The 243793-nt window shown below is 43.3% G+C and overlaps 2 protein-coding genes and 1 long non-coding RNA gene across 9 annotated transcripts; 2 read left to right on the forward strand and 1 right to left on the reverse strand.

The window, feature by feature from the left end:
• The first annotated feature begins 11935 nt into the window (after positions 1-11935).
• On the forward strand, positions 11936-29186 carry LOC117351562. The gene is made up of 10 exons (XR_004537458.1): positions 11936-12032; positions 12737-12763; positions 17400-17417; positions 18255-18266; positions 20667-20699; positions 21511-21531; positions 23771-23791; positions 25111-25128; positions 26111-26138; positions 29020-29186. It is a non-coding gene; the product is annotated as an uncharacterized LOC117351562 (long non-coding RNA).
• An 8054-nt stretch (positions 29187-37240) lies between these two features.
• Positions 37241-91535, forward strand: FBXO38 (F-box protein 38). 5 transcript variants are annotated; one of them, XM_033927139.1, is made up of 22 exons: positions 37241-37492; positions 40699-40857; positions 43333-43466; positions 44798-44961; positions 45664-45829; positions 52877-53014; positions 54598-54735; positions 58179-58272; positions 58359-58489; positions 60765-60935; positions 62764-62906; positions 64239-64452; positions 64566-64682; positions 65379-65552; positions 66683-67345; positions 72917-73017; positions 74424-74526; positions 83783-83949; positions 84709-84854; positions 85389-85492; positions 89136-89249; positions 90914-91535. In XM_033927139.1, the coding sequence occupies exons 2-22, from the start codon at positions 40730-40732 to the stop codon at positions 91090-91092; spliced, it is 3489 nt and encodes a 1162-aa protein (XP_033783030.1). In that variant the 5' UTR covers positions 37241-37492; positions 40699-40729; the 3' UTR covers positions 91093-91535. The 5 variants fall into 5 exon arrangements, with proteins under 5 accessions (XP_033783030.1, XP_033783031.1, XP_033783029.1 ...); XM_033927140.1 differs by lacking the exon at positions 37241-37492 and adding an exon at positions 37812-38665; XM_033927138.1 differs by lacking the exon at positions 37241-37492 and adding an exon at positions 40180-40228 and having other exon boundaries at positions 44807-44961.
• Positions 91536-99894: 8359 nt separating this feature from the next.
• On the reverse strand, positions 99895-237293 carry HTR4 (5-hydroxytryptamine receptor 4). Of its 3 annotated transcripts, XM_033926897.1 has the most exons (7): positions 236918-237293; positions 197724-197805; positions 176012-176137; positions 171607-171807; positions 160366-160519; positions 155116-155684; positions 99895-102818 (listed from the first exon to the last, which is right to left on the reverse strand). In XM_033926897.1, exons 2-7 carry the CDS (start codon positions 197747-197749, stop codon positions 102731-102733), a joined length of 1164 nt encoding a protein of 387 aa, XP_033782788.1. In that variant the 5' UTR covers positions 197750-197805; positions 236918-237293; the 3' UTR covers positions 99895-102730. The 3 variants fall into 3 exon arrangements, with proteins under 3 accessions (XP_033782788.1, XP_033782787.1, XP_033782789.1); XM_033926896.1 differs by lacking the exon at positions 197724-197805; XM_033926898.1 differs by lacking the exons at positions 99895-102818; positions 197724-197805 and adding an exon at positions 125833-126515.
• Between the last annotated feature and the right edge of the window lie 6500 nt (positions 237294-243793).

Below are 243793 nucleotides of genomic sequence, written 5' to 3' on the forward strand. Positions count from 1 at the left end.
GGCACATAATCACCAAAATGTCTTTATAAAATCCAGGAGGTTTAGTCATTTTCACTGCATGAAATATATTTTAAATCTAAAGGAATAAAAGTAAATATTAAGTGAATTAGCACCGGCCTATGGCTATCAATTCCCCTCAGGCATTAGGCAATTTTGCTGTGGGACCATCAGTCACCTGTATAACTTCAGACTCCAATCATGTCTCTGGCCAGAGCTGTCCTTACTGTCAATGTTCACTATTTATCCCTTCACAAGATATGAACCTTTAGTCTCCTACGTCTTTAAAGTTTGGATTAGTGGAGATTTATAGAGGCAGGAAAAGAACAGGGCTGATAATGGAAGGAGATATAGAAAGATTTTACAGGATGAGGTGCTTATCTTGCTTAGGAGACCAACCATCTTCCCATGATTCTCGTAAGCACTAGTATTCTATAAAACAGACGCAACTATAGGTAACTTCGGAAAATTGCGAGCCATGGAATCGAGGGTGATATACTCATGTGGATTAAAAACATAGGAACATAGGAAACAGAGAGTGGGGTAAATGGACAATACTCGGACTGGAAGAGCATCACCAGTGGATTGCCACAGTGCTCGGTGCTTGGACCCGTGCTCGTCAACATCTTTATAAACGATCTGGACATTAGTACGACGAGTGAGGTGATTAAATTTGTGGATGATACGAAGTTATTCAGAGTAGTGAAGACACAGGGGGATTGCGAAGAACTGCAACATGACATAATCAAACTCGAGAAATGGGCGTCGACATGGCAAATGAGGTTCAACATGGATAAGTGTAAAGTGATGCATGTCGGTAACAAAAATCTCATGCATGAATACAGGATGTCCGGGGCGGTACTTGGAGAGACCTCCCAGGAAAGAGACTTGGGAGTTCTGATCGACAAGTTGATGAAGCCGTGGTGGCGAAAAGGGCGAACAGAATGCTAGGAATGATAAAGAAGGGGATTACGAACATCTCAGAGAAGGTTATCATGCCACTGTACCGGGCCATGGTGTGCCTCACCTGGAGTACTGTGTCCAGCACTGGTCGCTGTACATGAGAAAGGATATGATACTACTCGAAAGGGTCCAGAGAAGAGCGACTAAGATGGTTAAAGGGCTGGAGGAGTTGCCGTACAGCGAAAGATTAGAGAAACTGGGCCTCTTATCCCTCAAACAGAGGAGATTGAGAGGGGAAATGATGGAAACATTCAAGGGTACTGAAGGGAATAGACAGCTTGTTCACCCTCTCCAAGGTAGGGAGAACGAGAGGGCACTCTCTAAAATTGAAAGGGGATAATAATAATAATAATAATAATAATAATAATAACTTTATTTTTCTATACCGCCATAGTCAGGCGACTTCTAGGCGGTTTACATTGCAAGAAGGCTGGACATTCAGCGAATAACAAGAGGTCTCAATACAATACAATAGGTCAACATATAATACAGTACAATGAGTCTATGTACAATACAGTACAATGTAATGCAACATGTCTAGATACAATACAATATAATAGATCTAAATACAATACAATACTTAAGTCTTGATAAGTCTTAATACAATACCATGCAATGGGTCTAAATATAATACATATAATAGATTCCATGCGATCGTAAGGAAGTTCTTCTTCACCCAGAGAGTGGTAGAAAGCTGGAATGCTCTTCCAGAGGTTGTTATAGGGGAAAACACCCTCCAGGGATTCAAGACAAAGTTAAATAAGTTCCTGCTGAACCAGAACGTACGCAGGTAAGGCTAGTCTCAGTTAGGGTGCTGGTCTTTGACCAGGAGGCCGCCACGTGAGCGGACTGCTGGGCACGATGGACCACTGGTCTGACCCAGCAGCAGCAATTCTTATGTTATTATGTTATCTCAATTTAAGCACCATCTATAGGATTGCCTTCAATGTGGGTTATAACACTCTTTATTCCCTATATGTCCCATCTGTCTGTCCAAACTAGATTATAAGCTCTTCAGAGCAGGGACTGTCTATTACATGTCAAAGCTCGAAGAATGGTCTAAAATTTAATGCTAAGAAATGCAAGGCTGCAGAATTTGGGCTGCAAAAACCCAAGGGAACGGTACAGATTAGGGAGTGAAGAACTTATGTGCACGATAGAAGAGCGGGACTTGGGTGTGATTGTATATGATGATCTTAAGGTGGCCAAACAGGTTGAAAAGGTGACGGCGAAAGCTAGAAGGATGCTAGGTTGCATAGGGAGAGGTATGGCCAGTAGGAAAAAGGAGGTATTGATGCCCCTGTATAAGACTTTGGTGAGATCTCATTTAGAATATTGAGTACAATTCTGAAGGCCACACCATCAAAAAGATATAAAAAGGATGGAGTCTACTAAAATGGTATGAGGTCTTCATCATAAGGTGTATGGTGACAGACTTAAAAATCTAATTCTTTATACTTTGGAAGAAAGGCGGGAGAGGCGAGATAGAGACGTTTAAATACCTACGTAATATAAATGCGCCTGAGTCAAGTCTCTATAATTTGACTCTGCAATGAGAGGGCATAGGATGAAGTGGTAGGCTCAGGAGTAATCTAAGGAAATACTTTTTTACAGAAAGGGTGGTAGATGCATGGAACATTCTCCCAGAAGAGGTGGTGGAGACCGAGACTGTGTCTGAATTCAAAAGGGCCTGGGATAGGCACGTGGGATCTCTCAGAGAGAGAAAGAGATAATGGTTACTGCGGATGGGCAGACTGGATGGGCCATTTGGCCTTTATCTGCCGTCATGTTTCTATGTTTCTAAATGTACAGCAGTGCGTACACCTTCCAGCGATATAGTAAATCTTAGTAGGAGTTTACATGTGCAAATGCAGATACTGTATCTACTTGTGCAAATCGCAAATGCACCTTTAGCAATAAAGTCCTAGATATCAGCATACTTTTGGCCATTTGCACTAATATTTCTATACAGAAAAGGAAGCACCTACTTTTCTTTGCAGAATAGGGTTAAATTAGACTTCATAAATTGCATTTATTAAATGACCTGCTATGGAATTAGCCTCTGCTATTCAGGAGTCTGGAGAGGGATTCACTGTACTGCCTCTACGAGGTTTCTGTAGCATATTCAGTGTACTCCTGTCCATGCGGTGCCCGGGATGCAAGAACTCTCCCTTTCATTTTTAGATCAGGGATCCTGAGAGAACTTCCAAAAGGCCCAAAGCTGGGATTCTTAATCCTGAAACCCTCAGTCACTTATGTTCATGAATCTTATGTAAAAGTCAGGACACAGAAAGTCTTCCATGATCAATAATAAATATGCGTCAATCAAGGCATCTCTGTGATCTTTTTGCACTGTAGTTCCTAAGTAGATTAGGAGATTGGCATGTGTACAAAGTTCAGGGCTTGGACAGAGTCCCATGTCCACACAGATGATGGCAGAAGGTGAGCTGTCACCTGAGATCCTGGGCGGAGTGAGGGGGATAGTCACAGTATATAGCGGAGCTCTGTGCAGAGAGTTCTCTACCTACATTTCCCTGTGTATTGGAGCTCAAGACTCAAATACAACCAACCTAGCCATGAAGATCGCAGGAGCCTTTCTGCTGGTGGCTCTGAGCTGCTGCTGCCAGGGTAAGTAACTGAAATTATTACAGGACTTTGAGCAGAAACCTCCATATTGACTGAGGTTTCACCTTGCTTGTTATAAGATGCCAAGAATTGCTGAGAGTGTAGACGCTTGATGAGCTGGGACATATGTTTCTTTATTCCAGAAGAAAAAGACCTGACACTGTCAGTGTTTCGGCTCTTAGCCTGCCTCAGGGGTCGAACCCGTGTTTTTACTTTGGATTTTGTCTTCTCTTTCCTCTTGAGCTTTTTCTTCTTGATAATTTTCTTACTCCTCAGAAGCTGCCATTTAGCTTGCCGCTCTCTTCTTGCTCAGCTGCACTCAGGCGCCACGGTGAGCTAACACGGCAGCTTCTGAGGAGTAAGAAAATTATCAACAAGGAAGGAATGGAATCTAGTTCTGTGGTATCTGAAGAACTTCAGAAAAATAATTCAACACAATTTCACAATCTATAATTCTCAAGTTGACCTTTCTAATATTATTTCTCTTTTAGATCTAATCCCAGAAACATCTTTAATCAGTATTGTTTGAACTCCTTGACATGATGACACTGAAATCTCCAAAGTTTCTTGTTTACTTTCCAAACTGCAAATCTTCTGTAATTCACTATTATAAGAAAAAAATATAGCCTTCACTGAAGAGATGATGGAATTCACCATAGGGAACGTTATCTTAGCAAGATCAGAAATAGCAATCCAAATTGATTTCAAAGACATATTTTGAGATTTACTAGCCAGAGTTTGGTGCAACAAATTCTAGAGGATCAAAAGCATTGATTGCCAAGAAAACCCCTTCCACAAAAAATCTATACACTACTGTTTCTCCAGTTGTAATGTTTAGATTTGCTGGGTCATAGGTCAGGAATCAACCTGGGAGAATGGAGCTAGACTAAAGAGAAGCTTAAAGCCATGGCACCAGGTCATGAAGGAAGTAGTGTTAGTGAGCCCTTCTGGTACACAACCCCTCCCTGCCACATCTCCAGAAACGTGACATGTTAGTGGTCTGGTAAGGGTTACGGTACTGGGAATTATTATATGTGGCATTTTCTCTGTTCTTAGTGGGTTTGCAGTCTACCAATGTTTGCAGTCTAGGGCAATGGAAAGTCACAAGATATGTGTTATATAACACTTATTATTTCTATTAGAAATTATTTGAACAATTTTCATAAAGCATTAAGGTCTTATCTAATATTTTATAACGAGAAACTGGGACTTCAAGGAAAGAAGTTGAAGTACTACTTCAATTATATTTTCATATTTTTTGTTGTAGATACCTTTGGTATGAGCCCCGTAGCACTGATTGGAGGTGGAGGTGAAGGTGGAACTAAAGTCGGCGTCAGCGCCAGTGCTGCTGTCAATGGTGACATAAATATTCAAAAAACGATGGTCTGCATCGTTAAAGCTTTGGTATGTTTTCTAGAAATTATAGATATAGCCAACATTTGCTGGGTTATTGATCTGTAGCATTTCTTTCTTGATTCCCAGCCTAAACATTCAACTTGGATAGTTCAACATTTTTACTGTTTGATATAAAAATCTAATGACACCCAAAATCAAATCATTTTGCTCAACTAGACAGAACAGCAGTTTGATGATGTATGAGGGGGGGGGGGCAGCTTGTGTAGGTAAATGTACAGTAAAATGCATACAATGAAGTGACATTAGCTTTGGGTCAGATCTTGACAATCGGCATCAGGACAGGAGCAAATGGTAAAAATGATGTTCTCAGGGTGGGAAGAGACAGTTTGGAGGGTACAAAATTTATTTTCATTTTACTTGTCAGGTTCTATTTTGCAGAAAATGCGTAAAAATATTGAATTTGTGCTGAAGTCAGCACTGCAAGTGGGTGTCAGCAAGGACAGTGAGGCAAGGAAGGGGTGCCTCTTGCTCAGCCTGCAAGGTAGTGCTGGAGAGAGCTGCATTTGGAGGTGATAAAGAGGAGCCTGAACTTCCATTAAAGCAGAGTCCCTTTGGCATAAAGGTTTAAGAGTCACACCTCCTTTGTTAACCCTTTCTGCTCAGGGCTTTCACAAAAGGAATAATAGGAAGGCTTATCAGGCTGTTTAAACCTAGTAGAAAACTCCTCCCTTCTAACCCCTTCTCCTGCTTTCAAGGGATTTTTCCTGCCTGTAGAAATTGAGGCACATTAACCTCTGGCAGAGTCAAATGTAGGATTTGTACTTGTGAGAGGAGAATGGGATATAACAGACCTAGTTCTTGATAGCCAGTAAATCTACTATTTCTGTGGAGAAAGTACTTTTGAAAATTCTCTCACTTTAACCTTCTTCTTCTAGACCAACGATTCGATAAATGTTTTGCAAGCATTAGTGACCTATGTGAAAGCAATAACTTGTGTTAAGGTAAGCCTTTCATTTAGGACTTGCTCTCAGACCCTAATATAAGGCACAGGATTCAGGGCTCCAGGGAAGGGGGATGAAAGAGATGAATACCAGGAAGAGGGTGAAAAATCAAAGTTGGGGGAGGGGAGAAGACCCAAAAGGAGGGGGGGATACTGGATGTGTATCCCACCCACCTATCTCCTGTGCTCAACAACCTTCATCCTGATTGTTGCAGGTTTCTGGGTGTCACTCTGTCTTCCCAGGTAGAATCTGACGTTTCAGCCAATATGCTGTGGATTTCTTCAGGGTATTCTCTGAAGTCTGCAGTTTGACCTGATTGGGAACAGGGCATTGCACCAACCTTCACCCTGCCTCCCTAACAATGCTCGGGCAATTTATTTAGCATTTTAAGAAGACAGATCAGCTGACCTCAGTCACAAAAGTCGGTGCTGAAGGATTCGTCTTGTGAGTGTATTAGTGTGTAAAGCCTATTCTTGAGAACCTGGTTTTCTATTACCTCTCTTTCAGAAGGTGGATCCCATTGAAGCTCAGAAAATACTCATCTCAGCCACAAAGGATCTAGTGGTAAAACTCCTGTCTTATCTGTACTTGTTGTGAGTTCTGCTGGAGGCTGTGAGGAAACATTTTCTTGCTCTGAAGAGCAAATATTAAGGATGTGTACTCATAGTAAGCCACATTACTCATGTTGTTTCACTTTAATATTTTGCCCGGAATGACAAGAGAGAAGACACAACTATTTCCCAATACACTGTGCCCAGACATCACCCAAGTACATCTCCATACTGCAATGCGCACTATTTAAGATATGCATACGGTTACAGAATAGTGCATGGGAAGCACAAAACCATTTACTTGTGTAGTTGCATCGACATGCACGTAAAGGGCCCCTATGCTATCACCGTGCATATAACTCGCATTGTATAGAATGGTCAAGTCCTTGAGTATAAGAAAGAACAAACAGCAAAGTAGACTCCGGTGTCCAATCACCTTTGTTGTATCTCAAGACTCGACACTATCGTGTTTTGGCTCAGGAGTCTGAATGTTTTTTCAAAGTATTATACCTTCACCAATCCTCTGCCAAAAATGGAATGCCTATATGCAGTCTTCTGAAATATAGCTCCGCAATCTCACCTTTCTCGAAACCGAGTAAAGATAGAAAAAAATAAGTCCTTGAGTACCCCTCAACCAGTCTAGTTGTCAGCACATCTACAGTGAACGCTCATAAGAAAGATTTACATACATCCCACCTGAATTTGCCTTGTACGTCCCCCATCTCTCTCCAAGATCACCCCAAAGAGTGACAGATTGCATGAAGGCCTGAGAAAAAGCCAACAGATCCTGTAATTGAAAGGAAATAAAGATAAATATGAGCTGGTGGGTGAAAAGGTATTAAACTGGGGTACAATAAAAACCCAGAGAGAAATTATAAAAGTTTGGAGGGTCAGTTTTCATTTTTGAAACTTTGGTGTACTGTATGTAAACCACTTTGGATATGAAACCACGAGTCCCATTGCCTTTCCCTACTAGAGGGTCAGGAGAAAGGGAAGATGCAATCTTTCTTCAAAGTGTTGATGTTCTACAGCCACCTATAAACTCAGGTACCTAGAGTGGGGTACGTGATTTTGGAGAGAGATCTCCACATGGGTTTTACAGCTGATCAATGTACCCCAGCTTGTGAAGATGAATTGCCTAATCTGTATTTGCTGATCTTCACTCTCAGTATTTATGCATTTTTTTAGAAACATGTTGGATGTGGCGGTGATGCAGTTTTGAATCTACTTAATGTGAATGCAACGGTAAGCTGTCTTTGACCTATGTCTGTCCACTGGAAGTGATGATTATTATTTTAGGAATCTCATTCTTTGCTGGTTATGTCTGCTTTATGAGTCCTGTTCGCCATGAGAAAACTGCAGGAGAAGGGGCCAGGGACATCAGCCACACCTAAGAAAACTACTTTGGGCACAAGAGCCAACTTTTCAGAATGATTGGGGTTGCTAAACCCAATAGAAAGTACCGATCCCTTGACATAGTCGATGAGTTTTCTCAATTTTGGGGATGCTTGAGCACTTAGAGACCTTGAGAATCCCTCGCAGTGGCAAACAGGATCCTGAGTAATCAAGCATACATTTCTGAACCCCCTACCTATGGTTAGGAAAATTAATTTTGAAAATATGAACAGATGTGTACAGGCAAATTACAAAGCCATTTGGCTCCCATTTGGGCCTAGAATGTGCCCTTCTACTGTCGAAATACAGAGAGATCTCGAAGGGAGGAACTGATTCTCAGAACAGTGAGATGTAGCTAAAGAGTTACCAGTATTTCTCTCTTTCCCATTTTCCAAAATTGTCAAAAGCAGCATAAAATAATATAGCCAAAAGTCAATGTCAACTAAAAGCCCAATAGTAACAAAGGAGTGTGTGGTGCAGTGGTTAAAGCTACAACCTCAACACCCTGAGGTTGTGGGTTCAAATCCATGCTGCTCCTTGTGACCCTGGGCAAGTCACCTGCTCCCCCATTGCCCCAGGTTCATTAGATAGATTGTGAGCCTGCTGGGACAGACAGGGGAAAATTCATGTGAACCGTATAGAAAACTGAACAAATAAATAAAACCTCCCTCCATTAGCCAGAGTCAAACACATACACACACACTTTTACAAAAGCACAGTGTGCTTTTTGGCATCAGCTGCAGTGGTAACAGTTCCAACCTCATAGAATTCCTATGAGCGTCGGAGCTGTTGCTGCCGTATCTGGCCCTAAAAACCAAGCCAAGAAAGAGCCAGAAATAAGCCGTGGATTTTCCCCAGTTCTCCTAACAAAGATTTGTGGAATTTTAGAAATTGCTCTTCAACATTTTGAAACCCTGCTAAGCTAAGATCTTTTACTACATTCTGTGGTAACAAATTCCAATTCCTAGTCATTGTTGTTATAGAAAGAGTAAACAAGTGACTCACATCTTCCCATTTCACATCATTCAAGATTTTATAGACCTTTCTCTCCCCTCTTCTCCAAGATGAAAAGTCATAACCTTTTTAGCCTTTCCCCATAGGAAAATTGTCCCAACCCCTTTATCATTTTGGTCACCCTTTTTTTATTTACCTTTTCTAATTCAGCTATATATTTTTTATGATTTGGTGACCAGAATTGTATGCAATATTTGAGGTGCAGCGACACTCTGGAGCAATACAAAGGCATTGCAGTAGTCTCAATTTTGTTCACCATTCCTTCCCTAATACTTCCTAAAATGTCCAAACTGCCATTTTCGAAACACATTTTTAGACGGTTTTCCGTGCTGTTTGACTGCAATGCATCGAAATCTCCAGGGATCACATTGGGGCGTGTTTTGTGCAGGATTAAGGCAGTCTTATGATTTAACCACTGTATAATCTCCATAAATTACAAATTAGTAATAACAGAACTGCAAATTGTTTAGCTCTAATAAGACCATTGATCTTCATCTTCATTAAGGATAATGCTTTGGAGTCATAAGAAGAGCCTTACTGGGTCAGACCAATGGTCCATCTTCATGATGGCCAATCCAGATCACTAGTACCTGACAAAAAACCAAATTGTATCTTTTAAGCCTTTCCAATCCTGGCCTATTATTGCTATATCCAAGGGCTAAGTGTAGCCCTGCCACACCATTTTAACCCTTTGCACCTGATAAGGCATGGAAACCCCGTGACACTCCCCTGGTACCTGTTCTCATCTGCCCCCCAGGGTTTGTGTGACTCATCCCCCAATCAATGACGCATTAGCCCATGAGTCCAACAGAGCATCCCTGAGGAATTTTTCAATTATGATCCCTCACAAAGCAGAGGTAAAGAGCCTTAGCCTATAGGAGGAGGAGGAGATAGTGAATGGGCCGACTGGATGTCTGCTGTCATATTTCTATAACCATAAAGCTTACACTATGCAAGTGTTAAGAACTTAGTCTCGAGGGTGAAATATTCATGTGGATTAAAAACTGGCTGGAGCATAGGAAACAGAGAGTGGGGGTAAATGGACAATACTCGGACTGGAAGAGTGTCACCAGTGGGGTGCCGCAGGGCTCGGTGCTTGGACCCATGCTCTTCAACATCTTTATAAAAGATCTGGACATTGGTACGACGAGTGAGGTGATTAAATTTGTGGACGATACGAAGTTATTCAGAGTAGTGAAGACGCAGGGGGATTGCGAAAATCTGCAACGTGACATAATCAGGCTCGAGGAATGGGCATCAACATGGCAGTTGAGGTTCAACGTGGATAAGTGTAAAGTGAGACTTTTAGAGACGCCATCGATAAGGATTGGTTCCTTAGCAGGTGAACGGGAATTGACCCTGTTGAATAAGGGCTTGAATAAATCTCTGGCGGAGTGATCTCTGGAGCTACTTTCTCATCAAGGAGTGTGAAAAAGATTCTTTTACTTTGCTGTTATCATGATTTCTTTCCAGTTAATACTCTTTCATGCTCTGAGACTTCTCGTGGTAGTGGATGAGAAATTAGTGGTTTAGGTCAATGATTCTACACATTTTTTCTTTTAGGGAGAAATTCTCAAGAAAGTGGCTGACCAATGTGGCCAACTTGTGGGGGTATTAACAAACCTATTGGTAAGAAGAACAGCTTTTTCTAAATATCAGTTAACTTCCTTCTGAAATGTTTTTGCTTTAGAGCTAAAGAATGCTTACAAATGATGGTTTTCCAGAACTAACATCAAAGTTAAATAAATGGAAACATTTGTTGAAACATATCACATTCTACAATTTTTCAGAGAAAGCAACATTCCAGTCCTGCTCACCGGCAAAGCCTCATTCTACATCTCAACTTCTTCAAGCCAAGTGCCCCTAAGTCTAACAAATATCAACAGATCATGTCTCCTCTCTCCCTTATTTGCTCGAGCCGCACTCGCTTCCTTCAGGGACGTCTAGCAGGGTTGCTCCTTCTGCCTTCTGTGGCACTTGTTGCAGGGACGCGCAGGCAGCGGTTCACACACTGCATGTGGCTGACCCACAAGCCTTCCCTCTGACATCAGCTCTGACTTTGGGTCAGCTACGTTCAGCAAGAAAGAGCCGCTGATGCGTCCTTCCAACAAGTGACGCTGAAGGCAGGAAGGAGGTAACTGGGAACCCTCACTGCACTGAAGGCTTTCCTCTGACATCGGAGGGAAGCTTTCTAGGTTGGTTTCAGTGGAGGGGGGCGGGCAGGAAGGAGGGATCCCTGGTGGCGTCTTTAGCGGAGGGGTAGAGGGCAGGAAGGACAGATCCCTGCCGGCGGCTTCGGTGGATAGTGGTGGGCGGTGGTTGTGGCCAATGCCATGTATCCCAAATCAATGGCTCGCATACATACTGGATGTTGAGAAACACTGATCTAGAGTACCCAAATATCTACAGTATCAAACCACTAATGCCCCTCAACAAACAGAATTCCACATTTCCATCATCACATCCAAATACCTTAACCTCACAAATGAGTAGATGAGTGGCCTAATGCAGTGTTTCTCAATGCGCGGTACGCGTACCCAAGGGGGTACATGGGCCGCCTGTTGGGGGTACGTGGGCTGGCTGTAGCTGGGGATCTCTCACCATATTGTGTGTATATGAAAAAGGGATGGAAGAAATTGCATTATAATTAGTGCTATTATTATGGGGGCGGGGTCAGGGGTGGAGCTTGGGCTGGGGTACTCGGTTGGTATTTGTTAGGCTTAGGGGGTGCTTGGCTTGAAGAAGTTGTGAAACACTGACCTAGGTTATGAGTTGAATTCCCATTGGAGCTCCTTGTGACTCTGGGCAAGTCACTTACTTCGTTACCCCAGGCAGAAAATAAGTACCTGTCTAAAATATGTACTCGCAGGAAAAGCAGTATATCAAGCCCCATCCACCCTACATATGCTGACACTTTAATAATGGCTCAGAACAATCCTACATCTCCAGCTGCCATTCTGGCCAATCAGAGTGCTGCAATCATATATTCCTGACTACTGCATGCACTGCTGCTCATTTCTTTCTCTTGGGGATCGGTTTCTTGTGTTAGGTTCTCTGTGCTCAATAATTTGCTCTCTTTCAGAAACAAGGAACGCCATTGACTGACCCACTGCTTTGTTCTCTTCCACTGGTAAGAACAATGTATTGTTTTGACATGTTTGTATATGACAATGTTCATTTTGGATCATTTGGGGGGGAGGGGGGGTTTCAGGAGTTTCCCTTCGTAGCTAACAAGAAAAAGGAAATATATCTTGCTTGCAAAACTCTCTGTCAAGTTAGCAATTAAAATGCTCAAAGTTCTGTTTCCAAAAGTGGGAAGTATTGTGAGGTAAAGACTCTGAAATTCAGTCACTGAAAGTGTGAGGTATAAATGCTGCATTTGAACAACGGGTTTAAGTCTAAGAGGAAATCTGTCCCTTTCATGTTATATGTGGAATTTTTTTAGCACTGGTCCTTAGATATAGATAACTAATGCATTTAGCTGAAGCCAAACCAGCCTGCTCTTGTCATTCTCTTTCATACGACTCAGCAGTGCCCCCTTGAGCTCTATAGGGATCATTTGATAAAGGAATCTTGCGTAAGAGTCCTCTGGTAAATCCCACAAATTCCCACATGACACTCCTTGTGAGTGAGGATTAGGGTTTAGGGAAGGATGATTCCTAGACCAAATCTCATACCCCCAACTCCTGGCCTTAATTCTGTGCCTTTCTGTTCTTGGTTATGGCGGGAGTTGAGGGCCTGAATTATCTAGAATTTTTCATAGGTACTAAATGGGATACTTTCATTTTGAGGTATACAATTCAATAATTCTTTTTATTTATTTATTTCCATTAGGGTTGTATTGTTGGCACGCTGAACGTGGTAAGAATACGTTAATGTCTGATTCACAAACTGTCATGCAGTTTAAAACATGAAGATAAGATTCATTTTAAATGGGTTAATGTGTGAATGCGTCTGTATGTCTATTGATTCGTTCAGCACCTTCTGCCTTTGCAGAAACATAGGACCGGGTGTGCCAAACACGATGCAAATGGCTCTCCCTGGACACAATACAGGAGCTTGCTCACTACTGGGGCACTCAGCGTCCCCCTGGCACCCCCCCCCTAACCTACTATGGTGCACAGGTGAAATGCTGAGTGGGTAAGAAAGTCAGGTCAATTTATCTTTATCTGGATGTCCCGTTAGAAAGTACCACTGAAATTCCAGTCAAATCCAGGTTTATTGCAGCTGCAGCTAGGCTGGGTAGGTTAGTGCTGAAAATCGGCATTCGATGGCTAAATTCTCTCCCTCCCAGTGGTGTCCAGTATTACTGTCAGAGTAGGGGTGGGAACAGGAAGGGTATTGGAAACCCATAGGGCCAGATTTTGTGAACGTTGTGGAAAACTAGGTACCGCATACACTGCAATTCTTCTATGGGTGCCCCGGGATGAGCGCGGAATCCCACACCAGCTGAAACCTGGTGCAAATGCTGTTGTGTAAGTTGGACGTGGATCCCCGGAATCCTTGAATAGGGGTCTCCCCCACGAGAGTAACTTCACAGTTATGAAGCGTTGCGCAGGGGATGAGGTCCTTGCTGCTGAGAGATTAGCACTGACATTCCCTATTCACTTGGAATGGTAGAAAAAGGTAAACTTTGCAGACCACCGCTGTGCTCAATGGGAGACGCCATCTTGGACTGCGTAAGCTGGTTAATATTAGGCTATTCCAGTGCCTTAGTTGTTCATTGCTGAACCGACACAGAATTATAACAGAGACTGGACCTGGAGCCCTTTTCATCCGGTTTAATTTGTAATGCTAGAGTTTTTATTCGCATGGACTTAGCTAGATAGAGAGAGACATTTTGCATGAGTAGAATTTAGCTGCTCAAAGCTCAGTGTTGTAGGAGGTAGATACTGAATGTTAAATTCCAGTTTTTGAGTACGTTACAGACTTCCAGGGAATCCTGAAAGGGAGGATTAGGGGAGGGGGGTTCATAGATGTATGCCTTTGCCCATTCTGAATGGTAGGTGATCTTACTTTTCCACTGGTCATCTGGTTATGCTCTTACCCATGTGTGCTGAACAAGCCATGACATTCCAGATTTCAATTTTAGTTCCCAGAATGTAATCTGTGAGCGTTAAACACATAAATCCATACATTTGTGATCCATTGTGAAGCTCCTGAGTCCCAGTGGCTCAATGGCAAGTGTGCACTGCCATGTGCAAGACCTGAGCTTAATTCCTAAATCAAGAGCTAACTCAGCTGAGGATGCCAAGGAGGCAGGAAGTCCCACATATCACACACCGGTGACACTACAGGGCAACCTCAGAATCCATGTCCTGTAGGCAGTCAGCCAGCGCAAGCGCTCCTGAGGAAATACTTTTTTACGGAAAGGGTGTCAGATGCTTGGAACAGTCTCCAGGAAGAGGTGGTGGAGAAAGAGACTGTGCCTGATTTCAAGAGGGCCTGGGATCTCTCAGAGAAAGAAAGAGATAATACTCTATGACCTCACAATGCAGGTGTAAAGAGCCTTAGCCAATAGGAAGAGGAGATGCAAATGTTAAGAACCTCAGCCAATAGGGAGAGGAGGAGATAGTAGATGCTGCGGATGGGCAGACTGGATGGGCCATTTGGCCTTTATCTGCTATCATGTTTCTATAACCATAAAGTTCTATGACATCACAATGCAGGTGTAAAGAGCCTTAGCCTATAGGAAGAGGAAATGCAAATGTTAAGAGCCTTAGCCAATAGGGAGAGGAGATGCAAATGTTAAGAACCTCAGCCAATAGGGAGAGGAGGAGATAGCGGATGCTGCGGATGAACCATTTGGCCTTTATCTGCCATCATGTTTCTATGACCTCTCAATGCAGGTGTAAAGAGCCTTAGCCTATAGGAAGAGGAAATGCAAATGTTAAGAGCCTCAGCCAATAGGGAGAGGAGGAGATAGTAGATGCTGCGGATGGGCAGACTGGATGGGCCATTTGGCCTTTATCTGCCGTCATGTTTCTATGTTTCTATCCTGGCGTCTTGCGGCACACTTGGAATCTTGGGCGGTACCCTAGAGTGCCGTGGCACATAGATAGCGACACCCTTGTCTAGATGCAAATGCAGGATCAGGGCAACATCACCATGTGTGAGAAACCAGAAAGTTTCTGATATAGTTAATTCTACCTATATATATTAAATGGTGTTACATCTCCCAGCATGAATACCTTGTTAGTCTGATTTGGATATTCACAGATGAAACCCAGAATCCACTGAGATGAGAATAAGAAAACCGGGAGTGGGAGTGAGGAGCTGCCGGTCTTGGTCTGATATGGGATATTATTATGGATGTGTATATCACAGCATCTGGTTTTTATTATTATTTTGCGATGTTGTAATTGGTAGGTTACTGTCCAAGGATTTCTCAGACTATTTCTGAAGAGCTAATGATGTTTATAGCCTTCTAATGAGTTCAGGGGTGTCAAAGTCCCTCCTCGAGGGCCGCAATCCAGTCGGGTTTTCAGGATTTCCCCAATGAATATGCATGAAATCTATTAGCATACAATGAAAGCAGTGCATGCAAATAGATCTCATGCATATTCATTGGGGAAATCCTGAAAACCCAACTGGATTGCGGCCCTCGAGGAGGGACTTTGACACCCCTGAATTAGTTCAAGGAACTATAAATCAGAGATTAGGCCGGGGGTTGCTGGGAGTTAAACACTGAACAGGACTTTCCTCAACTGCTATCTGTGCCCTAATCTGATTTTATGCTCTGAAATGCAATCTAAAATGCTAATCTAGGCTAAAACACTTTTAGTATAAAAACCCTAGTAGAGACTCTATACACTATTGTCTAAACTGACTTTGCTGTAAAAGCAGAGTCCTGAACTAAAACAGAGAAGGACAATGACATAACCTACTGAAGCCAAAGTTTTACCTTTTCCCAAGTTTGAATGCTAACAGGTAACATATTCTCCTTATCGGATCCACTCTCAGCACCTCTTACCAGAGACTGGACTGAAGTCCTTTTGCATCTAACACTGATGATGTGGTTCCTATAAAGTGACTGTGACCTTCTTCTCTAAAATCACTTCTCTCCTTTTTTCCTGTAGACTAAACTTCTTACTGATGTGAATAATCTTCTTGTAAATCCTAACTTTTATTCCATTTTGTTTTTATCAGTTGTATAATAAGGCCTTGTACAAATCTTCTCATTAGTTACTTGCCAAATTAATGCATATTTATCGAATACTAATTATTATGCGATAGCCATTGAGGGATGGATTCTACAAATGGCTCCTGGTGCTTAGATTTTAGGTGCCACGCGGCATGCTTGTTAATCAACCGCTAGGTGCCATTTATAGAACCAGAAAGGTGAGCTTAGGCATCAGTAGGCATCCTAGAGGTAGGTGCCAGTATATTAGACTAGGTTTTGCCAAGGATCAGGTTTAACTCAGACTCCTAGCAATGCCTAAATCAACCGCGTCTATTCTCCAGCCCTAACCATGCTTACTTCTCAGGTAGGCGTTCTTAGGCATCAGAAAGCGCCTCCACTTAGGTGTCGCTAGGCAGAATGAGGAATTTTATACCTAATGTTTAATTTTATTTAATTAATTCTTTAATTACGGCATATAGCAGCACCTAACTAGTGCGCCATTTATAGAATTTGTCCCTGAATGCTTCCATGCCCATATTTTGCCAATATAACGTCTACAGATTGAAAAATTCTTAACAATTAACCCACAGCTTAACGAATATAAACAGGGAAAATAGCAAAAAACCCTTGAACTTATTTCGTCAGTAGACTGGTTCCATGCTCTAAGCATGCGTTAAGGGCTTAACACCCAAGATATAAATCTGCCAATGCCAGAATAAAATACAAATAAAAAGCAAGGCTGGTGGGTCACTGCAAGGAAGAGAACCCAAGGAGTTTTAATATAAGAAAAACCTGGCAGCACTAAGCGTATAAAAAGTGCCCAAATTTAAGTGTCATTTACCCCTCATTTACAAAGCTGTGCTAGCGGTTTTAGCATCGGCCGCCAGAGCTCATAGAATTCCTATGCGTTTCCAAGCACTTACCGCCACAGCTGGCGCTAAAAATGGTAACGCAGCTTTATAAAGAGGGGTTTATAAATGAGTGCCAATTGCGTGTTTTTATTAGCATCCACATTCAGCTGCCATTTGTAGAATCTAATCCTAAATAGCCCATCTAGTCTGCCCACTAGATTGAAACAGGATGAGAATAAGAAAACCAGCAGAGTGTGAGAGGACCTGCTGCCGGTCGTGGTCCTCAGATCTGGTTCGGATATGGGATATTATTATTATTGATGTATTTATCATAGCATCCGGTTACTAGGTGAGGCAGCTCACAATAGGACTCCTTCTTCTATTGGAAAGGTTATAAAATGAAATTTTAACAGAGATTGGACTGAAGTCCCTTTGAATCTAACACTGATGGGGTTCCTATAAGGTGACTTTGTTCCTCTGTGACCATCTTCTCTAAAATCCATCCTCTCCTTCTTTCTTGCAGAGTGGTATTCTTGGTAAAGTAAGTCTAAGCTTTTATGCCTGACATTTCATGCCTGTATTTGAAAGAACAGTTCAATCAAATTTATCAAACCCCAGATTCTTTACATAGGGCTACTTTTACTAAGCTGCGATAGTGGTCTTAGCACACGCTTAGTGCACGCTGTATTGCCATGCGTGCTAGACGTTAATGCCAGCATTGAGCTGGTGTTAGTTCTAGCTGCGTAGCGCATGTTTAGCGTACGGGGCAATTCAGCACGCACTAAAAACGCTATCGTTGCTTAGTAAAAGGAGCCCATAATGATTTGAGTGTTGGGTGCAAATTTGGGTGTGTCCAATTTTGCACAAATCAATAGCTGATAATTGAGCAGTGCTAGATTGCAATAATAAGAATTAATGCATCCTATTTTCAGAGAATTTTTTAAGAGGTGTGCATAAATCCTAGAGCATTGTATTACGTTTCCCAGCATGAATACCTTGTAAGGATGATTTGGATTTTCATAGCTAATAGTACTAGAAATTTATTTTGCTAATATCTGATATGTTGTGGTAGAGCGTTGAAACAGGATGAGAATAAGAAAACCAGGAGTGGAAGAGAGGACCTGCTGCCGGTCTTGAACCTCAGATCTGTCTCTCACATGGGATACTACCTGATGTGTAATTCATAGCATCTGGTTACTATGTGACACAGCTCACACTGAGACTCCTTCCTTGATTGGAAAGATTATCAAGTAAAATAAAACCAAGAGATTAGACTTTGAAGTCTCTTTGCATCTAACACTGATGGGGTTCCTATAAAGTGACTTTGCTGCTCTGTGACCTTCTTCTCTAAAATCATTTCTCTCCTTTTTTCCTGTAGGCAAATCTTCTTGTAAGTCCTAACTTTTATTCCATTTTGTTTTTATCAGTTGTATAATAAGGCCTTGTACAAATCTTCTCATTAGTTATTTGACAAATTAATGCATATTTATCGAATACTAATTATTATGAGACTCCTAGCAATGGCTAAATCAACCGCGTCTATTCTCCAGCCCTAACCATGCTTACTTCTCAGGTAAGCGTTCTTAGGCATCAGAAAGCGCCTCCACTTAGGTGTCGCTAGGCAGAATGAGGAATTTTATACCTAACGTTTAATTTTATTTAATTAATTCTTTAATTACGGCATATAGCAGCACCTAACTAGTGCGCCATTTATAGAATTTGTCCCTGAATGCTTCCATGCCCATATTTTGCCAATATAACGTCTACAGATTGAAAAATTCTTAACAATTAACCCACAGCTTAACGAATATAAACAGGGAAAATAGCAAAAAACCCTTGAACTTATTTCGTCAGTAGACTGGTTCCATGCTCTAAGCATGCATTAAGGGCTTAACACCCAAGATATAAATCTGCCAATGCCAGAATAAAATACAAATAAAAAGCAAGGCTGGTGGGTCACTGCAAGGAAGAGAACCCAAGGAGTTTTAATATAAGAAAGACCTGGCAGCACTAAGCGTATAAAAAGTGCCCAAATTTAAGTGTTATTTACCCCTCATTTACAAAGCTGTGCTAGCGGTTTTAGCATCGGCCGCCAAAGCTCATAGAATTCCTATGCGTTTCCAAGCTCTTACCGCCACAGCTGGCGCTAAAAATGGTAACGCAGCTTTATAAAGAGGGGTTTATAAATGAGTGCCAATTGCGTGTTTTTATTGGCATCCACATTCAGCTGCCATTTGTAAAATCTATTCCTAAATAGCCCATCTAGTCTGCCCACTAGGGAGTGGTTGGGTTTGCCACTCTCATTTTATGTTGGTTCCTCCCACCCCGTTGACCCCTCCTTGCCTTTTCAGACCCAGGTCACACAAGATTTTCAATGAATAAACCTCAAAGGCAATGATATTAGTGAAACAGACTATGTGAGGACACAGGGGAAGGGGTTGTATATTCCGTTCTCTATCAGCATTTCTTTTGCAACCAACCAAAGTGGAGAGATAATTGTTGAGTAAACGGGATGAGTTATTAATGAATTTAGATTTAATCTGTATTCATGTTCCCTGTTATAGCAATTCCACCTGTGTATATTGTGTTGCGTTACTTCTTCCAGCTTGAATACCTTGTTAGGTTGATTTGGATTTTCAGAGATAATAGTACTAGAAATTTATTTTGCTAATATCTGATATGTTGTAGTAGAGCATTGAAACAGGATGAGAATAAGAAAACCAGCAGAGTGTGAGAGGACCTGCTGCCGGTCGTGGTCCTCAGATCTGGTTCGGATATGGGATGTTATTATTATTGATGTATTTATCATAGCATCCGGTTACTAGGTGAGGCAGCTCACAATAGGACTCCTTTTTCCAAAATAGCTGTGCAAGATCTGGATGGGCAAGACAAAGAGACTTATCATTCCCCTCTTTTTATTTTTACACCTCAGCTTTTCTAAAAAATTTGTAATGAAAGGTTATGTAAAAATATGTCAATAACAGGTTACAAGAGCAAATTCTTACAGCATATGGAGCTGACAGATAGTATGCCTCAAGCGCTTGAGTATACCTGGATGTCTGTCCTACCTTATAGCCAAAAGAGCTATCTTTTATTTGCTTCTGATAGCCCTGGACCACATTGGTGCATATCATATTATTAATTTTTATTAGTCACTTACAATCGTCATTACATTTATCAGTTTATCAATTGGTTAACATTATCTGTGTCCTGTTTACTAAAATATCTATCTATTCCCATCAAATGTCATTTTAATATCAACGCAGCAATTTTAAGCAAAGGGTCTAGTAAGGCTCCGCCCATTACAGGATATTTCTTACAAATAATGTATTTTTATATTCTTGCTCAGGACATGTCCTCAGCCTTCTTAGGTTCACTTCTCTGTTCTTATGGCACTACACCAGAAATGACACCAGTTGCCATATAAAAGAATAAGTTTCATTTCACTTGCTAATTTTAGCATAAGTTTTGCGTGGCTTGCTGATTTCAGCAAGTGTAGATTGTGCAAAGGCTTGACAGCTTTAGCCAGAGCATTCTCAGCCATCTTAGGCCTTTAGTATTGTTTATTGGCCTATTATTCTGGTGTGTGTGTGTGTGGGGGGGATTTTCAGGGGTTTTATCTTCACCTCTGGTTTCATAGAGGGCTTAAGATCTTCACCTGTATATGTAAGGACTCTCGCTCTCTCCCCTCCCCCTCCCTTATCAAATGTAACACTGATGGGGTTCCTATAAGGTGACTTTGTTCCTCTGTGACCATCTTCTCTAAAATCCATCCTATCCTTTCTTGCAGGGTGGTCTTCTTGGTGGTATAGGTGGTGGTAATGTAAGTCTAAGCTTTTATGCCTGATATTTGATGCCTGTATTTGAAAGAACAGTTCAATCAAATGTATCAACCCCCAGATTCTATACATAGGACTCCTTTACTAAGCTGCGATAGTGGGTTTAGCATGTGCTTAGTGCGCACTGAATTGCCGTGCGTGCTAGACACTAATGCCAGCATTGAGCTGGCATTAGTTCTAGCCGCAGGTTTAGCGTGCAGGGCAATTCAGCACGCACTAAAAACGCTATTGTTGCTTAGTAAAAGGAGCCCATAATGATTTGAGTGTTGGGTGCAAATTTGGGTGTGTCCAATTTTGCACAAATCAATAGCTGATAATTGAGCAGTGCTAGTTTGCAATAATAAGAATTAATGCATCCTATTTTCAGAGAATTTTTTAAGAGGTGTGCATAAATCCTAGAGCATTGTATTACGTTTCCCAGTAAGGCTGATTTGGATTTTCAGATAATTGTACTAGAAATTTCTTTTGCTAATATCTGATATGTTGTGGTAGAGCGTTGAAACAGGATGAGAATAAGAAAACCAGGAGTGGAAGAGAGGACCTGCTGCCGGTCTTGAACCTCAGATCTGTCTCTCACATGGGATACTACCTGATGTGTAATTCATAGCATCTGGTTACTATGTGATGCAGCTCACACTGAGACTCCTTCCTTGATTGGAAAGGTTATCAAGTAAAATAAAAGCAAGAGATTAGACTGAAGTCTCTTTGCATCTAACACTGATGGGGTTCCTAAAGGTGACTTTGTTCCTCTGTGACCTTCTTCTCTAAAATCACTTCTCTCCTTTTTTCCTATAGGCTGGTATTACTGGTCTTCTTGTAAGTCCTAACTTTTATTCCATTTTGTTTTTATCAGTTGTATAATAAGGCCTTGTACAAATCTTCTCATTAGTTACCTGCTAAATTAATGCATATTTATCAAATACTAATTATTATGCGCTAGCCACTGAGGGATGGATTCTACAAACGGCTCCTGGTGCTTAGATTTTAGGTGCCACGCGGCATGCTTCTTAATCAACCGCTAGGTGCCATTTATAGAATCACAAAGGTGAGCTTAGGCATCAGTAGGCATCCTAGAGGTAGGTGCCAGTATATTAGACTAGGCTTTGCCAAGGCTCAGGTTTAACTCAGACTCCTAGCAATGCCTAAATCAACCGCATCTATTCTCCAGCCCTAACCATCTCCAGCTCTTACTTCTCAGGTAGGCGTTCTTAGGCATCAGAAAGCGCCTCCACTTAGGTGTCGCTAGGCAGAATGAGGAATTTTGTACCTAACATTTAATTTTATTTTTTTAAATTAATTCTTTAATTACGGCATATAGCAGCGCCTAACTAGTGCGCCATTTATAGAATTTGCCCCTGAATGCTTCCATGCCCATATTTTGCCAATATCACATCTACAGATTGAAAAATTCTTAACAATTAACCCACAGCTTAGCGAATATAAACAGGAAAATAGCAAAAAAAAAAAAAACACTTGAACGTATTTCATCAGTAGACTGGTTCCATGTTCTAAGTATGCGTTAAGGGCTTAACACCGAAGATATAAATCTACCAATGCCAGAAAATATTAAAAATAAAAAGCAAGGCTGGTGGGTCTCTGCAAGGAAGACAACCCAAGAAGTTTTATTGTAAGAAAAACCTGGCAGCACTTTGATGCCCGTATTTGAAAGAATAGTTCAATTAAATCCATCAACCCCCAGATATATATAGTGGTTTGAGTTTGGGGTCCAATTTGCACACACAACTCAATTGAATAACGAACAAATCAGTGCTGATAATTGGACAGTAGCAAGGAATTGTCGCTGCTAGTTGGCCATAATTACAATTAATGTATCATCTTTTGGAGAGTATTGTATTAAGAGTTGTGCGTAAATTCTACTACATGGATCCGAAAAGGGGGTGTGGTCATGGTAGACGCATGGACTGACTTCAGGGATTCCAATAATCTGTGCGCACTGTAAACAGAATATACCTGATTTGCACCTACATTTGGTGTGCGTATTTATGAGAATTCAGTTGGTATAAATCACCATGCCTACAACTTTGACATTGATCCCAGCACTTAGCGTATTTTATAAAAAGTGCCCAAATTTAAGTGTCATTTACCCCTCCTTTACAAAGCTGTGCTAGTGGTTTTAGCATCGGCCACCAAAGCTCATAGAATTCCTATGCGTTTCCAAGCTCTTACCACCACAACTGGCGCTAAGAATGTTAGCGCAGCTTTGTAGAGGAGGGGTTTATAAAATAGTGCCAAGTGCCTGTTTTTATTGGCATCCACATTCATCTGCCATTTGTAGAATCTAATCCTAAATAGCCCATCTAATCTGCCCACTAGGGAGTGGTTGGGTTTGCCACTCTCACTTTATGTTGGTTACTCCCACCCTGTTGCCCCCTCCTTGCCTTTTCCGACCCAGGTCACACAAGATTTTCAATGAATAAACCTCAAAGATATTTCAATGATATTAGTGAAACAGACTATGTGAGGACACAGGGGAAGGGGTTGTATATTCCGTTCTCTATCAGCATTTCTTCTGCAACCAACCAAAGTGGAGAGATAATTGTTGAGTAAACGGGATGAGTTATTAATGAATTTAGATTTAATCTGTATTCATGTTCCCTGTTATAGTAATTCCACCTGTGTATATTGTGTTGCGTTACTTCTTCCAGCTTGAATACCTTGTTAGGCTGATTTGGATTTTCAGAAATAATAGTACTAGAAATTTATTTTGCTAATATCTGATATGTTGTAGTAGAGCATTGAAACAGGATGAGAATAAGAAAACCAGGAGTGGAAGAGAGGACCTGCTGCCGGTCTTGAACCTCAGATCTGTCTCTCACATGGGATACTACCTGATGTGTAATTCATAGCATCTGGTTACTATGTGACACAGCTCACACTGAGACTCCTTCCTTGATTGGAAAGATTATCAAGTAAAATAAAAGCAAGAGATTAGACTGAAGTCTCTTTGCATCTAACACTGATGGGGTTCCTAAAGGTGACTTTGTTCCTCTGTGACCTTCTTCTCTAAAATCATTTCTCTCCTTTTTTCCTATAGGCTGTTCCTACTAGTCTTCTTGTAAGTCCTAACTTTTATTCCATTTTGTTTTTATCAGTTGTATAATAAGGCCTTGTACTAATCTTCTCATTAGTTATTTGACAAATTAATGCATATTTATCGAATACTAATTATTATGAGCTAGCCACTGAGAGATGGATTCTACAAACGGCTCCTAGTGGTGCTTAGATTTTAGGTGCCACGCGGCATGCTTGTTAATCAACCACTAGGTGCCATTTATAGAATCACAAAGGTGAGCTTAGGCATCAGTAGGCATCCTAGAGGTAGGTGCCAGTATATTAGACTAGGTTTTGCCAAGGCTCAGGTTTAACTCAGACTCCTAGCAATGGCTAAATCAACCGCGTCTATTCTCCAGCCCTAACCATGCTTACTTCTCAGGTAGGCGTTCTTAGGCATCAGAAAGCACCTCCACTTAGGTGTCGCTAGGCAGAATGAGGAATTTTGTACCTAACATTTAATTTTATTTTTTTAAATTAATTCTTTAATTACAGCATACTGCAGCACCTAACTAGTGCGCCATTTATAGAATTTGTCCCTGAATGCTTCCATGCCCATATTTTGCCAATATCACGTCTACAGATTGAAAAATTCTTAACAATTAACCCACAGCTTAACGAGTATAAACAAGAAAATAGCAAAAAAAAACCTTGAACGTATTTCATCAGTAGACTGGTTCCATGCTCTAAGCATGCGTTAAGGGCTTAACACCGAAGATATAAATCTACCAATGCCAGAAAATATTAAAAATAAAAAGCAAGGCTGGTGGGTCTCTGCAAGGAAGACAACCCAAGAAGTTTTATTGTAAGAAAAACCTGGCAGCACTTTGATGCCCGTATTTGAAAGAACAGTTCAATCAAATCCATCAACCCCCAGTTTCTATATATAGTGGTTTGAGTTTGGGGTCCAATTTGCACACATAACTCAATTGAATAACGAGCAAATCAGTGCTGATAATTGGACAGTAGCAAGGAATTGTCGCTGCTAGTTGGCCATAATTAGAATGAATGCATCATCTTTTGGGGAGTATTCTATTAAGAGGTGTGTGTAAATTCCTGTATTTGAAAGAACTGTTCAATCAAATTAATCAACCCCAAGATTCTTTACATAGGGCTCCTTTTACTAAGCTGTGATAGTGGTCGTAGCGTGCACTTAGCGTGTGCTGAATTGCCATGCATGCTAGACGCTAATGCCAGCATAAAATTTTAACAGAGATTGGCCTGAAGTCCCTTTGAATCTAACACTGATGGGGTTCCTATAAGGTGACTTTGTTGCTCTGTGACCATCTTCTCTAAAATCCATCCTCTCCTTCTTTCTTGCAGAGTGGTATTCTTGGTAATGTAAGTCTAAGCTTTTATGCCTGACATTTGATGCCTGTATTTGAAAGAACAGTTCAATCAAATTTATCAAACCCCAGATTCTATACATAGGGCTCCTTTTACTAAGCTGCGATAGTGGTCTTAGCACACGCTTAGTGCACGCTGTATTGCCATGCGTGCTAGACGTTAATGCCAGCATTGAGCTGGCATTAGTTCTAGCTGCGTAGCGCATGTTTAGCATACGGGGCAATTCAGCACGCACTAAAAACGCTATCGCAGCAAAGTAAAAGGAGCCCATAGTGGTTTGAGTGTTTGCTGCAAATTTGGGTGTGTCCAATTTTGCACAAATCAATAGCTGATAATTGAGCAGTGCTAGTTTGCAATAATAAGAATTAATGCATCCTATTTTCAGATAATTTTTTTAAGAGGTGTGCGTAAATCCTAGAGCATTCTATTACGTTTCCCAGTAAGGCTGATTTGGATTTTCAGATAATTGTACTAGAGATGTCTTTTGCTAACATTTGATATGTTGTGGTAGAGCGTTGAAACAGGATGAGAATAAGAAAACCAGCAGTGGGAGAGAACCTACTACCGGTCTTGAACCTCAGATCTGGCTCTCACATGGGATACTACCTGATGTGTAATTCATAGCATCTGGTTACTATGTGATGCAGCTCACACTGAGACTCCTTCCTTGATCGGAAAGGTTATCAAGTAAAATAAAAGCAAGAGATTAGACTGAAGTCTCTTTGCATCTAACACTGATGGGGTTCCTAAAGGTGACTTTGTTCCTCTGTGACCTTCTCTAAAATCACTGCCCTCATTCTTTCCTGTAGGGTGGGCATCTGGGTGCTGTGGCTGATAATAAATCCAAACGTTTATGCCTGATACTTGTTCTTATCAAGGGTATAATAAGGTGTTAACTTTGTAATGTATATCTTTGTGTTGTGTCAGAATAAAAGAAGATCCTCTTTGTAACCACAGTTTCTCTTCGCTACTCTAGGCTATCCTCCCTGGCCGTTAAAATGCTGGTAAAACTTTCTTCATGTTTTTACTTATATTAAGTTTGTAATACAGCAAGAACAGCTGCTGAAATAACCTTCACGTGATATTAACCCCTTGCTTTCTCCCACAACCTTTGTAGAATCTATGAATGTCCAAATCGACCCACAATCCTCTGTTACTGCCAACCTTCCCCCCTCCAATACTTGCTGTTGCCTCATGTGAAGGATGGAGGTGGTGTGGGTTGGTACCACTCTTACCCTGATTTTGGAAGAGAGGAATGGTTGCAGTGAAGGTTATGGGATGGACCTCAAATTTAGATTCTGCCTAAGAAAGCAAAATTCATATTTTATATTTTAATTTCTTTGATAATCGCCTAAATCAAGAATATCTAAGTGGTTTACAATTAAAATGATATAAAAGGGAAAAATATAGAATAGAAACATGACAATATTAACAGCTTAACAAAATAAAATGAATAATTCTGGAACTTGGAGGCGAGGAGGATGGCAGTTTGAGTGCAGAGCTCCTCTCCCTGGACAATCTGCCTGCTTTTAAATATCAGCAGCAGTGGGAGATCAATTGCTTTTACATCTAAGCAGCAACGGGACCAACCCACCAAAAACCCACAGTCCCGATCCTGCAAAAATATGAGCTCCACCCTCCCTGCAGTTCACTAGGAAAATCAACTGCTTTTACACCTAAGCAGCAGCAGGACCAGCCACCACTACCAAGAGCCCTTTGCCCCGATCCAGCCAGGCATGTGAGCTCCTCCCTCTGCAGTCCATTGGAGAGATCAATCTACCTGCTTTTAAATATCAGCAACAGTGGGAAATCAACTGCTTTTACACCTCAGCAGCAGCGGAACTATCTGCAACTACCAAGAGCCCACAGACCCGATCCAGCCAAGAGTGTGAGCTCCACCTCCCCCTGCAGTCCACTAGGAAGATCAACTGTTTTTTACACCTTAGCAGCAACAGGACCAGCCACCACTACCGAGAGCCCTTTGCCCTGATCCAGCCAAACAAGTAAGCTCTTCCCCCAGCATTCCGTTGGAAAAATCAATATGCTTGCTTTTAAATATTATCAGAAGTAGGAGATCAACTGCTTTTACACCTAAGCAGCACCAAGACCAGCCGCCACTATCGAGAGCTTTTGTCCCAATCCAGCCAGACATGTGTGCTCTTCACCATACAATTTTGTTGGAGAGATCAATCTGCCTGCTTTTAAATATCAGCAGCATTGGGAAAACAACTGCTTTTACACCTAAGCAGCAACGGGTCCATCCGCTACCACCAAGAACCCACAGACCCGAACCTGCCAGGAATGTGAGATCCGCCCCCCCTACAATCCGATAAGAAGATCAACTGTTTTTACACCTAAGCAGCAATAGGACCAGCCGCCACTACCGGGAACCCTTTGCCACGATGCTTCTATTCCTTTCTCTCCTCTCTTCTACCTTCCAAAGTATTTAGATCAATGCTGTCTTGTTAAAATGTTTATTTTATTTTTATTTTTCCTCTAACTTTACTTTTCACTTCTCTATTACCCTCCAGGTACTTTAGTTAGATTGTGAGCCTTCGGGACAGTAAGGGAATTTTTCAAATACCTTTCTTATTTCTAATCTTAATGTATATTTTCTGTAAACCGCTTAGAACCTAACGGATGTAGCGGTATATAAGAAATAAATTACATTACATTACATTACATAATTAAGCCAAGCATCAATCCCAAGTCACTATAATAGTTCAGTTTTTCTTATAAATCTTATTTTCTTAATCCAGACCTCAGAAACACCACTGGCTGCTCAAAGTGGAATCATAGCAGCTAGCTTAGCGTGTTGCTTCTTCACTGGTCTTATTTTAAATTTTATGCTGCTATTCTCCGCATTATTTCAAGTGCATCACATTGAAAGTGTTTAGAGTGCTTTAAAGTGCAAGTTGCCTTTCGTTTTTCAACTTACAGCCTTATTCTTTCTTATTAGTACTTATATTTTAATGATCGAGAAAACTGAGATATGTTAACAAGACACAATAGGAGGGGAGGAAACACCTAGACAGTGCAATTCCTACTACAGTCAGGACATAAGTGATGATGTGAAAGAGTAACCAGTGGTCAGTAGTAATTAAAAGCATGCTTCAAAGAGTAGCAAATGTATACCCTAAGACCAGCACTAGGTGGCAGCACTGTGAATGTACATGTACAGCCTAAAGCAGCCCATGGTCTGGGAACTTAAGCGACAATACTCAACCAGTGGCCTTCACTTTTTCTTTAAACATTGTTTGCTCCCAGCTACTTTAAACCCAGTATTCAGTTCTGGCCCCATCCAGGAACCATCACTAAATATCCAGCTGTGGAGCAGCTGTTCGGGGTTCTTAGTAACTAGGTCTCATAGCTTAAAACGGGACATCTTGATTTAAAGGTAACACAATGCATGTTAATGGCAGTCCAAGTTAATAACGTAACCAGAGCCATAGGAGCCAACTGTTCAGAGTTATTGGGGGTGCTAAACCCAATGGAAATTGTCATTCTCCAATCACAGAGCTGGCTCCTATGACCAGGGCTGAGATGGTGATGACATAATGCCTCATTCCACCAATCAGAGCCAACCTCATCAGCGCTATCACAATGGCTTGGTTCTCTTAGACGTGGCTCACTTTCATAACATATAGTCGTGATTTCTATTTGTGCAGATATTTAATTATCAATGTGGGCTACTGTTAACCCCAGTTCCTACTGACTAGATCTTATTTCCTAAAACGGGACCTGCACTAGTTAGTGGTAAGATTGTACGTCTTAATGGTATGCCAGATTGATAAGCAAGCCCCTTAACACTGCTGAGAATAGCCTCTTTCGAGAAGGATTGTTCATATTTCTCTTCTGGGGATCACTTTTTATTCTCTCTTTCAGGAAATTCCCAGGCCAGTCTTAAGATCAACTAGAGGATTCCATACAATGGAAGATGCTGAAGGATGATTTCTCTCTGCTCCTGCCTGTTTAATGCTAAGGATATTTCATTTCTTCTACCATGGAGGTCGCATGACTTTCTTGGTCTTTTATCTGTTGCTTAATAAACTGAACGCATTGCAATTCCTGGCTCCTTTCCTTCATTTCTTGGTCACGGAGTGAATATATGTTATAAGTGGATAGTGGTTTACAAACATTTTTCTCTTTGGTTATGGATGAATAAAGAGAAGAATAAATTCACTTTGTGTGAGGGAGAGCAATGTTTTAGGAAGAACTTCTTCAGAGACTAGTGTAATTTCTATATTGGGATTTATTAACTGACTTAATTCTCCTAAGGCTGTGTACAAGTTCAATTCAATGTAGAAGAGACTTACAATTTTATTAACAGCATAAAAGCAGTAAAAACATCAAATATAAACAGAAATACAATGAATGAAGTTAACTCAAAATCAGTGGATTGAAATTTAATAACACGACTACCATGAAACAGTTTCAAAAATATACTTTTTAACACTGTGAAATTCAGGATACAGGAGACATCATTTAAATAGCCCTAGAAGGTGTGAATGACACATGTAAGCAAGCATTTAGGCCACTTAACCTCAATTTGATTATGGGGTTCCCCTAAATGTATTTTCCCTGAAAAGCCTGAGACACTGAAATAACACAAAGACTGTCTTTTGCACTAAGGACTCCTTTTATCAAGGTGCACTAGCCGGGTTAGTGCGTCGGACATTTCATCACGCGCTAACCCCACGGCAAGCCAAAAAACTAATGCCTCGTCGATGGAGACGTTAGCGACTAGCACGGCAGGCGGTTTAACGTGTGGTATTCCGCACGTTAAACCCCTAAGCGCCTTGATAAAAGGAGCCCTAAGGGTCACGTTTCGTTTGATTATCTCCCATTTGGTGAAAGGTCTTGTGTGCGCTCGGTGGGCAAGAACAGAGTAGAGACAGCTGAGTAGAGACTCAGAAATAGAGAATATTCAAAAGTCCTGATCCAGATAAGTTTTTTGCAATTGCAAAAGATTCTGGACAGCTATTATAATGTGTTTGAGTAACTGATGTTGACAACTACTAAAGTTTACATTATTAATAACTAGTTTGGGACAGGAGGTTTTTGAGCCAGTGAGGTTTTTTACCCTTTCAAGTATGTCTGCTTAATACAAATATCAACAGCATACGGGGTTCTGAGTAGAGAATGACACGGTGACAAAATTTATCACCGTTCCCGTCCCTGCGGATAACCGCGGTAAACCATCTTCATGTCATTGTTTAAGGAGAGAGGGATGAATCAGAGTATAATTGGGCACAACCATTGACCCGCAAGCTTTGCTTTGAAGAATGCTGGTGTAGAAGGACTGAGGTTGAAATAGACACTAAAAAATGACATGGGATTATTTCCCGCGATTATCCGCGGGGACGGGAACGGTGATGAATTTTGTCACCGTGTCATTCTCTAGTTCTGAGGCTCCTCGAGTAAACTAATCTTTAAGAAGACTTTCCACTTTTCAGAGACATAAACAGAATTCAAAGTGTTTTTATAGAGGTATTGGTAGTAAATAGTGGGGGTCCCCAGTGGTCTGTGCTGGGACCGCAGCTTTTTAACATATTTATCAATGATCTAGAGATGGAAATAACTGTTGAGATAATTAAATTTGCTGATGTCATAAAGTTGTTCAAAGTTGTTAAATTGCAAGAGGCTTGAATACAATGAAACCCTCAGCTCAATGTGCAGTGGTGGCTCAGAAAGCAAATAGAATGTTAGGAATTGCTCGATGGTATGGCCGCACCTCGAATACTGTGTGCAGTTCGGGTTCCCGTATTTCAAAAAAGATAATAGCAGAATTAGAAAAGGTACAGAGGAGGGCGACAAAAATGATAAAAGAGATGGGATGACTTCCCTATGAGGAGAGGCTAAAGTGGCTAGGGCTCTTCAGATTGGAGAACAGATGGCTCAATAACAAGATGCAGACAGTAGTCCAGCAGCAACAGGGTTGCTATCCAGTCTTTTGCTTTTGCATTGAGTGTCACATTTATGATTTTCTCCCGGTTGGCGAGAAGTTATATGTGTGCACTTTCTGCAAAGAGTTCATAGCTCTCAGAGAACGCGTACATTCCCTTGAGGCTAGAATAGCAGACTTGGAGGAGCTGAGGGAGATAGAGAAGTACAAGGATGTTGTACTAGCCCCTGTGCTGCCTTGGAGGACAGAGGTCTCCTAAAAGGAGAGCATCACCCTGGTGAAGTTGAAAATAATCCTGTAGCAAGGACTTGCCCACCAGGGGATGCAATATCCTCTCACACCCAGGATGTGCTTCCAGGGGCTTCTGCCCAGCAGGTAAAAGTTAGGACAGTTGTTGTAGTTGGTGATTCGATCATTAGGCATGTAGATAGCTGGGTGGCTGGTGGGCATGAGGATCGCTTGATCACTTGCCTGCTTGGTGCAAAGGTGGAGGACCTGGGGAGGATCTAGCTGTCTTGTAGGAACCAATGACAAGGGAAAATGTGGGAAGCAGGTTCTGGAAGTCAAATTTAGGCTCTTAGGTAGAAAGCTGAAAGCCAGATCTTCCAGGGTAGCATTTTCAGAAATGTTCCCAGTTCCACGTTCTAGACCCATGAGGTAGATAGAGCTCCGAAGTCTCAATGCGTGGTTGATAGGATGGTGCAGGTTTGAGGGATTTAGATTTGTTAGAAACTTAAGAACATAAGAACTGCCATCTCTGGATCGGACCTTCAGTCCATCAAGTCCGGCGATCCGCACATGCACACGTGGGCAACCTTCTGGGAAAGGGGGAGCTTGTTCTGAAAGGATGGACTCCACCTTAACCTGGATGGAACCAGGCTGCTGGAGCTAACGTTTAAAAAGGAGGTAGAGCAGCTTTTAAACTGTCTGGAAACACTTTTATTCTGGGTTGGAAAAGCATAGGAAACCCTATAAATGATTTTATTTTTATACCATTGAGTGGTAAAAGGTGTTGCTGCCTCTGAAGACACTGACTAAGATTACAGCAGAGGAAGTTAGGATTTTGCTCCCTTTATTTTCTTTAAGCTCCTTTTCCATTAATACTATTACTTATCTAAGTCCTTACTCTTCCGATTCTCTTTTCTAATTAACTAATGCAGCACAGGATACTGTACGTACCTTTTCCTTTCATTCATTCCATTAATCTTTTATTTTCTTGACTATATTGTAGTTCCTCCTTCTTTCCTCTTGTGGTCCTTTATAGTTAGTTCTGTTTTATGTAGTTCGTTGTATATGTTGGGGGGTTTTGTCTCAATTTTATGTATTTCCCCGTTTTCTTTTATTATATTTTCACATAGAATTTATGATAGACGTGTAATCAGATTTTAAGAAACTATTCTTCATTGAATCCAACCACCTGAGAGCAGCATGGTCCGTTATCAGGGTAAAAGCCTGACCAATGAGGTAATGATTCAGGCTGGTCACAACCTACTTCATTGCCAGACACTCTAACTTGACCGTGGCTTTGCTACATTCATTAGCATATCATTTCCAGCTAAGGTATAGCACCAGATGTTCAATACCCTCCCATTCTTCGGAAAGTATGGCCCCCAAACCAGACCCTGAGGTATCCGTCTGCAACAAAAGCGGCTTCTGAAAATCAATACCAGCTAGAACTAGTTCCTCACACATGCTGATTTTAAGGTCTTACCAAGCCTGCCTTCCCTCAGGGTCCCACTGCAACCTATCTGGGTGGTCTTTGCGCAGCATGTTGGTAAGGAAGGTGGCTCTAGTGACAAAATTAGACACCTCCACTTAGGTGTCCCCAGTCAACATGTCCACTTCTGCTCCAGCTTTTATTTACTTATTTTAATGAACTTCAGTGGAGTGGTCAAGTACCGCAGCATTTAAGCTAACTGATGTGATTTAGGTTAGGCTCAGATTTTAGTTTGCAATGGCTAGGCTACCCAATTACTACACCTAGTGGCACCTAGTGCAGTTTATAGATTTTGTCCTTGAAAACTTCCATGTCCACATTTCGCCAATACCATGTCTATAGATTGAAAAATTCTTAAAAATTAACTCAGTTTAGTGCGTGCAGACAGGAAAAATACCCCCAAACCCTTCAATGCTTTTCTCCTGTAGCTTGTTCCTATGTGCTATCCATTAACGAACTTGTTGCACTTCTTCGAAGGAATTAACAGATGGACAAAGGGGATCTCATAGACACTGTATACTTAGACTTCCAAAAAGCCTTTGACAAGATACCCCATGAACGCCTACTTCAGAAACTAAAGAACCATGGAAGGAGACGTACACAGATGGATCAGGAATTGGTTGGCAGGCTTGAAGCAGAGGGTAGGAGTGAAGGGCCACTACTCGGACTGGAGGAAGGTCATGAGTGGTGTTCAGCAGAGGTCGGTGCTTGGACCACTGCTATTCAATATATTTATAAATGATCTAGAAAGGGGGAAGAAGAGCGAAGTAATAAAATTTGCAGATGACACCAAGCTATTTAATGGGGCTAGGACTAAAGAGGACTGTGAAGATTTACAAAGGGACCTGAACAAACTAGGGGAGTGGGCAACGAGATGGCAGATGAAGTTCAATGTAGAGAAATGTAAAGTCTTATATGTAGGAAACAGAAACCCGAGGTACAGCTACATGATGGGAGGGCTGTTATTGAGTGAGAGTTCCCAAGAAAGGGACTTGTGGATAATAGTGGACATAACAATGAAGCCGTCGGCACAATGAGTAGCGGCTGCTAAGAAAGCGAATAGAATGTTAGGAATAATCAAGAAAGGTATTACAAGCAGAATGAAAGAAGTTATCCTGCTATTGTATCGGGTGATTGTGCGCCCGAATCTGGAGTACTGCATCCAATATTGGTCGCCGTACCTTAAGAAGGATATGGCACATCATACATATAATCATCAATATAAAAGCTACTTGTCTATAAAGGACTGCAAGAAAAAGCTATGGGTAAAAAATGCACATTAATACAGATGACTGCAATGCTGACAAAGGTAAGAATCCATATTATAGGGAACAAACATAAAACCATCTATTAAAAAAATGCAAGGCCATACAAGTCATGAAAAAATGAGGGTATATACTTAAATAAAAAGCAGCACATAAACCAATTGCAAAACCAAATATTTACAGAGATAGACCAGTCATAGAAAAATGAATCACCAACAGGTGAAAGCTGGAAAGGAATGAATCAAAACTTCTAAAATAAGAAACAAAATAAGAACATTAGATAACACCACTAAAAATGTGTCTCTGTGAAAACAAACAGCACAAGTCCCTGCTCAAGTTTCAAGTTTATTTAAAATTTCTTATATTGTCTAATCAGGCTTTTAAGCGGTGTACAATAATCGTAAAACATAGATTTGACTAAAATACAAACTTAAAATTATAAGGCATCTTTTAGGGTAGCTAATACATACAAAGACAGCTAGAGGAACTTTTAAAGTGAGTCAAAGAAATCAAATTACCATATAAAAAGGTTTGAGAGACACTGCTCTGGACAGTATGGTAGTCGTGTTTTCTTGGTTCAGACTGGCAGGAGTTAATAGAAAAACATCATGCAAACATCAGATAAAATCACAGAACAATAAGAAGAAATCCAGAGACCCCAGAGGCTGAGAGACAGAGCCAAAAGAAAAGGGAAGCATGAGCAAAAGTCCAAGGGTTGTCTACAACGGCGTCAGATATATTTTTAAGATCTTAATAATGGCTGCCAAGTGGATCCAGTCCTGGGTTTAACCAGTGCATGCTGGGACTTGTAGTCATGCTTTTCTTAGGGACTGTAATGGTGAATGAAAACCACAAATCTCTGCCTGTGACAGGGTAAACCTAGGACTGATCTGCATCAAGTTAGCCTGCAAATCTGGATCCAGTTGGCCACCTTAACTTATACCTTATCTGGTATATACAAATTCTAAGTAACGGTGCTGCGTCTCTTCCGTCCTTCACTGTAGCCCTAGCCTCCCTCCCTCTCGCCCCCCTCCCTACCTCTAGCCCCCCTCCATTTCTGTCTAGCCCCCTCTTCCCTCCGTCCTCTAGTCCCCCTCCCTCCTCCTCCCTCTCTAGCCCCTCCCTCCATTCCTCTTTAGCCCCCTCCCTCTCTGTAGCCCCCCAGCCCCCTCTTCCCTCCGTCCTCTAGTCCCCCTCCCTCCTCTCTAGCCCCTCCCTCCATTCCTCTCTTTAGCCCCCCTCCCTCTCTGTAGCCCCCCAGCCCCCTCTTCCCTCCGTCCTCTAGTCCCCCTCCCTCCCTAGCCCCTCCCTCCATTCCTCTCTTTAGCCCCCTCTTCCCTCCGTCCTCTAGTCCCCCTCCCTCCTCCTCCCTCTCTAGCCCCTCCCTCCATTCCTCTCTTTAGCCTCCTCCCTCTCTGTAGCCCCCCAGCCCTCTTCCCTCCGTCCTCTAGTCCCCCTCCCTCCCTAGCCCCTCCCTCCATTCCTCTCTTTAGCCCCCTCTTCCCTCCGTCCTCTAGTCCCCCTCCCTCCTCCTCCCTCTCTAGCTCCTCCCTCCATTCCTCTCTTTAGCCCCCTCCCTCTCTGTAGCCCCCCAGCCCCCTCTTCCCTCCGTCCTCTAGCCCCCTCCCTCCCTAGCCCCTCCCTCCATTCCTCTCTTTAGCCCCCTCTTCCCTCCGTCCTCTAGTCCCTCTCCCTCCTCCTCCCTCTCTAGCCCCTCCCTCCATTCCTCTCTTTAGCCTCCTCCCTCTCTGTAGCCCCCCAGCCCTCTTCCCTCCGTCCTCTAGTCCCCCTCCCTCCCTAGCCCCTCCCTCCATTCCTCTCTTTAGCCCCCTCTTCCCTCCGTCCTCTAGTCCCCCTCCCTCCTCCTCCCTCTCTAGCCCCTCCCTCCATTCCTCTCTTTAGCCCCCTCCCTCTCTGTAGCCCCCCAGCCCCCTCTTCCCTCCGTCCTCCTCCCTCCCTAGCCCCTCCCTCCATTCCTCTCTTTAGCCCCCTCTTCCCTCCGTCCTCTAGTCCCCCTCCCTCCTCCTCCCTCTCTAGCCCCTCCCTCCATTCCTCTCTTTAGCCCCCTCCCTCTCTGTAGCCCCCCAGCCCCCTCTTCCCTCCGTCCTCTAGCCCCCTCCCTCCCTAGCTCCTCCCTCCATTCCTCTCTTTAGCCCCCTCTTCCCTCTGTCCTCTAGTCCCCCTCCCTCCTCCTCCCTCTCTAGCCCCTCCCTCCATTCCTCTCTTTAGCCTCCTCCCTCTCTGTAGCCCCCCAGCCCTCTTCCCTCCGTCCTCTAGTCCCCCTCCCTCCCTAGCCCCTCCCTCCATTCCTCTCTTTAGCCCCCTCTTCCCTCCGTCCTCTAGTCCCCCTCCCTCCTCCTTCCTCTCTAGCCCCTCCCTCCATTCCTCTCTTTAGCCCCCTCCCTCTCTGTAGCCCCCCAGCCCCCTCTTCCCTCCATCCTCTAGCCCCCTCCCTCCCTAGCCCCTCCCTCCATTCCTCTCTTTAGCCCCCTCTTCCCTCCGTCCTCTAGTCCCCCTCCCTCCTCCTCCCTCTCTAGCCCCTCCCTCCATTCCTCTCTTTAGCCTCCTCCCTCTCTGTAGCCCCCCAGCCCTCTTCCCTCCGTCCTCTAGTCCCCCTCCCTCCCTAGCCCCTCCCTCCATTCCTCTCTTTAGCCTCCTCCCTCTCTGTAGCCCCCCAGCCCTCTTCCCTCCGTCCTCTAGTCCCCCTCCCTCCCTAGCCCCTCCCTCCATTCCTCTCTTTAGCCCCCTCTTCCCTCCGTCCTCTAGTCCCCCTCCCTCCTCCTCCCTCTCTAGCCCCTCCCTCCATTCCTCTCTTTAGCCCCCTCCCTCTCTGTAGCCCCCCAGCCCCCTCTTCCCTCCGTCCTCATCCCTCCCTAGCCACTCCCTCCATTCCTCTCTTTAGCCCCCTCTTCCCTCCGTCCTCTAGTCCCCCTCCCTCCCCACTTCAAGAGCCTCTTTTCTCAATCCACATCTCAGGGGTCCAGCAGCAGCTTTTCCCCTCCTCAAGGAGCCTCCGAGGCTGCTCTAGAACCCTCCCTAGGCCGGAGTCTCGCGTTAGTTCACGTTTCCCGCTTTAACGAGCGCTAGAGCAACAGCTCCTCCCGGCCGCACTCCCCAGAACCCGGCGGCCGGGTAGGCAGGCGCGTGCCTCCACCGCGCATGCGCCGCCAGCTCGGGGCGCCCTGGGCGCGAGAGCATGGCGGGAAGGGGAGGCGCCTGCTCGCCGACGCCACTTCCGGTTTCCGGCGCGGCAGGGCCGGAGCTTGCGGTCCGAAGGGACGGGCGGCCGAAGCAGGGAAGCGGCGGCGTTGCCGGGGGGGCGGGCGGAGAGCGCGCGCGCGTAGCCCCCCCCTCCCTCCCTCCCTCCGTCGGAAGAGGCCTCGAGCGCCTGTCCCGCCTCCCGAGAGCCATGCCATTGGTCCGGAGCGAGAGGCGTTCGGGCGTCACTGACGCAGCCTTCGGGCTCTAAAGGTCAGTGGCCGGAGAATGGGGCCAACGTCCCGTCCCCCCCCCCCCCGTCTTCCTTCCTGGCTGTGTCCTGGGCTCCGGCTTGAGAAGCCCCTGCTCTAGGGTGGAGATGCTGAACACTGACCCCCCCCCGCCCATTTGCCAATTGGTTCTCCCCCCTCTTCCTACTTCCTGACCATCCCTCGTCCAAAGCTGAGTCAAGGCCTTGCACGTGATCGGGGGAGGGGGAGGGGGAGGGGGAGGGGGGGGCGACAGAGCGTTCAAAAGCCAAAGAAATGAAGTCAATCCCCAGAGAGACATCACTCGCCTTCCAAGAGATGCCAACATGAATTGCTAGTTATGTAAAAGTGCAGGAAACGGAACTGAATTTACCCCCCCCTTTGAGAGAAGTTCAGAATACGGCTGTTCGTCTTATTTGGGGGTTAAAACAATGCCATGGGAATCCAGAGTCTTATTGAAGTTCTCCTGGATCTGCTACCAGGCTAGCTTAGCCCGAGTTACATTAATAAGAAAGAGCTCTTTCCAAGAGTAACTTCTTTGCATAGCCCTCCATAAAATCCTGTCATTACAAAAGGTTCCAAGACAGAACCTTTACTTTTCAGGCTTGACAAAATTGCGTCAAATTTCCTCCTGTCTTGATTTTAGAAAACAGATAAAAACTCAATTATTCAATAGACTGGCAACCTAATATATCTTATTACTTACTTATAATTTTTATCTCATTTTAAATTGTTTCTGTCTTCCCACTGTAAGTTTTTAACTTTGCCAAAATTTTAGATGATTTCAGTTTGAAATATCTATTTGTACTGTATATATAATGATTGATTGCTGTGAACCGCCTAGAACTCCCGGGTATGGTAGTAATAAAAATAAACTATTGTTATTTATTAAACTATTATTATTAAATATCGAGTATTCTTCTAAGATATTAGGCTTATTATTGGATTCCTCACTTTCCCTTCATTGTCAGGTTAACAATCTTTCTAAGAAATGCTTCTTTAGTCTTTGTATGTTAAGGAAAGTTTGCCATCTGTTTTATCAGCAACATTTTGCTTTTCTGATACAAGCCTTTATATTAGCTCAATTAGATTATTGTAGCTCTTTATGCTTCTTTAAGTAAGAGAAATTTAGAAAACTTACAATTAATCCAGAACACGGCAGCCAAATTGATTTATGGTAAGAAGAAATATGACCACGTGTCTCCTGTCTTAAAAGCTCTTCACTGACTTCCAGTTCGTTTCAGAATTCAATTTAAATGTGCCAACATAACTTTTAATCTTACATGGAATTTTTTGGCCTTTAGTCTCAATTTCTTTGATTTCATTACGATCTATAAAGTCTAGAACTTCCCAGATGTATAAATCACCTTTTCCATCTCTTAAAACAGTGTATCTCAAACTGTGCCAAGACACACTGGTGTGCCTCCTGAGATTTCAGGTGAGGAGAGACGCTGGCACCAGCTGACTGCCTACAGAACGTACCTCTTGTGGCGAGAGGCACATCCTGTAGGCAATCAGTGGGCGCCAGCACCTATCCTTTTCTCTGGCCCTCTTCTCTTCTGGCACCCCCCACCACCGGCGTCTCATGGCCCGTCTGGAGGGCCTTCACACACACGCAGACATCAACATGATGATGTCACACGTGTGTGATGTCATCACTGCGATATCCATGCACTTCTAGATGCCTTGAGCCACAGCCACTACCTTTAGTGTGCTACAGCTAGAGAACGTTTGCAGGACACTGTCTTAAAAGAATAAAATCCCTGGGTTATATTTCTCGATTCTTTGTATATATTTTCACATCTATTTGGAATGAACTTCCTGTTGGGATTAGAATTCTTTCATCTCTTCCAACTTTCAGAAAATCTTTAAAAGCATGCTTTTTCAGTTATTTTTATTGAGAGATTTGAATTTTCTTATGTCTTTGTTATTTTTGTAAACTATGTGTGACTTTTCCATTTCATTAAGTATCTTATATAAACTGAGTCGAGGTTTTATTTATTTTTAAAAAAATTTCTTTATTCATTTTAAAAACAAACACAAAGGGCCTGTTTTACAAAGCCATGCAGCAACATCCCCGAAGCCCTTTAAATCTCTAAAGCTCTATGGGCTAGCGCAGCTTTGTAAAACAGGCCCAAAGTGCATTACGTTATACAAACATGTGGTACAATGAAACAGCACTTATATCTAACAAGTAATCATATAAGTACATTTCACCCCCCTTCCCTCCATCCCACTTTCCCCAGATATGTGTGAAACTCCTTTAAAAATTAAAGGCTTACACTAGTGATCAGTGTTTACAAAATTCCCCAGTGGGCCCCAAATCTCCTTAAATTTTTTATATTGTCCCAATTGTTCCAAATTCATTCGCTTATATTGATAAACTAGGCACAGGGTTTCCCACCCCAAAATATAATTCAGTTTATCCTAGTTTTTCCAATTTTTCATAATCAACTGTATAGCAATCCCCATCATAAGAAGAAATAATCTGTTCTTGCTTGCGTTACTGGACATTTGTGTTGTAATATAGTTCCAAACAAAATAATGTCATGACAATGGGATAGAAGTATCTAATATCCTATTGATTATACCCTATATAGACTTTCAAAAGTTGAGTATCAAGGGACAATAATATAACAGGTGATCCAGTGTCCCTACGTCAAGATGACAATGCCAGCATCTATTAGACTTTGAACTGTCTAACTTTTGCAAACGAACAGGGGTCCAAAAAGATGACCAGGTATATAAATTTAAGGATTAGATTAAGAATCGGAGTATGAATGGGAACAACCACTGACCCTCAAGCCTTACATTGAAGAACGCTGGTGTTGAAGGTCTGAGTTGAGATAGACACTAAAGAATGACATGGGAGGGTTTCCAGCCACTGACCCTCAAGCCTTGCATTGAAGATAGATACTAAAGAATGACTCGAGATTGTTTCTCGCGGTTATCCGTGGGGATGGGAACAGTGATGAATTTTGTCACCGGGTCATTCTTTACGCCTAATCTCAAAAGTATGAAAGAACGTTGCCACAGTGTATTATGCAGAAGTCTTTAGAGGGACTAATTTCTAGGGCTGTAGATGATAACTACAGTAGTTGGCGCGTATGCTTGCTGAGCTGTTAGGGTACATTGGGTTTAGGGATATAAGCTCGTGATTTCTAGCAGGGACTAATGCAGACATGGCTTTGCTTTCTATGCTCTTTCCAGTTACAGTGACCTAAATCTGAAAGGACTTGATATGGGTCCTCGACGGAAATTCGTCAAACCATACACTATGAGCAGCCACAGCTCAGAGACCACAAGAATGGATGATCCTAAAGATTATATGAACCAGCTGTCCCATGAAGTGCTCTGCCACATATTCAGGTGAGGAGCTTGTGTCACTTATTTTTCTTTCATAGTTGCCTGAGGCACAACACTCTCCTCAAAAAATTGGACAAATGATTTTCTTATCTTCCTCTTAATCTTTTTTTTATTTTGTTTTAGTGAAAGTAAGTTGTGGAGATGATATGCTTCCTCTTTAGGTTTTGTACAGTGTACTCCAGAAAGCCTTACCTATTTTACAATTTAATCAAGGGCTATTGAACTGTAATCCTGGAGGACTACAAAACAGTCAGATTTCTGGGTATCCGTTGACTCCATTCTATGCAAATATATATCACACATATGGCTGAGTGTTGAAACGATTCATTTGCCTTTGAAGAGGAAAATGTGGAGAATTGCACAAGATGATGGGATTTGAAAATGTATCCATCAAACAATAGTGAGACTGGAGGACCATGGTTGAACAATAAGGCAAACATTTGCACAAAGATTTGTAACAGGATCTGAACAATGAATGAGTGAACTTTGGAATGATTGAAAGGAATGGGAGGGTTTCATTTATAACAGTGGGGTGAATGATATTGTGTATACAGTATTGTGAATGGTATGATGTTATAACTTATAAAAATAATAACTATTTGAAATTTAAATTAATAGAGTTATTGTAATAGCGAGTTTGAGTACCTATATTATGCATATTTTTATTAGGGATATTCTGAAGACATGAGTGCAGTGAAGAAGTTGCCTATTAATTTGAAGGTTAGGAGGTTGAGAACAAGATGTCAGGGTTCCAATTCTGCAAATGCTTAGTGACGCAACTTGCATAACTTCTGTTCCTTAGATACATTAGATTCAACATGCCTATTGTGCCTTATTTAAATTTACCTTGAGCTGGTGTCAGACAGCAAAGTGGCCTGCAGTTTTGATGAATCCCATCAAATATGAATTACAAATATTTGGGAGTAAGATTTTTTTTTAAACAGTCTGGTTTGTACATAACATAGTCATTTGATATTTACCAGTGCTTTGTAAATATGTTTGTGATCCTTTTCTGGTGTGCCTGATTCAGTGATACTTTTTGACAAGACGTGCTTTTTCCTTATGATACTTTAAATACTTTATGTTGCAGCTTTAGTAGCCTAGTTATGGCTTTTCAACCCTGTCCTGGACTACCTCCCTAGATAGTTGCATTTGTAGGATATGTTTCATTATTGTGCTTGAGAGAGATTTAAATGCAATGGGGTTCATAATCGAAAGAGAAAAACGTCCAAAAACCGACCTAAGTTGGCACATGGACGAACATTTCTCAAAAATGTCCAAGTGCCGATAATCAAACCGGGTTTTGGACGTATTTCTAAACGACTTAGGCCCTCATAGTGCCGCTCAACGTCCTAAGCTAAACGGGGCATTTCAGGAGGCGTGTCGAGGGCGGGACATGGGCCAGCTTAGACTTAGTTGTACAGCATGTATAACTGAAAGTTAAACAACAGAGCCTAGAGGAAACTTGGACGTTTTGACTTAGACCATCTAAAACATGGTCTAAGTCACTAAAACCCACCTAAACTCACCACATATGCACTGAAAACACATAAAACAGACCCCCCACACACTACCCCAGTGATCACCAACCCCCTCCCACCCCCATAAAAATTTTAATCATAATTTTAAATTTCAGCCTCCAGACCATCATCACCTGGCTGCCTAGCATAGGAAAGCCTAGTCGTCCAGCCCAGAGGCAGCTTAAGTCATCTTGGGGGTGGGTTTGGGACCCATAGAGAGATGGACCCATGCCCATAAGCCCCTGTAATCACTGTATTGATATTGAAACATGTGCACTCCCCTATACACCCCCAAAACCCTTTTGGACTGGTATATAAGAGGCTGCTGCATCCATAAGGGCTATAGGGATGGTAGATAAGTGGGTCTAGGGGATTCTGGAGGTGGTTTGGGGGGCTCACCATCATCTATAAGCGAGCTGTAGTGAGGGGAAGCCATGGCACCCTGTTTGTGAAGTTCACAGCAGTGCCCTATAAGGTACCCCACTATTTAGGTGCCCTGTCTGGGTGTTCTGTCACTCACTTTACAGGCCCCTCCCACGTCCAACAGGGCTTGTTCTAGATGTTTTTGACTTGGACGGACATTTGGATGAAAATGGACTAAAAAGATAGATGTTTTAGATCACATCTACAGGACGTATAATTTGGACGACTTGCGAAATGGACGTAAACGGACTTAGATGTTCCATTCGATTATGCCCCTCCACGTCTCTAAAGTCTGTTTCATCCAACTAGTAGGGGGTTGCTCAAGGATAGGGTTGTAAACTTCTGGTCCAGCATTTTGCATATCTGAATGAAGCATCATTAAAACTGGGAACCAGACTGCAAAATGATTAGCAGCACCATCTTGATTCAGATCCTCATTTTAATATTTTCTTTCTTTGTATGTGAAAATTACATGGAGAATGAGAGAGGAAACAGAAAGAAAGTGGTCTATGCTGAATCTCTTTATTTTGCACAGGTACCTCCCCCTGCAGGACATCATGTGCATGGAATGTCTGTCCCGGAAGCTGAAAGAAGCTGTGACGCTCTATCTGAGGGTGGTGAAGGTGGTGGACCTGTGTGCAGGCCGCTGGTGGGAATACATGCCTACAGGTGAGAGCCCACTATATTTAGGCTTCAGGTACAGGACAAGAAATCAGGGCTGCTTTCAGTGAATGTGAGGGGCATTTCACTTGGAAGGACAGAGTACAGCCATGATAGGCTGCAAAGGTTTGACTTTGCTACCTCAAGCTCACGCAAATAAAGTTATATAAGTTGTGTGGCAGGGTGTGCATAAGATACTGTATATCCTTTTTCCAAAGGTTTCAATGTGCAATGTGCATACATTCCCTATGGGAGGTTCATGCACATATTTCCTCTTGGCTGTTTAGTACACACAATTTTCCCAGCTTATTTTGCATACATATTGTATAAAGTTTTCATCTAAATGCTAACCCTGCTTCTGGGAATGTTGCCACTCAGGTATGAGCTTGTGCTCATACAGGTTTAGAGAGGCTTATGTTTATGTGCTTATGTTGTGGGCAGCTTTTAGAAGAAGCTTGCTCTTCATGTTTTTCCTGTAGAAATGACTTTAAAGTTACCTCCATATTATAATAAATTGTATTTTCATCTGTTATAATATTTTAGCTAATTTCAACACTGTGGTTTGCATTAGATAAGATGTTATTGGTTTTAATGGTAGACAGAGATAACCAGGTCTAACAGTAATTTGAAAATAAGGTGGTGGTGGTAATAGTGAGGCGGCTGCAGGAAAATGGACGAATGGAGCACTGCCTGAACTGATGTAGCCTAGACCTAGTATTAAGGACATAGAGCAGCAGGTTCATTCGTTTTTCAGACAATGAATTTTCCAATTCTGCTACGTGCCACAAGTTAACATCGCCTTCCTTTCCCCTTATAAATTCTATCATGTCTTTCCAGTAGTATGCTCTGCAGACTCTCTTTATCTGTCCGGTACCTGAGAGGCTCTGAGTTGAAAGTCACCTCTAAGGCTAGTCATTACATTCAGCAGGGGTTACCTGAACTGCAGAGGAGGGTTCAAGCTTATTATCAGTCTTGATATACTGTTAAGGAGAAAATTCTATCATAGTAGTTTACAATAAAATTCAGAAAACAGAAAAGAACTACAATATGAATAGGAAAGAGACAAATGAGCATTATAACATTAGGACGAAGGTTAAAAAAGACTCCTTTATGGTAAGTGTGGTAAGTGTCAAAGGCCTGGGCAAATAAGTTGGCCTTTAACTGAGCCTTAAAAGTAGATAAAGATAATTCGAGCCAGAGGACATCTTCAAGCCTAGGTCCTTCCATGGTGTACTCGGACTATAGAGAAGTCCATACTCTGGGCCCTTCTGCCACTATTGTCATTAGGTCATGTGTTGTTTGGAAATGTGTTGCTTTTCACATGTATCTCACCTCCTTAGGCTTCACAGATTCCAGCTTCCTGATGTTGCTGAAAAAGATGCCTGACATTGAACAACTGTATGGCCTTCATCCCAGATACCTTGAGAGGCGGCGTGTACGAGGGCATGAAGCTTTCAGTATTCCTGGGGTGCTGGAAGCCTTACAGGCATGTCCTAACCTACTGGTGAGTAGTGGTCTGAGAATTCCTAGCCCATATTTCCAGGCAACTATGAGGCCACCTAGTCCAGCACTGAAAAGGCATGCTTAGAAGTAGAGAATGACACGGGGACAAATTTTTTCCCCGTCCCTGTGGGAACTCATTTTCCTGTCCCTGCCCCATTCCTGCAAGCTCAGTCCTCATCTGCACAAGCCTCAAACACTTTAAAATCATAAGTGTCCGTGGCTTGTGCAGTTCAGGCAGAGCTTACAGGAATGGGACTGACAAAACTCAAGGGGACGGGACGGGGAAATTGAGTTTCTGCGGGCATGGGGACAAATTTGTTCCCGTGTCATTCTCTACTTAGAAGGAAAGCACCAGTAAATATAATAGACTTGGAAGGGGTGAAAGAGGAAGTAGAGGGGAGTGAAATTGGGAGGGGTAATAACTGCAGTGCTGATTATAAAGTTTAGAGTTATTGTAAAGGTAAAAAATTCAATGTTGAAGAGGTTTAGAACTGTGAACTTGTGGTGGTTATAAATAAAAGGTGTAAAGATAAGTATAATAGACTGATGCAATGGTATAGTTCAGGCAGCTGTGTTGTGGCATAGTGCAGGACATTCTTCACTGGTCACATGAGGCAACTGGTTCTTCCGGTGTTTTACTAATATTTCGGGAGTAGTTTGCACAAAGTTCCAGCCAGCTGATTTTATCTTTGCTTTCCTCTAGGGAGTGGAGACTTCTCATTTGGAGCTTGTGGAAGCCATTTGGATCTACATGCCCCAGGTTCACATCCTAGGCAAATTTAGAAATCGGAATGGGGCCTTCCCAATCCCACCAGAAAACAAACTGAAAATTCCTATAGGAGCTAAAATACAGACTTTGCACTTAGTAGGTATGTCTTCAACGGTGAAATCTGTGTTATTGAATGCCTGTGAAAATGTTGTTTTTCAGATTCTGGAGCTTTGATTACACTAGGCTTTACTGCAAGAACACCTCAATGGAGTTTAAATACTATCTTAAAATCGAGAGCAAGTTCAGAGGCCACCAGTCGCTGAAGAGCATTTTGTTCTAGACACAAGAGCAGGGTAAAGACTTGCCTTCGCAGAGTTAGGGTTCACTAGGTTCCTGAAATGCTCGCCAGTAAAATCCAGGGTCTGGTAGGTGAGAGGTGACTGAGGTACAACAGAGATTGCAAGGCATCTTGGAAGTTTGTGTTGCTGATTCCCTGTGGGAGGGAACGGAGCCTTCTCCTTTTATGGACTGGAACCTCCTTTTTTCACTCATTAACACCATTGGTTTGAGTCCCTGATGGGTGGTGTGGGTCATGAGTTTGCTGCGCACCAGACCTTCCGAACTAAAGTATCCTTAGGAAGTTTGAAAGAGGGGGGGATTCTTAATGCCATTTGGGGTTTGTAAGTGAAACTTGATGCTTCTGTAGCTAAATGTTTTTTTATATATGTTTCCTGATCCAGTCTGTGAGTGGTTTGGCTCAGAAGCATGAGGTGCTTAGTAAAGAACATATGAATTGTAACATTAGAAAATAAAAGAGCAAAGGGGTATTTCTTGCCTTGTTTTAGAATGAAGCTATGTATGCTTCATTGGAAGTTGGAGCAGTTGAAGAGCCAGGCTAAAACTTCCCTAAAAATTTGTTTGAATATCTAAGAACTGAGGTTCTTGAAGATTCCTGCCTCAGCAGTTCCACCAGTGAATGAAGTGTATTTTCTTCCTGCAGGGAGACAATAGTCTTTAGAGACTGTAATTTGGATGAGACAGCTTTGTAAGAAATTGCTAAGCATGAGCGCTATGAGGGAAACTTTGTTAGTGAGCTTCGTATTTCAGCTTATGCACCTTTCCTTTAAAAACTGAAATGTTTCTAGATCAAAAAATATGGCTCACTACACCCAAAAGGGATGAGACAAGAGATTCTGGATTTGGTACTACTTTTTTTTTTTTCTTCAATATCCTTAATTTTAAATGATTAAGGTGCTCATTGCCAATAGATGTAGACTTACAAAGTTGCATAGTAATATATGCATTGAAAATAAGCCTCTAAATATTTGGGTGTTAGATACCTTTTCTTTGTCCCAGAACAGCTAAGTTCCTTTGTAAGTGTTAAGCTGGTGTTTGGTTCTCTTCCCCAGAGAAGTCATCAATGATTACATGAATGATTTAGGATGACACTAATCCTACTTATGGCCTTGCTTTTTTTAAAATCTCTTATTGTATAATTCTACATTTATTTTAGTTCCTCCCCACATATTATTGTGTAATGGAATGGAGGGCGTGTGTGTACATGTATGTATATATATATGTGTGTGTGTGTGTATATAAATATACATATAAAGGCAGTCACTGGGTTAAGAACAGGTTAAGTTGAATTTATATGTTACTCATATCCTAATGTTCTTCCCACCTTTTCCACCTCCTTGATGCCTCTCTTGCATCCCTTTCCATCCATCTATCCCACTGTTCCCTCTCCACCACCACATTCAACATTACTCCCTCTCATACGTCTCTTCCCCATGCATCACTACCTCACTCCTTTCCCAGCACCATATCCAATAATTCTCTCTCCCTCCCTATGCCCCAACAATTATCCTCTTTCTTCATCTCCCTGTGAGCATCATCTCTCTCTCTCTCACTCAGACACCCAATTATCCCTTTCTATTCCCTCCCTCACTTCAGCATCTCTTTCCTTCACTCTCTCTATTCTTCCATCCTATGGCTCATGCTCCCCTCCCTCCCTTCATTCGGTATTCCAAGTCGGATGTTTGTTAAACAGGGACTTCCTGTATATATATATATATTAGTTAGGTTTATGTCAGTTCTGATTATTTAATTCCTGTCGTCGCTGAACTGATCATCTTAGCAAGTAAATACTTGATGAGTTTCTTTTTTTTTTGGTAAACAAATAAAATTAAGAAAAAAATAAAACTCAAACCAACTTGGCTGTTCTAAGCAGTCATAGCCTTATCAGTTATAACATATAACTTTGTCTGCATTTGTACTGCTTCACTCTAAACAAAGACTCGAGGTGGTAAACAATACAACTTTATAAAATTATCATTTGTATGTTAATCTGGGCCTCCTCTGTTTGTGTGGACTAAATCATAACCTCTTTGGAGAAGGGGCTGTTCTCCAGTACTGCATATGTCTGATGGCTCTATAAAATAATTTAGAGAGATGGGAGAGTTTCCTGTCTCTCTCTTCCTTCTTCTGTTGGCCTTTGAGGCTGAGTGCATAGGAAATCTGAACATGAGCATAATATTGTTGATGATATATTAGATAAGTGCCTCTCTGCTGATGTTCACCTTCCCAATTTTTATTTGAGGTGCCTCAGCTGTACACCTTGCCAGGGGGCAAAGACTACAGCTTGGAGAGCCAGTGAGGTCTGCTGCTTTAAGCATTAAAGTTTAATAAAATTTAAAAAAATACTGAGGCAGAACCATTGATTTTCTCTAGTGCTGGTCTGAAGGGAAGTTTCAGTCATTAATTTTTCTCCCTTCTAACTATACAGCAAAGCATCATGCGATCTGAATAACTGTCCCTCATATCTCCTAGCAAACGCTACCCCTAAATTCAGAGCAAACCTCATGCAATGGATACAATTCACTCTCACGGAAGGTCAATTCCCACCAGAACGAGGAGAGATCATAGGAGCCTCATAGGAGGCTGTTGAACAAACTTGAAGGGCTGAAGTTAGGACCCAAAGTGGTGAACTGGGTCAGAAACTGGCTGTCGGACAGACACCAGAGGGTGGTGGTTAATGGAAGTCGCTCGAAGGAAGGAAAGGTGACTAGTGGAGTCCCTCAGGGTTCGGTGCTGGGGCCAATCCTGTTCAATATGTATGTAAGTGACATTGCTGAAGGGTTAGAAGGAAAAGTGTGCCTTTTTGCAGATGATACCAAGATTTGTAACAGAGTAGACACCGAAGAGGGAGTGGAAAATATGAAAAAGGATCTGCAAAAGTTAGAGGAATGGTCTAATGCCTGGCAACTAAAATTCAATGCAAAGAAATGCAGAGTAATGCATTTGGGGATTAATAATAGGAAGGAACCGTATATGCTGGGAGGAGAGAAGCTGATATGCACGGACGGGGAGAGGGACCTTGGGGTGATAGTGTCCGAAGATCTAAAGGCGAAAAAACAGTGTGACAAAGCAGTGGCTGCTGCCAGAAGGATTCTGGGCTGTATAAAGAGAGGCGTAGTCAGTAGAAGGAAGAAGGTGTTGATGCCCCTGTACAGGTCATTGGTGAGGCCCCATTTGGAGTATTGTGTTCAGTTTTGGAGACCGTGTCTGGCGAAAGACGTAAGAAGACTTGAGGCGGTCCAGAGGAGGGTGACGAAAATGATAGGAGGCTTGCACCAGAAGACATATGAGGAGAGACTGGAAGCCCTGAATATGTATACCCTAGAGGAAAGGAGAGACAGGGGAGATATGATTCAGACGTTCAAATACTTAAAGGGTATTAACGTAGAACAAAATCTTCTCCAGAGAAAGGAAAATGGTAAAACCAGAGGACATAATTTGAGGTTGAGGGGTGGTAGATTCAGGGGCAATGTTAGGAAATTCTACTTTACGGAGAGGGTGGTGGATGCCTGGAATGCGCTCCCGAGAGAGGTGGTGGAGAGTAAAACTGTGACTGAGTTCAAAGAAGCGTGGGATGAACACAGAAGATTTAGAATCAGAAAATAACATTAAAGATTGAACTAGGCCAGTTACTGGGCAGACTTGTACGGTCTGTGTCTGTGTATGGCCGTTTGGAGGAGGATGGGCAGGGGAGGGCTTCAATGGCTGGGAGGGTGTAGATGGGCTGGAGTAAGTCTTAACAGAGATTTCGGCAGTTGGAACCCAAGCACAGTACCGGGTAAAGCTTTGGATTCTCGCCCAGAAATAGCTAAGAAGAAAAAAAAAAAAAAAAAAAATTTTTAAATTGAATCAGGTTGGGCAGACTGGATGGACCATTCGGGTCTTTATCTGCCGTCATCTACTATGTTACTATGTTACTATGTATAATCACCCCTCTATTGAAAGATCCCAAAGGCCCAATAGACAACCCCTCCAACTATAGACCCATCGCCTCAATCCCACTATACATTAAACTGATAGAAGGTCTAGTCACACAATACCTCACCAACTACCTTGAAGACCATAACTTACTTCACCCCTCTCAGTCAGGATTCAGAACCAACCATAGTACAGAGACACTACTAGCAACTCTATTAGATACAGCCAGACAGCATCTTAGCAAAGGAAGAAGGATGTTGATAATCCAACTCGATCTCTTTGCTGCATTTGACCTGGTAGATCACACCATAATACTTCAAATACTAGACGCTATAAGGATCTCAGGCGGAGTATACAACTGGTTCCAAGGATTCCTCAAAACAAGATCATACAGAGTAAAATCAAATGATCTAAATTCAGACCCCCTGGTCTAACCCCTGTGGAGTACCACAGGGCTCACCATTGTCACCCATGCTCTTCAACCTCTTCATATCCTCCCTCGGTACCACTCTAGATACTCTAAACGTTACATCATTCAGCTACGCAGATGACATAACCATACTCCTCCCCTTCGACACCCAAGACCCCACATCAACAGGCAAACTGAAAACAACACTGGAAGTAGTAGAAAAATGGATGTTAGACCACAAACTAAAGCTAAACTCGGACAAAACAAAATTTCTACTTCTTGAAAAAGACAAAACCCCATCCATAACAGAATTAGAATTAAATGTTACCAAATACCTCATACAATCTTCTTTAAAAATCCTTGGAGTATCGATAGATGCTGCACAATGCAGGACCAAATCAACATAACTACCAAAAAAGCATTTTTCACCATGCGCAACCTACAAAAAATAAGAAAATTCTTCGACAAAGAGCAATACAGGATCATAGTCCAATCCCTTGTCTTGGGACTATTGGACTACTGCAATATCCTCTACCTACCATGCCCCACAAACCTGATAAAACAACTACAGACCATTCAAAACACTGCCCTCAGACTGATCTACTCACTCGGAAAATTTGATCATATCACCAATGCCTACCTAGACTCCCACTGGCTACCAATAAGAGCCCGAGTTCAATTTAAATTCTACTGTCTACTATTCAAAGCAATAAACGGAACTGCACCTATCTACCTACACAACCGCCTAATCCAAAACCTCACATCCAGACTACGGAGAACCCAGACCCCATTCTCCTACCCACCACTCAAGGGAACTCAGCGCAAGAAGATGTATGATGCCCTCCTAGTGACGCAGGCAGCGAAACTTGACCCCCCTATCTCCAACCTGCTGACAGCAACAAGAGACTTTAAATCATTTCGAAAAGATCTCAAAACTCTGCTATTCAAAAAATCTTTAGAGTCCTCTTAACTCTCTTTATCTTTAGAGCTCTCCCTCCCTTCCCCGCAACCTCTCCGATGTCTCCCTCCCCTCTTGCTATCTTTCCCAATTACTCCTCAAAGCCTCTAGTATGCATCCAACCCATTTTGTAATCTCCTGGAAATGTCCAGCCATCTTCTTATGTAATCCGCTTTGAACTGCAAGGTACAGGCGGAATAGAAGTCACTAATGTAATGTTATTTGAGCCTGCCTCGTGGTTCACAATGAGCACTTCTCAGCCTAAGAAATGCTCAGTGTTCTCCCACCAAAATTTCAACACGCCAGTGTGTGCTCTTTTTGCTCTCAGCTGTGCACAGGAGTTTCTTCGTTTGGGTCAGCATCAGGTGCCAGCAGGAGGGATTCCCCTGCAGCAGCAAAGGGAAAGTCGGTCATCGGTGGCGGGGATGCCCAGGTTTCCCCCAACCACTTCCTAGCCATCGCGGCTGCTGCCAGCAAGGAAGCCTGAGGTTCTCTGACCACTGTGTTTACTGGGATTTCCTTGCCATCATGTCGGGGTTTTCTATGGATTCACATTTTGTGTCTGGTTCTTTTCAGGCTTCTTCAGCGATTTTGACCATGGGGAGCCTTTTTCGGCAAGTCTTTCCTCTTTGGCAGGAAACTCCGCCATTTTAATTGAGTCTTCAGCTGAGTTCCAGCCCAGATTAAAAAGGCAGGAACAGGTGCAGCATGCTAGAATAAGCATGGACATAACCAAACGTTCTGTATTATTGAACAATACCTACTGATCTCTGCCTTGAAGTGTCCTAAAAAAAAAAAAATCCTACTTGAGAATAGCACTTTCATCCTTTTTTCTTTCTGCTGAAACTGGTGTATTTGCAGCCATGCCAGATTAGGTGGGTTGATACCCAAACATGAGTGCTAAACCCTCTCTCCTTTGGCTATCCTGTCTCCATACTGCTCTCATGTTGATAATTTTAGATCCTATGGGCCGATAATCAGCACTATTTAGACAGACTTGAATGGTTTCCGGACATCTAAAAAGCATATAGACAGCTTTGTTTGTCTGCTGTAGGTTTTGATGTAATGTTTCCCCTGTATTTTTAACTTTGTAAAACCACCTTAAATACTGATAAGGCGGTATATCAGATTTTAATAAACTTGAAATTATTTTGTGCTGAATATCTCGATCTCTAGATTGGCTAATGACTGACTGTCACCGCCAGAATTCAGCAGCTCACCAGCTGTTCAATAGCCAAACACAACCACCTAAAAAGGTGGTATACCTTTGGCTGTTGAGACTTAGTCAGTTAGCAATTGAATATTTCCCAGCTGTGTTTCGGCCGGCCAAAAATAGACTGGAAATTCAATATCGGTGGCTGGATATGGGGCTGGCATTGAATTTCTGGTATCATTCTGGACTATGTGGTCTGAATACAGGCTAGTATATATTTTATATTACATATATGTTTCATGTGGATGTTGAATTATCTGTACCCACTTATGCTTATATTATTGTAAATTGCTTAGATATCATCTTGATGTGCAGTCATCTGAGATGTAATCATTTAAAAAATAAATTTTAGGTGTGAATGTTCCAGAAATTCCTTGCATCCCAATGCTAAGGCATCTCTATTTGAAATGGGTGAGATTGACCAAGCCCCAGCCTTTTAAGGATTTCCTCTGCATCAGTTTGCGAACATTTGTTATGAGGAATTGTGCAGGTAAGAAGGTAACAGAACCTCTTATTCTGCTTTTATAAAATATATGGAAAGAGTTAACTGAAAACTTCTGGCTGACTTAACATGTGTGAATCAGGAAAATGAGAGCATGCAGTAATTTCATGCTTTGATTCCATTAGGAATCCTATATCTAGTGTGAGAAGCCTTTTCTTATGGAACACCCTCCCCCCACACACACACTCACTTGTCTGAAGACTTCCTTTACCAAATTAAATAGGAAAATCTTTAGTACGGCCTTGAGGGGGACGCCCTTGGGTAAGTTCTAGCAGTCCGTTGCATTCCGAACTTCTGCACACACAGCAATGTACAATAACACAGAAGAGAGAGTCCCTGCTCAAAAGAGCTTACATTCTAATTGTGACAAACTGGACATCTTCTGTATCTTGTGAATAATGTAATTCCTTTTTTTTTTTTCTATACACTTATATTGTTGACATGTGAAATGAGGAAAACATACACATCTGGGGAGGGGGCAACGCATTCCACAACATTGACCCCTATACCACCAACATAATTTTGCAGTGGGCAGAAAGTTTCACCACACTGAAAAGATGACACATCCAAACACATCCTGTCCATCGTGAAGGTCGATAAAAGACATTAGCAGGCTCTCCCTAGAGCAGTGGTCTCCAACTCAATCCCTTTGCAGGGCCACATTTTGGATTTGTAGGTATTGGAGAACCTCAGAAAAAATAGTTAATGTCTTATTAAAGAAATGACAATTTGGCTAAGTCTTAATAATAATATTGTAATTTATAGTTAAAGAGACATATGATCAAGAAACTTTTATTTTACTTTTGTGATTATGATAAACATACCGAGGGCCTCAAAATAGTACCTGGTGGGCCGCAAGTTTGAGACCACTGCCCTAGAGGAACATTCAGATGTAACTGCTAGAGATCAAAAAGGGCAGCATGGAGCAGAAGCAAATTAGAATTGCCACTATCCCTGATGGAGTGATTAGTTGCAATATTTGGGTCATAAATGGGGTATACAGTTGCCACACTCTGGATTTTATTAAAGGGAGAAGATTTGGAGCCACCCCCTCCCACAGAGGGTGAGACCTTTTCATATGGGCCTTCTGGCCTTATATTTCTTTTTAATGGTGGTAAAGTTTTTAACATTTTTACTCCAGGTTTGTTTTTTTTTTTGTCTGACATAAAGTTTATTTTCATGTTACTGCATTGGGTGTTACTTTTGTAAATCAAGAGTAAAGAAAAAAATCTGTAGATTATTTTGCCTTGGGGGTCTGTGCTGAAAGCTGAATGCATGAGTGGAACTGTCATGATCTGCCCTTCCTGCAGGTAGCGCTCTTGTGACTTGCCTTGGCTGCAGGGCAAAATATTGGATTTGCCAACAAAGTTCTGAGCTGAAACTCGCTTTTGAATGTCATGGTGATATGTAAATCGTTGCAGATACCATGGTGTGAAGGGTAATGCCAGGTGTACATTGATTACGTTTTAGAACTATTTTCTACATGTTTTAGTATTCTAGTTCTTGCAGTCACTTTATTATCATGAAATTACTGGTGTTAGCCCTCAGTAGACACTTCTCTTCTTCTGCAGGACCCACCAACTCTTTAAAATACGTACCCTTGGTAACAGGCTTGGCCTCAGCCCGGAACCTGGAGCATTTAGAGCTGGTCCGTGTGCCTTTCCTTGGAGGGCTGATCCAGCATGTGGTGGAGGACAGCTGGCGATCGGGTATAAAGTGTTTCTTAGCACACTTTGAAAAAGGGATTGACAGACATGTTTGTAATGCACTACTGAATATTCTTCAATAACTTTTCAATCTCTCTTGTTACGGATCAGAACATCAGCCTAGTATTATCCACATCCATTTTACATGTCAGAGCTTTAGGGGGCATTTTCAATATTACTTCTAAGTTCAATTTAGGATGTTTTGTAAAAAAAAAAACAAACAAACAACAATATACACAGATCGAGTGGTTAGTGGTGAACATGGCAATTTTCAAACAAGAACATAAGAATAGCCTTACTGGGTCAGACCAATGGTCCTTCCAGTCCAGTAGCTGTCTTCACAGAGGCCAATCCAAATCACGAATACCTGGCAAAAACCCAAAGATTTAGCAATATTCCATACAGAACCCCAAGGAATAGAAGATTCCTGAATCCCAAAGAGTAGCAAGATTCCATGCTACCAATCCAGAGCACCCCATGTCTGTTTCAACAGTAATTTATGGACTTTTCCTCCTGGAACTTGTCCAAACCTTTTTTAAAACCATCTACTCTGTCCACTCTTACCTATCCTCTGGCAATGCATATATGTGTGTACACACACGTGCATGCTAAAGTTCCGCCTAAGCGTTATTTTGTAATAGCACACATTTCACAGGTGGGTGTGAACATTGACGGAGCCTGGATACAGTGTGGGCAGGGCTCACATTTAAAGAATAGTATAAGTCAGTGTCTCTCAAACTGTGTGCCCTGAAGTGATTCCAGGTGTACCATGAGAGATTCCATCATTTTACTTTATTTTTTAAAATTCCCTTCATAAGTATACACTAGAATACATATGTACGTCGCGTACACAAGAGTCTATCAATGTTATGAGCATCTGTGTGCCCAGACAAGCATCATTCTTTGACGTGATTTCTTACTTGCTATATCTACAATTCTGAGCAAGTTGCCAGTAAACACTCATAATTTAAACAAATAAACAAACATTAGACAATAAACATCACAACTTGAGCAACAAAGCAGTCAAGGTTTTGTTACTGTTTGGATCTTTGTGAAGTTGGATTTTCAGCTCTGACAGAAATTAAATTAAAAAAAAAGAACGACTGCAGATGGTGGATGATGAAATACGTGTTTGCTTGTTGACTATCGAGCCTTGTTTTGAGCTAATGTGCACTCAAAAACAAGCACATCCATTGCATTGATTAGCAATTCTATTCTATCTACTGGAGACTGAGAACACACTGAATTCTATCAGCAGTATAAGTGGGTTGTGCAGTCCTTCTTAGAATCAGTCTGTTCTCAGTGTCCAGCAGGTGGAGGTGGTAAGCCTGTGCAGTTCTGTTTTCTAGGTCTTGCCTTAGGGACTGTTGGAGAGGGTAGGCAGGGGCCTTTTCTGTCCTTCTATTGCCCGGATTGCGCTAGGGTCCCATGGGGGCCTGTTAAACCTCGGGGATGTCGCACCCGGGTGGCTGACTCCCTCCCCCGATTCCTCACCTCCCCAATTTTAATTTAGAGGTTCCTGAGCTGTACACCTTGCCTGTGGACACTGACTATAGCTTGGAGAGCCAGTGGGGTCTACTCCTTTAAAACTTAAAGTTAAAAAACAAACAAACCTGAGAGCCAAGCCATTGAATTTTATTAGTGCCAGTCTGAAGGGAAGCCTTTCATTCGTTAATTTTTCTCCCTTCTACCTAACTGGCATCTGAATTGAGCCTACCTTGTGGTTCACAATGAGCACACCCTGGCCTAAGTGCTCAGTGTGCTCCCACCGAGGTCTCAGTTTCGAAAATAAGCTCTCGTAATATTAAGTTTCTATTCTTCAGATTGAAAAGCAATCAATAATGTTGCTTTCTTTCTTATGACATCCTGTGAAGATTCAATAAATTTAGAGGCATCTAAACCATCTGGGGAGGAGATAACATCTATTTCCCCCTCCTCCTTCATTTACTTAACTGTGCAAGGTAAATAATCAGGGTTAGGAATCTGTAAGATGTCTCTTATATACATCCTATATAATAAAAGGTTAGTGGCTCATGCGCTTTTAAAGCGTGATTACTGCCGCCGTGGTGTGTGATCCGTGGCTGTGTTCTATTTTAGAACACGGCCAATGATCACTCTGGCCACTCCCCTCCTCCCGCTCTCACCAACCCGAAGCAAGCTCAATAGACCTCCCGCCCTCACCTCACCAACCCGAAGCAAGCTGGACCATACCTCCCGCCCTCGCTCGCCGCCGCTGCCGCTGATCCTCTTTGGGGCAGCCTGCGATCGTGGCCGGCTTTGGCGGGCCTCGCGGGCCGCTTTCCGACCTCGGTGGCACATTCCCTCTGACGCACGGGATCGCGTCGGGGGGAGCGTGCTTCCGGGTTGGGGAGCAGCCTGCGAAGTTCGCTGGGGCCGGCCACCACGATCGCGGCCTGCTTTGAAGAGAAGCAAGCCAGAAGATGCCGGGATGGAGGGAGGGTAAGCATGGGGATTAATTCAGGGGGCCAGAGGGAGAGAGAAAGGGGCCATGGAGAGATAGGGATAGGGAAAGGGGGCTGCTTTGGGGGGGAGGTGTGCTGGAGACAGACAGTTTTACTCTGGGGGGAAGACAGAAGGGGCCATGGAGAGACAGGGAGAAGGAAAGGGGGCTGCTTTGGGGGAGGGGTGTGCTGGGGGGAGACAGAAGGGGCCATGGAGAGATAGGGAGAGGGAAAAGGGGCTGCTTTGGGGGGGGGAGGTGTGCTGGGGACAGACAGAAGGGGCCAACAGCTTTGCTCTGGGGGGAAGACAGAAGAGGGCCATGGAGAGACAGGGAGAGGGAAAGGGGGCTGCTTTGGGGGGAGGTGTGTGCTGGGGGCAGACAGCTTTGCTCGGGGGGGGGGGGGGGGGGGGGAGACAGAAGGACACAGACAGCGGCCAAGGAGAGAGACATAAAGAAACACAGACAGACAGACACTCTATTCTAGCACCCGTTAATGTAACGGGCTTAAAGACTAGTCCTAATAAGTGAGCACTGCTCCAACTAATTAATAAGGTGTCTTGTTCAGATAACTTATTGGAGGTATTGGTTCCAAATCGTACATTCATAAAATTATCACATCACATACAATTAACAAATCTAACAAAACATTTCAGCGACCAGCGCCTACAAATATATTAAAGCTCCAGTCCCCATATTTCATCTTACAAAACAAATACTCAAATCACTCAAAGGTAAACAAGAGCCCTCAGTTCTTTCTGGGTCATGCTTATCTCTGAAAATCCAACTGCATTTTTACAAGACCATTTTCACTCTGCCATGAAAGACCTGGGTTCTCTGTTCGGTTGCTCTTCTTAAATGTTCAGATTTTTCACATGTTCTTAACAAACGCTATGAAATATTATTCAAGAACATCTAATCTGTTTTCTTTTTCTTTTTTTATTATTTTATTGTTTCCAATTGTGACTTTCCCCTGTGCTGGAAGGTGGCTTCCGGAATCTGCACACCATTGTTCTTGGGGCTTGTAAAAACGCTTTGGAAGTGGATTTGGGCTACCTCATCATTACTGCGGCACGAAGGTACTGCTTTTCCCACCTGAGCCGCCTTTCAGTGTTCCAGTTGGCATGCTATATTGTGTGAGTAATGCAGATTTACCTGCCAACAGGTTACATGAAGTCCGAATCCAGCCTTCCCTGACCAAGGACGGGGTCTTTTCTGCTCTTAAGATGGCAGAGTTGGAGTTCCCGCAGTTTGAAACCCTTCACTTGGGATATGTGGATGAGTTTTTGCTACAGTGTAAGGAACCTTCTCTTAGTTTTAGGAGGAGACGTATGATAATTGCAAGGTTCAAAAATCTGTGATTTAGGATCTGGGCTAATCATGGTTATACCATTGCCAGCCACTTTCAATTGATTCTTTGAAAAGGCAATAGAGCACTCCAATATTTGACATATTTTGCAATAGAATAATTAAGCAGTTAAGGTACTGGGATGGGGTAAGAGACCCACTATAATTTTCTTTCTCTGTGTGTAATTCTTCCGAACAAAATAATGCACAGTGAGCTCTGTCCCTGGAATTGCATGGTCCATGGATAAAGGTATCTGCATTCTTGAAAAACACAGGTACTTTTAATGAAAGCCCCAATTTCCACAAGTAAAATGCTGTTTTATTTATTGCCCTCCGTATCCCACCGAGGACAATTTCTAAAACCACTGCTTCAGGTGAATTGGCCTGTTAGAAAATCATTCTCCCCCACCCCTGAGAGCAGCTAAAACAATACTTCTGGGCCTCATTCCCACACTTCTGGCTACATTTAAAATGGAGTGTCCAACTTTCTTTTAGGTTTACGAGAAAGCCTCAGCCCCATCGCTGTAAAGAATTTTGGCAGCAGAAAGACTTACATGGCTCTTATCACCAGCTTTCACACCTCTAATTCTAATCTTCAATTATTTAATAGTTATCTTTATTCTCAACTCATATAATTAATATATAAAAACTTAAGCCACTTATCTTTAGGCTAACATGACTCAGGAGAGACGACCCGACATGTTTTGCACGCCTGTGCTTTATCAAGGGTCTCCCTAAAAACAAAAATGAAAAGCATTTCAACTGTCTTATAAAACATTAGCCTTCCTTAATCTATAGATCCCCCATTTTTTTAACCACCTAATGTTTGAATAAGTCCTTACCGAGGGGTCTCGTAAACCTAAAAGAAAGTTGGACACTGCATTTTGAATTTGGGATCCAAATATTTAAATGGATTCCTGATAGTTTCGAATTAATAGTGGAATATTTGAAAGCTGACCATACAAAAGTATATTTAAAATGGGGCATTTGTGGTAGTTGTCAGGTTTGTTAGTGGCCCCCCACAATATATGGTGGTAGGGGTTAAGTGAGAGGCGCCCTGACAAACGCCAGGTCCCAGGTTCAGTTCCCTCACAGATGACTCACCAGGAAGTAGAATCAAAGAGGCACAGCCAGAGATGATTGCATAAAGAATATATTATAGAATAGGCTTACAGAAAAGCAATATTTATAAGCATTACAATTAAGCATTACAATTAATGAGAGAGTCTGAAGTTCTAGAAAGAGCCAGAGAGAGAGAGAAAGAAAGAAAGGACAAGAGAGCCAAGAGATAGATAGATAGATTGATAGAGCAGAGAGGAGGCTTTTATACCTTGGAATCTTATTCTGAATATAGAAATTATTGTATGTCCCAGTATCTTTCTGTTTAGAATTTGTAAACTGTTTGAAACAATGGTTAATTTAATTGATAAAGGAGGGTGTGATACTTGCAGGCATGGAGATGGGATTAGTCTCTGGCTTCTTTGTCCCATTCAAGCAGCCTATCTTCTTGATCTGTGCACCTGGACCCATTGTCTTAAGCACTCTCTTAATCAGACATTAACACCTTTTAGCTAGTCATGATTCAATCAGGGCTACTTAAAACAGTTTCCCTGCCCTCAGGGTCTATCTGCATTCACATGCCAGAGTCAGATTGATATAATTTCCCATAGGCCTTCGCTGACATTAGTAATGCCAACTAAGAATGTTAGCAATAGCTATGCTGACAGTAGTGAATTCAGTCAAGTAAAGAAATTACACAACATGGTATATTCAAACTGTATCTTCCTCTTCATCATTTGCCTTCAGAAAAAGGAGGTGCAGAGTCCATGGGACTTTCGTGCTTATGTACCCACAGAAATATGTTCTCAAAAGAACCATGTGTAGTTTTCATTTGAAATGGCTTATTAGCTATGTTAGTACAAAAATGACCCTAGGTATTGATATCACAGTAGCCATTCAGTGTTTTGAGAAATAAAAGCTTGAATGAGCCTCAGATGTGCTTCTTTTCTTAGTGCTTGCTTGATTTTACTCTGACCTATAAAATGCGTTACCTGTATAGAGAAATCTATGTATTTTGTCTTCTGCGTAAACATTTCATTCTCCTTGGTTGTTAGTGTTCCCTGTGTTTTGTGCACAGAACTGATCCTGCTTCAGGCTTCCCTTACTCCAGCTGTAGATAGGATATGAAGTGGCCTGTCTTAGACTTGCTGCCTACCTATTACAGGTAAAATGACCAATGCAGACCTGATGAAGTATGGTTTGGCAGATGTGGCTGAAAACCCTGGCATCATCACTGACATTGGCATGAAGGCAGTGAATGAGGTTTTCTCGTGCATCAAATATCTCGTCATCTACAACTGTCCTCACCTACACAACCCAAGTGGCTGGGTCACAGGTACTGGAAACTTCTGTCAGGAGGTATGAAGTGTTAAAAGCTGACTGAGGCCCAGATTCTCAAAATTTTAACACGGTCGCTAAACTGGTTTCCAGACGGTTTAGTCTGCATGCATTTTAGCGGCGGATTATCAAAATGGCTTATCTTGGTCTTTAGTGAGCTTTCTAGCAGTCTCCAACACTACCATGCAAATGGGCTCTTTAATATTGAAATGAGCACTTCAGTGGATTCTTAAAAATCGCTGAGCCATTTGGCAACAAAAATCAGCGACTGGTGCCAGTGTGCTAGTACAGTAACAGCACTATTAAAAGTGCATCTTGTTTCTTGTGTTTTTTTTCTGTGGCTAATGAAAAAAATAAAAAATTGCACGAAGAATCCTAAATTGTCATCTATTTTTGGTGGGAGTAGTAAAAGAATGCTTCTTGAGCACGTGTATTATAGCCTCCTTTGGCAGCAGGAGAGATGGCCAATGTCTCCCACCCAGCTGACAACCCCCCCCCCCCCCTCAGCAGCGGGAGAGATGCCCAATGTCTCCCACCACTATGCCCCCCTCACCCTGGTGCCTCAGAAAGCCCCCGCCCTCTCTCCTTTACCTTATTTTCATATGGCTGGCTGGAGGCTACTCCCTCCAGCCAGCAGGCCCACCTCTTCAAAATAGCAGGCCCCTCCCCGGTGTATCCTGGAATGCACTGGGAAGGGGCCTGAGGTTCTGATTGCCCCAGGTTGTTTAAGACCCCTCCTGTGGTTGGGGCCTAAAGCTCTGATTGGCCCAGACACATAAGGCCCCACCCAGAGAAGGGGCCGTAACCTGGGCCAATCAGAGCATCAGGCCCCTCCCCAGTGTATTTCAAGATGCACCGGGGAGGAGAAAGCCCACTATTTTGAAGAGGCGGGCCTTCTGGCCGGAGGGAATAGGCATCCAGCCAGCCATCTGAAAATAAGGTAAGGCAGAGAGGGTGGGGTTTTGGGGGGGAGAGAATTGCATGATGGCAGGAAAGTGTGGGCAACTCTCCTGCTGGCGAGGGGGCTTGGGAGGGGGTTGCGGGAGACATTGGGCAGCTCTCCCACTGCCGGGGGGTGGAAATGTCAGTTGGGCGAGAGAGATTTGGCATCTCTCCTGCTGCCAGGGTATCAGTTGGCGGCAGGAGACACTGGGCATATCTTCCACTGCTGGGGGAGGGTGGGGTGTCGGTTGGGTGGGACAGATTGGGCATCTCTCCAGCTGTTGTGGGGTTATTTTTTCTGTTTATTCTGCACCTATGCCCATCACTACAACCAGTGAAGGGCACATACAATTTAGCGATCTTCACTACTCTCTGCCAATCTCATTTGTATAAGCGTTTTTGGAGAATAACTTTTTTTAAAATCGCTACTATAATGGCTGTGACAGCAGCCCGTCGGATTTGTACGTGTTTGTTTGTTTTTTTTAAATCTAGGTCTGAGTATTAGTGTTTGTACCTTTACTAAATATACAGGTAAAATGTCTGTGTGCATTAATGAGTTTCTTTGTCTCAGACTAGTTGTGATCTGTCCTGCCTTATGTTACTGGTACATTCAGTGGCAAAGTGCAGTGTTAGTCCACTGATGTGAAAATTTATCAAAAATAATTTGCAAAAGTGATATAAACACTTATTAGACTAACTGAAGTTTTAATGTGCAAAAGTTTGGGATAGTTGCGTTCTTGGTCAGGCAGCATGTCAACATATTTTGTAAAGAAGAGACCTTTATAGTCCAAAAGCCTTATGTCCGAGAGCATTTCTTTAAAAGTGTTAGCATTACTGACTCATCTGTAACTGCTCCATTTAAACCCTGGTCTCAATCTCTGCAGATCATTCACGATGGAGCCGTCTGGTCGACCTCACCTTAGTGCGCTGCCATGCAATCAAGCTGGATTCCTTCAGCCAATTTATTGAACTGCTACCCAGTCTGGAGTTTATTTCCCTTGACCAGATGTTCCGAGAGCCACCAAAGGTGAGAGATTCCCCTGGGCATTTGAAGATTGGTTTATGGAAACTGGTGAAGAAAGGCAGCAAATTGATATTCAGTTGAAAAATTGATTGTCCAGACTCTGAAAGGAAAAGACTCTCAATAATGTAGCTGAAATGCAACAGTATAAAACAAGTTTGAACAAATATGAAGTTCCCATGGCTTTGACCTCAAAAAATTTCTGATATCTGAAATGCAGTTGCTTGGTGAAGACTGAGCCTGGGGTCAGAAGTTAGGGATTGGGAAATGGGATGTATAGGAAAAAATTGTACATTGTAGAAAGGTAATCCCTGAGTAGATGAAAAGGTTCCTTAATTTCAGGAAGTAGATGGAAGCTTGGCTCTTCTCTGGAGCCTTTAATGGAAGAAGCAGGACTTCCTTAGCCACTCCTACCCTAGCATGTGCATTTTCTGATTTCATGTGCAATCTTTCCTTAAGATAGGCACACTTATTTTCTCTCTTATCTGTCTATGGTCCACCTCCACTATTCTGTCTGCTAAGAAGTTTTAACCTTGTAAATAGCTTTGAGAGAGACTGTAGCAGTGCCTTGCAGATTTTACAAGCTGCGGCACATTAAACTGGCTCGAGGGTACCCAGAAGTGGGTGGACGTCACCGTTATTCATCGTGTCGACGTCCGTGCATGCGCAGAGGCCCTCCAGACAGGTGCTGGGTGCTGAAAAAGAAGCTGCGTGGAGAGGAAGAGAAATGCCAGGGAGGAGGAAAAGCACTGGTGGCAGCTAACTGCCTATAGGATGTACCTCTAGCCGTGAGAGGCAGTCATCCAGTGCTAGCCCCGGCGTCTCGTGTGGCACACTAGTATTCCATAGCACACAGTTTGCGATACACTGATCTATAGTGTGCTGCTACCATTCCTTAAGAACCCTCCCTCACAGTGTCAGGGCCACCTTAAAATCCCTAGTCCCACCCAACAAGGAAGTGACATGAAGACAGGGCACAGGTGGAGTAGGGAGCAAAGACCTACTGCATATGCCTCCATTTGATTTCTCATTCACCTGAGAACCAAACAGGATCCCCTTCCTAATGGCCTTAATGAATGCTAATTTTGTTCACCGTAGCCTGCTGCATGGTGCCTTTTTCTGGTCTCCAAGTCTGCCCTCATTCACGGTATCACAATGGCATTCTGCCATAATGTATTTTCTTATTTCATTCTTTTTAATGCTCTAATTGTCTGTGTGGCTTATTCTTGGAGGTGAATTTTAAGGTATCATCTTATTTCATTTAAATTTTGTTTCTGTAAGGATATGATGAAGATTGTAAGACAGAAGTAGAGTAACACACTGCCTGTTTCTACGCAGGGTTGTGCCCGGGTGGGTCTGAGCGCTGGCACTGGCATCGGTGTCTCATCTGCATTGGTCAGTAACCAGAACTCCAACAATGACAATGAGAACAACCACCAGAACAATAACAACCATGCCCCGAACCTCCACCAGAACAACCATCAGCACCAGAATCAGGAAAATGAGCTGCAGCAGGATGGGCCAGCTGAGGATCAACAGATCGCAGCCGATGGTGAGTGCCGCTCTTCCCGCCCCATGAAAACAGAAGATCCCTTCCAGTGCATCTGTCACCAGGAAGGAAGTGTCCCCCCCCCACGTCAGCTCTATTGTCGCCCTGTGTTTCAGCATTGAATGAGATGGAGGAGGCAGCACAGGATGACACCGAGGAAGCAGAAAGCAGAAACGAGCCTCCCAGGTACAGCCAAGCTGTTATTCCTATGGATCTGGATGAGGAGCAAGCAGGTATCTTTGATCGACTTATACAAGATTTTTATCTAGGAAGTGTCATCAAATTTGTGCTGGAATTAGCCAACATCATTCTGGGAACTTTAAAAAAAAAAAAATTTAAACAAATTTACAAGTTACACCACTTGCTAGTGAAATGCAGTGCCAAAGAGTAATATAAAGCAATCATTTTTAAAGGAAACCTAGGCACTTCCTCAGACCACTAAAATGAAAACGGGGACAATCATTAACTAATGAAAATACAGGAAAATAGCAAAGACAGACATCTCGGGCATTACTTCATATAGTGTCTGTTGCCTTTTTGAGATCTAAAAAAGATCTCGGATGTTCAGGCCAAGATATTTGATTACACATTTACATGGATATGCTAATAAGTAATTAGCTCCTAATTTCCTTGTTTCCTCTCTCATTGCTTTCTTCTCTCCTGGGTAGATTTAGAATTCTGGGAACTTTTAATGCAGGATCTGGGTTTAATGATTTCCAATGAGAAGTTGATCTGATGTGAAGAACTGATCCATAGATAAAAGTGCCCCTTTCATTTAAACCTCCTAAGTACCGGCCAGGCTGAGTGTGCATAATCGTAATGATCTCCAGTGAGCCAAGTACAGAAGTCTCTTAAGTGTGCACATATCAGTAAGTGCACACAGGTATGCATTTCTTGTTTGAGCTAGCAGACATTCTCTATCCTCTCAGGACCCAGTGGCCTTCAGCCGGCAGTGAAAGCTGCACCAATCACTGTCCATGACTCTGACAGTGAGGATGAAGAAGACAGTGTGATCCCTGTACAGCCTCTCCCTGCTAATAGTGCAACACATGGGTATTCGGAAGAAAAGCCCAAAGGGATCTCTGTATCCCAAGAAAATCCAGGTGAATAATAAAAGTTGCTTCAACTTCATTTAAACAGTGTGTACCTAATTATCCTGTGCACTCTTCTAGCATCCCTGGTGGGGAACAAACTTTTGGATTTTCATATTTTGTGCATATTAATAGGTATAAATATGTGTAGGTATTCTGTTCAGATAAATCTTAAAAGGAAAGCTTGTATGTACTTTTGAAAATCACAGAGTAGATGTGGTAGCTTAGGAAGGTTAACTGTGAGCAGCGTCCCCTCCTCCCATGCAGCCCTTGATGTACCTCAAACCACCACCAGTGCAGGGTCGGGAGTCGAACCCAGCTTTCCCGCATAGTTGTCCACAGCATTCACTGAGCTCTCAGGATGTCCTGTTTACTTTGTTTCTTTTGCTACAGTTTCATAGGATCTCTGTGAGGTCAGGATTCCATCTCGTTCTCAGTAGAGAATGACACAGGGACAATTTTTTCCCGTCCCTGCGAGAACTCAATTTCCTGTCCCTGCCCCATTCATGCAAGCTCTGTCCTCGTCTACACAAGCCTCAAATACTTGAATATCCTAAGTGTTCAAGGCTTGTGTGGTTAAGGTAGAGCTTACAGGGACAGTGACAAAACTCAGGTGGACAGGATGGGGAAATTGAGTTCCTGCGGGGATGGGGACAAATTTGTCCCCATGTCATTCTCTAGTTCTCATTCCTGAAACCAAACTGACGAGATCCTAGCTGAAAGAGACAGGATGGAGCAGTTTCAGCCCAAACACAGAAGGAATTGCTCTTAAGTAAATCCTCAGAAACGTAAAGACAATCTTCAGGCGTTTTGTTGCTCTCTAAAGGGCTGATGCTGTCCCATGACCTTGACTGTAAATATGTCCCTCTTAGAAACTCTTGTAGTACACACGGCCATTCGTCCTACAGGCCACTGTATTTTTCTTTCTTTGTTGCACTTTATGTGAATTACTTGAAATCCTGCTAAAAAGCAATGCATAAATTAATTCTTTCTTAGAAGAAACATTTAGGGGATTCTGCTGAATCATCACTGCATTCAAGAGCTAGTGACCTTCACCCTTTTGCACATTCTAGAACCCTTGGTGGAGCTCAGGGGGGCTTTATTTGTAATTTACTGGTTTTCACTTCTCTTATTTGTTGCAGTTTCGCCAGCTCTAAGTGGAAAAGGCAAAACCCCACTGCGGAAGAAGTTCAATGCCAGTCAGGCAAAACGAACAATCCCTGCGGAGGAAAGCAGCTGTGAGAAAGGATGTCAGGTCACCAGCGAACAAATCAAAGCAGACATGAAAGCAGCTAGCGACCCGCCTGAAAAGAGCAAAAATCTAGAAACATGCGGGTCTGCTTCTGATGTCCCCAACTCATATAATGTCACTTCTCGGAGCTCAGACCCTGCCAGGACTTCTAATAGTAGTTCAGTCTGTGCCAGCCCTACTTCTGATCAGAAACACTGTCATTGCCCCCCATGTCGGACAGATGGCACAGACTGCTGTGATGAGCTGGAACAGAGCTCAGCGTGTACAAAGTGCTTTTGTGACCAGAATCAAGAGCCACAGAGGAGGACTAGTGGGTGCCATGAAGTGGAAGGTCATGACCTCAGTGAAGCCTGTGCTGCTAATGGTAATGCATTGGATGTTCCAGTCAGGACTCGACCAAACTGTGGGTCTCAAGGTGAGAGCCCTGGTGAGGGTATATGTAGGGGACAGTCGCCTCAGACCTATGCACAGGAATGCCATAACAATTATACACACCGACCTCTGACGCGAGCCAGGAGTCGATTGTCTCAGGTTCCACTGGTGTCTGAATCAGGTATATTCTTACCTATTGCATGCCTTGCTCTCTCTCTGTCTCTCTCTCTCTCTCCTCACTTCTGAATTATCCGTGTGTGCTCTGTAGTGTGCTCTATGTGGAGTGGCTGTGTTTTAAAAAATGATATGACAAAGTGATGCACATTGGGAAGAATAACCTGAATCACAGTTACTGGATACTAGGGTCCACCCAAGAAAAGGATCTGGGTGTCATCGTAGACAATATGATGAAACCTTCTGCCCAATGTGCAGCAGCGGCCAAAAAAGCAAACAGGATGCTAGGAATTATTAAAAAAGTGATGGTTAACAAGACCAAGAATGTCATAATGCCCCTGTATCGCTCCATGGTGCAACCTCACCTGGAATATTGCATTCAATTCTGGTCTCCTTATCTCAAGAAGGATATAGTGGCGCTAGAAAAGGTTCAAAGAAGAGCTACCAAGATGATAAAGGGGATGGAACTCCTCTCGTATGAGGAAAGACTAAAAAGATTAGGGCTCTTCAGCTTGGAAAAGAGATGGCTGAGGGGAGATATGAGTGAAGTGTACAAAATCCTGAGTGGAGTAGAACGGGTACAACTGGATTGATTTTTCATGTCAAAAATTACAAAGACTTAAGGGACAGTCAATGAAGTTACAGGGAAATACTTTTAAAATCAATAGGAGGAAGTATTTTTTCACTTGGAGAATAGTTAAGCTTCGGAACGCATTGCCGGAGGTTGTGGTAAGAACAGATAGTGCAGTTGGTTTTAAGAAGGATTCGGACAATTTCCTGGAGGAAAAGTCCATAGTTTGTTATTGAGAAAGACATGGGGGAAGCCACTGCTTGCCCTGGATCGGTAGCATGGAATAGTGCTACTCCTTGGGTTTTGGCCAGGTACTAGTGACCTGGATTGGCTACTGTGAGAATGGCCTATTGGGCTTGATGGACCATTAGCCTGACCCAGTAAGGCTATTTTTAAGTTTCTAATAATTGTCCCACTGAAATACCAGTGATAAGCTTCAGCAGTAAAGGTTAACATAAAAATCTAATATAAAGTGAAACCTTTTTATGGGTCCAGATTTCTTTTTTTTTTTTATTTAAGTTTTTTATTGATTTTTTTCATTTAACAACAAGTGTCATAAATTTTCATACAATTATCTTAATAATACACTTGATATTTCTATAATGTATTTTATACATAACATTTCTTATCTTATATTTCTTATGATTTTATATATCATATAACTGTAATTATTTTTCTTATAAAATTATATTTAATTATATATATATATATATATATATATATAAAATTATATAAAATTAGATTTCTGATGAACACACCCTCCCTTGGACCTTGGATCCCCAACAAACATTGTCAGAAAAAAGATGTGAGTCATAAATACACCAGTGGGAAGGAGGTGGGGAGTGGGAGGAATGATGTGTCTGAGTGATAAGGTACACGGGACAGTAGAATTATATAAAATTCCACATCTCTAGTAACCTCCTTTTATGTCAGTTTTGAAATGTAGGATCATTGAAAATGTCTTTTAAAAATTTATACACAGCCTAAACCTAGGGGGTTTACAAGAGAACATGCATAAGAATAGCCTTACTGGGTCAGACCAATGGTCTAATTGCTGTCTTGCTTGTCTCTGTCAAATAGCCCATTAGGCCATTTAGCTTGATTTGTAATGTGCTTTTTGCTTTCCCTAAAGAATTAAACAGAAAAGAATCCATGCTCAGTGCTAGAGTTCTGTTAAATAATGTCACGGAGAAGGACCCAGCTGTGCAAAAGAGCTTTTTAACATTTTCATAAGTGATATTACCAAAGGGCTATTATTGCAGATAGTAACAAACTCTGCTACAGGGTAGTCACCCTAGAAGAAGTGGAAAATGTGAAGGCAGGATCTAGCAAAGCTAGAGGAACGGTCTAGAAGTTGACAGGCAAAATACAAGGTGGGTGAAAGAATGGCATTTTAAAGGACTTTATAAAGGTGGCAGCAGGAAAGAGGAGGTGAGACTTCTTTTACAGTATTGTATACAGTTTTGGAGCCCATCCCTTCAAATGAATATAAAAAGGATGGCTTCAGTCAGAAGATGGCTACTAAAATGGCCAGTGTCTTTGTTACAGTTAGAGAATGACACAGGGACAAATTTTTCCCCGTCCCTGCAGGAACTCAATTTTTCTGCCCCTGCCCTATTCCTGTAAGCTCTGCCTTAACCGCACAAGCCTCGTACACATGATTTTAAAGTGTTTGAGGCTTGTGCAGATGAGGACAGAGCTTGCAGGAATGGGGCAGGGGTAGGGAAATTGAGTTCCCACGAGGATGGGGAAAATTTATCCCCGTGTCATTCTTTAGTTACAGTCTTAAAGATCTCAATATGTTTAGAAAAGTGGAAGAGGGAAGGATAGACCCTGAGGGTTATCAGATGCACAGGAGACGGCCTTTTTCAAGTGAAGAAACCTCTAGAATTGAGGGTCATCAGATGAGGGCCAGGGGAGAAATCTGGAAATATTTCTTTGGGATATATGGAACAACTTCCCAGCAGAGGTGGTGGAGGGGCAGTTCCATAAACCAGGTGCGTTATGCCCAGAAACACCAAGATTCTCTCAAGCTCTGGTCTACAGATACCCTCTTACTTACATGGCATCTCACGTTATGGTAGTATCCTCCTAAGCGGCTTACAATTGTAAAACATTTTGGGGCTACGGAAAGGGATATGTGATTACAAACAACAACATGAAAGAGGGGAGAAAACGTAGGCATACATGGGCAGAGCATGAGTGGGACATGGCGGGGGGGGGGGGGGGGGGCTTGTCACTGCCTCTGTGGCTGGTATAAGTTCAGGCACCTAAATGTTCTGCTATTCTGCCATGGTGCCTTGGCTCCATCATAGAAGTGTGTCCCTACCATGCAACTTTGAGGTATCCAGTTATACAATTACCTTCTTGGTGTAGGTCGATGGACCGTTTGTTCTTTTTCCCCGTCACATTTCTCGGAAGCATACCCGAGTTAAGAGCAGGGGCTTCTTGTAAAGAAAACGGGAGAACTGTGAGATTCAGGGAAGGTTGGAGCCCTAAGACGAGGCAGAGGGTGTGCTTGACAAAATGCAATGCTGAGCTGCTCAGACCTATTAGACACTTTCCTTCATCTTCTTCTAACAGAGGGAGCTAGAACTGCTTTTCAGAGCAAGTAGAGCACATTGCATGATGAGTATAGAGAGGTGGGTTAGGCGAACAGAAAAGAAGGGGATCACGAACAGATCGGAGAAGGTTATCATGCCGCTGTACCGGGCCATGGTGTGCCCTCACCTGGAATACTGCATCCAGCACTGGTCGCCGTACATGAAGAAGGACACGGTACTACTCGAAAGGGTCCAGAGAAGAGCGACTAAGATGGTTAAGGGGTTGGAAGAATTGCCGTGCAATGAGAGATTGGAGAAGCTGGGCCTCTTCTCCCTCGAATAGAGGAGACTGAGAGGGGACATGATCGAAACATTCAAGATAATGAAGGAAATAGACTTAGTAAATAAAGACAGGTTGTTCACCCTTTCCAAGGTAGGGAGAACGAGAGCGCACGCTCTAAAGTTTAAAGGGGATAGATTCCGTAGGAACGTAGGAAGTTCTTCTTCATCCAGAGTGGTAGAAAACTGGAACACTCTTCTGGAGTCTGTTATACGGGGAAAACACCCTCCAGGGATTCAAGACAATGTTGGACAAGTTCCTGCTAAACTGGAATGTACGCAGGTGAGGCTGGAATCATTTAGAGCACTGGTCTTTGACCTGGGGCCGCTGCGTGAGCAGACTACTGGGCATAATGGATCATTGGTCTGACCCAGCAGCGGCAATTCTTATGTTCAAGGCTGTGGTTTCCTGAGACCCTGAGAAGTCGGGCGCACGGTTGGCACTTTGAATCCTGTAGGCTCAGCTCACGGGAAAAGTGGGGCTTGCCTTATTCCTTTCAAAGTCATTGTATATGTTGTAGCATGACCGTGATGATGGGGAACTTTTCTGCCTCGGGGTTGTTACTGTTCACGTCCCTCTGTGTTGCTGGATCCAGAAGTTGGAATTGGCATTTGGTTGTAGTGTCATGACTATCCCTCTGCATTTTTTTAATAGCTCAAAAATATTTAGATAAAAAAACCTGATTCCTAGAATGCTTTGCAGAACTTTAGATAATACAGCAAGTGGCGAGAATGCTTGCAATGTTATCCGAGGCATAGACATACAGACTGAGCCCAGTTCCCAGTTCTCCTTATACAGAGCTGAACTGAATGCAAAGAAGCCCTTGGAAATAGAATGGAAAAGAAACTGTGAAGGAGTGGACTGCTGGAATACTATCAACCAATGTTATGCAAAAGGCCATTCTTTTGCTGAAATAGACATGAAAGTTTTTTTCTTTTCTAATTCTTTAACATTTTCTGCAGTTTCCTAGCCTGGAGGGCTCGGCAAGTGAACCCTTGCCAACCAGAGGGGAACTTCCTTGTTAGCAGTCTTTCCTCCCAGCGCCTCAGTCCACCCCCCTCTACAGTGTTGCCAGACAAGCAGATAATCTGAACCCAGATTCTTTGACTTCAGCATGTAGTGCTATAGCCAGTGTGTAGCCTTTTAAAACTCAGATGGTGAAATGGGGTCCTGGAGAAGCTCATCTTAGGTTCTGAGAGTTTGTCTCCCACAATACATAGCAGCAAACTGGAAGAGGTATAATGAATTTGGGGTGCAAAGGATGGAATGGGATGCTCGTTAAGTTGTTGGACTAATTTTGTAAGAGAAAACTGTCTGCAGTGTTGAGCTGGGTAAGATTTGTGCTGGTCAGAGGAGTGACTGCTTCTGTGGATGTGGTACAGTATTCCTTGCAGACGGAGGCTGTATCCAAAGAAGTCGCTAGTGGACAGCAGAGGCTCTCCTGTGATCAGATAGGGCAGTGGTCCCCAACCCTGTCCTGGAGGACCACCAGGCCAGTCGAGTTTTCAGGATAGCCCTAATGAATATGCATGAGAGAGATCTGTATATAATGGAGGTGCCAGGCATGCAAATCTGCTCCATGCATATTCATTAGGGCTATCCTGAAAACCACTGAGATAGCGTATAACTTGAGACTAGTTAAGTGTGCTACTGGGCATTTTCATCAGAGCTCCCAGTTGGTAATGATGTAATAATAATAAGTTTATTTTTCTATACCGCCAACACCCAAAAACTTCTAGGCGGTTCACAGAATAAGAGGACTGGAAATTCCAGTGATGATACAAAGTACACAGAAAAGCAGTGCAATATTTCAGTAGTGAAAAATACAATAAGAAACTATGACATAGTCATCAGTCAAGTAATTAATTTTTGAACAAATAGGTCTTAACCAATTTTCTAAAGGTGCAGTAAGATGCAGATTGTTGAATCAGGTCATCTAACCATACTTGAACTTTACCTGCTTGATAAGCCAAAGATTGATCAAAATATGTGACCTAGTTTGTGCCAAACTACAGAGTGAAACTTTCACACGAGCATAAGATATATTAGGGAAAGTGCTTGAGCCCTAAGGCGTGGAGCTGAATGGAGTAGGTGAGTTAACTGGTTTCCTTTCTGTTTTCTCAGAGGCAACCATATCAAAACCTCGACAGGCTGTCAAACGGAAACGGACTGCTGAGAAATCCACTAGCACAAGCGACCCTGTGATTGAGGATGATCATGTGCAGGTGGGCCTGGAGCTACTTCAGAGAAGCAGGCTTTTCTATTTTATGGAAATCTTGCTTTAATGCAGAACTAACTCTATGTAAGCATTCCTGGGTGCAGAGTTGGGATGGACTTGGTTTTTATAAAACATTTGAGTCCATGCACAAACTCTGGGGTTGGTTCTGGGTGCCATTTTATAAAGGCACATAGGAGTCTGTGTTGCCTTCATGGATCCCTGACCCCTGTTTGTCTTTTAGACTGTGTTTATCAAGCAGGGATTGTCTTTTACGTGTTTAATGTACAGTGCTGTAGAAATGATGAGCAATAGTAGTAGTATATGACGCTTCCTGTTATTTACTCAAATCATATGTGTCTGTCTTATGTATACCAGAACCCTGCCAGCCTTTTAGGTCTTACAGCCTTCGTTGGAAGCCTGTTCAGGCATTCACTACCCTCTCAATGAAGAAGTATTTCCTCACATTTCCTCCCATCTTTCAGTTTTATATGATAAAAATAGTAATACACACAGTCTGAAATATCAGACGCTTAATGAATATTACTACTGCTAGATGTTACGCAGCGCTGTACAGAGTATCAAAGAAGTCAGTCCCTGCTCAAAGAGCTGACAAACAGGATCTCATGGATACAGTTAAGGGGAACGGTTAATCTGCTGGCAGGTGGGGAGTAAGGTTATGGACTGAAGGTGGGTTTTCAGCCTGCTTTTAAACAAGGGAAGGGGCTGGGCGGACAAACTCTGGCAATTTGTTCCAGGCATAGGGGGCAGCTGGATGAAATGAACAGTCTAAATAGTCACAGGTAGTGAATAAGGAACGGCATGTACCAACTAGTTTAGTGGTATGGCACGCCTCCCAGCACTCCTGCCATGCTTATAATGGACTAATAATAAGTGTTGTGTAGTTTGAATCACAAATCAGGCTTGAGCTTCTCCATAGCTCTGCTTTAGGAGTGCCATCACAAATCCACATACCACCTTACCATAACCCTCAGTACCTAGCATCTGCATACCACTGGTCATGGGGTGACTAAAACTCAGGCTTCCCACAGAGGTTGTAGGTTCATGAGACTAAGCTCATTTTCAAAAGGGGGTTTCTCGTTGGAAATGCAGCCAACACCTAGATTGCAGGTGTACTGTATTCAGGTACTTTTGCTCTTTCGTGGGACCAGGCACAAAAGAAATTGCTGGAAAAGCACCGAGAAAGAGTTGGGATACTCTTTTTCTCTTCCTAACTCCACTCACATACTTTATCCTATATTGCTTTGATTATTGCCTCCAAAACTCTTGCACAGAGAAGGAAAAGTGGTGTCTGGCCACCAATGTCCAGGAGCCAGAACTTGTCCTTGCTCACCATTCTGTCCTCTGGCCCTTTACCTTTCTAAACTTCATTTTCATGTGGTTCTCATTCTCCAGGTGTTGACCCTCAAATCGAAAAACTTGGTGGGGATCACATTAACCAACTGTGGAATCACTGACCTTGTGCTGAAGGACTGCCCCAAAATGATGTTTATTCATGGTAAGTGTGGCTACTGTCAGTTGAAGAGGCACAGCTGGGCTGCTTTTCCTAAAGCTACATTTACCTCTATGGTAAACTTAACTCCGTCTACAGAGAACGTTAATATTAACAGCCTCTCTCAACTTCCTTGATACCGCTCATTCTCTTTTCTTGGAGACCATATGTGTCTGATACTTGTACCACTGAAATTCTAGAAGGTGGTTGTGCACCCTGTATTCTGAGTTTTGTCATTCTTGTACAATCCCACTTTATTCCGTGACCAATGGGTTGTTTACCTCCTCCCACCATGGATCTGTAGGAAGCCTCAAACATTTGACGCTTTTATCCCCTCTCTCTCACACCTTACCACTAAGCATGCTCTTGGGTATCCTGGTCTTAATTCCTACAGGCAAGGCTGTAGGAATTTCTGCTCGTGTTTCATTTCATGGTTTTAAGTATTTTTCATTTGTTTTCTCCCTCGTGCTGTGGAGGTTCCCTGCGGGACATCCTTGACTGTGGGAGATCGCAGACCGTTGAGAAAAAGTCTGCTTTGGGGGAGGGGGGGTTTCCCTGCTATGCAGTAAGTCCCCTGGACAGCCTGCACATCAGATCGGAGCTCAGGGACCATTCCCTCCGGAGCTTGCTCATCCCAAGTTCATCCGCTAGTGGGAGAGCAGTGGCTGAGCGGTTCCGTGGAGGCACGACTGGGATCGGAGCCAGACTGCGTTCCTCCATCAATCTGCGTGGCGTGTCCGAGAGTGACAGAGGTCTTTGGCCATTGTTACACGCTGTGGAAGTCCGGGCTGACAGGTTTCAGTAGGCTTTGTTGCCTTGCTTAACTATTTCTGGCAATCTCCGCTCCTGACGAAGGTGGCGAAACGGAGCTCTGTCGAGTGGTGATATTAATAATAATAATTTTATTTTTATATACCACCAAAGCCATAGTAGTTCGAGGCGGTTTACAACAAGAAGAGCTGGACAGTCAGCAAAAAAAAATAACAATGAAGACTTTGGTTACATAAAGTCACAATGTAGGGAAATCAAGTACATGTGATAACAGTACAGGGGAAGGTTTAAGGGTTCTTGGTTACAAATCGGTTAAACAGGTTGGTTTTAACTAGTTTTCTGCCATTTTGTGTGGCAGTAGATTTTTCCAACAAGATTCAGCTGAGTATTTCTCAGTGAATTACAATTGTGGATGAATTTTCTTATGAATTAAGTGGTGCTATGAACTTCTAAGAGGGAGCATGAACTTTACACAGGATATTCACTTTTCTCAATTTGACTCACAAATTGTGGCTGTGCTTATTTATTCACTTTTTTATGAACTTTGTATGAGCTTTTTCAACTTCTATTTGAGGATTTCAGTATTTATCTTTTTACTATTTCACGACCTTTTTTTAAATATTGTTATATATTTTGTGTTGACATCAAGCAAGATTATCAAATTCTAACAAGTAATGGAGCACGATAATTCTAGCATGAATTTTTTGTGAAAACTTTTGTGAGTACTTTTGCACTTTACACTTAATCATTTTAGATTTTGTGATGGTTCTTGGGAGTTTATTTATTTTGTATTTTTTACCTTTTCTCCCCCGGTGTGAATATTTGACTAAGATTTAAATGGGATTTTGATTGGATTAATAATATCACAAAGGACTAAATGAGGTATGGGGCAGTTCTCATTTAGACTTATGTCTGGTGCTGGTCACCTATGAGTTACTGCCTGAGCCCATAATCCCTCGTTTGTACACCAAGGGCTCATACTGAGGTCCATTATTTAAAGAACTTTTGTAATTATTTTGCATTTTTTCCTAGTTCAAGTATTCTCCCTGAGGGATTAAGCGTGTAAGACAATTATAGATTGGATTTTAGATTGGACATTATTGGCTACAACATTGTCCAAAGAGTTATATATTTTTTGGCCAAGAAGGATGCCACTTTTGATTCCTCTGTGTTGGTAGCAGGCTCATCAGTCCCACTCTGTCTATTACATCCCACTGGTCCTGGAATAAAATGGGATTGTACAAGAACGAAAGATTAGGTTCTTACTTTTGCTAATCTTCTTTCTTGTAAATCCTCACTTTATTCCAGGAACACTCCCTGCGTCTTTCTGATTTACTGATTGTCTGCCTTACAAGTACTGGTAATCTGGATTTCTGTGTCTTACCAGCCTTTATAATAGTGCCCTCTGAATGGGTTTGACACTTAATTTGGGGGGGAGGTTCCCTAGTTCAGATGCCCCCTTCTGACAATGTAGGCTACTCTTAGCACCATTTCATAACCTTTTATTTCGTTTTGCATTGTTATTGCATTTGTTTATATGAGCAGAATTGATTTGCTTGTCAGGGAGTTCCCCGTTCCCCTCTCTCTCTTTTATTTGTTATCCTCTACAGATGTACCTGGTTGCTTAAAGACTGACTGGGATACCCAGGAGCATGCTCAGTGGTAAGGTTTGAGAGGGAGGGGATAAAAGCTTCAAATGTTTGAGGCTTCCTCCAGATCCCTGGCGAGAGGAGGTAAACAACCCACTGGTCCTTGAAAAAAGTGAGGATTTACAAGAAAGAATATTAGCAAATGTAAGAACCTAATCTTTCGTTCTTATTATTTTAAAGGAGTATATCATGTTAATTTACAAGAAAATATCTTAGATTAATCAGGATAAGATAGCACACAGACTATAACACCCAAACCACTGCATTCCTCATATATATTCTATGGATTCTCTCCCTGTGCATGCTTCACACATCTGCTATTCCAGAACAATCAAACTAGATGCATTTCATGGTAGCTGACTTAGTCTTCTGTACCTTGTTTGTTAATTATTATGTATGTTACCGTGTAACCCATTCTGAGCTCTCTGGGGAGGATGGAATATAAATCGAAATAAATAAATAATCACATTATACAGTGATAGGATTCGTTTGTAAATACAGACCTAAGTCCACCATTCTTTAGCGTCCTTCCAGACCGGCACAAAAACGGATGGGTTTATGCTCCTCTGCCAGCAGGTGGAGACTGAGACATTAGCTTTTGGCTACAGTACAAGTGTGCCGTGCAGTCCCTATTACAATCAATCTTTTCTCAGTCTCCAGCAGGTGGAGTAGTAAGATTGTACAGTCTGTGCTGAGGTTTGTTTTGGGCCTGTTGGATCTGATTTAGGGAATCCTTCTTGTCCGTTTTGCTGTCTGGACAGAGCTTAGGGGACCCTCTTGGGGGTACCACACTCGGAAGGGTCAAGTCCCTGCCCCTATTTCCCCTCCTCAAGTTTTCTGAATTTAGAGGAGCCTCAACTGTACACCTGGCCACCTGTTCGACATAGACGACAGTTCTGGGTGCCTGTGGGGTCTGCTCTCTTGAGACAGCTAGTTAGCTGTAAGAATTAAAAAAAATAAAAATAAATAAAAGACACAAGCAATAAAAGGAGCATAGAGTGGTCCTGAGGCTGCCGTTTTTGTACGGCGTTGTTGTATATGGGTTTTCGACGCATTCAGTATGACATGCATGTACATGAGCACATCATCTGGCACAAAGTTGAGTTTCATAATCAAGGAGGTCACCAGAAACCCTTTTTCCTTGCAGAACTGACCGAGACCAATCTGGAAAGAGGGAATGGAAAATGTATTTATATTGGTGTGATATATAGAAGTGGACAGGGATTTAATAGTAGACATTCAGAATCTATCTAAAAAAGGGGAAGTTTTACTATTAGGTGATTTTAACATGCCGGATGTTGATTGAGGTATCCCTATTGCGGTGTCCCCTAGAAGTAGGGAGATCCTGGATTCTCTTCAAGGAGAATTGTTCCAGCAGTTGGTAATGGAACCCCCACGGGATGGGGTCATACTAGACTTAGTGCTTACAAACGGGGACAGTGTTTCTGATGTTACAGTGGGTGATCATCTGGTATCCAGTGATCACAGCATGGTGTGGTTTAATTTTAAGACAGGTGTAGAGAGGGTTCATTGAAAAATAAAGGTTCTAGTCTTTTAAGAAACTATCTTCGTTCGGATGGGCGATTACGTCAAGGAATTGTTTTCTGGATGGGAACATCTGGAAGAAGTTAAGAAAGCCATGGGCAAAACTGAAAGGAGCTATTATAAGGGCAACAAACCATTTTGTAAGAGGAAAAGAAGGCTGCTTTGGTTCTCAAAAGTAGTAGCTGAGAAGGTAAGGAATAAGAGGTTAGCTTTCATAAACTACAAAAGATGGCAGAAAGAGGAAGACAGGCTAAAATAACTGGAAAAATTAAGAGAGGCTGACATGGTAAAACATGGGGACAAGACATTTTTTACAAGTTGTAGGAAGAAGTACAAAAGTGACATAGACTCAAAGGTGAAGGGGAGCAATATGTCTAGAAGCTGATGTAAAGATAAGGCTGAATTGCTTAATCAATATTTCTGTTCTGTGTTCACAGCTGACACGCTGGGAGCGGGACTGCAGAAGACGAATAGGGCTGGAGGTGTGGTAGACCCTGATTGATCGGGTTTATGAGGAGCTAGCTAAACTAGAGGTGGGCAAAACGGGGTCAGATGGTGTACATCTGAGGGTACGGAAGGAAATTCTGGCAGCTCCGCTGGCTGACCTTATCAATTCTTCTCTAGAGTCGGGAATGGTACCGGAAGACTGGCGAAAGATGAATGTGGTCCCTCTCCACCAAAGTGGGATAACTACAAGACAGTAAGTAAATTAATGGAAACACTTTTAAAACAGAGAATAGTGACATTTCTGGAATTCTACGGATTACAAGACCCAAGACAACATTTATTCACCAGAAGCAGGTCTTGTCAGACAAATCTGATCAATTTCTTTGACTGGATAGAGCTAGTGTGCTAGATGTTGTGTATTTAGATTTTAGCAAAGCCTTTGACAGTGTTCCATACAGGCGTCTAATAAATTGAGTGCCCATGGTATGGACCTCAAAGTGACAAAGTGGATCAGGAAATAGTTGAGTGGAAAGCAACAGAGGGTAGTGGTCAATGGAGATCTCTCTGAGGAAAGGGAGGTTACCAGTGATGTGCCTCAAGGTTCAGTTCTTGAGCCTGTTCTTTTTATCATTTTTGTAAACAATATTGCTGAAGGACTGTCGATTAAGATTTGCCTCTTTGCAGATGATACCAAAATCTGCAATAGAGTAGACACACCGGATGGAGTGGATTACATGAGGAAGGATCTAGCGAAACTTGAAGAATGGTCTGAAATTTGGCATCTAAAATTTAATACTAAGAAGTGCGAGGTTATGTACAGTACAGTTTAGGGAGTGAAGAACCTTTGTGCACGAAAGAGGAGTGGGACTCGGGTGTGATAATATGTGATGATCCTAAGGTGGCCAAACAGGTTGAAAAGGTAACACAGAAAGCTAGAAGAATGCTGGAGTATATAGGGAGAGGTGTAGCCAGTAGTAAAAAGGAGGTATTGATGCTCCTGTATAAGATTTGAGCACGATTACTGCATCTCGGCTCAACATGGGCTACCTTTTGATGCCAGTAACTCACAAAAATACACATTTTCATAAAAATAATATTTATTTAATTTATATCAAAATTAAACTTGAGGTTAAAATTAGAAATGCCAATTAATTATATGCATTACATGCATTTCCTGAAAACATAACCCCATAATTATTCTTTATGTGAGGGAGATCAACACATGAGACAAATTGTCTATACATGAACATAAGAATTGCCGCTGCTGGGTCAGACCAGTGGTCCATCGTGCCCAGCATGCGGCAGCCTCTGGTCAAAGACCAGCACCTTAACTTAGAAAGATCTCCACAGAATCAGGGCTGTGTAGTTGCTTATATAATTGTAACACGCCATCACTCCTAGCTCCAATCCTTAATCTGCTCATCCCCTTAGAAGGTGGGATTATTTCAAACAAAGAAAATTCCTTAGGATGTGAACAGACTTAAAGAGAGTTTTACAAAGTATAAAAGTTAGGTGCATTTCTGTTACAACAATTTCTAAAATATTCTAAATATGTATTTAGAACCACTATCTTAGTGTAATAAACTACCAGTTTACCAAAGGAATGCAAAACTCGTTTTTAGAAAGAAAAGATGCATCTTATCCTTAACCAGTACCTTTTTTATAGGCTAGCAAAAGATTCCAGGAAAATAGACAATAAATTTTACCCTTAGAAAAAGATCTGAAAATTTCTTTCCTGAATCAGCATGTCTTAAAGAATGAATCAAAAAGCTCTTTTGGACCCCTGAATGTTTTCTCTGGAAAACTGACAGTTTGTCACAGACACAAAACCAAACTAATTTGCAAAACAATTTTTTTATAAGAAGGTTAAGGACCTGCTGGTGCAAAACAAGTTTTATTGGTTTCATTGAACTATTCCTGTTTGCGACTTTTGTTAAGTGAACTTGATTGACTTTTAGGGAGTTTGCTTACTTTGTCAAGCCAAGATGAGAGAGAGACAGAGAAAAGTTGAATGCTACTAGGAGTTAACGCCTAAATGACTATATTCGGCTTAAGTGCTCTTGGAGTCCTTTGAAATGAGCTCACTGAAATTTTATAATAGATGAAATAATAGCAAGACTCTACAGTATGGCATCCACCTACCTTCTGAAACAAACTACACCTCTCATGCAGAACACTACTATTCACCTTTCCGAATCCCAAAAGATTCCTTCACAAGACACTTTCCTTGCAAGCAGGAAGATAAAACAATACCCTAAGGGCTCCTTTTACAAAGGCGTGCTAGGGCCTTAACCGCGGAATAGTGCGCACTAGCTGCTACCGCCTCCTTTTGAACAGGCGTTAGATTTTTGGCTAGCGCGCGCTAATCCGGTGCATGCGGTAAAACCCGTAGTGCACCTTCGTAAAAGGAGCCCTAAGTGACTTACTCCTTAACTCACCATCATATCCAGGGCAGGATTAATTTGTCGAGGGCCCCTAAGCACAGAAGTATACTGGGCCCCTGCCCCGCCCCACCCCACCATGCGCCCAGGCGGAAACAGGAAGCTGCGTCAGAGGGAAGCTTTGGGTAAGCAGCACCGCTTGCACAATTACAGTTCCCGTTGCCTTTCTTACCCACATTGCTTTCTTGTCTTACTTTCCATCAATTGGGGGGGGGGGCACGTTGCCGATCGGGGCGGGGCCCATCACCATTTGGAAAAAACAATGTTGATGCCCTCCTTCATCGGGCCCTAGGCACGTGCCTACTTGGCCTATTGGTTAATCCTGCCCTGGTCATACCAATCATTCAGAAGATCACTGAAAACCCATTTATTTGACAAATTCATTTAAACTTCCTCAGACGATTTCCTCTACGTCTACTTGCATGTTCCTGCCTTCTGATCTATATAATTGTTACACGCCTGGTTGTTTCCTCCTACTTCATTCTCTTGATGTAACTTCGCTGCACTCCTGCAGCCTCTCTTGTTGTAAACCGTCTTGAACTGAAAGATATGATGGGATATAAATAAAGCTATTATTTTTATATGAAATAACAAGAGTTTATTCCTCAATGTGGTCCATATAAAACCAAACTGATTTCTTCTTTAGTAGCTCTGCTTCAAGAGTAAGGGGTCACGGCAGGCCACAATGAGCACATTCTAATTTGCTACAAGATTGTTTCCAGATAAGTTTGTTTTTTTCACTGTATATATGCACTTTATATTGATTTTTGCATTGATTTTGAGAGTTATGCACTTAACTGATGAATTAACAACATTGTGATGGAGTTTTTCTGCCCGAGGATGTGTCTTTCTTCTTTTTTCAAAACTTCTTGTTGACACAAGGTTGTCTGTAGGGTGTTAAAGCTTTAGGATACCCCTATGTGATACTGTGGTCTTTTCTCCATTTTAATTTTTTTTTAGCTCAAATTTTATTAGAATTTTGAAATAACGATAAATGATGAACAAGTACAAATAACGAACAAAATAAATTACAATAATGATTCACAAAGCAATATATTGTTTACAAAAATCAATATGCTTATAGGGCCAACCTATGTTAACACAAGAAAACTAACAGCATGGATATACATTACCATTTAGAAAAATAATATTCATTTTAGATGTGATATGTCACTATATTTTATGATAGGACTCTAAATTCTTTTAAAAATGTGCAAGCATCCCTTTTCTTCAGCAAACACTCTTTCATATTTGGCAGTTAGGCTTACTAAGTTCCACCATTCCATGTAGTCAACATTTGAAAAGTCCTTCCAATGAGTGAAAATTATTTTAATAGCTAAGTTGAGTAGAATTCATAATAGTTTGCACTGTTCGTCTCAAAACCCACCTATTCCCGAAAGACCTAGACAGCTGACCCACTTCCCTCTTTCCCCTCTCTTGCCCTTTCTCCCAATTGTTCCCCACATCCCTTAAGTTAATTCAACTTGTACGTCAACTCAACTTGTACCCCAATAATCTTTTGTAAACCACATAGAACTTAACGGTATTGCGGTATATAAACTGTTATTATTATTTTTATTATTAATAGTTGCTTTTATGGAAAGACTACCCAGCTTTATGATATTTATGGTCAGTGGCTCATGCATGTTAATCGAAGAGCAAATGGAAACCCAAACTTTTTGCCAATAGAGTTGTAATAAATCACATTGATAAAGTAAGTGAACCAGCGTCCCTGTCTTCTTATTTCAAGACCAACACTTATCTGATCCATTAGTTCTTATTTTGCTCAGTTTGTGAGGAGCCCAAACTGCTTTATGTGCAGGAAAAGACATAGATCGAATAATAGTTGAAGATTTCAGGGTTTTATGTGTGGATATCCAAACTTGCTCCCATCCTTTATCAGAAATTTCCATCCACGTAGATTCAGTGCCAGCAGATCTACAGGACTTGTTGCGTAATACTTTGTACCAGGTTGATGCAGCTCCTTTCTTAAAAGAAATTTTATTACTATAATCGATCAAGCTTGGTATCTTACTAGTGAGCCCTGAGGTTTTGGCAAAGGACCTTAAACAATGTTGGAGTTGTATCCATTTAAAGAATTGATTGTATGGTATATGATATTTATTTTTTCTCCATTTTTAAAAATTGCATTCTCCGTTTGGCTGGTGCTTATGCAGGGCTTTGGTTATTTTTGTTCTACACAGCTTTGAATGAACTTTGGTTACAGAAAGCAGTGTATATAAAAATGAATACATAGCAGAGTTTGAGCTAAGTAATGCACCCCCAGCTTCTAGGCCTCGTTTGGACAGAGAAGTAAGTCAGAAACCTGAATGTATCTGGGTGGCACTTGGGGATCTGAAATCAGCCTGCTTCTGCCCATGAAGCTCTTCTATGTGCTTTGCTTTTCAGCTACTAGATGCCGTGTACTGAAACATTTAAAGGTAGAGAATGCACCAATAGTTAATCGCTTTGACTATGCCCAATGCAAGAAGCTGAACATGGAGCAGATTCTGCATCAGATCCTGACAATGCCGCCGGAGAGGAACCGGATCATTTACCTTCGCCCCATGCAGCAGGTACAAAACTTTTGTGGATTACTTCAGGACTTGTGAAAGTTGCATGCGAGAGAGAGCAGGGGGAAGTCCATTGCTAGCTTCTTTCTATCATTGCCTTATAAATGGCAGTTTTCTGAAGAATGTAGAGATAACATAGGCATTGCCTGTGTAGAGTCAGGATTCAGAAATTGCCATCCTAGTCTGTGTTGGAGAAAGGTGGGGGCTAGCAGGGAGTTTATACTGTAGTAAAGTAACCACAATGATGCTGGCCCCCAAATTTTCTTTTCTTTCTTTTTTTTTTTAATTTCTTTATTCATTTAATAATTCACAACAAGTGTACAGCCAAATATTAAACAATATATAAGACAATAACAGTTGAAAATCCACCATATTATACAACAGAAAAAGAAATATCTCCCACCCCCCCATCCACATCCATATACATCAAAAGAAAACCACAGGAATATATTGTCTTATCATTCATATGTAATATTAATAAAAATCCAACCCTCCCCATTCCATATGCAAAAATTAAAATTGGGAAAAGTGTAAATCATTCAATCTGAAAGCGTGAAAGAGGGAAGATGTACAAAGTTTAAAAAAAAAAAAGATCTTCCCGCCCCCAACTTGCATCTGAAAACACCATATAACCAAAAAAGGGTGGCTTAAAGTAACTGGGATTATCTTTCAGCCTTTGTATTGACCCCTCAGCCAGGTGACAGAAGCAATTGTCTAGAATTTCATGGCTGCACAAACTGGGGAGCTTTTTTCATTTTGTAGGTGGACACTTTGAGCTTAGAGAAGAAGATATTCAGTGGACCATATCCCTACCACATCTGTATCATCCATGAATTTAGCAATCCTCCAAATGTACGGAATAAGGTGCGCATTCGCAGCTGGATGGACACGATAGCAAATGTCAACCAGTGAGTACTGTTAGTCTGAGCATAATTTCCATCGCCTGTGCAGGGATGAGCTACTCACCTCACGCAGGCACCATGGAACTTGACATTTTTTTCTGTTGTCATCATTTTCCCCACTTGGATATTTATTCATTCAATTTTCTCCCAGGGGAGCTCAAAACGGTTTACATGGATTTTTCCCTGTCTTTCCTGGTGGGCTCACAATCTTTCTTACGTATCTGGGGCAATAGGGGACCAAGTGACTTGCCCAGGGTGGGTTTGAACCCTCAACCTCAGAATGTTGAGGCTCTAGCTCTAATAAACCCTGCTCTACACTCTCAGACATAATATAGTAGAAGATAGCAGGGTAAACATTGTCTGAGAGAGATGGTAAAACATTGTTTTATTTATTTATTTATTTTGTTTAGCTCGTAACTCAAAACAGGTTTGCACACACATGTTGTGCTGCAGATGACCAGGGCTTTGTGGGTTGTTGTTTTTTTGACTTGTGTTCTCCTACCATTGCTGGAAGCCTGTATTTTTTCCTCTCGTCTCTAGAGAACTCATTAAATATGAATTCTTTCTCGAAGCGACACGAAGTGAAGAGGATGTAAAGAAATACTGCAAGTACCCCTGGGGGAGAAATATTTATACTTTAGAAGGTTAGTAGGAAAATGATTCTCTGTTTTGTGAAACAAATTGCTTGTGTACAGTTTAGGGGGTGAAGAACTCATGTGCACGACAGAAGAGCGGGACTTGGGTGTGAATGTATGCGATGATCTTAAGGTGGCCAAACAGGTTGAAAAGATGACGGCGAAAGTTAGAAGGATGCTAGGTTGCATAGGGAGAGGTATGGCCAGTAGGAAAAAGGAGGGATTGATGCCCCTGTATAAGACTCTGGTGAGACCTCATTTTGAATGTTGTTTACAATTCTGAAGGCCGCACCTTCAAAAAGGTATAAAAAGGATGGAGTCAGTCCCAAAGGAAGGCAACTAAAATGAGGGAGATATGATAGAGACGTTTAAATACCTACATGATGTAAATGTGCATGAGTCGAGTCTCTTTCATTTGAAAGAAAGCTCTGGAATAAGAGGGCATAGGATGAAGTTAAGAGGTGAAAGGCTCCAGAGTAATCTAAGGAAATACTTTTTTTTACAGAAAAGGTGGTAGATGCGTGGAACAGTCTCCCGGAAGAGGTGGTGGAGACAGAGACTGTGTCTGAATTCAAGAAAGCCTGGGATAGGCATGTGGGATGTCTCGGAGAGAGAAAGAGATAATGGTTACTGCGGATGGGCAGACTAGATGGGCCATTTGGCCTTTATCTCTCATCATGTTTTTATGTTTCTATGTGTTTTGTTCGGTGGAGATGAAATGCTGAGGTTCGATCATCACTGCTTCTACTTTGCAGTTAACTAGATCCTAAACAAATGGAGGCCTTTCTTTCAGCAGTTACCTTTTCTGTTTCTGTCATATTTCCTTTGACATAGGATAATCAGACCTGCACATAATATTCAGGATATGGTGGATGTTTATAGAGGTGTGACAATAGTTTCATGGAGTGTTGCTGGGAAGACTGGCTGGGCCTGATTTTGTAATAGATAGGCAAGGCGGTTAGGGTTCTTAGCTTGGGGGAGGAGATAATAGAGAGGATAACAGAAGTTATTTACACAGGACTTAGTAAATGATGGAGTCAGGGGTTAAGAACAAGGTAGAGGGGAAGGCATAGCTTTAGGTTTCAGTGAGAGATCTTTGGATGCATGTCTATTCATAATAATCTAATCTAATCTTCCATTTGTGTGTCGCTCATACCTATTCAGGCTCTAGGCAACTTACAGAGAAGGTTGACTGGGCGGGGGGGCTTAGAGGGGGGGAGCTTGTATGAGGGGAAGGAAAAGAAGGGAGCGGGAAAGGCTCAGTTGACTGGTTGGGGTTATCTGATGCATCAGAGTAGGATGAGGTTTAAGTACATTTTAAAGAGGGACGTGATTGGTTTCAGCGGTCGAATAAGGTTTTCATCTTCTGGAATGATGTGCGATTAGTGTCTTTTCTAATCATTTCTGGTAGGTCATTCCAAGCTTTTACGCCCATGAAGATAAACATGGAGTGGAACATGTGCCTGTAGTGGAGATTTTTTGTAGAAGGCAGACTTATTTGCAGTCTGTCTATGATTCTCCTAGAAGTGGACCAGGCCATTGAGAATAGTTGGGTGAGGGGGTTGGCTGTATTTCCGTTGATTATGTGATATAAGATGCAGGATATTTTGAAGAGGATCTGCGATGAGATGGGTAGCCAGTGAGGTTGTTTGAAGAAGGCTGAGATCGAGACATATTTCTTTCGGTTGAAGATTAGTCTAACCGCTGTGTTCTGTATGAGCTGCAGTTTGTAAACTAAAGTGGTATTTATACCCATGTAGGTTGAGTTACAGTAGTCCAGCTGAGGCAATATCATCAACTGGACGAAGTGTAAAATGATGTTGATGGAAGTTTTAATTGACGCATGGAGAAGATGGTCTTTTTTCCTGAGGCTAGAGACTTGGGGTTCCATCGTGAGTGTGTCATCTAAGATGCAACCACTGCGAGGGTGGTACTGGATTGAAGATTAATGCTCGTCGGGGCGTTTTGCTAAGCTGTGTGGAAGCAGATGGCTTTGGTTTTGGTGGCATTTAATTTGTTTGTTTGTAGTTGCCCAGGTGTGAATTCTTGCTATGTTGTTTGAGATTTTCTCTTCAACGTTAGGTTGGTTGGTTGGTTGTTATGAGTATGAGAAGAAGAATGTTGTCTGCATAGGATAGTAAGGTTTCGTCTTCTAGCTTAATGTTTCCAAGTGAACTCATGAACAAGTTAAATAATAGATGAGGACCAGAAGTGTGGAATGACAAGTTTGACTCTAGCCACCTTGTTGGGCAGACTAGATGCAGCTGCTGGTCTTTATCTGCCGTCTTTTACTACAGGCTGCTGACATTTGGAAAGGCAGCTGCAAGAATGGGTGGACCAAATGACTCCGGAACAATTGTTTATGTAATCTGACCTAAACAATTCTTATATTTTGGTTAAGTGATAATGTACGACCGATTCACCCTTTGCGACTGCCAAGGAAACCCTTGAGCTGACCGGCTCCAAAGTTAACGAGGGTTCCCCTTCTGGCCGCTTTAAGCTCTTGGCGGGAGCACACTGAGCAGGCTGAGTGGAACTGGCAGCTGAATGGGAGAAAAAAATATGAATGAAAACAGTCCCTGCAAACCAGCAGAAAAAAACACTGCCTCTGGTCCCTTTAAATGAATAGGAGCAGGCCTCACGGGCACTCGGAATTGTAGTCTTTCTCCCTTGGCAAGGCGTACAGTTGAGGCACCTCTAGAGAAAAATATCGAGGAGTGGGGTAATGGGGGAGGGACTCGGCCACCCGAATGTGACACCCCTGAGGTGTAATGGGACTCCCACGGGACCCCCAGCTCAGCCCGACAATAAAAAGGGCAGAGAAAGAGCACTGCCTTTCCTTTCCAACAGACCCTACCAAGGCCAGAAGGAAGACTGCACAGGCTTACCACCCTCCACCTGCTGGAGACTGAGAACAGACTGCTCCTAAGAGGGACTGCACAGCCCACTTGTACTGCTGATAGAATTTGGTGGCAGAGGAGTGTAAACCATCCGTCTGTGCTGGTCTGGAGGGACGATCAAGAATCCTTATATTTTGCTTTGTGATAGTGTCTAGGAACAAGTTAGAAAACCAAGAAATGTGTATTGTTGAATCAAAATAGACTACATATCCTTTGTAGACTTAAGATCTGAGGCATTACTGAAAAGCTTTACATAAAATTCCTTATGGTAGAAGGTGTCTTTGATTTGACTAGTCTAAATAAAGGCATTCTTCATTTGTACCAAACAGTGAGTGTATTCTGCAAAGTAAAACAGACACACGGGCTGCCAGGAATTCATTCTGACCTGTAGCCCAGCCCCAAACTAATACTGAAAAGCTGTTTGTACACACTTTGTAATGTGAAACATTTGATTCCTGCTGCATGCTTGTCCAGTATCAGGTTTCCATACCTTATCAACAGGAAAAACCTGCTCGTGTAGCCAGTTCACAGTGCCAGAGTCCTATCCCAGAGAGAGAGAGAGTCCTCCAATAAGATGTCACTCCTAGTCCAAGACAGATGTATCTTGTCCTTTGGCTAGCTCTCCTCTTTCCTCATATGTGCCACAGAGCTTTGTAAAAGCAGCACCTTCAGTACTCAACCATAAGCCCAGTCTTTTAGGTTGTCATATGACTGCTTTGAAATGCTGACCCCACTCTTCCTCCCTCTGTCAGGTATTGTGGATGGGGCTCCATATTCCATGATCACTGACTTCCCGTGGCTCAGATCTCTTCGCACAGCAGAACCCAACAGCTATGCGAGATACGACTTTGAGGACGATGAAAAAAGTGGGTATTTAAGATTTCCCCTGGACCATTTTCTGTTTGTCAATTAGTATGTGTTTTGAAGATTTGGGGTTTTTTTTTAATTGTGTCGTTTCAAGCACAGCATGAAAAGAAAAATCAGGGCTGGCATGCTGTACTGTAAACAGTAAAGTGCCTGATTAATCTGATAAGCAAATTAAGTGGCCATGTCTCATTAAGCACCCCACAGGAGACTCCAAATCTCAGCTTTAAATGTCATCACACACTCGTTCTAATTGCCATGTACTTTTCCAGCAACTCTTCTATCCTCCTGTTTGGAAAGTATTCCTTTGTACCCAGACCCCAACTTTGCATTTATTCAGGACTTCAGCTGTTGTGGGCCGTGGTCTCTGTCTCCTGCGTAAAGAAACCCACAGTGGGCAGAGTTGATAACATTAGCAGGGAAATTACTCTGATGTTTAATGATGTCGGTGTAGATTTTCATAAGTGTTCTGGCTTGAATGGAATCGTTTATTTTAACCTCCTTATAGGATAAATCTGTGTAAGTCATGTGGGTGGGAAAACATATCTAAATGCCATTTAAAGGTATGCAAATATTTTTTTAAAGGCTTGGTAAGTGCTTAGCCTTTTATAAGAATTCATGTACTTCTGAATCCAAAAGCACTATATTATAAACATTAATACACATGCACTCATGTTGCAATTTATTTTGCATGTAAGAGGCATTTTATAAATTTACACAGTGACTGGCAGATGGGACCCTTTTGCCAAAAAGGCCTCTTTGGACCATGGGCTCGAGGAGGGCAGATTGCATACTTCTAAAAGTACCCAAACCACCTCCCTAGGACCAATTGATGAATTAATTGGGCTACACAGAAAAATGAAGACAGATAAAGGCCATATGGCCTATCCATCTAGTCCAGTGGTCTCAAACTTGCAGCCCGCCAGGTACTATTTTGAGGCCCTCGGTATGTTTATCATAATCACAAAAGTAAAGTAAAACTGTTTCTTGATCATATATCTCTTTAGCTATAAATTGCAATATTATTATTAAGACAGCCAAAAGGAAAGATTTATAAACTATAAAGAGTTTTACCTCATATAAAATTGCCAAGTGGCCCTGCAAAGGGTTTGAGTTGGAGACCACTGATCTAGTCTGTCTGTCCATGCCATAAACTCAGAACAAATGTGAATGTTAGTGATATTTTCAGAGATATATATGTATTAGTTGTGTACCCCGAGTGGATCATCTTTCTTTGTATCTATGTCATCTGAACCGTTTTGCACAAATATACGCTCTCTGAGTGAAAAGGATGCCTTATGCTTAAGATATACTCTGTGGTCTGATATGTCTGTTCAGTGTTGCTAGTCAGTAGTTCTGCAGTTCATATCTTTTAAAGTGAATTTGGCCCTGTCAAAAAAACACCAATGTGGAAAAAATCTTCATACAAGTGTTTGTTTATTTTATTTATCCCGCCCTTATCCAGGGCGCGTTCCACACTTACATACAAAAATACGTTCAAATTACATTGCAATTGCATAGTAATTTAATCCTTTTAAAATAAAAGCTCAATTTATTTATAATTTAATCAATTAAACAAGTAGCCATATTACTATTTAGATACAAATTTATATCAAAGCAATGCTCTCTGTCCTTCATCCCTCTCTTTGTGTGCTTGATTTCTCAGCTACAATCTACGCCCCGCGGAGGAAAGGGCAACTTTCTGCTGACATATGCATGGAGACCATTGGGGAAGAGATTTCTGAACTGCGGCAAATTAAAAAAGGTGTATTTCAGAGGGTGGCTGCCATATTTATCCATTACTGCGATGTGAATGGAGAGCCTGTAGAGGATGACTACATCTGAGAGGATCTTGGCTGCCCTCTACGGGTTGGGGAGGGATCAGCAAGACGAGAAATGGGTTGGATGATTGAACTGCTACACATTGTTCACTCTGGGTTTATAAATCATATAAAAAGGAAAACTCAAAGTGATAGCATTGATGTAAAATAAACCTGCTTTCTAAAGATCTTTTTGTATGTTTATACAGTTAATTAAGAGGCAGCTAAGAAAGGGGGGTGGAGTTGCCAGTTGCTTGTCTTAATGTGTAAGACTCTATTATTTTGTACAAAGCTAAGTCTCGGATATGGGTTTTATCTGTGGTGTACAGCTGGAGTGTCACAGCATCTCTGCAGAGTAGAGCGCTGGAACACACACACGGTCTTGTGTCTTAGGATCACAAGAAAAGAACCTTTAACATATAAATATCAAAACAAAAAACCTATAAATAAATAAATGATGGAAAATTATGGGTACGCAATTTCTTGTTTTATTTGGGGGGGGGGGAATTTAGTTTTAGCTTGACATTTCAAGTATATGCAAGAAAACTGATTTTTTTTTTTTTTTTTTTTTAGGTAATTGTTTACAATCTTTTATCCCCTCATATATCCTACATTTCTCAGTATGCACATTAATTGTAGCTTTGCCCAAAACCTACACTAAAGTCACTTGTACTCTTTGTCATCTGTGCACAGGCTGATTTTTACCAGCAACATGTTCAAGTTCATATATGGGTGAAAATGCCTTTGTAAAATTATCCTCCACACAAATAACAGTATCAGATATTTGCTGTATACCAGTGTGGATAAAAAGGGCTCTGCCATCAATGGAAAAGCCTTTACAGCATTTCTATCCTGTTCTTAGGTCTTATATAGACTAATTTAGTAAAATATGTCTTATAGTACTCCTGGTGGTAGAAGTGCTGAAATTCATATTTTCAGTTGATGTATTCAGGGTTGTCTGTAAATGGCCTCAACAGAGGACAACAGTCCTGACAACAGCTCCTCTGATAGGGATGCAGTAGTTTTGCATTGCTACCTCTAGGGGGGTCACATTTCCATATTAGTCACTTCTGCCCCTGTGGCATCCGTCTCACAAAACAGCGCCTCCAGTGGCAATCTCATGGTTGTACTGCTAGAAGTGCCAGCAAGGACAGAAGCAACTGGCTATCGCTTCTGCCCAAGGGACCCCGAGACCACCAGGTATGGACCAGTAGGCCACCAGGGTTTGGGTAGAAGACTCTGAAGACTGGCATTCTTATCAAAGAGATGGGGGGGACCTCCTCCTTATTTTCCCCTATTATTTCATATAGAAACATATGCCGTTTGGCTTTATCTGCCTTCATTTTTTCTATCTAGTCTGCCTAACCATGCTATCTATTATTCCCTCTTCTCCCTTAGAGATTCAACATAATTGTTCTTACTTAGGGATGTTTTAGAAAGACTGGAATGAGCTTGAACAACTTCAGTAGTTGGAACCTAATGACAGTGCCAGGCAGACCTCTACAGCAGAAACGTTGAAGAAAAAAAGTAGACTGGAAAGACCACCCTGGGTCTTTATCTGCCATCATTTACTATGGTGCAGAAAGCTGTAATGCTGTGGGTAAACACCAGGTGGCATTGTGGTCTAATTTTGTGCACTAGCTCTTCTTTCTTTAATTATTATTTTTAATAATCTGTTAATGCTCAATATGAAGTTAGCAAAAAGCCTCAGCTTTTATGTACAAGTGTTTTAGATTTATTTGCTTATGCTTTATTTATCAGTTTTGAAGAAATTCACTCAAGGCAGCGTAAAGCAAAAACAAGCCAAATGTAGGGAAAAGACAGTTACAGCAGTAAAACTGTTCACATCTCTTCTTTACAATGCCAACACATTGACATATCTTAATAAGCAGCATATGGTGGGATATACTCATACATTGCAGCATTCGGCCTTTAGTTGTGTGGCTTAGCTTTACTGCTGCTAGCCCCCTCACTGCCGCGCAGCACTTTGAGCGAGAATCCTACGTTTTCAAGCGCCGTTCCTAGCTCTTGTTTTTTCACACGAGCTCGGAGCATTTGTTTTGGATATTTTTGTGACTCAGCGCCATCTGCTGGACTGATACCTTCACCTCTGAGGAAGGCTTTTCATCTGAAGCTGAAACACGGACCAGGTTGGGTCCAGCAGCAAAGGAAACGGACTTTGTATTCATACATGTGATATGTTCTAATGTATAAATATAATTAATAAACCTTGTTATTTTTAAGGCTGATGTGTGCAGCCCCTTCCCCACTTGTTTTTTTGATTTAGTTGTGAGGTTAGAAACATGGACTCTCAGTTGCAAGACTGCACCATTGAAGAACAACGTGCAGTAATGTTTTTTTGGGAGAGGGAATGAAACATGGAAACTCACCATCATATATTGACTCAGTATGGACATAGCACCATGAATCAGTGATAGGCTTAAGAGTGGGTAAAAAAGTTTAAAGGGGGAAGAACAGGTGTAACCGATTAAGGTTGTTCTGGTCACCCAACAACATGTGCACATAAGAGCACATTGACTGGGTGGATGACTTGATCAGAGAAGACTGACAGATGGCGGTGTCTCAGTTGCCTGCAAATTTGGATATCAGCTATGGATCTGCATTTGCCATAACTCATGATGACACGGGTTCCCACACAAGTTAGGACAGCTGAAAGCCAACTTAAATGAATATGCTTAGCTATGCGGACCCCAGCGTGGGATATTAGCCAGAATCTGTATATAAAACATTAGAACAGCCTTATTGGGTCAAATCAATGGTCCATCAAGCCCCTTAGCCCATCCACACGGCCAATTCAGGTCCCCAAACCCAAGGAGTCTTGTGTTTTGATGTACAGCGCTGCGTATGTTTAGTGACACTAGAGAAATGATTAGTAGTAGTAGAGGTTGACGCCACCTCATTGATTGGGTAGACCTGATGCCAAAATGGCAGATACTTCATTTACAGATTGGTGAGGTTCAATCCAGCACTGCTTTTCAGTCTTACACAAACCTCTGTAAAAAGAGACAAAACTAATCATTTTGAGAACCCCTCATGTATCATTGTGGCAGAAATTGAGAAACCTTCAGTGAGGATAATTATTGTATGTAGCTCACAGCATGGTGAGTTTTGGCACTTGTTTGTTGATTGGGTTTCTTGATGATCTGAATCAGATTTATAAATCATTTTAAATGTTCCCACAAGAAGGACCCAGCTAGCCCTTCAGAAATAATGTCCTTTTTTTTCCACAGTGCTTGAATCGGAGTGGAGTAGAACAAGTACAAGAGGATCGATTTTTCATTCCATCAAAAATTACAAAGACTAGGGGACACTCAATGATGTTTCAGGGAAATGCTTTTAAAACCAATAGGAGGAAATATTTTTTCACTCAGAGAATAGTTAAGCTCTGGAACACATTGCCAGAGGTTGTGGTAAGAGTGGACAGCGTAGCTGGTTTTAAGAAAGGTTTGGACAATTTCCTGGAGGAAAAGTCCATAGTCTGTTATTGAAAAAGACATGGGGGAAGCCACTGCTTGCTCTGGATCGGTAGCATGGAATGTTGATATTCTTTGGGATTCCAGAATCTTGCTATTCCTTGAGATTCTGTGTGGAATCTCTACTATTTGGGTTTTGGCCAGGTACTAGTGACCTCGATTGGTCACCGTGAGAACGAGCTATTGGGCTTGATGGACCGTTGGTCTGACCCAGAAAGGCTGTTCTTATGTTAATCTCTCAGGCTTTGGCCAGCCACTGCTTTAAACACCCTGAGAAATTACAAAATGTAGGGTTTTGCCCTCTTTTTCCAGTAAATCTGGATTAAATATAACAACCCCCAAAAAATACTGTAATAATGTTTTTCTCTATTCACTAAATTCTGCCTCAAAACAACCCCAAAGAACAGAAAATACAATGAAGTAATGCTAATCCCCATGTGCAGGACTGCCTAAAACGGAATTAATCTGGGATATTTTGTTAGTGGTCTTTGCTGGGACTTCATCTGGGCTCTTGGAAGAGCTGGGGGACCTCCTGTTCCTTATTCAGCCTTGTTATCCAGGACAAGTGCTAGAAATCTACAATGCCTGTTCTTTTCTGAGTCTCAGTCCAAGTCTACAAGTTGCAGAAATGACGGGCTGGCTGTTTACAAGTCTGACATATTGACGTCTCACAAGCAAACGTTGAAATCAATTTACAATTCACTTAACAAACTGTGATTATTCCCATGTGGGCAAAAGAAAAAAAAAAAGACAGCTGCCAAAGGTTATGCTAGGCAGAGAAAGCAAGAACTAGAGAGGAAGGGACGGAGAGCTAGACTGAGCCAACCTCAGAAGCAGAACTGAAGAGAAAAGACAGGGAAGGAGGACTGGCAGGATAATAGACCAGTCCTTGAAGAGCATAAGATGATTTAGCATGGAGGAAGGCAGCTGGGTATGATATTTTTTGTGGGACTGAGACATTTCCTTCAGCAGAATAAGCTAGATCTAGGGTAGTGTTTCTTAACTCAGTCCTGGAGTCCCCCCTGGCCAGTCAGATTTTCAGGATATCCACAATGAATATGCATAAACTTGATTTGCATACACTGCCTCCATTATATGCAAATTTCTTTCATGCATATTCATTGTGGATATCCTGAAAACCTGACTGGCCAGGGGGGACTCTAGGACCAAGTTCAGAAACACTGATCTAGAGTAACCTGAAATTAGAAGCAAGACTTCAGTAGGATCACATACAAGAGTCTTCTTTTGACCTTTAAAATCCATACTACTAATTGTCCTGAATTTATAAATAGGTTATTAATCCCATACAACTCTTCAAGATCTCTACAATCTGCTTCCCATCATCTATCTGTTCCTTCAATTAATCATTTCTATATGATGCACACAACCATTTTTTAAGTCACTGCCCCATCGCTGTGGAATTCTGCACTTACTAATTTAAGAGAAGAAGTTTCACTGATCCAGTTCAAATCTAAATAAAAGGCATTTTTATTTAAAGTCGCACTGATCCATTTCACATAGCAATAAAGTCAAAGGGTGGGGGAGAGTTCTCTTTTAGAGGACTGACTTCCCAAAACCAAGAGTTTGTCCGGGTTTTGGAAAGCCCCTACAAGCTCCGGCTGCATCTGGAGGGCCTCCGAGCATGTGCGGATAACATCACATGCATCCGCTTATGCTCCAGATGCAGCCAGAGCTCCTCGCAAAGACAGGAAGCTTTCTGGAGGCAGGGCTGGAGGCCGAACAGGATGGGGTTATGTGTCTGTTGTTTTTTGGGGGAGGTTATATGGTAACCCTAGTTAAGCATGAATGCATTAGCACAGGGTGGTACAGAGGGACCCGAGCATAAGAATAGCCTTACTGGGTCATACCAATGGCCCATCAATCTCAGTAGTCTGTCCTCAGTGGCCAATTCAGGTCACTAGTACCTGGCAAAAACCCAAAGAGTAGCATAGGTGGTTTGTGAGACACCAGGAAATACATTACCACTTTGGATGCTCAATCCAGGGCATTGTGAAGGCCTGATGCTGTCGGCACTCAGGAAATGGTATGAACACTTCATCCAATCTCTGGACCATTTTCACGTGTGATGGAGGGTATAGGTTAAGGTTTGGTGTTGGCTATTCGCCTTTACAAACCTGAGCTGAAGGCTGGTTTGGTACAATTGGTGTTCCCCTGCCCCAGAGGGATTAGATTGGTACCTGAGGAGGTGGAGTTGTGCCCCTGGTCACAAGAAGGATCAGTGGGAGAAGATGGGTTTGAACTCTGGCTGAGAGCAGAGGGCTTAGGGAATGTGATGCCATTAGGTGGCAAAGAAGCTTCACTTAATCCTCCACTGCCCCAGGTACATTAGATAGACAGGGAAAAAGCTTGAAGGAAGTACCTGTATGTAAACCACTTTGAGTATGGCTGTAATTCTACAAAAAGTCAGTATAGAAGTCCCTTTCCTGCCTTGACCACCTCCCACGTGGCACTGCAGAGCAATGTCACAGAACCACCCAGCCAGCCCATTCCTGGTAGCTTATATCTTCTCTAGTAGGCTAAGGGCTCCCTGTCCCTAGCCAACATCAGCAACCTGTAGTTGGATCTCTCTCTATAAAGAAGCATGTGTGTAAGCCGCTCAGCGGTAACGCTAGAGGACTTTATCACCGACGCCTGGACCCCTGAGGAAGACACTTGGGTCGAAACACGGACCGTGATGGGTCCTCTAGTACAAGTTGTGGATATTTTATTGACTTTTCTACTTTAATAAAAGTCTCAACCAGAAACATCGGCCTCCACAGTTCTTTTGGTTTGCTCTGTATTTTGCTTTAACTGTGGAATATGCGGGTCAACTTTTCTGGTTGGCTGTATGTGTGTAAGCGCCATATGCACAATTCTTGAGGGGACTGCATAAGTGCAAGGAGGCATGCATGGGTGGGGTTCCCAGTTGCACGCCTAACATGCAGGTTACGCACACTTCAGCTACATTGAGGTCCTTGTGCAACTGGAGGTGTCTGAATGTAAGCAGCACCAATACTGGGTTACCCTAGTATTCTATAATGGAATTTGGGTGCCCAGATTCATTTTAGAATGGGTTCTCACTGTGTAGCATCAGGGTGCCGATTTTCCCTGGACGCCTTTTCAAAACCTGGCACTTTCTCCAGGTTTTGAAAAGCCTCCTCAAATCATGTCAGTCAGGGTGGAAGTCCACACATGCGTGGACTTCCTCTCTGTCCAACAAGAGCAGGCAGCGGAGGCAGGGCTAGGGCGGGATTAGGGTGTTGCAGGGCGGGGATGGGTCTAGGTATCCGGATTTTCAGATTGGAAAATCTGGCAACCCTACTACAAGGAGATGCCCACTTATGAGTTCTGTGGTAGTAATTCTCTGATTTTCATTTGGCCAGTCTCTTTTGCTGCAACTCATCAGATGATTTCAGGTTTTCTTTCCTCGAAAGAGAATTACAAGAGCTGGAGGCAGAGGAATCTGCTGAGTCTCCTGGACAGACTGGGACATTGGAAGGTTGCAAGCATTCTTCATGTGGATGTTATGCAGACTGTGAAGGGACTCTTGCATCATCAGCCTTTATCATTTCTCATCTTGTCTCTATCACTCAGTCTCCTCTGATAGTGAATCAAATGCAGAGCTAACAGAGGTTTAAGTGCATAATGTTTAATGGAATTATTTTATCTGTTACACAGTCTAATGAAATATACAGCAATCACATCACAGCAAAAAGGGATATCCCTGCTTGGACAAGACCGGCCATTCCAGCTGTATCTCTCCTGTGCACAGCACAACACATTAAGGAGACTTTGCTCTCTTTTGATACTGTACATTTTCTGATATATGGAGTGTTTGGAATGGGGGTTCCCTTTAATTCTTCTAGAGCTCTTGCCATCCAAGGATGATGCAGCCTAAAGAACCTTTCAGCATGGACAGAGGGGAAGGGGTTCCCTGCAATTGCATCTTTATGCAACGTCTTGAGTCTTGAACCTTTTTCAGCAACCACGCAGCCTTTTGTTACCAATATTTTTAAAGTTTGTTCAAACCTGGTTATTTTACAGTAAATGTCTGTCACATAGCAACAAGAAAGAAAAAATCCACAAAACAAAAAACATGCTGGAAGCTATTCACAAAATTTCATTCACCTGAAAATAAATAAAGTCAATTTACATTAAAGAAAAGAAAAATATGTACACGATTTTCACAAGTGTAACAAAATATGTATTCTCTGTCTGTGGCAAAGGCCCTCGTCTTTGGATTTGGTTATCTTCCAGGAGTCGATGTGAGCCCAGAGCTTGCTGGTTCCCCTTGGTTCAAAGATATGATGTGAGATTCCAAGTTTCACAGCAAACCTGTGTTCAACATTGAGGAGGGGGGGGGTCATGGCGCCCCGTGTATAGAGAAATCGGTAATGGTTTGTGGACTGCGTGTAAATGGGCGGAAGGATTATATGACAAAATACTGTGACTGGCATTTGTGTTATTCGTCTTCCTGCTCATTAGCTTCATGCAAGTGTTGACTTCATAGGTTCTTTCCTGGGCACTGGGCTTCAGTGATGCAGTGCTGACAAGATTTTGGAAATCCACAGCCCAGGGAAGTCTCTTGGTATCCTGAGGTTACTCACTAGAGTCAGAGACATTTTGATTAAAAATAAAGAGAGTATTAGGGAGAAATCTATCCAGTCAACATTCAGCTGCACTTTTTCAAATGCTTCCTGTAGTTGGCTATGTTAAACCCACATATTTGAGTTCTTATTTTTACTCACTTCTAGCCTACGTGGTTCACATTCAGGTACTCAAGTGTTTCTCCCTATCTGTCCTGGTGGGCTCACAATCTGACTAATGTACCTGGGGCAATGGAGTGAGCTTGAAGCTGCAGATCGAATCAAAAAGCCACTCCTCCCTAAGCCTGGCCAGATCGAAAGCAGCCATTGGGACTTCGGTTTCCCCCAATAATTCCTAAATGACAGCCCTCCCCAGAACAAGTTTGTATTCAGCTCAAGATGCTGAAATTAGGAAAGCAGAATTATTTGATAGGGGCGATCTAACCCTTTGTGGTACAAGTTCCAAACCACCATTCAGAATTGTAAGGGGAAACCTGAAAAGAGCATTCTTAAAACGTTTTGAAGAACTTGTTGAATTCCTAAACATTTATCTACCTGTTACCTGGACTCAGTGACTTAGCGAGAGTAGGAGGTGCCCAGGATGGAGGCACCACCCACGCCGTCCTCTCCACCCCCACACCACATTCACGGCCTCCCTTCCCACCCTCGTACCTCTTTAAATCTTCACCAGCGCAAGCACCTTAGCCGGCCTGCTGCTTGTGCTGGCATTGGCTTTCCCTCTGATGTCACTTCCTGGCCCTGCGACCCAGAAGTGATTTCAGAGGGAGCCAGGCCAGCGCAAGCAGCAGGCTACAGTAGTTGCTTGCACTGGCAAAGATTTTAAAGAGGTACTGGGTGGAATGGAAGCCTGAGCATGGCGTTGGGGGTGGATAGGTGCCAGTGACACCACCAACACGGTGCCTGGGGGGAGGTCTGACCCCTCCCCCTCTTACTACGCCACTGCATGAACTCTAGTTCCTCTGTCTAGTCAGGGTTTTGTGGGGGATATTATCAGTCTTTGGGGAGCTGAGTATGTTCCATCCAGGTACCCAACTGAGGACACCCACATCAAAGCACTGACTGGCAAGTCCACTTCTATAACTCCTCCAGTGATATGTTTTCAAAATACTGTTTGAGGTGATATATTTCCTGATACGGCTTTAACACTGATTTGAATCCTTCTAAGGCAGCATTTCTCAACTCGGTCCTGGAGTATCCCCTTGCCAGTCAGGTTTTCAGGATATCCACAATGAATATCGTCACTGTGCCCAGGGTTAGGCAAGGAAAAATACTGTCCCAAAATGGAAGAACCCTACCAACACCTCAACCCAAAACTAAAACCAGTCTGGGAAGGTTCAGTCATGAGCAGGAAAATACCTATTTGTTTTCACCTGAATTAAGGGGGAACAACGTGCAGGTGGAACTAATAGTGCTGAGAACAGTGTTCCTAGGGGGACTCACAACATTCATGGGGGACCCAGTTCAAGGCAACACCAAGAACCTTCTGGTCTCCACTTTAGCCAGGAACAAGCAACACCTGCAGTTCATTATCCTGAGGCTTATAAGGGCCAGCAGCAGTGCTCAGGAGGGAAACAGCCACTGAACCAACTCAAGCTGAAGAGACAGTTGTATTGAAGGAAGACTAGTGCCTAGGACTAGAAGCAGCCTGCCTCAACAGAATACATGGGTCAGATCTAACCCTATTGATTCTGAAATGTTAGAAGATTTTATGAGTGAAACTTCTGAACATGAAGAGTATTTAGACCCTGAAAAAGTCATGGACTTTAGTGTGGGAAATACTGAAACTGACCTATGTGACATGGAAACCGATTGTGTTTGAACTCGGGTTATGCTGGGACTTTGCCAAATAGCAAACTTAGAAGTTAAAACGGTTTGCTAATTTGCTGAAGAAGTAAAGGGACGGGTTGCCCCAGTAAACTTAAGTTTGGGAAGTTTACTTTAGAGCCTTAAGGCCATGTGAAGGTTTTGGCAAGTTTCTTTTGAAAACCTGAGTTTTTCTAGGCTGTGGCAGTTTGCACTTCACAGCCCTGGCAGTGGGTTTTGTTTTTTTTTTTAGATATCTTTTCCTGTTTGGGTTTCCTTTTGACTGGATTGTGGGACCTGTTGGGGAGGGACCACAACCAATGGTCGCTGTGGGAGGAGGTCCCTTCTGCCCTGGGCTTTGTGGTCAGAAGAGCTCAGAGGCAAGATCCAGTCTGACGCTGCCAGTGATAATTTTGAATAGAAACTGTGTGGAAACATTTTTGAACCAGTTGAATATAGTACTGGGGTTGCAAGCATTCCCTGGTGTAAGTTTGAGTGGACCAGGAAGGACACAGGCCCAAGGGAGGCCATTTTGGAATATATTTCTGAACGCCAAGTTTCCTTTTTGAACCGTGTATGTTGTTTGGGATTTTTCTGAAAATTGAAGTTCCTGAAGGAATAAAGTACTTTAAGTTTGACTCAATCCAGGTGTTTTTAGTACTTGATCCACCATTCCAATTGGGAATTGATTAGCCACTCGGTCAGCACCGTGTGCTCTGGGCTGTCTCGGCCATAACCGCTTGGGCATGGCCCGGCCTGGTGACGCACAGTGACAATATGCATAAACTTGATTTGCATACACTGCCTCCATTATATGCAAATTTATTTCATGCATATTCATGTAGATATCCTGAAAACCTGACTGGCAAGGGGGGACTCCAGGACTGAGCTGAAAAACACAGTTCTAAGGTATCTCTTAGTGGCAAGAACCTTCCATTAAACCCAGTTATCCATTGCAGGGAGGAAAAATCCATTCATCCTGCAGTGAAACCTTTCCAACTGGTTTGTTCTGGATTTTGAGTGTAGATAATAATCTTGTCTCCCTCGGGCTTTCCCTATAAGACTGGCTGCTAGACTTCAGCTGCCAAACTTTGCAAAATATGAATATGTAATGGTCCCATTGAATCCTCTGAATGAAACTAGTGTTAGAGGTGGACATGAGAGTGTGAAAGGCAGTCAGGACATTCACTGTTGTCACCACACCTCTATGTAATGCAGTCCGTCTAACGGGTCTCCTTATATATACTCGCATGGCATTCACAGCTGGTGTAATACTATATAGAAATACAACCCTAGGGCCATTTTGGCCTGCATTCCCTCCACCTGCCTCTAGATACCTCTGGAACATGGACTTTGTGAATTATAAATGCTACTTCCAAAACTATCTTAAATCCAGTGAAAGCTGCATGTCTCGGGGCTTGCAATTGGCTAACTGTTGCCCTGCTTTAACTGCATCCCAAAGCGAAATGTGGTATCCCTTCTTAAGTCTTTTCGGGATACAAAGACAGTATTTTCTACGGAACATACAAAGTCTGGATGGAAGGAAAGAAGTATTTAAAACCAGTGAGGTCCAGATGAACCTCAAACTCCAAAATGTCAGTGGTTCAAACTCCAAAATGTCAGTGCCTCAGTGGAGCTCTTCGGATCAGACCTTGTTCCTTGTTTCTTGTTCCTCTGGACCTCACACTTGATTCATGTGAGCACACGCCAAGGAAGTTGTGGATTACGGGGGCCACTAAGACCCTATGCATCATGCAAGTCAGAAACAGGATTCCTGGGATTCTGGGTCATTATGGATGGGAAGTTTTTCGTGCTCTTGGTGATTCCCATTGTGCAGGACTGTGTACCTGGGGAGACAAAAAAAGGGAAGTCAACGTTTCATCTAAAACAGGGGTGTCAAAGTCCCCTACTGGAGGGTCGCAATCCAGTCAGGATTTCCCCAATGAATATGCATGAGATCTATTTGCATGCACTGCTTTCATTGTATGCTAATAGACCTCATGCATATTCATTGGGGAAATCCTGAAAACCTGACTGGATTGCAGCCCTCCTGGAGGGACTTTGACACCCCTGATCTAAAAGGAGGTTTTCTTGACTAGGGTGACAGGCTGCCCACACAGTGGCATAGTGAGGGTGAGAGGTGCCTGGGGGTGGTGGCGCCCCTCCCCCACCCTCATCTCCACTCCAACTTCCCCCCCCAATTTCCCCCTTGATGCACACATGCCCCTTCCCTTCCTTCTCCCCTACCTCTAGATGTTCACCGCCATGAGCACAACGAATGTCAACCTGCTCCTCGCGACCCCGTCTTCTCTCCCGCTAAAGTCACTTCCTTTGCGGAAGTGACATCAGCGGACCAGACAATACGGTCGCCAGGAGCAGGTTAAAGTTGTTGCTCATGGTGGTGAACAACTAGAGGTAGGGGGCGGAGAGGAGGAGGAGGAGGGGTGTTGCACACCCTTACTACGCCACTGCGCCCAAAGTGCGATAAAGAGATCTTTAACTTTTTACACGTAAAAGAAGACCAGGTATTTCAGCTCTTCCAAAACTTGCTGAAAATCGATATATAAAGCTGTAGGAACTCTATGAGCATCGGGAGCATTCAGCACGGCTCCCTGTACTAATAACCGCTATTACGGTATAGTAAAAGGGGGAGATAGTTAAGGTTGCCAGCTCTAGGCACTGTTCTACAAAGTGGCACCTATGATACCTGGGCAGAGCACGAGCCAGCCTTGGGAGGGTCTCCTGGGTACATGTGTACTTTAGAACAGTGGCTCTTAAACCTGCCCTGGAGGGTCACCAGCCAGTCGGGTGTCATGCTCTCCCTAATGAATATGCACATAATGGAGGTAACAGGCATGCAAATCTATCTCACGCATATTCATTAGGGATACCTGAAACCCCAACTGGTTGGTGGTGCTCCAGGGCAGCTTTGAGAAGCACTGCTCTAAAGAACACTGGAAAGCTTGCGCTTCACTTGGCACACCTAGAACGTCAATTTATGCCTATCATTGGCATGGTGGAAGAGGATGTGCCTACACATGGGCATGCCAATGCCAACCTCACACTAAACTGCCTTTACAGAATTGGCATTAAGCGCATGACATAGGGGTGCTAGATTGAGGCTCCAGTTGACTGAATTACCCCCCAAGGCAGGCAGAAAAGTCCAAATATTAATTTAAAACACAGGCCTTTGTATGACAGGAAAAAAATGAACTATTTGTAATAGATGTTCTAAAATTATTAATATGTGCATAATGAGATTGAAATATGAAAACAAAAAGGCAAATGCTTTGAAGTTCAAAAGGTAAAAAAAAAAAAAATCTGAAACAACTCCCCAAAGGCTTCAAATAAAAGGTGGATGGCCAGGAATGAATGCAAGAAGATGAGCTGCTATCAAGACAAGGTGAAGATAACGCGAGAGAGATTCTCACTTCCCAGGTCAGAAGGAGGAGGCTACAGGTGGGAGCGGGAGATGAGATTGGCGAGATGCCAAAATGCCCACTATCCTTTGGCATTTATTGAACACAGACTTCTGTGATTGTTACAGGCAGTTTCCTTAGCACAGAAAGGCAGCAGAGAAGTATTCTTAAGTTAGAAATGAGGGCAAATGAAAAAAAAAGCAGCCACCGAGCTGCAGCTCTGGACTAATTCATTCATGGTGCAGACAGCGGAAACTTCATACAGGCCAATGGAAACGAAAAGGAACAAATAACATGTTCCCTGTAGATTAGTTAAGTTATTTCCCACCCTCTGGAGATCTGGCACGAGGAGTTGCTGGAAGAGGTACAATATGTGTGATTTACTTTTATATCATTAATCCTGAATCCCCTCAAGAAGTTGAGATCCATGGGAGAAAAGTGCCATCTCCATCTTGCCCCTGCTTGAGGTGCCAGCTGGCTGCACTGAGCCATTCTACCTTTATGTCTAATCATGTGATCTGCAAACTCTCACTTTCTTTATTCCTACTACATAAACAGGCCATAGTTAGATTTTTCACACTTGATTTGAAGATTGAAAGGTAAACTGCAAACTGCCTGTCTCCTGGAACTAATCCAGCAATTTATCAGTTAAATCTCTTCTCTGTGGAGGAATGGAACACATCTCTGACTGCAGTCTCTTACTTTTCCTTCTGCTCCTTTGGGCTTCCAGCTCAGTCACAACTAATCAGGGACTTTATCCCTATTTTCTGCCTCTCAAATTACTGTAGTCTGGTCACTGCATAACAGTCCTTAGCTGGGGCCATGCACAAGGGCTCCAACCCCCAGGGGGTGTAAGCGCTTCTTCAAACCAGAACATAAGAATAGCCTCACTGGGTCAGCCCAATGGTCCATCAAGCCCAGAAGCCCGTTCTCACAATGGCCTATCCAGGTCCCTAGTACCTGGCCAAAACCCAAAGAGTAGCAACATTCCATGCTACCGATCCAGGGCAAGCAGAGGCTTCCCCCATGTCTTAATAACAGACTATGGACTTTTCCTCCAGGAATTTGTCCAAACCTTTCTTAAAAGCAGCTACACTATCCGCTTTTACCACAACCTTTGGCAGCCTCAACCAACCTGGGGATTGGAAGACCTGAGCTACTATTTATCATTTCTACAGCACTGAAAAGCGTACACAGCACTGTAGAATCGAGGGATCAAATCTTTAATTAATTTTGAACAATAATTTTTCCATTTGTTACCATACCAAAGGCTCCTTTTATCAAGGTGTGGTAGGGGTTTAACGTGAGGAACACCGCGCACTAAACCACCTGCCGCGCTAGTCGCTAATGCCTCCATTGACAAAGCATTAGTTTTTTTGGCTTGACGCGGAGGTTAGCGCATGATGAAATGTCCAACATGCTAACCCCGCTAGCGCACCTTGATAAAAGGAGCCCCAAGTGTATCATTCTCTATTGCAGATATAAATAAATTTATACGTTTGTCCTAGTTTTGCCTAGTCAGTGAAATTTCACAAGAAGGGCTTATAATATATTTTCTGAGAAAAATAAGAGAGAGTGTCCAAGTTGAAAATGTCTAAATCCAGTAGAACATAGAATCACATACAAAATTCTTTTACTAACCTTTAAAACTAGACAAAATAGTCAACCAGAATTTATCAATAACCTTCTCATTCCTTATAGTTCTTCTAAGACTCTAAGATCATCTTCTAAAAGTCTTTTATCTGTCCCGTCTCTGAAGTGAGGTCTACCATTTTCTCTGTCAGCGCTTCATCTCTTCGGAATAATATTCCGGTCCACTTACGGGAAGAATCAACTCTTCACCATTTTCAGACGAATTTAAAAACATTTCTTTTTCTTGATGCTTTCGAGACCTAAATGCCCTTTTTAGGGCTACATACTTTTCGAAACCCTCCCTTTTGTTTTTTCCCTAAATGTTCTCTTTCTTACTTGATAAACTGTAGTTCTACCCTTCTTCCCTTTTTCGTTTCTGTTTGTTTTTAAATGGTTTTAATAATGGTTGTTGTTTTAAAGGATGTATAGCTATTCCACATATGTTTTTAAGATAATGTTCACCACTTAGAAGCCCGATTGGACGTTATGTAAAATTTTTAAATAAACTTGAAACTCGGATGTGAGAGGGGCAACCATTGTGATGTACGGGACACCTTAGAGGGCACGGTTGTGAACGTCACATAAAGAGTGCCAGAAGTCCATCTCACCAGCCTTACGTGACCCACCTATCTACCACCCCAATAGCCCTCATAGCTACAGGTTACACCTATATGGCGGTAGAGTAGGGTTTTGATAGTGGTTAGAGTGGCTTATGGGCCTGGGTCCTCCTCTCTGTGGCTCACTAGCGCCCCTTCCCCCCCCCCTTCCCGTTACTTAAGACCCCTGTGTGATGCTCTACTAGGCTTTTCCATACAAAGTGTTGCTGTTCTAGAGACAAACATGTACTCTTTCATTCAGATCTTTGTGGAGTGGGAGGAGGTTAGTGAGCAAAGGGGGATGGGGGGGGTCATACCTTAATGTATCCAGAGGTCATCTGATCCATTTGGGTACCTTTGTGGCACTTTGACGCTTCTAAAACAGGTCTAGCTCTGATCATCTAAGTTCTGCCCAGGACATCTTGGAAAAGGGTTTTGATTATCGGCACTTGGACGTCCCAGTTTGTGCTGGGGGGACGGAATTATTCAGTAACATGAAAAGCAGTCGCACCCCAACTTTCCACCCTCCGAGGGGGTTTCTTCAACTCTGTCCATGATCAATTTTTTTCTCCGTTATTGATTGTTTCAGCTGATACTCAAGTTTCTTCAGCTGTTCTTTGAATTCTGAGCAATTCAAACATGCTGCCCTTCCCCCTTTGTCAAAGGCTTTCTTCTACTCCAAAGCTTAATGAACAGCACCTGAGAGATTTCGTTCTCTTTCATATTTGTTCCATTTTTTTTTTTTAATTTTCTGAAAATCCAATAGACAACCCTTGTAAACAGTAGGTCCCGAAAGTTATGATGTAGCACTCCTAATAATAATTGTACACATAGTCAGTCTTCCTGCTGCTTAGACGGAGGAGCCGTTGCGAGTGCATTGCATTTAATTTGCTTTCAAAGTGATTAGACTTTCCATTTTAATCTCTGTGTTTGGTTTACTGCTGATTACACAAACTACCTACCAGGATTTCAATCTTGGAACATTACCAAATTAAAAAAAAAAACCATCTGGGAAAGCAAAGCCTCAAAGTGGTGGGCAGTGAGGGACTAGATGGGCCAGATGCACTAAAATCGGTGATTGTCACGAGACCTGTTTTCACAGCTTTAGTGACGATCACTTTTACTGACCCGATGCACAAAACGGCTCACCGCATGTTTTTCCCGTTGATCGCCCATTTTCTGATCTGGCCATGCAAATTAGCTAAAACCCCCATGCAAAATAGCCAAGCAAATGATGCACTAGCTTCGCTTGGCTATGTCAAAAAAAACAACAACAAACAAACACCCAACAGCAGGGATTTTAGCTATTGGAAATCGAACAGGTCTGCCTGGTTTTGTTTGGGTGCACAGATATTTTGTGTGTCCCATTAAAAAAAAAAAGAAAAAAAACCCTCCCCCACTACTGATGATGGCCCTCCCCAATGACCCCTGATGAATGTGGCAATGGGAATCCCCCCACAAGAGAAAATTGTCAGGAGAGATGCCCACTCCCCTCCTGACAACAGAGGCTCCCCCCCCCCAGACCATCCCCTACCCTTCCCCCCCAGAAAAAGGCAGGAGGGATGCCCACTCCTTCCTGCCACTGGATGCTCCCCCAAACACCCTACCACCCACTCCCCAAACCCCCCCCCCCCCCGTACCTTTGCTAGACATTGATTTTAGTGCAATTCTAGAAACGAGGAAGTAGCCTTTATTGATAAAATGTCAAGGAAAGTACATGGAATAGCCAAAACGGCTGTGGATGAGAGTGTTACATGGTTGGCGTAACTGCTATAATAAACCCTGAGTGAATGACCCAAGCCTGTACTACGATAAGCTGAGAAATTTTGGCCTCATTTATAGAATCTGGCCTCAAGTGTCCAGAGTATGAAAGCCAAAGTCTTGTCATTGGAGCTAGAGAATGACACGGTGACAAAATTCATCACCGTTCCCATCCCCGCGGATAACCGCGGGAAATAATCCCATGTCATTTTCTAGTGTCTATTTCAACCTCAGTCCTTCTACACCAGCATTCTTCAAAGCAAAGCTTGTGGGTCAGTGGTTGTGGCCATTCATACTCTGATTCTTATGGGAGCCAAGGATAATGAAGCCATTGTGACATCACTGATGGAATGAGGCATTATGACATCACAATATCTGCTCTGGATACCAGAGACTGTCATTCTGTAGTGTCTGTTTCAACCTCAGTCCTTCTACACCAGCATTCTTCAAAGCAAAGCTTGTGGGTCAGTGGTGGTAGCCATTCATACTCTGATTCTTCCCTCTCTCCTTAAAGAATGACATAAAGATGGTTTCCCGCGGTTATCCGCGGGGACGGGAACGGTGATGAATTTTGTCACCGTGTCATTCTCTAATTGGAGCTTCCGAAGAAAACTTCGATTTGATCGCCCTCAGTATCAAGCGATTCGCTTTTCAGCCAGTCCACAATACAGGCAATGCTCTTCTTCAGCACCATAATTTGAAGGAATCAATTCTCTCCCTGTCTTATATACTATATGTGTATCGCCGTTATAAAGAACAAGAACATTATGACGTCCTGCCTAGAATGTGCCTCTTTTAGCTGCTCCCTATGTTTCTAAAAGTGCTTTTTCTTTGTATTTGCTGATTTGCATGTAAGGATAGTGATTTTTTTGGTTAAACGTTTTTATTACATTGAAATATCATAATTCTCCAACTCCACAAGCAAGATTAAAATTGTTGGACAATTTACAATATCTCCCTTCCAAACCCCTTCCCACGACATCTTCACAACTGCTCCCAATAGAAAACCAAATGTCGCAGTGCAGTGCCAACTCGGATAAATAGCTGTTCTGGAGCAGAGGTTTTATATTCTTAAATGTTTTAATCAGATCGAATAGAAACATTGACTTTAAAAGCTGGGATTGAAACTGGGATGCAGAACTTCTCCTCTGCACTAGTATACCACATGTTTATTTATATTCTTGCACAGTTGTGCTTGATCTGTTAATTAAATTCAAATCAAGCTATACTTCATTTATATCTCATCATAAATTATCTAAACCTGAGCATCTGCTCCTCATTCTTTATTAAAATTTGGCTGTCTTCACCCCAGGCTGCTCCCGCTGTCTCCTGACCCACAGTATGTTGACTCCATATGAGAACGAGCTGCCAGGGCCGAGATCCACCAGGCAGCCGTTCTACAGGCTCAGGAAGACTTCAGGAATTCTCGTTCTCCACATCTGACAGGAGATGACAGAATAAAGATCTCTACCCAGATTTGTATTGTTGTAATAACCCAAATAATTCCTCTTATTTTCATTGCCAGGGGGACAATGATTTCCTGTGCCACATTCCTTCTCCTTCCCTTCCTTTCCCCTCCACCCATTCAACACAGCAGAAATTATTTCTCCCTTGAATGATTGCTACAAGGCACCTTCAAAATTTGATGACCCCCCTTCACCACCACCTTCCTACAACCCTTCCACCTTCCAGGCTTTCCTTCATTCCTTCGCATCATCAGGGGGCCTAGAGCTCTGCAGTTATCTCCCAAGTCAGGATGTGTCTCGCTTCCTCACCAAGGACTCAAGTGAATTTCTGTTTCCAGAAAACCTAAAATGGTCATGGAATGACTGTTACTGATGCTGGTGCCATTATACATACAGGATCCAGTGAAGATATTAAGAGTTGGAAATGCGGGTCCTGGAGGGAGAAGGTTACTTTTGTATGAAGTATGCCCAAAAAGTAATAAATTGTTATCTCAATCTAGGGTGGGGAAAGGAGTTGGAGGGGGGAGAGATGTTAGCAATGACCAGATTGAGGGATGGATAGTTGTGTAGGCTGTTGGCAAGGGTAGGGATTTTTCTTGTCTATGTTCCTCCTAGACTGAATGGAGTCATTTTGGATGAGCTGCTAAAATTTTGACTGAAAGTTGGGCACAAGGGGGAAAAATAAAATAATTCTTGGATAGACCATATGGTCTTTATTGGCCTTCATTTTTCTATGCTTTTATGTTTATAAAATCTGCCACTTTGTAAAATTCTAAAATGTTGATTAGTTAATTAACGACACCAACAATAAAACCTATTCACACATGAGTTTTACCTATTAAACAATTAACCAAATCAATATGCCCTGCTAAACAGGTTCACATTTCACACTAAGAAAAGTCGAGTTACGGTGGTTCAAGCAGTCTATTGATTGCTTTTGCCTGACACCATGACAGCGCTCGTGCTATTGGCTGGAGTCATCGATGACTGAGCTTTACGCTCCTGATCTCGGTGCAGAAATGGTGAAAGTTGGCCACAATGGCCATGATTTGCTGTTCTGCATTATTCTATGTGCAGACTTTTGTCCCCGTTCTTTTGTTCATTTTCCTTTTCCCTCTCTGGAGCTTAATACTACATTATACACCATAATTACCTGTCTATTTTGGCCTAGGTTTCACTCTCATGATAATTAGTGGAACACACTCAGCAGCTTTGATGTTGTTAATTAGATGCAAAGCAGAAATGAATGGTAAGCCGTGCTCAGCAATGTGGGGGCTCAGAGCACCTCATTAGGAAAGAACAGGTGGGACTGATTTTTTGCTCACACACGCAGTAGATTCCAATAAAAAGATGTCAGAAGAGCACGTCTTCATTGTAAAAACGCAAGGCAACACAAGGAAGAGAGAGAGAGCTCAAGCGTCAACCCAAGAGCTTTCCTTCCAAAGGGCAACTGATGCTGTGATTGCCTCCACAGCAAATGCTTTCGTTAGGCTCAGAATTCTTCAGTAAATAAATAACTCACTATAAATAATACTGCGATCTTCCTGGTCGCTTAGACATATAGGGTCAGGTGCACTAAACTCAGTGATCATCTCTAAACCAATTTTGACTGATTTAGCGACGATCGCCTTTAACAACCTGATGCAGAAATTGGCTCATCATGCAAATAAGTTCATTAATATTGAAATGCCATGTAGACTAGCAGAGCGATTGATGCTCTAACTTGGCTTCCCGATGCACAAAAAAAAGTGATCGCTTTTAGCGATCCAAAATAGCGACTGGTCAAGACCAGTCGCTTACCTGTCTAACCATAGTTTAGCCCTTTTTTTTTAATGGGAACTGATGCTATGCATGTTACACATGCACAATATCTGCCCCATTAAAAAAAAAAAGCAATTCCCCTCTTGCTGATGATGGCAATCCCCGATGACTCCCTGATGAACCAGCACCAGCTATGGGAACTGACCTCCCCCCCCCCCCCCCCCCCCCCCCGCATGAGAGAAAATTGGCAGGAGGGATGCCCATGAACCAGCCCCTACCCTCCCCCTCCTTCCCAAAAGGCAGGAGGGATACCCAAACCCCCTGAACCCCCCCGTACCTTTTTCCAAAGATGGAAGCAGGAGGGAAGCACAGTCCCTCCACTTTCAAGGCCTGCCGATCCAAAATGGTGAGCCTTCCCGCCTCATTGCATCATGTGATGCAAGGGGAGAGGCCCAAGGTCCTGATTGGCTCAGACATCTAAGGCCCCGCCCAAGGCGTCTGAGCCAATCAGAACCTTGGGCTCCTCCTTCGGTATCCATCTCCTTCTCACCATACCAGCTTCTTAGAAGAAGGAATCCATTTTTTCTCCAGGTCAACATAATACAACCTTCCCCCACTACAACAGAGAAGCCAACCTTCTACTTTTCATGTTTTAATAAAATGAAATAGAAAAAGAGTTAAAAGACAGTGCAGTGGGTTCTTATCTTACCGTACACATTTCACTTATTTCAACAGCCTCAGAAACTCCCCATTCTTCTCTGCTTTAGTTAACCATCCATTCCTCATCATAAGAGTTCCTCAACCATTGGCTTTTCACGGTACAGTCATGAGTCTTACCTGTCCTGAGGAAGACAATCGCTCTTATTCAGGTCCTGCAGTTCCTTCTCGACTTTCATATTCTGAAGCATTATGAAATACAAATTAGAGAATGACAAGGGGACACATTTGTCCTGTCCCTGCCCTATTCCTGTAAGCTCTGCCTAAACCGCACAAGCCTCGAACATTTATGGTTTTAAAGGGTTTGAGGCTTGTGCAGATGAGGACGGAGCTTAGGCATTGGTGGAATGAGGCATTATGACATCACAATCTGAGCTCTAGAATGTTGCCACTTAGGATTTTAAAGGGTTCGAGGCTTGTGCAGATGAGGATGGAGTTTGCAGGAATGGGGCAGGGACAGGAAAAGAACTTGTGGTGATGGGATGGGAAAATAAGTTCCCACGGGGACAGGGAAAAATTTGTCCCCATGTCATTCTCTAAACAAATCATTCTTCCAGAAGCCAAGAACTCCGCCTATCCTAGTACAGGTTTGGGTCATTCACTTAGCGTTTATTATAGCAGCTATGCCAACCATGCCTCCAATCAGAGGCATCAAACGCAAAAAAATGTACGATAGCCTACTGGCCACACAGGCAGCAAAACTAGACCACCAACTCTCCAATCTACTGATCACGACACCAGACTACAAAACTTTCAGAAAAGAAATATAAACCCTGCTATTAAAGAAATCCATCAAGACAAAATAACTCCACAGGAAGCATTACAATCCCCCAAAGAAACCCACTCAACTCTGTAACTCTTCTGGAAATGTCCAGATAACCTCACATGTAATCCGCCTTGAACCACAAGGTAATGGCGAAATAAAAGTCACTAATGTAATGTAATACTCGTCCACAGCCATTTTGGCTATTCCATGTACTTTCTTTGACAGTTTATCAATAAAGCCTACATCCTCGTTTCTAGAATTGTGCTAAAATCTATGCTCCTAACCTCTCTTCCGTGTCCCTCAGCTGTGTTTCATCACAGTGAAAATCGTGTCCACAAATCACGTCCGGCTCCATTTGTAAATGCCTTTTCTGGCAATGCTGATGTCTTTTGACTGCCACTGTTTTCCATCACATGTGGTCAGAAGACTATTTCTGTCTGCAGACATGGATTAGCCCTTGACTTGGGCTTCATGTACACTTGTAACATTAATTATTAATTCTCCTTTCAGTGCACCTGTCATCAGTTGAGACCCGATGCACTCATAATGGCTTTCTTCATGCCTGTCTCAGCAGATGGCATCTCCGGGATAATTATGTAGCTCTCTTTGCACTTTACTGCATGTGATGGATGGTGCTTTGATCAAACGACACTAGCCCATTGTCCCTACCTGTTACCAGCTCTCGCCATTCACCATGTGGGCTGCTTCAAATACCAGGAAAATATCACGAGCAGGTCTACTCTTGAGGATCATCCACTTACGTGCCTGGTTCAATTTTGCTTCTCGATGGAAAAACAATGGTATTTGTAGACCAAAAGGCTGGTAATGTACACAATCCCACTCCCCTCCCTGAAAGTTGTTTTGCTTCTAGCTTTGGAAACTGTTGGGGAGCTGAAGACACCATAGTACATGGGAGGGGAAACACATTCTGACTGAGCTCTAGGAGAGCAGTTTCATCCTGGTGTTATTGGGTGATTCTATTCACCTGTGTGCCTTAACGGTCCTGATGTCTACACAAAATACTGTATATACTTGAATATAAATCAATCCGAGTATGAGACAAGGTACTATTTTTCCCCAAAAAAGGAGGAAAATAGATTGACTTGAATATAAAATGGGGGGGGGGGTGTTAATATTCATGTGCCCTGTCCTGCCACTCCCTCCCTCCCCTTCCAGGCTCTGCACCCAGCCGTCTCCCTCCCTGCCAGACTCTACATCCTGTCTCACCCCCCTGTCCCACCTCAATGTCCTGCAGGACTCCACTGAACCTGCCATATGACCTGGTGGTCCAGTGGTAGACCAGGACAGGAGGGATTCCTTCCTTCTCCTGTCCCGGTCAACTCTAACAATGTTTTTATATCCCTCACACCTCCCCCATGTACCTTTTTTGGCTTTTTGAATCCATGGTGGTCCCACGGTGTATCGGGCAGGAGCGAGCTTTCCATGCTCCTGCCCCGCACTGAACTTCTCCCTCCCTGAATGGCTGCCTGAGTTCTCACAGCCCAGTGGTGTACCAGGCAGGAGTGAGCTTTTTGCACTCCTGCCACTCCCTGAATGGATGCCACCAGTTCTCACTGGACTCGTGAGAACTGGTGGCAGCCATTCAGGGAGTGGCTCAGGGCTGGGCAGGAGCGCAAAAAGCTCACTCCAGCCCGATACACCACTGGACCACCAGGGATTAAAAAAGCCACAAAAGATATATGGGGGAAGGTGGGAGGGAGGTAAAAAATTGTTAAGAGTCGGATCCCTTCTGTCCCGGCCTACCAGGTCACATAGCAGGATAGTGGAGGCCTGCAAGAAGTTCAGGAGGGGAGCCGGGTGGGTGATGACCTGACTATAAGATGAGACTCCCCAAAATGTCATCTTATATTCGAGTATATACGGTTCCTTGTTTCTTTGCTTGGTTCATTCTCTATTCTGTCCTCCCCAATGGGTAATAAGGTTGACATAGATAATGCAACGACAAAGAAATTATGAATTCACATGTGTACAGTAATGCTAGGTTTACAGAGAGCCAAGTTTAGCATACAATGTGGTCTTTTTACGCTAACAAACAGAGTGGATCTAGTTGAGCGTACATTAGAATGCATATGGTTGGAAGGGAGCGACTGAACTTATGGGAAACAATTTAGGGATTTGATGTAAACAAAATAGATTGAAAGTCTGACTCAAGGTACAACAGGAAAGAAAAGGCATCATGTCTTTCATCCTGCAACAAAATTAAACCCTGATGAGGCAAATGAGGTAGGAACAAAGTGTTATATTATATTTATTTATTTATTCAATTTTCTATATCGTTCTCCCAGGAGAGCTCAGAATGGTTTTTCATGCATTTATTCAGGTCCTCAAGCATTTTCCCCTGTCTGTCCTGGGGCAATGGGGGGATTAAGTGACTTGCCCAGGGTCTCAAGGAGCAGCGTGAGTTTGAACCCACAACCCCAGGGTGCGGAGGCTGTAGCTTTAACCACTGCGCCACACTCTCCCCCAGTTGGTGCAGGAAAACTGGACTAGGGTGGGTGGAACTGAGAAGCCAAGACTCTTCGCGCAAGTTCAGTTCAAACCCTTCCATGTCCTCCACGAAGCTCATCAGCCCCTGGAACGTTTGCTCAGAACAGCCAACCGGGAATGTCAGCAGCTGCTTTTCCAGTGAAGACAGATCTAAATATTTAAATGTTAGCCTTCAAGCAGTGATGACATTTCTGGGACAGAGCACAGCTTATGTCCTAAATGTCGCCTTTATTTGTGGTTAAGGAAGATTTGTGAAATATTTCTACTACTGACATATTTATGAGCTGTGGTCTCCAGGGGTTAAACCTGGCTCAACATCCAGTTTGCATCAGCTAAATCAGTCCTCAACATCCTCCACAAAATCCAGGAGACAACAGGGAAAATTTGTAAAAGTTATGTCAGACCATCAATGCCAAAGTGCAAATATTTTATAAAGAAATGCTTAGGGATGGAGACAGCGGCATAGCGAGGGGGGAGAGGCACCCCTCCCCCATCCCCACACCCCCACATGCTCCTCCCCCACGCATGCGTGCTGCTTCCCTCTCCCTCTGTAATGTTCCTGGCACGAGCAGAAACCCCCAATCTGCGTTGGCTCTTCCTCTAATGTCACTTCTTAGGCACGGGTACAGGAAGTGACATCAGAGGTACAGGGAAAGGGAAGTGGCACACACACACAGCAGTGAAGGTGCCCAGGATGAGTCACCCCCCTGCATGCTCCCCTTACTATGCCACTGGATGGAGAAGACAGAAGGAAAGCAAGGAAGACATTTCTCTGACGTAGACGTCCCTCTTGGATTCCCTTCCTACTGCTGTGTTGCAGATCTTAGGTGCATTTCTGCATATTAATCTTCACAGTTATGATCCTAGCAGCTGTTGATGATGTTTTTTAAATTTACATCCTCTATCTGGTGGTGAGACAAACTTCAGATGTGAGCTTCTCTTATGTCTATTGGTTGAGAAAGAGAAAAGATCAGTTATATATTTAGGAGCAAAAACGAATAGTACCTTGAAGCAAAAACAGCCCAATTTGAACTTGGCACGTGCTTCCATCGGCAACCAGTGCAGGAGTCGGTAGGAAGGGGTTACGTGATTGGACTTCTTCAACCCCAAAATCAGCCTGACCGCCACATTTTGCACCAGTTGAAATCTCTGCTTATTCTTCTGGGAAATTGCTAGATAGGCGATATTACAGTAATCAAGATGGCTCAGTATAAGGGATTGTACCAAAATTCTGAATGATGAAGCATCAAAATATGCTCTAATTGACCGAAGCTTCCAGAAAGTTTTTTAAAAAAAACCTTTCTAACCAAGGAATCCACTTGGTCTTTCAGTATTAACCCCAAAACCTTCATTGTAGGTTGAATAGAGTAACTGAGTTCATTGATGCATACTGATGCTTCAGTGTCAAGTGGGTGTGGTGAGGCTACAAAGAATTTTGTTTTTTTCTGAGTTAAGCTTCAGTCTAAATTCGGTCATCCATTGTTCCATCAAGTTACAACTTAAAAAGAAAGTCAGTAGCAAATTTTTTAAAAATGTCTGAGAACAGAAAGATGGCTCTTTTGTAGATATGACATTGGATAATATGCATGCTAATTTATGGAAATGTATAAGAGGGTCAGAAGCTGGGCTGCAGAACTTACCCCTGAGCTGCTGGTGTTTCTGTAAAACGGAAGGACTTTCATTTTCAGTAAGAGGCAGAAAACAGATCCTACAGCCCAAATGTCCTTCTCCCTTTTCCATAGAAATACAACTAGAGATGGTGGGGTGAAGACAAATGACCTAATGAACTATTTTTCCATTTTAACTTTATTGCCTCTAAAAAGCATTAACAAAGCTTGTTCAACCTTTTTTATGATTTTGCTCAGCTCAACAAATGTCAGCTATGACCCATCACTACAACCAAGGATAAGAAATAAATTCTCTCCCCATTAATAACAAATGTTTTCATACATCTTGCTGAGCCGCTCTGGAAGTAATAAGGGAGTATATATAACCTTGACACCATGAATAAAATCGGTTGGCTCGCTAAGCCAGCCTAATCATTTCTCATTACAGACAGAGCTTAGAATGATAATGCCAAAGAAGGCAAATAATATATATTTTTAAACCCTTCTAGCCAGAAATGGAGGGAATTAGATCTTTCCAAGAAAAGCTATAGCACAGTGGTTAAAGCTACAGCCTCAGCACCCTGAGGTTGTGGGTTCAAATCCCATAAGAACATAAGAAGTTGCCTCCCCTGGGTCAGACCTGAGGTCCATCGTGTCCAGCAGTCCGCACCCGCGGCGGCCCATCAGGCCCATGACCTGTAATGTGATCCTTCTCTAATCCCTTTTATCCTTCTATCCATACTCTGTCTAAAACCTATCTCTACCTCTATCTGTATCCTTCAATCCCCCTATCATTCAGGAATTTATCCAATCCTTCCTTGAACCCCCGTAGTGTACCCCCATGCTGCTTCTTGTGACCCTGGGCAAGTCACTTAATCCCCCCAATGCCCCGGGTACCTTAGATAGATTGTGAGCCCACTGGGTCAGACAGGGGAAAATGCTTGAGTGCCTGAATAAATGCATGAAAACCGTTCTGATCTCTAGGAGAATGGTCTAGAAAATTGAATAAATTAAGACAGAAGAAAGGATTTGAGAAAAAAAATCATTTGGAATGATGCTGTACTATCTAGATTAGATGAATTAGTGCTAGAGATGGCTGAGAACTCTAAGGAAAGAGATCAGAAGCCTTGGAGGGACATTTTCAAAGCATACGTCTAAGTCCAATTTGGACGTATGGCGCAAGACGTCTAAAGTCGGAAGTAAGAAAATGCCTATTCTCAAAAGGCAAACCACCATATGTCTAGAAATAATTTTATTTTGAAAATCATCTATCTGGACGTCCATGCCATTGGGACGCCCAGACTTACCAGGATGTCTATTGTTTATACCACATTTTTGACAAAAATTTTGTCCAAGTCCCAAACGCAAAGAACAAGACCATCTGGACGTGGGAGAGGCCAATCTTGTGATGGACATGGCAACAGAGCAATGGGGCAACTTATAGGGCATTACTGTGAACTTCACGTAAAGGGTGCCAGATAATCATCTCACTAGAACTTCCATATAGGTTATAGTAAGCCCCCCAAAACTCACTATACCCACCTGTCTACAAATAACCCTATATAGCAGTAGAGTGGGATTGAGGGGGGGTTGATGGGCTCACATTTTCCATGTAGTGTTTAGAGTGGCTTTTGGAAATGGGTCTTCCTCTGTAATGTTCACCAGCCTATTTGCAATGTGTAGCCTTGACCCTTTTGAGACCTGAATGTCCTTTTCAAGGCTACATAGTTTTATTTTATTTTTTGCCATTCTTCCTTTTGTTTTTTTCCCCTATAAGTCTTTCTTTCTACTTGATCATTATAGTTCTAGCCCTTTTCCCTTTTGTTCTTGTTTGTTTTTGGTTTTTATTGTTTTTAATGATGTGCTGTTTCCCTAAATATGTTTCTTCAGTCAATACATGTTTTTATGACATTGTACACCGCCTAGAAGGCTGATTGGGCGGTATATGAAATCTTAAATGAAACTTGAATTGCTCAAACGTTGTTTAATTTTAATGTTAATATGTCGTTTCAGTTTACCATTGTCCCCTGAGGAAGGCGCCTAGGAAGTGACGTCAAAGGGAAGCAGACACCAATGTGGGCATGCTGTTTACGCCAGAGAAGTAAAAAAGGTACGAGGGAAGGGGGGGGGGGGGACACCCTGACTGTACCACTGTTAGGACCATCAGTTAAGCAGATGGTTGCATATTGTTGAGTTTGGAAAGGGTCTTTCCATTCCAATCCAATGCTTTAATTACTTCCCCCAACCCACCCTGTGCCCTCCAGGATCCCATTATTATCATAACATCCACTGCTTTTACTTCGGTTTTTACACTGTTGCAAGTTTTCCTTCAATCTCCAGTCAAGCATGGAGCCATGAGATGTATTTCAAAGCAGGAGGAGAAAGCTGCGTCACCGAAAAGCCAGTCAATTGCAGAGATCCTGCTGGGCTGGAGGTTTTCTCTTGCTAAACCAGCAAAAAAATGGCCTCTCGCCCCAGCTCAATAACCTCTTGCTACAATGTGTTTGATGGCAATTATACAGGAGGCTTGTTGTAGTGACAGCACATTCATAGATTGCATTCAGTGGGGGCATCAGAGGGGCATCGGAGAGCCCGCTGTTGTAAGTAACCTTTACTCGCTAGGCATTTGATAGGAAATGTATTCCAGCATGTAATCATTTAATGGCTGTCTTGTATACATTTCTGACCCCTGCAACACTAAAAGGATTTTAAAAATAAACAAAATGGCAGCCAAGAGCAAGTGGACAATGCTTCTGCCCTTAGAGCTACCAGGGCTGGGGTTACCAGACGTCCGGATTTCCCTGCACATGACCTTCTTTTGAGGTCATGTCTGGGGGGGCACATGTATGGATATGTTGCAATGATGTCATGCGTATGCGCATGACATCATTGCCTGATGAGAGCTGGCAGTGGGGACGGGGCTGGGGTGGGATTGGAGGTGGGGCTGGGGTGGGAACAGGGCGGGATTGGGGGCGGGGGCAGGTCTAGGGGTCTGGATTTTCCAGATGGAAAATCTGGTAACCCTAACCAGGATTAATAAAGGGCTGATGAGGGCAAAAGTCTGCTCAGAGGCACCAGGAATCCCTCAGGCAGCTGCTACTAGTACTATTAATGATTTCTATAGCTCTACCAGACTTATGCAACACTGTACAGAGTCACAGAAAAGGAGAAAACAGTCCCTGGAAGTTAACTGGGCACCATCTGATATTCAGAAGGGACCAGTTAGCTTGCTGGCTACTTATCATTTCTATAGCACTGCCAGCGCTGTACATTAAACATGTACTAAGAGATTTTGCTGTCTCATCTCTAGCCAGTTAGTGAAACAGAGGTTTGACTATTACTGTTAATTGGTTAAATACCACATAAAGTCCACCGAGACAGTGTAGAGGCGGTTAGCGCTCATATTCCGTGGTTAAGTGTCATGCATACGTGATTTAACCAGGCAGGTGGTGGATGCATGGAACAGTCTCCAGGAAGAGGTGGTGGAGATAGAGACTGTGTCTGAATTCAAGAAAGCCTGGGATAGTCACCTGAGATCTATTAGACAGAGAAAGAGATAATAGTTACTGCGGATGGGCAGACTGGATGGGCCATATGGCCTTTATCTGTCGTCAGGTTCCTATGTTAAATCACTTCATATTGGGCCTGTTGTTTCTAACATGCAGTTGAATCTTTTTTTTAAAAAGCAGCGAGGTATCAAAGCCCAGTCCAGCCATATCCACTGCATCCCACACACTTTTTCTGTCCAGGGCTACTCTGTTGACAAGTCGCTACATCAAACATTCTGGCACTGATACAAAGTATCACAGTGTTTGATGGGCTGCTCAAGAGTTCCTGAAGGCAAAACAAAGTTTCCTATTAAGGGCAAAGAATAATAATAAGGAGAAATTTTGTGTCTGGCAGTAAAAAGAGCTGATTCTTGACAAGTCAGTTCAGCCTTTATAGCATCACAAATAAGCCAAAGAGGTCATGGTTAATGAGTTGGGATCAATCCAGAATTTTCAATCAGGGCATGTGGCACTTGATTTCTGACATCTTTTAAGAGACAAATTTGTCCTGCTTAGAGAACCCCAAAATGCAGACACAGCCCATTGTGAAAAGAAAGGCAGCATCAGTCTCATTTGCAAACCTGCATTAACCTGTTAACACACATTATTAATCTAAGATGGATTATTATCACTGGGGTCTGTTGATTAGCCAAGGAGGCCATGCCATTAACCGAAGTGCCTGCATTTAAAGAAATACAATCAGCAATGCTGAATATATGTTTCAATAATCCAAAAGTCCCAATCTCTGAAATACAAAAACTCAAAGAGTAGAGTGAGAAACCAAACCCTCAAAATAGTCACAAAAACAACAACTTAGGGCTCCTTTTACAAAGCCTAGCTAGCGGGTTAAATGTATGTGACTTTTCATCACGCACTAATCCCTGCGCTGGCCAAAAATCTACCGCCTGCTCAAGAGGAGGCGGTAGCAGATAGCGCGGCTGGCTTTAAACCACTAGCGCGGCTTTGTAAAAGGAGCCCTTAACAGCAAAAATAATATTTAAATACTGTGACGACAACCCTTATAGATCGTCCACCCTATGTACTCTCGGATTTATTTACCATACTTTATCTCTTTCATCGGTGCACAGTGTTGTCAGATCAATGGCCCATCCAGGGCACCGGAACCCAAACAGTAACAACATTCCATGCTAACGACCCAGGGCAAGCAGTGGCTTCGGCTCATTCCTTCAGGAAATCGCCCAAGCCTTTCTCAAAACCAGCCACGCCAACCGCTCCCACCGCAACTTTTGGCAACGCATTCCAGATCTCAACCACTCTCTGAGCGAAAAAAAGCCACATGACTTATCTGAATATCTATCCTGCTTAACTATAATTTGTCACCACCAGATCAGTCAGAATATAATCAGTGTCCGTAAACCTCCAGCTTCCAAAGAAGTCATATACTAAAAGAAATCCAGGCCCGACATGGTGGTTCCGTTAGGGAAACTTCTTCAGGGGCTAAGATGAGGACTGAAGTTCAACTCATGCTGCCATCATCGTAACTTCTAAAATACCACCAACCCCCAAATTCTACTCTCAGGTAACCGGCACCCATGGGGATTGATAGATGCCGGATAAATGTAGCTTCTGGTTGCTTGAGAGTTACTATAAAAGTTGGCCTAATACTACACCCCATACTATGCCATACCATAAAATGTAAACAACAAAGCAGACTTTTGGGACTCAATAACTTTATTGTGTAATAAGACTCAACACGATCGTGTTTCGGCCCTGAAGGTCTGCCTCAGGAGTCTGAACAAATATATAAAAATAACATTTATAAATGCATAAAAAGTTAAATAAATTGTTATGAACATAACTGATGTATACAAAATGGTTATGCTCATTACAATTCATTTCACTTTCTATTTATTGATTAATGTTATTTTTACATGTTTGTTCAGACTCCTGAGGCAGACCTTCAGGGCCGAAACATGATCCTGTCGAGTCTTAGTACACAATAAAGTTATTGAGTAGCAAAGGTCTGCTTTCTTGTTTATTGCTTTCCAAGACTTGGGAAGGCGGTATCTCTGTTCTTCATACCATAAGCTGTTCCAGACAAACTACCGGACATGTGGTAGGCAAAGCATGGACATACTCAAGTGTGGCATGCGAAGGTTACTCTTATATTTCTGCCAGATATTGATTTCATTTTCATTTATTTATTTATTTTAAAAAATGTCTTTTCCGTCTACAATCTAGGCGGATTACAATCAAGCAAATGCAAAATATTTCACATAATCTTCACAACAAAACAAACAGCAATAAGTAACCCTACTACATCAAGCTAACAGAATACTTCAGTCACACATGGCAGGAATCATGTTAGAGGAGTGCAACTAGGGCAACTGCCCTCTGGTCAGAGAGAGAGCCCTAAGCCAGCTGGAAGCAAAAGAAGCACAGCCTGGCTTTGCAGTCCCCAGTTATGTCTAATACAAGTTCTAGCAGGATACATATTTCAAATCTGATATATTTTAATCACAAAATAGAAAATAAATTTTTTTTTCTACCTTTTGTTATCTCATCATTTTATTCTTCAAATCCTGTTGGTCTCAGGTGCTGGTCTCTGTTTCCTTTTGTCTTTTCTTAACTCACTTGCCAGGGTCTCCTAACCACTTGGCATTTCTTCTTTCTCCATATTCTATCTCTGTTCCCCATGTTCAGCATCTCCCTTCTCTATGTCTCCTATACGTTCCCCTGTGCCCATCTCCCTGCCTTCATCATCTCATCATTCTATGATCCCCTCCCTTGTATACAGTATCACTCCTTTATATCCCTAGCCCCCCCCCCCAGTCCAGCGTCTTCCTTCTGCATTATTATTCTCCTCCATGTTTAGCCATCTTATCTCTATGTCTATACACCCTCCCATGTCTGATATTACCCTTCTGTGTCCATATACCACCCACACGTAGCATTCCCCTTTTTGTCCCTGTTCCTATGCTGTATTGTGTGAAGAAATATCTTCTCTGGTTTATTTTAAATCTACTACTTAGTAGCTTCATCACATGTCCCCTAGTCCTAGTATTTTTGGAGTGAATGAACAAGTGATTCACATCTTCCCTTTCCGCTCCACTCAGCATTTTATAGACCTCTATCATATCACCCCTGATCTGTCTCTTCTCCAAGCTGAAGAGACCTAGATGCTTTAGCCTCTCCTCATAGGGAAGTTGTCCCATCCCTTTTATCATTTTTGTCGCCCTTCTCTGTACCTTATCTATTTCCACTATATCTTTTTTGAGATATTCAAGTTGTGGCTGTACCATAGAACAATACAAGGGCATTCTAACATTTTCATCTTTGTGTTCCATTCCTTTCCTGATAATTCCTAACATTCTATTTGCTTTCTTAGCAGCCGCTGCACATTGAGCTGAAGGTTTCAACGTATCCTCAACAATGACACCTAGATCCTTTTCCTGGGCAGTGACTCCTAACACAGAACCCAGCATCACGTAGCTATAGTTCGGGTTCCTCCTTTCCCCTTGCTTATCTGCCATTTTGTCGCACCAATATTGGCTCTTCCTCTGCAGTGACTTCTTGGACCCGTGCGTAGGAAGTGATGTCAGAGGAAGAGCCGAAGCTTGGGGGTTGCTGCTTACACCAGGAACATTATGGAGGAATGGGGAAGGAAAGCAGCGGGCATGTGGCAGGAGGGGGGGGGGGGATTGCCACCGTCCTGGGTGTTTCTCACCCTCGCGACGCCACTGACCCTGGCTCCCACTCTGCTGCGACTATTCCACCAAACTACCCCCTGCAAACTGCCACCACTGCAAAAAAAAAAAATATATATATATATATATATCCCCATGCACAGGTGACGATTCTTTGAGAAAGACGTGCTCTAATACACAGACCATCCTACAGGGTCAACCTAAGTCCAAAGCTGTGTTTCTACAGAGACAGACAACTGAATGCTGCCACCATCAGGACTGAAAAAGCCAAGTGACTAATTGCAACAGTCTCAAACTCACAACAATTTAGTTCTTTAATGTTATTTTATGAAATTGTGTTTAACCCCCTTTTTCCTTTCTTACTGTCATCCTAAGTCTCCATGTTACTAAAATAGGGATCGATGACATGGAAGTTGTCCAATGGGATGGGTTGGGGCAATGTCTGCAGCCGGGATTTATTCATCCGTTGTCGGTCCATGAGAGATCCTGCAGAGTATAAATCTGAGAAACTTGGCTGCTTTTGGAGAGCATTGCAGCAAGGGTACATTTATCTTTAAGTTAAGGAAAAGGTGAAAACAACTAAGTTCTGTTGCTAGGAGACATTGGGAGCTCTTCATCGTGCATCACTTGTACAGATCTGGAGGCTGGTTGCTCAGGAAGCTTCGGTAAGCTTAACCTTCACATTCTTGGAGATACCAAAGTCAAGATCACGGGGAAAACTCAGGTGAAGGGGCACAGTAAAGCCCAGTCCACTTATCCCATGCAACAAGGCTTAGCTCCTGCTCAAGAAGAAATCCAGCTGGCTCTTGCATATAAGACGATGCGCTGGTTTTTCAGTGCATAAGGCAGTACCATTCAAAGAGCTATGACAATGATCCTGTTTATAGCTCTGAAAATGGCGCTTCCATCTGCACCTCTCATACAGCAGGGTCTGGCCTCCCAGGGAAGTTCTCCGCTGTAGGTTAACAATCCTTCCGTAGCACCTTCATCTCTCTTCTGAAGGATCAGATTAGCAGATACAACGCAGCCTCTCCATTGTAAAGAAAAAGAAAGGGAGCTTTCAAAATTTTGTGATGTTCAGCTGAGAACAGTGGCTTCAACTCTTGTGACCGCAGCAGACTTTGCCAGAGACGGCCAACATCAGAAACTACAGACAGCTGAGTGCACCACGCATTCACCAGAAAAAAAATGAATGCACGCCGATTTGGCTATCTTTCAGGGGACAGATTTTTAATGCGTGAAAGAAAAACAGCAGAGCTATAGCATAATATTCTTCACAATTTTCTGCAAACTTTATTACAATTATTTTTAATGTAATCCCGCTTCCTGATTTTAAATGTTAAGACCCTTGTGCTTGGTTATTTGATAACAAAACGGCGAAGGCAGGCAGACAGACCAGCATCAGTCCTTGCTGATCACTGGTAGCATTGGGAGAACTCTACAGCCTGAAGAGCATTCCCTGTGCTCAGGAGTTTCATGATCCATCATTTGCTAGTCTTCCCCCTTTCTAAAATTCAAATTCTCATTACACTGCACAGGAGCCGTAAATTAGATTCAATAGGATTTTACCATGTGTGTTATTCAAACCAAGAAAAGTTAAAATGAAGGACAGAATAATTTTAAGGACTTTAAACTTGGAAAAGCATTTTCAAAAGGACGTCCAGCTCATAATGTCCAAAATGGATGTCCATCTCGGAGGTATTTTCAAAGAAGAAATACACCAAGATTTCCTGTTTGAAAATACATGAGACGTCCAGCATGAGCGGCCTTTTCACAAACTGGAATGTCCAAATTATGAACAGCATGACACAAATGACATGAAGGTCAGGATTGCAACTTTCTTGGCAAATGGCCGTAAAGCCCTCCGTGCAGAGCAGACGGGAAGCCTAGTGGTTAGTGCAATAGACCCAGGTTCAAATCCTACTTGGGCTCTTTGCTTTGGAATTGTAAGCCCTCCAGGAACAGGAAAGGTCCTACTGGATCTGAACGGACACCATCTCAAGAGCTTTCAGGCTTGCAGGTGTCTTATATCGTTTCAGAAGTTGCACCTTCTCTCTGGAACGCAATGCCATTCCATCTTCGCAACGAAGACTTCCTAATCAAATTGAAAACAAATCTTACAACCTTTCTCTTTAAAGATGCCGACCAATAAGTAGGAAATAAGTGAGTGAGACAACAGCAACAAGAAAAACGCTTTTACGAAGCGATATCCCTACCTTCCTTATGTTACTTCCCTTCCCTCTATCCCCCCTTAATTTTTATTTATCGTTGTAATTAATTACTTTCCTATTCCCCAAAATCCTCTCGTCTCCAATCAGTCTCAATTGTCATAGTTTTAGGTTTACCCCATATTATTTTATTTTATCTACACATTTTAAATTTTTAAATTTGTGATATTGTAAACTGCTCAGATACATGTGATGGTTGGTATATCAAGCTATGAATAAACTTGAAACTTGAGGCAAAGTAAATATTTTTTCCGTTCTTGGAAAAAAAAGCTAAGTTACAGTAGGATTCGATTGTTTTACAGTCTACTACGGCAATCATTGCACTAGGCTATTAGTCTTTCTTCAGAATGGTCATAGAGCCTGGTTTCCCTTTCCAATTAAATTTTCAGGAGAGTAACCACTGGAGGATTCCCTGGAGGTGTCATGCCTTAATCCCTCCCGTGCTCAGCTGAACATGACTGAAACAGGTTTATCTTAGAACATCCTTCTTTGTAGACTGGAATGTTTTCTTCCAATTCTGTAACTGCTGTTGGACATCCTGATTTTGTCCTACCAAAGCACATACCGCAGTGTTAGATGCCCCTTTTTGCCTTTGCAACATGAGGATTTGACTTCCTAGTCATTTTAACTTAACAATCATAATAAAGAAGCATGGACATCCATTGGGGCATTCTCAGACACCCATAAGCTTTGAACTTTCCTGATCAGATTTGCTCAAGATGGAGCAGTTTAAAACTTGGAAAAAAAAGACTTACACCCTTAATGGCGAGATCCTAACAAGAACTGAAGCAGAACGAGACTTAGGGGTGATCGTCAGTGAGAACATGAAGACTGCCAATCAAGTGGAGCAAGCTTCATCCAAGGCAAGGCAAACCATAGGTTGCATACGCAGGAGTTTCTTCAGCCGTAAGCCTGAAGTCATTATGCCATTGTATAGATCCGTGGTGAGGCCCCACCTGGAATACTGTGTGCAATTCTGGAGGCCGCATTACCGTAAGGATGTGCTGAGACTGGAGTCGGTTCAGAGAATGGCCACCTGGATGGTCTTGGGACTCAAGGATCTCCCTTACGAGGAACGGCTGGATAAGTTGCAGCTGTACTCACTCGAGGAACGCAGAGAGAGGGGTGACATGATCGAGACATTCAAGTATCTCACGGGCCACATCAAGGTGGAAGAAGATATCTTCTTTTTCAAGGGTCCCGCGGCAACAAGGGGGCATCAGTGGAAAATCAGGGGCGGGAAACTGCACAGGGACACCAGGAAATTATTTTTCACTGAAAGGGTGGTTGATCGCTGGAATAGTCTTCCACTTCAGGTTATTGAGGCCAGCAGCGTGCCTGATTTTAAGGCCAAATGGGATAGACACGTGAGATCTATTCACAGAGAAAGGTAGGGGAGGGTCATTGGGATGGGCAGACTAGATGGGCCGTGGCCCTTATCTGCCGTCTATTTCTATGTTTTTATGTTTCTATACTGAAGGGAACTGACTTAGTAGAGAAAGAGATTGTTCACCTTCTCCAAAGTGGAGAGAATGAGAGGGCACTCGCTAAAGTTAGAAGGGAAAAGATTCCGTACAAATGTAAGGAAGTTCTTCTTCACCCAGAGAGTGGTAGAAATCTGGAACGCTCTTCCGGAGGCTCTCACTGTGGAACTCACTGCCACAGTTCATCAGAGACGAAAAAGACCTTCCATCTTTTTAAAAAATCTTAAAAACTTACCTTTTTAAAGATGCATTCAACCTTTCTTTTACTGACCAATGATCAGAAGTTTTAGGCCTTGAAATTTTTTACCCTCCCTCTTGTTTTTTTTTCTCTCTCTCTCTCTAATAAAGAATTGTAACTTTTCCCCCTTACCCGCCATGACTCATGTTTGTTTTATTTTGTCAAGTCTGAAGTTATACTGTTTGTCTCCACAACCCTGTTTTTATGAAGTTGTACATCGCTTAGTAAACTAAATAAGCGATTCATCAAATATTAATAAAACTTGAAACTCTTATAGAGGAAAACACCCTCCAGGGATTCAAGACAAAGTTAGACAAGTTCCTGCTGAACCAGAATGTACGCAGGTAGGGCTAGACTCAATTAGGGCACTGGTCTTTGATCTAGGGGTCACCATGGGAGCGGACTGCAGGGCACGATGGACCACTGGTCTGATCTGACCCAGCAGCGGCAATTCTTATGTTATTATTATTATTATTAAAGTTTATACCGCTACTAATGACGGGGGAGTCAATTCAGAGCGGTTTGCATGAGCTCCACTAAAAGTGTTACAATACATGAGTTAAATATATATATATATCTTACCTATTTATACCATCTATGTATATATACTGTTATTACTGTTTCCGTGTATCATCTTTCTTTGTATTATTTGTGAGGTCACCCTTTTGTGTTTCAAGTGGGGGTAGCCTCCATGTTGTTATTCCCCCTAATTGTTTCTTTATCTGCTCAAGTGTTCTATGAAGAGTATCGTCTTTATTCCTTTCTTGAACTTTTTGGCGTCCTTTTCTATTTTTAATTCCCTCGGAAGGGAATTCCACCTGATTGGGGCCATCACTAAGAACATTCTTGTCCTGATGCTTCTGTATTTCATGTCTCTGAAGGAGGGGATTTCCAGTAGGTTTTCTAGGCTTGAGCGTGACTCACGACAAAGATAGGCCTGAGAAAATCCTGGCCTCCATTTCCGGCGCCTGTCTTCACAGAGGTGTGTTCGGTGCCATCATGTGATTGACGTGTTTGCCGGCCACTTTTTTGGCGGTCGCCAATATCAGTTTCTTATAGCGAATCCGGGCCTTTGCTCATATGACATAACTTAGGTGTAGAATTGCCAGGCTTGCCCCTGTTTCCTGCATCACGTCAAAGCAGGTGCTTCTGTAAGTTTCTGGGTTCCTACTTTTTACAAGGGCCAACTCCAGTCCCAGGCTAATGAGTCTGTAAAAAGCTCTTTTGTTTGATCGAGTCTCTTATAAATGAACACAATCCCATCCCCCTCCCCCCAGCATCACTTTCAAAGCGAGCACAAAATCCACATATCGAAACTGGCAGGTGGCATCAGCCACCATGAGCGCTTATCATAACATCTATCAAAGGAGATTAAGACTAATTAATTACAAACTGTGGATGTTTTGCAGTTCGTGAGGATAAGAACTACTTTCAAATATGCTGCCTCCTTCAGTAGCCCAGGGGGCCAAGTGTGGAAAAAGCAATGCCATAACATTATCCTCAGTTACGGAACAGTGACCATGTGATTTCAGATGGGTTCTGGACGCTTTGATTATGACAGAAGATGCTGTTTCTTTCACTGCCATTTGCTGAACCATTTCCAGCCATCACAGTCCGACTTTGCCTATTACGGACACAGGAGGCATTTACAAAGGCAAAATATCCCAGCTGGGCCCGCCGTCCTCTCAAATGAGTGGCTCTCGGCTTTTGAGTACCTTGAGTCATGCATTTCATCAGGTGGCTCGCTCTGTTATTTTTTTTTAACCGAGACACAGTAACACAGTGGCATTAATAAGGAATTAGAATATGCCATAGGAAGAAAAGAAACAATTTCAGATTTGCATTTTTGGACCCATCTTCCCCTGGCTTAAGCCTAGCACCTAGTTCTGGAAAACAGCCGAAGGAAAGCTCTGTGTATTAGAAGTATACAGACTCTGAAGGTAGGTGCAGAAGACTGTTTATAGCTCCAGACATTGAGGGTCGATTTTAATAATAATAACTTTATTTTTATATACCGTTCAGAGCAGTTTACAGAGGAAGAGGCTGAATATAGACAGCGATATTACCAAAAACTTTCAAAATTACATTAGCATGGTAAGATTAATCAAAACTTTCCCGGAAGTGTTTTAGAAGTACATCAAGCCAGTTTTGATTGACTTTATAACAGGCTGCAAGAAGAAAGTCAATACAGGCATCTATTTGCCTATAAAATGTGAGGGTTAAATCCACAGAAATTGTGGCTAGATTGAAGCTGTGGAATGGGAAAACAAATTTTGAAGACCATTCAAGGAGGCTACGTATTTTGCACAGGCTGAAATCTATGTTGACACCCTATGATTTCAGATCAGTAGTGCAAGGGTTAATACTGTCAAGGTTAGATTATTGCAACTCGCTTTATCTCGGAATAGCCAAGACAAAATGTAAGGCGTTACAACTGCTGTTGAATTCAGCCATGAGGCTGATTCCTGGGGTCTCTAGAATAACCCATATTACACCTGTTTCGAAACAGTTACACCGGCTTCCGGAACAGCAGAGTGCAATGAAAGGTGTTATCCATAGTTTTACTTCAGATGGCCTCAGTGTATTTTCAAACGTTACTGGAAATATATCGACCAGGTTGAGGTCCGAGGGCAGGATGAGATTGAAAGTGACTAGGGAATTGGGAGTGCACTATGCTGAGATGAGGGCTATAATGTTTTCAATAGCTGGAGTGAAAATGTGGTAATGCAGTAACATGGAACCTGCGACTCTATGCTGATCGTGTAAATTTGATGCATTTATCTAATACAGTGGTACCTTGGTTTACGAGCATAATTCATTCCAGAAGCACGCTCGTAAACCAAAATACTCGTATATCAAAGCGAGTTTCCCTATAGGAACTAAGGGAAACTTGCTTGATTCGTTCCCACCCACCTCCAGCCCCCGAGGCCAGCGGCGCTGCTCTACCCCCCCCCCCCAAGAACCGGCATTGCTCCCCCCGCTCATGAAGGCGTGATCCACCATCCCCCCGCTCGTGGCGCCCCTCCCCCGCAATCCGGCACCCTCCGCTCATCTTGCAAAACACTCGTGAACCGGTGCACTCGCAAACCGAGGTACCACTGTATATCTCAGCAGTTAGTAATGAAGATGTAAAGTAAGATGTTCTCGTCTTCGTAATGATGTTTAATTGGAAACCGCTTGGTTACAGGCGGTATATGCATTTTTTAAAATAAATAAATTTATACCAGCCTGGGAATCGCTGGAAATGTCCGTGTCCAATCTGTGCAACCACGTGAATTTTACACATCACCCTTCATCCCCGTTCCACCCAAACTCTACCCCAAAGCAGGACTACATGCGTTTCATGGTCATACAGAAGTGCAAACACGTACCCCATAAGCCCCTTTCCATGAAAGATTTATAGATCAATAAATGGTTTGAGGAGAAGAGTTATGAAAGGAGAACAGTCATGAGTTATTTCATCTCTGTCACTTTCTGATTGCTTCACTTTTCCTCTGGTTCAACAATGGATCAATTACTTTGTTTCTCATCTCAAGCAGCATCTGACGAAGAGGAACACAGGGAACCCACTGTCCTCTAACATGCCGGTTTAGTCTGTAGGTCTGAGAAAATAACGGTGCCGAGTGAGCAGAAATGCCCTCTCTTGCACAGTCCAAAACATGATGGGGTAACTGCTAAATAATCCCCACTTTTAGAGAGAGAGAGATTCAGAGCCCCTCATAATGGTCATAATAAATGCATAGCACCGGGAATCTGCAGCCAAGGGGGAGCCCAGCGAACATTACGTTAAATCCTCTCAGAGCTGCAGTTGCATTATTTCAGTAAAGCACACTCCAAGAGCAATTTCTCTCCCAGAATGAGACATCTGGCAGAAAATGGAGCTCAAAGTATTTTGGGAAGCATTTTCGTGCTGTTAGGCTCCTTTGCCTCCTCCCTTCAGCGCTTACAAAGTGCCATAACCCTTAAAAACCTGAACCCAAGAGCTCAGTTGCCTCATTGCTTGCTCGGGAATACTGTATACGCCCACACCAGCAAACGCTGAAGGGAGCCGGGGCCAACAAGTGAGGTAGATTTAGCCACATTCCAAATGTTGAAAATGTTCAAAAGATAAAGACGAGGTGGGCGTATGTAGGCTGCTTCAAGCCTTTCCACCGGACCCACCGACTGCTTTCTGGAACAAGCTGCCCCTTCTAAACACCTAGGCAGAAGCCTGGAAACATATTCCTTTGAGCTTACTGTAGAAGTCCAATGCTGCCTTACTGTTACTCAATAGATCTTTGAACAAGAAATCTGAGCAGCCATTAAGAGCTAACGCACTAGAGAACTGCTCCTGCCCTGTGCCAAGCTGAACGTCAGGCTCTATGCCTGCTAAAAAGGGATAGAAACATTGTAACATGATGGCAGATAAAGGCCAAATGGCCCATCTGCAGTAACCATTATCTCCTCCTCTCTATTGGCTAAGGCTCTTAACATTTGCATTTCCTCTTCCTATAGGCTAAGGCTCTTTACGCCTGCATTGTGAGGTCATAGAACTTTATGGTTATAGAAATATGAGGGCAGATCAAGGCCAAATGGCCCATCCGCAGAATCCACTATCTCCTCCTCTCCCTATTGGCTAAGGCTCTTAACATTTGCATTTCCTCTTCCTATAGGCTAAGGCTCTTTACACCTGCATTGAGAGGTCATAGAAACATGATGGCAGATAAAGGCCAAATGGTTCATCCGCAGCATCCACTATCTCCTCCTCTCCCTATTGGCTAAGGCTCTTAACATTTGCATTTCCTCTTCCTATAGGCTAAGGCTCTTTACGCCTGCATTGTGAGGTCATAGAACTTTATGGTTATAGAAATATGAGGGCAGATCAAGGCCAAATGGTTCATCCGCAGCATCCACTATCTCCTCCTCTCCCTATTGGCTAAGGCTCTTAACATTTGCATTTCCTCTTCCTACAGGCTAAGGCTCTTTACACCTGCATTGAGAGGTCATAGAAACATGATGGCAGATAAAGGCCAAATGGTTCATCTGCAGCATCCACTATCTCCTCCTCTCCCTATTGGCTAAGGCTCTTTACAGCTACGTTGTGATGTCAAAGAACTTTATGGTTATAGAAATAGGGTTGCCAGACTTTCCAATTGGAAAATCCGGACCCCGTAGACCTACCCCCAGGCCCATCCTAGCCCCACCCCCTGCAGCTTGCTCTTGTCAGACAGGGAGGAAGTCCACGCATGCGTGGATTTCCTCCCTGCCCGATGCGATTTGAGGAGGCTTTCCAAAATGCGGACAAAGTGCCAGGTTTTGAAAAGCTGTCCGGACCCCAGACATGTCCTCAAAACGACATGTCCAGGGAAATCCAGATGTCTAGTAACCCTATATAGAAACATTATAACATGATGGCAGATAAAGGCCAAATGGCCCATCCAGTCTGCCCATCCACAGTAACCATTTTCTCCTCCTCTCCCTAAGAGATCCCATGTACCTATCCCAGGCCCTCTTGAATTCAGACACAGTCTCCATTTCTACCACCTCTTCCAGGAGACTGTTCCACGCATCTACCACCCTTTCCTAAGAAGTTGCCTCTGCTGGGTCAGACCAGAGGTCCATCGCGCCCAGCAGTCCGCACCCGCGGCGGCTCATCAGGTCCATGACCTGTCAAGTGGTCCCTGACTCACCCTATAACCTATCACTACCTCTATCCGTACCCCTCAATCCCCGTATCCTTCAAGAATTTATCCAAACCTTCTTTGAATCCCTGCAGTGTGTTCTGCCCAATTACAACCTCCATGAGCGTGTTCCATGTGTCCACCACTCTCTGGGTGAAGAAGAACTTCCTGGCATTTGTTCTAAGCCTTAGATTACTCCGGAGCCTCTCACCTCTTCACTTCATCCTAAGCCCTCTCATTGCAGAGTTTCCTTTCAAATGAAGGAGATTCGACTCATGCGCATTTACATCCTATAGGTATTTAAACATCTCTATCAAATCTCCCCTCTCTTGCCTTTCCTGCAAAGTATACAGATTGAGATCTTGAAGTCTGTCCCAAAACGCCTTATAATGAAGACCACACACCATTTTAGTAGCCTTCCTCTGGACCGACTCTATCCTTTTTATATCTTTTTGAGGTACTGCCTCCAGAATGCACACAATATTCTAAACGAGGTCTCAGCAGTTGTTAATTTTTATTTATTTATTTATTTGTTCTCACCAATTATGGTTTAATTTGATCTAGTGACATTTTTTGAATTTTTTTAAAATAAATATTTCTTTTGATCTTATTTTCCTTTTCACAGCAGACAACCATTGGTTCTAACTGTCCCCCAGTTTCTCCCACATTAGGCATTCCACTTATCCTTTTTTTTTCTTTCTCATCTTCATTCTTTCTATTTTATTTAGATTTTATTGTCCTACTACTGTTATATATCTCATAATTCATAATTCATAATTATGGTTTTTCTATTCTTAATGTTAATTTTACACCGCCTAGAACCGGAAGGCATTGTACAGTATACAAATAAAGAATTATGTTATAAGAATTGCCAGTGGCCAACCCAGGCCCTAAATACCTGGCAGATACCCAGAGTAGCAACATTCCAGAGCTGAGATTATGATGTCATAATGCCTCATTCCACCAATGCCCAAGAGCCAACCTCAGCAGTGATGTCACAATGACTTCATTGTCCTAGACTTGGCTCACAGAAGAACATAACAATTGCCATACCGGGACAAACCGAAGGTCCATCAAACCCAGTATCCTGTTTCCCGCAGTGGCCAACCCAGGTCCCCTTGCACTGATACATAAGAGGCACCTAAAGATAGGTGCCTTAACTTACTTAGTAAATTGAAAAAATAATAATAATTGGGAGATAGGCACATGTCTTCTTAGGTGCTATTTTAGAAAAGATAGGCGCCTATTGCATGGTAAAAAAAACAAAAGGAATTGACCCCCAAATATCCACAATCCAGAGAAAACCAAAAAAGTTCTGTGGAGTGACGATGTTCCTAAATGGACTTTATTTGAAAGTATCAAAATCCCAAAGGTCCACTGAAATCATCCACATGAAATAATTCCATCCACATAAAAGTAAATCATCCACATAAGAGCCTTAAAGGACCTAGTCCGCTAGGAATACAGGACCCAACACGGTCTGCGTTTCGACAAAAAGTCTTCTTCAGGGGTCCCTGCGGGTCCTATAAAGGTGAGTACGTGGGAAACAATTGTGTGGTGAGCCTTTCCATTGCAAATGTAAGCAGTCCGGCTCACCACACAATTGTTTCCCACGTACTCACATAAGCACATAACTAACGTCACACAAGAAAGCGCCAGCGTCCTTTAACTTATGTGCCATGGTATAGAGTGAGAGGACACACTGGCTGTGTTTAGTAGGAGTTTAGATCATTATGGAAGGAATTTTTTTTTTTTGGGGGGGGGGGGAACGCTCTCCTCTCTCTTTCTCCCCACTTCAATCTTAAACCCTTTCACGCCCCATTTCACCCAGTTTCCGGCAGACAGTGCTGCCAATGGCCCTGACGCTTTTGCAGATCTCATCCCTTTAAAAAAGAAACTGCATTGCACCAACCCTGGAGCAGGAGGGAACGTGAGTGACACAGAGGATGCAGACCGAGAAATATGCATGCAAACGCTAAGATGGACAAGCGACCCCCATCTCCTGCCACACAATCAAGTGAAGAAGCACAGGGAAAACAGGACTTACAGAGCATGTTGACAGCTTAGACAGGAACGGGTCTATTGCAGAAGAGCAGGAGGAACTTGGAAACAGAAGAACAGCCACTTTGAGCAAAAGGACAAGACAGAAGAAGAATGACAGTGGGAAAGGGAAGAAAAGACAGAAATGGTTAATAGAAACTGACACCAAGTTCAACAGTGAATTACAAATGCAGTTAAGCAACCATTAGAATTAGCAGAACTCAGCTCATCTTAAAGGCTGTTTTCATTTGTAAAAGCTCAAAATTATCTTGTGGGTAAGAGTTGGCTTGGTGCAATTAGGCAAACGGCCTCTTTGGGGAGGAGTGCAGGTGGAGTCGTGATTTGAGGCAGTGTCTCGCAAACTTTATGAGCCGCGGCTTGAGGGCGCCCAGAACTGTGCGGATGTCGCCACAATGATGTCACATGCATGTATGACATCATCACGCCGACATCCATGCAGGTGCGGAGGCTCTCCAGATGGGGCCCCAAAAAAGAAGAGATACAGAGAGGAAGAGAGATGCCAGGGAGGGGGTGAGGTGCTTGCGACGACTGACTGCCTACAGGATACGCCTCTCGCCACGAGTCAGCTGGCGCTGGTGCCTCTCCTTCTCCCCAGCACCTCATGGCACACAATTTGCAATACACTGATTTAAGGGATGTCATTTCATATACCGCCTTTCTGTGGTTACAACTGTAGTGGTTTACACATTACACACGGGTACTTATTTTGCACTTGAAGCAACAGAGGGTTAACTGACTTGCTGAAAATCATAAGGAGCTGTAGTGGGTGTTGGACTCAGTTCCCCTGGTTCTCAGGCCACTGCACTAACAGAGAAACATAGACTACTAGTGCTACTACTTATCACTTCTACAGTGCCGAAAGGCATACGCAGCGCTGTACATTTTGATATTTATAGACAGTCCCTGCTCAGAAGAGCTTACAATCTAACTTGGACAGACAGATAGAGTGTTGGGGATGCAGAACCCAAGGTGAGAGGAATTAGGAGTCAAGACGGTCCCTGCTCGGAAGAGCTTACAATCTCACTTGGATAGACATGACTTAAAGGATTAGGGATGCAGAACCCAAGTTGAGAGGAGTTAGGAGTCAAGACGGTCTCTGCTCAGAAGAGCTTACAATCTCACTTGGACAGACAGACATGACATAGAGGATTAGGGATGCAGAACCCAAGTTGAGAGGCGTTAGGAGTCAAGACGGTCCCTGCTCAGAAGAGCTTACAATCTCACTTGGACAGTCATGACATAGAGGATTAGGGATGCAGAACCCAAGGGGAGAAGAGTTAGGAGTCAAAAACACTCTCAAAGAGGTGGGCTTTTAACTGGGCCGTGAACAGTGCCAGAGACGGAGCCTGCCGTAATTATTGGGGCAGAAGGGACGGCGTCTGAAGCTGACCATTCGATTACTCCTCCACTGGGTGCCTAGTGCTGAAAATCAGTGTTAAATTTGCTTGCACTTTCTAATAACCCCTAAACAAACAGAGCCCTCGCTGTGTCTCTCTCTTTTCTACATAATTCAATGTGTGCCATTGTAGAAATCAGCGCTTGCAGATTAGATTTAGAAAATGCTAAAGTGCATTTAATAATGAACTGAAAAATGCTAAATATTAAGTTCAGTGCATTGGAACATCTCCATCATAAACCCACACCAATAAGCTTTGCCCCCTAAAACGTTGCCCCCATTTAGGGGCAATCTTCATCCTGCTTGAACAGCTACAAAGTAGAGAATGACACGGGGACAAATTTTTCCCCATCCCCGCAGGGAGAGTGTGGCACAGTGGTTAAAGCTACAACCTCAGCACCCTGGGGTTCTGAGTTCAAACCCATGCTGCTCCTTGTGGCCCTGGGCAAGTCACTTAATCCCCCCCCCCCCCCATTGCCCCAGGTACATTAGATAGATTGTGATCCAACTGGGACAGACAGGGGGAAATGCTTAAGTACCTGAATAAATTCACGTAAATCATTCTGAGCTCCACTGGGAGAAAATACAGTATAGGAGCCCAATTATAATGGTTTATCACTTATAATAAAGGGTCATGGATTTGATACTTATACAATTGTCCTTGTAGTGCATTAATTGGACTTCATCTGCCAAGAATCTAGATAGTTTTGGAAGGTGTAAGTGAAGGACACATTGAGAGGAAGAAGACAATTTTGTTTGGACACAAGGCCTGCAAAAAAGGAAGGCATGAGGACAGCCTGACACCCGCATAAAATTACCAGATTTGTTGAAGCAAAGAAGAGGACACGTGGCCCCACCCCACCTCAGCCCTGCCTCCACATAAACCTCGTCTCTTCTTCCCTGAACTTGGGACCACAGCTAGATCCCCAGAGCAAGGCTGGTGAGGCCAATCTGGGGCTACTAGGATCACCCCTCCTGGAGGACCCAGCCCACCACGGGCCACGGTGGGAACACATAAAGCAGGGCTGAAGCTGTGCTTCCTGGTTCGGCTCTAGAAGCGATTCGTTTTTCTGTTTATTACAAGGACATCAAGTCTTCCCCAGCATTGCACAATGAGGCCAAACGCTCTTCGGGACACTGACCATTCACCAGCTGAGAAAGTCGGCCTGCACGATTTCCACTCCGGCTATATGGGCCGTGGAGAGTGCCTGGGGGTGAGTGTCCACCCACTTGAACATTTGAGCCTCCAGACATAATGGAGCACTTCTGGTGCACATATCATTATGTGGTGTCCGCACATGCTCAGAGGCTCTCCAGATGTGGCCCCAAGCTCTTGTCAGAGCCAGAGCCTTCTAAATCCCAGACAAACTGCCAGGCTTAAAAATCTGTCTAAACACCAGGACAACCAGTAACCCTAACTAGCCAAGATGGTAAAGGGGATGGAACTCCTCTCGAATGAGGAAAGACTAAAAAGGTTAGGGCTTTTCTGCTTCGAAAAGAGATGGCTGAGGGGAGATAGGATTGAAGTCTACAAAATCCTGAGTGGAGCAGAACGGGTACAAGTGGATCAATTTTCACTCCGTCAAAAATTACAAAGACTACGTGACAGTTGATGAAGTTATAGGGAAATACTTTTAAAACCAATAGGAGGAAATATTTTTTCACTTAGAGAATAGTTAAGCTCTGGAACGCGTTGCCAGAGGATGTGGTAAGAGCGGATAGCATAGATGGTTTTAAAAAAGGTTTGGATAAGTTCCTGGAGGAAAAGCCCGTAGTCTGTTATGGAGAAAGCCTTGGATCTATATCATGGAATGTTGCTACTCCTTGGGTTTTGGCCATGTACTAGTGATCTATATTGGCCACCGTGAGAACGGGCTGCTGGGCTTGATGGACCAGGAAGGCTAGTCTTATGTTCTTATCTTTTTATTGTGTGCTCACATATAATCTGAATATCTTCGCCCCACCACCACCAGTTTTATTGCACACAGCCACAGGACCTGTGATTTGTAGAGGGTCATGTGACAAGATGGCAGAACTTGGTGGTAATTGATATTACCTGGTGCCACAGAAAAAGATACCTAACACTATCCCTGTGTGTGAAAATAATTGGCACCATGGCTCAGATCAAACATGCTATTAACTTCCTTCAGAAAACCCAAATTGTGCTTCACTTCAAAGAAATTGCATTTTGGCCATTTAACATTCAATCCAAATTGTCAGCACTGGCTTGGAAGCTGGGATTTCAATCTGTACGCAGACTCTACAATAACAAACGACAGTGCCTGGATGGAAAATATTCTGGACATGAAATGCTGCTTTGAAAACTGCTTCCTAATAAGGTCCTTTACTAGCAGACATAGGTCCTGAAAGAGGACCAAAGAAAACAGCCATTCGATTAGCAGGATGCCTAAATGATTCCATACTGCACAGCAAAGAGCCACTTGGAATACTGTGTCCAACACTGGTCTCCATACCTTAAGAAGGATGAGGGTGGAGAGGCGAGCCACAAAACTAGTCAAAGGTATGGAAAATTTGAGCTACGAAGAACGCCTCAGAAAACTGGGACTATTCACCCTCGAGAAGAGAAGATTGCGAGGGGATTTGATAGAGACTTTTAAAATATTAAAAGGATTTGATAAAATAGACCAGGAAATAGCATTACTAACATTTTCGGAGGTGACACGGACACGGGGTCATAGCCTGAAACTGAGTGGCAGCAGGTTTAGGACAAATGTTAGGAAGTTCTGTTTCACACAGCGAGTGGTTGGCGCTTGGAATGCCCTCCCGGAGGAGGTTGTGGCGGAGACTACTGTTCCGAGTTTCAAGCGCAAGTTGCATGCATAGATGGTTTTAAAAAAGGTTTGGATAAGTTCCTGGAGGAAAAGCCCGTAGTCTGTTATGGAGAAAGCCTTGGACCTTCTTGCAAAGCATATTGAGGGATACGAGAAAACCGGGTCTCCTAAAAGGTGTACTTAAATGGGCCACTGCGTGCGCGGATCGCCGGACAAGATGGACCTCGGTCTGATCCGGTGAAGGCATTTCTTATGTTCTTATATTTGCCACCCAGTTTGCCTGCCAGCCATGGCCAGTCCTTATCCTGAATGATTTTTGAGCTTTCTCCATTCCAGTCTGCCCACCTGGATAGCTGAGACTGCCAGGCGCTGTTCGAGTTCAACCACAATCCTCACATACACACCAGCACTTCTGATTCCCTAAACTTCTGTCCCCCACCACTCACCCTTAAGAGTTGACCCAGCTCGGTTCTCATTCTGTCATCCAGCCTGATCGCAACACATCCTGCAGGAGGACGACACTCTATACATTTCCAGTGAAGCTTCTGTTGTCTCCAATTTTCCAAGTTTATTTAAATCTTGATATACCGCACATCAAATGTTATTAAAAAAAACCCCAAAAAACTCAGCTGCTGATTAATTTGATCATTGAAGCCTGCAACACTGACCCAACTATATGAGAGGCTCTTGAATGCAGTAAGCAATTAGCATGAAAGTTACGAACGAGATGCAAACTGTGCACAATTGATTGTCCTAGACTTGACTTACATAAGAATTGATGTACTGGGATAAATTGAAGGTCCATCAAGCCCAGTCTCCTGTTTCCAACAGTGGTGTCACAATGGCTTGATTGTCCTAGACTTGGCTCTCATAAGATCATAAGAGCTGTCATAGTGGGACAGACCAAAGGTCCATCAAGCCCAGTCTCCTGTTTCCAACAGTGGCCAACCCAGGTCCCATGTCACAATGGCAGAAACCCAAAGAGTAGCAACATTCCAGAGCTGAGACTGTGATGTCTGGCACTAATTCCACCCTCTTTTTGTGCCTTATTCTGAGAACAAATCTGCCCTTTTTGAGAGAACAGAACCATAAACGTTAGTTGTGCAACCGCCAAAGACTTGTTCAACATGGTTGACTTTTTGCTCATCTTTTTTTGAATACCAGTTTAAGGATGGTTTAGAGTAATATTGTAAAAGTCACTTTTTATGATAAACATTTAACTCATTGCAATAAACAGGCAAAGTTCAAGCAGTCAATGTGTTAAGTAATGTCGTGTTCTAAGCAGGGAGTCTGAGTGTCGATGCTAAGAGACCCAGTAATACAGTAGATGTTGGCAGATGAAAACCATTTGGCCCACCTACATTGCTCGACTGGGGTGCATCTCCGCCCTGAGTGTCACCCCTCCTTACTCCGAAGTTGCCACCTTCTGCAAAAGATATCTCCCAGCTGTCAGCAGTAGAAGCTGGACTCCCACAGGCATCTGGGAACATCTCCCCCCTGTGCCCTGGACCCTGCCTCCTCGTCTTGAACTTTGATACAACTCATATTCTGCTGGTTCTCTGCAGATTCTTTGTTTTCTCACCCTCTGATGGGTTTTACAAGTAGTTCAACAAACACCTTGAATGTGTTTCTTCTCTTTTATTTCTGCCGTTTTGCAAATTAGATCTGCAATCCAGAAACCATTTGAAAAACGAAACAGCAAAGACATTTGGGGGGTTGGGAGGAAATATTGATAATGATATTTTAGGTAACTTGGTTTCATATTATATTATTTACTTGGTTCTTATGTTATTACTATATGCAAAATAATGTAATTATTGAATATAGTTCGTTATCTATATAGATATTAGTGTTATGACTGAATGCAATAATATACTGTTCTTTTATTTATATAACACTGTTCTTGTTTAAAAATCAATAAAGAATTAATAAAAAAAAAAGAAGAAAAAAAAAAAAGACGACCAAGTAAAAAATAGGAAAACTAAGGGGTTGATATTCAAAGCAATTTAACAGGACAGGAATGCCTCCGCCCAGTTAAAACACTGGAGCCTGATCATCCACTCATAATCAGCCGCACTTAATTGGACAGTGCCTGTGGATGGAGCTTTGGTGATTTGGTTACCAACAATATTCAGTCCACTAACTTGCTATACATATAAGTGAATACAACAAAATGGCTGCCCTAACTTCTTCCACCATGCTAACCAGGTGACGATCTTAATATTGGCTGGTGCCTGGTTAACCACTGGGTGGCTCACATACCCAAAGAAATGCCAGAGCCTGGACATAGCCTGGCACTGAATAACTAGTCTTAGTTCTGCCCGCAGGGGTCAACAGCTCCAAAACCACCAACTAATGTGGGCTCAGTATTACCCCCTAACTTAGATAGATTATGAGGCCGCTGGGACAGATAAGGAAAAATGCTTGACTAGCTGAATAAGTTCATGTAAACTGTTCTGAGTTCCCTTGTCCTTACCAGAAATGGGAGAGGTTTGAGAGCTAAGGAAGCCAGGATTCATATCCGGCTTCTCAGACGTTCTGCTGTTGTTGGTTGAGTCTCTTCACCCTCCATATTGCCTAAGGTACAACTTAGACTCTAGGCTCTCCAAGCACTTTGGGCCTGATTCCGTATAGGACGCCCGATCTCAGCAACCGCCTAAACGGCTTTTGAGAATCGCACAAGAGGATTTCTTTTTTTTCAAAGGTCCGACGGCGACAAGAGGACATCCATGGAAAATCAGGGGGGGGGGGGAATTGCACGGCAACACCAGGAAATACTTTTTCACCGAAAGAGTGGTTGATCGCTGGAACAGACTTCCACTTCAGGTGATCGAGGCAAGCAGCGTGCCTGATTTTAAGAAGAAATGGGATCGTCACGTGGGATCTCTGCACAGAGTTAAATAGGGGAGGGTCATTGGGGTGGGCAGACTAGATGGGCCGCGGCCCTTATCTGCCGTCTTTTTCTATGTTTCTATGTAGAATCGTGTCTGTCCTAATGGACAGAAGCCTAACCATCCCAATTCTCTAATCAGCGTCAGTGTCACAGTTGCTGGTTAGAGAATCGCGTTGCCACTGAGCTAATCGCAGCAGGGAAATCTCTCTGCCACAATCAGCTTAACGGCCGCAACAGAGAACCTTTCCCTCCCCACCCCCCAAAGAAGGCCGGCAGGAGGGATACCCACACCCTCCTGCTACCCCTACCAACCCATCCCCCCCCATGCACCCGATGACCCCTACACCATACCTTCTTCAGGAAGGCTGGCAGGGAGGATGCCTACTCCCTCCATCTGGCAGGCCCACATCTTCAAAATGGAAGGCCTTCCCCTTCCCAGTGCATCCTGGGATTGCCCAGGGAGGGGAACTAACGATCTGATTGGCCCAGGCACCTAAGGCCCCTCCTATGAGAGTGGGTATCTCTCCCACTCCTAAGGGGGCATTGTTTGATGGTGGCAGCAAGAGGGAGTGGGCATCCCTCCTACTGATCTTCATTTTGGGGTCCTTTTTTTAAAAAACTTGTGGCTGTGTTCTGCGCATGTGCCAATTGCTATCACCAGCGACTCATCCCATGCAAATTTAGTAACCCTCTGTGACTCTCCGTGAACCTCATTTGCATGCGTGTTTTTTAAAAAATGACTCATCTTTTTGAAATTGTTACAATAGCGGCCGTGACAGCAGCCCGTCGGATTTTACCACGAACATTAGAGAATCTTTTAATGTGCTCTCTTGCTTAGGTCTTCATTTGCATATCCAAAACCCTCAGGCCCTCAGAGGGCAGCCAGTATACAGTATATATGGGATTATCAGTCCTCCCAGTATTTACCATTACCCTTAAGATAACCTTAGACAGAAGGGTTTGCCTCAAGTGCTTTTAAGTTTTATCTTGAGCAAATATTTAAAAGATTAATCACTTTTTGATGTTTGTCTGGCAACAGCAGTTTGTGCAAACAGGCCGGCAGATAAGGGAGAAACAAAACAAGCCCCAGTGCAACAGGCCTGGTACCCAGAAATCTTTGAAGTTGTGAAGAGCAACTTTTTGTATTGTACCTGGTTTTATATCAGTTGCACATTTTGGAGGGGGGGGGGGGGGCAAATATATCCATGGCAGGTTCTAGCAGCTGATATTCCTGAACAGAGGCATCTTGGTTTATTCCTGGCCAGCACTAATGCATAAGTAAACGAGGCACAAGCCTGGGCTCAAATATTCTTGCATGTGCTAATTCACTGGCTCTGAAGAGAGATTTTTACCCTGGTAGACCGGTTGCTCGAAGGAGTGGGGAGAAAGACCTCTAAGGGCATTGGTGGTTCTGTCTGTTCTCCCACCCCCTGTGCATGTCCGTGAGAAGTTTCATACTCACCGCTTGCCTCTCTGTCAGATTTCCTCTACGGACACAACCAATCGGGCCATAGGCAAAGATCATAATATAAAGGGCTAATTCTGCCAGGGCTCATTCGATAAGGATGCTGAACTAAAGAGTATAGAACAAGCACCTCAGTGTCCTAGAGACCCCACTTTCCAGGGAAGATGTGAAGCCTCCAGGAATTTCAGAATCTGCTTTCTGATTCCCTGGGTGGGACAGTTGGGGGGAGGCGTCTGAATGGTGAAAAAGCACAAATTTACCTGAATGTAGCTCATCCAGAGATGCAACTGAAAAAGGAGCGAGCCAAAACCAAATAAAATACATTTCAGTGATAACTCTCAGGGCCCGAAGGAGATCTTTTGAAACGTCCCTGAGGATAGCGATTGCTGGCACTCAGACCCAGCTGAGACCTCATCTAGAGGCAAAATACCACAAAAGTATCCATTCACTCAGGACTTTTGCCAGCCCTGTAACCTGCCAGCCCTTCACTGTCCCGATGCCGATATACGCTGGAGGATGAAGGGGAATTCGCTGCCAGAGTACACTTAATTACAATGTTTCTATTTTCGTCAACAACGAAACTTGCAAATCCACAGTAGGGCTTCAGCTCCACCAAAGGAGTAGCTGCTTCTCACCTTCTGCTCCTCTGATGTTCTGCTGTGCTGGAGGCCGTCTGCCAGCTTGACAGGAGATGTTAGAATTAACATGACAAATAGAATTTGCTCTTCTCAAGCCAAATTATCTTCCATTACTCATAAACAGAAGACAAATTAATTGCACCCTAAGGCAAAGGTGGCTTGGCTTGGGCAAGAGTTGCAGATATATATATTTTTTTTTAACATCACTCTTTAAAAGTTGGATCACCAACATTACTAATCTTGAAATCAGGGGAGGTCAGGTCTGGCTTCACTATTAGGCTGGATAGGCAGTGGCCTGGGGTGCTTAAGAGCAAATGATGTCAAAGCTAAACAATAGGTCCCGAGAGCCACATCAACTCAATGCAACAGCAGGAAGTATTTATACCTGAAGAAAGGGGGCAGCAAAGAGCAGCTGGAATCAAAGCACAACTTCAGATGCTGAGAGCTGCAAAAACTCAGTAGAGCGTCCGAAAGGCTGACCTTTCCTCTCTGAGCACATTACCAAAACCCTTCTCCATGCCATCATCACCTCACGCTTAGATTACTGCAACTCGCTGCGCTCGGGTCTTTCTCCCCTTCAATCTGTCCAGAATTCAGCTGCACAACTCATATTCCATGAGAACCACTAACGTCACGTTGCTCCTCTCCTAGAGTCACTTCATTGGCTTCCCATCTGTTTCCGAATACAATTCAAACTCATCTTACTGACCTACAAGTGCAGTCACTCAGCTGCCCCTCACCATCTCTCGTTGCTTATCACCTCCTGTGTCGTCCGTCCACCCGTTCCCCTCCCCCCCCCCCCTCGTGAGCTCTGCTTATCCGGTAAGTCCCTCCTATCTGTGCCCTTCTCTTCCTCTGCCAAATCCATACTCTGTCCCTTCTGCCTTGCTGCACCTTATGCTTGGAACAAGCTGCCCAAATCCCTACGGTGGGCTCCGTCTCTGGCAGTATTAAAGGCCCAGTTAAAAGCCCACCTCTATGAGAGTGCTTTTGACTCCTAACTCCTCTCACCTTAGGTTCTGCATCCCCAACCCTCTATGTCATGTCTGTCTATCCAAGTTAGATGGTAAGCTCTTCTGAGCAGGGACAGAAATCGAAAAATGGACCACCAATTTTAAACTAAAACTAAACGCAGAGAAAACAAAAGTCTTTCTGGCAAGCCCTAATGACAAAATTACGAGAACATCGACAAAAATAAACAATCAGGAATACCCAATATCCAAAACCATAAAAATACTCGGTATCACTCTAGATACACACCTAACCATGACTGACCATGATTGCTCAGGGTCACAAGGAGCATCGGGGGTTTGAACCCACAAGCCCTGGGTGCTGAGGCTGTAGCTTTAACCACTGCGCCACACTCTTCCCCCGTGCCCTCTGCTCTCCCTTATGATCCTCTGTACTTGTAACGGCACCCTGTGCCCACTTCTGTTTTGGTGCCCTTGCCCCAGACCTGGGTTCACTCTGCTTTGGTGCCTCCACCATGCTCCGTCCCCTCCCCCTGGCTATTTCCTTGCTGCCTCCTCTGATGTGGCTTCACAGACCAGTGCCCGGAGGAAGGAGGGTCAGCCTCAGTATCAAGCAGCAGCGTCAGGAGCAGAGGAGGGACCTCCCTCCTCTGATGCTGACACCACACTGACCCTGCCCCCTGCCATGACAGCCGGCCCGTGAAGCTGCATCCTGTCAGGACTTGGCGGCAGCATCAGAGGAGGAAAGTATTCGAGCAGAATCTCCGCTTAACTTATGAGTTGGTGACATCATGTGCCAGGGCAATTGGCATCCTGGGCCACAGCCACCGGTCCTACAGCTACAACAGCTTTCTGATTTATACCTTGCTTCCTACCACTGAACTTTAAGCTATAGCATTTAATTAAAAATACATTTCAAGCAGCAATTTCAGTTCCCTTTTCCTTGCTTTAGCCTGGACCCTGGTGCATCAGGCTTCATTCACTAATGAGGCAATTAGTGGCACGAGAAAGTGAGCCAAGGACACGCTGCCTCTTCTCTCCCCGCTGTGCTCTGAAAGCATCAAATGAGGAGCCAGAAAGACCCAGGCGTTGAGACCCTTGCGTGGTAAAGCCCAATAGACTCCCTGCACTCAAACTCCAGTCAGCACCATGACAAATTCATTCTCCCCCTTGTAATGAATGCAACTGGGGCCCCTGAAGGCTACTAAATAGTTTAGTATGCAAATTAGCAGTAGTGCAATCCAGAAAAAAACAAACAGAGCAATGGGATTGGACTTCGGCACCGTTACTTTCTTCCCTCGGCTGAACTTATCACTCTTCTCCACTGCTACTGTGCCCCGACACCTTCAAACATGCCTCTCCTCAAAAAAAAAACCCTCGGTGGACCCTACTTGCCCCTCCAAATATTACCCCATCTCATCCAAGTTACTAGAATGTGATGTTCACCACCGTTGTCTTGAGCTATCCTTGACCCACTTCAATATGGCTTTTGCCCTCTTCATTCTATGGAAATTGCCCTTGCTAGAGTCTTCAATGACCTGTTCCTGACCAAATTCAAAGGCCTCTACTCCATCCTCATCTTTCTTGATCGATCTGCAGCTTCTGACACTGTAGATCACCACCTACTCATTGATACATTGTCCTCACTTTGGTTTCAGGGCTCTGTTATCTCATGGTTTTGTTTTCCTTCCCATCAAATTTTTAGCATATGCTCTGTGGATTCTCCTCCACTGCCATTCTGCTATCGGTCGGTGTACCTCAAGGCTCTGTCCTGGGAGTTCTTCTGTTCTCTATCTATACTTCTTCCCTTGGTGCTTAATCTCTTCACATGGCTTCCAGTATAACCTCTATGCCGATGACTCACAGATCTACCTTTTTACACCTGAAATTTGTACAGGAATCCAGGCTAAAATCTTGGCTTTCCTGGCTGACATTACTATCTGGATGGCTTACCACCATCTAAAATTAAGCATGGCCAAGACAGAGCTAAACCTTTTCAGCGATCCTATGTTTTAGTTGGACCCACAGCAGCTGATTCATGTGAGAAGAAATATAGGGCTGAAGATATGCCTAGATGTGAGAAACATGGTGGCCTAGGCCTGGAAGAGGTTCTGGGAAAAGGAGAGTGGCATGTACATGTATCAACCTATCGGATGCTGAGGGAGGGAGGCATAGCAGAAACCAGCCAATGAAGAGTGGCCGGTATTGTGTATTTTGTACCCCCCTCCTTAGAGATACTGTGTAATGACGATTGTGCCCTAGGATACGTATGCATGAAACTTTGGAACTTTCCATGTGGTCACATGATATAAATTTTATGGATAAAAGATTATTCAGAGGTGGATTAAAGGGGCTTCTGTTTTTTCCCTTCCTCCAAGAACACGATGCTGTGTGGGCCTTTCCAGAGAGAGGCACTTGGGTAATATATTTGTTTGACTTAATTTATAGTCTGTAGTTACAGTTATAATATTGAGGAACCCATGTTTTGTTTTGGTTTTAGTTAAGGGAACATAGAGTAAGAGCTAGCTGACTTAGAAAAGTTTTGATATGTGATCAGACTGTAAGATACCTGTTTACCTCCAGTTATATGTTAACCAGCTGTACGAAGGGCCAGAGCTGCTAATTGTACGTATCTCTTGTGAGGAAGTACTATGAGTGTGATTTCATATCTGGGTCTTCGTTTTGTAGTTTGTACATTTAAAATTTTTATTGTGTATGTTTTTATGTAGGCCGCTTAGTGTTGTTGTTGGTTTTTTTTGTAGGTAGGATATATGTTTTTAAAATAAACAAAGGAGCAACATTGAATGTTTCCCTAGGGCATCCAACATCCACATTGTACCAGTCCTGAAAAAATGTATTACAATCTACAAAGAATCCTGAAAAATACGGAGTCTGTTATAGGGGAAAACACCCTCCAGGGTTTCAAGACAAAGTTGGAGAAGTTCCTGCTGAGCTGGAATGTACGCAGGTGAGGCTGGACTCATTTAGAGCACTGGTCTTTGACCTGGGGGCCGCCGCGTGAGCGGACTGCTGGGTAGGATGGACCACTGGTCTGACCCAGCAGCGGCATTTCTTATGTTCTTATGTACTGAAAATCCTTTCTATTATTTGACATTAAAGGCAAGGGATTATGATTTAAATCCAACACTGACATCTCTAACACCTTGTTTCAATTTCAAGGCTCTCTGCCATCACCCATTGCTCTTTGATGAGCTGAGGACTTGATAGTGGACCTCCACTGATAGCAGTTAAGTGAAGGACGCCAGATTGGCCTGAGTGGTTTCACCTGCTTAAAAGCGCAGCCAGCGTCAACAGCTGTGCATTCTGTGTCCCTGGAAGAGACTTAATTAACATTTATAACAACTGACCTCCTGAAACTCATTAACGTCTAATTAAGTGAATAAACCAACGTTAAGAAATCTTATCACATTAATTCAAGCATGTAGTCTGGTCACAGAAATGAGCAGGTAACAGTCCACTTGCCTAATACAGAAGTCTAAGCTACAGTGTAAGAAGTCTGAGGAGTCTATGCTCCCCTTCTTTCTGAAGGGGTTCACACAGAGCCCCAGAGCAAGGAAGGGAGGAGAGACCTGAAATAGGGATGTAGGGTGGAAAAGAGAACGGAGCCTGGAAGAAATGGGAGGCAGCAAAAATAAAAACAAACAGAAGCCGAAAATGTAAACCAGAAATGAACTTGGGCAAATATATTGTGAAGTTCGAGATCTCATCCTGATACCAAATGTAGCAGAGGATTGTTCTGGAAAGATTAAATTCTCAAGAGGATTTCATCACCAAACTCCCAGATTGTAGAGCACGATATGTGTGTTTGGGCACGAGAAGGCTGGTGTCAGAAACGAAGAAAACGAGCCTGGAGGAGCAGGGGGCTGTCGGGCTCATTGTGTGGGAGGCAAACCCACCACAAAGGATTCTAAAATTATTGCCATCAAGGGAGATGATGTGTCTGAGTCATCCGGAGCACTTTAAAAGGTCAAAATTAAAAAGGGAAAACGTTCTTTACAATAAGAAACCTGTGCGCGCAGCACATGCACCATAACGTAATTAGATGGGATTTAAAAGGAAAAGCAGCAGAAGAGACCTGTGGCTTAGTCACAGCTCAGCACCTGTTACCTGTCTGGACAAGGAAATGTCTCATCAACCTGAAGATCAACTGTTATGAGCTCAGATTTGGATTAGGCGAGTGATTAACTCAAAAATCTAAATTGCAGCACTCAGTGTTTTTAGCAATCCCACCCCAACCCCTTAGAGTGTGACGTGACTGACATATAATACAGATGTTAGCGTAATTCAGACCGTTCTGACTCATGAAGCAGAGACATCCAAGCAGGAGCCCATTTCCATCCTAAATCAGTCTGAGCAACGTCAAAAGCAATTAAATTTAGTCATAGAAGCCTTAAAAAGTGAGAACATAACAATGACCTTGTCAGCCTCACTGGGTCAAACCAATGGTCCATCCTGCCCAGTAACCCATCATCACGGTGGCCAATGCAGGTCAATAGTACCTGGCAAAAACCCCAAAAGTAGCAGCATTTCATACAGAATCCCAAGGAATAGCAAGATTCTGGAGTCCCAAAGAGTAACAAGATTCTAAAATTCCAAATAATAGCAACATTCCATGTTTCCAATCCAGAGCAAGCAGTGGTTTCCCCCATGTCTTTCTCAATAACAAGACTATGGACTTTTCCTCCAGGAACTTGTCCAAACCTTTTTTAAAAACAGCTACATTGACCACTCTTACCACAACCTCTGGCAACACGTTCCAGAGCTTAACTATTGTCTGAGTGAAAAAATATTTCTTCCTATTGGTTTTAAAAGCATTTCCCTGTAACTTCATCAAGAGAGAGAATGTGAGAGAAAGCATGAAAGAACATGTTTAGAAAATCAAAGGAAGCTCAGAAGAGGAGTGTCTGCAGCAAATGGGTGCACTGGGGAGGAGATATGAGATGCCTTGTATGCCGAAGACACTTATGTATATATGAAATCTATTGCTTTCCTGGAAAACCACCCAAATAAGTGACCAATTTGTCTGAGAGTTGACATTAAAATCAACCAGGGTGCACAGAAATTGTAAACTTAGCAGGCACTTTTAACCCCCAGACTTCACAATGAGTTTTGAAAACATAAGCAGACGCAGAAACTGCTTCTGCTCTTTGTGCAGGTCAGACATGAAAACAGCCCCAGGAACCCAGTTCCTTAGTATGAGTTAATTTATCCAAACCGAGGTTTTCATAAGTTCCATTTCCACACACAGAAATGCCTTTGTCCTGTTCATAAAGAGGGCAGTTTTCAAACATCCAGTAGACATTACCCAACGACTCCCAAACATTGCAAACATTCACACCAAATACCAAAACATTCCACTCACCCATCTCACCCCCGGGAAACACACCATGTCCATCTCATCCACAGCCAAAATTAGACATGATAAAATATAGATCTACATATCCTTGAAAAAAGAGGTTGATAGAGCAGATGAAGAAGTTGGGAAAAGGGAATCCATCGACCCCTGGCCTCTAGAGCAGTGTTTCACAGCACAGTCCTGGACGACCCCCTTGCCAGTCAGGTTTTCAGGATGTCCACAATGAATAGGCATAAACCTTGATTTGCATATCTTGCCTCCATTCTATGCAAATTTCACCATACGTATTTATTGTGGATATCCTGAAAACCTGACTGGCAAGGGGGTTGTCCAGGACCACTGCTCTAGGACGATCCCTGACTTACTTTCTAATGGCAGGCAAGATAATTAGTTATTTTTAATAACTGCATAATTACGATGATTCAAAGAGAAAAAAATCTCATCAAGACTATAAAATCAGTAAAAATTCACTTTCTAGACTCAGGAAACTAACAGGAACAAATCTTTCCATCAGCTCCCACCAATATAAATACACCAATAACTTATAGATGGACAAAATGATATACTGTATATAGAGAGGTAAATATAGGTAGGTAGATACGATAGTGGATATATGTATGCACGAATGCCCAGAGAGCACACTTAAAAACTGCAGATGTCTCTGAAGCCTATAGGCAGCTCTCTGTAAATAAGTGGAGATGCTACCAAGTGCCTGTCGTCTCTTCCTTCCTTCCTATTCTGTTCATCTTGAATAAGTATGTCCTAGTCATGGTTCTCCCTATGACCACCACTAAATCCAAGTCTCTAGATCAAGAACCCTATTTCCCCTACTATAGGTATTAGTATACATAGAGGGGCATTTTTGATAGGACGTCTAAGTCCAACTTTGGATGTTTCCCACAAGACGTACAAATATTGGGGCAGGAAAACATCCATTTTCAAAATCGCTAGATGTCCACCTTTTTTTATGACCTATTTGGACATCTTGGCCTTTAGGACATCTAACTTTTTTGGCCATTTTCGTATACAAAAACGTCCATATTCAAAACATCCCAATCCAGACCATTTGGATGTGGGAGGGGCCAGTGTAGTAATGGATTGGCCACACAGACATCCCAACAGAGCAGTGGGGCACCTTTAGAGGTCACTGCTGTGAATTTCCCATAAAAGATGTCAGATGTATATCTAAAGGCCAAAAACGAAGCAAAATATTTGGCCGTGTCAGGAGCCCTTTGTGCTTCAGAGAAGTCTTTCTTTGACCAACATTATTTGGATATTATTGTTTATTGTGGGAACTTAACAATTTGATAACGACTGTAAACCGCGTCGAGCTCTACGAACGTGGAGATGATGCGGTATACAAACCTAAGGATTAGATTAGATTAGATTAGATAGCGGATGCTGCGGATGGGCAGACTGGATAGGCCATTTGTCCTTTATCTGCCATCATGTTTCTCTTTTTCTATAACCCTAAAGCTCTATGACATCACAATGCAGGTGGAAAGAGCCTTAGCCTATGGGAAGAGGAGATGCAAATGTTAAGAGCCTTAGCCAATAGGGAGAGGAGGAGATAGTGGATGCTGCGGATGGGCCATTTGTCCTTTATCTGCCATCATGTTTCTCTTTTTCTATAACCATAAAGCTCTATGACATCATAATGCAGGTGGAAAGAGCCTTAGCCTATAGGAAGAGGAGATGCAAATGTTAAGAGCCTTAGCCAATAGGGAGAGGAGGAGATAGCACTTCTACCTCTAACCCTCTGTTGGAGTTCCTTCCTATTTCTCCTACTGTAAACCACGTGGAGATAATGCGGTATACAAACCTAAGGATTAGATTAGATTAGATGAGATTAGACTTGATTGTTGACTTGTCCTTCACTAGGGGGGTGGGGTTTTGAACCGTTTTTTTCTCTTCTTTCCTCACCGGCTGTTGCACAGGATGAGATGATGTATGGGGCAGGACTTCTTTAGGTTATTAACCTGGCGCTGGTCACCTATAAGTTTCCTGCCTGGGGCTTTAAAAGTATTTATTTTTGGCCCGTACTGATGGGTCCCTTTATTCATTTTTTGATTAAATGCCGCGTCTGTTTTGAAAGGGGATTTGCAGTTTTTGCCAAATATTTTGCTTAGATGTATATTTTTTTATTTTATTTTTTATTTATTTATTCAATTTTCTCTACCGTTCTCCCAGGGAAGCTCAGAACGGTTTATATGCATTTATTCAGGTCCTCAAGCAGTTTTCCCTCTCTGTCCCGGCGAGCTCATAATCTATCTAACGTACCTGGGGCAATGGGGGGGGGGGGGGGGATTAAGTGACTTGGAGCAGCGTGGGTCACAAGGAGCAGCGTGGGTTTGAACCCACAACCTCAGGGTGCTGAGGCTGTATCTTTAACCACTATGCCACACTCTCCCCTATATCTGACCATAACCCCCTTATAATTTATGGTGAGCTCTCCAAAACCTAGAGCCACCTGTGTACCACCCCAATAACCCTTATGGTTGCAGGTGGCACTTATATGGCAGTGTAGTTGGCTTTGGGCGGCTTTTGATGGGCTCAAACTTAATATCATAGATGTTGTGGTTAGAGTGTCTTAAGGGCCTTGTTCTCCTCTCTATGGTTCACCAGGTAACTCTACACACTTGATGTTCTACTAGACTTCCTAATACCAGACGGTGCTGTTTTCATTCTCAATTTTGTGTGGTGGAAGGGGGGTCAGTGAGCACCGGGGGAGTGCTTGAAGCATGCAGTGGTCATCTAGTCAGTTTGGTCACCTTAGACGCTTATAAAACAGGTCTAGCTTCGAACGTCTAAATTCCATCCAGGACGTCTCGCAAAACATTCGATCATCGCTGCAAGATGTCCAAGTCTAACCCATCCTTATGCACACCTAAAGCCCGCCCATAACACGCCTCCACCACGCCCATCTCAAGCTCTGGATGCGCAGAGGCTGGGATACCACGCTGGACACCCAGAAAGATGGTTTTGATTATCGGCACTTGGATGTCCTGGTGATTAGGACGTCCAAGTGTCGATTTAGGAACATTTTTGGAAATTTATATTTTTTTGATTATGAGCCTCTAAGTCTCTTTACACCTGCATTGTGAAGTCACAGAACTTTTTGGTTATAGAAACAGAAATGTGACGGCAAATGAAGGTCAAATGGTCCATCCAACCTGTCCATCCATAGCTTCCAGTATTTTCTCCTCTCCCTAAGAGATCCCATGCTTTCTTTGTCTCCACCACCTCTAGCGGGAGACTATTCCACGCCGTTATGGTTCCACAGGCATAATCCTAACATCCAGTGTTGCAGATTCAAGTATAAGTTTTAACTATCACAATAGAACAGGAGAGATTACATGATGAAGTTAAACAATTAAGCCTCTTTTATGATTGAGGCATCTTTTATGCTGGTGCCCATTGGAATAGTAATGCCATCAGTTACCAGCTGCCTATCCAATAAGGTACCATCTAGGTTTCATGGAAAGCACTCACCTTAGCACATGTGTTGATCCATTTATAGTTGTGGTTGAACACGGAACCGCCTGTCCCAAGATGGAAGGCCTTCGATATCGTTCATCCCCACAGCACAGAATGATGAGGAAGGCACGTCGGAAGGATTTGTTCAAAAAAGCATACAAGAAAGGGTTCAACCCTGAGTTAATGTAGCCCAGCCAGAGGAACGCTGTCCATAACTGTGCAGGTACGTTATAATTGATGAAAGGATCCACTACATTGGTGATAAAAAATGGCGCCCAGCAGAGGCAGAAGCAGCCCATAATGATGCAGAGAGTTTTGGCAGCTTTGGTTTCAGTTCTCATTCGGTGGTTACTGTGTTGGTCAGGGTGCTGCTGCCGGTGGTCCGTGGGTGCCCCGGCTCGCTGGAGCACCCTAATCTGGCGTGCATGTTCCCTGGCTGTGATGTAAATCCTGTAGTATGCCAGCACCATCAGCAAAAACGGAATGTAGAATGCCACCACGGAGCACGTGATGGCATAAGGCTTGTTGACCATGAAGATGCAGTAGGTGGAGTTGGAATCTTTGTGAAATGTTCTCTCCTCGATCTGAAAGCGAGAATGGAGAAAGGAGCACATTAAATCTTCCACTGACCCAGACTGCGCCCATTACTGGAGCTCCTTTTTTGAAGCCCTTGACTTGCACACTTTGAATTACTGAGGACATGAAAGGTTTCTATTATTGATGCCTTGAATTCATTCGGTCATTAGAGCAGTGGGAGGGAGATGAAGCAAATGAGATCCGCGTGGCCATGCCCAGGTCACATGACCAAGAGGATGACCATCAGACTTCAGCAAGCGGATATGCTGTATCATTAACAAAGTGGAGGTGGCTTTTAGCTCTCTTGCTCCTAGTTCTTCATGTACTCTCATATCTTTTCACCCCGTACAAGCAATCCTTCTGCTTTTCTTCATTCACTATCTGGAGTTTTAATTTCATAACAGGGCACAGGAAAGGTTTTAGAAAGAAAAAAAAGCACCTATTCTATGATTGTTTTAGAAATGCAACATAGATGTCTCTGTATCTTTACAAAAGCACCTCCGACAGCACACGGATCCTCTCACTCCGATTTGTACAATGCACCTGTATCACTGCTGAGCCCACACTTCAGCTCTCAGGGAATGTCTGTGTGCAACAGAGACACACACACACACTCAGGCACATCCCTACACACACACACACCCCTACACACACGCCCTATACATAGACCCCTACACACACCCCCACCCCCAGACACATCCCTACACACACACATCCCTATAAATACACACAGACACACACCCCTACACACATGCCCTATACATAGACCCTACACACACACATCCCTACAAATACACACAGACACACCCTACACACACACCCGTACATGCAATCTTAGCATGAGTATCCTGCATGTCTGTATTAGAGATGAAGACACAAAAAATAAGAATAATCAGTGGAGAAAAGCAGATGTCAACATGCTAAAAGCTCTTTTGATTCACGAGAAATCTATTAGAGCTCATATCATCAAAATAAAATTCCGCTTATCATATATAGAAAAATTTGTTCAGTCTTCAACTTCCAAAACTGCAAATTCACAACAATAAATCTCTCGTAGTTTGGCTTTTATGATGCTTCAATCACCATATCAAACAACACATGAAGTTGCTTTCTTTCCAAAACGATGTTGTTAAAGGAACCGTTTTTAACGCCAACCCTCTTGCCAGAACCGCTGTTGTTAGATCAAACTCCCGACAGGGTCCTCAGGGGGCCCAATTCTCAAATGCAGCCCACCAATCGAATCTTGTTATGAATCAAAGAGCTCTTTTTCTCCACTTATTATTATTTTTATTTTTTCTGTCTTCATCGTTTCTTCTCTATGGTGGCTTGGGTACATGATAACATTTTAGGTTTCGAGTAGTATTATTTGGTTGTCCACAAACATCCGTGTCCTGATCTATTTAGTGCAATTTACCAAGTCTATTTACTGTGTATAGAAGAGTCATTTTACCTGGAAAACATGCTTTTTGTGCAGAAACTATTTTGTAAGGTGACCCTAATAAGGACAGACTCTAAACTGTTATGTTATGTTTAAATAATCTCAATAAAATTTTAAACTATGCCAGTGTTCATTGACACAACAGGATCAGGACACCCAGAGGCAAGATGTTTCTTCAACTGGCAGATCCAATGGGTTCATTCATGGCAGAGGCACAGCCGCAGGTGGCGTTTTAGGGACACTTGGAACTACCCAAGTCACCGTTCCTGGAGGAGCGCTTGTAAGCTCTTCTGCTATCGACAGAGCCAGTCTCCTTGGAAGACCCCTTCAGTTGGGAAGTGTCTATAAAACCACAACATCCTCTAGCTCTGGGGTAGGCAATTCCGGTCCTCAAGAGCCACAGGCAGGTCAGGTTTTCAGGATAGCCACAATGAATATGTATGAGATGGATTTGCATGTACTGCCTCCTTAAGATGCAAATCTATCTCATGCATATTTATTGTGGTTATCCTGAAAACCTGACCTGCCTGTGGCTCTCAAGGACCAGAATTGCCTACCCCTGGTACTCTCTAGACTATATTACTGGGAAATGTCTGTTCAGATTTCAAATTTGGAAGGTTTTACACATATCATTACATTACATTACATTACATTACGGACTTCTATTCCGCCTATACCTTGCAGTTCAAGGCGGATTACAAAAGATTTGACTGGACATTTTCCAGTGAAGATACAATTTTTTTTTTTTTTTTTTTTGACAGAGGAGAGATAGCTGGATAGATTCCTAAGGGGATTTAGGGGTTGGATAGTAAAATGACAGTGCTGAACTGTGTGATATGGACAAAGAGAATTTTGTTAGAGTAGGTAAGATTACCATCTAATTTTTGGGTCTGTTTGCTTGGAAGGTGTTTAGGTAGGTTATTTGGGGACGTAATATCTTGAGGTAGGTGAAGCATGGTTAAGATGTTTGGATGAATTTTTTGAAAAGCAGGGTTATGATTTCTTTTCGGAATGTTTTGAAGTCGTCCGATGTTGTCAGCAGATTGGAGATATCATCCAGTCCAGTGCAATACTTCTCAGTAATTATAGCTTTCAAAGGCATTCACCTGGTATAAAGTGATTTCCCTGCCTCTACCTAACGGTTTGCAGAGGTCTCTCCTTTTCATTCGGTTCAAAAGTGGTGGTCTTGGTAGAGCGAGGGGAGTAGTAAACTGTGCTTGTGCCTTAGGGGGTTGATTCTGAAAATGATTTACCTTCTCAGTTAAATCGAGCTGAGCAGCCCTAGAGCAGACAATCAGAGCGACTGCTGAAGGTCTCCTCTGGCCACCATGGCACTCTCTGGAGGCAGAGTCGGCAGGGGCTCATATTAAGTTATCGTTACTGCCTGGGAACTATAGAACACATGCTCGGAGGCTCTCCAGACACAGCTGGGGCCTTCCAAAACGCAGACAAAGTGCCAGGTTTTCAAAATCCATCTGGACTCCCAGAGAGTTCTCTATAAAGAGGACATATGGTAACTCTACCCAAAAAGAACTGATTTTCTGTTCAGTACCAACTAGTCATTTTCACGGAACTAATGAGCTGAATGCTGCAGAAAATTAGTGGTTAGCCCCAAACAGGTGATTCAACTTGCCAGAAGCCAGTTAAATTGCCCCCTTGGTGACGATGCCTAGATTAGGCCCAGCATTAAATATCTGGCTCAAATTCATTTTATGGAGTTCACAGAATGACCTACCAAGCAGAGAGTTAGGGCCTGCCCAGAGCTCTGCCCATGGCACTGCCAATTTGCAGCCAGGAGCACCAGAAGCAGTCTCCCCTGCTGCTGCTGGAAAGGTAGGTTGCCCAGTGGGAGATCTTGATTCTCCGGTGAGAATGCAGGAGACTAGGCAGGTCTGAGGTCAGTACCTTAAAAATTGCTGACCACTACTTAGTCCATCAAAAATTACAAAGACTAAGGGACACTCGATGAAGTTACAGAGAAATACTTTTAAAACCAACAGGAGGAAATAGTTACGCTCTGGAATGCGTTGCCAGAGGTTGTGGTAAGAGTGGACAGCGTAGCTGTTTTTAAGAAAGGTTTGGACAATTTCCTGGAGGAAAAGTCCGTAGTCTGTTATTGATGAAGACATGGGGGAAGCCACTGCTTGCCCTGGATCGGTAGCATGGAATGTTGCTACTCTTTGGGTTTTGGCCACCGTGAGATCGGGCTACTGGGCATGGTGGACCATTGGTCTGACCCAGTAAGGTTATTCTTATGTTCTTATGAATATCAGGTCATAGATTTTCAAAGGCACATGCACTAGTGACCTGCACCAATAGCAGTTGCAATTATACAAGCCCTCATTAAATGCCACAGTGGACATTAGCTATTTTAAAAAAATTTGCTTTAAAATTGTGCCTGTACTTTGCAAGCTAGTACCATACTGTAAATGGCTCCCTCTATCTCTCATCTATTGTAGCAAAGACAGTGAATTCCTATCAATATTCCCCCTTAGCTCTGGATATGGCCATATGTGGAGTCTTATTCAGCCATCACCAGGTTCCTTTACTGCTAAAATATTTATGATATCCAAGTCAATTAAGAATTGATTAAAACCACAAATGATTCCTTGCAAAAATGCAATCATTTGTTTTGCTTTTGTTATCTTAGTGTTATTTCAAGATGACCGAATGAGGTTCAGAAGACAGACATCCTCGCTAAGAAAGGAGCCCAGTTCCTTCTCATTTATTCTCATCAAGTTTGGAATTCTCTTAAATCGTGTCTTTGCCCATTGCTTCCAAAGATTGCAAATTAGAGGCCATTAACGTCAGATCTCTTCTCTTCATCCTCTGACATGGGGAAAAATGCCTTGCACAGATTCGAGTCTGTGAAAAGTGTAAGAGACGGAGAAATTCCGGGAAAGAGAACTTCAGAAGACAGAGAGCGTTCTGTCGGAATATGCAGGCCAACTAATGCTGCAGTTTGTACTGACCACAAAAAAGGACAGTTAAATTCTTAACATGCAATTGTACATTTGTAATTTCAAGGAGAATTCCTTCCTCGGCTCCTTCTGAACCCTGGAAGAGGTCCTGCATTTCTGCCAGTGTTCAACAAGTACCTGACCTGTGCACAGATGGAAAAGAGCTTGGCAACCCACCTAGGGCATTATTTGGAGAATGGGCTATGTAAGAAAATTAATAAATACTTAATTTACAAGGAACCTTTGAACACGTACATTTTAAAAATGGAAAAAGAAAACATTCCTACTCACCAGATCTAGGATTCCAATGCTATTCCAGCCTTGCATAATAGGAAGGAATGAGATGAATGTTGGAATTACCCAGCAGCCCCCAAGCATCAGCGTAATGCGCAGTGGAGTCATTTTGTTCCTATAAACCAGCGGCTGGCAGCAAATAGCATAATACCTTAAAGAAGAGAGAAAAGAAGGAATGCTCAGGACTGGAAAACAAACATTCATTTTCCCATCAAAACCCATAAGATTCTCCAGGCCCAGCCGAGCAGAAGGCTGTTCTTTTTTAATATCCTAGAACCTCCAGTCAATGTTGAGGAAGTCGAGCGCGTTGCTAAGAGCAGTGATGTTGCTGTGTGGGACAGCTGTGGAGTCTTCAGACATAGTAGCAAAGTAGGACAGTAAATGATGGCAGAAAAAAACCCTCATAGGCCATCCATTCTGCACAACAGGATGGCCCAAGCCATGCCAACCACTCCAGCTACCCATGCGTAAACATCGGTTGTCAAGTCTTCACCATGTAAATAACTAAAAACCCGGGCTACCCTTCCCCTCATCTCCCCCCCCCCCCCAATTCTCTGTCTCTCCCATCCAGGCCCTATCCTGTCCTCTCCTGACCCCCCGTTTAAAGTGTGAGTGCTTTATGATTGGATAATGCTTTCTTTCTATCGATAATTATTGTAGTTCATTCCTGCCTTTTTAATTGTTAACTTTGAACATTGCCGTGATCTGCTAGTTAGCAACAATGATAGAGCAAATTGAAATCAACCATAACCATGCCAAATTATAGGCAGCCAAACATGATGGAGCCTTGGTTATAAGCACATAGTGTAATCCAGTCGGCACACCATGGTTCTTATGTACTCATCTCCAATACCTAGAGCTGTGAGTGCTAATTGCACAACCAGCTTCAACTGATTTTTTCTTAGACACATGTACAAGACTGAAGTGTAGGTACAACATATAATTACTAAATTTATTCCCTCTACAACCCTTCTTTTTCCTCTACTCTTCTCTCTGAATTTATAACAGTCTGCCAAGACAAAAAGCAAACCTGGAGACTCCCAAAATAGAAGGCTGAAGAAAGGAACCACAGATAATGCCTGGTTATTTGGCAGCCAGGACCTACCTCCTGTTTGCGACAGATTGCTGGCTCAGGGCTGAGTCATGCCTTATGCCTAGACAAAGCACTTCAGCTCATTTCGGCATTGCAGAACGCAGCAAACCAGGGTGAATTACAACAAATTATGTGTAGGTACAAAAAGGCTCTGCCGCCCCCCCCTCCTCCCCCAGAGCTTATCATCCAATGAGTACATGAAGCAAGATAAGGCCAGGGAAGTGTCATTTCACCTATAAAAATTCTATTTCATTCCTATTCCACAGAGCCAACATGAGTATCAATGGGCTTTTACAATTATCCCCCAACAGTGAACAAATGCTCTCAAACAAAGGCACATCTTTTCTAAGGCGGTCATACATAGGTGCCCGTGTCAAATTTCTAAAGCATTTAACGCTCATATTGCATTAATAATCATAAGAACATAAGAAATGCTGTTGCTGGGTCAGACCATGGTCCATCCTGTCCAGCAGTCCATTCACGCGGATTCCAAATGAATCCAGTCTCACCAGTTTAGCATAAACTTGTCCAACTTTGTCTTGAAACCCTGGAGGGTGTTTTCCCCTACAACAGACTCCAGAAGAGCGTTCCAGTTTTCTACCACTCTCTGGGTGAAGAAGAGTTTCCTTACGTTTGTATGTTAGTATCATAAATATATGCAATCCTTCTTAACGTCATCAAAATTTGCATTCAGTTATCATTATTCAGGATCTTCGGAATCGAACGCAGTAAGTTCTTCATTGATTTTTAGAAGTACTGCTTATATCGTCATCGATCCTCTTATCTTTAATATTTTTTTTCTTTTTATTATAAATACTTATTAGTATCTTTCCTTTTAATTATACTTTAAAACTTTAAGCCCCCCCAAAAGGCACTTATCTTTTCAAGTTGAGATTCTGTCGGCTCAGGACTTGCCGACATGCTTCGCCTCATCGGCTGTGTCAAGGTTGTCCCCTAAGCATAAAAATATATATTACTACACTTAATGCCAATTTGTTATTACAAAAACATTATTAAGTATTTATTATTATTAAGTATTTATAATAATAAGAAAAAATATTAAAGATAAGAGGATCGATGACGATTTAAGCAGTACTTCTAAAATCAATGAAGGACTTACTGGGCTCGATTCGGAAGATTCTGAATAATGATAACTGAATGCAAATTTTGATGACATTAAGAAGGATTGCATATACTTATGATATTCACTGTGGATATTTATAAAGCATGCATGTACAGTACATTACAATTCTATCCCTGTTCTGCCCAAATTATGCCCCTGGGAATCCCTCCTTATCAATTACATTCAACTGTGGGTGATCTTGTATGTAATCTTATAAGTGCCTTTCTCTATGTGTGTGCCAGCGTTTGCATATGGCAAATGCCTGATGAAATCTCCAGAGAAATGATTTGCTCTGACTGTAAATTGGAGAAGCTGGATTTGAACGCTGGCCTTCTGACTCCTAGCCTATCGGCTGTAAGTTAGGGGTGTCTTTCCTTCAAATGTCACTTAGCTGGAGGCTGAAAGCCTATCAGAAGATTTTGTACAATGCAGAAAAAGGTTAGCAAACCAAAGCAAGATTCTTTCTGAAGCTCAGGAGAGATTACAATATGAAGCAGTAGAAATGAGACAAAAGCACATGACACAATGAAAGGATAAAGGTGTCAGAGTAATTACAGTGCATAATGGACTCCGTTAAATGTTTTATTATGCACGCATTTCATCTTTCCTCTCACAGGATTTTTATTTCTTGGAGTATTGAGCACAGTCTTTTTCTGAACAAGAAAACACAAGAGAATCAAATCAATGCACGGTTAATTGTCTCTTTTGCTGCTTTGAACACACTTAACAGTGGGCATTCAAAGACTGGATAGTGCAATCACGCTTATTTCAAATGGCCGACAGGGTGATGTTTGGGGCAGTCTCATAAAGGAGGTAGTCACAGTGAAAAGCTGCACAGAATGCAGAAAGAAAAAAAAATCTGGGTACAGTTGGAGACGCTGCATAAAGTAATGGGAATCTGCTGGAAGAGAATTTTCATTTCATTTTGATTTTTGGGTTGTGATCTGGGGGTTCACAACAAACACGATGTGATAACAGAGCAGACAAGATGAAGCAATGTATGGTGATAATTATGCAAACGTGCAAGACAGACACACAGACACAGTAACTTAAATGGACACTTTATTTAGTCTATAAACTTGTAACGATACAAGACGTACACAGCGCTGTACAGAGTCAGAAAGAAGACAGTCCCTGCTCCAAAGAGCTTACAATCTAAATAGACAAGACAGCAACCAAGATGTCATGGATACAGTTAAGGGGAACGGTTGATCTGCTGGCTGGGTTGGCGGGCAGAGGGGAGTAGGGTTGAAGGAGTCTCCTTTTAAACAAGGGAAGGGAAGGGGCTTGGCGAACAACACCTTTGCAAAGTCAACATGAAGCAGGGCTTTGAGAGACGGAAGCAGGAAAGCACTGAATTGCCCCAGAGGATCTGCATAGAGAACAGTCTGTTTACTTATAACATGCCAAATTGGTGTGTAAATAAATCAGGAATGTATGATATAACATAGCCTAAGGATTGTCATACTGGGACAGACATTTAGCTAGATCCCAAGTAGTAAAACAGATTTTAGGCTGCTTATCCTAGGAAAAATCAGTGAATTTTTCCCCAGCCATCTCAATAATGGCTTATGGACTTCTCTTTTAGGAAATTATCCTTACCTTTTTTTAAACCCCGCTAAGCTAACTGATTTCACCACATTCTCCGGCAACGAATTCCAGAGTTTAATTACACGTTGTGTGAAGAAATATTTTCTCCAGTTTGTTTTAAATCCACTATTTAGTAGCTTCATCACATGCCTCCTAGTCCTAGTATTTTTGGAAAGAGCGAACAAGCGATTCACATCTACCCTTTCCACTCCAATCAGTATTTTATGCACCCCTGAGTCATCTCTTCTCCAAGTCGCTTTAGCTTTTCCTCATAGGGAAGCCGTCCCATCTCTTTTATCATTTATGTCTGAACCTTTTCTAATTCCGCTATATCATTTTTGAGATATGGCGACCAGAACAGCAAAGAGTATTCAAGGTACATCTGTCCCATAGAGCGATACAAGGACATTATAACATTTTCATCTTTGTGTTCCTTTCCTTTCCTGATCATTTCTAACATTTTATTTGCTTTCTTAGCAGCAGACACACATTGATCTGAGGGTTTCAACGTATCCTCAACAATGACACACTTAGATCCTTTTCCTGGGCAGTAACTCCTAACACAGAACCCAGGATCACATCGCTATAGTTCGATTTCCTCTTTCCCATATGCTTCACTTTGCACTTGCATCTGCCATTTTGACGTCCAGTCTTCCAGTCTTGCAATTTTTCACAATCCTCTTGTGACTAAACAATTCTGAACAACTTTGTGTCATCAGCAAAATGAATTATCTCACTAGCTATTCCCATCTCTAGATCATTGATAAATATGTTAAAAAGCAGCGGTCCCAGCAACCTGCCAGCACATTCAACTGCTCCCATGAGCACAACACTGAACAGTGAGGTAGGAGGAAGTGATTCAGTGTATTCAGACCGCAGCACTCAGCAAGCAAGAGAGACTCTAGGACTTGGGAAGGAAGGCTGGAGCTGGGAGACTTCTTCAGTCTGTGCCTGAGAATTGTCAGGAAGAGAGAGAGAGATGAAAGATGCCAGTGATAAACCATGGAGAGGAGGAACTGGCACAGAGCACCAGATTCAACTCTAGGCACCTTGTTGAGCAGACTGGATGTGTAGGTTTTTATCTGCCAACATTTACTATATTACTAGATACTGTGTTTGCAAGTCCTTTGGTCTATTTCTGGCCAGATATGTGGACATGTGTATTATAGCGTACATGTAGGGTTCCCGATTGAGACATCTTGGTTTTACTTCTACTGAAAGTAAAACAAGTAATGGGGACAGACAGAGTCATCTGGGCTTTACTGCCATTGAAAGCAATGGAAGTATTTAGAAACATAGAAACATTGTAACATGAGGGCAGATAAAGGCCAAATGGCCCATCCAGTCTGCCCGTCCACAGTAACTATTATCTCTTTCTCTCCCTGAGAGATCCCACGTGCCTATCCCAGGCCTTCTTGAATTCAGACACAGTCTCTGTCTCCACCACCTCTTCCGGGAGACTGTTCCATGCATCTACCACCCTTTCTGTGAACGTAAGCAGGTAGGGCTGGTCTCAGGGCACTGGTCTTTGACCTGGGTGCCACCTCGGGAGCGGACTGCTGGGCACGATGGACCACTGGTCTGACCCAGCAGCAGCAAATTCTTATGTTCTTATCTGAGATTTTTGCTGTCTTCTTTTTATGAAGTATAGAGTGATGGGAAAAGCTAAGTAAAGGAGCTTCCAAATGGAAGAAAAGTACATTCTCCTTAACTGTATCCATGACATCCTGTTTGTCTGTGTTGGCTGTTTAAATTGTAAGCTCTTTGGAGCAGGGACTGTCTTTTTTGTGACTCTGTACAGAGCTGCGTACATCTGGTAGCACTACAGAAATAATTCATAGTAGTAGTAGTAGTAGTAGTGTGAAGAGATTCAGTCTTTGGGAAGCAGAGCTGAACTTGTGATGTCATAATGCCTCATTCCACCAATAAGATCCAATCTCATCAGTGAAGTCACAATGGCTGTACTCCCTTCCCCTCTGCCCTCCAACCCAGCCAACACATTAACCATTTCCATTAACTGTATCCATGACATCCTGTTTGTCTGTCTTGTCTGTTTAGATTGTAAGCTCTTTGGAGCAGGGACTGTCTCCGTCGTGGCTCTGTACATTTGGTAGTGCTATAGAAATAATTCATAGTAGTAGTAGTAGATAAAATTCCTTTGAAAAAAACATTTACTGTTATGATTAAAATTTTAGAGTCTGCTTTTGGAGCGTAATCACGTATGGTGAAGTAGTCTGCACATGGTCCAGTGCATTATTATAATAAGATTTTCCTCCTATAAATAAAAGTGTTGGGTGAAGTTATTTAATTTTAATAAACAGAGCAGAAAGGACTTGATTACATTATCCTACAGAGAAACAGAACACAGCGACTCAATGTCTTTTTGAGGACATGTCTGGGGGTCTGGGGGTTTTGAAAAGCCTCCGCATATTGCGTCAGGCAGGAAGGAATTCCGCGCATGAGCAGGCAGCGGAGCTGGGGTGAGACGGGGGAAGGATTAGGGTGTTACAGGGTGGCGATGGGTAGAACAGGGCGGGCCTGGGGGTGGGCCTAGGGATAGCATGCAGGCATCACTCAAAATCAACTGTGTTTTCCTAGAAAAGGTTTCTTACCTTCCCTTTGATGACAGTAAATCATCCTTCGTAGATTGTTAAATTCTGATTTCAACTCCTGCTCAAGATGCAATTTACTCTGAAGTATAAGATGAGGAGCTCCAGCCATCTGCACAGCTCAAGTGCGTCACACAGGCTTTTTCGCTCCGTGCTTGATTGACTGGAGGGCAAACAAGACTCTCTGATTTTTAATCTGAATGTTAAAGATCTCGGTGGGAGTGGAATGTGCCAGATTTCCCTCTTATGATTAATTTTGAGCTTTAATTATTTACTCCATTGCAGTCACTTCTCATCATCATTCCCCAGACCCTGCCCCTCCCACCTTCGCACAGCCCAAAAATACCACTTAGAATTTTACAGTATGTGTGCACCTGTGTGTGAGAGGAGAGAGAAAAGGCATCCTTTAAGGAAAGTTTAATAGATTTCATCACCTCCATAAAAAGGAAGGACTGGATATTTAAAAGAAATAGACTGCCGTTATCCAGATTTTGCACTGGCATGCGTTATTCATGCATATTCAGCAACACTGAATGGACAATGCCCCCCCCCCCTCCTCCCTCCCTAATATTGTTCTGTCAGGGTTTTCGCAGCTGGTATTGTGCTTGTTGCAGGTTTCCGGGTCTTGCTGCGTCTTTGTCAGGTAGAAACCAACATTTCAGCCACCATGCTGTGGCTTTCTTCAGGGTATGCTCTGAATTTCTGACCAACTGACTTTCCCGCCAAAATTCAAATTGGTAGACGGCCCTGTTCCCAGTGAAGCCACTGTTTCCAAAGTCACACTGCAGACTTCCAAGCATACGCTGAAGAAAGTCACAGCATGGTTTCTGAAACGTCGGTTTCTACCTGACAAATACACAGCGAGACCCGGAAACCTGCAACAAGCCCCCTAATATTCTACCAGACTGCGCTGGCACCATCGGGATAGAACTTATCCGGAGAGTGGTGATTTTCAACAGACAATAACATAACCGCTCTCATAGGCTTCTGTGTCTGGCATCATGATTGTTGCTGTTGTCCACATCTCGCATAATGGCTGAAACGTCAGTTCTACCTACCCAGACGCAGCGAAACCCAGACAACAGCCAGAAATATCACAGTCCTTACTATAAATAGATAACTAGCCAAGTTTCAACTCTACTGTCACATTATATACTGCACCATTAACGCATACTGTCTTCTGTTGAATCCCAAAAATATATGACCTACTTACAATAGCGATAGTACCAGGATCAACATAGCCAGAAGAAAGGGGCAACTAGTTGCTACTGGACGCTGAGACACGCAAGACCCAGCCCGAACCAAGACTGGAGTGAAATAGGGGATAATCCGTTGGAATAAACAAGTCTTTAATCCTGTTTTAAATCTTTCAAGGTTGCTCCCTGAGAGGATCCAGATATCTGGTTAATGATGCCACTCGCCACGGTTCCCGCAGGGTCATCACGACTCAGACAGGGGCACTGCAGGGAGTGTGTGGCGCAGTGGTTAGAGCTAAAGCCTCAGCACGCTGAGGTTGTGGGTTCAAATCCTCACTGCTCCTGGGCAAGTCACCTAATCCCCCCATTGTCCCACCAGGACAGATAAGGAGAAATGCTTGAGTACCTGAATGTAAACCAGTTAGACTATAAGTGGTATATTAATGCAAAAAAATAAATAACCACCTTGTCCTGTGTTTGAAAATAAATGTTTTTTGAGGGTTTGTTTGTTTTTTTTAAAAAATAAATTCTTTATTCATTTTTTTAAACTTTCAATAAGTGCAATATAAGATAAAAACATTTCACTTAATATGTTATCAGGAACTAATTCACATCAAATATCCCCCCCCAATTATCTTCAATTATAAGAAAACAAAAATTCCCCCCTCCCCCCCCCCATCCTGGACGTGTATGTTTAAAGGGAAAAAGTAATATTCATTCTTTTTTTTTTTAAACATATGTTTATTAACAGTGAAAAATACACCACTGTTTACGGTCCTCTCGTTGGTATCGGCTTATCCTGACTACCAAGTGATCCTGGGGGGGGGGGGGACATGAACAATATTTATTCTTTACAGTATTTTGTTAATGGCTCCCAAACATCCCTAAATTTCTTAAAATGCCCCTGTTGAATTGCTACAGCAAAAAATGTGGATTGTGACAGAACACTGACCCAGAATTTTAGACTCAAGCATGTGAAGTAATAGAAAATTTGGCAGGATAAAGACCACAGACATTTGCTTTCTGAAGGATAAAAAATGTCGGTGGGTTTGAGAACAGAGGTATCAAGGGGAGAAAAATGCCTCCCTGCATTTTTGAGCTGATTATCAGATTTGGAGACACGAAAGGGACCTTTTCACTGCTATAGGTTGTCTACCTACCCCTGTCAGACAAACAGAAAGCAGCTGGTCTTCTCTCAGCTTAAATCCTATGCAATGTGCAAACTAGAGCTGTACCAAACAGCAAATTTTACTATTCGGCTGAATACGAATAATGTATTCAGGGGCACCATTTGTGGCTGAATCAAACCCAATGCAAATATTTGGTACAGCCCTACTGTAAACATCCAAGCTTTGAAATGAATTCTGGAACAGCAGCCCAAAAAAGCAGGAATGACGCAGGTCCCCAGTGTTTCCAGTACAAGAGGCTGTGCATTATCACAGCAAAACCAGACCCCTCTGGAGCATCAGGAGGTGAAGTCAGTGGTCATTCCACATCCCCAACTGTGACTGTTTCTCCTCTTCGAAAAGGAAAGTGTCTACTTCGTACAGGCTTCCAGGAAATTACTTCTGCTCTTTTGTTTAAGAAACCTGACAAATTCAGTTGAAAAGATGATTTCAAATATATTTATTGAGTTTTCAGAATTGGATTCAGCCTGATTGTTTTATACAAGATGCGTGATACAGGATTGATGTATTCCATGCGTTCATATCCTTCTTGAAAGGAGCAGATACACAATGAAGCTTCTTAGACTGAAATTCAACTGATTTCCATCATATTAAGTCTTCTTGACCCAGTTCTCAGGATGCAGTCCACCGGTTGCATTTTCAGGAGAGCCGCATGGAACGGGCATAATATGCGCTTGGTACAACAGAGGCCGTGAATGCAGCTCTCTCTCTCTCATACACAGTCACGTGGACATCCTGAGCTGGGTGTGCTCTGAGCACTGGCTTGACAAGCCCAGAATTAAGGGAGGCCTTTATTTTTTCTGGTAAATTTTCAATTCATTTTATTTATTAGTTTCATATATACATGAAAAATTCACAAAGCATGACAAGAAGGTAAGCAGCATTCATGTTAATTCTTCATGTGTTATGGATGTTTCCTTGGGACTCTTTCCTTTCCACCTCAGACATAAGAAGCCATTCTAAACAAGATAATGATCCTACGCCACGTGGCTACAGCGTCCATGTCATGCGCTGCCTCCCACAGGTAGTACAGGCATCTCAGAAAGAAAAACCGTATTGTGTATCGGTCTCTCGCTCTTCACCGGGTCTTCTCCAATCCTCATGGGCCTCCGGGTCTTTGGGCTGTTTCCGGTACCATTACCAGTCTCTCTGCTGGTCCCCACCTGTCCCTCCGCCGATCAGTCACCTCTGGCTTTTTCCTTTCTTTTGTGAGAAATTTTTATCACTGACCAAATCTAGCAGTTTCTTACTTGATTTGCCCGAGGACTCTCCTGACCTCCTGTCTCTTGGAATGTTACGACTCGCACTGAGCCGCAACTGTGCACGAGTAACCTTGAGACAAGTCACAACATGCATAGACTTGTTTCAACACCCTTGTTACTTTCTGTCAAACTCAGAAAGATAAATTATTGAACGTCCTTCATATATCCTAAATGATAATAGAACTAGTTTTTTAGCCCATTACATTAATGGTTGCTAGAATAGTTGTGTAGAGTTAGGCAGTTCTTTCTTTCTTTCTCTCTGCCCCCTGTCTGTCTGTCTTTTTTTTCTTTCTTTCTCTCTGCCCTCTGTCTGTCTGTCTTTTTTTTCTTTCTTTCTCTCTGCCCCCTGTCTGTCTGTCTTTTTTTTCTTTCTTTCTCTCTGCCCTCTGTCTGTCTGTCTTTTTTTTCTTTCTTTCTCTCTGCCCCCTGTCTGTCTGTCTTTTTTTTCTTTCTTTCTCTCTGCCCTCTGTCTGTCTGTCTTTTTTTTCTTTCTTTCTCTCTGCCCCCTGTCTGTCTGTCTTTTTTTTCTTTCTTTCTCTCTGCCCTCTGTCTGTCTGTCTTTTTTTTCTTTCTTTCTCTCTGCCCCCTGTCTGTCTGTCTTTTTTTTCTTTCTTTCTCTCTGCCCTCTGTCTGTCTGTCTTTTTTTTCTTTCTTTCTCTCTGCCCCCTGTCTGTCTGTCTTTTTTTTCTTTCTTTCTCTCTGCCCTCTGTCTGTTTTCCCTTCTCCCTTACTTTTACCTCCCCCATGTCCAGCAGCACCCCTTCCCTGCTCCCCCTGTCCAGCAGCACCCCTTCCCTGCTCCCCCTGTCCAGCAGTAGCCCTTCTCCCTTACCTGCTCACTGTCCAGCATTTGCTAGGCCGGGCAGGCCTCAGGGCTTTTGCTAGGCTGGCCCGCTTCGCATTATCGAAGTGGGCCGGCCTAGCAAATGCCCTGCGGCTGCTGCTGGTGGTCCGGGGGTGAGAAAGAGAGGCGTGGTCAGTCGGAGATCGGGGCAGGAACGGTGCTGGGGAAACCACCACACGCTTAGCAAACCGCCGAAGGCTCCTACTGAGCATGTGGCGATACGGAACCACGGATCAGGGATCACGGCCGCACGAAGTTTCAACTGCGCATGCACGCTGAGGGTTTTAATATAGCGGATTCTTTTTTTCTAGCCATTTAAAACGTCTTCCCTTACCTGTCCAGTGAAATGCAGCAAAGGTGGAGGATTGATGCCGTTGTTAAGAGGACATCGAGGGACGTGCGGACCAGACAGAACATCTCTCCATAGATCCAGTTATCCTGCACCAGTTCAATTGCGCCAAATGGCATCACCAGCACTGAAACCAGTAGATCCGCAAAAGCCAGAGACACAATGAAATAGTTGGTCTTGATTTTCCTAATCGGGCAAAAGGAAACCAGAGAAATCAATAAGATTTTCTGACAAAATTATTTCAGTCGTCCTTTCCTTAAGGAGTTCTATTTCTTTCCTGAGACATTGCGGCCTAAAGGCTTTGAAAGTTCTTTCTCCTGAGACATCCCCAGCATAAGGGCAGCAATTTAAAACAGGGGATGTTGTGTTGATTCTTATCTAAGCCCCTGTTCAAGTAAAAAAAACCTGGTTAGAATATAGATCGTTGATGAGGGAATTCACCTCAGAGCCCTGGACAGGCGCCAGCGATACAGCTGAAGCATGAATACCACGTAGACATCGGTCTTTCAGCTGAGCGCCAAGCAAGCACAGCAAAGCGTGAACAGAGCGTGCACAGCAAAAGGTTAACTTGGATGCAGATCTTTAAAGGCCCAAGAGATGCAAAACTTTATGACAAATAAGGATAAAATTACAAGATGAAATCTAAGAGAATAAAATAATTAAAAAAAAAATAATAATTTATATTCCGCATATCCTACAGTTCAATGTGGATTAGAAATTATTCAGGTATTCCAGCATTTTTTCCTAACTATCCTGGTGGGCTCCCAATCTATTTCAAGTTTAAAGTTTATCTAAAATTTCATATACTGCCCAATCAGCCTTCCAGGCGGTGTACACGGTCTTAAAAACATATATGAGATAACAATACATCATTTAAAACAATAATAGCTATTGAAAACATTTAAAAACAAACAAAAACCTGGAGCAATGGGGATTAAGTGACTTGCCCAGGGTCACAAGGAGCAGTGTGGGACTCGAACCCACAACCTTAGGGTACCAAGGCTGTAGCTCTAACCACTGCACCACACACTCCAAAAGAGAAAGTTGTGATGAAGAAGAAGCTTGATATCTGATGTGATCTGCCCTGGGCCAGGTCTCCTCTCTCTACCCCCAGCTCTCCCATACGAAGGCCAAACAACGCAGTTTGCAGTATCCGAGAGCAGTAATCCCAGACCTAAACAATCCAAAACCAAGCACGAAACTAGGGTTGCCAGATTTTATTATTGTAAAATCTACCCACTCTAGACCACCCTAGCTCCGCCCCCGCTGCATGCTTTGGTCGGGCAGGAGGCAATCCGCCCATGTGCGGATTGCCTCCTGCCTGACCCGATTGAAAGAAGGACATGTCTGGGGAAATCCAGATGCCTACCTAGGACTAGTTTGGGAAGCCCTGGGGTGATGTGTGGAGCTGCCTCCTAGTGGAGGTGGTAAGAAGTATCTGAATCCAAGAACATGTGGGACTAACGCTTAGGACAGGCAGACTGGATGGGCCAGATGGCCTTTAACTTCCAATATTTTTTCATTTTCCGTTTCTTCTCTACCATCATTTAGGATTAAGATTGGTCGCTTTCCCCCAGAATAAGCTGAGAGCTCTGGCAAATGAATGGACCTTGGGAGAATATGCTCTCAGTGTCATGGGTTCTGAGCTCATCTCAGATAGCTCCAAAGCTGACAGGTGAAAAGCTTGCACCAGAGAAGCGAGAGATAAAATCCTCTTTCCTTCTGAGATATGTTTGCGTTTGATAAGCAAGTTCTTAGAAGCCAACAGGTGAACAGCAAACCTCGAATTTGCAAGTTCTTTATAACTAGTTGATGCTGGACAAAAAAATAAAAAAAGTGTAAATTAGTCTGGAGAGAGTTTGACTATGTTTCTTGTAATATACAGACTGGTGTCACAACCGCTACACAATTTCTCTCCCCTAGACTGATACCCAGCAGTGCATGAAAAGGAGAGAGACAGCGTGTGAGAGCAGTTCCCTGACATCCAAACATCAAACCAGGGCCCTTATGAGCAGCAAACAAGAAATTCAGAACAGACAGAGAGAGAGTTTTTAGCAAACGGGAAGAAAGTTTCTGCAAATAGAAGCCATAGTGAAATGCAAAATAAGGATGATAGCAAACACATCAGCTAACAAAACTGACAGTAGTGACAGAGAAACACTGTCAATAGCTAAACCCTTCACATTTCGCACAAGTCTGTGGGCACTTGTCACCCTGGGCTCTGGGACGATTTTGGCTTTGATTATTCCCTCAGAGAACTGTGTCTGCTGCTTCTGCAAACACTTTACCCTTTGGCAATAACACAGAGATTTGAAAATCTCATTTGTGTGTGTTACTTGTTTCCCCTAGCCTAAAGCACACATACACTGTAGTTTTTAAACTGACCATTTGAAACAGGGCTTTATTCACCGAAAAACCTTTGAATAATGACTTCTATGGAGAGGGGAAAGGTAGGGAAATGTCAGGAAAAAAACAAATGGTGAAGGAGGGGAGAGAGAGAAAGGAGAAAATAGGGAGGGTGAGGAGAAGAAAGGAGTGATGGAAGATGCGGGAAAAATTTTGATGAGTGATAGGGACAGTGGGGAGAATGTGGCATAGTGGTTAAAGCTACAGCCTCAGCACCCTGGGGTTGTGGGTTCAAACCCTTGTGACCCTGGGCAAGTCACTTAATCCCCCCATTGCCCCAGGACAAACAGGGAAAAATGCTTGAGGACCTGAATAAATTCATGTAAACCATTCTGAGCTCCCTGGGACAACATTTTAGAAAATTGAAGAAATAAATAGGGGCAGTAGGAGAGCGGGATACAGATGCAACTGCTGCCCTGTCACACCCCAGTCTTTTGTCTTCAGGAGATCTTGAGGTGGAACAATTTAAATACTTTGCGGCATATATATTGACAAAAAGGTCACATTTTTCCCCGGATTCCATATACAGCACCCAAAGTTGGGAGCAAGTGCAACTTATTGACTTGTTGAGCTATTATCAATCAATAATTGGGTGCCAGCAACGGATTATTGTTGTTAACTGGCCACCAGTAGAATTTCCAAGCGCATCTGACTGCACGTAACCCAAAAGGGAGCATGGTTATGGAAAGGGCTTGGGTGTGTCAGGAGCGTTCCCAAAAATTAGACGTGTCAATGTAGAATAATGACTCGCTGCAGCCAACTTGGGTGCCAGCATTTGCAAAAGGGTTTGTGCCCTGTATAGAATAGCGTTTAGCACCCAATCTTTTCTGGCGCTCAGTTCGAGAGCCATTTCTAGAATTTGACCTGTTGCTCTTTGAAAGAAGTCTGTCCTCCCACCATGTCCATTTCAGCATTAGGCAAATAATTGTTTAGAAGGAGAAATACCTACGGTACAAAGAATCAAACAGGACAAGGGAAAAATTGGCCCAACATCATATGCAGTGGAAAACAATTGTGTGTCCATTTTAGGGGTGATCTTATCATGCAGTTGCACACTCTAAGGGTCTGCCTTTTTCTACACAGCCTGGTGTAGGCATTCCCAGAGTGTAGTTTGGGCAGAGCTGGGACATAATTGCAATACATGAGGGGCTTCTGAAAAGTTCTCAGCCCAACCAAGAAGAGAATGATGTGGAGCCTTGAAACTTATAACTTATTCCACACTTTTCTGGGCATTTTTCATTTCAATGAGGCAAATGCATTTAGTAAATGGACACAAGTATAGGGAAACCAAGACACTGTGACATCACCGATGAGGTTGGCTCTTAGGCATTGGTGGAATGAGCCATTATGACATCACAATAGGAGGAGCCACTGAAAAGTTCTCAGCCCAACCATGAAGAGAATGATGAAACTTACAGCTTATTCCACACTTTGCTGGACACTTTTCATTTCATTTCATATCATTCAAATGAAAACTGTCCTGTCCAGAAAGTGTGGGATAACTTGTAAGTTTCAGCGCTCCACATTATTCTCTTCTTGATTGGGCTGAGAGCTTTTCAGCAGCCCCTCATGCATGTGTATTTTATCAAATACACATGTACAAATACACACCTGCTTCTTCGTTACTAGCAATCATTGTATAAACCTATTTTATAAAGGTATGTATGTGTCTATGACACAAAAATTGCAAAAAAAAAAATACAAAACCCAAAACAAAAAACAAAAAACAGGCATTGTAATAGACATTTCCCACAGATGCCCTGTACTGAAATTAACCCTTTATGGGCACGAGAACTGTACAGGCTGTTTTCATCTCTATCCAACTGGCACCATATACAGAAAGCAGCTTTTATTTCTTTGGAAATTAGAGGGCCATAACTTGTGCTAATAGTCCCTTGAGCAGGTCTCATGTTCCTCTTCTAGTGGGCTACAGAGGTGGTCAAGTGAAGGTCGGATGCCAACCTGCCAGCAGGGTGCCACTCACCTGAGCTGTCTGTCCCTGCACACTGCCACCATCACCAGCAGGTTTCCCAGAATTGCCATTAAGATCACCGCTGAGATAAACACAATGAGGATCGTCTTCTCCGCCACGCTGAATCCCTCACTCGAGCTGCAAAGGGAATGAGGTATTTAATCTACAACATGTACAAAGCCAAAAAGACCCAAAAAGTTTCAGATCATTTCAGATAAAAATTCTCAAAGCACAGTTTTGGAAAATGATGAGCACCACACACTACACAATGAAAATATATATTATACATAGGTACCAGATGTATAGTATATGCAAAGGATATCTGTTCACCAGAAATAGGAAAGGGGATCTTTCCAACAGCAGAGCCTTCAGAGCTGGAGGGCTGGAAAGTTGAAAGGTACTTTGACCTACTGCATATACGTCACGCTTTCCTCCAACGAGATCCCATCTCAGAGGGGTTGGGGTGCACAAACCCTCCCCTACATCATAACAGATGTTTCTCAGGCAATGGCCAGTGCCTGGCACTGAGGAAAGACTGATACATAATAAGTCAATCAACAAGAGGCTTCTAGGCTGAGTTGAATTAATCTACTTGCAATTAAATTAAAGACCTTTGGCCTCTGCCATAAATACAGGAGTAGAGAAAAAGGAAGTACAAATCCCCGTCCCTTTACCTGGGAAAAGCATAAGCAGAGACTAGGCTGGTAAGTGCACATGGCGAGTTCCAGGAGGGGTACATGTGACCTGGAGCAGAAGAATTCACATCCCTTTACACAAATCATTTTACAAAAGCTTCGAGCACTCAAAGTCCACAGCAGTTCTTCATGCTTGGAATAGGACTGACAAGTGAATATCTGGTCTGCTTGAGCATGGTAGAATGTATTCAGTGCAGAATGCTAATTAAACAAAAAAAAAGCTTCATAAGAAGAGCCTTCCTGGGTCAGACCAAAGGTCCATCAAGCCCAGCAGCCTGCTCTCACGGTGGCTAATCCAGGTCACTAGTACCTGGCCAAAACCCAAGGAGTAGCAACATTCCAACATCTCAAAGAATAGCAAGATTCCGGAACCCCAATGAGAGCAACATTCCAGAGGTGAGATTGTGATGTCATAATGCCTCATTCCACAGTGCCTCAGAGCCAACCTCATCAGTGATGTCACCATGGCTTGATTGTCCTTTACTTGGCTCACGTAAAAACATGAGAATAGCCATACTGGTTCAAACCAATGGTCCATCAAGACCAGTAGCCCATTCTCATGGTGGCCAATCCAGGTCACTAGTACCTGGCCAAAACCCAAATAGTAGCAACATTCCAAGCTACCAATCCAGTACAGTTTGCTCCTGTAGCTTGCCTTGCGCTCAGATTTGGAAAAGGCAAGTAAATGGTTTATAGTTTTTGAGACTTGATATACTGGTCTTCTCAAAACACGTCAAAGCAGTTTACAATAGAAATCTTAACAGAGATCACAGAACTAACAGACAAAATAAATACTGTACACATGATATTACCAGACCAGAAACAAAGACAGCTGACATGGGATTCCGGAAGGTGCTGCTTAAACATATCAGGACAAGAACAAACAGTCCTCAAACCACTACCAACCTTCAACTTCCCCCAAATAAGCCCTGAATTGATCTAACAAGCTATGCATTTTCCCCAATCAAAGTCCCATAAACCAGTGATTAAAATAGCTTTTGGGTCAAATGCTTGTGTTAAGAACCAGCCCCCACCCCAATATCCAGGTCTATTTAACCAGCCAGGAATCGGACTCTGAGTTGCCTAAAGAGAAACTGCTGGTAAGACCATATTTGTCCCGTTCTTGAGGTCATACCGCCCAAAAAAAATATGAAGGTGGTATGGAGGCAATCCTTAGATGCAACTTTGAAACAACTTAGGAGATCTGCACCAAAAGTCATATGCGACGAGACTTAAGCGCCTAAGCAAATAAGTAGATCCTAGACTCCAGGGTCTAGAAGAAAAAATGACAGCAACAAAGGTCAAAAATAGGAACAGAAAGGAAACCTTTCTGAGAGGAAAGAAGGGTCTAGAATAAGATGTAATTATATGAAACTCTGAGAGAGTATCTTCTTCTTCTTCTTAGGTGCCACTGACTCATGATCGAAACATTCAAAATACTGAAGGGAATAGACTTAGCAGATAAAGACAGGTTGTTCACTCCAAGGTAGGGAGAACGAGAGGGCACTTTCTAAAGTTGAAAGGGGAAGTTCTTCTTCACCCAGAGAGTGGTAGAGAACTGGAACGCTTTTCCGGAGTCTGACATAGGGGAGAACACCCTCCAGGGATTCAAGACTAAGTTGGACAAGTTCCTGCTAAACTGGAACGTATGCAGGTGAGGCTGGACTCATTTAGAGCACTGGTTTTTGACCTGGGGCCCGCCACGTGAGCAGACTACTGGACACAATGGACCACTGGTCTGACCCAGCAGTGAGAATTCTTATGTTCTTATGTTGCTAACGACTTGATGAATTACAGATCTAAAAAGAAATTGGTTTTGTGCTAGTCTGGAACGGTCCTCCAGCATCATCCCCCGTGGTTGTTTTCAATGTGTCCAGCCATACTCAGGGTCAATCTCAGAAACCGTTTCTCCCCTTTTCTTCAGGCACAGTGTCCTTCACTTGCCAAGGGTGTAACTGGAGCTAAGACTGCCCCTCAGCCCACTAGCCTTTTTATGAAGAGTCTCTCTTGAAGATTTGAAGGGTGAGTGCAGGTCCCTCACAGAGAGCTGGTGCCTCTACAACAGCCTCTCGGAGAAGGCTCCAGATTTGCAACAATAGAAATCAAACAGTCCGAAGTCAGGCATAAAAGGATCCCCAGCCATGAACAAGAAGTTGGGCAGAGACAAAAGGACTTTAAGAGCTTAGCTGTTATATTCCTGAAAAACAAGATGCAAAAGAAGGAACCAAGAATCAGATCTATAACACTTGTGATAAACATAGACACAACAAAACACTGTCCGTGAAAAACATATTTAGGAACTGTTTACACAAGTGGGATGGAGCGTCTTCCGAAATGAGCTTGGAATGTACTTAATTGCTATTTACCTGACTCATTAATTTCAGCTGTGCAGTCCCTTGTAAATCAAAGATGGGTGCGAGGCTTACAAACGAGGTAATTAGGTGCAATTAACATTTGGCATGAAGTTTCAGAATAGTAAAATAAGGGGATATCTCAAAGTCTGTGCAGCGACATTGAAAAAACAGAACCGTAGGATGACCTTGCATCAAAGTCTTAACATAGTAACATAGTAGATGACGGCAGATAAAGACCCGAATGGTCCATCCAGTCTGCCCAACCTGATTCAATTTAAATTTTTTCTTCTTAGCTATTTCTGGGCAAGAATCCAAAGCTTTACCCGGTACAGACCAGTGGTTCCCAACCGTGTCCTGGAGGACCACCAAGTCAGTCGGGTTTTTGGGATAGCCCTAATAAATATGCATGAGAGAGATTTGCATATAATGGAGGTGTCAGGCATGCAAATCTTCTCCATGCATATTCATTAGGGCTATCCTGAAAACCTGAATGGCCTGATGGTCCTAGGATCCACCCTGATTTGGAACCTAAAGCAATTTGCCATTGTGCAAAGAAGTCCTGTGACTTTCTTACGGTAAGAAATGCTTTTAGAATAAATATACACAAAATTTCTACCCTTCAGGAAAACATTTCCTTATCCATGACAAGAAAAAAAAACCTCAAAAATCTTTGGGACATTCCTATTTTCTTTCCCTGACAAAAACACATGGTGTGGCAGGAAGAAACTTTTCTAAAAACAACAAGGTCATGGAAACACATCCGCAATGTAGCGCATTTTAATTTCATCAGCAGCAAAGTGATCATTATTGGACTAATTCTGTTAGCACGAAGGGTGATTATTTAATAATATGGCAGGAAACAGATCTGCTAATGAAGAGCAAATGTAATAAGGCAAATCCTATTCAAAGACACTTCCACATTCCTTGTCATTGCCCTGATTATCCTTTTCCACAGTCCACGAAACCAACTACTCTGTGTGCTACATTTTTCCTCCTTGCTGGACAAAGACGCCACTTTTTAAAATTTCTCTGTTTCTGAGGCTCTTTTGCCACTGAGCTACTTCTCCAAAATAGATCAGCCCGTCATTAGATTAACCCGGAATGTTCCTCCTGCCACTGCAGTAGATGGTACATTGTGGTATCCAGCTACAAAAACATGAAGAAACAGCTGGCAGGAATTCTTCTACATTTGAAACCAAATTATGCTTTTATGTGAAACAAACACCCCTCCAATACACCACTACAGAGGTGTACCAAGACCCTTCTGCCAGAGAATGATGTATCTGCTCACTTACAAGTGCAAGACTCAAATCATAGCTGGGCTTGATTAAATTGAGGTTATTAATAATAAGATGGGAAAGCACTGGATAGCATCAGAGCAGCATAAAACCCGTTTTCTTCATTACGTTAGATAGATTGTGACCCACCGGGACAGATAGGGAAAATGCTTGAGTACATGATTGTCAACTGCTGAGATAATCTTGATACATGGTATATAAATACCTAATAAGAAAAAAAATTACACTTAAGGCCAGAAGCAGTTATCGCCCCCATGCTTCATCATTACTGCAGGCACAAAACTATGAAATACCCTTAATGAGCTTTAAATTCACTTTCAGAACATCAAAAGAACATAAGAATAGCCATACCGGGTCAGACCAATGGTCCATGAAGCCCAGTAGCCCATCCTCACGATGGCCAATCCAGGTCACTAGTACGTGGTCAAAACCTAAGGAGTAGCAACATTCAAGAATCTCAAAGATTAGCAAGATTCCGGAACCCCGAATAGGAGCAACATTCCATACAGAATCCCCCAAGAGTAGTAAGATTCTGGAATCCCCATTGAAGCAATATTCCAAGCTACCGATTCAGGACAAGCAGTGGCTTCCCCCATGTCTTTCTCAATATGGACTTCTCCTCCAGGAATTTGCCCAAACCTTTCTTAAAACCAGCTACGCTATCCACTTTTACCACAACTTCTGGCAATGCGTTCCAGAGCTGAACTATTCTCTGAGCGAAAAAATATTTCCTACAATTGGTTTAAAAGTATTTCTCTGGTCATGGGATATGTCGCCTCTGCAAAAGGGTCATTGAAAAGATGCAGGAGGCAGATAAAGAGAGTACTCTGTCCACAGTCTGAGGGATTTGGCTTGCGTTGGCAGTGTCACACAGAGGACATTTACCCTGATGCAACGGGAGTGAAACGTTTTCTGCGAAACGCTGGCCATGGCAGTGATAATGTGGCGGCAAATAAAAACATGGAAAATGTCATTTCAAATACCAGAACTGGCTGCAGGTAATGTTCTCCACATTTCACATTTAAAATGTTTAAGTGCATCTGAACCTCCCAAAACTGTGAGCCCTTAATCTCTTAATAACAAGCTGTGTTCCTTGGAAACCTTGGGTTCATTTCATTTGGTTGCCAAATATATGGTAAGTTTCTTCTAAAGAAGATAGGAGAGAGAGGGAAGAAAAAAAAATCTATTACAGGCATTATTGCTTTAATCTATTAGGGCAGCTTTCTCTTTGAATTTGTAGTTCCTTTCCTTTTCCTTGATTTTTGCAAATCACCTCTAAGTAGATGACCTGAGGGACGTGGATTCCCTCCTCCCAGCTGGCCTGCGTCATCTAAAATGGGCCTTCCCCTCCCCGGTGCACCGAGAAGGGGCATAAGGCTCTGATTGGCCTGGATGCCTAAGACCCCCCCCCCCCCTTCAAGGTGCATCTGGGAGGGGGCCTGAGACTCTGATTGGCCCAGGTTATATAAGGCCCCTCCAATGGGGGAACACTTAAACAACTTGGGCCAATCAGAGCTTCAGGCCCCTCCCCGGTGCATCCAAGATAGGAAGGAAGGAGGGAGGGAATAGAAAGGGACAATGGTTGGGCCTGAGTGCAGAAAGAAAGAAATGAAAGAAAGGATGCACAGACAGAAGGAAACGCAACCAGAGACTCATGAAATCACCAGACAGCAAAGGTAGGAAAAATGATTTTATTTTCAATTTAGTGATCAAAATGTGTTAGTTTTGAGAATTTATATCTGCTGTCTATATTTTGCACTATATTTGTCTATTTTTCTATAGTTACTGAGGTGACATTGCATATTTTAAAGTCATCTGCCTTGACATCTTTGAAACCCCCCCCAAATATAAATGATAATTAACATTTTCTCTGCATATAGTGTGCTTTGTAGTTTTTTTAATTTTATGGTTACCATTATGAATTAATAAGATATTGGGTGTACATGAAAAAATGAATGGAAGAAATTGGGGGCAGGGCTAGGGTGGGATTGGGGGAGGGGCTAGGGCAGGATTGGGGGCGGGACTGAATATTAATAGATGTCCCGTTTTGATGAAAAAAATAAATGGTCACGTTATGAATACAGCACAGACAGGTACAAATAGCTCAAGGAATGATATGTTTTTTAAATGAATAAAAGGTTTCCCAAAAAAAGACAGATTGTGGCAAAAGTGAAAGGAGACTCTAATAATAATAATAATAGTAAATTTATTCTTTTATACCGCCATTACCAAGAGTTCTAGGCGGTTACACCATAAGAAACTGAACAATCAGCGAAATGCATTCATACTGTAAAAATAAAATTTTACAAAAAGTTAAAAATGTGATCACAATCTTAAAAATACCCAACTAAGTAATACATTTTTCAAACAGAGAAGACTTGACTAATTTTTGAAAAGAACAGTAAGACGTGGCTTGATGAATGCATTCACCAAGCCAGAATTGTAGTTTACCTGCCTGAAACGCTAAGGTCCTATCGAAGAAGGTCTTATATCGGACACCATTTGGCTTAGGATAGGGAAAGAAGTAAGAACTTCTTGTATTCCTTGATGGTCTATATAGGAATAAGCTGAAAAGAGAGGATGCCAGAGGCAAGCTGAGATTGTGAGGAATCTAGTCTGTGCCAACTTCTTCGCTGACAGCTTTCATATTATCCTAGCAACAGAGAATAAACTGAAAGATAGGTGGGAAATACGTAGGTTGCGAGATGCTCTGAAGCCAAGTGCACAAGGCAGGGCTTTTATTTTGAAATGGGAGAGTTCTGAGAAGTCTCGTCAGAAGATCACTTGTGTGCCTGTACGTAGGTTCTGATTTAACCAGGCAGCAAGTCACTTTTGAAAGGTTGCGCATCCTTTAGCGCTCAGTAGTCAAAAGCTGAAACCCTTCTCCATTAGCGAATTTCATGCCGATTATCAGGATAAACAGGTGCTCAAACCAGATTGCTCAAGGGACATCCATCAAATAGGCTCCTACGCAGCCACCTGCACCCAGCGTGCACAGCACTTGTGCACCGCACACACGCACGTCCAATTGCAGTGTACCTCGGGTCACACTAGGTCACAGGGGTAGGCAATTTCGGTCCTCAAGAGCCGGACCCAGGTCAGGTTTTCAAGATATCCACCATAAATATGTATGAGATGGATTTGCATGCACTGCCTCCTTGAGATGCAAATCTATCCCATGCATATTTATTGTGGATATCCTGAAAACCTGACCTGGCTCTGGCTCTCGAGGACTGGAAGTGCCTACCTCTGCTAGGATAACACAGGGATAGACAAATGGCTCCGTATCTTTTCAAGACTCCATCTACTTCACGTTAGGGTCCAGATTTTAGCTTGGACTATCTTATGTTTTATAAATACTTAAGCTTCCACTAAAGCAGTGGTTCTCAACCCTGTCCTGGGGATCCCCCAGCCCAGGGGTCTCCAAAGTTCCTCCTTGAGGGCCAAATCCAGTCGGGTTTTCAGGATTTCCCCAATGAATATGCATGGAAAGCAGTGCATGCACATAGATCTCATGCATATTCATTGGGGAAATCCTGAAAACCCGACTAGATTTGGCCCTCAAGGAGGGACTTTGGAGACCCCTGCCCCAGCCAGTCGGGTTTTCAAGATACCCCTAATGAATATGCATGAGAGAGATTTGCATACCTGTTACTTCCATTATATGCAAATCTCTCTCATGCATATTCATTAGGGATATATTCAAAACCCGACTTGCTGGGATGTCCCCAGGACAGAGTTGCACTAAAGGCAGGGGTGTCAAAGTCCTTCCTTGAAGGCTGCAATCCAGTCAGGTTTTCCCCAATGAATATGCATGAGATCTATATGCATGCACTGCTTTCATTGTATGCTAATAGATCTCATGCATATTCATTAGGGAAATCCTGAAAACCTGACTGGATTGCGGCCTTCAAGGAAGGACTTTGACACCCCTGCCTTTAGTGCAGTGGATCTCAACTCTGTCCTGGGGACATCCCAGCAAGTCGGGTTTTGAATATATCCCTAATGAATATGCATGAGAGAGATTTGCATATAATGGAAGTAACAGGTATGCAAATCTCTCTCATGCATATTCATTAGGGGTATCTTGAAAACCCGACTGGCTGGGGCAGGGGTCTCCAAAGTCCCTCCTTGAGGGCCAAATGTAGTCGGGTTTTCAGGATTTCCCCAATGAATATGCATGAGATCTATGTGCATGCACTGCTTTCAATGCATATTCATTGGGGAAATCCTGAAAACCGAGGAGGGACCTTGACATCCCTGACTAAAGTGTTTTGCTACTCTCATGCCCACCCTCACTATGTAATATCTCCAATCCACCTCATAGCTTCTTCTCTGTTGTACAGAGACCCCCATGACACCCCCACCTGCCACTCACACGATATCCACCCAGTTTCTCATTACTTAAGCCAGGGGTGGGCTGAATGCAGCCTCCCTCCCTGGAATTAGTGTGGAGGAGACGAGTCAGTGGTCTGAGAGCCAAGGGAAGTGACTTGGATTGGCCTCTGTGAAGCGTCTGTTTGGACATCAAGTCAATGCTCGATCTAAAATGACTCCTACTATTTTGATGGTAGACTTGATAGGGTAGTCCATTCCATTGCAATTCAGTTTTATCTGTTGGACTTCCCAAGATGCTTTTTGTGTTTTTTTCAACCTTTAATTTTAGTCTGAAATCTCTACCCACTGTTCCACCATTTCCAGTATGGACGAGATGAAATAAGTCTAATTTAGACTAATTAATGTCAAGAGAAGACATACAGTATAAGAGTAATGTTCTCCAACCCTGTTTCCTCTTCCTCCCTGCACAACTCCGCGGAAGCAACTCCTATGCGCGTCCCGCGCCTGAACCGGAAGCCGCCTCTCTAACGTAGCAACGCTTCCGGATGAGGCGCGGGACCAGCTGCCCGCGGAGTTGTGCAGGGAGGAAGAGGGAGCCGCCCAAAGATAACGCGGGCGCGGCCTAAACTGGCCAGGAGGGAGCAGGCCCGATGTTAAGGCACAGCGTGGAGGGAGGGAGACAGCAAAGGTAGGGGAATGGTTTTATTTTTCAATTTAGTGATTGAATTGTGTCAGTTTTGAGAATTTTCATCTGTTGTCTATGTTTTGCACTGCTGAGGAGTTGTACAGCATGCAGAGTCTTATATCTTAGGATTTTGTTTGTATAGATTAGTACTTTTAGTTTTTTTTTGGGGGGGGGGTTAAATGATTATTTATATACCACTTATATGTTTTATTTTCAATTTAGTGATTGAATTGTCAATTTTAAGAATTTTCTTCTGTCTATATTTTGCACTGTTCAGGAAGAAATGCATTTGTTTCTTTTTCTCTGGGGGTGGTATTGCATGCAGAGTCTTGAATCTTAGGGTTTCGTTTGTATAGATTAGTACTTTTAGTTTTTGGTCCTGTATTTGCATAGGGGTTATCTGTGTTCTGGTAGGACTGAATGTTGAGAAGCATACAGTGTGCTCTGTGTAGTTTAATTTTGTGGTTAACCATTATGTGTTGTTACAATAAGATCATATTGTGTGTGTATATGAAAAATGAATGGAAAAAATAGTGTTACAATTAGTACTATTATGGGGGTGGGGGTGGGGTCTGGCTCGTGACCTAGCCTGTGTTTTGGATTTCGGCCCCTTAATGTGATTGAACTTGACACCCCTGCAATAGACCTTACCAAAATGGAGAAGCTGTGTCTGCAATACCAAAGCAAACGCACCAGTAAGCAGATGAGTCTGAGGGGGGAGATTAAACGAGATTTTTTAGAATAGGAGATTCGGTTGGTTTTGTTGTAATAAAACTCAATAATTACTTTCAAATTTAAGTCTACAAAGCAGGACTATGACAAGAGTTCTTCAACCCACCAATCCGCGGAATAATTCTTTTATTTCCACCGGTCCATAGGTGTAAAAAGGTTGAAAACCACTGGTCTAGATCATGTTAAAAAGAGAGGGAAAAAGTGGAGAACCCTGCGGGACTCCACAATCATTATGGAGGAAGGAGTGGTGAAGTGGTTAGAGCAACAGCCTCGGCACCCTGAGGTTGTGGGTTCAAATCCCACGCTGCTCCTTGTGAACCTGGGCAAGTCACTCAATCCTCCATTGCCCCAGGTGCGTTAGATAGATTGTGAGCCAGGACAGACAGGGAAAATGTTTGAGTCCCTGCTTGTAAACTGCTTCGATAACTCCGATAGGCAGGAGACAATTATCGAAACTAAATTCCACAACAGAGAATAAAGCTGCTATGTTTGGTTTTTCAAAAGGCCTTCAAACCACTTCAATACATGACCTGAGACACATATAGCGTGGATCTGAGAAAGGGTGTGGCCAGGGGAGGAGCCTGGGGAGGTCATGGGGGTTCCTGAAAGTCGGGCACGCTGGTAAAAAATCTGCCAACAGGGGCCGGTACTTAGGCCTGGTTTTCAGGGGCATAAATGGTTCCGAGGATGGGTCTACAACGCAGTGTCATGAACTGTGCCTAACGTCCGAGGTGTTGCATAGAATCGTGCTTGGTGCCATCCCGTATGGTGATTGTTAGTCAAAGGTTAGATGAGGGTCTCGACAATTGCTGTGGCAAGAGTGAAGCTAATGAACGGCCCATCCGGCCTGTTACGGCTATGTACAAGTCGAAGGCCTTTTAAAACAGTTACTGTGCTTTTTTGTGTTTTTATTATTAGGTTTGTGTTTCTGTAGTCTACCTAGGTTTAGGTGTATTCATTTTTAAAATAAATAAATAAATGTAGCATCAACTAACTTACGAGGAGCCTCTGAATAGTTGGTGCGGTCTCCATCAAGGCCTATACGTTTAGTCCAGTGATTTTCCACTTTTATCATTCCGTTGGAAAAATAAGGAACAAAAACAAGGAAAATGGCTGGACCGTCTAGCCCTCAGCGGGGACTGTCCCAGCTTTGTTGGTTGGGCTGAGAACTTTTCAGTGGCCCCTCAAACTTACACTGACGACCCCTGCATGCCCAGCAGCTCATTCAGCTGCAGTAGACGTGTCTACCAAGGCCCGAAATGCTCCATGCTCCGACACTCGTAGGAATTCTATGAGCGTTGGAGCAAGTAAAAACGTCTACCGCAGCTTAGTAAAAAAGGAGGTCAATTTTTAGCGCCTTCTATAAAATTTGGGGGATGGTGATGAAACCCAACCAAAACAAGATAATAATAATAATAATATTTTATTTTGTATACCGCCATACCCAGGGAGTTCAAGGAGGTTCACAACAGATAGATGAATTACATACAGTGCGATTAGAAAAAAAAGAAGAACATAACAAGGGTCAAACTCGTTTACATTAACAATTTAGGTGAGGGAAGGGCTAAATACGGGGTACATACAGTGTGTGGTGTAGTAGGATACAATTGAGTTTAAGAGAGGGGGGGAACAAAGCATATTAGAAGGAAAAAGGGGGGGAGCAACAAACTTAGAAGGGGGCGGGCGGAAAAGTAAGGAAGAGGAGAGGGGGGGTTGAGATGGGGGAAGGGGGGCGTTAAGGGATAGGTCTGTTGCAAAGAAGGGTTTTAATCTGTTTTCTGAGGTGGAGAAGATGACACTTACATGAAGAAAATGACCTCAGAGACATAGATGCAGTCTCATTCACTTGCTTAGGGTCCAGCGGTCTAAAAAAAGCCTCCACTTAGTCATTAAGCATTTTTATTTTCAAATCCGACTTGTACAACTAACTCCTGTTTCTAGTGTCTTTTTTGTCAAGTCTGCACTTCTCGCAGCCCAAGGTAGCTGGTTTCACTCTACACATATGGCTTCCTCGGGGAATTCACAAACTTGCCTAAACCTTTTAATATCTCAAGAACGAGGGAAGCAGGAGGATAATTGCCACTTTTATTTTTTGTCCCAGAGGGATTGAAGCAGGACAATCAGCTGGTCTGCGGTTTGAGGGAGAACCATTTGCAGGGTTTTTACCAAATCATGAAGTTGGATTATCATAACAGCAAGAAGCACAATCAAAATGAGCAGCATTAAATCCCAAAAAATAAATTAATGTTTAACTGCAGGGGCTCATTCTGCAGACCAGGAAGGAGGAGGAGGAGGAGGAGGAGGAGGAGGTGGTGGTGGTGGTGATGACGATACGCTTTCCAGATCCATTTTCATGCAAGCTGTATCCCCCTTGCGACTTGTTCAGTACATCGTTCTAAAAACAATCGCAGTCCTGAAAGTTTATTTACTTAATTCTTTAACCTACAAATGATCCAATTGGACTTCCAAACATAGCCACAGCTTTTACACAAACTGTACTACAGAGCCCCCTAAAGAAACAGTTAGAGAGTACTTTGTGCACATGAAGATTGCTTTGAAACCTAGCTAATGGAAGCATACTTTCCTTAATCATTCTGTCTCTGCTGCAGACTTGTGTGCTGCCGCCAACTCCAGGCAAGACAGGCAGCGGGAAGGGGTAAAACGTGGACCTCGCAGATCTAAAGCCGCACGTCCTTAAAAATCAGAGGTCCGCGCCACTTTTAGTCTCTGGCTCTGACAGACCTCTATGACAATTAAGCTCTGACGGATCCGCAGGAAATGCTCATTGCCAGCATCGGAACAAGAGGAGCAGAGACAGAATGATTAAGGAAAGTGTGCTCTTACATCCAACCTATCACTGCAGCACAAATTACGGTTGAGGCACCCAAAATGCATGTGGGAGTGCAGAGAAGTTTCAAGTTTATTAGGTTTTTATATACCGCCTATCACGATTAAGCGGTTTTTACAGTCGGGTACTCAAGCATTTTCCCGTCTGTCCTGCTGGAATCACAACCTGTGGGCTATGGAGGACTGAGTGACTTGCTCAGGGTCACAAGGAGCAGCACGGGGTTTGAACCCACAACCCCAGGGTGCTGAGGCTTTAGCTCCAACCACCGCGCCACACTGACTTCAGCAAACAGCAAGGCTCTACCCTGCAGTAGAGAATGACATGGGGACAAATTTCCCCCCGTCCCCATGGAAACTCAATTTCCTGTCCTGTCGAATTCTTTTCCTGTCCCTGCCCCATTCCTGCAAGCTCCATCCTCATCTGCATAAGCCTCAAACACTTTAAAATCATAAGTGTTCGAGGTTTGGTTAAGGCAGAGCTCACAGGAATGGAACAGGGACAGTGACAAAACTCGCGGGGACGAGTTCCTGCAGGGACGGGGAAAAATTTGTCCCTGTGTCATTCTCTAACCTCCAGGGGAACAATCCAGTCCTTACACAAACCTTTTCAGCTAATTGCAGGAAGGATTTCCACATCCAGAACCCCCCAAAGCCCAACACCGATGACGCAGTTATGAAAGTCTGAAAAATTAGGAGACGAAAAGCAGAAAAAAGCATGTGAAATTATTTACGAAACTGTATCTTTTACTTTTCATTCCCACATGGTTATACCTTCATTTATCAAGTTTGGAAACTGAATCCACTACATCTGGATCATTTCTAACCTGTCGTCTCCAGACCTGGTACCATGTGTTAAGGATTCCTGAAGGCAGTCAGCTGGCACCAACGCCTCTCATCCCGCCAGCACTGCTCCTCCTCTCGCACCCCCACCCCCCACTGGCGTAGTACTAGCAAGCTCAGGGCCCCATCTGGAGGACCTTTGTGCATGCGTGGACATCGACATGATGACATCATGCATGCACATGACATCATCATATCAGTGGCCACGCCCTCCAGATATAGCCCTGAGTTTAGTATGTTGTGGCTTCAAGAGGTTTTTTGAGACACTGCTCTACATTGCTAATTTGTCACTTTCTTATTCAGTTTGAGATTTTATTAATGTGTGAACCGATTTGTTGATCTTTTAGCCAAAATGAGGTTGTTATATCAAGTGAATGAATAAACTAAGTTTAGCTGTTAATCTTGACCTTTTCCTGTGGCTTTTGATCCTATGATGAAAGTGTCGCTATGAAAATAAAGCATGGCAGCTTTTACAAAATTACCTCCTGAGGGGGACCACCAGGGCGGCAGAATTGTATTAGGCCCTCCATGTGCTCCCTGCTGGTGAGAGTGTCTATGTTTGTGCCTGGTTAGTGCATGTTGTTATTTATTTAGGAGTTTGAATTTATAGGGCTAGATTCACAAAGCAAACAGATCGTGTACCGATCGGTATGCGGCCCCTTTATGAGCAAATTTCCCTCACTTACCTCTCCTGCGATCCGCTTGGAATCCGTGCATGCAAATGAGGTGAAGCGCATGCAAAGTAGGCAGGGACGCGATTCCCAACACAATCAATCCGATTCAACTGGGCTGGCTGATCAACTGAAGAAGCGACTGCTGGGGACCAGTCGAAAACATCTGACTGGAAGCCCTGCTCTGCAATCCCTCCTGCCTGCTGGCCACGAATGCCGTCCTGCTCTGCCCCGATCTTCCCTGAATCTCTCCTGCCCTTCCCTGTCCTGCGAACCCATGGTTTTAACCTGCAGGTTTAAAGTGGGTTAAAACCACGGTCTCGCAGGGCTAAAAACTAAAAAGTTTTTTTTTAAAAAAAGGGTCGCGTCTCGGACAGGCATGCGCAGACCAGCTACAGATGGTCTGCGCATGCATGCGGATCGCGCAACAGCGATCCGTGCAGGCAGATGGGGTCGTTACTCTGATCGCCCCCATCTGCATATTTTATCTTCCAGAATTTGTCGGACCTGCCCGGATCGGGCAGGTTGATGAATCCAGCCCATAGTTCTTTATCACTTGTACTGTGAAAGGTCCTGTTTGAGTTCTGAAGGGAATTGGTGCTTTTCCAGTGGCTACAAGAACGATTGAGGATACGTGAATCACATGATCAATATCTCTGCCGGCAATTAAAACGGTTTACACTGTGATGCTGGACAAACCAAGGCACGGTAGATAGCGTCATCTAATAATAATACGCTACGCTCCAGACGACAGACAAGATTAAGGGCTCCTTTTACGAAGGTGCACTAGTGTTTTTCATGCACGCACCGGATGAGCGCGTGCTATAGCCGAAAAACTACCGCCTGCTCAAGAGGAGGCGGTAGCGGCTAGTGTGCGCGGCATTTTAGCGTTCGCTATTCCGCGCGTTAAGGCCCTATCGTGCCTTCGTAAAAGGAGCCCTAAATTCCGCACAGTCACAAAATGATCAATCCGTTAAGGCAAGGGATTTATTGGCCTCAGGTAATCCAAGTTATTCTCTATGTACAATTGGGGTTTCCAGTCTGATGCCACAGTTGCTTCTATAGAAAAGTCCACTCTCAATTCCGCGCATTTAGATAACCACTAAGCCAGCCCAGCGTAGATGAACCCTGGCAGCCGACGGTTGCTAAAGGAAAGGACACGTTCTCAGGTTGGGTTCAGGTTTTCACTACTGACATCTGCCCCTATTTCCCAGAGCAGAGGCTGCTACTTGCTGTCCTGGAGCCAACTCTGTGAGCAGCGATTCCCACGCACATCCGCAGGGACATCCAGCTACACAGATTTTAGGAGATGAAGAGTCGGGAGTTAGCAATGGAAAAAGCAGCAAAAGTCTTTATAGTTTAAATTTATTCACTGCCTTTGCAAAGAAATTCACTGAAGACAGACACGGGGAACAGAGAATTTACAGCAGTAAGAATATTCAAATAGTAGCAGAAAACATGGCGTAGAAGTCTACAAATTTCAACATCGCAAAATATTTTAATACAGTGGTTCCCAACCCTGTCCTGGAGGACCACCAGGCCAATCAGGTTTTCAGGCTAGCCCTAATGAATATGCATGAGAGAGATTTTCATATAATGGAAGTGACAGGCATGCAAATCTGCTCCATGCATATTCATTAGGGTTATCTTGAAAACCCAGGTCCTCCAGGATAGGGTTGGGAACCACTGGTTTAATAGACGTCATTGGGAAGGGTTAGCATATGACTCCAGAAAAAGGAGGATGGATTCAGACATCCGGGTTTTACTTCCTGTGCCTTCAATGGAAGTCAAGCCCTGATGTCTCAGTCTGACCTTCTTGTTTCTGTTGCTTTCAATGGGAGTAAAACCTGGATGTCTCAGTGCTATGGTAACCCTATCATTGGGTGTAAGTGGAGGTGGAACAGACAGAAACAGTCAGGAGAGAAATAGAAAGTCAGGATGAAAATAGAGTTTTTTGCACTCTACAGGATCCAGATCAGTGGAACTTTGTTCAGAGGATGGGATTTTCCTCAGGGGACAGAGATGCCTCAGACATCAGCAGCCCCCCCCATACCCTAAGCCATTCTGCAATGCCGAGCGTCTCTTCATTGCGCTTGTTTGGGATTGCTATGGTAACAACTGTTTCATGGCATCTCGTGATAAAAATTCACTTTCTCCACATCAATAGCACCTGCTGTCTCTGCCTCTGGCTTCTGCAGTGCGACTCTATGATACAGACAACAAAGTGCCCTTAGTACATTAACACAGCGAGGGGTTGGCACCGATGTGATACGGACTCAGTTCTACTGGCACACTCGCTGCTATTTATAGAAACAGAAAAAGAGTGCAAGAGACGTTATCATGATTAATAATTGTATGTCTAGGGGAGGCAGGTGTACACAGTGCTACCGACACAAGAGAGAGTCCCTGCTCTATGGAGCTTAGAATTTAGCAAAAATTTAAAACAACAAATTGACCGAGTTCCTTTTTCTTGGCTGTACATAAGAAAATAAATAAACGGACCAAAGTCCACTCTCATTACATACTGCAGAGCTCTGCAGTCATTTACCTACTACTACGGCTTCTCTGTGCCTAGCCAAGGGCTTTTTTCACTCCATTACTCTTTTATTCATGCCATAACACTCTGAACCCCTCCTTTACAAAGCCGTGCTAGCATTTTTAGCACCGGCCGCCGCAGTAACAGCTCTGACACGGAGATAAATTTGTTCCCGTCCCCGCAGGAACTCAGTTTCCTCGTCCCCGTCCCCGTGTGTTTTGTCGCTGTCACTGCCCCATTCCTGTATGCTCTGCCTTAACCGCACAAGCCTCGAACACTTATGATTTTAAAGCGTTTGAGGCTTATGCAGATGAGGACGGAGTTGCAGGAGCAGGAAAAGAGCTTGCCAGGACAGGATGGGAAAATGAATTCCCACAGGGACAGGGAAAATTTTGTCCCCCTGTCATTCTCTACTCCAATGCTCATAGAATTCCTATGAGCGTCCGAGCTGTCAAGATTTAGCGAGTGCTTCTACTAACATAGCTCAAAGAGGGCTATTCAGACATCTGACTCAGCCAACTCTCCAGGGAGATAACCCCGTCCTGTATCCGGTGCTGTAAAATCGTTCACCTAACAGTCAACAATGTCATGCAGATAAATCGCCTTGTGGGTGCCGTGAGGCCCTGGGCTTCCAGCAAAGTCTGGTCACCTAAAAGCAGCGTTTTATAATCCCACTCCAGTTATCACTGCAAGACCAATTGAAGCTGCGTAAAGGAAGAGTTCTATAGGGTAAGTTTGGGACGTCCCAGGGGCCCTTTTGCATTTATTGATATAGGCCCTATGTTAGACTTTAAATTGGGTCTCCTGCCAAGTCGCTGATTTTACAAAAGCATACAAGGGGCGAAAGAGCTCTAAGAAGGCCTCAGGTGCATAATGAGCGGTTCCATAATTAAGTGCCCCTTGGATACGGAGGAGCGATCCACCCCAAACCAGACAGAGAGAGAACTCACTGAAGCCGGAATTCAAAAAAATACTCGTCCAGCGAACCACACATCCCATGCTGTTGTTGAAGACACAGAAAGTAATGCCGGGCCTGCAAATAGGCAAAAAATTGATTTTTAGGGATCTCCCACTGCTCCTGAAAGTGAGCAAACGTAGAAAATGTACCCGTGTCCCCGTCGATCATATCATAAAGAGTGAGAGCCCCCTAGAAGCCCAGGCTGCAAAAGGGAGAGGGGGGACATGATTGAGACATTTAAGTACATCACTGGTCGCGTACAGGTGGAAGACGACTTTTTCTTTCTTAAAGGTCCCTCGGCCACAAGAGGACATCTGCTGAAAATCAGGGGCGGGAAATTTAATGGGGATACCAGGAAGTACTTCCTCACAGAAAGAGTGGTTGACCATTGGAACGATCTCCCGGAGCAGGTGATTGTGGCCAGCAGCATACAAGATTTTAAGAAAAAATGGGATGCCCATGTCGGATCTCTACGAGGGTAGTTTAGAGGTGATGCCACCTGTGCGTGACCCCTTGGAGGGTACTTTGGGGAGGGATAATAGAGTGGGCAGACTTGATGGGCTATGGCCCCCTTCTGCCATCATCTTTCTTTGTTTCAATGACTCGGGAGGAATGTAAAAAGTACTCCTTTACAGAAAGAGTGTTAGATGTGTGGAGGTAAAAGAGATCTGAATTCAAGAGGGAGGGACCACAGAGCCGAGAAGCTGAAATGGCCTTCTTTCTATCTTTAAAACACAGTTTACACTTGTAGAATATTTATGGTTGAAAACATGTAAGAAGTGGAAATACAGGACTGTCTGCACTAGAGACTCTCCCAGAAGAGTAATACTCGATGTCTAAAATGGCTCCCGAAACAGAAGGGTGAGATAAACAGGTGTCCATTAATGATTTCACACTTTACTAAGGAATCCAGTAAGTACAGCACAGAGGGGGGAAGTACTGGGTAATAACTGTACTTGGCAGAAATGCTTTAAGTGCTGTGACGGTATCTTTCCAGTCACAAAAAAACATTCTTTCACAATAAAAAGTTTCCACAGGATCACTGGAGCTAAATTTGGGGCATCGACCGTCCGGTTCCAGCGAAAGATCAGGGTGGCTGTGATGCTTTATTCCCTTCAATAATGAGAGAGGGAGGGCAGGATCCTTAAATTCTCTGTGCATTACTATTTATTAATGAAGAATAATAATAAAAATAACGTTATTTTTATTCCGCAGCACTTCTCAGTTCTATTTGGTTTACAATAATTACAAAACAGCCATAATGCATCAAGTCCATTAAGATCATATTAATCAACGAAACATTAGACAAATTTACCAAATAGATAAGTTTTTTTAAAATTTTTCCTAAAATCTTGGTAGGAGCGAGAAACCACTTTTTCCCCTGACTGCTACCATTGATCTTTTAAATCTTATCATAACCATCTGCTCCAAATCCATCTGAACCTGGGGCTTGTTCCAGATTTCACTTACTGTACTTTATGATAGCTTTTCTTGAAATCCAGATGAAATGTGTGCATAATATAACCTGTCCCACAAGAATCCAAGTCGCAATAACCAAATATAAATACAATCACCAAAAATTGTTATTAGCCTAGTGGTGGAGATACCCCATGAAAGTGCATTTATAATAGGTGGAGAAAAAGCATCAACTTATCAACGATACACGGACGGCAACCCAATGAGTCCTTAAGCCAGTCCTGCTCTGTATCATAGGCAAAAAACTCCACACTTTTCAAAATGGCAACTTGTCCGGCATATAAAGTTAAACAAGAAAAAATTGGTGGAAGAACACAAGTCAACGACGAAGGACTAGGTAAGAGAATACAATTACAGAACTACGCCAAGAAAAAGCCTGCACCTACCTAACCATTCCCAGATCCCAGCATTCATAACAGCGGAAGCTGGAATGGCCCGCTTTCTTAATGTTAACATCATCCTGCCCTTCAAACCCTTAAACAAATCCCCAAAGAAGACATGTAAACGTGCGTGGTGAAACCTGGCCGCAGCCCTGTTTATTGCAAATTAACATACTTAAATAACATTTAAATAATATAAATAACAGTACAATCAACTTTAAATAACCGTTTATCTATTAAAACCTTCACAATGGTATCACCATTGCGACCCAGATCCCGAGCTACTGACACAGATGTAAATGGCCCCCGACCCTGCCATCCAAGCAAGGGGTGGCATGTCCCCACATGCCCCATTGTCCAAGGTCATCCGACCAACCAGGCACGGCTCCCAACCGGCCCACCGCTCATCCCCATGATGAGACCAGCCGCCAGTAGCTCGGGATACCGCCTACCAATGCAAACTCACACCCCAGGTACTAACGGGCGGGAGGGCGGGAAAGTTGTCTCGGAGGACCGGAAATCGTTAAGGTCCTCCGAGACCCTCCTTAAATAATCCTTCCACCCCCCCGCCCCCCCACGGCCGCGACACTGACCTATCAGAGGCCAGTCCCTCGGCGGGACGGCCTCTACCCGCCCGATTTTCCTTTCCTACCTAACCCCCCCTTTTTCCCCAAAACCTACTCGGCGGACGGCCCCGCGGGCCTCCCAGCTCCGCGTTAGAGCCGTCCGTCGAGACTAGCTCTCGGACTTTTTATTGTCCACGACATATTTCCTCATATGTTGGATGAACTGAGCTTATGCCTTAAAGTGCAAAAAGAGTTTCTTAAGAACTACTTGAAGCTAACATGGTATTGCAGCGAATTCCACTGATACTTTATACTTCCAAAATTCTTGCAAGGACCATTGGCAAAATACATACATAATTTTGAAAGCTGCTTAAGGAAAAACTAGCCACAAAAAAAAATTGCAAATACTTTTTTGCAGGTATTAGGAATAGCCATTCCTTAATGCACATTTGGTTCGTTAGTGTCTCTTTAAATATTCAAGTTTCAAGATTATTGAATTTGAAATACTGTGTATCAAACATGTCCACGCAACAAGGAAATAAACACCATCAAAAGAGATCCAGACGCTACTCCACCCCTCAGGTAGGAGCATCATTCTAAATTGATCTAATTTGCATTAAGTCAATTTCCTTATATGGAAGTCTGACTACTAGCAGTCGTACCGTGAGACTATGGTAGGGGTCATTTGAGAGAGACAGCCAGATGGGCATATTGGAAGAGATAACTTACTAGGGAGCAGCATATGAAGCTAATAGAAAGGCCATTTAAGACAATCGGGAGAAAGTAATCAACAATCTAGCCTGGAATTTTTTTGGCAGAGGATGTGGTCCAAGCATCTGACATAACTGGATTTAAAAGACCTTTGGATAAACTGATAGAGGAGATGTCCTTAAATGATTAGCCAAGTAGAACCTCAGAAGGTTAGTTCTTATCCATCAGAGGAAGCTGCAAGGAAGTAATCTATTGGCATCTGCCAGGTCCGTCCTTGTAAGCTGGTTTGAGCACTGTCAGACAGGATGTTGGGTTTGGTTGACCTGTGATCTGACCCAGAATGGCACATGTAGCATTGATATGTTCCCAACCTAAGAACTCCCAGAAGAAAGATGGAAAAAGGTGTTTCTTCTACAGTTATGACACTACCACAGGCAGATTCTCAAAACAGGATGTAGACCCCCCCCCAAAAAAAAAAAAAGTAAAATAAAAACCCAGCTCTTTCAACCTTCCTGCATTTATTCCCAATGCACTCTATTATCACCATTCTCCATCTACAAAACAGCCCCAAACATGTGTCTGCACATCTAGGAGCTTGCACTTCAGATAAATCACGGTTGATCTGTTTCAGTCCTACCTCGCATTAATGTCAAGTTCGTCCATCACAGGCAGTCGGCATGGGTAGCTTGGATTTCAGTGCCCAAAGCAGCGAGTTTGCCCTGAAACAGACGCAATTAGAAAAAGACAGATTATAGTTACAAGGTGGACAGTTCCGTTGCAATGTACAACGCAACAAAAGGGGACTTTCCCCAAATATCCAAAAGCAATACTCTTCCTAGTACCCCCCCCCATACACACACAGCCTGGGTTGCCTGAACCAGACTGGACCTGGGGATAAAGAGAAGGAATAGCTGGATCCTAGTTTTATCCCGGAAGGAGAACAAAATCAGTTGATCCTGATCTGAAGTGACTGTTCACACAGAGCATCTACACATGTAACATGTGAACACGTCCTAGTTAACAGAACTGCATTCCAAGTGGATATTTTCTGCACAATGTTGATCAAATGTGTGTTTGGAAGAACAATTTATAAATATCTTTCATAAAAGGAAGAAAGGCCAGGGGACTTCCTCTGAAATTGGTCTTCAACCCCCTTTCACATCATTTCTATGAAGCGTTTCCCTCCAATCCATTTTGGCTCAGACACCTCTAGGTTTGGAGGACAGAATAACAGCGCTGGTAGAATTAATGGCTGACATCCTGTAACTTCAGAATGCCACCCAAGCAGCTCAGCACAGCATGGCAGCCCTCCTCATTGATCCTTAAACTGTATATGACCCATGATTATTTAATTAAATATTATTACTTAAGTAATTGCACAAACTGATAGACTTAGCTTCAAATTATTCAGGTACGCAAACATTTGTCCCTATCTGTCCCGGTGGGCTCCCACTCTATCTAATGTACCTGGGGCAATGGAGAAATGTCCAAAGTCACAAGGAGCAGTGCGGGATTTAAATCCACAACCTCAGGGTGCTGAGGCTTTAGCTCTAACCACTGCACCACACACTCCCACTTGGAATGGTATTTAAGAAAAAAGAGGACCCTCCATGTCCAAAACCCCTTGTCGCTTCCAAATGCTCTGAGTAGTTTTGATAAATCAGAAAAACTCCTAATTATATAATCCCACTTCTCATCTTTCTTCTTAAAAACATGAATAAGATAAAGTCTGTGTCCCATTTCCAGGGCAGAAAATACCACCCAGCCCCACTCTAGCCACCCCCTTAGGGTTACCATATGGCTCCAGATAAAGGAGGGTGGATTGAGACATCCGTGTTTTACTTCCACTGAAAACAATGGAAGTGAGGAGGACAGACTGAGACATCTGGCTTCACTTCCACTGAAAGCACTGGAAGTAAAACCCGGATGTCGCAATCCATCCTCCTTCTGGAGCCATATGGAAACCCTACACCAGCTCCTTCCTGAGAAATTTAGTCTGATTTAATATAAGCTTTCATAGAAGGCTCTCCCCTTGCCACCAAAACAGCACACTTGAACCTCAGGTAAATGTTTAGAATCACAAATATCCCATAGGGTAAAATTAATGCAATTTGAGAAATATTAGGACAATGCAAATTCCTATAACTTGCTCTGTCTTCCAGAAAATCCATTTGGCAATTTATCACGGAGACATCCTTCTCCTATAACCCTTGCAAGCTCATTTTTGTATTACAAGAATCATGATCACAGGCATACGAACAATATTTCTCACCTGTTTTAACCATAAATCTACAGAGCTTTCACCATCAGCTGCAACAGATCTTCCAAAGGTAGCTATAAGGAAGCAGCTAGTGTACCTGAATTCAAAGTTGGAGGTCTCATGGCTTTAGGGATCTTAGGAAGTGCTCCTTCTTTCCCAGACTCCAAGAGGCCTGGCTTTGATCTCATTGATCTCTTCAAATCTTCCTCCAAGCATGGTCTCCATTGCTTCAGCTCTGCAACAGCCTCCCCTTGATTGGCATGACAGGCTTTACTGCCTTGGGTCGATGCCAGGATCTAGAATACACTTTCCATGAGCCAGAGAAACCCCTTCAGCAGTGGTGGTCATCTTCTGCTAAAACTATGAACACCAATCTTCCCTAAGCACTGCTGTTGAGTCCAACCCAGAATTATTCACAGTGTCTTGAGAGCTTACAACGAGGTCCATTGGGTTGGTCCAGGGAGGAGAAAATAATCTGTTGGAGATCCCTCCAAGTGCAGATACATAATGGGCTCCATCTTGGACCCCTGTCGTCCCTTTTCTTAAGGTCAGTCCTGACTGGCTGTCGTCATCTTCCCTTTCCAAACCTGACCACAGCAATATAACATTTCTCCTTTGAGGCTCCCACAGAGAGAAGGTGTGGTTCCAACTTGTCTCATAAGATAACCCTGAGGGTAGGAGGGAATTCAGAGACAGAGTTGTGTGAGGGATGCTGCATTTTTGCTTTTGAACACAATTTGTTTTGCTTTGTCCTCTGGATGAGGATTACAGCAATGCTCTCGGCTTTGATTCCAACAGCCTGCCGAATTAACACCTCCCCGACTGCTTTCCACCAACCTTCCAGATGGATCTTCCCACAGTTATGCAGTGTATGAGTGTAATATACACAGTCGCAACATTACACATATACTGTACATATCTACACACACATGCACAGACCAGCACTGGCAAGGAAAGATCTACCTGTCTGCACCCACCCACTCATATGGGGAGAGAAATCACAGAGCAAATAGGAGACCATCTCCTTCCAGTGGATGGCCAACGTTGCACGTGGCAAGCTATAACCTTGCCTCCAGCCTATTGACAACATGGATGCTCATACACACACAAATACGAGTTCTCTGTTTAATTCATAACTTTATCTTCCTCTCCTGGGACTGAAGTGCACCTGGGGCTGTTTTGCCAGAGATGGTAATTGGACAGATTCTGTATTTGTGATGAAGAGCAAACATGCTGCAAGCTGACAGATTTTCTCCTAAAAGAGAAGAGCGTTAGGGAATTCTGTTTCTTCACAGCAGTAGGAGTGCTCCTCTCTGTTTTCAGTTTAAAAAATGACTGGTGAAATGAATTTCTGTTGTAGCTGTTAGTCTACAGAGAGAGAGAGAGAGAGAGAGAGAGAGAGAGAGAGAAAGCTTACAACACACACACACACACACAGGTAATACATGAAACCCTGATCTACGTGCATAAACACATACAAAATCAGACACATGCATGCATACACACACAGGCTGGGTGATCATGTGTGCTTTAGCTTTGCAGTCTATGCTACAGGGTACCTCTAACCGTGGCAGTTGGGTAACATCCAAAATTGGAGAAGTATATGGCTGGTTCCCCTATTGAAAAGACCATGGGAGGACATAAGACCAATGGTCCATCTAGAGGCCAGTCACAAGTACCTGGCAAAAACCCAAATAATAGCAACATTCCATGTCACCCATCCCAGGGACAGCCGTGGCTTCTCCCACATCTCTTTCAATAGCAGACTATGGTCTTTTCCTCCAGGAACCTCTTTTAACCCCAGCGATGCTAACCACTGTTAATACTCCTCTGGCAATGAGTTCCATTCTTAGAGGTTTCTTCCTCTTTGTTTTAAAAGTCTTTCATTGAATGTCCCCTGGTCTTTGTATTTTTTGAGAGTGAAAAATGGATTCACTTGTACCTGTTCTGCACCACTCAGGCTTTTTTAGACCTGAAATCATACCCTCCCTCAGCTATTTCTTTTCAGAGCTGAAGAGCCCCACCCTCTTTAGCCTTTCCTTATACGAGAAGAGTTCTATCACTTTTATCATTTTGGTTGGTCGTCTTTGAACCTTTTCTAATTCCGCTATATCCTTTTTGAAATACGGCAACCAGAAATGAACATAATACTCGAGCTGAGATCGCACAATGGAGCAATACAGAGGCGTTCTAATATTCTTGGTCTTATTTACCGTCCTTTTTCTACTAATTACCAGTAACTTGTTTGCTTTTTTGGCTGTCACCACCAGTGATGTAACGAGGGTGAAAGGCATCCAGGGTAGTGGCGCCCATCCCCCGCCCTCTTATCCACCACCTCTCACCCCCACCTGCTCCTTTCCCGCCCCCCTCCTGCCACGTGCACCCCCTTCCCTTTCTTTAACTCTCCCGGCGCGAGCAACAACCCCAACTTGCTGCTCATATCAGCGTCGGATCTTCTTCTGACATCACTTTCTATGTGCGGGTCCAGGAAGTGACACCACAAATATTGCAATCTGGCAGCACTCTAAATCTGGGGCCGCGGCTTGAGGGCATCTGGAAGTGCATGGACGTCGACGTGATGTCATCACATTGACATCCGCACATGTGAGGAGGCCCTCCAAGCGGGGCCCTGAGACACCAGCGGGAGGGGGGAGCTGAAAAAGAAAAGGGGCGGAGAGGAGGAAAGAGAGGCACATCCTTTAGGCAGTCAGCTGGTGCCAGTGCCTCTCCGCCCCGGCATCTGGTGGCACATTAGTATGCCATGGCACACAGTTTGCGATACACTGCTGTAGAGCCTGCCTGTCCCTATTCAAAATGTGATAGTGAAACAGCACCCCCCACTGGCAGGACAGTAGATGGAGGACAGAGTTTTCCCTTTTCAAATCCTCCCAGATTCAGCTAATGAGAGGGACTAACACAGTACAGATTGTTTTATTTTGCAATAAACCAATCGACAGACATCTGGAAGGATTCTGAGGCAGGAAATAAACAGTGAATTAAGGAAGCAGTTCTGCTACATTTCTTAACCAACTGCAAGTTAATCTCTTCCTTAGCAGGAGGATTACAGAGATTTTAAAATAATCAGTTCTTCAGATCTGAATTAACTTGTCATGGGAAGATATAGCTGAACAGCACTCCATCTAGACCAGCATTTCTCAACCCGGTCCTGGAGGACCCCCTTGGCAATTGATTTGCATACACTGCCTCCATTTTATGCAAATTTCTTTCATGCAAATTCATTATGGATATCCTGAAAACCTGACTGCCAAGGGGGGCTCCAGGACCAAGTTGAGAAATACTAATCTAGAATATATGTCTGGCAGCAAAACCCAGATTCTCAACCCACTCCAATACTCCAGAGTCTCCCTCCTCTCCAGCTTTCTCTTGGCTTTCCAATCTTAAATTCTTTGCCCTGCCCCTTCCCTGCTTTACCGTTCACTCCTAGCTAGAGAATGACACGGTGATAAAATTCTTCACCATTCCTGTCCCCAAGGATAACCGAGGGAAAACCATCTCCATGTCATTCTTTAAGGAGAGAGGGAAGAATCAGGGTACGAATGGGCACAACCACTGACCCTCAAGCCCTGAAGAATGCTGGTATAGAAGGACTGAGGTTGAGATGGACACTAAAGAAGGACACGGGATGGTTTCCAGCCACTGACCCTCAAGCCTTGCAAAAACTCCTGCAAAAATTTCAGACAGTTGGCAATTCCATCCTCCTGAATTGTGCACATGTCTGACAGGGTCCCCCTGAACTGAGACATTCTGAAAAAATCTGGAATATAATGAATGACTATCCTGGGGGTGAAAAGATACCCAAGGGAGAAACTTCTGGATCCCCTCTAAAATAGCAGCTAAGCACCTTAATCCTCTCCCTTCAATATACAGAGAAACAGAAAACTGAAGGCAAATAAAGACCACTCTGCCCAAATTTAAACCATCTACCATCCCTTCCTCTATCCACTGGCATAGTGAGGAGAATGGGTGTGTGTGTGGCGGCGGGGGAGGCAGTCCGCCCCGGGCATGGTCTTTGTAATGGATGCAGGCACCCATCCACCTCTCCGCTCCTCTTCTTCCTGCCCCCTTCCCTGCTGCGTGCACTCCTTCCCTTCCCTTGTACCTTTTAAATTTTTCTTGCGTGAGCAGCATTACGAGCTTCCTGCCCGCATCGGTGTTGCCTCTCTCTGACACCACTTCCAGTCCCCGCACCTAGGAAGAGACGTCAGAGGGATAGCCAACACGATGAGGGCAGCAAGTTCGTGCTGTTGCTCTCACCTGAAAAATTAAAAAGGTACGGGGGAAGGGGGTGTGTACAACAGGGGGGGTGGGGACAGAAGGAAAGGGGGGGGGGGTAGAGAAGAGGGCACTGCCCTAGAGATCCTATGTGCCTGTCCCAAGCTTTCTTGAATTCAGATACATTTTTATCTCCACTGCCTTACCAAAATTGTGGCAGAAGATGAGATGCTAAAGGAGATTAAGCCATTCGAAAAGTATTAAGAGAAAATATATCCCCCCTTAGAAAAAGCCTGTTTCCATGGAAATCCAGAATAACCTTATCATATCTGAAGACAATCCCTCCAGGAATGTCTTAAAATGGGCGCAAAAAATTGTTGAACCGACGCCATTAAAAAGGAGTTTTAGTTTAGACCGATTTGAAGTTGTGTCGTATTTATAATAATAAAACCCAGTTTCCTCCTTGCATGGATCTGCCTGGTCATTGTATTTCTGCTCAAACAAGTGCCTGTTCTTTGCTGGCGTTGTGCATCTCACGTTTTAGGGATCTGGGCTGCATGGGAAAAGGGAGCTAAGAAGCGAATAGAATGCTAGGTATAATCAAGAAGGGTATTACAACCAGAACGAAAGAAGATATCCTGCCATTGTATCGGGCGGTGGTGCGCCCGCATCTGGAGTACTGCGTCCAATATTGGTCACCGTACCTTAAGAAGGATAAGGCGTTACTGAAGAGGGTTCAGAGGAGAGCGACACGTCTGATAATAGGTATGGAAAACCTTTCATACGCTGAGAGATTGGAGAAACTGGGTCTCTTTTCCCTGGAGAAGAGGAGACTTAGAGGGGATATGATAGAGACTTACAAGATCATGAAGGGCATAGAGAGAGTGGAGAGGGACAGAAAGAGAGAGAGAGAGAGAGAGAGAGATAGAAAGAAAGAAAGAGAGAAGGAGAGAGACAGAAATAGAGAGAGAAAGGGAGAGAGAGATAAAGATTGGAGAAACTGGGACTCTTTTCCCTGGAGAAGAGGAGACTTAGAGGGGATATGATAGAGACTTACAAGATCATGAAGGGCATAGAGAGAGTAGAGAGGGGCAGATTCTTCAAAATTTCAAAAAATAAAAGAACGAGAGGGCATTCGGAAAAGTTGAAAGGGGACAGATTCAAAACCAATGCTAGGAAGTTCTTCTTTACCCAACGTGTGGTGGACACCTGGAATGCGCTTCCAGAGAGCGTAATAAGGCAGAATACAGTACTGGGGTTCAAGAAAGGATTGGACAATTTCCTGCTGGAAAAGGGGATAGAGGGATATAGATAGAGGATTACTGCACAGGTCCTGGACCTGTTGGACCGCCGCGTGAGCGGACTGCTGGGCACGATGGACCTCAGGTCTGAGCCAGTGGAGGCATTGCTTATGTTCTTATGAGCCCCGGTCCAGAATGGCCAGGCGATGGCAACCAGTTGCTGTTCCTTCCTGGGAGGATAGGTAGCAGCCACTTGCCACTAGGTATTTGGGACCAACAGAAAGGCCAGAGGACAGCGGCAGGTGAAGTGATGCTGCACTGTATAAGGGAGTCGGGAGGGGGACATTTAGGAAGTGCACAAAGGTGACTTAGAGGGTGCAGTACAACACGGACGGCCACAGCAATCGTGGCATCAGCCCGTTTGGCTCCTGGACAGCAGCATGTGTGGACTTTGTGCACCGTTCCTGGTTCACAACAGGCCTTTGTCACCCAACACCCAATTAAATTGCAACTAGTAGGCTAGGCCTAGCGTGGATCGATGTGCTAAGGGGGAGGGGCAGAGCATATGGCTGCCTGAGTGACATGTAGTTCTACTCTCCAGGTGTCATGAGGGTGATAAATGCCATCGCAGCTGGCAGAGATGTTTTATGTGTCCCAGACGAAATCCGAGAGACACTTTGTATTAATCCGGAGTTCCCATGTCGTTCGTTCATGTGCAACCTGCTCTCACCAAATCACAAGCTGGCTCTTTCACATGCTGCCTGCTCAGAAATAATCCAAAATACAGCTATTAACATGATCTTTAAAGCAAAAAAAGCCCATTGGCTGCCCATCGGTCATAGAATTTCTGTCCCTTCCTTAAAAATAGTAGGCACGAGAAGATCAGACATGTTCTCCGTAATGGGCCCTCAAAGGTGGAACTCTCTGCCACAATATATTAAAAACGAAAAGGATCTTACACTTTAAAAAAAAATCGCTAAAATCTTATCTTTTTAAAGATGCTTTTAACATTTAAATTGACCATAAATGTGCTCTAGTCTCAACCCCCTCCATTTCCTTTTGTATTTTCCTTGCTTGTCTATTTCTTCTAAGATAAAAATTGTAACTTTTCCTCCTTCTCTCCCTTCTCATGTTTGTATTAAATTAGAAAATCTTGTTATTTGTTTTGTTTTTATGTAATTTACGCTATTTTTAAATTTTGTTCATCGCTTAGTAATTCAAATAGGCGATTCATCAAATGCTAATAATAAACTTGAAACTTGAAAACTCTTTAACTAGCATTAAAGTTCATTTTAATCACTCTCCCTTGTTCACTGACAGACTTCGGATCCCTTACGAATCCTCTAGGTTACTTAGATCATCTCAGCAACATCTACTAACTATTCCTTCAATCCGGCAGCTTTTTTACGGCACAACACATAAAACCATCTACTTGATAGTTGTGCCAACACTTTGGAACGCACTTCCCCTTACCCTACGGCAAGACACTGATTTAAGATTAACTTTAAAATTAATCTTAAAACTTTTTTCTCTTTAAAGATGTACGATTGATAACGGCGGGGGTGGGGAATCACTATTAAATCAGTAAAGCTGCTTGCTCCAGAATTTAGTAAAGTAAAATTTGGTAACCCCATATTTACACGTATCTGGGGATGCGATTTCAGTGTGATCAGAATCCGAGGATGGGGACTGATAAATTTTTCGGCTTTTCTCTACCTGTCTTTACTTCTTTGTGCTGGGATGTGTAGCAGACATTTTAAGTGCTGTCAGAACAAGGAAACAGAAGGAGCTGTTACCACATGTCCCATCTGTCAATGGGTCTCGGCGTTTATCATCTTTCCCAGGAATTTCTGAGTGTTAAAAAATGCTGAAACAGCTTGCGAGGAAAAGTTCCCATGGTAAAAAGGCCAGGAGTACCCTTCAGACTGTGCCCAGTTCCTCGAGGTGTGATTTCACAGTTCTATGCAACATTGCAGTATTTTTCCAGGAGACTTTGTGTTACTCCAGAACTCTGGGACAGTGTTACCAAGCTTATCTGGGATCACTGCAAGGAATGCGTCCATGGGCATCGGAACACAAAGATTGGCGATGGCTGGTCGCTGATGGCTTTATTCCCCCCACCCGCCTCCTCCCAGCGCTGAACTTTAAAATTGGGGGCAGCCTCTGCCACGCAGCGTCAACCAGCAGGCCTGCCCAGGAACCCTTCCTTCTATTTCCGGAGCCAGGCCTGCCCGAAGATATTAAAAGTACATCACCGGAAGATGGTGAGAGGCTCTGCCGCAGGACTCCGCTAGGGCCCAGGGCAGAGCCCCTGCCCTCCCCCCCCCCCCCCCCCCCCCCCCCCCGAAACAAAACAGTGTTCCACTGCCTATGAATGCATCACACCTCGGTCAATAAAGTTTCTCCCTTTCCCGTGGGCACAAGTTCACTAGACCAACCATTGAATTGGTTGCTTGCCAGCATTTCCCCTGAAACACACAAGGGGCGATTCTGTAACTGGACATTACGAGTTAGGCTCTGAAATTACATGAGCTGCAAGTCTAATCTAGGAGACTTCTACACGTTTATGGTTTTTATTTATACAAAAGCGAGTTCCAAAAACACAAATATAGTACAAAAAAACCGACACACACACAAAAACACGTTTCAAAACACAGACATGCAGGCAAGGACTTCCCTTAACTGCCTTGTCCTATCCACCCCCCACCCCTGTCGCTTTGTATCATTTATGCATTCAAGTTGTCTTCTCTCTTAGCCCCCCATAATTTCATCTGACAGAACAGAAGATGTTTCAACAAACGTTTAAATGAAGTGAGATTCCCTCGCTGACGTATGTAACCCGGGAGTTTATCCCCGCACATGAGAATGTCGCCGCCCTCGTGGTTTGCAGCCGCAACTCCTTTCTAGATGGTATCACCAAATCACCGTTACCTCCATTCATGTCCTTACAGAATACTAGCGTGAGAAGCAGGGGTGACCGTGTCCCTACTCGCTTCCCCAAATTTACTGAGCTATTAGGGAGATCTGCAGACCAACATAACAGACTCTATCACTCCCAATTCTGAAAGATATGAAATAGAAGACATCTCACCTAGCAAAAGCGTGGAACTTATTTCCCATCAAACTTCACAGGGTAATGAGGGACTTGACTTGGGGCACGTTTTCATTGTGCTTGCAGCTCGGAAAGCAATCTCAGCTGGAGACAAAGCGGGGACGTTTACTTTCCCTCTCTCCAACAGGTGGTGACTGTAACAGGGGAAAACACCTGGCAGTGCATGAGAAAGGGGCACACATGGATCAAAACTTTGTATTGCTGTTAAATTCGGGGCTTATTAAAGGCGAGAAAATCAACAAGAAAACCCACGAGTTCATTTTGTGCCTCTGCTTGTTTTGGAAGCTAAACCTCTCACAATCAGGATGCATCAGAGACAGGAATTTAATAAACAGCATCCCCCAAAATTCAGTGCTTAGGGCAGGGATCTCAAAGTCCCTCCTTGAGGGCCGCAATCCAGTCGGGTTTTCAGGATTTCCCCAATGAATATGCAGGAGATCTATGTGCATGCACTGCTTTCAATGCATATTCATTGGGGAAATCCTGAAAACCCGACTGGATTGCGGCCTTCCAGGAGGGATTTTGACACCCTTGCTCTATGGGAACCCTCCAAGGGGCAGGGGTCTCAAAGTCCCTCCTTGAGTAGGGTTTTCAGGATTTCCCCAATGAATATGCCTGAGATCTATGTGCATGCACTGCTTTCAATGCATATTCATTGGGGAAATCCTGAAAACCCGACTGGATTGCGGCCCTCAAGGAGGGACTTTGAGACCCCTGGCTTAGGGCTTTTCTATATACACAAGAGCGTTTAACGCAGAACCCTCGCCTAACTTAATGACACCAGACTTACGCCAGCTGATTTGATGTACTCGACTCAGGTCGTCGTTTCCAGCGGACGTTCTCACATACAGATCGATATACGTTTGGGACTTTGTTTTTGCGACCTTATCTTTGATTGACTTTTATTGTTTAATGTTACTAATAAACCTGAGAGCGTTCAGTTCACCCACTCCACTTTGCCGTTTTTTTTTTCTTTCCGGGATTTCTTTTTGGTTTCTCCTTTGGGTAATGGAGTATTGAGGTTTTTTGGTCATTGTGGTAACTGCCTATGCCCAAGTTAGAAGCACTCTTTCATTTCGTGTGCAACGTTTTGGAACGCCCCAACACACACATAGCCCTGCCCCCTTTTAAGATACACTCCGTGGGACACGTCCAGATGCATGTACAGATTTGAACGCGTGGCAAATAACATTAATGTTTGGCTGATCGCTCACAATTATGGATGGTTCCGAGCTCATTATCAATTTATTTGCACAGAAGCGTGACCAAAATCGGATGCCCAACTTTTGGCACCATATATACAATCTTTGCTTCCTGAGAATATGGGGCAAGCCTGTACCGTTGAGCAGTTCTGGTTTGTATTTCAGGCATCTTCTACTGACCCCTCGCAATGCTGCCAACTTTCAAAGTCACTGTAGATGAAACGTTGCCACTTGGACAAGGTCAGATAATAACCTCGAAGGGCATTTCGTGACGTTGTAGTGGGGCCTTTATTTGTTACTGTTCACGTTCTTAATTCGTAAAAGAAGGAGTGGCGTAGTGCTTAGAGCTAAAGCTACAGCCTCAGCACCCTGAGGTTGTGGGGTCGAATCCTCCGCTGCTTCTTGTGACCCTGGGCAATCCTCCATTGCCCCCAGGTATGTTAGACAAATTGTGAGCCCACCAGGACAGACAGGGAAAATGCTTGATCAGTGGTTCCCAACCACTAGGCCAATCGGGTTTTCAGGATAGCCCTAATGAATATGTATGGAGCAGATTTGCATGCCTGTCACTTTCCATTCTATGCAAATCTCTCTCATGCATATTCATTAGGGCTAGCCTGAAAACCCGATTGGCCTTGTGGTCCTCCAGGACAGGGTTGGGAACCACTGACTTAGCTTTGATAGGCAGTAGATAGATCCCATAAATAAATCTAGTTTCTTATTTTCAAGAAATATATATTTCAAGGCGTTACACATCTGCCGGGACCTTTTCCACCTGACTTGGACTCAGCAAAGGTTGAAATGGCTCTTCAGAGGCCTGATTTACTGTCTTTTGTCATTAGTAACACCCCCTACACCAGGGGTGTCCAATGTCGGTCCTCGAGGGCCGCAGTCCAGTTGGGTTTTCAGGATTTCCCCAATGAATATGCATTGAAAGCAGTGCATGCAAATAGATCTCATGCATATTCATTGAGGAAATCCTGAAAACCCGACTGGACTGCGGCCCTCGAGGACCGACATTGGACACCCCTGCCCTACACCTGTCACTGGATATCATAAGCTTAACCCACTAATTATCACTTGATCTTATAGTATAGTTTTAATATGCAAATGGTGGAAGAAGACGCAGCGATAGTCTAGTATTCATGTTGGAAAGCTAACAAACAGCAGGTTTTGCGTTCTTTCATCCTCGCACACGAGATCCGTTTGCAGAACTATGAAAGTTCTAGGTGCTGATCCAAACAGATCTGGCAACAAATACATAAGGCAACCATCAACTACAATAGCCCAGCAGAAAACAGTTCTGCGGGTTAGCAGGAATCTGTGCCAAAGCTCCCATTCTGCTTTCCTTCCCAATTTATGTAATGTCCTTCTTTATTTATTCATCCAATTTTCTATACTGCTCTCCCAGGGAAGCTCAGGACGGTTTACGTGGATTTGTACCTATCTGTCCTGGTAGGCTCACACTTTGTCTAATATACCTGGGGCAATGGGGGGGATCAAGTGACTTGCCCAGGGTCACAAGGAGCAGCGTGGGATTTGAACCCACAACCCCAGGGTGCTGAGGCTGTAGCTTTAACCACTACACCTGTAAATGAAGAGGACTTTACTGATTTTCTATAGACGCTGCCCACCAACTACTGCACTTCTTACTTAAATAGCCCAAGACTAGCTCTGCTACTGGGACAAGCATCTCACTGCCCAAACCTGAAACTGCTAAGAATAATCCCAAACAAGCCAACATTAGCATCTTCATGCCTCTGCGCCCCACGTTGGCTCCCTCCTGGTGGCACATGGTCATGAAATACGGCTGTTTGGTGTGTTGCTATTTACCCCTCGCCTCACATCACAACTGTTTCCTTGTACTAGATAAATATTGTGTCTTCCACTCCCTTTTGCAGTTTGATATGAATGTTATTAATTCCCCCCCCCCTCTGTCAGAACACTCCGAAAATGACTCCATAAAATGCCACAGACCATATGGCACACTCTAGCCAGACAGTCAGGTGCTTTTCCCAGCCTCTGCTTCCTTACTGGCAGCTTTCTAAATACGGTAAACACAATCTTGAGTAAAACCGTGTTAGTGCACTTTTCAAGGTAATATATAGAAATAACTCATCAAAAATGCATTGATCCCCCCCTCCCTCCCTTTTTACAAAGACATAGCGCTGTCCGTGGTGGTAACAGCTCCGACACTGTCCCTTCCCCATTCCTGTAAGCTCTGCCGTAACTTATGATTTTAAATTGTTTGAGGCTTGTTCAGATGAGGACGGAGCTGTAAGGAATGGGGGGAAATTTGTCCCTGTGTCATTCTCTAATCACAGCACTAGTCATGTTTATTTTCTTATTTTAACTTATGTCTATACTGCCAATCAATAGAGGTTGCCTAAGTGCTTTACATTCAGGTTCTCAAGCATTTTTTCCTATCTGTCTTGACAGGCTTGCAGTCTAATGTACAATGGAGGATTAAGTGACTTGCTCAAGGTCACAAGGAACACTTAGAGCGTCATTTTGCAAACCCAGCACTCTTTCACACACAGAAATTGGGCTCCTAAAATGTGGTCTTGCCTGAAAGTGTACTTGGTGCAATGCAGAGCAGAAAGCATGCTCAGGGGAGGATATTTTCTAAAATACGCTTGTACACAGATAAAACACAACAATTCCAGTGTCAGAGCAGGTTATTAGTTGGCCCTAAAGAAAATGGCACCATCAGAAACGTCTTATGCCCCACCTTGGCTCGCTCCAGAATTTCAGGTCTTTAATGGCCAAGGAGAGAAACTGGAAAAGAGAGGTGAAAATGGGCTAAACTGTAAAAAAAACCAAAATGAGAAAATATCACCAAGCCTTAACAGCAGCCCCAAAACAATATTTCTCTCAATGCACTGAACCGGCTCAACTAAGCACCTATTCAGTATAGTAAAGAGCCTTAAGCAGCCCCCACAACAGAACCAGCCGGTGCCATTACTTTGCCAACAAAATTTAAACTAGTTGTCGAAAATTGTTTGCAGCAAGCAGATCACGAAGCGTCAAAACCAAATGAATTTTCAAGAACACCATTTTCTTAAATGATTACAGAGGAGTCCAATAGAACCCCTAAACTCTTGACCACAAATTGAAAAAATAGAAGTTGCCCCCAATGCTCCTAATGCAGACAACCAAAGAATTTTTGTTTGTTTTTTGACAATCCTAAGCACTGGCATTATAGTGAAAGAGTGGCTTACGGGTTAGAGCTGCTGTCTCAGCCCTGAGTTCAATCCCAGCCTCTGGGCAAATCTCATAACCCTCCATTCCACCGGTTACCACAGTTAGACTGCGAGCCTTCCAAGACATATAGGGAAAATACCTACACCAGGGCTGCCCAAGTCCGGTCCTCGAGATCTACTGGCAGACCAGGTTTTCAGGATATCCACAATGAATATGCATGAGAGAGAGATTTGCCTACCAAGAAGGCAGTGCAGGCAAATCTCTCTCATGCATTTTCATTGTGGATATCCTGAAAACCTGGCTTGCCAGTAGATCTCAAGGACCGGACTTGGGCAGCCCTGACCTACACAGTACTAGATTACTATTCATTGTATTGCAACCGCTTTGGGTGAATATCTTCATGAAAACGCAATTAATAAAAGACTTTCAAAGGTGTTCAGTTTGGTGTTTTAGGCAAAGAATGACGTAATGCTGCCAGCATGTAATTCAAGGCACTCGTCCAAGTGGAAAAATATCTCTTTTTATTACAGTATTATTCTGCTGGGATAGTCATTATATTCTTAGACAGGTGAGTTATCTGAAGAGGTAGAGCAGGTTATTAAGTGGGACAATATTGTTTAGTGTCTTTGCTCAAATGAGTCATGTTTGCATTAATTCTTACCAAATCCCTTCCTTCAAGTGTTGTTTAGCAGGATGGCACTTTGGAGAGAGAGCTGGACTCCTTGGAACAACAATGAGCCTGGCCCCTTAATCTCCTTTGAACTCTCATTTGCCTCTCCTTCTTTCTCTCGGAGTCTCTTGTCTTGTGTCTGCCTGAATTAATTTCGTCTTCTCCACTCACTGGTTCTCTGGTCTCTTGGCCTAACCAATTCTCTCTCTCTAGGAGTCGCTCTGTCGCTCCCACAATTCAATTTGGTTTATTGGCATAAGGGAAAACATGAGATTCATCCCTGCATTTATGTAAGTGTGCTTGGTGACATACGGACTGGCGAAGGAGAAAACATCATTTTACATGTTGAATTCAGCAGCTGTTTACTTAAAAAGAAGAGATTTTATGATCTTTCTTGGTTTCTTGTCTCTACCTCCCTCACCCCTCCCCAGGAAATTTAAAAAAAAACGGCCCATTAGACTTGGGTGCGATATTTCACAAGTGATTCATAAAAATGTTTTCTCCTTATGCAAAAAAAGAAGACAACTTGACATTCCTCATGGTATTGTGAAGAGACTTTGGGATATAGTCAATAAAAGATTGCCAAAAGTTAGACACCAGGATTATTTATAAATGATCTGGAAATTGGAACGACGAGAGAGGGGATTAAATTTGTAGATGACACTAGACCAGGGGTGTCAAAGTCCCTCCTGGAGGGCCGCAATCCAGTCGGGTTTTCAGGATTTCCCCAATGAATATGCATGAGATGTATTTGCATGCACTGCTTTCATGGTATGCTGATAGATCTCATGCATATTCATTGGGGAAATCCTGAAAACCCGACTGGATTGCGGCTCAAGAGGAGGGACTTTGACACCCCTGCACTAGACTGTTCAAAGTTGTTAAAATCCATGTGGATTGTGATAAATTGCAGGTGGACCTTAGCAAATTGGAAGACTGGGCGTCCAAATGGCAGAGGAAATTGAATGTGGACAAATGCAAAGTGATGCACGTTGGGAAGAATAACTTGAATCACGGATGCTAAGGTCCACCTTGGGGGTTAGCAGCCAAGAAAAGATCTGGGTATCATCGTAGACAATATGATGAATCCTTCCCCCCAATGTGCTGTGGTGGCCAAAAAAGCAAACAGGATGCTAAGAATTACTTAAAAAGGGACGGTTAACAAGACTAAGAAGGTCATAATGCCCCTGTATCCCTCCATAGTGCAACCTCATCTGGCGTATTGCGTTCAATTCTGGTCTCCTTATCTCAAGAAAGATATAGCGGCGCTAGAAAAGGTTCACAGAAGAGCTACCAAGATGGTAAAGGGGATGGAATTCCTCTCGTATGAGGAAAGACTAAAACGGTTGGGGCTCTTCAGGTTGGAAAAGAGACGGCTGAGGGGAGATAGGAGTGAAGTCTACAAAACCCTGAGTGGAGTAGAACGGGTACAAGTGGATTGATTTTTCACTCCGTCAAAAATGACAAAGACTGGGGGACACTCGATGAAGTTACACGGAAATACTTTTAAAACCAATAGGAGGAAAATAAATTTCACTCAGAGAATAGTTAAGCTCTGGAACGTGTTGTCAGAGGATGTGGTAAGAGCGGATAGCGTAGCTGGTTTTAAGAAAGGTTTGGACAAGTTCCTGGAGGAAAAGTCCATAGTCTGTTATTGGGAAAGACACAGGGGAAGCTACTGCTTGCCCTGTATCGGTTGCATGGAATGTTGCTACTCCTTGGGGGTTCCAGAATCTTTTGTTACTCTTTGGGATTCCAGAATCTTGCTCATCCTTGGGATTCTGTATGGAATGGTGCTACTCCTTGGGGGTTCCAGAATCTTTTGTTACTCTTTGGGATTCCAGAATCTTGCTCATCCTTGGGATTCTGTATGGAATGTTGCTACTCCTGGATTGGCCACCATGAAAACTGGGCTTCCTAGACCATTGGTCTGACCCAGTAAGGCTATTCTTATGTTCTTATGTGTGCTTTATTAGCTGTTCCAAGAGGCACTACACATAAAGTACCAGCTTAAATCTGGATCCTCAGGCCCTTTAAATCACAAGAATTTACATCTGCCAAATAAAAGCTGAATACTGACAAGTCCAAAAATGTTATGGCTGGGTCCATCCTCTTCACCCCTACCAAAGAATATCCTTCCAAATGAATCGGAGCTGAAAGTTTGGAGAATAGTTATTGGTCCTTTGTTGCCCCTTGAAATTGATGATGAGTAAAAAGGTTTCTGGAAACGGAAACAGCCTCACAGGGTTACAGAATATTTTTTTCCCTGTTCATTTCATGCTCTTCTGGCTTAGTGTAGAGAATGATACGGGGACAAATTTGTCCCTGTTGGAACTCAATTTCCCCGTCACCATGACTTTTGTCGCCGTCCCTTCCCCATTCCTGTAAGCTCTTCCTTAACCGCACAAACCTTGAACACTTATGATTTTAAAGTGTTTGAGGCTTGTGCAGACGAAGATAGAGTTTGCAGGAATAGGGCAGGGACAGGAAAATTGAGTTCCCTTGGGGACAGGGAAAAATTTATCCCCCTGTCATTCTCTAGCCTCGTGGTTAGACGCTAGAACCTCAGGGTTCATACCATGTGACCCTGGGCAAGTCACTTCATTCTCCATTGCCCTAGGTATTTAGATAGAGTGTGAGCCCGCCGGGACAGAGAAGGAAAATACTTGAAGTACCTGTATGTAAACCACTTTGAATGTGGTTGTAAATCTACAAAAAAGACAGTATATAAGTCCCAATCTCTTTCCCAATTAGATTATTGAAACATGCTGACATTGGTAAAAGCGAAAACAATGATAACCAGTAGGTAGATCTTTTGGGGAGCTCAGGATGAGAGAATGCTAATGCTCAAAGCACAGACAAAATGGAAAAAGTCTTTTGGAAGATCATAAGGCAAGATGGGCTTATGCAACCGTTCAGTCTCTCCAAATTTCCAGCAACTGCACTTTGATAGAGTCAAAATGTACCCGACACGCAACCTGTCACATATCATACAGAATTAGACCCATGCTGCTCTCTGTGCACTCCATGGTGGGAGGAAGAGACTGGGGTGCTGGACAATGTAACCTTCTGCCTCCTCCGAGTGAAGATGAATTGATTTGGTCTGTCTTTTGCAGCCAATGCATAATGTGATGTAAAGCCAATAAATCTAAAGATTAGCGAGAACACAAGAGCATCTGTTCTGCTCTTGGGGGGGAGGGGGAGAGAATGCAAACTGCCCACCAGCTGCAGTTTTACTCGAGCTGTTCCTCATTGGACTTTCAGACTGACGCTGGCAGAATGCCTCATGGTTCTATACGTACCATATAGATCAGTGGTTCCCAAACCTGTCCTGGAGGACCACCAGGCCAGTTGGGTTTTCTGGATAGCCCTAATGAATATGCATGAGAGAGATCTGCATATAATGGAGGTGTCAAGGCATGCAAATCTGCTCCATGCATATTCATTAGAGCTATCCTGAAAACCTGACTGGCCTAGTGGTCCTCCAGGACAGGATTGAGAACCACTGATATAGATAATTGACAGAAGCCACTGGAATTCTGTCATTCCTACTAATTTGAGGAGATTTTCCCTCCCTCTCTTATATAGAAATAGCTTGCAAGGTAGATAGTAAGGACTTTGAGTCCCATCTAGTGCACCCAATTTCGGGCTTTATCGTCACTTCCTCATAAATAAGGATCTCCTATGCATATCCCAGATTTTCACAATAGTCATCCCATGCTGTGAAACACTATCCAACTGTACTCAACTTATTGAGTCTGTGCTAAACACAAAGGAATCCTGGAGGCAGGAATTCAAATTGAAATTAAACCAGGAAAACCCAAAATTCTTCCTTGCGTGTCATCACAAAAGATCACTTTTGAACCAATAATTAAGATCGATTCAGTGTCATACACAATAAGCCCTACAATCAAAATCTTGGGAGTTATTCTTGATCAGTTCTTGACCATGAAAAATCAGATTGATGCAGTGGTTCAAAAGGAACCTACGGACCATCAGATCCTACTTGGATGCCGCTTCTTTCACAATTCTAGTTCAGACACTACTTCCGAATATATTGGACTACTGTAATATTGTATATTTGACAAGTACTAAGAAAAATCTGGCTACATTGACCCTGGTTCAGAATACAGCAGTAAGAATGATTTATGGTCTGAGGAAGTCTAACCACATAACCCTCTATTACCATGAGCTGCATTGGCTTCCGGTCGGGTCCCGGGTGATCTTTAAGTTAGGACGGTTATATTATAAAGTCCTTTTGGGATGCTGTTTTTACTTTTGTGGATAACATCTGGAACATTACAGTTCAGAGATCAGCCTTGTTGTTATGTGGAGCCTCTTTGCATTTTCATCCTCGTAGACTTGGAGCCTCTGCATTTCTTCGCTGGATGGCTGTGGTTGCTATTAAGTGTATTTTGCTTAAGTGGATGGAAGTGGAGGCTCCTGACTATTTCCTTTGGCGTAGTCATATGATTACGTTGCTTTCTTGGGAACGGAGAGGTGTTCAAGACATTTCTTCATTGCCTGGATGGGCCTTCCAACGAATTTGGGAGCCTTTTTGGTCTACATTATCTCCGGTGGCTCGTAGCCGCCTTTTGAACTGCTAGGGTATTCTTTTATTTACCTCATTTTGTTCAGCATCAGTGAGAGGGGGGGGGGGATGGGTAGGGTGGGTTTGATGGTTTTTGTATTAAATTTTGAGCTACTTTGTTGTTCTTTGTTCTTGATTTTGATTGTATTTGCTCAATAAAATATATTTAATGGTAAAGTAGCTTTTGGTGTTGCCCCATTATATCTTGTTATTGTGGCGCATGAGAATAGTAGAAAATCTCACGCCCTATTTACGTTCAAGGGCTGTAAAAGTAAGAAACATCCGGAACATTCTCTTTCCTACCAAGCAGTTTGCTACGACAAAGATTTCCATCCATTATTATTTAGATCCACGTCTTATGAACATTTTAGTAAACTATTGAAAACTTTTAATTTTTTCTAAATTTCTAATCAATTAGATTTCTGTATATTATATTATTCCTGTATTTTTGCAAAGCAAAATCTTTTGTTAACCGCATTGAACTCATGGCTATGTGGTCTAGAAATTTGCTGTTATGTTATTTTCTCCACTCCTTACGTTTTTGCTCCCATCACCTCATAAGAACATATTGGGTGAGACCAAAGGTCCATCTAGCCCACTACCTTGTTTCCACAGTGACCAATCCAGGTCACAAGTAGAAAATGACACGGGGACAAATTTTTCCCCATCCCCGTGAGTTCTTTTCCTCCCCCTGCCCCATTCCTGCAAGCTCTGTCCTCATCTGCACAAGCCTCAAACACTTTCAAATCATAAGTGTTCGAGGCCTGTGTGGTTAAGGTAAATTTGTTCAAAAAGAGGAAAATAAATTCCAATAAAATAACAAATAAATATGCATGTATGTGCCATTACTCTAAACATTTATCTGGCTATAGGTGAGCTAGTCAAAAATGGGAACTGGAGGAGGAAATTACAGAGCAGCCAGTGACTCATGGGAAAAGGAACGAGTCAAAGCTTCTTCTCTACCCAGGAATTATAAGTAAGCTCTTGTAAATACAGAGTTTCTCAGTCATAACGGATACAATGTTTCCTCCTCGTTTCATCACATTCTTTGTGCTTCAGAGGGCAAACCACTTGTGGCGAGTGCAGAGCAGGGAAGCACTTACTCTCACAGGCTTTCTGCTACCTTGGTCAAGCTCCGCACCCTCTCTCTGCAATCGCCTACAAGCACGCCCTGAAGCTCTGCAAGGGAGATTTATTGGTTAATTCAATTCATTTTCTATCCTGTTCTCCCCAAAGAGCTCAGAAGTTTCAAGTTTATTGTATATTTGATTAATCGCTTACTCAAATTTCTAAGCGATGAACATACCATTAAAATTACATACAATTAAAGGGGCAGCAAAACAAGCAAACACTAAACATACGTAACATGTTGAAGACTAACAATACAAACATGTAAAAACGAGAGGAAAGAATGGGTAGAGAAATACAAATTACTGATAGAAAAGAAGACAATTATGGTAAAAAAAACAATAGGGAGGGAATAAACAACGAACCTTAAAGAGGTTAAGGAAATGAAATGAAACTCCTAGTCAAGCTTTTTAGTTTGCTCTTAAATTTATCGAAATTGTTTTCTTCTCTTAAGTAAATGTTGAGGTTGTTCCATGTTTGAGGAGCCGTAACAGAAAAAAATAAAATGCCGCCGTGTATTAATAATTTTAAGTGAGGGAATAAGTAATAAATGTTGATCATTAGACCTCAGGGGTAGAGGGAATCAATGATTTGTAAATGAATGCCGGAGTTTTATATAACAGAGACTTGAAGGTAAACAGACTTAATTTATATTGTTTATGATGCGTGACTGGGAGCCAGTGCGCTTTCTTAAGAAGGGGAGTGACGTGATCAAATTTCTTAGCTTTCATTATAATTTAATTGAAGCATTTTGAATGATCTGTAAACGTCTAATTTCATTTTGGGCTATTCCCTTGAGTAGGGCATTGCAGTAATCGATTTTTGAAATAACCAAGGAGTGAATCAGAGTGTTAAGAGATTTTGGACTTAGAAATTTAGATACTGAACGGATTTGACGAAGTCTGTAAAAAGTGAATGTAACAATATTACTAATGTGATTATGACAGTTTAGTTTATCATCAAAGATAACCCCTAAAATCTTGGTGTTACTTATCAACTGTAAAGTAGTACCCTTAATAGCGATTGGAAAAATAAGTTTAGAACTCTTTCCAGGGAAAGAACATGACATTTGATTTATTAACATTAAGGGCTAATCTGTTAGCATCGAGCCACTGATGAATCTTCTCAAGTTTCCTATTGATTGCTATTGTTTTCAAGAGAGTTAGTAGGATCAAGTGGTTACAGGTTAACATACATAATATACCGTTAACAGGTTACAATTTACCGTAGTTTCAGTGCAAGTTTTTTTGATACAACTTTTTATCCTAACTCGACACCTACTAGGGATCTAATACCAATATACATAATATACTGTACAGTTGATAAGATAAATTTGACATAGTTACAGTAGAATTGCATCCAACCTTCTCCTTCCACTTAGCAGAAAGAATCATCGAGGGGGGGTTAGGGGGTCATTTTCTCAGAATACTTTCACTTCCACAAACTTCCAGATTGTCCTTTATAGTCGTAAACCTGCCAGTAAGGTAAACAGCGCTCACAATAAAAACAGTGAAGTTAATTAGGGGCAGAGGTGAGAGACGGGCTCATTAATTGGGTGGTGTTCGGGGAGACATTGCCATGCAATGTGAGATGATCTGAGAGAAAGCATTTCATTCCTCCAGAGCGTAGAGCTCAAGTTTCTATGGAAACTTTGAGTTGCGTCTAACAAAACCGTGGAACACTAGCCGTGTGTGGGCGATGATGACCGTCAAGCAGTTCTTTTGGGGAACGGGGAAAATGAGAAGGCTACACGCACGACTAATGGTTCAAAGCACAGACAAAACCCTCAAGCTGAAACCAACATGTCATTTAGAAGATCAGAAGGCACCAGGCAGAAAGATGATTAGCCCGGAAAAGGGAGGCCGGGAGGCCCAGGGGCTGCTCACGGTCTGCTGGTTGCTGTCTTTGGCCTCAGCTGTGCACTGGTAATGAGGCTTCCTCAAAACCAAGAGACTGGTCAAAGGGTCACAGTCATATTCTGTGAGAGATCTCAACTTAAGCAGCAGGATGGGCTTACTGAATTTAAAAAACTGGGTAATTTAGCCCATTAGGGTTGTCCAGAAAAACCTAAAGTAGGAAAAAAAACTGTGTGAATTGAAGTATTGCAAAAGAATTTGATTGTGCTTAATCAGAAAATAAGTTTTAAAAAAATTTAAAGTCTATCCTGGGGTCCCTCAAAGCTCAATTTTTCTTAAAATATGCTATTAGTTTTGCTTATTGGAGCAAAGTTCTTGGTATTATAGCTATAAATTTTGTTTTCACATTCAACAATGATACATTGATAAAAAGGACATTTTATGTCAAGTCTGTTTTCTTGAAAAAGAACAATAAATCACTACAGAAATAATGCAGCAAAGCATAGGCAACAGAGTGCTTTTTTTGTTGGGGGGGAGGCAAAAGTCCTACCCTAGACCCTGCCACAGACCTGCCCAAGCTCCACTTCAGACCCTGCCCAAGATCAGCCCCAGACCCCACCCCAGAATAATATAGTACTAAGTGTAAATGCCATTTCTTCCATTCATGTAAAAACACAGCATCGCCCTGACGTTGGCCCCGGCTTCTTCTCTCCACTGAGGCCCGCCCCAACGGAAATAGGGCGGGCTGTAGTGGAGGAAAGACACCTGGGCTGACAGGGCGTCACTGAGTTTTTACACGAAATCTGAGGTAGACATTCGGTGGTGGAGGGGGTGGGGGGCATGGAAAGGAGTAGATGTCAGGGAAGGGACGCAGTAGAGAGAGACGACCAGCAGGTACACTGGCCGGCAGCAAGATGCTGTTCCCATGCCTGTCTAGGTCCACCATTGCAGCCTCGGAAAAGGTATCTCTGGCTGGAAATTTTGAGGGGAGACCACGGCCTCTGTGGTTCTCCTATTCCGACGCCTATGCTACAAAGTCTCCAATATGCTTATTATAACAAGTAGGATTGAATTCCTTTAATACAGTGTTACAACCTCAAAAGAATAGGAAAACATTTTCCTGTCATCAAATAATGATAAAAAGACATTTTATGGAAAAACGCTAGCATTATTTTATTAAATGAACCTTCAATGTCTGCAGTTTATTGTGTAAAATACTTCGCTAATAGCTAAACACATACACTTTGGTGTAGTCGCCTACCAATGACGTTCCAAACTCTCAAGCATTCAATGTTTTCTTGAGATAGTTGCGATAAAGCCTGCGGTGCTGTTTAGCTCCTCGCAACAAGGCCTCCGGCTGCATTGAGCCATTGCATTTGAAGAGACTGCCCTGACCCACCCAGGTACTCTCCCGTATTCGTACCCACTTTTCAGATCCACCCGGAAAGGCTTAGGTGCTGTTATAGAACAGGAAGTCTAAGTGTAATTCCATGGCTGAGGGGCTATTTTGGTGCCTTACTTCCGTGATAACACTTCTTTGCGCCTAAGAAACTGGCATGGAAATAGGCATCATATATTGATTTCCTGAGTATACCGCCATGGGTTTCATGTGCTACTTCCATTAGCATGTACTAAGCTTTAGTAAAAAGGTCATTTCATCACATCATTCCCTCCCCACGTCAGAGTCTCATTTGCTGCCTCAAAACCACAGAGCAATAAAAATAACACTGCAAAATGCTTCACGCGGGCAGAAGATAATATTTATGTAAATACACAGGAGATAAAGTGCATACACAGAAAGGGCTTCTCCAGACCAACTAAAATGGCTCCATCCAGAGATATCTCGTAAACACAGTATGACAGAAGAAACTCTGTAATAATAATCATTTTATTCTTATATACCGCCATCCCGAAAAAGTTCTAGGTGGTTCACAACAAGGTGAGCTAATACATGGGATTCAGATAAAATACAAATTAGAATAATGGACTTAAAACCAGATAAAGACAGAAAACGTTTACAATATAATGCAGAAAATACCGGCATGGCAGGGAAAGAAGTAATACATAGAACAGATAAAATACATCAAATTGAATATAAGGAACTTGATTGAAAAAATGAAGCAGAATGCATTAAGATACCAGTCTATCAACATAAGAAGTTGCCTCCACTGGGTCAGACCAGAGGGCCATTGCGCCCAGCGGTCCGCTCCTGCGGCGGCCCATCAGGTCCATGACCTGTGAAGTGGTTTCTGACTAATCCTATAACCTACCTCTGCTTCTATCTGTACCCCTCAATCCCCTTTTCTTTTAGGAACCTATCTAGACCCTCCTTGAACCCTGTAGCGTGCTCTTTAACAATTTTCTAAAACAAGATAGGAAGAGACCTCGAACATCATTTTTCCAAGCCATACATTCAGTTTAGCGGCTTGAAATGAGAGGGTTCTCTCAAGGACCTTCTTATAACGACAGGATTTTATGGAGGGCTATGAAAACAAGTGCATTCTACGAGTGGTCTTTTTGGCGTGACGCAAAGAAAAATGAGACACAAGATAACCTGGTAACAAACCTGAAACCGATTTATAACAAATACAGGAAAATTTGAACAGAATTCTCAACTCTATCGGCAACCAATGGAGTTTCAAATAAAAAGGAGTGATAAGCTCCCATTTTTTTTAAACCAAAAATGAGACGAACGGCAGTATTCTGAATCCCTCTCAATTTTTTGAAAATTCTCTTGTAAGCACCTAGATATATAATGTTACAATAATCGAGAATACTTAAGATAGAAGACTGTACCAGTAAATCAGGCCTAGGGTACGGCTCAACATAAGAGATGGAGAAAATATGAAAATTCACGTCAAGCAAAGCTTGCATGGTGAAAGCACCCACCGAGTTGGCAGCTCAAAACTTACTCTATTAAACAGATGTGCAGTCTGCAAACTTCTACACACTCTTAAATGGATAAATGTTTCTTGTCTTAATATTTCTAGACAATCTAATTACACATTTGCTAATCCGAGTCCATTACTTCATAATAAGATTTCTCTCTTGTTCTGCCTTGAACAATTCATTAATTTGATTATATTATCACGCAGAATTGAGTAGCAGAGTCGCCAGAATTTCTCCCCCTCTGCTCAACCTGGGAAAGTTCCAGAGCTCCTGCCCCAAGTGTGAACTGTGCTTGGATGATGTTGGAATGATGGGCCTCCATATCCATCCCTGGGAAGTGGACATATCCTTGCAAGATTTTGTGGGCTATTGGGCGCTTGGTGAATCTTGGAGTTTTGTTTCAGCAGCTGGTGTGTGCCGAGGGAACCCGGAAGTGGTACACTTAGATGGTCACGTCTACCATTCGTTGACCTGTCGTAAATAGGCTTACCTAACGGTTGGTGCACCAATGCAGTTCTGCACAAATACTCTATAAGGGGGCCCTGGAAGCTGCCTCTCTGGAGCAACTTGCTGTTCCCGCATAGGCAGGACTTGCAGAGAGGCGCTTCTGGGGCAGGCCGGCAATAGCTGGCTCACCTCATTGCTGCTGCCGCCAGTTGCCTGAAAATTAAATTACAGTGGCTGGCGAGGAGGTAGGAGAGGGAGTTGGGAGATAGATTGTGAGGAGTAGCATTACCCCACTGAGAGAGGGGCTACAGAAATGGTGCCCAAAAAGAGATATGGTGGTGGCTCTTGACACTCGGAATGATTTTGCCACCTTAAAATCTTTGAACTGTGGTGACAGGATTGATTTTGAATAATATGTGAAGAGTGTTGCTGCAAACCAAAGATCCAAAACTGGTCACTGGATTGAGCTGGTGACTAGCGAAGCCCTCAAAACTTTGGTGCCGTTTTGGGGGTGGGGGAGAGAGAGAGTGAGATTTCCTGGTTTAGGGAAATCCTTTGTGATGAGCAGCCGCTGAGATGGTAGAATAGCCTCCAACCAGGCACTTGTCAGACTCTTATTTTTTGGCAATCTGTTGTACAATCCCCCTGCTTTTGTGTACCCTCCTGAAAGAGGGGCTCTGCTGACATAGGTCCCCTTTTCTCCCGCAGCTTTGTAAACGGGGCACATAATTTTGTAGTTATGCAGATGATCTGCTCTCCCATGCTATTTCCCTCTCTCTCTGTTTCCTTCCTTGTCTTTTCCTTCTCCCCCTCCTCCCCCCCCCCCCATCTCCCTTCTGCTTCCCGGACTCTCCAAATCCTCTCTCCAGCTGTGGTGCTCCGTCTTCCTAGCATTGCAGCACCACTGTGAAACAATCTTGTTCAATTTGCAGGCACTTGAAACAAGCAAACTAATTAAGACACGATCAAAGAGAGAATATTGTTGTGTTTTGTTCTAAGCATTGTTCGACTCTTGAGTGCACTTGTAATTTTTTTCCTATTTAAATTAAAGAAAAGGTTCAAAACCAACTTTCTTTCTGCTTACAGTACTAATTTTCAAAAAAAAAGTAACAAAGCATCAGAATGAAAGGAAGTATTGGGGATTTCTCTAACACCACCATCTCTTCCCCTCCCCTCCCCCCCCCCCCCCCACTTCAGAAATTCTTTTCCTAATGCCAGATCAAGAGATGACCTTCCTCAGCTGCTGCTTATCAAAAGCAGATATGGTCCCTTCTCCCCCACCTACCTATCTACCTATATATAGGATTACCAAATGTCCAAATTTACCCAGACATGTCTTCTTTTAGAGGACTGTCCAGGTGTCGGCATGACTTTTCAAAACCTGGCATTTTGTCCAGGTTTTGAAAAGCATTGAGATCGGGGGTCGCGTCTGGAAGGCGTCTGTTCATGCGAAGATGTGGCACGGCGAAGTCACACACATGTGTGCATGCATCTGACATCATTGTGTCGCATCTGCGCATGAGCAGATGGAGATGAGGTTTGGGGGGGGGCTGGAGTTAGGGGGCGGAATGAGGTAGAGCCAGGGCAGAGCAAGGCCAGGGCCATGCGTTCCCTTTCTCAACCTCCTAGCTACTAAAGCTGCAAAACTGGACCAGCAACTCACGACCACAAACTTCAAAACCTTCAAAAAAGAAACAAAAACCCTACGATTCAAAAAATACATGAAACTAAACTAACACAACCAGACTTGACCCAAGCACCATCTTAATAAAGCTCCAGACTACTTCTTACGTATCTCCAATCGACCCAATACCTGTAAACTGTAATAATGTAATGCGCCTTGAACTGCGAGGTAATGGCGGAATAGAAATCACTAATGTCATGTCATGTAATGTGCTTTGAGTTGTGTGGCAAATTTGGGCCCATAATTGAAAGCAGTGGACTCTCCTATTTTAATGGTGTTCCTTTTTTATTTTGTTTAATATATTTTATTGCAAACCGCCTCGAATTGTGCTGCAGCTCAGCCGGTTTATCAAGTTCAATTAAACGATAAACGACTTAGCAAGCAAATTACCAACATTAATTGGATTTAATTTAAATTTAGCATGTAAATTTTAGGAACAGGATCTGGGCCTTAAAAGGTGGTGTGGAAATGGGCGTGGCATGGGAAGTTCAGGAATACTCCTCACATTTCCGTGCATAATTATAGAATAAGCACAAATAGCTGTGCGGCTCTTGGGCTTAAACGCTATTCTATAAACCACACCTAACTTTAGATGCTGTTTATAGAATATTGGTTTATTTTTTTTTTTTTTTTTAAACTTATAGCCCGCCTGAAACCTAAACGGTTTAAAGAAATTACTCATCCTGCATCTACTGCTCCCATGAACAGCTCACGCACTTGTTCTTGCCTGTGGGACGGGGGGAGGTTTGGCTCTCCCTGATCTACGGAAGTACAGCATCGCCTGCGTAGTGATAAAAGACACTCGATTTTATACTCCTGTAACTCTTGAGCAGCAGTTAATGTCTCCAACGCACTAACTATATTACTTACATGCTGGGAAGCCTTACAAGGTCTTTCCTACTCAAAGACAACCATTGGAGACAGCGTTGGCAGTGGCTGTGCAATCAAGATCTTGGCCGTGACGCATTTAAGCTTTATTTAAAGAGGTGGCAGGAGAAGGGTCTTTGATACATGTGAGACCTGGTGTCTGAACGTGGGACTGTGACATCGTTTCAGGATCTGCAACTTGTAGGAGACTTACAGGCTCTTTTATCTCCAGGTCTCGCATTATATTCAATCCTTGGATCCTAATACATTGAACAAAGGCCATCATGTTACAATGTTTCTGTAACCATAAAGTTCTATGACCTCGCAACGCAAACGTTAAGAGCCTTAGCCAATAGGGAGAGGAGGAGATAGTGGATGCTGCGGATGGGCCATTTGGCCTTTATCTGCCATCATGTTTCTATAATCAGAAAGTTCTATGACATCACAATGCAAGTGTAAAGAGCCTTAGCCAATAGGAAGAGGAGATGCAAATGTTAAGAGCCTTAGCCAATAGGGAGAGGAGGAGATAATGAATGCTGCGGATGGGCCATTTGGCCTTTATCTGCCATCAGGTTTCTATGTTTCTAATATGCTGCTTGTAACCTGCCAAGAGCTCTAATTAATGAGGATTTGGCAAGATATAAGAACAAACATAACAAATCTTGGGACAGGAAAGTTAGAAAATGTAAAATTATTTATAACATGTCGAGTGTACAGTGATGTTGCACCGTTTCAGCTCTTCCTTTGAGAGAAGTTCATTTGCAATCTCTTGTGATGTCACCCAAATGTCTGGGTCTTATAATTGCATTCATTTTCAGTGGATTTATGTATCAAATATTAATCATCTTATTTAAAACATATCTGACATTTAATGTAATTTATCAAATGTTTATCCCATCTTGCAGAGGATCCGATCAGGGCAGATAACGACATAAATACATAATTACGACCAATCACAGCCATGAACGAGTCCATCCTCCAAACCCAAATGTGGTTATCACTAATATTATTAAACAATTTTATGAGCCACTTTTATCCAATGTGATGTTATTGAATTGCAACAGTAGAAACAAGCAGCAGACAGCCCCCCCCCCCTCCCCCCCGACCAACTTCTGCTGCTCCAGATAAGCTTTTAGAATTAAAGAAAATCCTTAGCCGAGAGGAATCGAAGACAATCTCTCTCGTCTTGCCAAACTCCACACAAGGGGAACAAACACATTTCAAATTTCTCTCTTGTGTTCCTCTACAAAGTCCATCTAGAGCAGCAACTCCAGGCCTCGAGGGCCAGAATCCAGTCGGGTTTTCAGGATTTTCCCAATGAATATGCATTGAAAGCAGTGCATGCAAATAGATCTCATGCAGATTCATTGGGGAAATCCTGAAAACCCGACTGGATTCCGGCCCTCGACGACTGGAGTTGCCCATGTCTGATCTAGAGTCTTCTTCAAAGGCAAAAAAAAAAAAGGACCTGTCAAAATATTCCAGTGACACCCAAACAGTTCCTGAAGACAGAAACCCACACAGTGCACTGTCGGAGCTGTTACCACCGTGGCCGGTGCTAAAAACCATGCTATGGTTTTGTAAAAGAGGGGTTAATTAATTTAAATTTTTATTTAATTTTCTAGCCTGTTCTCCCAGGGGAGCTCAGAACGGTTTTCCCTGTCTGTTCCAGCAGGCTCACAAACTATCGAATGTACCTGGGGCAATTAAGTGAATTGCCCAGGGAGCAGCATGGGATTTGAACCCATAACCTCAGGGTGCTGAGGCTCTAGCTTGAACCACTGCTCCACACTCTCCCGAGGGAGCTCAGAACAGTTTACATGAATTTATTCAGGCACTCAGGTATTTCTCCTTGACGTGCATGTTGTAACATTTAAAGATGTGCATATTGACTGTACATGCACTAATTTGCAGACCGACATGTGTCAAACCAGTTCTTCATGCACTACAACATATCAAGGGTTCTTTTATTAAGGCGAGTTAACCAATTTAGCGCACTTTAATAAAAGGACCCCCAAATGCATATTGCTATAGCACGGTCGTTAACACCCTAGCGAAACAATTCATAGTCAGGCTTTTTGCCTCCTCTCCCTCTCATTTTAATGTACAAAACCTCCGCAATTCTGACTGTCCAACAGCACCACTGAGAATAGTCTTGTAAAAATGGCTAATTGTCCATGAGAAGGAGGGTGAAATGGCTGCTCTGTGCCTCCCAAGCGAAGTTGCTGTCCTAGCGCCCTAGGCAGTCACCTTGTGTTGCCTAATAGTTAAGCCAGCCCCCTCTGATATTTCATGAGAGACGATCTGAGTGCAGAACTTTATATCCCAGTAACAGAACGGGATTATTGCAACTCGTACAAAATGAACTATGGCCGTTTGGTTGAGGATGGGCTGGGGAGGGTTTAGATGGAGACTTTAGTAGATGGAAGCTAAGCTTAGAACTGAGCAGAGCTTTAGGTTCTGGCTTAGCAATAGCTAAGAAGAAGGAACATTTAAATGAAATCAGTAATTTAAAGAGTGGGTAGGGTTGGGCAGACTGGATGGACCATTTGGGTCTTTATCTGCCGTCATCTACCTAGGCTGAAAATGAGAAAACATGTCACTCAATACCGCAAAGCAGCCATTTGTGACCTCCGGTCTCTTACAAGGTCAGATTTAAAGTCCTTCCATTAATGTTGTCCACTGTTACGTTTCATCGCGTAATGGCATCTGCATTATATAATACACAATATAACCACATGAACCAGAACAATACAAACAGAAAACCAGAACAAATTTCTCAATTTATGTCATTATCTGCCTGCACACTCCTGCCTTGTTTTCCAAAAAGATGATACGATTTGGCTTTTGAATCTGCTTAAGGCTCTGAATGGGACCCACAGAGGAAGGTGCATGGCCTACGCTATGTATTTACCAGTCAATATTCAGCCAGCAGCGGTCAGGGTTTGTTTGGGGGGTTGTTGTTTTTTTTGCATATTGATTCAATATCACAACAATGCCAGCGAGAGTACAAGGCTCCAAAGAGCTGAGAACACTTTTAGCGAGTAGACAGCATGCACTCACGCAGCAAATCGGACACGGAGACATCACATTTTTATACATTTCACATGCTGTGAACAGGTTGAGAGAATATTGATTTAATGAATGACTGAGCTGCTTTCTTGCAATCAATATAATTTGCGGTTCTGGGCAGACTTGCATGGTCTGTGCCCCAAATATGGCAGTTTGGTTTAGGATAGGCTGGGGAGGGCTTCGATGGGAATTCCAGTAATTTGAGCAGACTTTTGCGGTCTGTATCCAGCAAAGGACGAGATGGTTTGGATAGGCTGGAGTGAGTTTGATGGCAACTCCAGTAGTTGGAACCTAAGGATAGTCCCAGTGGCGCAGTACGGGGGTGCGGACCGCCCAGGCACCAAGTTGGTGGGGGCGCTGGCACCTCTCCGCCCCCCCACACCATGCTACCCTCGTGCCATCCCTCCCCCACCCCATACTTACGTGTTATCTTCACACTAGCGTGAGCATCGCCTGCCTGTTGCTCATGCCAGCCTGGTTCCCCTACAAATCGCTTCCGGGTCACAGGGCCAGGAAGTGACATCGGAAGGAATTCAACACCGACGCGAGGAACATGCTTGGAGAAACCACTCGCACTGGCGAAGATTAAGAGGTATGGGGGGAGGGAGAGAGCAAGTCTGGAATGGGGGGTGGAAAGGAGCGGGAGGGGGGCATGGAGAGTGGAGTGCCTGAGCATCTCCTACCCTTACTACTCTACTGGACAATCCAGGGTGAATTTCTACAGTCTATGCCCCAGAAATATCAAAGGAAAAAAGACAATTTACATTTAGTCATTAATTTATAATGCATAAACACTACTTTTCAAAAAGCATATTCAAAACACCTAATCACTCTCCTCTTCCACGTACACCGACCAGGTTTACCCACTCCCTGGCACCATACCCTCAACCAACCAAAAAAAAAAAAAAAAAAATCATATTACCTACCAACGCCTGGAAAAGATTTGATATGTAATGTAATATAACTACTTTCATCCAATGTTACTAAGACTATACTCATTCTGTTACTATGTCTTACCCTAAATGTCATGTACCCTCCTGGAAATGTCCAGCTTCTTCTTATGTAATCCGCTTTGAACCGCAAGGTACAAGCGGAATAGAAATCACTAATGTAATGTAATGTAATAAACTATTGAGTAGACTGGATGGACTGTTGAGGTCTTTAATCTGCTGTCATTTACAATGTTACCACCTTTCTAGTAGATTATATATTGGTTAAATAACACTAACCTAATATAACATAAGTCATTTATATACCATAATACCTCTCTGTTATATGCGGTTAACAAAATGTATCAAATAGGCAAGTTTTCAACATCCTTCTAGAAGTTTGCTACGAGCTAGAACTTAGAACATAACATAAGAACATAAGCAGTGCCTCCGCCGGGTCAGACCACAGGTCCATCCTGCCCAGCAGTCCGCTCCCGCGGCGGCCCAAACAGGTCACGGCCTGTCTGAATCACCAGAAGGGGCTCCCTTGCCACCTTGGTTTCTCATTAAAGTCCTATCTTCCCATCGAAGTCCTAACCCTCCGGTCTTGCACATGCACGACCTGGTTGGGTTTCTATACTTATTACCTTGTTAGCTTTCTGGGATGTGTTACATCCCAGCACCTCTCTCAGTATCCCACGATCCCTTTATCCCTCAGGAATCCGTCCAATCCCTGTTTGAATCCCTGTCCAATCCCTGTTTGTACCGTACTCTGCCTGATCACTTCCTCCGGTAGCGCATTCCAAGTATCCACGACCCTTTGGGTGAAGAAAAACTTCCTTGCGTTTGTCTTGAACCTATCTCCCTTCAGTTTCTCCAAATGCCCCCTCGTACCTGTTGTCCCCTTCAGTCTGAAGAATCTGTCCCTATCCACCCTCTCTATGCCCCTCATGACCTTGAAGGTCTCTATCATATCTCCCCTGAGCCTCCTTCATACCACATTACTAATGCCCCAAGAGCCGATCTGCTAAGCTAAAGTTCTGTTAACCCTGGTTTCAGATCAGAAGCAGCTACTCTTGTCTGTGAATCCCACCTGTGTTTACCTGCAGGAACTCAAGCCATATCCTGCCCCAACGAATCTCACTGCAGTCCCAGGAAAGGTCAACTTTGCAAATGGTTTCAAATGTGGCTTCCGGTGGATTCAAGATGCGTTTTAGGAAAGCTTGAGATTTGAGCATTAAAACCAAGGGGGCAGAACGGGAAAGCTGGCACCCTTTTACCCACACAGACAGAATCTCTGATTTTACTATGATTTTGATGGACCCATTCTCTAGGGTTTGGGACTGGGGCCCTGTGAACGTCATGGGCGTTAGCATGCACCATTTTGTTGGCACACATTGGAGTATTGTTTGCAGAGTGATTTGCCGCCGCATGGAAAATACTTTATATTTCCCCATTGCAGTGAATTTTTATTAGATATCTGTGTGGGTGTTTTCAGGAATAGAAAATAAGCAGAGAGGGTGGAACTGGCATTTATGTTTGTAATTTATAAAATATACACAGAAATCCAGTTCTTTCTAATCCCACCTGTCTCGGAGAACTTCATCGCTTTCTTTTAATTGTGTGTTTTATTGTAAACCATCTTGAATGAATGCTCAGATAGCTGATATATAAATACTTTCCATGGGATAATTTTAAAAAGATATGCAGGTGCAGATGGTACTTTTACAACCTAAGAAAATACACAGAGAGCAAGAAATGTCAACAGAACAAACTCAAAAAGGATTAAAAAGGATCACTCCGAATGTGTCATCGAGGACCAGAGCCACAGCATGTTCTAATCACAAAGTCATAGTCCAGAGCACTCCAGTGTGTCAATTAGTGAATGACATGGGACAAATTTTTCCCTGTTCGCACGAGAACTCATTTTCCCGTCCCCGCGACTTCTTTTCCTGTCCCTGCCCCTGCCCCATTCCTGCAATCTCCGTCCTCATCTGCATGGAAGGGAAGGGTAAGAGAACGGATCAGAAGTTGCAAGAGTGGAAAGCAAAGCTGGCCATGTTAAAAAGGAACTTCATGGGAAACCTTGAACAAGAAGCAGGTAGAGCAAAGGAGTTTGAAACAAAGCAGGAAAGAGAGGCAGAAAAGTCTTGAAGAATGGGGTAATTGTTTAGGAGGGAATGGGGGATTGTCTCGTTTGGATGGGTCAATAACAGAACCCATTTGTATTCTCTTTCTTGTACGTATCCAATGACTGCATTTCTCTCTTGTTTTATTTAGACTTCCATTTAAAAGTATGTTGGAAAATGCATGAAAAAATCCAATTTTCAATCAAATGTCCAATGTACAGTCACATGGAGTTTCTGCTAAAGCCTCACTGAATTTTATAAACCGCCAACACACAAAGTTCTCTTTGCTGTTGAAGACTATATCTCCAAGATGCCTTCAGGGTATTGCTATGATACCAGAATACCACTGAGAGCCTCTAGTGTCATAAGAATATAAAAATAGCCTTACTGGGTCAGACCAATGGTCCATCAAGTCCAGTAGCCCATTCTCACGGTGGCCAATCCAGGTCACTAGTACCTGGTCAAAACCCAAGGAGTAGCAACATTCCATGTGGAATCCCCAGAGAGTAGCAACATTCCAAGTGGAATCCCCAGAGAGTAGCAACATTCCATGTGGAATCCCCAGAGAGTAGCAACATTCCATGTGGAATCCCCAGAGAGTAGCAAGATTCCATTCTACCAATCCAGGGCAAGCAGCGACTTCCTCCATGTCTTTCTCAAAAACAGACTATGGACTTTTCCTCCAGGAACTTGTCTGCTGGTATTATAGCAACAGTCGATGTTGCTATAATACCAGCATCTCACTGGGAGCCTCCGGTTTCAGCAGGGTTTTTATTTAAAAAAAAAAAAAATAATGCCAGAATCCCACTGAGAACCTCTAGTATATGTATTTTTAAAATACTAATACCCCACTGGGAGCCTCCAGAGTCAGTATTTATATAATACCAGTATCCTGCTGAGATCCTCCAGGCTTAGGATTTCAATAAAACCAGTCCAATACCAGTGTGCCACTGACAGCATCTTCTCTGCTGCCTCTGCGGGACATTTGAGTTAAGCACATTCAGTGCGCAGGATCTGATTCTAACTGCATCCCCCGCTGGGAATTATTATTCTGTGAGAACAAATTTCTGTTCAATTTCTGGTTTTCCTTTCATCTCTGTCTATACCAGTCCTGAATGTGATGGCACTGCCCAGCCATTGCTGAAGGCTGAAAACAAGCTCTCCCATCTGAGCAGGAGCACACTGCTCTCTCCATTACCACGATTCTGCTGCTGTTTCGCTACGCAACTTGTCTGGAAGTACAAGAATATCATGGTTTATATTGCTAGTTTCGAATTTCAGCACTCAATGAGCTGTGTTAAGTGCCAAGCCTAGGGAGTTCCCTTTTTACCTTTTCAGTCAGTCTGAATCTGCCAGCATGTGAGCTCACAAGAGAAGAGCCACCACATCCAAACTTGACTTTGGATGCTCTTTCATCCTGCACCTGCCATGAGCAGGGATATGATGTAAAATCAGCTATGACAAGAGAACGGTTAACGTAGCTGCTTTTAAAAAAGGTTTGGACAAGTTCCTGGAGGAAAAGTCCATAAACTACTGTTGAGAAAGACATGGGAGAAGCCGCTGCTTGCCCTGGATCGGTAGCATGGAATGTTGCTACTCTTCGGGTTTTGTGACTTGGATTGGCCTCCGTGAAGATGGGATACTGGGCCAGTAAGGCTATTCTTATGTTCTAATTGATAGATAGAAAGTATGTTCTGTACTTGAAGAGAGTCACCATGAATGGAACCAATCTCAACATAATCACCCTCTTCTTCTCTACGAAATATGGATCCTAAGGCCTTCCTCTGCCTCATCTTCCCTGCTCTTTCTGCAGAAAAGACATACACAAATTATTGTTTTATGATAAATACTCACCTGAGATGTGGGGGAGGGGGGAGTGAGAGGGACAGGGGACTCTTACCACTTTTTAGATTTGCAACTCAATTGGAAGTGATCCAAACTTGGCCTTTATCCACCATAGAACATAAGAGCGCCCTAACTGAGATCAGCCCTACCTGCGTACGTTCTGGTTCAGCAGGAACTTGTCTAACTTTGTCTTGAATCCCTGGAGGGTGTTCTCCCCTATAACAGCCTTGTTGACACGAGGTATATGTAGATTTTGCGCCTCGGTGACTGGGTCCTTAAAAAGGGACCTTGCTCTGTTCCCCTCTTCCCGTATCCTTACATCATTGTCTCGTTAGCGGTTGACCCAAATCCCTCCTTTGTATCTCAGTAAGTTAACCATCTTTTCTCTGTATGTTTTTAACACTAAATTGGAACCTAAGCCTCCTCGTGTGAATCTCTGTTTATAATTTGCCTCTCATACCAATTTATAGCACAAATGACCTTATAGGCTGCATTGTCAAATAAAGATGAACTATAAGGTAACCCAGGATTTTTATCCCAATATTTTCCCAGTACACCATTAAGCCAAGCTAGTGAACCTCTAGATAGACCTCTCAACGTACTCTGGAAAACGGTATGGATGCTCCCCAAATCTGGCCAGTCAGGAGCATCCTGAACCCGAAGATGATACCCCCTGAGCAGGCTGCCCACTGCACCAAAGCCAACACAGGTGAGACAAGGACACCTCCGTCTCCCTGGCATCGTGTGTGACTGCACTGTTCTCACACCCTCTGGGATGGCCCCATGTCTATGTTACTAGGGAGTAGCAGCTGGGTCATGGTGACGCTCTTCAAGTACAGAACATACTTTCTTTCTATTAATTAAAACATTAACAGAAACTGTGACCTTAAGAACATAAGACTAGCCTTACTGGGTCAGACCAAAGGTCCATCTGGCCCAGTATCCGTCTTCACGGAGGCCAATCCAGGTCACTTGTACCTGGCCAAAAACCAAAGAGTAGCAGCATTCCAAACAGAATCCCAAGGAGTAGCAAGATTCCGAAATCCCAAAGTAGCAAGATTCCATGCTACCAGCAATTGTGAACTCTGCTCCCCCCCCCCCACCCCCTCCAGCAATATCCTCAAACCTGAGCAAGATCAAAGGAGTAGAATTCAAGCTCAGGCATCAAACTCAGGTCTCCGCTGAGCTATCAGAGTCTTTTCTCAATTCAGCTCACCTTCATTACAGGGTCACCTTTCGTCCACTCTCAAAGCATCAGGGAAAAGCTCTGTGAAAAGCTGCCAGAGAGACGTCGTAGGAACTGCTCCTTTGCTTATGGTTGTCCTGATGCCCTGTCAATCGGAAGAGCTGACTAATTACATTACTAAATTCTTTAACCGTTTTATAGGATTATAGTTGACTCATTGCTACCTCGCCATTGGGTTAAAACCTTTCTTGTAAAAACAGCAGAACTAGCTCAGGGTCCAGAAGCAGGTTTGTAGGTGAAGATTAGAACAGGGAACAGGAAACAAGGGTAGGGAGAAGTGGCCTGTGGTTAGAGCTACAGCCTCCGCACCCTGGGGTTGTGGGTTCAAATCCCATGCTGCTGCCTTTGGGGACAGGGGCGTACCTGAATGCAATTCACCTTGAGTCACTGTGGAGTAAAGACAGAGCTACCGATATCAAAATCCTCTACTCACAGAGGATAGCCAAATGGATTTGTCACAGGTGATTATGAGAGTTGAGATACCCCAATTTAAAATTTAAGTAAACTGCAGAGTGGCGGTTACAACTAGAAAGGAAGGCTTGGGAGCACCTGTCTCCCCCCTTCCCCCCATACACACACTTTAATCTTTACCTGCCAAAGTTTTCCAAAAGATCAAATGCAAGAAACATCCTGCTGAGAAAAGCAAGTCTTCCTGACACCTTATTAGAAATGCAGCACACCCCATCCTGCCCTCCCCAACACATCACGTATGTGGCTGAGGGTCTGCTCCTGACCCTTCTCTCTCCCGCTTTCCTCCCCCTTCCACACACACATACACCAGTTTTTCAGAAGATCAAGTAAATTTATTCTGGTTCAACAGCACTAAGACTATCGAGCTGTTTTGTGAATTATATTGGGCTCTGTGTTTAATGCATTGCAAGTTATTGCATTGATATGAATGGACTTTTGCTATCATGCTGTTTGGATATTGACCTATGAATCTTTTATAACATGGTTGTAGAATATTTGTATCTTATGGCTTCCTGAGTGGTTTGATGCTGGACCGAATTGTAATTCACTGTTATTGTACACTTCTCTTATCTTATTACCTGCTTGGAGCTGGAAAGTATTGCAGGATACAAATGAAGATTTATGATATGCTAATATCAAATGTCAAAAAGAACAATCCAACCCAGCAGACCCGAGAGAAGACAACTCCATGAGGATCCCCCAAACTGTATGTGGGGCTCCCCATTGCTGAGCTAAGATAAAAGGCATGAACTTACCATTGCAGTGCCAGAAGTCTGGGCAACGTCTGATGCATGTTACAACCACCTCAGGGTCGCCACCATCCTTCCGCTGGTCTCTGGCCAGAGCAGCCTCAGGTGCAAGCCCTCTCTCTCTCTTCTATGGCTCATTCCAGAGCCGCGCTATAATGCTTTTACATCCTATTCTTGGGTTTCTTTTTGCAAGAAAGTTTAGCGTTGTCCTTCCCTTGCTGTTGCTCCGTGGAAAAATAAAAATCGCCCAACTGCAAAGTCCGGGAGCCTGTGGCAAGCTGCCCTGGCTGGGCTGAGCCACCTTCAGAGCTCCCCCCCCCCCCCCAAGACAGAGAAGAGATGAGCAGCCCCTGGAGTCTCTGGCTGCAGTCTCACTTCTTCCTCTCCGTGTGTCTCTCAGTCCCTCTGTTTACCTTCCCTCCCCTTTCCTTTTCCCTTTTCTTCTCCCACATCTAGAGCAGAAGAGCCGGGAAGGGGTGGGGGGGGGGGGGCGCTGAGCAATTCCCTGGGGGCTTCTTAGGGAGGATTCAAGTCAAACAGTCACCAGTCTCTGGCTAATAGGCAGGATTTGCGACTGCGGCGTTTTCATAGCAGAAGGAAGGGATTGCAGCAAACTGGCAGAAGGAAAGAAGCAGGAGGGAGGCTTGACAACAGTGGCGTACCTAGGGTATGTGGCACCCGGGGCCCATCATTTTTTGACACCCCCCCCATCTATATGAAAAATATGATTTTTAGTACCAATCTACATATCGCACCACAAGAGTGTACCTAGGAAAAGGCTGCATCTTAAACACTGCAGTGAGCACTAGAACACCAACACATACATTGTAAAACTAAACAAGCCAGATCCCGCACAGTCAATTGGTCCTGTAGTCAATGCCAACTGAAAACTATGTCTTTTTCATACACACAGAACAGAGATACACCCTCGCCCAAAATGGAATAATCACAAACTAAAAATAGAAATATGTAGACAAAAGTTAAACTGATCCGCCAAGAAACCAGACCCTGGATACAATGCAACACCACAAAAAACAGTAACACATGTCCTCTAATACAGTGCAAAATATAAAGACAGTAGATGTAAATTTGAAAAAACTGATACATAACAATCACCACTTTATAAATTAACAAATAAAAATCAAACAAATAATGAGAAATAAAAAAATACCATTTTATTGGACTAATCCCCGTAAGCTCGGTCCCCATCCCCGCAAACCACCTGATTCCATCCACACAAGCCTTGAATTGTTTATATTAAAGTATAAAAAGAAACAATATTCTGTACAATTGTCAATTTATAAATTAGCGTCTTCTCCCCACTCTCTTCCCCATTTCCCTTCAGCATCCTCAGCCCACTCTCTCTCCACTTTCCTTCAGCGCACGCACATAAAAACAAGCAAGTAATTTTATATCATTTTCATTCTATTCATTCATAGAAATTAAAGTCTAGATCAGGGGTGTCAAAGTCCCTCCTCGAGGGCCGCAATCCAGTCGGGTTTTCAGGATTTCCCCAATGAATATGCATGAGATCTATTAGCATACAATGAAAGCAGTGCAAGCAAATAGCTCTCGTGCATATTCATTGGGGAAATCCTGAAAACCCGACTGGATTGCGGCCCTCGAGGAGGGACTTTGACACCCCTGGTCTAGATAATGCCAGTCACATAACAAAACATGATTTTACAAAAATAATTCCCTGCAGTCAAGCCTGCAAGGATTACTAGATGTCTTTCAGCAGTTCCCCTCCCTCCCTCCCCCTTACCTTTGTGGCCAAGTCAAAATGATCTACCAACAATAAAATTTTAAAAACACAAAGCACGCTGTACGCAGAGAAAATGTTAATTATCATTTATATTCCGCGGGTTTTCAAAGAGGTCAAGGCAGATGACTTTATGCAATGTCACCTCAGTAACAACTATACAAAAATAGACAAATATTCCCCCTCCCTTTTTACTAAACTGCGATAGCGGTTTTTAGCGTAGGGAGCTGTGCTGAATGCCCCACGCTGCTCTCGACGCTCATAGGCTCCCTGCGCTAAAAAACTCTATTGCGGTTTAGTAAAAGGGGGCCATAGTACAAAATATAGACAGCAGATATAAATTTTCAAAACGGACACATTTTGATCACTAAGTTGAAAATAAAATAATTTTTCCTACTTTTTTGTCTGGTGATTTCATGAGTCTCTGGTCCTTCTTCTGGTCCTTCTTCTTTCTCTCTCCCCCTGGCTCCCCTCTTTATTTCTGCCTTTCTTTCTCTCTCCTCCTGGCCCCCCTCTTTCTTTCTGCCTTTCTTTCTCTCCCCCTTGACCCCCCTCTTTATTTCTGCCTTTCTTTCTCTCCCCTTGGTCCCCCTCTTTCTTTCTGCCTTTCTTTCTCTCTCCCCCTGGCCCTCCTCTTTCTTTCTGCCTTTCTTTCTCTCCCCCTTGACCCCCTCTTTATTTCTGCCTTTCTTTCTCTCCCCTTGGTCCCCCTCTTTCTTTCTGCCTTTCTTTCTCTCTCCCCCTGACCCATCTTTATTTCTGCCTTTCTTTTTCTCTCCTCCTGGCCCCCCCTCTTTATTTTTTCCTTTCTTTCTCTCTCCCCCTAGCCCGCACAAAGCCATCGTGCCGATTTCTCCACTTCCACGATTCTTTCCCTACCCTCACCCCCAAGCCAGCAGCCGATTTCTCCCTGCTCCTTCCCCGATGTCCTGAACTTCATCGGGCAGCAGCAGCATTCACAATTCACTGCTGTTGCCCGCTTCAGGCCTTGTTCTCTGTCGGGTCCTGTCTTCATGAAAACTGGAAGTAGGCAGGACCCGGCAGAGAACAAGGCCTGAAGCCGGCAATAGCAGCGAATTGTAAACGCTGCTGCTGCCCGAAGAAGGTAATGGAGCACCGAGGCAGTCCGCTTCTCCCCCCTCCCAGCCGAACCCCCGCTGACCCTCCTATCTCCACCCCCCCCCCCGTGAACCTTTCCGACCTTCCCAGCGAGAGCAGCAAACCTCCTTCGCGGCTTTCTCCTCCCTCTGCCGCGTTACTGATTACGTCATCAGTGATGCGGCAGAGGGAGGATAAAGCCGACGCTACTGGAGGGAGGTTTGCTGCTTTCGCTGGGAGGGTCGGAAAGGTTCACTTGGGGGGGGGGAGAGATAGGATGGTCAGCGGGGTTTCGGCTGGGAGGGGGGAGAAGCGGTCTGCCTTGGTGCTCCAAGGCCTGGCGCCATTACCTTTTTCGATAATGGCGCCGATGCTGCTTTCGCTGGGAGGGTAGAAGCGCGATAGGGACCAGGCCAGCTGTGCACCCCCCCCTAAGGCGGCACCCGGGATGGGCCTCCCCCTCGCCCCCCTTGGTACGCTACTGCCCTGGGGAAACAGCCTGCAACAAGATCGCGCGATGCCAGAGATCTTTGCCTGCTTCGACTGTTTCCTCCGCCGCGGTCCCGCCCCTCCTCTGACATCAGAGGAGGGGCAGGACCGTGGCGGAGGAAACAGTCGAAGCAGGCAAAGATCTCTGGCATCGCGATCTTGCTGCAGGCTGTTTCCAGACGCGACACCCGGCGCAGGGAGGGGGAACTGGACCGGACCGGGAGCACCCCCTCAGGGCTTGGTACCCGGGGCGGACCGCCCCTCCCGCCCCCCCCTTGGTACGCCACTGCTTGACAAGCCTGGAATTCAAGTCCTAAGATGTTGGCCGGAGTAGGTGCAGTTCCCGGCTGCTAATGGTGCACCAATGTTTGGGGAGGGGGCACGTTGTAGGTAGGGTATGGGAGTGGAAGCATTTTCCACCTAGCGCAATGCGAAGTGGATAACGCAGGCTTCGTTGCCCAAAATTTGGCGGTAAGATCTCGGTTTAGATTGGGAAGACGAGAGCATGTGACTGAATATTACATAAGTTTGTATTGGTTGAAGGTTATAAGTTCGGGGTAACCGTTTTCATGTGCCTACACAATTTGGCCCCCAAACACCTGCTCCAGAGTATCTCGCCACGTGACCCGCCTCGATGGCTTCGGTCCGCAGACCATTTTGATCTGCAAATTCCGTCTGTACGGGATCTGAGGATAGTATTTTCCATTGCATTAGGCCCAGGGAACGGAACAACCTCCCTGAATATATTCATCAACAGCAGAATATACAGAATTTCAAGAAACTGCTCAAAAGGCGCTTGTTTTGTCGGATGGTTTAAATGAGGAAGAGTGGAGACTGTGGATTGCAGGGTGTTGGTCTGGAGAGATGTCTGTCGTTGATGCAACTTGTATGTTATATGTAATTTTATATTTTGTATGTAAGTGCGTAACTTGTCCTGGATAAGGGCGGAGATAAATAAATGAGACAAACAATCTAATGGGAAAAAGAATTAGCAACAAGCAAGCAAAACCATCCCGAGCTATGGGTCCCGTTTATAAAGCCGCAGTAGCGCTTCCCAAGCGGCCAAAGTGACGCACCGGCTTTGTAGAAGGGGCCCATTCTGTAGCTTTAGAAGTGGGCTTAGTAGCACCGTAAGGGGAAGTCCCATGTTGGGATGAGCTAAGCCCCTTTTGCAGCATTTTATAGTGAAAGGGCCCCAAGTTCCTCATAAGGCTCCCGTATCGCTACCAGCTCTGATTTCCTTTCTACTTATTTATATACCACTTATGGCCTAAGTGGTTTATATTCAGGTCCTCAAGCATTTTTCCCTGTCTGTCCTGGTGGGCTCACACTCTATCTAATGGGCCTGGGGCATTAAGTGACTTGTCTGAGCTCACAAGGAGCAGCATGGGATTTGAACCCACAACCACTGTGCCACACTTTTAATTTGAATGTCTAAATCCAGGTTCTTTGCCATCTTTTCCAATCCGCCCGTCACCGGACATGTGGTTTCTCAGTTCTATCACTGTTACATCTGGCTGTTTGTATTTTTGCATTTTCTATCTCTATCTCTATCATTTTATCCTGAATTTCATGTTTCCAATTATTCTTAGTTACACCTGCTTAACCTATCTGTTCTTACTGCCTCGATGATGGCCTGTTTCTGAGGAAGGCTTTCGTAAAACCCTTGTATAAGACTCTGGTGAGACCTCATTTAGAATATTGTGTACAATTCTGGAGGCCTCACCTTCAAAAAGATCTAAAAAGGATGGAGTCTGTCCAGAGGAAGGCTACAAAAATGGTGTACGGTCTTTGTGATAAGGCGTATGGGGACAGACGTAAAGATATCAATCTGTATACTTTGGAGGAAAGGCGGGAGAGGGGAGATACGATAGACGTTTTAATACCTACGTAATGTAAATGCGCATGAGTCGAGTAATGTAATGTAATGTAATGTAATTTATTTCTTATATACCGCTACATCCGTTAGGTTCTAAGCGGTTTGAAGAAAATATACATTAAGATTATAAATGAGAAGTAAGAAGGTACTTAAAAATTCCCTTACTGTCCCGAAGGCTCACAATCTAACTAAAGTACCTGGAAATTAATAAAGAAGAGAAAATAAAGATGGTTGAAAAAAGAAAAATTCTATGTGAATTTATAGGATGGAAATTAAACTGACAGTGAAGAACTGTATGAAAAATACATATGGAATTCAGTTAGAGAGGGTAGGTTACAATCTATTTATGGTATTTGTTTAATTGGAAGGTGTTAAGGTGGGTAATTTGGGGGAAGGTTATCTGAAGGTCAAAGAGGAGGGGTTAAGATATTTGGATGAATTTTTTGAAAAGCAGGGTTTTGATTTCTTTTCTGAATGTTTTGAAGTTGTCTGATATTGTCATAAGATTGGAGATGGAATGGTTGATTTTTGCTACTTGTGTTGCTAGAAGGTTGTCAAACATTTTCTTGCGTTGTGTGCCTTTGAGTGGGGGGAAGGTGAAAGGGTTCGAGGTTCTTCTGTGTCTTGAGGTGTCGAGTCTCTTTCATTTGAATGAGAGGGCATAGGATGAAGGTCAAATGTCTCCAGTAGGAGGGCCAAATTTGCAGTTACCGTCACCATGGAATCACATGAGATTGGCAGAGAGCAGAAATCCTGAAAATCGGCTTCCTGGGTGCCCATAATAACAGCCGCCACCAACGCAAACAGAAATTGTGCAGAGCTTCTCTTTACTATATAGTTTTTGAGTCACACAGTGGAAGATCTTCACAGTATTTAACAGTGGATAGATTTTATGATGACGCCAGAATTTAATTATATACAGTAAAGCCTTGGTTTAATCCAAAGCAAATTTCCCCATAGGGAATAATGGAAACTCAGACGATTCGTTCCACAACCCCAAAACTTTAATACAAAATACTGTATGCTGTGAGCGCTTGAGCTACGGGTAAATTGGGCGTGACGCTTCTATTACGTTCAGCCATGCTCGGCGTAAGATGTGCATGTTTGAACTGTGGGCTCTGATGATGTGTGACGCGCATTTATCGAGTTAAAATGGAATAAAATGTTTTGCTCGTCTTGCAAAACACTCGCAAATCACGTTACTCGTTATCCAAGGTTTGACTGAACAGTGGTACCTTGGATTACGAGCATAATCCCTTCCAGGAGCATGCTCGTAATCCAAAATGCTCGTTTTTCAAAGCGAGTTTCCCCATAGGAAATAATGGAAACTCGCTTTGATAGGTTCCCACCCCCCCCCCACCCACGAGGCCAGCAGTGCTGCTCCCCCCCCCACGAGAACCGGCATTGCTCCCCCCAAAGGCCCCCCCCCTGGTGAACCGGCATCCTCCCCCCCACGATCCGCACTCCCCCACCACAACCTGAGGTCCCCCCAACCCACCCGAACCCTTTTCTTACTTTGCTGTAGTCTCCGCAGCGGCACCGGCACCAGCATGTCCTGTGCGTGGTGCCGGTGCCTGAAGATCTGCTTCCTGTGCTGGGCCTTGAGAGTTCACGTTCGACGTGAACTCTCAGGCCTTGAGCATGCGCACATGCT

Source organism: Geotrypetes seraphini, chromosome 18 (assembly GCF_902459505.1).
Source record: "Geotrypetes seraphini chromosome 18, aGeoSer1.1, whole genome shotgun sequence".
Classification (NCBI taxonomy): domain Eukaryota; kingdom Metazoa; phylum Chordata; class Amphibia; order Gymnophiona; family Dermophiidae; genus Geotrypetes; species Geotrypetes seraphini.

What these genes read in the sequence shown, in the direction of transcription:
- HTR4 (XM_033926896.1), bottom strand. Translation starts at nt 236,955, where the DNA reads ATGCATCAGACGTTGCCCAGACTTCTGGCACTGCAATG. An exon ending in TGCAGGGACAGACAGCTCAG is followed by an intron (nt 171,808 to 176,011) that starts GTGAGTGGCACC and finishes TTGCCCGATTAG; the next exon opens with GAAAATCAAGACCAACTATT. An exon ending in GGATCAACACATGTGCTAAG is followed by an intron (nt 102,819 to 155,115) that starts GTGAGTGCTTTC and finishes TTGTCTCCCCAG; the next exon opens with GTACACAGTCCTGCACAATG.
- FBXO38 (XM_033927137.1), top strand. An exon ending in AGGCATGTCCTAACCTACTG is followed by an intron (nt 44,962 to 45,663) that starts GTGAGTAGTGGT and finishes GCTTTCCTCTAG; the next exon opens with GGAGTGGAGACTTCTCATTT. An exon ending in TCAACAGATCGCAGCCGATG is followed by an intron (nt 64,453 to 64,565) that starts GTGAGTGCCGCT and finishes CCTGTGTTTCAG; the next exon opens with CATTGAATGAGATGGAGGAG.